The sequence below is a fragment of the Culex pipiens genome, chromosome 1 (assembly GCF_016801865.2).
Source record: "Culex pipiens pallens isolate TS chromosome 1, TS_CPP_V2, whole genome shotgun sequence".
Classification (NCBI taxonomy): Eukaryota; Metazoa; Arthropoda; class Insecta; order Diptera; family Culicidae; genus Culex; species Culex pipiens.
Genome location: NC_068937.1, coordinates 24,605,051 through 24,877,153, shown reverse-complemented (window position 1 = coordinate 24,877,153; position 272,103 = coordinate 24,605,051). Strand labels below are relative to the sequence as shown.

The 272,103-nt window shown below is 35.4% G+C and overlaps 7 protein-coding genes, 1 long non-coding RNA gene and 4 pseudogenes across 15 annotated transcripts in view; 5 read left to right on the top strand and 7 right to left on the bottom strand.

The window, feature by feature from the left end:
- Positions 1 to 22,053, top strand: part of LOC120414518 (uncharacterized) — a 233,335-nt gene extending 211,282 nt beyond the window's left edge. Inside the window, exons 2-6 of one of the 3 annotated variants that reach the window (XM_052706364.1) lie at positions 2,932 to 3,351; positions 3,436 to 3,729; positions 11,648 to 11,776; positions 16,814 to 19,987; positions 20,056 to 22,050. In XM_052706364.1, coding sequence (XP_052562324.1) covers positions 2,962 to 3,351; positions 3,436 to 3,729; positions 11,648 to 11,776; positions 16,814 to 19,987; positions 20,056 to 21,681 — 5,613 coding nt within the window. In that variant the 5' untranslated portion in view covers positions 2,932 to 2,961 and the 3' untranslated portion in view covers positions 21,682 to 22,050. Of the gene's footprint in view, positions 1 to 2,931; positions 3,352 to 3,435; positions 3,730 to 11,647; positions 11,777 to 16,813; positions 19,988 to 20,055 lie in introns of all 3 variants that reach the window. The other 2 variants (XM_052706362.1, XM_052706365.1) reach the window with 2 other exon arrangements.
- An 8,031-nt stretch (positions 22,054 to 30,084) lies between these two features.
- On the bottom strand, positions 30,085 to 129,316 carry LOC120414539 (leucine-rich repeat flightless-interacting protein 2). 6 transcript variants are annotated; one of them, XM_052706367.1, is made up of 7 exons: positions 129,311 to 129,316; positions 110,560 to 110,650; positions 43,654 to 43,974; positions 43,227 to 43,590; positions 38,600 to 38,752; positions 38,358 to 38,542; positions 30,085 to 31,600 (listed from the first exon to the last, which is right to left on the bottom strand). In XM_052706367.1, exons 2-7 carry the CDS (start codon positions 110,644 to 110,646, stop codon positions 31,490 to 31,492), a joined length of 1,221 nt encoding a protein of 406 aa, XP_052562327.1. In that variant the 5' UTR covers positions 110,647 to 110,650; positions 129,311 to 129,316; the 3' UTR covers positions 30,085 to 31,489. The 6 variants fall into 6 exon arrangements, with proteins under 6 accessions (XP_052562327.1, XP_039431687.1, XP_039431686.1 ...); XM_052706366.1 differs by lacking the exons at positions 30,085 to 31,600; positions 110,560 to 110,650; positions 129,311 to 129,316 and adding exons at positions 38,115 to 38,262; positions 52,978 to 53,592; positions 60,549 to 60,846; XM_039575753.2 differs by lacking the exons at positions 110,560 to 110,650; positions 129,311 to 129,316 and adding an exon at positions 126,096 to 126,932.
- On the bottom strand, positions 111,097 to 113,958 carry LOC120414527 (probable basic-leucine zipper transcription factor R; annotated as a pseudogene).
- On the top strand, positions 128,894 to 129,632 carry LOC128092481 (26S proteasome regulatory subunit 6A-B-like; annotated as a pseudogene).
- LOC120414504 (DNA repair and recombination protein RAD54B-like) lies at positions 129,392 to 130,776 on the bottom strand (annotated as a pseudogene).
- Positions 130,777 to 135,784: 5,008 nt separating this feature from the next.
- LOC120414526 (dolichyl-diphosphooligosaccharide--protein glycosyltransferase 48 kDa subunit) lies at positions 135,785 to 137,426 on the top strand. Its single transcript, XM_039575735.2, has 2 exons — positions 135,785 to 136,024; positions 136,107 to 137,426. Exons 1-2 carry the CDS (start codon positions 135,874 to 135,876, stop codon positions 137,315 to 137,317), a joined length of 1,362 nt encoding a protein of 453 aa, XP_039431669.1. The 5' UTR covers positions 135,785 to 135,873; the 3' UTR covers positions 137,318 to 137,426.
- A 4,614-nt stretch (positions 137,427 to 142,040) lies between these two features.
- Positions 142,041 to 152,528, bottom strand: LOC120414541 (ras-related protein Rab-10). Its single transcript, XM_039575755.2, has 4 exons — positions 151,975 to 152,528; positions 143,822 to 144,021; positions 143,667 to 143,756; positions 142,041 to 143,607 (listed from the first exon to the last, which is right to left on the bottom strand). Exons 1-4 carry the CDS (start codon positions 152,099 to 152,101, stop codon positions 143,410 to 143,412), a joined length of 615 nt encoding a protein of 204 aa, XP_039431689.1. The 5' UTR covers positions 152,102 to 152,528; the 3' UTR covers positions 142,041 to 143,409.
- A 14,038-nt stretch (positions 152,529 to 166,566) lies between these two features.
- Positions 166,567 to 217,431, bottom strand: LOC120414540 (obg-like ATPase 1). Its single transcript, XM_039575754.2, has 6 exons — positions 217,275 to 217,431; positions 211,563 to 211,749; positions 206,758 to 206,814; positions 181,415 to 181,542; positions 177,271 to 177,446; positions 166,567 to 167,312 (listed from the first exon to the last, which is right to left on the bottom strand). Exons 2-6 carry the CDS (start codon positions 211,745 to 211,747, stop codon positions 166,662 to 166,664), a joined length of 1,197 nt encoding a protein of 398 aa, XP_039431688.1. The 5' UTR covers positions 211,748 to 211,749; positions 217,275 to 217,431; the 3' UTR covers positions 166,567 to 166,661.
- LOC120414542 (uncharacterized) lies at positions 190,205 to 191,607 on the top strand. The gene is made up of 2 exons (XM_039575756.2): positions 190,205 to 190,779; positions 190,891 to 191,607. Exons 1-2 carry the CDS (start codon positions 190,216 to 190,218, stop codon positions 191,539 to 191,541), a joined length of 1,215 nt encoding a protein of 404 aa, XP_039431690.2. The 5' UTR covers positions 190,205 to 190,215; the 3' UTR covers positions 191,542 to 191,607.
- LOC128092480 (26S proteasome regulatory subunit 6A-B-like) lies at positions 195,257 to 196,033 on the top strand (annotated as a pseudogene).
- LOC128092482 (uncharacterized) lies at positions 200,063 to 200,550 on the bottom strand. Its single transcript, XM_052706373.1, has 2 exons — positions 200,457 to 200,550; positions 200,063 to 200,394 (listed from the first exon to the last, which is right to left on the bottom strand). Exons 1-2 carry the CDS (start codon positions 200,473 to 200,475, stop codon positions 200,090 to 200,092), a joined length of 324 nt encoding a protein of 107 aa, XP_052562333.1. The 5' UTR covers positions 200,476 to 200,550; the 3' UTR covers positions 200,063 to 200,089.
- Positions 217,432 to 241,256: 23,825 nt separating the features above from the next.
- Positions 241,257 to 241,948, bottom strand: LOC120414523 (uncharacterized). The gene is made up of 2 exons (XR_005605096.2): positions 241,684 to 241,948; positions 241,257 to 241,619 (listed from the first exon to the last, which is right to left on the bottom strand). It is a non-coding gene; the product is annotated as an uncharacterized LOC120414523 (long non-coding RNA).
- Between the last annotated feature and the right edge of the window lie 30,155 nt (positions 241,949 to 272,103).

The window sequence follows — 272,103 nt, the reverse complement described above, 5'->3', positions numbered from 1 at the left end:
TGGTAGAAAAGTATCCACCGGTAGATGCTTTGGTGGATTTTTGACAGTTCGAATTATTTCAAGAAAATCCACCGCGGTTAACCAAATCAAATTAATAAAAGCCCTAAGGCTTCCTTATTTTGACAGCTGTCATTCCTTTCCAATTAGTAATTTCTCCTCTGTGCTGAATTTTGAATGTGAACTTGTGCATAGACTGAAACTCGAGACATTCGATTTATGAATTTTCAATTTGCACAGGTTTTATAAATCATTTGTACAGTTTAAAGAGTTTCAATGAATATAAACAAAACAACAAAATTTAAAGGAGGTACTATACTATGACAAACAAACTCGCAATTTTTCGTGTTTGACAGTTTCCCAAATTAGCAAACTTGTTTGCAGCAAACTCGTAAACAAAGCAGAATGTTTGCAGGCACACAATTCTGCAAACAAATTGACGGCAAAATATTTGAACTGGCACCACTTATATCAGACTAGCAACTATTAAATTTTTTTATCAATAATTTTGTAAGTGTATTAGGTATAAAACAGTCTTGCTAAACAAAACTAACCTTTCTAGATTAAATTTCAAAACAACCTATCCGTCATGTGTTTCCTATGCAGATAGTACCTTTTGAAAATTCAATCTAGATTTAAATAATATTTTCCTTTTGCTCATTTGTGGCGCTTTCGTCCCTTTGAAAAGTAACCTTAGAAATGTATATTTGCGAATCTATTCGAATTAAAAGCACATCTCTCAAAGTAGTTATCAAACTAAGGGTACCTAATGTTGGCGTAACAGCAATTTGACGTTTAAGTAAAGCTCCTAAATATCTGATGGAGTTTTTCACTGAAACCAAATAATGAAAAGTAAGCTAGTTTCCATCAATAGTTTTGCACAACAATAATAATAAATAAAAAGTCAGAACCAGTCAATTGGATGAAAATGGGACAGATTCCTTAAACTGCTTCTTTATGTATTGTATAAACAAAACAAAAAATCTGGAACAAGTAAATGGAAAATCAAAGAACTGTCAGCACTGATGTCAAGTCGCCCATTTAGACTTAAAACCTTGCTTGAAACAAAAGGTCAAGTTTTGAACCACTTTTCTTACATTTTGGTCTTAAAGCAATGTTTCCAAACTTAACCAAAATTTGATAACATTTTTATTGTTTTCTTTTAAGATTAAAGCAAATCCATTTTTATTATGAACTGAATCCTCCCTAACACCACAACTGGTCTACTTTACACCTACCGAATACCAATCAGCCTAAAACGCATTTAAAAACAAATTAGCCTCCACAGCCATTATCTTTTTAACCTGGCGTCAGCCTCTTTTCCCCCTCCTGCTCAAACCCAAAACTGCGCACATCCAAACCACTGAACTAAAAATCAATCGTCAGCGCACCCCTCAAAGACACCACCATAAAACACCCGACCCGATTTGTGACGACGACGACGAGTCCAATTTCGGTAATGATTGGTCAGCGGCACTGTGCTTCGTGACCGCGAACACTTGACATTCCTGCCTCGTTTTAGGTTAGGTTTAGGGGGGGCACCCAACGAGCTGTCAAGTCCGTCAACACCTAATTTTTCTATGGAAGCAAGTTGCATGTTGACGGTGCGGCACGTAGTGTTGACGAAATTTTCTCACATACGTTTCCCAAAAAAGCTGGACTTCAAACCCTGGTTGCTAGGGAATCTTGCAGTTTGTTTACGTCCGACGCGCTGCACGCTGACGAAAACAAACTCAAATTTTGTGTTGAAATGACTGTTTTTGCTGCATGGGCTATGACAGATCGCCCCGACTTATGGCCTATCTACAATCACTTTACTTAGCAAATTGTACTTAGCGTAGGAATTTGAATCCATGCAAAGGAATCTGATCTTCCACAATGATAAAGTAAGCAAATTGGTGACTTGACGTATGGTTTGGAAAATTTCAAAACCTACGGCAAGTTGACGTTTCTATATCAAAGGTAAACAAACAACTGCATAGCAACGTATAACAGCCCAGCAAGTTGGCTAAGTTGATTGTAGATGACGACAGTAAGTTACGTACTATTTCTAAGCAATTTATCTGTTCTACGCAACTTAACTATTCTAAGTAAAGTGATTGTAGATAGGCCATTAATCATTCTGAGCCGCATTAATTCTGTCGTGGTACACATTAATCGTCACTCCACGCACGAAGTGCGGCGACCCACTCGCGAAGGTTTGCGGAGGTGGCCGCGAACCGGTTCGCGTCCGCCGCTCAGATGGTTTGACGCAAGAGTTACCCTTTTTCTGTGGTCCGTCCAACTTTTTTGGGTAGAACAAAGCAAAGTTTACGATTAGTCAGCCCCGAAAGCGCAAGTTGATCCGATTTTGACACTTCCATAAACGTCAAAATCTGATCTCGCATGAGTCAGAACCCAGTCTGGGTGAGAGCGCGCCAAGCCGGTCAGTTTCCGGTCAAAGGGAAAGACGCCACTTTTTTCTGCCAGTACGACGAACCGGCTCAAAATGAGGTTGTTTACATTAGCTGGAAACCACGTTGACGTGAGGTACGATACGCCGAGCACCGACACTTGAGGTGGTTTCGCGCGAAAGTGAAACAAAAACACGAAGGAAAATCAAACAAGCGCGAGCTCAGGTCGACTCAGGTGACTCATCGCGAGCATTTCCGCTGACGAGCTCGGTTTCTTCGCCCAGACATTCTTTTCATTGTGCGCGCAGCGCACCTTAAGGGGTCATAATCCGGTAAAGCTGAAAGAAAAGGATTTTTTTCTTCTCTTTTTGATGAATGTGGGATCGCACGTGGTTTAAGCCGGAAATTCCTGACATTTTTGGTCGCGTCGATGAGTCATTATGCAACGGCCCCGCAGGTGTCGGCCCTTATCGGATGGGTTACCAAGTCGCGTCATCGCCAGCAGCGTAACGAAATGAGATTCAAACCGCGTTTTTCACAGATAATTAGGAGTTGATCGAAACCGGCCAAGATGATCAAGTTTCGGTACAAACGGAAGGATCCGGCGGCGTCGAGTTCGCCGTCTACGACGGCTACCAGCAGCGTTACCACGGTAACGCCTGTCAACAGTGTGGTAACGACGACCGTTGCCACGGCAACGACGCCACAGTACCTCCAGCAGTCGGCAACGCTACCAAAAAGTACCCCTAGAAATGCCATCCATAGTCAAACGGCGCAGGTCGTCCAGCACTACCAGCAGCAGCAACAGTACCAACATTGTGATAGCTACAACCCAAAGGTGGTCGATGCGGGGTACTACCTGACCAATGAGTCGGCGTACCACGAGATGATCAACCGCATGAAGACGGAGAGCGTGCACCAGCAGCACTACGAGTACATGTCCTGCATCAATTCGGTTGTTGTGAGTTTTCCGGGGTTCAAAAGCGCGACATTTGGGACTTTCTTCCGAAACCTAACCTCAATCTCCCCCTTCTTCTCATTCCAGGAACTGTTCTCCCAGCTGCAGACGAGTTCGGAGCCGGCTCTCTGCCCGGAACCGCTGCGACGAGCCCTGGCCAGCGGGCCGCTCGCCGGTCGGCGCTTCCCCCTCGGTTGCCTCGGCGATGCCGCCGAGTGCTTCGAGCTGCTGCTCCATCGCGTCCACCAGCACCTGTCACCGAGCGATGGGGACGCTTGCGAGGCGCCCCAATGCGTTGCCCACCAACGCTTCGCCATGCGGGTCGTCGAGCAGAGCGTTTGCGAGTGCGGCGCCAACTCCGAGCAGCTCCCGTTCACGCAGGTAGGTCGACCTTTTGACATCTTCTTTGTCGACTCTCTCTCCAAGAGCACGATGACCGAACACGAGTTCAGTGGCAGCCGTAATCGAACGAAATCAATCGAAGGAGACTCGATGGAGAAAAACTTTCACCGGCAAATGACTCCGGAGGCTGGGGCGACTCTCGGGTGTCGAAAGCTACGGCTATGCGCGCATAACAGCGATAAAGTACCAGGTTTTATGGCCTTGTGCGCGCAGCGCACCCTGTCAATAACTCATCACCTCGAGAGTCGTTTGTCGAGTTGATAAAAACTCGTCGAAGACGACGAGCGTCCTTTGGATGCGTCATAAATCATAATCAAGCCCAATCGGCCACCAATCATCGCGTGGTTGGGCAACGCAACGCGTGTTAAGTAACCTTAATGTCACACCTTGACTCCGGATTCCGCAGGGGTCACGTGGCTGGCACGTCAGCTGGCTGACGTTTACGTTTTTTCTGCGTGATTCAAGGTGCGATTGCTGCGATCGTCGAGTCACCCCCCTGTGACAAGTTGGCAGCCCTGCACGTTTGACGTTTTGTTTTTGTTTTTGACAGTTCAACCGCAAACTGTGCCAATTAGCAATTGGGAAACGCTACATTATTGTGCTCTCAGTAGATTCCAGCGAATCAGATTCCGGACAAATCTTTGTTTTTGTTTACGTTCTCGATGCACGAACGTAAACACCATCTACGGCAGCCTCATTAACCGCTCCTCCAGCAAAGAATCTCCACCGTCGTGCCGCTGCACCTGACCATTCTGCAGTGTTGCGCAATTCTCCGCGCGACCTAGATCCGAACCGATCTCCTCGACGAGCCGAGAACGCGCAAAAAAGAGCGTAAACAGACATTCACCTGTTCCTTGGACAGGCCGCTAACAAGCCCGGGCCGCCATTCACCTTCACTCTTCTGCTGGGGCCACTGCCGATACTCCACACGGGGAGGCCAGCCCCCTTCTCAAAATCCATCGACGCAATTTGAAATTCAAATCAACACCCTCCCCGACTTGGTCGCCGATCGGAGATCGTGTTCCGATCGCCCTCTTGCGCAAACCCCGAAATGAGCCTTTCGAAACAAAGGGAAAGCGTCGTCGTCGGAGGTGGAGGCTGATAAATTGGGCGATCGGTTCGGATTTATCAGTCGTTGAACCGGCTGCGACGAAACCTGAAATTTGAGATTTCTTCCTCCTTTCTGCCATGCAAAGTAGTTTGTGATGAGCAGCTACATCCGGCAGCGGAGATGTTGACATTCCGGCATGCGATAGTCAGAGATTGATGAAAACGTGGTTGTGACGTTTGCTAGGTTGATCAAAACAATTCCAGTGTTGTCACTTTTCTTATTACTCCGGACTTGTTTTGAACAGCTTTGATATGTTAAATGTCATTCGTAACAGATGTAAACATTGAAAAAAACATGTCTAATTGTGAACGAAATATCAGACTGATCCAATGAAGTTGGCAGTCTGACAAGTCTGTGACGTTAGTGTTTTGATCTAAACAGATCGCTGCTGTCAAACGAAGGGGGGATTCAGCGTTCGATCCCACCTTTTTGACACGATCTTGTGTGGGAACAGAGCCTTATGAAATGGTAAAATTATCATCTCAAATGTCGTTAAACTGACTCGTAAACCTTGCAGAGCTTCCGTTCGATATCTGCATAATTACAATTGGCACAAGCTGGACAGTTTTCAATGGGTACCAATCCCAATATGGCACAAAATGGCTACTGTAAACGGAAAATTAAATGCCAAGTGAATGTACTCGAGCCCAGGAAGCCATTTACCATTAAAAACAACCCTAGGATAGAGCAATTACCAGCAGGGCTTACTTTCAAACGAACCAATCTGCACTGAAATTAATCGACACATCAGCTCCACACCCAATTTCGAGGGGCGCCCCACTGCTGTAATCAATTGGACAACCCCCGCTTGGAATCGAGGGCGCAACTGTTTGTGTATCAAAAAACCACACAAAAGTACAAATTTTGCACTAGTTTTGATTGTATTTTCCTCACTCCAGAGGGAAATTACTCCATTCCCACCTTTTTCCCACCGCGCAAAAAGGTGCGAAGCGATCCCGGTTGCGCCATTTTTTCTTTCTTCGCGCCATAATTTATTCCTCGTGAAATGAAAGTCTGCGAGCTGCGCTGGTGGTGGTGGTGGTGGAGGTGATCTTGTTTGCATTTTGAGCCACCCAACTCAACTCGACTCTTCCACCAAAGATAACGAGGGTGAACCGTGCGCGCGCGGTGGGAGTACACTATAAAAAGAACTTCTACCGTTAGCTCGCCACTTTCCACGGGGCGCAACTGACAGTCACCCCCGAGTGCTGTGCATGCTAAACAACATCTGTTTTATTGGTCTCTGAGATTTGCAGTTGCCACGCTCTTTTTTTACTTTTGTAGTTGTTGGCTTCTTTTCGCTTTAAAGTGTAGCACACTTAAAGCGAAACAAGAAAAGAAAAGAGGAAGAAAGGTGAGCGCTCCGATCTCAATGGAATAATCAGGTGGAATACATAAATAAGTCGTAAGAATTAATTAGATCAGTTTGTTGCTTTTTATTTCTGGGCGATCCGCGGTGGTCGTATTTTGGGTTATGCTTTCTGTTCCACTTTTCCCTCCTGTTTGTTGTTGTTGGCGGCGAGAGGGCTTGATTTTCGGATAAAATGAACGATTTGTCTTGTTTCAGTGTGGCGCTTGACAGCTTGGCAGCACTGCCGGCTTTGTTTTGATCGATCTGGCAACGTTTAGGTCAACAATTAGGTTAGATTCAGTTTCTATACTAATGGTCTGTATTGGGTCATTCTGTTGTTCAAGACTTCCGGCAACTGTTACGACAGTTCACGTCAAGTAAAAGGGGGATAGACTGCTTGTTTACAATCGCAGATTCGCCCTATTGAACTGTTACTACGGACTTGATCAGTGTCCAATGCATGAAGCGATTCAGCCTCACTTTTTGGACTCTCACCAAATGTCAAACTCATGCAAACTTGTTCCCACCCAAGATCGTGACAAAAAGGTGAGATCGTACCATACTAGTTTGACAGCCAGCTAACTTGCTTCATATAGAGGCAAGCTCGAACAAAAGCGATTTTTTTTCCTGGTCTCACTTTGATTTCCCATTTGTTGCCTGTTTTGCCCGTTCGCTGTTGACCGTGTACGCCACAGTGGTATAACGTCAAAAAAGCCTCGTATAATGTTTGTAAACAGTATACAGTACAACTACTGTAAGTCGGTTCGTTTTTTCTTGAATACTTTTGCAGCATTATTTTATTATGAATGTAAAGGGAAATAGCATGTAATTTCATCATGCACGTGATGTTGGCTTACAACAGTTGGGCGTTCAAAAATAGTTGTAAGTTGGCAAGAGAAATGGTTCCCCAGTGGATGGCTTTCTGTGCATTGTTTTGCAGGAGAAATCCGTCCACCGTAGGACGGATTCCTCTTGCTGGACATTGTTGATAGGCACACTATAAATGGTTAGGCGCTTATACTTACATCAAACCCTACGTAATGTACCACCCCCGGCCGAGTTAAAATGCGTAACCGGAAAAGAAGGTGTGCCTGGCAAGAACACTCAAAGCGTGTTCTAGCATGCTGCTCGTACTGACTCAGAGCAAGGGTGAGATGTAGGTGTAAGGGCAGTGCGTGTTCGTCGGGAACCTGGTGCATAAGATCGGTCAAGGCCCGTTCTTACACTGAAAATTGCGAATTGCGAATTGCGAACCTGGAAATTTCTGAAAAGTTGGCATTTTATGTCCTCTAAAACATATAAAAAAAAAATAGTGTTTTCATGCAAATCAAGTTTTAGTGATAAAAAGTTAAATAAAAAATCATCAATTTTTTTACCGTGTATCTTTTTTTTCCAGTGTAGTCCGTATCCATACCTACAATTTTGCCGAAGACACCAAATCGATCAAAAAATGCCTTCAAAAGATACAGATTTTTGAATTTTCATACATTATTTTTGTATGGACAGCTGCCAAATTTGTATGGAAAATTATATGGACAAACTAATGATGCAAAATGCCTTCTTTGTGCATACTGAAGGCACCAAAAAGAGGCTGCGATCAGCAGAGAAGCGAGTCAGACGTGCGTCCCTCACAAACCAAAAAAGTGCTTAAAAAGTGCAAAAATGCCCCCCCAGATTTGAAGAAGCTAAAGAATGCCGAAGCGCTACCTGCAAAGCCAGGCAGTTTGAGCAAGGACGCTCAAAATTCGTTTGGAAACCAGTTCGCTACCCTCCCTGTGGACGTGAGCGAGAAGGAAGAATTTGAACGACGGGAAAAGTTGCCGCCCATTTTTGTGAAAACATCGTCATCGGATTCGGTGCGAAAGTGGCTGACCGGGTTTATCAAATCTGGTGCTTTACGAGCTTCCATTCGCTTGTGTGCTGATGGACTCAAAATTCTGCTACCTACCAGAAAGGATTACAACTACATTCGGGATTTCCTGAACAACACAAAGATTGAATACTACAGCCATGACGATCCAGGTAAACGCCCCATGAAACAGGTCCTCCGAGGCCTGTATGACATGGATGTGAGTGTGCTGAAAGAAGAGCTCAAAACTCTTAAGTTGAACGTGATCGAAGTCTTCAAGATGACGAGACACAACAAGGACATCAAGTATCGTGATCAACTGTACCTGGTTCATCTCGAGAAAGGATCGACAACGCCGTCTGAGCTGAAAGCAGTTCGGGCAATTTTCAACATTATCGTGACTTGGGAACGTTATCGTCCAGTGCACCGTGACGTGACACAATGTTCGAATTGCTTGCAGTTTGGACATGGTGGAAGGAACTGTTTCATCAAGAGTCGTTGTGCAACCTGCGGAGGTGAGCACAAAACTCAAGCTTGCGAAACAATCAACGAGAACATCGAAGCGAAATGCTACAATTGCGGCGGCGACCATTCTACCAAGAATCGGAGCTGCCCAAAACGAGCTGAGTTTGTAAAAATTCGGCAGCAAGCGACGACGAGGCACCAACCAAATCGTCGCAAAACACCACCAACTTTCACGGACGTGGATTTTCCTGCTTTGGCGTCACCTGGAGCGGGATCTGTTCGAGTGGTTTCAAATCTGCAGCCATTGCCGTTGAATCAGCGGCAAAAAGTTGCAGAGAATACAACACCTCCTGGTTTCAGTCAGCAACCGAAGGAAAACCAACCAGCATCAACGGATGAAGGCAGTAGTGACCTGTTTTCACCACAAGAACTTCTGAACATTTTCATCGAGATGACAACAACACTGCGTGGTTGCAAAACTCGTGCTGAACAAGTAAGAACGCTTGGAGGATTTATCTTAAAATACAGTTCGTAGTTTACTCGTTCTAATGATTTTGAATATTTCAATGAATTTACTTTTTTAGTTTTAAGTTAGGATTAGTTGTTAAAGCGATTTTTTTTCTTTTTTACCCAAATGTATTCGATTCAATGCAAAAATGTAAAACAATTTGAAGTAAATAAATGAATGTGAACAGTTAATAAGAAAACGAAAAATATAACAAAGATGAAGAGCATGTAGCCATACCACTTAGAATGTAAATGAAATGTAATTATTATAAGAAAGTTCAATAAAGACATATTTAATTTCAAAAAAAGGCACCAAAAAAGTTTCAGTCGGATTAAAAAATACAAAAAAAATCGAATGACCGAAATCCTAGAGAACTGCTCAAGAGAAACCGACCTTTCCCTAAATTGCCGGATATTATTTTAAAAGTTTGCTTGAGAACGGCAAAGTTTCCTGTCCCCAAAGTGATTGTTTTTTTGCCTGTCAACTGTCAAACAAAGGTGTACAAATTTAGGTCATATTTTTTGTCAATATGTTTAACCAGTATATCAATAACTACTTCAACATGTTAACGAATGGTAAAACGTTACTTAATCTACCGTATGATGGTTGATGCATTCGTCTCGATAGGATTCGAACTGATGACCTTTGGATTGGTAGTACAACTGCCTACCAGCGACTCCACCGAGGAAGGACCAATGGACGACTCCTACACTTGGACTAAGCTAAGGTTCTAGATTAGGTCTGAACCAATGTTCACTTCCCCATCCGACGGATAAGACAAATCTTGACTCGAAAAAAGCCACCGGGTCTGACTGGGGCTGAAGCTAGGGCTGAAGCCAGGCCAGCTGGCCATCTGTTGAGTGACACCGAAACACTTATTTTAAGGAAAGATAAGAAAAACTTGTAACACGCATTATCCCTTCCAAAGAATTTTAGAAATTTTAATGGAGCATTTCCATTCGAGCAGTTTTTGCTTTTTTCTACAATGTATTCCTTATGGAGCGAACTGTCAAAAACTGCTCGACTGCGGGTACTCCATTTATAAACATACGTAATTTTTCATATCAATTACTGCCAACCCTATTTAAGGAAACTGTTTACATATTTACACAATTTATGCAACTCGTTTACGCTAGGGAATAAGTTGAAAACAAAAATAAACCAGTAGCAACGGTCAATTCAAAAATTATGCCACTTGTTCAAAATCAGATTAGTGCGCGTGACCTGTAGCGTGTGTTATACAACATTATCTTGTCTAATATTCAAAGTTAACAGTGTAGTAACTTCAGGCATCCACGCTAGGTGGTGATACTGATGCGAACAAATTTCGGAACCATGTTTTGAATTGGACTTGGCTCTATATGCTTGCTTGCTATTCTATTTTGATCAAAACAAAGACATCACAGACTTGTCAGATGCGAAACTATCGTTGTTGGGTGCAGTGCTGCCAGCTTCTTTGTCGTTTAGAACTTTTTGTGAAATGTCATTATGAACAAAGTTGTTTTTACAATTTCTGTCAGAAATTCACTACGTGAGTCGCTTAAAATTCCCTTCAAACGTTTATGCCAATGATTTTCAACACATTTAGTGCAACTAAAAATGAAACTGGTAACAATTTATCTAACTTTGATAAAATCAGCTCAAGTTCAAAACTTCAAGTAGATCAAATTACAACTCCTAGCAACTCTAGATTTTTGGTTTATTCTGTGTTAAAGTCATCATAAAGTTGTTTGAATTTGGCAGAAAATCAAAAATCTATCAAAATATGGAACAGAGAATTGTCAGTCTTTATTCTCAGAAAACTTGAAAAATCTAGAATTTTGAGATTTATCTGGTAACCTAAAAACCCTGCTTGATGTTCTCTCCCTCTAAAGATCGGTTGTTGCCTTTGAAACGGAATACGTAAACGATTCGAACTGAATTCTGTTTCAGAATTCCGATTGAGTTGACTGGGTCTAATCAAAACAATAACACCAACACCACAGACTAATCAGATGTGGTATTTAGAAATTTAACTTACTCAAAAATGAGTAAATGAGGCGTCTGTCAGATTCGAGTGAATTTCATCCAGACCTGGTAGAATTTCACTCAATTTTTGTCATTTCTGAGTGAAATTTCATTCAAATTTGACAGAGATGCCTCATTCACTCATTTTTGAGTAGGTTTGGTTTTGGCAAAAACTGAGTGATTTGTCAAATCAGGAATATTCTGAAAAGTCGTTAAAACAACTTTAAATTAATTCAATTTATTGATATTCCCGCCCAAGATCGTGACAAAAAGGTGGGATCGCTGAATCACCCCTCGTTTGACAGTTTGCCAGCACTGCTCTATTCCGATCAAAACAATAACAACACAGACTTATCAGACGTGCGAACCTTTGATTCCCACCCTCATTACGCCGCACAGTGCTCTGCGCCACTGTCACTGAACTCTTCGGCGGGAAACTCCACCGCGCCTGGGAACCGTTCCTCCGGCGTGCCCCATTAACGATTCCGCTCGCCGCGTACCGCACAGACTGATAACTGTTAGAACCTCCCCGCGCGCACAACACTCGGCTAATGTTCTTATCTAACGTAATTTCCCCCCTTCTCTCCTCGTTTCTTCTTCTTCCAGATGGTGCACTACGTCTCGGCGTCCGCGCTCACCTCCCAGAGCAACCTGTCGGCGCAGAACCAGCAAAGTATCACCTTTGGCCAGCTACTGCGCAACGCCGGCAACATGGGCGACATTCGGGACTGTCCGGTAAGTGGCGGTGGTAGACCTTCGCGCGAGCGGAGTGAGGTTAGGTTTCTTATTGCGACTTGGCATTAATCTACGTGTAGCAGGTTACCCACATGAAGCTGGTTTGCTGAAGGGAGTGCTGCGCTGTAAGGTTAGAAAAAACGCCAAGAACCAGTTCATTGCGAACGCAGATTAGAGCGCACGGGTGTGACTTTCGAGTCATGGCCTACGCTGACGGAGCGCGCGCGCGCGCTCCAATTCTGTCAATGCCAAACAGTAGGTTGTGCACACCAAACTGTCACTGCTGAGTTTTGTAACGTTAACTGGTTTCTGCAAAACCACTAAACTGGTCACCCTGCCCAGCTGTCAAATTGATTGCCAATTTTGCGTACTTTCCTTACCACTCAACAATGAGTAATGTTCGCGACCTCGACTCAATTCGCGATCAAAAGCTCAAAAATTCTGACAGATGGCGCAAAGCATCGAAGAATGACGATTCAAATTTTCGCTGTTCGGTTACATAGGAATGCAAACTTAAAATTGAATTTACAGCTCATAGAACAACTTTTGAGAAAAAATTCAAGTAGTACGATTGTTAACTCTTTGCCCTCTATAAATTAACGCAATAAAAAAAAATTTGAAAAAAAATAATTTTGAAAAAATAATATTGTTTAAAATGATAGAGCATCAAAAGTTAACAAAGTATCAGCTCGAATTTTTGCTCAAAAGTTGTTTTGAACGCTGGAATTTAACAAATCAGAATTCGCATACATAACCTTAAAGGGCGGAAATTTCAATCGACATTCTTCGCTCTGTTCTGCTACTCAACACTAGGTGTCGCTGTCGTTTGGCTCTTGAACGGCAATCTGCCTCAACCTTTTAAAGTACTCTTTTCGCAACATGGCTGCCCTTAAATGGCGGATGTGACCCATCGACGGATGCGCAGCATCCATCGGGCTTGTTCCGCGAAAGCCAATACGGTTTGACGGTCAAGCCAGAGTTTAATTGCAGTCGCACTCGGTTTGCATGTGTTGTGGTCGGTATGTCATTGTGGCACCTCAGCGCGCGATGACCATGCGCATGAGCTGAGCGGACCTGGTGTTGGATTTTAAAGCCCCCAAAGTGAGAGGCGGTTGGGGTAATTAAGGAAAATGATTGTTTTCGTGCTCTTTCACTCGCACGTCGTGGATCGATGACTGCGCGTTTCACTCGCGCTTTGTTTGATTTTGTCTGCGGTGAAGAAGGAATTGACATTGAAATTGCTCGAGCGGTTCGCCATAACAGCTCGGTAATTTTCGAGGCATGCGGTTATGACCGCGAGATTGGTGTGGAGATGTTGGTGCGCTACGCGCACTGTTTTGTAATAATTATATTTTTTGTGTGCGGATTATGAGATTTCTATCAATTTGATAGTGAAAACAAGCATGAAAGTGCAATGTTTGGCATGACAGTGAACTTCATCATATCTAAAATCTCCCAGATCTACTCAGAAATGAGTTTTGAATGTCAGATTTGAGTAAATTTTACTCGTTTCTTCTAAACTGAGTTGAACTCTATCAAATTTGACGTTTGCTTAATTAATCATTTCTGGGTGTAAATTTGGCAGAATTTGAACAATTTCAGTTTGGAATGATTTAATTTAAATTTGACAGTCGCATTCGTCCACGCTCATTCGAAATAACTCATTTCTGAGTAAGATTTCGTCAAAATGATATTTGGAAATTTTCTTTCCACTCATTTTTTGGTAAATTTGGCAGAACTTGAGCAATTGCATTTTTGAATGTTTTAATTTAAATTTGACAGTCGCATTTTAAATAACTAATTTCTGAGTATGATCTCTTTTAAACCAAACCTAACGAAGAATTATATTTTGAAGTCTTGTTTCTACTAAATTTTGGGTTAGTTTGGCAGAATATGAGTAATTTCGGTTTTGAGTGTTTCGATTTCAATTCGAGCCAAACATTTCATTAGGGCACAAAACCAAAACGTAAACATTCGGGATTATTCCACTATTCCATTCAATAGTACAGTCCCTACATGCCCTCCAAGAATCAGATTGATAACAAACAATTTCCTATTGAAAAAAATCAAAAACACAAAAAGGCACATAACCATTTTCACTGCAAACCAAAAATAAAATGTTCAAATGTGCCCTTTTATTTTTCGTTAGTTTCTCGTACTTAAGGAACTTTTTGTGTTATAAAGTGAACTTTTCATGCATTCTTAACACTAATTCACCTAAAAAAAAAAGTTTGGTTTACTTTTCACCAAGGATTTCTGCAGAAAAAAACTTCGTCAAAAAACAATATTTAATACGGTCCCGCGGCTGCTGTTCAGTACACTTTAGAAGAATTTTTATATTTCACGTACCTTATTTACACTATTCAATCACAAAACTTCACCAATTATCAAAATTTCTACTGAATTCCTCATTATTTCTAACTAAACAAAAGGGCCCGTAAACATCATTCCAAACAACAATGCGGTGACAGCGCTTTAGTGCCCTTTCAGCTCTCTTCGAAATTGCATTTAGAAAGGGCCCATTATGAACAACAGTTGGAAAGTTAAAAGGGCCTAATAACAAGATTTTCTTAATTTATGAGTTTTATTGCGAAAATCAACAAAAATTAAGAAGTATTTAAGCAGAGTTGAGGATAATGATGTGTTTTATAGTATCATCAGTAAAAATGCCATCAGTCAAGCTTCTTTTTTAAATAGGAATTGAAACAAGTTGTCCACTTTTTGCAAGCGATTTTCTCGAATCGCGGTTTTTGGTTTTGTGCCCTAATAAAATGTTTGGCTCGAATTTTACAGTCACATTCGTACACGCTCATCTGAAATAACTCATTTCTGAGTATAATTTGGTTTATACCAAGTCTACTCAGAAATGATATTTTGAAATTTCATTTCTACTCATTTTTGGGTAAATTTGGTAGAATTTGAGTAATTTAGGTTTTTAATGTTTCAATTTCAATTTGACAGTCGCATTCGTTCACGCTCAAATAACTAATTTCTAAGTATGATTTCGTCAAAAACAAACCTATTTCTAAATGATGTATGTAATTTTATTTCCCCCTTTTTTTGGTAAATTTGGCAAAATTTCAGACATTTCGATTAATAAATAACTCATCTCTGAGTATGATCTCGTTTATACCAAACCTACTAAGAAATGATATTTTGATGTCTTGTTTCTGCTCATTTTTGGGTTAATTTTGCAGAATTTGAGTAATTTCGGTTTTGAGTGTTTTAATTTCAGTTTGACATTCGCATTTGCTCACGCTCATTTGAAATAACTCATTTCTGAGTTGGATTTCGTCAAAATCAAACCTACTCAGGAATGATATTTTGAAATTTGTTTGTACACTCAGAAAAATATTTTGTAGAATCAGCCTGTTTGATTCAACATTTTTTTTGTTGAATATAATCAACGCCGATTTTGCGTTGCAACAAACCTTAATTTTGTCAATTCCACAATTCCACAATTTTGATTCCGTTTATTTTGGGTGAATTTGACAGAAGTTTAGTAATTTCAGTTTTGAGTGTTTCAATTTCAGTTTGACAGTCGCATTTGCTCACGCTCATTTGAAATAACTCATTTCTGAGTTGGATTTCGTTAAAACCGATTTATTTTTGTACTTATTTTGGAGTGAATTTTGGCATAATTTGTAATTTTTATTATAAGGCTTTCTAGTCAGAAATTTACCAACACATTTAAAGTATGTTTACATGACAGCTGGACGTTTATTTGCACCAGGTTTTCGATCTCTTTCTAGCTGGTTTTTTTTTAACTGGCCGCCCGACATGCCAGCCAACATACTTCGCAGGGCTGTGACAGCTACAGCTCGATCATTGTTTGCATCAGGACACTGTGACGAGGAGTTCGTCATTTTTGAGTTAAATTATATTTTTTTCACTGGGTCTAGAAAGCCTTATTATTTTTTAGTAAGATTTGGATGAATTTTGCATTTTTTGAGTAAATTCGGTTTAAATATTTTCTAAAATAATTCATTACTGAGTTAGATGTCGTCAAACTACTCAGGAATGTTATATGAAGTTATGTTTCTACTCATTTTTTCGCGAATTTCGTGTAAAGAGTGAAAAAGAAAACTGCCAAAACTCATTCCTGAGTTGGTTTGGTTTTGACAAAATCTGGATGAAAATTACTCCAAATTGAGTTATCTCAAATGAACGTGCAAGCTACTTGCTGCATACACCCTTACCAAAAATCATGATTTTTTGAGTTCCAAATCCCACTTTTCATATGATTTTTTGAGTTCAGTACTACAACCATAAAAATGGTTATATGGGTTGAACTGAAAAAATCGTATGAAAAGTGGGATTTGGATCTAAAAAAATCATGATTTTTTGGTAAGGGTGTAGCTGACAATTTTGACAGCTAACCCAGTCGAGCAAAGCGTAACCAATTCTATCTACAGTCGAACTCCGAACCCAAACCAAACTCAAGCCTGTTTTGTCAGCTGTACGCGCTCCAGCGCTCACTCTGTCAAGGCCAACTAGATCGCGCGCGCAGACACTACAACAAAACCCCGCGATTGAGAGCTTGAGGAATGCATGCATGGCTTTGTTCTGCGATCGCCATGTTTCTTTTTCTTGTGGCGCCACGCCACGTGACAGATTTCCAGCACCAATTTGGGGTCTTTTTGCGCCTCAAATTACGCTGTGGTCGGTCACGATTGGGCTAAATGATTCAATTACGGACAATTTTCCACCCAACGACGAAGTCGTTAGGCTTGCAGAACTTCAAGACCGGTTTTTGCGGCGATAGCCGCCGCCACATGAATGAAACCAGTTGATAGCGCACCCACCGAAGGTGGGTGACAAGACTTCATTAGAAGTCACTGAAGTGTGGGTGCGGTAGCGCAATTATCAAGCTTGTAGCGTCAACTCAGAATTGGTTCTTGGAACAACTTTCACTGGCCCGTTGACATCTATTACAAAAGACCTGCCGTCGCAATGAGACATTCCTTCCTGCTTCAGCGAACATAAATCTGTAATTTGACATATGCTTACGAACCACATTCCTACCCCTCTACACAGAATGCTTGCGGAGCCAAGATCGGCATTCGGCGCGCGCTGCTGAACCGTCCGGACGTCGTTTCGATCGGGGTGGTGTGGGACTCGGAACGGCCGGCCGCCGATCAGGTGCACTCGGTGCTGAAAGCCGTCGGGACGTCGCTGCGCCTGTGCGACGTGTTCCACCAGGTGTCGGACCAACGGTGGGCCCAAACCGTAAGCCACGAGCTGGTCGGAGTGGTGTCGTACTACGGCAAGCACTACACGACGTTCTTCTTCCACACGAAGCTGCGCGTGTGGGTGTACTTTGACGATGCGAACGTGAAGGAGGTGGGACCGAGTTGGGAGGGGGTGGTTGACAAGTGTACGAGGGGACGGTATCAGCCGTTGTTGCTGTTGTACGCGTTGCCGCAGCCACAGCCTCAAGGGCAGCAGATCACGCCGCAGGAGCTGGCTGCGTTGCAGCAGGCGCAGCATCGTCGGGCTGTAACGCCGAGTCCGGAGAAGGCGCCGATGGGTTCGCAGAACCGAAGGGCGATTACTCCGACTCCGAGTAGAGCGGTTTGTGACTACCAGAATCTGAGTGTCATTCAGAGCAAGATCTTCCCGAACGAGGAGAAGGAGAACTACATCAGTCGCAAGGCGGTGCAGAGCGTGCTGCACGCTCAGCAGTACCAGAACCTGTCCGTCATCCAGGACAAGATCTTCCAGCAGCAGCAGCAACAGCAAGAAGTCGACAAGGAAGGTGGCTACATCTCCAAGAACGCGTTGAACGCGCAGATGAGGAAGCAACCGATGAATCTTCACCGTAGCTTGAGCGCCGAATCCGGCCAAGTCTCGCCACCCTCTTCCACGTCCTCAACCTCCTCCCCGGACGGTCTATCCATCCCGGATCACCTCAACCAACCTCGCCGACGAGACTCCGGCAACTGGAGTGGCGATCGCAACTCGGCGTCCTCCTCCTCCTCCACAACCCTGGACAATCCGTACCTCTACCTGGTCGGCAAGCGCAACGGCAGCGTCCCCGCTAGCCCCACCCGCCAGGGTCAGTTCTACGACGCCGGGTACGACTCGTACTCGCTCTCCTCCACCGACTCCTTCCCGCCGAAGCACGCAGCCAACGCCAACAACATGCACCTCGCCAAGATCCCCGAATCGGTAGTCCTCAACGGGGACTGCGAGAAGCTCTGCATGGAAGCGGACCAGCTGCTGGAAAAGTCCCGCATTCTGGAGGACGCCCACGACCTGGAGACAGCCCTGGTGCTGTGTAATGCCGCAGCCAGTAAGGCTCGGGCAGCCATGGACGCACCCTACAGCAACCCGCACACGATGACGTTCGCCCGGATGAAGCACAATACGTGCGTGATGCGGGCACGATCGCTCCATCGGAGGATCTTGATCGAGAAGGGTGGGGAGATCATCAAGGAGCAACAGCAGCAGCAGCAACAGCTGGCTTATAATTTGGCGGGGATTGGGACCGGGGGTATTGCGCACCGCCGGCAGAACAGTAAGGAGAAGCTGCTGAGCAGTGGGCGGCAGAACAGCAAGGAGATGTTGAACGATAATACGGGGACGGTGCCGAGGAGTTCGCCGTCAAAGAACATTGAGATCTATGCGACGCTGCCGAAGAAGAAGGTCACGCTGAAGCTGGTGGAGGCGGAGAACATTGAGGATGTGATTACGGGGACGGTTGACGTGAAGCCGGAGCGGGAGAGTCGGTCGTTGTTTGGACGGAGTAAGGACTCGAAGGAGAAGCGAAGCCGGAGTGAGGATCGCAACAAGATCAACCGGGACTTCCAGCTGGCGGATCCGGCGTTGATCAACGCCAAGGATACGCTGAAGAAGCACAAGGAGGAGAAGGAGTCCGACAAGAAGGAGAAGGACTCGAAGGGTGGCAAGAAGCAGCACAAGATCCGTCGGAAGCTGCTGATGGGCGGGTTGATCCGGAGGAAGAATCGATCGATGCCGGATCTGACGGAAGGAGCTGGAGCTGCGGACGAGCAGGCTAGTGCGAACGCACCCATCAAGCAGATGGTTTCCATCGATGACAGCATGGTGGGGCAGAGTCTGGCTGCGGACGCAGCCAACAGCGGCTACCTGTCCGAGGGGCACTTTGACTACCAGGTTTCGAACACCAACCCGAACCTGGAACGCAGCAAGCTGATGCGCAAGAGCTTCCACGGAAGCGGCAAGACGTTGTCGATCCCGAAAGTGCCACCTCCACCCCCGGTAAGACTGGGATCCTCCCTGACGGGTCCACAGTTCCAGCAACAACAACAACAACAACCCCCGCAGCAAATGCTGCAAGTACAAAAGCTCCCCCTCAACGGTGCCAACCTTCGCCACCTGGAGTTCCAGGAGAGTCACCCTACCCCGGCTTCCCCCATCGAGCCCTACCACAAGGCGAACCTCTCCAACCTCTCCACCATGAGCTCCAACACCAGCATGAGCGAAGACTCGTGCCAGACCATCATCACGACGTGCGCCGTCGTCCACCAGGAACAATCCCCCATGAAGCCGCAAGATCAGCAGCCCTACCCGTCGTCATCAGCTTCCGTCGATGAAGTTGACACGATCGTCAAGTACACAACCCCTCAACCAACCCAAACCGGCCTGGAACTCCCCCCGTACCCGAGCCCCCCCTCGACCACGTGCCATTCGCGCCAAGCCAGCGAAGACTTCCCGCCCCCTCCCCCGGCCATCGACTTTGAACCCCTTAACGAGCAGCTAAGCGAAATTCAAAGTCTCCAGCAGCAGCAACAGGGTGGCAAAAGCACGCACCCCCCTCAAAACACCACCAGCATCCTGGCGCAGCTGCAAGCCAAGCAGCACCAGCTCATGATGATGAACAAGTTGCGCGAGCAACAACAACAACCCCCCAACAACCCAATCGCCGCAAGCGAAATCCTCAACGAAACGACCCGGTCGGAGATTTGGCTGAAGGAACTCCAGGCGAAGCAGGTTGCGCTCAAGCAGCAACAGCAGGCGCAGAATTCTTCGATGCCGCAACAACAACAACAACAGCAGGTGACGTCTGCGATGACGCAGCAAGCTGGGAATGATCAGCGCAGCGTGCGGGATTTGGCGTCGCGGTTCGAGCAGATCAAGATGGCGCCTGCGGCGCCGACGCAGCCGATGGCTGCGTCCAGCATCCGTCCCTACCCGAGCCAGGAGCTGCTGAACGGAAATGTCAAGCAGGTTTGTTGATTTGATGGTTTTGTTTTGTTTTGATTTTAATGACATTTTTTTGCTTTGTTTTGTTACAGAATTCGATGCTTCCGCAGCCATCGAACGTCCGGACGGGTATGAGCGGATTGTTGACCGATCAGAAGCCGAAGCTGACGGCTTCCCTTTCTTTAGATGGTGCCGCAGGCGTTGACGAGGTGGACTGTGCGTTGGCGTACAAGATGCTTCCGAAGCCGCGGTACGACATTGCCCAGTCGCAGATCCAGGAGGAAATTCGCGAGGTCGAGATGCTGAACCAGGTGGTTCAGCAGACGCTGAACAACGCTGGAAGTGTGAGCACCGTTGGTGCCCCCAAGCGGTCCAAGAAGAAGAGCGTTTCGTTCTGCGATCAGGTGATCCTGGTGGCGACCGCGGACGAAGACGAGGACGATACGTTCATTCCGAACCCGATTCTGGAGCGCGTACTGAGGACGGCTGGCAGTGGTGGAAGTGACAGCGAGGAAGCTCCCCGGCAGGGCCAGAACTCGCCGCAGCCGACGCTGTCGACCAGCATAACGTACCACCCGATCAAGACGCAGTCCAACAGCCAGTACTCACTGGCTGCGGACATGCACAAGCAGAACATGGAGATTCAGCGCCAGCTGCAGCAACAACAACAACAGTACTACCAGCCTCCGGCTGCGGAGACCTACTCGACGCAGTACGCAGCCATTCCTAGCAACGCGGCTGCGTTCAAGGCTCAATTTGCCCAGCAACAGCCGCCGCAGCCATCGATCTACCAGCAACCTCCAATGCCGCAGCTTCAACAGCAACAACAACAGAAGCCTCGACTGTACGACGATTCCGGCAGTGAGCACAGCTACGACATGCGGAATGGGCCGCCTGCGGCGGCGTACACTAGCGTGCCAACCTCCCCATACATGTCCGTGCCCTGCCCGATCGATCAGGGTTTCCAAATGGTGTCGGCTTCGCCGACCATGACGACAACCTCGATCCCGAACCCGGCGCTTCCGCTGGGACTCCGCCAGAATCTCAACTCGATGTTAGCACAGCAGGGAAGTCCAATCCTGAGGCAGCAGCAGCAATCTCCGCTCATGATGTCCCAGCAACCGACCTCCAACGTCTACCAGAAGCCGCCCATGGCCTATCAACAACAGCAGCAGCAGCAACAACAACAACAACCCCAAAACATCCTACAGTATAACACTAATCCTAACGCGTATTACAGCTCTCAACAGCAAACTCAACAGGTTCCCTCGCCCTACCAGAGGGTACCCCTCCCGCACTACCAGGACTCCCCCTACCACGATCTCCCCCTGCCCCAACAGTCTCAACCCCTCAGCAATCCCGCCCTCTACCTCCAGCAACAACAACAACAACAAAAACCCAAAAAGGTCTCCTTCGAACCGGGCACCAAACCCGGCTCCGACTGTCCACCCTCCCCACAACCCCAAAATCAACCCCAACAACCCGCCCAATCCGTTGACCCCCAACAGCAGCAACAACAGCAGGTAGGCCTCCCCGTCACGACCCGCGTCGCGATCGCCACCTACAACAGCAACGGCTCGTCCGCCATCGTGAAAGCGTCCTCGAAGGCGGTGCAGTGCAGCCTCTGTCGCAAGAAGCACTGCATCCTGCCGGCCGTGTACTGCTCCGACTGCGAGTTCTACATGAGCCGGTTCCAGGTGCCGGCGGCGAGGCGGTGATCGCGGGAGCGTTAGCGGGTTTTGTGGCGTTTGTTTTGAGGTTGGCATTTTTTGGCGTGTACTGTTTTCATGCGGCTTCGGCGTGAGTGTCAGTTTGACAGTTGTCGCGAGCGTTAGAAGCGTTAGCGCAGGGTTTGGCGTCATTTCGATGCTAATCTGAATTTTGTTCTTTCCCGGTAACGAAATATTCTAGCAGAGCTGGTTCTGTCAGAATCCTTTTAGAACAGTGTAACATATCTGCTAGAATTCTGTAGGAATATCCAGCTCTGTTAGAACTCTGCTAGAATCCAGCTAGAACGTCGTGACTGGGTAATTTATTGCACGAGCTTTCTAAAAAAGATCCAGTTGCAAATTTGTTTAGTTTGACGTTTTCTGAGAATGCCGAACAAGTGCCGTTTTGTAATCCGATCATTGGCTGATGCACCCCAGTCATGAAATATTCTGGAGCTGGTTCTTCCAGAATCCTGCTAGAACGGTGGAACATTTCTGCTAGAATGCTGTAACATTTCCAGCTCTGTGAGAAATCTGCCAGAATCCTGCTAGAACGTCGTGACTGGGACGAAGTGATTTGTTTACATTTTTTCGACCCTCCCCGCAAACGTCAAACCATACAAAATGGCTGCCGGATCTTTCCCGAAAGAGATTCGGAAAAAGATCCGGCATCAAGTTGGTACTGATTTGACGTTTGCTGAGCGAGTCAAAAAGGTTTGTTTTTGTGTCACTTTTTGGCACTCTCAGCAAACGTCAAACCGTGCAAATTTGTTGCCGAAACTATTTCGATAAAAAGAGTTAGTTTTCATTTTCCCAGTCACGAAATATTCTAGCAGAGCTGGTTCTGTCAGAATTCTGCTAGAACGGTGGAACCTTTCTGCTAGAATGCTGTAAGAATATCCAGCTCTGTAAGAACTCTGCTAGAAACCTGCTAGAACGTCATGACTGGGTTATTCCTCAAAGAGATGAAAAAGCGAGGTTATGTCACTGCTTGCAAACATCATTATTTGGATTTACGACAAGTTATGTAGATTAGATAAGGTAAGGCAAGTTTTTATAGCTGTCAAAATAGTTAGTAAGCACGAAACCCGCATTTTATATGAAGATTTTCAGAAAAGTAAGAATTTGACCATTTTCCGGGAAAATTTCACTAGATTTTATTCTGTAGTGCTGTTAAGCATACCAAACTGAGCCGAAATACGCTTTTAAAACAAAAATCTGGAGTTTTTTTTTTGAAAGGTCCAATAAACCAAATTTCCAGTTTTTGCTTCACGGTTGTTTTTGAAACCGCCTTAAGTCAGGGGTATTAAAAAACACCCAAAAAGCAAAAACTGAAATTTTGGTTTATTGGACCTTTTCCAAAAAAACTCCAGAAATATTTTTTCAAAAAAATAAATTCAACTAAACGCGTTTTTCGGTTCAGTTTGGCATGCTTAACAACCCTACAGAAAAAAATCCGGTGAAATTTGCCCGGAAAATGGTCAAATTTTCACTTTTCTGAAAATCTCCATATAAAATCCGGGTTTCGTGCTAACTATTTTGACAGCTGAGAAATCCCGCCTTACCTTATCTAATCTACGTACCTTGACAAACGTCATAATTTGGATTTACGAAGTTCACGCTCAATCGAAAAAAACGAAACTATTGGCACTACGCCCCCCGGGGCATGGCCTTCCTCTAACGTGGGATTTCTGCTCCAGCGCCTCTGACGAGACAGGAGAAACCGGGACCGACGTTTTACTTCACCATCCGATAGAAGCTCAGTGGATAAGGCGGGAATCGAACCCGCGTCTCATAGCATCATCGGGATCGGCAGCCGAAGCCGCTACCCCTGCGCCACGAGACCCACGCTCAATCATATTAACTTATTCTTCAGTTTATTTTTACTCAAATGTTGTAAAAAAAACAAAATGAGAGAATGAAAATAACAAAAAATAAGCTAAATTCGATGAGCGTGTACAAAGCTGTCAAACTACACTGTCAAGCTCAAACACACAAGTTCATGAAAACATTACACGCAAAAAAAATCAACCAAAACAAACGCCGCAAAACCAATCAATTCGGTAACAAAGTGCAAATTAGTTGAGTAGTTGTGTACGAACGAAAAAAGTGCCTTTGGACGAAAATCCTCGTCCGTTTTCCAGCTGCTGTGAAATTTTGTAGTAGATTTATTTAACTAAAAAACAAGTATTTTCTAGAAATTTTCCTGGACCCCGCGGCCCAGTTTGAAACTGGCAGCCCGGGTCGAGAGAATTAAGTTTACAGGGTGGAGAGAGTTAAAAATGGCTTCTTTTGAAAAGATACGCCGCTCCACCGAACTTTCGCACGCGATTTAGGCAAAGACTATATTCAAAATAAAAAAAAATTTCATGTTTAAGGTTGCTGCTTGCTGGGAGAGCCTCGCGCTCTCCTGTTGATTGTGATATTTTTCTGCTCGGAAATTTATTTAAAATAGGCTAACGTCTTCTTTATTCCCCCCTCTACTTATTTAAACTAAATGTTACTCCTTAAGCTACGATAATCAAAAAAACCCCGTCCACTAGTTTTAAGGTTAATGAAAGTATTTTACACAAAAAAAGTGCTAATCAAACAACCATTCCGAATACTGCCGATTTTGACTTAAAAGCGCGATTCGCGAAATCGCAAAATCCATGCATTTTAACTGTATTATAAAACGAGCGATAAAACTCGACCTCCAACTTCGTCGACATTCCAGACATAAAAGACACACAGCCGTTAATTCGTTAAGTTAGGTGTAAACAACTGTAATTCTCCTCGATGGAAGAACAAGGGCGTAAGTATTTAAAAAAGCGAACGAGTCAACTCGTAACCTGGTGAGATTTACTGCCAATCCGTTTTGATGAATCATGTATTTTTTTTATAAACTTTTACACTAGTACGATAAGCGCAGAATTTTAGTTTAGCTGTAAGACTGCTTCTCCTCTTTCCTTTACTCGTGTACATTTGTTCCGCTTCTACCCCTCTATTATTAATGCTTCTTTAAGATTTATGTTTACTTTTACTGCAAATTTTATTAAGATTTATAACGTGTATTTAAAAAAAATCAACGAACAAAATAATGAAATAAATTTCTTCTCTATTTTTCAGAAAAATAAAAACCATTGTTTCACTTTAGAAGTGTTGAGAAACTCCCTTATCTACAACTTATCGACATTTTAAAGTCAAGTTTCAAAAATACGAGTTTCTCGATTTCACTCATCATCTTGTCACCCCTTGGTCCTAACCTAAAATTTGAAGTCACCCTGCCACGCGATTCGTGTCACACCTGCCGCCGTGTTGCATGACCTACTCTGATGTTGCGCACGTCACGTAGCGTCGCACTTGTTAGCTGATGCAAGTCGGGTTGCCTACCTGCAGGCGTTAAGTGGCAATATCTAAACGGCAAAACAAACGCTTCAAGTGCAGACTTCACCGGGTTGGTCAGTCTTCGGATTTTCAAATTCGAACGCTCACAGCGAACGACCAGAAAAGTACTCAACCGCGCATTCTGTTATATTGGCGTGGTTTGGCTTAATTGAAATGAAATAAATAAAAGAATATTTGTATTATAATAGGAACGGGCTCACCAATTTCCGTCGCAATCTTCAAGACCAGCTCCCATTCAATCCGGTTTGTTCCACAAGCGAACGTCAGCACCTGAATTCTTGAATGAACGGCGTCCACGTAACCGAATCTTAAGTGTAGCAGCTTCTCTGTGTGTATCCGGGAATAAGAAGTTGTTTTTGCGGATTCAGGCCAAGAAAGTGGGCCCAATGTCCGTTCCGCAGACCTCATCCGGCCAAAACTGAAATTTTGGCGTTGACCTTCAATATATTAAAGTTTTTTTTAAAAAAAACGACAGCAAAAAACTTTTTCGCGCACTGATTGCTACGATCTCAATCATACCTTAGAGCACCACCTCTACTAAAAACTTCTCCTGTTTCATTGGCCACCTTTACCGATAGCTCACTTTGTTAGGTGTTGAGTTTGTGGTTAAGCAACTGAATTTGGCCAGAATAACTTTTGAATTATCTCAATACCCACGGTAAACTTAGAAAATCAGACATTGAATGTACAGCCTGAAGTCGGTGTTTGGGATGTTCGGAAAGTAAAAGTTTCAAGCAGCCCAAGTTTGGAGCCGAACTGGCCATCCATGGATTGAAATGCTATTTTTCATGCTGTATTTTATCATGTGAAATTGAAATAAATCCAGCAATTTTAGAGAAAGTCACTTTTATTTACGAAATTGGCTTGTATTCAATCAAAATTGATACTTTTTTTTAGGGAATTCGTTCTAGAAACTGTTCGTTCAACAACTTGATTGATTCAAAAATGTTTTAAAATGCCATGTTATATGGCAGATGATTGAACAAATAATTTTGGGATCCTTTTGGGCAATAAAAAGCTTTTTAATGAAATCCTCTAAGTCCAGCAATGCTTATGGCTCAAATTTGTTACCGGACATAACAAATAATTCAATAATAATAATTCTAATCTAATCTAATCTAATCAGACCCAAGCGCAGCCAATCTTTCGAAGGGATCCTGGAGAGTGCCTTAGGTTAGATGACGCCTAGCACTCTTCTTGTCATTTATTAACATTTGTAGTGCGCCATTGCATTAGAATGCATTGAAACATCACAAGCGTTAAAGCGGCCAGGCCTACTGCGTAAAGCCGTATCGCAGAGATGACTCGTAATTGGGTTGAGTTTGAGCACAGATTGTTCGAACAACAACACAATTCTGAATCGACAGGGGAGGAAGAAGCGTGGGAACACACCACCATACGCTCCGAGATTGTGGTTGTATTCGTTGGGAGCACCATGCTAAGAAGGTTTGGTACTCCGGGACCCTCTGGGATGGGACATTGTATTTCCACGAATGCCCTGGACACTTCTTGCCGTGGTTATAGCGCCACAACTCGCTCTAAATAATTCAATAATAATAATTCATAACAAAACACAGAAATTAGAAATCTGGTAAATTTGGTTCAAATCAGGGGCGCCGACTCTGGAGGGGCACGGTTATTTCTGCCCTCCTCAAAATTTGGCAAGGGGGACAGCCCATACATTGTGCCCCCAGAAATTTTGGAAGAAAAATATTCTTATTTCAAATATTACACAGAAATAATTGAAAATAATATTCAATTGGAACATTGATTGTACACACGGATAGAATTCTTGTAAGCGAATCCGCAAAATAGTTCGAAAACATTTGTTTTCTTCGAAATCGGTGAAATTTTTTGAACAAAATCTTTTACAATTTTCTGGATTTAAACGCAACATTCTGCGATTTGCCCTTGTAGATCAGGATTTAGCGAAAATAAACTGAAACACTTTTCAAAATGGTCATTTGTTGACAGTTTTACATTTACAAAAATGCTGAAAAATTTGATATTTTTTTTGGGTAATTTTAGTAAGGATTTGAAGAGATTTCAAATACATTTGTTAACCGTAAATCGTTCTTTACAAATTTTAGCCAAAAAATACAATTGTTTCAAAAAAAAAAAGGAAATTTTTGAAGAAAAGCGGTGCGCTTTACTGAGAAACCGATAAATTAAAACAAAATCTGAAACAATTCAACATTATAATTATTAAAAAAAAGTGTATCGCTTTGTGCAATTTATGATCGATTAAAAAAAATTAATAGGACCATAGAATTTTTAACCCTTAAAAATTTCGCCAAAAAAAAAAATACTGAAAATAGATAATTTTCAGGAAATCAGCATGATTGAGTATTGAGAATACATTTCACAACGTTTGATCAAACGATCAAATTTTAAACTACCGTAGCGGATACAGATGTGCAACCCCTGGATTTTTTTTTCTTGAATTCATTTTAAAAAAATGCAAATTTTTGGTCGTATCAAATTGTTATAATGCTTTATTTTATTTTATTAAAGACCATTCCGTTTGATTATTCTTAAAATTTGAAATTTAATTCTCAAATTCTTAAATGCTTAAATTCTTAAATTCTTAATTTTTTAAATTTTTAAATTCTTAAATTAAAAAACTAAGAAAAATGTATCATAATTTTGAAATTTTGGATTTTTTTTTGAACATTGAATTTTATTGTAATTTCTAAATTTCTCATTGTTTACATTTCTGAAATTCACCACGCGCAAAACGGGAAAATGACGAAATCGGCAAAAAATCAAATTTTTTCACTAAAACTGCGATAATTTTAAAATTTTAGCGATGAACTATAGATGTTATGGTACCAAAAGTTGCGTCTTTCAATAACGAAATTACCCAAACATCTATAGGTCATCACTGAAATTTTAAAGTTATCGCAGTTTTAGTGAAAAAAGTTGATTTTTTGCCGATTTCGTCATTTTTCCGTTTTTACGCGTGGCGCGTAGAAAAACTCAGTTTTTATTTTCAAAAAATCATATGTCCGAAACATACGGTTCGACATTGCCAATTTTTTAATATGTTATGTGAAATTTTTCGAGGAATCCGATAAAAATATTTTCAGACAGGTTTTTGGTCCAGACACGGTCAAAACGCCATTTTAAGTTTTCATGCGACTTTTTCAAATGTTAGGCTGGATTTTTGAAACTTCTTACTATTTTTCCCAGGTAGCCAAACTCATCACCTTTCTTTTGCGTCTAAGACAGCTGAAATGGCGCGGAGATATGATTTTTTGAAAAAAGAGGTTTTTGCGAAAAATGACGAAAATTGCCATTTTTCGAACCACCCTAGCACGATGTAGGTCACCCTAATGGCCAAACAAAAAAATACGGGTCTTATTATTTTGGCCAAGGAACCCCCAGAAAAATTTTGAGCCCGATCGGAGAACTTTTTTTTTTCGATTTAGGCTCTTTTCAAATGGAATTGCTGAATATTTTTTCAAATTTTAAAATATTGAATTTTGTGAATTTGTTAATTTTTTTTCTTGATTTCAAATTTGTTTTTTTTTTGGTTTTTTTTAATGTTGAATTTTTAAATTTCTGAAGTTCTAAATTTTTCCTTTTTACTTTTGTTTGTATTTTTAGAATATTTGTAAGAAAGAAAAAAAGTGAGAATATGCCAATTAGAATGAATTCGCCTTCCAAACATATTAAATCCCCTCTCAATAAACATTCTCATTCACGTTTTAATAAATTATCTTTTTCAAAAAAAAAAAATGATTTCGGTTGAAAAAAAATTGTTATCACATCGTAATATTCAAATTAGTAAAATTCGTGATATATAAGAAATTTAAACATCTAATCGCCACTCTTAAATATCGATTTCGGAAAACAACCGTGTCTCCCCCCCCCACATTTTGGACTAGTCGGCGCCACTGGTGCTCAAAAATATTAATTTTTCAAGAATAGCTTTGAAGCTTTCTTTTTTATAAAATAACCTATTGATTCCTTCATACATTTTGACCTAAACGACAAAAAACATTGAAAAATACTCATCACCATTACACTGCAATTTAAAAAAAATGTCACACACTATTCACGTTGCACGTGTGCAAAGTGTTGCATGGTCAGCATGCATGTAGCGCATCACGCATGCTGCACGCGGCGTGTTTGACAACGCTACACAGTGTATCGCTCTCGCGTTGCCTACATGTAGGAGTAAAGTAATTCTGCTACGGCGACATTTAGACTGTAATAACACTTCCAGTACAGACTTCACTGCGAACTTGAGTTGGTTGGTAGACAACTTGGTACACATTGGTTATTCTAGTCATTAAATTTTTGAGTTATGGAAAACTCTTTGCACTATGGGACGAGTTTCAATATTGCAACGCTATCGGGCAGAAAGACTTATCGGTATGTTATTGTACAATTCGCCTCTTACTGGTTTGATTGCTGAATGCTTTCTTTCAAATCGAACCGATCAAATCGATAAGCGATCACGCGGTATTTGCAGATCTAGTTGCCAAACATTCTGTTTCTATGGTTTGCAGGTTTACCAAATGAAGAGAGTTTCGAAATTAACGTGGTTGTTACGCAGAAATTTCACGTGCTGGACATTTTTTAAAAAGTTCATAGCTTACCGCAAGACGCATCATTGTAATCACAGAAAGTTTCTTCAGGATTTGCTGTTTAGATTTTTCGATACAGGTTGAGTTATCTTGGATATCACTTTTCTTGAAGTTATTACGAAAGCGTGGCACAATTCAATTCAATTCAAGTCAATCAATGGTTTTATTTGAAGTCGGTGTTTGGGAAGCGCAATCATTAACTGTTTAGTTTGACATGTTTGGATAGGGACACTTTTCTTTCAAATTTGTTCAAAAACAAACCAACCCCACCTCGCTTTGCTGCCTTCAATGACACACACGCCAGTTTTTAGTGATATAATTTTTATTCTCCACTTAAGGGGACACCTTTTGTTTTTTCCTGTTGGTTATTACACTTTTGTCGTTTCTTTTTTCATGTTTTCTGCTGCTGTTTTTTTTTATTTTTTCTTCCTTCCTTCCTTCTGCTGCACGATCTAACAAAACTTCTATCATGTCACAATAATTTTTGTTTGTGTGTCTTCTAAATGTTTTCAACCACGCAAAAGTTACGACTCTAATCGGTTAGCGACTGCGCTAACTAACTTTCAACTCTTTCGCGCTCATTCACTCATTCTCTCTACTCAATAGGATTAGAAGCTAAACAAAAATGGCAGTCACGCTTTCGCGGCACGTCGTGCCGCGACAGCGGCTGCATTTTATTTTCATAATTTTAATAGGAAGGAAATCTGATTCCGATTAAAAAATGTACAAATAAGATTTACAAAAGCGCGCCCGCTGAAATGAGAGTGCTACTTAAAAAAAGTGTGTGTGATTTAGGAAAGTTGGGGGAAAACGGTTAAAAAAGACAATGCGATATGGCAGTTACGGAGTATGTTTGAGTTTTACACGCTGGCGGATTAAAACGAAGATTGTTTTTTTTTTTTCTTTTATAAAATAGTTAACAAATTAGGAAGCCAATCTGGATGGGTGGTTAACAAACAAACAGAAAAAAGGCTCTAGTCAATATGGATTTTTTTTTTGGGAGGGGAGGCGGGGAGATGCAATGAACAACAGTAATTCTAACTACTTCTAACAACTCGTCTTACCTGCTCTGCTGCGTTTCTCTAAATGGTATTTTTTTAAATGTATTTTTATACGATTTTTCTGTGTATGATTCGTTTTTTGTGGACTGGCTGATTATTTTTTTTGTGCACGAAGGATGACGACAAACTTGATGAATTTGGCATTTTTTGTAACTTTTCTTTCTCTGAATATCATGGTAGAATTTTTGCTGACCCTTTAAAAAATCGTGCTGCTATTTCTGCGCTCTCAACAAAACTCGTTTTACTCGCTTCTTCCTCTAACAGCTATGTTTTGATTTGTTCAATAAATTAAATATTTAAAAATGTGTGTATGTCCTTGCCTTAATTTACAACTAGACAGTTTTTTCATCTTCTTCTTCTTTTGTTTACATTTTAAAGATATACACAGACTATTCTGTTTGCCTAAATGTGTGTTTGTGTTTGTTTCCTAATCTCTTCGTAATGTTCCAATGTTTTTCTTGTTTGTTAAATAGTGTTAGTCTCGCTGCTTTCGCCCTCATTCAAATTCACTATACAAGCCTACTTACTGGTAAAGTGCGCGGTAAATTTTGCTTGTGCACGCATACATATCAAATTAGCTGTTTCCATTTTTGTTTGCTTGTTTTTTGTTTGTTCCTTTATTCAACTGTACAAATTTAAACCCCATTCAAACAGCAATAATAACATTCGCTATTAATTTACACACACGCAACGCACGCAAAACACACACTCACACACACGCTGAGGAAATTTTCGGACAAACAACGACCACCAAACGAGGGGCAAAGAAGCCTATCAGAGGTCCTTGAGCAGGGCGCTTTTGGCGTTCTTCAGCTTGTCCAGCCGCTTCAGCAAATGGTTGTTGCACGTCTCCAGCTCCTCGAGGCGGTCCATCGCTTCGCGGTTCTGAAAATTAATCATTAAAAGATAAGTTAGATTCAAGAAATAAATACAAAAATAACGAAAAAGGAAGTAAAAGCATCATGCTTTTAGGGACAATCGTCACTCTTCATGATGTTGTGATTTTTGTGTGTGGGTGGGTCGTAATCATCACATGTAATTTATTTTTCAAATTTTGGTGGTGTTCTTAGATGTTTTTGGGATAACTGCTTGATTTTTGTTAAACATTTGTGGATGATTTATGAACAGGGTTTCCCCTCTTGCGTGTAGTTTCTTTTTTTTTACAAATGTTAGAGAAAAAAAACTCAAACTCAAACAACACTTTTAACAAAATTACATGACAATTTCGCTTGGCTCGCACGAAGATAATCGATTTGAGAGACGATAAAGCAGTGATGCATCACTTTTTTGTAGGGGATAAGGGAAATTCTCCGCGGTATCTCCAGGGTAAGTTATGCTCGAAGTTTTACTGTTTTTGGAAATGATTAAAGGTTTGGGTAAGTTCTATGATTATTTAAAATATTTGTTTAACAATGACAATTAATTTCGAACCGTTTACAATAAAAAAAATTGCCTTTTTTTTTGTTTTGTCGTTGAAGTAATATTTAGTAAAAACAGTGCTAAGTTTACAGCACAGTGAAATTTTTTTTTAATATTTTGAGATGAAAATAGAATTTGATATTTTTACTAAAATCACGATCAAGACCTGTGACGATCTGGAATTGTTAGTGCACGTTGACTGAGTCCTTCGTTCGCTTACACTACGTCGGTCTGACGTTAACATTGAGCAATTTTCTCAAGAATGAGCTTTTTTTTTTTTTGAAAATTCATTATTTTAATTTAAGGGTGCACAGCAACCAAGGAAGTTGTTGTCTTCTTCGTAATTCGCAATTTTCAGTGTAAGAACGGGCCTTGACCGATCTTATGCACCAGGTTCCCGACGAACACGCACTGCTCTTACACCTACATCTTACCCTTGCTCTGAGTCAGTACGAGCAACACACTAGAACACGCTTTGAGTGTTCGTGCCAGGCATGCACACCTTCTTTTCCGGTTACGCATTTCAACTCGGCCGGGGGTGGTACATTACGTAGGGTTTGATGTAAGTATAAGCGCCTAACCATTTATAGTGTGCCTATCAATTTTCAGTAAAGCAAAAAACTGTTTAATTTTTGTTTGAATTAAAAAACTAATTGTTATTTACAGTGTATTGTTTTCTCCTGAAATCTTGCCTAATGTTGAGTCGTGTTAATCTGTTACTATTTCTTCTGTCGCGGTGTTTTGTTACAATGTTTTGAACCTAAGCATGTTATTCAAAAATTTATCAAAAGTACAATAATGTTATGTGTGTGACTTTGATCATGTTGTCATCATGATGACGAAACCAAGCCAACGTGGAGGTAAGAAAATGGGTAACTTGCAAGGAACCAGAGCAACTGTTTTGACCACTAACAGCACTACGGATGTAGTTCCGCTCCTTCCAGGATGTTCCTCACCGGGTGTCAACCGAAAAGGTATCATTTCACCCTTGGCCTGCAAGGAAGTTGTTGTCTTCTTATTCAAAAAATGTTAAACTTACGGACTCAATCCTGCAACAACTTGATTGTAAAAAAGTCAAACTTTATTGTAAATAGTTTTGTAAACAGTACTTCGGGGGATGAAAAAAAAAATCATATCGATAGTTCCCGTAGTTTTGAAGATACAGTGGCTCACAGGCTGTCAATCTTCTCGATATCAATATTGCTCCAGTTGTCAACATTTTGTTTAGTCCCTTCAAGAAGCATGCAGCATCCTTTCGGTTTTGAGGTATTCTCGCGACACCATACGGAAAAAAATGCAGAAAATTATGATATTTAAAAAAAATTTGCAATAAAAAAATCTAATTTATTAAAAATATTACAAATTAAAACAAAATGAAATTTCCCAAATATTGTTTTTATTTTTGAGCTTTCAACATTTTTAAATCCTTTTAAAGTTATTTTATTTTATTTTTAATTTTGAAAACAAAAAAAAACTTTTCTTTTAAAGTAGAAATTCAAAACTAAATATTTCAGATATTTAAAAAAATAACAGGATAAAACAAATTAAGATTTAAAAAAAAATCAGCTTCGAAGTTTTAAAATTATCAGTAAATTTTGTTGAAACATTGTACGATTTTTTGTTGTTGTTTTGATACTTATTTGTAAAAATAGTGTCTTAAGGAGGTATTACGCTGTGACAAACTAACAAACAAACTCGCACTTTTTGACAGTTTGCCTGCTTTCATCTTGGAAAATATGTTTATGTATTTATCAGCGGTGCCATTTTTTTTAGCGGAATCATGTATTTCCTAAACGAAAATAAAGTTGTACGTTGTTTTAGATACAAAATCTAGTTTAAAATTTAGTAGCACTTAACTCTCTACTGCCCAATTTTTTTCGAAAATTTTAATTTTTTCCGTGTTTAGGAGATTATTTTGAGCAACTTTTGTTATACGAAAAACTTTACTTCTCTTGTTTTATGTTTATTTTGTTTCATTTTCAGTATTTATACTTGCATAAATCTTGTTTAGATTATGTTTGTTTTAAATAGTATTTGGCTAATACTACCACCTCCTATCATTAACTTTCATTCATTCATGTTTGCACAACCCCTTTTTCATTTTTTGGCTTGTTTTTCACATTTTTTTATCTGGAATGAAACCATTATCTAGAGGCATAGTCTGGGACAATACACAAATTACTGCATACAGTCCAGACTCGATTATCCGATGTTTTGATTATTTTTGCGTTTTATTTCATTTTCTTACCTTTAACATAAAATTTTGAGTTCTGCGACCCAATTTTAGTCAGATTTGAATAGTTGTTTGCCTTTTAAATTACAAAATGGATTTTTTCAATGTTTCAACCCCGCCGTTTTGCGTAAATTCGTGAATTCACTTTAGCGTAGTTTAGGGGTATACCCCTTAAATCCAACAATAAAAAATATGACGAAGAAAGTATTTGTGTGATTCGATTGTGAAATAGAGAAGAAAATCGTCACGTCAGAAATGAACTCAAATCACTCAAAGTTCATTTTGTGAGTGACTTTAACACTTGTCCCACCAAGTATTTCCTATCACGAAATCATTAGTTTTACGAAGTATTGTGTTTTGTTTACCTGTTGTATAGCAAGAGGATTACTAATAAGAGTGATAAACTGCTAACTGGGATGATTAGGGACTTATAGGGTGAATAGGGACCCACGGGACAATTATGCGTAGAAAATCAAAAAACGGTCGAAAAATTTCAATCGCGTTTTTCTCAGTTGCACTTTTTTGAACATGGGACAATTATGCGTAGAACGGCAGTGAACCGTTTCAAGATATTTCTACCTAAAAATGATATTTGGTATAAATTTTCTAAAACTATTTTGAATTTTCTTTAAGTCTTTAAGATACATAGCATCTAATTCCAGCGTGCCTCTAATGTTGGCAGGTCAGAACTTTGACATTCAATTAAAGCTAATTAAAAGCGTTTTCAACTGAAATGGAGTGATAAATAGCTCAATAAGAAGTGAACAAGCCAGTTTCTATCAAAAGTTTTGCAAAATTAGTTGTTTAAATAGTGAAAATCAGCAAATTGGATGGAGTTAGGAGCGAGTGCTTAACCTGCCAAACATACGAGAACTTCCCCTTTGTAGAAACATCACCTTTTGGTACATATATCTCGAAAACGATAACATTTATTTAAAAAATTAAATTGTGTTTCATTTTGAACTTGATCTGAAAATACATTTAAAATAAAAAAATAATAATAAAATCAAGAAATAATGCTTGTTCGATGTCTCAGAGCACTCCGATTTTAATCGCCATAAGTATTTTATCGGACGATTGCTCAAAACGCAAATGACTCGATTTGCCTCTTCCAAAAAAAGACATAAAAGATTCCAGGTCTCCTGACACCGTCCAACCCATCCCACTCTTAGCCGGTAATTGACCTCATAACACTGCAGGCGCGCGCGCGCCCGCACCTCTTATAACCTTGACTCTCGCGCTAGACTCAACTAGTGTCTTCAGGGTGCGCTCATTGCCAGACATGAATCACTTCTTCACACCTCAGAGTTGTAATGAAACGACTCCCACTCCCACTCTTATTCATCCATTTGATGCTGCAGCTACTGCTGCAGTAATGACTCTTTCTGCACAAATCCACATTCAATTGTTAGCTCAAAATTCAAACTCAAAGCGGCGCTGCCAACCACTCCACTCCAGATGGGGTTTGAGGCGCACGTTCCGGAATTGAGTTAGCACGGTCACAAACGAAACACAAAACTCCAAACTCTTGAACTCTTTTATGGCGATTTCTCAAAGGTTTTGCTCACATCTTTTTTTCGGTTGGTTGGTTGGTTGTGATGTTGGGTAGGTCGTCGAAGAGGGCGTTCGCAAATTAGTTCATGACACCACCCCGGTTCGGACGATCTCAAAGGTTAATTGACGGAGCCAGTTGCAGCGGTGCAAACCCTTATTAGTCAGTCCAAGTCAGTAGTCGCAAGTCGGTAAGAGATAGTAAGTTCGCGCGCAAAAGAACATAATTTTAATTTTAATTGCAGCCTAATTAATCGATTGCGCCAACGAAGGCAGCTAGCTCGAGAGCGCAATTTGCGTTGTGAGCAATTCTCTACGAAATCGGTCATTCGATATTTGTTGTATTTTTTAATTCGGCTGAAACTTTTTTGGTGTCTTCGTTATGCCCAAAAAAGCCATTTTGCATCATTAGTTTGTCCATATAACTTTCCATACAAATTTGGCAGCTGTCCATACAAAAATGATGTATGAAAATTAAAAAATCTGGATCTTTGGAAGGAAATTTTTTGATCGATTTGGTGTCTTCGGCAAAGTTGTAGGTACTTATGAAATTTGTTTGATGATTTTCAATTAAAACTTGATTTGCAAAAAAAAACTTTTTTTTTATTTTTTTATTTTCTGATGTCTTTTGGGGACATCAAATGCCAACTTTTCAGAAATTTCCAGAACGGGCAAAAATTCTTTGACCGAGTTATGAATTTTTGAATCAGTACTGATTTAAAAAAAATCGTTATATTGGTCGCAAAAAATTGTCAACTTAATTTTTCGATGTAAAATCGAATTTGCAATCAAAAAGTACTGTAGTGAAATTTTGATAAAGTGTACCGTTTTCAAGTTATAGCCATTTTCAGGTAACTTTTTTGAAAATAGTCGCAGTTATTCATTTTTTTAAATTAGTGCCCATGTTTGCCCACTTTTGAAAAAAATATTTTTGAAGAGCTGAAGAAACTCTCTATATTTTGCATTTTTGAACTTTGTTGATACGACCCTTAGTTGCTGAGATATTGGCATGCAAAGGTTTAAAAACATGAAAATTGATGTTTTCCAAGTCTCACCCAAACAACCCACCATTTTCAAACGTCGATATTTCTGCAACTAATGGTCCGATTTACAATGTTAAAATATGAAACATTCGTGAAATTTTCCGATCCTTTCGAGAAAAATATTTTAAAAATTTTTAAACCAAGACTAACATTTTAAAGGGCGTAATATTGAGTGTTTGACCCTTTTTAAATGTTAGTCTTGATTTAAAAAAATTGAAAATATTCTTTTCGAAAAGATCGGCAAATTTCACAAATGTTTCATATTTTAACATTGAAAATCGGACCATTAATTTCTGAGACATTAGAAAATGGTGGATTGTTTTGGTGAGGCTTAGAAAACATCAATTTTCCTGTTTTTAAACCTTTGCATGGCAATATCTCAGCAACTATGGGTCGTATCAATAAAGTTCATAAAGGCAAAATAAAGAGAATTTTCTCAGCTATTTAAAAATATTTTTTTTTCATAGGTGGGCAAACACGGGCACTAATTTAAAAAAAAATATAACTGCGATTTTTTCAAAAAAGTTACCTAAAAATGGCTATAACTCGAAAACGATGCACTTTATCAAAATTTCACTAAAGTATTTTTGATTGCAAATTCAATTTTACATTTTTCGCGACCAATATTTAGATTTTTTGAAAAAATCAGTATTGAGTCAAAGATTGTTTGCACATTCTGGAAATTTCTGAAAAGTTGGAATTTGATGTCCTCTAAAACATATAAAAAAAATTTAAAAAAAATAAAATTGTGTTTTTTTTTTTGCAAATTAAGTTTTAGTGACTAAAAGTGAAATTAAAAATCACCAAAAAAAATTTCCTTGTATAATTTTTTTCAGTGTAGTCTTTATCCATAACTTCAACTTTGCCGAAGACACCAAATCGATCAAAAAAATTCTTCAAAAGATACAGATTTTCGAATTTTTATATATCATTTTTGTATGGACAGCTGCCAAATTTGTATGGAAAGTTATATGGACAAAGTAATGATGCAAAATGGCTTTTTTGGGCATACCGAAGGCACCAAAAAAGTTTCAGCCGGATTTTTTTAATACAAAAAATAAAATTAAGAAAAAAAGACCGATTTCGTAGAGAATCGTTCTTGTGTGCCAATATACTTGTTTTGCTCGCAGTTGTAAAAGGTACACAACTCAAGGTGGTAGGCAGATTATTATTACTAGTTATTGTGTGTGATTGTCGCCGTCAATGAGGGTGCGCGTGCGCAAGTTCTCAAGTCAAGTCAAAGTCGCAGTTGTCGCGCGCTACTGGCAGTGGCACTCGTCCCAGAACTGGGTGATAATTGGCTGTTTTCGAAACAGGGAGTTGAAGATATCGGTCAGAAATCTCTCGTCATCTAAATATTCTAGAAAAAAACTCAAGTCTAAGCTCAAAATCTCACCTCCCGCTGCAGCTTTCTCCGCTCGATCTTGAGGTCACTTTCGGCCTTTTCCGCCGCCTCGGCCGTGCTCTTGTACCGGATGACCTGGGACTCGGACCGCGCAAGGCTGGCCTGCAGGTTGGCAATTTCCTGCTCCGCCTTTTGCAGCTTGTATTTGTAGTCGGTGATGAGTTTGTTGGCTTCTCCTGGAATTAGACATTGATTAATTTCTCAAAAAATTAAAGCTGAGCGGAATCTCATACGTTGTGCGTCCTCGTAGTCGTCATCGTCCAGGGCGCCGTTCACCGAGCTGTACTTGCGGCCCTTGGTCTTGATGTCCTTCAGCTGTTGCTGGAGCTGCTGGACCTCCGTCTGCAGTTCCTGCTTTTCCTCGGCGAACTTTTTGAGCCTTACGTCTGCGAAGAGAATATTGTAGGTTAAAAACAGTGATTCTGCTCAAAATTTCGTTTTTTAAATACAAATGAATAAAAAATGGTAATAGAAGTTTTACAAATTTGGAAAACAAAAAAACACTTGTGGAACATTACCAAAAATTTTGACGGTAAAAATTATGCGTTACGTATTTTGTTATTACTTTTGCTTACATATGTATAAAATTAAGCTCAAGAATTTAAAATTTCTCAGAAATTTGACCCAGTTTATCGTAATTTTCACATAGTTTGGCCCTTTTTTCAAACAGAATATACATCTCAAATCTACGGTTATGGGCAAATCAGTTACCAAGTTTGACGAATGTTTGTAAAAAAACAAAATTTAAAAAATAATTGGAAAACCGTTTTTTCTTTATTCTGCTAATCCTTTGCAGAAAATTTTACAACTTTGTGAATAAAAGTTTGTTTTTTTTTGTCCATTGAAGTACAGGGAATTTTACATCATAGTGGAAAGGAGAAACATAAACGAAGTTTTTTTTTCAGTTTGACAAACATGTTTCCCGTAGTGGAGTGTTACCTTTACAAACCAACATAATCGAGGGAAAGGCAAGCGAACGCAAAAAAAAAACAAGTAATCTAATATTTTTTCATGAAATTTTCTAGTCGTAACAAAAGGAAATGTCATTGTATGGATATTTTTGAGTATTTTGGGTATATTATCAGTTTTAAATCTAAATTTGGCGCCAACCTACACGAATTTTTAAAATTATTTAAGGTTTTGTTCTGTTTTGCCAGATTTTTCAGATTTTTCTACTTTTTTCAGAAATAGTTTAATTCCCAAAAATAAAAAAAAACTTGGTAGAAACTAAGGCGAGTTACGGCATGGTATGGACAAACTTTTTTCACGTAGCTATGAATTTTAGAAGAAGAAAAAATAAATAAATATACAATTATACTATTTTTACAACGCTAACTTTCATGTTTTGATTAAATCTTTTGTTTTTTAAGTTATACCAGTTCAATGTAAATTTTAGGAAAACGAATATTTTTGATAAATTTATGATTTTTTTGTCTCTTAAAACTGATAAAAATTTATTGTGTACTTTGAATATCCGACAATTGGGTAGTTGCCGTGATTGAAAAAAATGGCAAAGAATTGATTTTCAAATAATTAAGAAACATTTATGAGTTTTTTTTTTTGTAAAATACTAAAATTTTCACAAACACCGTTTTTTTTTTAAGAATACTAAATTTTCATAATTTGCAATATTGGTACCTTAAAAGAGTTTTTTATGTGTAAAATACTAAAACTTTCACAAAATACCCTATTTCCTCGAAAATACTAAAATTTTCATAATTTTCAATACAGTCCAGACTCGATTATCCGAAGCCTCGGAAAAATGTCACTTCGGATAATCGAATCACGAAAAATAATGTTTTTGCGTTGTCTTGTTTTTGTTTGTTTTGCTTGAATATGACCCCAAACATGCTCTAAAATGATTTAGAATTTGTAGTTACAAGATGGCGGCCAAAATGGCGGAGTTGAAATACTGAGAAAATGTATATGGTATGCTGAAAGACAATCAGCAATTCAAAATTGACTAAAATGTGGTCGCAGAACTCGAATGTAAGAGTAAAGTAAGTAAAAGTAAGAAAATAAAAAAAAACGGAATTTTTTTTTTGTCAGTGATTCGATTATCCGAAGTCCCATACAAACTCGAGTCTGGACTGTATGGGTATCAAACGAAGCGAAGTTTTGTATGCATTTTCTCTTTATTAGAGTTTTTTTTTGTTTGTGTTTAAAACATTTTCACAAAATACTAAAACTTTCACAAAATACTCACATTTTCACAAAATACCGTATTTCTCAAGTATACTCAAATTTTCATAATTTTCAATATGGTTATAAAATGAAGCAAAATTTTGTATGCATTTTCACTTTATTAGATTTTTTTTTGTAAAACACAAACATTTTCACAAAATACTAAAAATTTCACAAAATACCAAAATTTTCACAAAATTCAAAAAAAATCACAAAATACTCAAATTTTTACAAAATACTAAAATTTTTACAAAATACTGAAATTTTTACAAAATACTCAAATTTTTACAAAATACTACATTTTTAGCAAAAAACTAAAATTTAACAAAATAATACAATTTTAACAAAATACCGTAGTTTTTTAAAGTACTAAAATTTTCAAAATTTGCGATATGAGTATCAAACGAAGCGAAATTTTGAATGTATTTATAATTTATTCAAGTGTTTTTATAAAATACAAAAAATTTCACAAATTAACGTATTTTGTCGAAAACACTTAACCCTCCACTGCCCAAATTTTTGTTCGATTTTTTTTCTTTTTCCCTTGTTCATTTCAGCAACTTTTGTTCTAGTGAAAAACACAGCCAAAGTTGACCCCTAAAAAAATTACATTTTTAAAAACATTGGCAAAGTCACATAAAACAAGTAAAACTTCAACCCGTGAATTTTCTAAAATTTGAAGAGTTCTTTTTTCCAATGCTTTTCAAAGATCAAAAATTGGTTGAAAAATAGATTTTTGGCGATTTTTAGATCCTAAGCCCGTCTAGAGGCGGTGTGGGGTTGTAAATGGTTAAATTAACATTTTTTTGTTTACAAAAATCTATTTCCCGAAATCCATATTTTTTTTTTATATGTTTAAGGGAACAAGAAACCAAAACTTTTGAGCCATTGAGGAGTATGGACAATATTTTATTTGGAAAAAACTAAAATTTCAGTGAAAAAAAAATTACTTCAGTTTTCAACGTAAAATCAAATTTGCAATCGAAAAGTACTCTACAGATTTTTTGATAAAGGGCACCGTTTTCAAAATAAAGCCACTTACAGATTAATTTCAACAGAAAAATCCAATTTTTCAATTTTTCAAAATAGTGACCATGATTGTTCAGCCCTGAAAATATTTTGTTCGAAAAGTTCAGAAAATTTTCAATTGCCTAAGAGACATTGAAAATTGGACCTCTGGTTGCTGAAATACAGCGTATAAAAGATATAGAAATGGGATATTTGAAGTATTCTGAAGTACTAACATTTCACAAACTAATGATATTATTTCCAAAGTTAGACCACAGATTTTAAGGCGTAACACTCCAGGGAAAAAACATATTTTTTTATAAATTCTTTGATATTTTGTTATTTTAATTTGTAAAACATTTTCTGATATTTTTGCTTTAAAAAAAAACTAGCTTAATCCAAAATAAAGCGTCGATTTGGTCTAAGGTTACGACCAACATTTTCATTTCTTTGTTATTGAATATGTTAACCACCCTAACGAATGCTGCGTTCTTTTAGATTTAAGCTGAACTTGAATTTATTGTTTTCTACACTATTATCACACACACGGTAGTATGGAGCCACGATCGGCAAGTGATCGTGTCCGATCGAGAAGAACTTTATCATTCCCTTTCACATCCAAATTCGTCTGGAGGAGATCAGATCTCGTTCTGGACCGTCTTATCAGTTGAAATAAAGCCGCGTACAAGACTACACGCACTCTTGTTCTCGCATACAAAATCACGTGCAAATAAATCTACTCGTTTTAAGCTATCTTTTCGCGTGTTTTCTAATTGTTTCCGAAGGAAAGCGTATCGTGTTCGATTGTCACAGATTCTCGCACATTTTACGACCTTTTGCTAAAACATTTTTGGTCCTTCGAACCGGACTCTAAACTCCCCAACAATGTTCAATGGGAAGTTCGTCAAAGTGCGAAAGATCGTCGGCAGTCAAACACAATTTCCGTAGGCGATGGATAAAGAAAAGCGAGAAAAAATTTAAGTCCAAAAGAACGAAAACGGAGAAAATGTTAAAATGTGTGGTTTCTGTTCGAACGATATATTTGTACTGATTGGTGATCTTGACCTTGTCGTAGATCTTCATGGGCACGATAGGTAGTAAATCTTCGTTCTCTAGCCGAACACAGTGAAGTTGTGCAAGTGATCTGATAATACGATAGTGTGAGAAAAGTAGGTAGCCAAATTCAAAAAAAATCTTAAATCTAACATTCGTGCTTCTTAAGGCACTAGGGTGGTGCCTTAACATGCCGGCCCCCGTTGAAAGGGACAGCTTTCAACCAATAAACAGAATAATTACAGTAGTTGTTCGGTAACTGGGCGTTGTTTAACTGGGCCGTAGCCCAGTTAAAAAGCAGACAAACGTCAAAAAAACCAAAACAAACCCAAATGACCGAGGGGTTAATAGATGCCAAAAGCCTGCTCAATAAATAAAAAAAACTTTTTTCAAACTTTTATTTAATTTCAAGTCACAATTAAAGAAATCTGAAAAGTAAGCATTGTAAATAAATTTGAGTAACTTTTATTTTTATACTTCACCAGGAAAATATTATGCATCGGTGGTCCCCTCGTTATTTTTCTTAAGCCCAGTTAGCGAGCAGCATTCGATGACTGGGCTACGTTCTCAGCCCAGTTACCGAACAAGTACTGTAATATTTTTTTTGTTACTCACCCAACGACCCCTGCACCGTCTTCAGCAGCTGGGCGTTCTCCGTGGTGACTAGCGCGCGCCTCGCATCGCTTCCGTCCTCGTTCTCCACCGTCACAATCACCAGTCCCTGCTCCTCAATCAGCGCGTCCCGCTCCGCCAGCTGACCCTGCACCATCTTCAGCTCGTCCCCAAGCTTATCGTTGGCCCGCCGCAACGCGTCATGGTCGCGACACTTTTCCTTAAACTCGCGCTGCAACTGGGCATGGGACTCCTCCATCTCCTCCAGTTTGTCCTTGAGCAGCTGGATCTGGTAGCTTTGGGAGGCCCGCTCGTTGTCCAGCTGGGCGTTCGCGACCATCGCCTTCCGGAAGCGCTCCTCGACGTCCTGTTTGAAAAAGAAGATTGATATTAGAGGGTTGAGAAAGTTTGGACGGTTTTGACGCCCTACCTTGAGCTCATGCCGCAGATCCCGCAGACTTCGGCCCTCCTCCTCGAGCGAGTCTTCGCTGCTCCGCCGGGACGACAGCGAGCTGCCCCGAATGCCGCCGCCACCGACGGTGCTGCTGTTCACGGTGAGCCGACTGCCGGGGGTGCGCGCCGCTCCGAGCGACGTGTCCACCGACGTGCCGAGGCTGGCGGACTGCTGCTGCAGGTCGAACACCCGGTCCGCATTCTGCTCCAGTTCCTTCTGCTGGCGCTCCAGCTCGCGCATCCGAATCTCGCGGGCTTCGGCTCGGGCTTGCCGGCGCGCTGCCAGCCGGGCTTCCGCCTGAAATTGAGGGAAGAAATGAGGAAAAATTGTAATAAATTTCGACTGAGAGAACCACTTTGGGACGATTCACGGGGACATAAAACAACGAAGAAACGAAAAGATCACCAACAAATCAGGGTTCAAGTCAGAGTTGAAAGCGAGAGGGAGAGTGAATCTCACCGTAAGAAATTAACCGGAATGACAAAACGACAATAAACACGTAAACATTACTGACGGTAAAGGCGCATTGATCCCGCGCAACGCAATGGAAGGTGACACTTCCAGACCATGTGTGCCACTTCTACCTTCGGGGAGAGAGAAATCCGATCGACTTAAATTGAGTGAAGAAGCCATACGAGGGGTTTAGGTACGAGATTTACAGCTGGAGCCGCGGCGTTCAACTCTGCAGTCGGAAGTCGTCGAAATCCTGATCCGACTGGGAGCGTGGAGGAGGATCGTTAATACTAGTTTATGTGACCGAAGGTGGGGAGGGTCGATCTCGATCTCCCCCTAAAAGGGTAACTGTGACAAAAGGATCAACGGGAAATTTAGCGCTGGAGATTGGGAGTGGAGGCACATTTGCCGCTTCTACTCTGATTTTAATGGGGGAGAAAAGGGTGTGGTGCGCAATTAACATCTTGGTTTATTTATGTCACAAATGTCACGAACTCTATGAAAAAGCGATTTGCGAAGCAATTCTTTTATCCAGATTAATTTATCAAACCATACCATCAAATCGACTTGGGGTTTCTCTAAAAAAAATCAGAACTACATTTTGGTACCAAAATTAAGTTGCAGTTTTGGCCGCTTAGGTGGCGCTGAAATCTGACTTTTTCCAGTTACCTCCTTGCAAGTTGGTGTCTTGCAAAACAGTGCAGACTTGATTTTCCAAAGCTTCGATTATCCAAAGTTTCGATTATCCGAAGCCAATACGAAGTTCGTTTATCCGAAGGTTTGTTAGAGACTTCGGATAATCGAATCATAACCAAACTTTTTTGATTTATTTTTTTACTCTTAAAATCTAATTCAATTTTGGTAATTGTTTTTGAAGTTTTGATTATCCGAAATGAAATTTTCCCAGAACTTCGGACAAACGAGTCTGGACTGTATTCAGCGAGCATGCCAAATAAAAAAAAACAGTTTTTAGGGTATTAAGTAAATATTAAATTCTACACTTTAGCACCATCTATACGGCCAAACTGGAACTAAATTTTAGTATCAAAATATAGCCCTAATATTTCTGTGAAACTTTGTTGAAGGCACTGAAGTTCAAGGAAGTAACCAGAGTTACCATACCTGAACAAAAAAAAATACTGACAAATAATCTGGAAAATCTAACAAGCCACTTTCCTCAAAGTTATTTGTAAAAATGTGTTAAAAATGATTATATTAAATTTTTTTAGCATTAGAATATCAGAAAATAAAGTATCTAGATGAATATACTTAACTTTGGAATGATATTCAAAATCATTTTTTTTAATGGATTTTCGCTCAAAAATCTGATCCAGCCGGATTTATCTGGCAACCCTGGAAGTAACACAGAAGTGCTCTAATTGTTGTCCCGCAAAATGGCCACCTCGCCCCACTTTTAACTGATTATAAATACTTGAGGAAAAATTGCTTCATCATTCAAGGCCAGATATTGTATTTGTCTTTTTCTATATTAGGGGAAAGTGGGGCAAGTGTAGCAAGCTAAGGAAATGCTCGTTATTAGCCATTAAAATCGTTAAAAAATCTGTCGTTTTTACGAAAAAAAATGAGTACTTATATGATAAATAGCAAATTTTCATAATATCACTATTTTTTGTATGGACAATTTTAACAATTGTTTATCAGCTTTTAAGTACTTTTATGTATTTATTTCTAAATCAAATATGTTGTTGCAGCAATTCGTAATTTTTTCCATACTAAAAATCCATATGGTACACTTGCCCCACCTGAACAAGATTTTTAAAAGCTCTCAACAAAAATAACCAAAAGTAAAATCATACTTTATAATAGGTGAAAGTCATTGGTAGGGACACTACTAATCTAGAAAAAATAGCATTTTGATAAAATGAGCCTTAAAACGAACCTTAAGCCTTATTACTTACTTTCCAAATATTATAAGAAAACAAAGGTTTTGAAAAAACTTCATTTAATCTTACGAGGCGTTTACGTGGTTTTGGCGGTTATGTGGTAGTAGAATCAGCAAATTGCATTGCTAGCAACAATTCCTCATACTGGAAATAATTAAAATTATAAAAATTACGACCGTACGAGCGATTGTTCCTCTTGCCCCACCTTCCCCTATTAAATTTTTCACATTTTAATTCAGGTCAAATTACACAAAAATAGGTATTATTCATCAGCTATGCATTCGAATATATAGTAATAAAAAATCTGAGAATAAATGGAATAATTTCTGAAAAATGTGTGATTTCACCTCTGAAAACATGTAAATTTACTACTTTTTTTGGTTGATTTTTAAGTTGAGCTGCAAAAAATCTTCAATTTTAAAATTTAATAAAATTTTACATTTTTTAAACTAATTAAATTTATTACTTTGTGCGTTACCATATTCTTGGTTTCAAAAGTAAAATTTTAAAAACGGGAGGTAAATTTACACACTTTTTGCAATGAATTAAACATTTTATTTGACCAACAATGTAAAGTCCTTTTGAGATTTAAAATAAAAATGATATAAAAAAAAGTTTAAATACGACGAGTGGAAATTAGTGGCGTAAATAAATAAAATGCAACTCTAATTAATTTAATGGGTCGAAAATAACATTATTCAGAGAGCTATTTTTCTTTAATCAGTTCCTCAAAACAGATTTAGCGACAAAAAAGAAGTGTAATTTTACATTAAGAACTGGGTAAAACTACATCGACACGATGAAATTCTCCACTTTGTTTATATTAATCATTTTTTGACAGGAAATTATACAAAAATAGGTAAATTTCCACCTTAAAATTTGGAACTAGTCGAATTTTTTACAGTGATGCTATTTTTACAACCTTTCAAATATTAAAAGTTGAGGAGGAGAACTGTCTTTTTTTTGTTTTTGTTACAACTAAATTCAGGATCATATTCGAACAGATTGAAATTGATTTTGCATTGGAATTTATCGGAGTATTTTAATGGCCCATAATATCTTTAAAAAATATTATCAGTTTGTTAAACGAGGGTCCTCATTATTTTTTGCCGAAATGAAATGCAGTTCAAAAAACATATTTTTTCCTATTTTTTTGTAAAACTGTTTTCAACACAAAAATACAAAAAATACAAAAAATAAATGAAATTAGGGTAATATAAAAAAAGACTTTAAAAGACAGTTTCTTCATTCTAATTCACAGCCAACACTTATCACAAAACTAATGAAAACTCAAGTCAATTGCCCCAACAAACAAAGTCAATGATCCACTATCTGTGGAAACCGCACCACCAACTGGGGCGGAAAATAGACCAGCTCAGATTTAGCCATCAAACCGCCCCCAAACAATGGAACACTTAGCCAATCACACCGATTCCAAGGGTGGGCCGTGTTAAACGCAAAAGTGTCTCAAGTCTCAATTTTCTATGATTTTTCTGTGTTTTTAAATTTCATGCTGCATTTAGAGTTTTTTGTTTTATTAGAAAAACAATATTTTAATGACTTTTGAAAAATTTCGAAACTCTTAAAAGTGATGTTTTGATATTTATTTTTTAAGACTCAATTGCAGCCAAACTAAACTCCCTTGTTTGCACACTTAGAATTCACATGAAAACACCCACTATCAGCGAGACCAGCGCGATACAGCTTGTTGTATATTTCAAACAACCTTCTTCAATTATGGTGTGGATACAAATATAAAGGTCGCCGCCACGGCGCTCTTATCAAAGACACGGAGGGAAAGAAAAAACCTCTTGCCAGAGAATTTTCACACGCAAAAGAATAGCGCTGCTGTCTTTTCTTTTCATTTTGCTTTTTTTTTTTTTGTTGCTGTCATTCAAATCGCTCTCTCCCATCTACTAGCCAAATGGTATAGGGTAAATAGCCAATAACTGTCACGTTTGATTGCGGTACGATTTACGGTCAAACTGTACTACACAGATGCTACCGGAGAGATATAGCGAGAGACGACTATAATGGGTAGTTTTGTACCCGAAAGCGCAAATCACACGCGTTGGTGAAAGTTGAGGAAGAGATTTGCCGAAGCGTAACCGAGGGTTTTGTTGCGATTCTTAGTAACTGTTTTTCTCAGTGTAGAATAATATTCTCAGAAAAAAAAAATGTGAAAATTTTAGTTAAAGGTTAAAAGTGGTTTTTTGCTAACTAAAATTTTGCCAGGTTTTATCAACTTTTTAGCTAATTTAACCTCATTGTTAGCTAATCCAACTAAATTAGTCATGTAAAAAATTAAACAATCGAATATTGGATTTACCTTGGCCTTTTGAAACATCTGATAAATTCCAAACCAATCAGTCATTACATTAAAAAACAAGCAGTTTTGTTGTTTCAAAACCAACTATTTTGTGCAATATACACTTTCCACATTGCTTATGTTATCGCTAAAAGGAGAAAAAACAGCAAAATACACTGAAACGATAAGCTTTTCTCATTCCGAATCGATAACAACATTTCACCACTCAACTTCCGTCACGTGTTGTGAAAGGTGACAATTTATTTTATTGCTATTGTCCCCTCCCAAAATTCTTTCCCCAATTACTCTAACTGCTTATTTATTTGATTGCCTCAAAACGCAATCCTACTTGTCGTAATGCAGTGAGGAAATTCGTTTTTAAACTTCTCAATTACCATTCAAGCGCGTTCAAAACTAAAATATTACAGTCCACATATCCCTTAATTGTTTAGTATACATTTTAAGTTAATGAACTCCGACGGTGGCGACACAGCGATCCCCTTCTTATAAAGTAAGCTGGAAGTTACGCTTAAGCGAGTAGCATGCACATCTGTGCACAGTTTGTCTCAGGAAACCTCCAGAAGACTCCCCTCGAAGTCGGAACGGTCTGCACTTCTAGATGAGGGGCATCGCCTCGCCTCCCAAGTCTTGTGTGTTTCTATAAATAAACAATAACAATTAAGCCCACCTTCCAGGGCTGATGAGCGCAACATCAACAACTAAGGGAAAATTGTTGTTTTTTTTTGTAAGTTTTTCCACATATTGCTTACCCCACCTGGAGGATTCTCCTGGCTTTAGGGGAAGAATTTCACACATGTCTGCCAAATGGCTCTTTTGGTTTAGACTAAGAGTCAAAATGAGGGGAACCACGCTCGATCACTCAACTGCGAGTGACTTCATCGCAGCGCAGGGTCTTGACTGAGTCAGAGCGATGTCGAAAGATCGTCAAATTGATTTATGATCGGTTGTTTTGCTGGATAAATCAGCATTGTTACTTTGAAATTCCAAAGTACTCATAAAAAAACTACTTTAAAAACGATTAGACACATTTTTCAACGAGACATTTAAAACATCACGTGCGTTTTTTTGATTGCATTTTGCCAACTTTAAAACCATAATATAATATTTTTTTTTTTGTTAAAGATATCGCGATTTAGCCGCTAGTTGCATTAGAAGCAACGTGAGGGCTAACACCACCTAGTAACCGGAACTGAGATAAGCTATATCAGCACAATCCAAATCTGATACAATGTATGCTTTTCCTTAATTTCGCTGCCGGCCAGATTTTGAAATTTTGAAAAAGAGCTTAAAACGCCATGATTTTTTAAATTCTGACTTAAATTTAAATTTCATTTTTGGAGCGTCAAATTTGTTAGCAAACATTTGTGACATTTCATTTTTTTTATCATTTTTGTAGTGTTTATAGCAAATTTAATATGAAAGGTATTGCACACTTCTTTATTCAATTTAACTTGAAATCAACAGTGGGAAATATGAAAACCCTGTTGTTTTGAAGGATCAAAATTCCTCATATGATATTGTTTAAAAAATAAAAACTGGCAAAAACGTTACAAAAATGTATATAGTTGTTTGAAAGAGTAGTTAAAAATAAAAATTCAAGGTTAGAAGATTTTTCATAAAAAAAACTGCTTATGTTTGAAAGAATGGAAAAATCACAAACAAAAACCTCCCTCCTCACCTCCTTTCCCTGATAAAAAGTCTGACTAACAGGATATCGTTGCCAAATAAAATTACAATTACAATAGTTACAAAAAAACAAAAGTTTTATTGGAAGAATATTGAAAATAGTTTTCGATTCAGATATTTTTTTCAATTAAATTTGAAAATCTCACGTTAAAAAATAATTTAAAAAACTCACAAAAAAGAAAACCAAAATGTATGGATTTGAGTGAAACAAATATAAAATACACATAAAATATGTTCGAATTTTTACAGAACTGATCTGCCCCTGTTCGCATAAATGTCTCATGTGCATTTTCATTACTTTTAAGATAGTTTGGCAGTCTGATCTGAAGCATGTGAAAATTTGATAAAATCCCACTTTTTGGTGAAATCTTAAAACGTAACCGATTAAATTTGCCTTGCATTTTCTCTGATTTTTGTTTTAGCATATGGGACATTTATGCGTAAAAAAGTAAAATTGTCAGAAAGAATCTCAAGGTCTAAATTAAACATTAAATCAAAATTAATTTTTCATAAAGCAATTTATTGGACAACCCATTCATGACAGAATAGTAAAATTTACAATAAAAAATAACAAAAAAAAAACTTTTATCTAATGGATAAATTACAAAAACATTGAAAAGGTCCGATTATTTATTTTGAAGCTATTTAAAAATTGCTCCTGTAAACCATAATCCCACATAAAAGAATAACAATGTTTGAAATGAGTTGGTGTCTTGCGCAAAGTTTTAGGTTAATATTAGGAATTTTCAGAAAAAAAGATACATACACTGAAAAATCCCGTTTTGTTATTTAACTTTTTTTGACTTTTTTTTTAAATATTTTTGGGGACTAAAAAAGACATTTTTTGAGCCATAGTTCGTGATGGTTATGGTGACAAAACCTTAGGGATCCCCCTGATTCGATTCCTTAGGCAAAAATATGCAACTGTGCCAATTTTGAGCCAAATCGGTTAAAGTTTAAGGGTCACTACCAAGGTTGTTAATCGATAAAATTATCGTCGATAATATTATCGTCTGACGATAACGATAATTCTATCGACTATAATCTTATCGCCGATAATTTAAAAATCTTTCTTAAATCGATTAATTCAACCATATCATGTTAAATTTTCAATGCTTTTTCTAAGAATATATTTTTTGAAAATGTAGAAAGTTTCAAAGTAAATATGTACTCAAAATTCTTCACAAAATACCGTATTTTTTTCGCAAATACAAAAATTTTGAAAATGTGCAATATGGGTATTAAACGAAGAGAAATTTTATATGTTTTTTCACCTCATTAAAGTATTTTTGTAAAATACAAAAAAAATATTCACAAAATGCATTTTTTTCATCGAAAATACTAAATTTTTTAAAATATGCAATATGGATATCAAACGATTTGAAATTTTGTTTGCTTTTTTGGGGTTGGCGATTGTGTACGCTCCATACAAAAAAGATTTTATTTGTATGGAAGTTGTCCACGATGGGAGGGGGAGGGGGGGCAGTTGAGATTTCCAAAAAAAAGTATACGTGGTTTATGGATGGTCCCACTACACTACAGATCTTTAAAGTTGATGAAAAAAATCTGTTCATGCAAAAATCGCTAATGACTTAAAATCTGATAAAAAAATATTAAAAGTAAAAGTAATTAAAAGTATTTAACATTTTTTTATATGAAATGTACCAGTTTCAAGTCATAGCTACTTTTAAGTATACATTTTTGCTTTTCAAGTATTTTGAAATCTAAAATATAATTCGTGAAAAAAGCTACTCCTTATGACACCTGAAATTTTTTTTCCAGGTTTAGGATCATTTTTGAAATTTTGAAATTATCACAAAGAATTAAAATTTACTCAAATTTAATTTAGAACTATATATCCTGCAATTGTATTTTCTTAACAATAATCATTAACACAGTTTTTTGCAGAAAGCCTTTCAATTCTCTATTAGTTTATTTTTATTTATAACTTTAATATCCATAAAGCATCGACGTCCCATGTGCAATTTTGTCATTTTGGAGCTTTTCGAAAGAACAGATTTCTTTTTTGAAAGTAAAATATCGATAAAATTCAGAAGTTGCGCTTTGTTCTGTGGATCAAAAAAAAAAAAAAAATAAGGTGATCAAGCAAAATCGTCCCATATGAATGAAATAACTGTAAAAATGTCCCATTGTATAAAATTTTAATAATACAAAATTTTAATAATACAAATTTAAATAGTGGGACAAGTATGCGTTTATGGTTTATTAAGAACAAAATGCATTTTGATGCTTTTTCAATTACAATCCAGACTCGATTATCCGAAAGCCTCGGACAAATTTCACTTCGGATAATCGAATCACGAAAAAATAATAATATTTTATTGTATTATTTTTGATTGTTGAGCTTAAGTATGACCCCTCAACTACTCTAAAGTGATTTAAAATTTTTAAATCCAAGATGGCGGTGACTTTGTATTTAAAAATTGCATTTTGTAATGTTTAAGGCAATCAATAATTCAAATTTGACTAAAATGGGGTCGCAGAGCTCGATTTTGATGTTGAAAATAAGAAAATGAAACAATCCGAAAAAAAAATTGTTCATGATTCGATTATCCGAAGTCCCATACAAACCTTCGTATAATTGAACTTCGGATAATCGAAACTTTGGATAATCGAGTCTGGACTGCAGTCCATCTAGTAAAGCTTTGCCTGCTATATAAAACTATTTGAAAGGTTTGCGTCAATTGGTGGTTGATCTTCAACTACATTTTAAACCTTTCCCTTTTTCCTTCCAGTGACAAAAGCGAAATCCTATAAATAAATATTTAAACCACCACCAAAATAACAAACAACAATTCATGTAAACACTGACACGAACCCACACAAACCAGACCACCACGAACCTTCTCCTGAAGAGAGACATAAACAAAAGAAGCAAAAGAAAAAAATATCCCTTCAAACACCTACGATATGGTTCGCCTTCTCCAACAATTCCACGAACGCTTCGTCCTCGTCGGAACTGAACTCGTCCCCGGTGTGCGACACCGACAACCTATGATACTGCCGATGCGGCTCGTAATAGTGATGATCCTGATCCGCCTCGTACCCCCCATCCTCTCCGTAACTCCGATCCACCTCATCGTTCGCCGACGTCGCCAGACTACTCCCAGCCGACAGCCGCCGGTCACTTCCCTTCGTGGGCGTCGAACTGTCCCCATTGACCAGCTGCTGCTGCTTCCCGCTCAAATCGTTCCGATTATAGTCCAGCCGTTCGTTCGACTCCCGGATCTTCAACTCTTCCGTCAGCCCCAGCCCGAGCCGTTCCAGATCTTCACTGTGCTCGAAGCTGTAAAACTCCCCGTCGCGATCCTCTTCCTCGCCGACACTACCGGATTGCTCCGGATCCTTGGCGTACTGGGAACCCATCACAAACTCGAGCACTTCACCGTTGACAACACCGTTCGTACCGCCAAGATGGTGGTGATGGTGGTACAAATGTCGCTCGTCCTCACTAATACTCAGCTTGATGTCACTACTCATTGTGATTTAAGTTTTGCCTCCAGAACTGGTTTAGAACCTACACTTTATATCGCGAGAAATAGAGAGAAGAGTGTGACAACCTTCGGGGTGCGTAGACTTTCTAAGAAGTCCCCCGAAAAGAGTGACGACGACGACGACAATGGCCAGCGGCTATTAGTGATGTTATCAATTTATTGGTTGTGTGGTGGCATTGTCTTCCACAAGTGTATTGAAAGGTCCAACCAAGACAAAGCATTGGTTTGATTGGTCTTTGTTGATTTTACTGGGGGCGAATCGATTGTTTTGAGGGCAGAGCAGGGCAAATGTTTACCAAATTGATTAACTGAGGAAGGGGATTTGAGCTCGGGTTATTTTTGGATATCAAAATAATATCGAAGTTTGGCCTAAAATATCTGCACTGAATTCCAATAAAGTGCATCACAAACGATACCACGAGCCACCTTTATTCCATCAAGATAAGATTGCGTCGAATCAGAAATTGAGCTGGTCGATTTAGCAAACAGAAAGTTGACATCATCATTATTCATGGGGAATTCGTATAAAAACTTATCAGTATCACAGTTTTTTAGATAACATTCAGTGCAAAACTGCTCATTTTAACCGATATTATATAGCTTTTTTTTTAAAACGCAAAAAAATTACCAAACAAAAAGGTTTTTGAACGTTAACTGGTGAAAAGAGTGTGTATGAATTAAAAATAACCTCAAAATGATCCCCAAGTTTGTTAAAGTGAAGAGTGAACCCAAGAAACCAAAAGATTCATTTAGAGATTATTTTTGCTTCAATAAGTCCTTTTCTTGGCATCACCACTCGGAAGGCACACCGGCGGATAAGTTTGGTAAAGTTCGCACTTGCCATAAAATAACTGTTAAAATCGAGGTTCCAAGCGAACAACAACAAGGCCATGGAAAACCAAAGTCAGAATCAATCTTAGGTGGAAATGTGATTTTTGAGGATTTGCATGAGTTTTGACAAATTGACTGTATGTTATTTTTCGCTTACTTTTCAAAGAAGCCATTTTACAACATCAGATTGTCCATATAATTTTCCACACAAAGTTGTACTCAGGGTGACCACTCAAATCTCATTTTCAAATTTCCGACTTTTCGAGTAATGCAAATAATAGGCATTTTCTAAAGAATGATTTTTAATATAAAACTCTTTATGAAAAAAATCTTTATTTATTATCTTTATTATCTAGTTCAAATAAGTAAAATCAAACTATCGAAAATTTTCTTAAAAACAGAAACTTATCACAAAATTCTTAAAAAATAATTCAAAAATGGAAGCACTCTTTATTTTGATTCAGAGTAGAAGCATAAACAATTAGAGCAGTTCTCTACGGAATCGGTGTTTTTTATTTAATTTTAATTTTTGTATTTTTTTAATCCGGCTGAAACTTTTTTGGTGCCTTCGGTATGCCCAAAGAAGCCATTTTGCATCATTAGTTCGATCATATAATTTTCCATACAAATTTGGCAGCTGTACATACAAAAATAAAATATTAAAATTCAAAAATCTTTATCTATTGAAGGTTTTTTGGATCGATTTGGTGTCTTCGGCAAAGTTGTAGGTTTGGATAAGGACTACACTGAAAAAAAAATGATACACGGTAATTTTTTTTTGTGATTTCTAATTTCACTTTTTGTCACTAAAACTTGATTTGCAATTTTTTTTATTTTTTTTTCTGATATATGTTTTAGGGGACATCAAATGCCAACTTTTCAGAAATTTACAGAAAAGGCAAAAAAAAATCTTTGACCGAGTTATGAATTTTTGAATCAATACTGATTTTTTTTCAAAAAATCGAAATACTGGTCGCATAAATTTTTCAACCTAATTTTTCGATGTAAAATTGAATTTTCAATCAAAAAGTACTCTAGAGAAATTTTGATTAAGAGCACCGTTTTCAAGACAAAACCATTTTCAGGTAACTTTTTTGAAAACAGTCGCGGTTTTTCTTTTTTTTTTAAATTAGTGCCCATGTTTGCTCACTTTTGAAAAAAAAAATATTTTTGAAAAGCTGAGAAAATTCTCTATATTCTGCTTTTTTGAACTTTGTTGATACGACCCATAGTTGCTGAGATATTGCCATGCAAAGGTTTAAAAACTGGAAATTACCAAATGTCACGGGTCAAATTGAAAAAAATCGCAAAAATGTGTGAGGAAAAGCAAAAAAAAATCCATCAAAAAGAAGCGGTAATTGTGCATTCTTAAGTGTGAGATTCTTCTGAAATTTTTTATGACAAGCAACTATATCGAAGATCATGAAACGATCCGAGTTAACCCTGACGGGTTATTAACGATTTAAAGAAGACGTTTTTGTATGAAAAGATTTATTTTCAACTTATTCGATTTGGCTCAAGATTGGCACAGTTACTTATTTTTGCACAAGGAATCGAGTCAGGGGGTATTCCTGATGTCGTCCACCCTAGTCCTGATTTTTTTTCACAATTTTTAATAACTGCTCAGAAAAGCCTAGTTATCCCACCTGGATTTTTTATTTTTATTTTTGCAATAACTGAGCCAAAATTTGTCTGTTTACTTTTAGTTGCCTAATAACAAGACAAAATGAATTTTTTGAGTCGTTCACAGAGTTGGATAAATACGTCGAGAATGACAAGAAAAGTCAGTAGTTTCAACACGGATTTAAAAAAAATATATATTTTAAGTTAACAACGACAAAATTAGTGAATTGTGCTCAGAAAGATTGATTCATATGAATGAAGAACCAGGGCAGACATTTATACTTATAAAGGTAGTTAACTGCCAGCATGAATTGCATATTTGTCCCAAGTGATTTTTTAAAATGAATTTGAAGTTATCGTCCCATTATTGATGTTTTCAACGCATACATGTCCAACTTTACAAAATTCCAATCTACCAGAAAAAGATTTCACGTTTTGCATGCCAGTTAATTGATTTTTGACTTGTTTTTACTTTAGTTAAGGAAATCTACTAAAATTCTGAGTTTTATTTTCAAAAAGACGTCAATTTTCTCACATTTACTCATCAAACAAAACATTCCAAGAAAAAAACATCAAGAAAAGAGACAAACACCGGAATCGCGGGTATGTAAATACACCTTTCCCGGTTCTTGTGATGAAGCGCGCTCTTTTTTTACCTGTCTGACACATCATGCTCGCGACAAGTCAGTTCCAAGGCTGGAGACGCGGTCATCAAAACTTCAAGACAGAAGGGAAACATTGAGTAATGCCGATGACGGCGGAATGACCGGTGCGTGGAGTTGAATCCCGCGGCGCACATAGGTTAGATTTGAGTCATCGTCGACGAAGTTGCGGGGACGAGTATGCAAAATAGGCTCAATTTGACCGGTGACATTTGGAAATTTGCAAGCATTTTTTTACATTTGAACTAATAGTTGAAAATTTTGTAAAACTTACAATTGTTATCTGAATATGAATATTTAAGTTATTTAACTCAACAATAACATCACTAATTTTTCAAACTTTGTAATCTTTAAAATAAGAGATTTAACTTTTTCCGTGTCCACCGGCAAAATTTGTGTACGGTACAAATGTGGGTAAAAAGAAAACAACAAAAGGAAGGCCTTGCGCGAACCGACTAACCAGCCCGCTTGTCAATGTCAGTTTTTGTCTTTATATGCAAAAAAATAAAAATAAATAAAACAAAACCAGACATGTGCCCATACTCTACTCTACTACAACAGGTCTGCACAATTGTTTGACTGAATGAGACCAGAAGTGGGCATTGGGACCAATGTTTGAAAAAGGCGCATTTCCTCAATTTGCTTTAACTCGATTGTTTTAATTTTTTTGCACGCTTTCCTCAAATGTTGCTCGAGCGTTCAAACTTGACAGACCATCACCGAGCGCGCAGTTTGAAGGGTGTGCGCGGAACAACAGCACATTTTTCACCAGCTTTTTCTTTCATTTTTTTTTTTGCAAAGCCGCATGTGTGGAGAGAGAAATGCGCGCATGTTAGGTATTGGAACCTTCCGTTTATTGACACAAGTGGCGCGAATGTGTCAACATAGTGACGCAATAATATCTGCACACACACACGTACGCACACTTCCCACAACTTCTGGCAATAAGTAAACATTTGGCGCAGTTGGTTTCCGATTGGCAGAGTGCGGTGACTAATTTTTGAAGGATTTGAAGATGATCACCCTAATGCACCGTACTAAGCTATGTTTTTTTTTTGCAATATCAAAAATAAGTTTCAAGTCAACAGTTTTTTTTTAATTGAGAATATGATTAAAACAATAGTTATTAGGTTAGATTAGATCATATAACAACAATTCCAGCTCAAAAAAAAAATGAGTGCTTTTTCAATCAAACTTCATCGAAACTGATGTAGCTTTATAGACTAGGCACATATAAGCCATTTTTGTGTAAACGGAGCCAGTTACACTCGAGAATGACATTAGAGAAGGATATTTAAACAATTTAGATATCGCTGAGTCTCGAAATGCATCAAACAGTGGTCAAAGACAAAATTGTTGGAAAATTGACGAGCATTCTGGAAAAATACATTGAAGAAAAAATAAACGCTACTTCAATGATATTATTAGATTAAAATGTGAAATTTGATTATGAATCCATGAATTATCCCTATTTTTCCGGAGATGGCCTAAGATGTCTCTCAAAAAATTAAGGATGAAAATCTCTTAAAAATTACAAAAATCATTGAATAAAACCATATTTTTTGAAAAGTGGTCTAAACGCCCGAATTTTCAAAAATTGACCCTAACAGGAATCAATATTCCATACAATTTTACATAAAACTGTTCATATTGACTATTGGTCTAAGTCGTATCCTTTGAAAGATTCTGCTGTTTTTAACCATTTCTATGTGGTTTTGGCCTTTTTCATAAGTAAGACGTAATATTTCAGACTCAAAATCAGAAATTTTCGACGAAAATCTGTAGATATCCATTAGGGCGACAAGAAAAAAATCTTCAGGTTCAATTTTTCAGGTTAAAAATAAGTAACTGTGCAAATTTTGAGCCAAATCGGTTAAAGATCGCTATTAATCGTTGAATTTTGTATGGAAAAATTCAAAAAATGTTATGTATTCCCACTTTGTCAAAGACCGCAAAACGATCCGAGTTAACCCTGGCGAGTTATTAGCGTTTTAAAAAAAGACGTTTTCGTATGAATAGATTTTTTTTCACCAACTTTAACGATCTATAGCGACCCTTAAACCTAATTTGGCTCAGATTTTACACAGTTACTTATTTTTGCCTAAGGAATGAAATCAGTGGGAATCCCTGATGTCGATTTTTTTTTAATTATCACCCAAGTGTCGGTCCATATTATTGGGACTTGTAGGGCAAAAAATTCTACAAGGAAGGAGAGTCTGATATCTTTTTTAAAAAATGCTACGTAATTTGTGGATGGCTTAAAAAAATAAAAAATAAATATTTCTAACAAACTTTTAAATGTATCATAACTTCACTTATATTCTAAATGTAAAATAAAAGGGCACTTTTAAAAATAAGAATTAAGGAAAATTAATTTTGAAATTACATAAAGATGAGTTGCTGATTTTATGAAAATTGCAGTTTTTTTTTTTTCAATAAAGAATTGCCTCCTAAATTTTTGATACATTTTTAAGTAACAAGGAGATGGGGGGAAATGAGATAATATAATTTAAATTTACAAAACTCGACATTTTTGATGATGATGTCAGACTTGTGCTCCCTGAAAACGTTAAATGGACAGATTTGATTTTTAGTGAATTTTCTGGGACAGCAAAAAATAAAGGACAATATGATTCCATAGCATTTGTACCCGAAATTTACAACGTTTATTATTGGCAGGGAATTTACTAAAATTCTATTCTGTCTATTGGGGCACATTCCGGAAACCCAAATCTATCATACCTTGATGAAACTGAAGCGTTTAATGCCTTTTCTGTTTTTTTTTTAATAAAAAAAAACAATTGAGGCCAAATTACATCGAAAAAGAGTAAAATTCCCAAATAAAATTTTTCAGCTTTCCAAAATTAGATGCATTGAAACATCCTTCACCACATAGATTAAAAATCGAATTTTTGCCAAAAATATGATTACAACCGTCATTTCAAATATTCGTAGAAAAAATAATTTTTCAACTAATTTCAACAAAAAATAATTCCTTAACTAAAAACGATCAAAAGTAATTTAGCAGTTCTCAAAAATGTTTCTAAATAAAAATATACATTATTTCAATATTTTCTCACAATCTTGTGACGTTCAAGTGATTAAAAGTGAAGGCTGAATGACGTTGCTAATTGAATCAAATCATCCATCACCCGCTTCAAACAGTCGTCCAGCTCCGTGCATGCCGAACTAATTAGCAAATTGTAACAGTTTACTCGCGGTTTTAATCCGCGATAAGCTCCCTTTATCCATAAGGCAACAGTAGATATTTCCAAGCTCTCAGAAGAATCCTCCACCCAAGGCACGATATCCACGATATCCCTCACTCTCAATTACTATCTCGCGAGGTAAACATTTGCACTGTGATTAGATACGAGCGCGGATTCGCGACGATTCGCCCACTTCCAGCTTTTGCAACTCCTTTTCAAGCTGCTCACACGTGCTGAACCAACAGCTAGAAGTCTGAAGGGAGGGGAGGATCACGTATCCGTAGCACATTGTCGTAGTCGTCGAGAACTTGAGGCAACTACGCATCGCTGCAGAATCTTCACTTCAAACCCGCCACTCTGATAACGTTACGTAAGGCAGAGCATTCTGCTCTGGATTTGCGCAAAACTGGGCAGAAATCCAAGTTGCGTCAAGTTGCAAACCAAGTCGCTAAGGTAATCCGATATCCCGGGGTGCTTTGAAATCCACGTTTTGCTGCAGCTAATCCAACGCTTTTTTTTTGGAACTTGCGAAACAACACATGACAATCCGTATCAGTTACGGACTTCTTTATCAATCATAGCCCCTCATCGTCAGACGAAGTCTGATTGAGCCAACACTTCTTCTTCGTCTTCCCCGTCTTCGACACGGGCGTCTTCACCTCTTAATTATTCGCATAAATACATTGCACATCTGATATCGAATTTCTTCACTCCGCGCACACTTCACATTACCCACCACAAACAAACTAATTATGATATTTCTTCATTTATGAGCAAAAACCTAGAGCTCGGTCGACCGATTCGTTACGGGCCCCCCTCCCAAAAGTGGTGTGTTTACAATTTCCACCCGGGATCGGGGTTTTCCGCACGTGCGGGGCGCCACCACCAACGACAATATTGGCCAACCCAAAGAAAACCGAGACACTTGGAGAGTCGCGACCGGACCGTTTGCAAAACAAACAGAGACTGAAGCTCTCTCGAAAGCTGCGAGCTATTCGATGGCTATCGTTGAGGCGCTTTAGGCTGTTTCCGAACGTCCAGTTGAGAGGGAGAGAGAGATACTTTGAGAGAGAGATTGTGGGAAACTTGAGCGAGTAGCTCAAAGCTCAAGCTCAGCAAAAATCATCTATTTTGCTTAAGGGGAATCGGGACACCCTGCAAAAAAAATAAAAAATATTTTCTCCAAAAAACAACATAATTTTTTCTAATCATATTTTTATGAGAAATGTTGTCAAAAAGTTGTAGAACAATCTTTATTAGAATAAATTTTGCAAAAAAAATATCTTTTTTGCTTAAGGGGAATCGGGACACCCTGCAAAAAAAAAAAAACAAAATGTATATTTCTCCAAAAAAAAAAAACTCATTTTTTTATTACCTTATTTTTAACAGAAATTTTGTCAAAAAGTTGTGAAAATAATATTGATTAGAATAAATTTGGCAAGAATTATCTTTTTTGCTTAAGGGGAATCAAGACACTTTGCAAAAAAACAAAATGTTATTTCCTAAAAAAAACTCGCTTTCAGTTTTTTTTTAAAAGGCATCTTATTATGCAATTTTTGCCCCTTCTTCTTAACTCTTCTTAACATTGCTTCACTCTTTAAAAAAACAATTTCTTAAACGGTGTACCACCCTAACGCAAATATATGCTTTTCTCAAGCTGAGAAATCTCCCCCCTCAACAAACCAACCAACCTTTGCAATGTTTGTGGCGTGACGAGAGACAGAGCAAAAATTTGTTTTGCTTCTCAAAAGAATTGTTGTTTGCAAAGTTAGTGTGGATCATTATCCATGCTTGGGAGGACGACTTGGCGTGGCGTGATATTCAATATATCTACCTTTTTGCTTAAGCATTCATCGCACATCGCTGAGCAAACTATGTGAGGGTTTTTTGGAGAGAGAAAAATGTTATTCTGAAGCGAAGGTGAAAGAATGTTGATACCAATTTGTATGCTCAACATCGGTCGATGCAAAGTCGATGGATAAAGATTCAGTACAAAAAGGAAGCAAATTAACAGAATCAGAATCAAAATCAGTAAAAAAAAAAAAAGATTGATTGACATTGATATTTTTTTACGAGTTTAAGCTCTTAGGACATTTTTGCGAATTAACCAGCGATGCCTCCTGAGCAGCGATGCTATGAAAAGGGCCTTATTATTCTTTAAAATATCACGAAATAACAAGGGTACGACAACAAGTGTCAAATATTCAAAACGATTGTATTTTTGTATTTTTGCATTTTTGTATTTTTGTATTTTTGTATTTTTGCATTTTTGTATTTTTGTATTTTTGTATTTTTGTATTTTTGTATTTTTGTATTTTTGTATTTTTGTATTTTTGTATTTTTGTATTTTTGTATTTTTGTATTTTTGTATTTTTGTATTTTTGCATTTATGTATTTTTGTATTTTTGTATTTTTGTATTTTTAGATTTTTGTATTTTTAGATTTTTGTATTTTTGTATTTTTGTATTTTTGGAAATGTATTTTTGAAAAAAAATGTTTTTTGAGAAATATCGAAAATCTGGACAATAATTTAATAAAAATCGTTTTAAAAGCAAAATTTAATTTGCAATCGACAAAAATTTACATTTTTTTGTAAAATGTACCGTATTCAAGCTATAGTTACTTTAAACCATCAATTTTCGATTTTTTGAGGATTTTCGAATTAAAAAAAATCTTGAGAGGAAAGCCCATCTGAATTTTTTGTTGAAAAGCTGGAAAAATTTCTTATAATTTTCTCAATGGAATTTTTCGATTTTCGATGTTAAAAAATGAATCTTTTGCAAAGTTATCTTATCTTTTCAATAAAAATAAATTCAATGTTTTCTCTAAAATGTTGAGAAATTTACTCTTTAACAAATTTGAGATTTGTTGACACATTTTTTTTAAATCTACGCTCTTAAGACATTTTAGCGATTTAACTAACGATGCCATCCGAGCAGCGATGCTATGGAAAGGGCTTATTTATTGTAGAGTGAGGTTTGTTTAAATGTTCTCAAATTACGAGGAATTGAACAGAACCACGCCAAAAATTACTAAGCACTAAAATAATCGCAAAAGTGGCCAAAGTGCCCTAATAAACCTTCGGTTTAAAAATATGTCTTTTTACGGGTTAAATCTCATTTGAAATCAACATTTGAAATTTCTCGCAGAGAAAGTCTCCATCACTCCGTTTTATTTTTCCAATCGATAGTCCACGGATGACAACAGCAAGTTCACTAGTACGTACTAGTTGAACCACTTTTACTTATCATCTCACCCGTCGTAACTCGCAGAAAGAACCTCGATATGGCTCTATTTTTAGACTGCCCGCACATCCAACGCTAAGCAAACTGGTTCGCAGGCCGATGTCAACCTACATTACGTTGACGAACGCGCGGTTATCAGCGAAGACGATTCCGGCTGCGGACCGGTTCGATATCCGCCCCTTTTCGAACAGAACCTTGGGAGGAAGTGCCGCCCGTTAGTGCATCCGATTTTCTGTTTGGGTGCACGGAAAGATTTTTTTAGGGTGAAACGGCAAACATGTGTTGACGATTTTTTGATTGCGTTGTCGAAATTGGAAACAGTGTTCTCGGTTTTGAAAAGCAAAATTGAAAACACTGTTTCGGGAATCGTTAACGATTTTTTACGTTTCGCCAAGACGATTTCTCTCCGTGTACCTTTGGAACTTTTAGACTTACGACATTGTTCTCACACCTTAAACACTCCGGATGTAAGATTTGCCGATCAAGCGATAGACCCCAACCCAAACGCAATTTAATTCAAGTAAATTCTCGCGCAACAGTGCCGGCTTGTCCGACATTTATGCTCGATGTGACGCGGAATGTGGGCCTTGGCATGTTTTCGCGGGGAGATAATTATCTCGAATCTCCGACAACGAGGGCTGGAGACGCGTCAATGCTCATGTACTTGGTACAAGGGGCCCGGCTTTCGCTCTCGGTTTGCTGGCGCGCGCGCGAAAATTGTGCAATTTTTCCAGAGAAACTTCGAATTCAGATCAGATGAGGTGCCCACCCTATTGTTGCTCGTTTTTGTTCGTGTCCGATTGTAGGTGGTAGGTACAAGTTTTCAAATTCCTGGCCAGCAACTTTCGCCTAGTTTGTTATGCTTTAATTGCCAGTAAACACATTTTTCTCGAGATTTTTTATCTGATTTGCGTTTCTGGACACGGAAACTTTTGTGTTGCACAGAAAAAAATAATTCCAAATGTTACATGAAAAATGATGTAACAATTTTGCACGTGATTAAACATTTAAATTTAAATGCAATTTGATGTAAATAACTTTTGTTACTGGATGATAACTCTTGCTACATGATTTACCATGTAACTTTTTTTTACATGAATTCCATGTAACTTTTATTTGCATGATTTATCATGTAACTTTTTTTACGTGTTGCTTAGACGATTGCATTGAATTTGAAATTTACATCAATCGAGTTTACACGTTTACATGCATCATTTCCGTCACATTTTTTCTGAGTAGATTCACAGTAAACATTCTTTGCTATAGTCACATTATGTCAGCAAGCCCATTTCTTCAAAAACCAAACAGGTCCAACCAAAATCTACCGGTCTTTCTGACCCGAAAAATCACGATTACCATAAAACGTAACATTCCGCCGGAATCCAGCTCATCCAATTCCTCCCAAATTAAGAGGAAAAAATAGCCTCTAATTTGCATAAACGAGCTTGTAAACGCTTGTCAACCCCACGGAACTAGTTTGACCGGCTTGGCGATTCCCGGCAGGGCCCCCAAAACAGATCAAACCGTCACCAGCCAGCAATCTCACGAGATCTCCTCTATACCTCTTTCTTCCTTTTTTTCTGTGAGCAAGTCGGTCCAGTCCAGTCCAATCGATGCGCTTTCATCTTTCACGACGAGCTTGAAGCTGAAGTCGTCATCCCGCGGATCATGAAATACGACCTTCCATTTAGCGGGTTGTTGTTGTTGGTGTTACGGGAAACCATATTTATGCCAAATTTGAGCAAACCCACGGGACCACTTTCGAAGAATGTGACGTAATTTGACAGAACTTCACCGGGTTTTGATTGCCGGTTTGCAGTTACGTGAACGTGGAAAGGCGTTAGGGTGGTTCATTTCAACTACACAGCAAAAAATCCGATGGTAAAATCGCATGCAAAAGCATGCACATCACCTTCGTCAAAATAAACACTTAATATTACACGCTGCATGTACAATTTTTGCAAACACAAAAACAAAGTTGCAACCGACGGGATTCAAACCAGCACCAACAGTAAGGACTGGCGCCTTAGCCCACTCGGCCATCAGACCGATGAAGAGAGGAAAGGATAAACGCATATATGAGCTTGACATTTCGGTCAAGTAGGTTTCCCATACTGATTGGCTACATATTTCAGGGTGTAAAATCACATAAAATTGCATAAAATAATGCAATATTCATTTTACACGCAGCTGGATTACTACTTTTTTAGCTGTGTATCACTTTTGCACTTGATTAAACATTGAAATTGAAATGCAATTTGATGTAAATTACTTTTGGTACTGGATGATAACTTTTTTTACATGATTTACCATGTAACTTTTTTTCACATGATTTATCATGTAACTTTTTTATACATGTTATTCAGACGATTGGATTGAATCTGAAGTTTACATCAATCGAGTTTACATGTTTACATGCATCATTTCCGTGTCGGGTAAATTTTCAATCATCAAAATGTGTAAATTTTGAAGGTAGAAGGTTGAAGGTTGAATAATACCTCGTTAATGATGTTATTTTACCTCAATTTAGACTGAAAAGTGAACTGACACCAGAAATGTAATAAAATTACACATTTTCAGAGATAAAATTACATATCTTTTCTGATATAAAAGATGTGCCAACTCCCAGATGTAAAATGACCATGATTTTTTACTGTGTAGAAAATTACATTGCTGAACGTTGTGAAGCGATCCATTCTATCTCTTAGTTTTCACTAAACAGAAAAAAAAATTCGAGTAATCGTGAGATGTTGTAAATTTCGACAACTGAGTTTTTTTTTATTATGTAATTTTACATCAATTAAACCTAAAACCGTGTCATTACACCAGAAAAGTGGTAAAGTTACACATTTTCAGAGGTAAATTAACACATTTTTTCTGACATAAAAAATGTACCCCTTCCCAGATTATCTTAACATGACTCTATTTTAACTTTGTAAAGGTAAGCAGTACAAATCAAAGATCTCTGGTTCAAATCTCGATGAGGGACTCGATGTATTGCTATACAGTAAAAAAAATGTGTTAATTTGGAAGGTGTAATATTGGAAGATTGAATAATGTAATTTTTTTTTTTTTATATATTTTCATCATCCCGGTACGAGAATCGAACTCACGACCTCTGGATTGGAAACCCAGCACGCCGCTAGTCGAAACCCATCCCCTACCGGTCAGTATTCCCAGTGAGCATATTTACTCTTTTAAGGGATCTGACTTTGCCGAGCCAGACAGGAATCGAACCCATCACCTTCCGCTTACAAGGCGAAACCCGTAACCTCACGGCCACGGAAGCTAGGCCTCAATTTAGACTGAAAAAGTGACATAACACCAGAAAAATGGTAAAATTACACATTTTCAGAGGCAAAATCACACATTTTTCTGACATAAAATATGTACCCCTCTCCAAATGTAATATTACCATGATTTTTTCACTGTGTACGAGATCGTTCAAAATCGATGAACCACCCTAATGGGGAGATCTCGCCGAGTCCCGTGAGGCTTTCAAAAGCTGGAAAAATCGCGTAAAATCACACCGAATTGTGCAGTCGTTGGAGTCGCGAAACCTGGACCTGGAACTCCAAAAAGGGCACACCGCTTTAGAGACATTTCGGCAGTTGATGGAATGACATCATTTTCGTTCTCCGGGTCTTCTTGGCGCTAGGCCGTTCGAGAAATCTCGCAGTTACGTGAGAGAGCGCATTGAGTTGGCCAAGATGAACCGTTTTTGGCCATTTCGCGCGCCTCTACGCTGCTGCGCTCTCTTGTGTGATTATGTATTCGACGAGACAGTAACAGGCCGAGATTGACTAATTCGAATCACGTTTTCTGGCTGCGGAGAGCCGATTTCGTATGCATTGAAGTAGCTGGAGATTGTTTGGGCGAGACGTTCATTATTGCTTTATTTTTTGGCGATGCTAAAATGAATCTGACAGCACACTACAAAATTTGAGTGTGTGTGTGTGAATAACATGTAAAGCTACATGATAAATCATGTAAAAAAAAAGTTACAGGATAAATCATGTACCAAAAGTTATTATGATAAATAACGTAAATTCAAATGCAAGTTGCATAGAAATACATCAAATCACAAGGAAAATTCAAAATTTACTCATGATTTGACAGATTAAATTGAATTGCCACATTTCAGAGTTTTTTTTTTTTTTTTTTTGAAAAGGTCCTATAAACTATTGTCTTTCATATGTTTATAGGACCCATTCGAAAAAAAACTCGAGATTTCGAGTTTATACAGAGTATAATTCGTTGCAAAATTACATCAAATTCTTAGATTATCAGATAAACCATGAAAGACATGGTAAAGGTCAGACCTCTGAGATCCTCTTGAAAAAAAAAGTGAAGTACCGTGGAGATTTTCCCTTATCCCCTTAAAAAAGTGGTGCGCAGTGGAAATGTCAATCGTTTAACCAAAGTTTATTGAACTATCAGCCGCGCTCATTGTACCAAGCTTCTGGTCTACCACAAAACCACATATCTATGGTTTAGATTACATGTGGACAGACTGTTCGCGGAATCATGATGACAACTTACACCAAGATTACCAAGAATTGGTCCAAACCTTCTCGACCAAATCTTGCAGTGGGGCGAGGTGATCAGAACATCACAAACTGATCTTCAAGAGCATCAACTTGTGCTACTCCGCAGCACTTCCAACCGCGATCAATCATTCAATAAAACTCACATTTGTCGAAGTATTCAATCTCAACACGAACACTCACTTCGAGGGGATCAAGTCGAATCAACAACGTGCTTAACGTGAGAGAATCTCTCAAGATTGTTTCCTCCAACAACAACAGGGAAAAAAACGCATTCAATGGGTTGTTCAAGTCTCCACGCAGCAGAAGCTAATGACTCATAATGAGATTTTAATCAAAGTGGGTCCAACAACATCTCCGAGAAATGCTCACGCACATGAACTTCAGAATGCACTGCTCTGCCCTTCTACCTTCTAGCAGTGATTATAAACTCGTGCCAGGTTCAGAACATCGCGGTTGAGCGATCGTTTGTGAAAGGATTCAAAGGTTGTAAAAATTTTACTACACCCCCAGAAAGGGATCACATTTATTACGAAACGCCTGCTCTTTGGGTTTCCACGTGTTACGGAACCGGGCCATAAAAGCCGGAGTATCGGAATTGGGCGCGGAAAATCGAGTAGTCGAAAACATGCAGCAGCAGCGCAACATTGTGTTTTGTGTTTGTGCGGTTTTCCGAGTAGAGCGAGCGCCACGCTCCGGCGGCTCCGCCGGTGTGTCTTGTTGACTGCAGCTTGCAGGCCCCTCTGGTGCGATACTGTTGAAGATAGGGGAGTTTGGGTTATATGGAGTGAAAGAAAACGTTCTGAATACTCGATTGAACTCTTCAATTTTTATTGGAACATAAAACGTCAAAATTTAAACATTTATGACATTTTCAGATCTTTCCATTCAATAAAATCAAAATTAAAGAATTTTAAAATCATTGATAGAATTTTTGAAAGAATAGCTGTCAAAATTGTGTGAAAGCATGTATGTAAAAAAAACCCACAAAAAATTAAAAATGAAATAGTTTAAGAGAATTGCTTAAGCGTTTGCATAACATTTTTCAACAGGGTGACGACTTATGTTCCATTTTGAAATTCCCGACGTTTTAAGACTTTTAGGAATATTTTTAAGAACATTAAATTAAATTAAAAAAAAAAATCAGAACATTGTGTTTTAGTTTAATAAACAAACTAAAACAAAATAGGGATTGATCTATGGTAATTTTGTCCCAAAAACCAAAAGCAAAAGGTTTATTTGAGTTTAACAAGTATATCAAATTGTTGAAAAATGCAAAACTTACTGTAGGAAATCTGAACAAAAAAAATCAACCAAGAAATTAAATCAATCTACCATCTCTCAAAATAAACTTATTTTACCGGTTTGCATTTGAAGAAGAATGAACAAATTTATCCTTTTTTTAAGTTCTACGGCTTGTTTTTCCGATTTTGTTAATTTTTCCATGTTTTATTATGCCATTTCTCTCCATTTTCATATTTTCTTACTTTTTACAACAAAAACGAGTTCTGTGACCCAATTTTAGTCAAATTTGAATAGTTGGTTGCCTATTAAATTACAAAATGTTATTTTTTTTTCAATCTCCCATACTTAGGCCGTTGCAAATATTTTTTGAAGTTTTTGTCCCACGACTCTGACCAAAGTCGAGAAGGGGGGAGGGGGGGGGGGCAAAAAAATAAAAAAATAATGAAAAAAGTGTTTTAAAATGCATTATACACCTGTCCACTTGTTTTGCCATCATTAGTTTCCAAAATATCTAAGTATTGACAAAAAAAAATATTTTTTGCGAAAAATAAAAATTTTGCGTTGCTGTAATTTGCAATTTCATAAAAATTCAAAACATTTTCAACATTTTCAACATGCTAAATATGATTATCATTGCAGAAAAATGCAGTTTAGATTGTTTTCAGTTGATTAGACTTCTATTTTCATGGAAATTATTTTTATTGAAAAATATTTTTTTTGCCCCCTGATTTTTCAGACCAATTTTGAAGGGGGGGGGGGGGGGGGCGACATGAACTTTGAAAAATATTTGCAACGGCCTTATTTGACAAAGTAGGATTTTTTATTAAAAAAACACATCCAATGTTTTCCCCAGAAAATACAATTTTTCAACATTTGTATAGTAAAATCATTAAACCCAAAGTTTTCAAAAAAAAAAAAAAATTAATAGTTCTATGTTTGGTTCAAACATTGTTTTTGTTTTTTTTTTTAATTGTAGATCGAATCCTGTCCTGAGGCGGGGATCATGATTTTGGGAAAAAAAATGGGGAGTAGAGTAAAATTCAAGAAACATTTTTTTCTTTCAAGAGTGTTTTTTTTTTCTACAAATAGCCATGTTATCTATTATTGAACCAAATTTTCAAAGAAAAAAAATCGTGCAAGTTCAATTGACTTAAAAATTGTCTTTAAAGTGAATTCTTAAGAAAATTCACTGATTCAGATTTTTTCTTTGCTTTGGTAATTTAAAAAAAATCAATTCGCGACTTTAGTAACCACCCTGCTGTTTTTGGTTCTATCCCATTCCCCAGAATAGTCCATTCCTCAGAATAACCCATTCCCCAGAAAAGTATATTTATTACATATTGTACTATTTATTTCAAAAAGTGATCAGTTTTAATGTGTGAAGTATTAGGAGTTTGCCTTTTTTTGTGATCAATGTTGACAAAAGTTGATTTTTCCCTTTAAGGTTGATTTTTTTCCTTCTTTAAAAAGGGAAAAGTCTCTTGACTTGAGATAACTGACTAAAGTTAAATTTTCCCTTTCGTAGAAATTTCTAGGGACTGCAATTCTGGGAAAGGGTCATCCTGGGTAATGGAATCCTGGGAAATGTGATAGAACCCAGCATTTTATGATCAAAATTTATTGACGTTTTCAATAAATAAAACAGGATAAAAACTCTTTTTCAAAAAACTATGAATTTTGTTGAGTTTTCTTTTCCTTTTTTTCTGATGTATAATACACAGTGAAAAAAAATATAATTTTGAATGTTTTAAAAACTTGATGATGGAATATTCCTCTTATTCGATTTAATTTACCTCAACTTATGTAAAATATGTGAAATTTCAGAAAATAAATTTACATTTTAAGAGACATGGAATATAACTATGATTTTTTTACTGCGTAAAAGTATCTTCAGTAAATCTTATTATTTATAAAATATTATACAATTTTGATGAATAATTTTAACCCCAACCTCCTCTGCGGAATATGCTTATGCGCCACCACTTAGTACACACAAAAGGCTAAAACTGAAAACTGCATCGCGATCGTGATGTGCGGTTTGTGGAGAAAAAAAGAGACAAAAAAAAGTTAAGGGCCAGGAATTTCACTTTCAGTCACGTGCCTCTCCTCAACCCATGCGCAACCCGCAAAATGTGCAGCGGAAATATTGCCCTCCCAACCAAAATAGTGGGAGAGACAATTGTCCACACACTCTGTGACATTTAACGACATCTTTCTAAGGGGGGCGGCGATCGGCGTCGTGATATTCGATATAAAGTTTTCAATTTCTGGGCGCGATTTTTTTTTTCGAGTTCTTGCGAGGGGGACCAACAATTGGGGGAACGATTTGGAAATTGATTGGAAGTGACAACTGTTGGCCGTAATTGATGGATTCAAAGTCGAACACGTGGTGGGACTAAACGTGTTGATTTTGACGTTTGGATGGTTGTAAGTTGTGATTTAATGTCAGATTTGATGTGTATTACTACTCAAAGAACTACTCAAACTCTTGTAAAATTAGATAGACAATTCTACGAAACTGCAATTTAAAGTAATGTTGGTAGTTAAAAAACATTAAAAAAATGCTGATCAATAATCGAATAAAAAGTTGTTTTTTTCTGAAATAATAATTTCAAATTTGACAACCGCAACTAAACAACAACAACCCACGACCGTTAGCACCAGCTATCAGAAGAAAGCCAGCTCCTCGTGCAGTGCAAAGCAAAGTCTGCGAAAATAGCCTGTGGTTATGCTTCGTGCAAAGCACACAGCATGCTGTGACTGGCACACTTCGCATAATGACCAAAGCGCACGTGTTGCCATCAGCTGTTTGCTTTCTTCGCCGAAGACCGTTGGTCAAATTTGCACGGCAGGTTGGCGGCGTTGTTTACCTTCGTTCGCACTTGGGTAATTTTGTTTGAAAATGTTTAATTTTTCAATCGTTGAAACAGTGATACTTTTTTCAAATTACTTGATTTTCTAGTTTGGATTGAGGTGTTTTTCATGGTACAGAAGTTTTACAATTATTTTTTCTATGTGTTTTGATATTTTTTTTGAAAGGAGAAAAACTTCAGGTTATTTCACTTTTTTTTTATAGTTTCATTCTGGCGGATGTGAGGTTCCCCTTTCTCAACACAGCAATGTTATAAGCTAATTACTAAGTTTCGTGTCATTTACTGCAACCCTTTTCGTGAAAACCCATCTAAACCAATCTTAAAAAAGAAATCTAGTGCACACTCCAGTTTCTGCACTAAAAAAAGCAAAAACCTGCATTAAATCAGCGATGATGTTATTTCACCGCCGGCACACACATTTACGAGAGAGATGTTTATTTTTAGCCACCCCTCGTTGGGCCTGTCCCTTAAGTTTTTCCACCTAGACGACGGCGGTGACGATGATGACGACATTCGCAAAACATCAACCAACAACCGGGCAAAATCGAACATGGAAAGGGCGAAACAGCGGCAAACGCAAATTTTGCTTGTTCTTTTTTTGTGTGACCCTTGAATGCTCAATAATTTAGCATTATTTTATTAGCATTTCTGTTGATATATGTTTTTTAGGCAACACCATTTTAGTTTTTGCCCGCACAAATTCAATACAAAATGTTTACTTTAGCATGAAAAATCAATTTAAAAATTCACGAAATACTTTAACTGTGTACTGTTCTAAACAGTAAAAAAAATCATAGTAATATTACATCTGGGAAGCGGTACATCATTTATGACAGAAAAAATGTGTAATTTTACCCCTGAAAATGTGTAATTTTACCACTTTTCTTGAGTAATGTCACTTTTTAAGTCTAAACTGAGGTAAAATAATATCATGAAAGAGGCAATATTCAACCTTCCAAAATTTAATCTTCCAATTTTACTCAACTTATGTTGTTGTATATTTTCTGTATGCATCTTTATTTACATTCATCTTGTTTAGTTTTTGTATCTTTTATAAAACTTGGCCTATTCTACAATCTTTGGCATATTTAGGGTTTTTTTTCAAATTTTCTCAATCAAAATCGAAAATATCTTTGAAAAAACAAATATCAAGCCAGATTTATATAAAATTAAATATCATCTCAGTTATGCTACTATCAAACTTTCGCAAAATATCAATGAATTTATAAAAAAAAAATCTCAAATATGTTTGTACGTGTCTCAAAATTAAAAATTTGTAAAATGATTAAAAAGTCTTTATTTCATTTAAAATAAATAAATAAATAAGCAATATGCAATGATATCTGAAAATTTTACATTGGATTTAACATGTTTTTTTTACAATAAAATTTTGTTTTTGTTCCAGATTGTCAAAGTGCGAGGTGCAATGTTCTGATAAAAAAAAATAAATAAATATCAAAACCAAATCGGTCCGAAAAATCAGATAGAAATAAAAATTATTAAAAAAAAAAACAATCAAAAATTACAAAAATGTCTTCTTAGATACTGTTTTTTTGTCACATTTTTTAAGTACTAAATAAGGCCAATCAAAATTAAATTTCATGATTTTTTCCTCTCTTAAAACCCGTTAAAAAAATAGGTCGTATTCAATCCAATAATAATTTTTGTTGTTGGAATCAGAAAATTAAAGAAGACGTAACACCCTAAGATTTTTTTATAAATTAATTTTGAAGTTTTTCGACCGATTTCAGGCACTGTTGTACCATTTTTTTAATTTTCAGCACAGTTTTTGATTTTGCAATTGAGAAGATAAATATTTTGTTTAATGCCACAAGATGTGAAAAACATGCAAAAACTAAAAAGTACAGGTAAAACAATGGAAACACAACACAATTTCAAGAAAATTAATAATGGTTTTGAATCTGACTAAAAAGTATACGAAAGAAATTTAAAATAAACAAGAAACATATTTGTTGTAATTCCGTTGTGAAAGTACTTCACAGAAAAAAAAAGTTGAATTTTGGAATGTTGAAAATTTGGTGGGTTGAATATTACCTCTTTATTTGTGTAATATTACATAAAAAATTTGTAAAAATGTGAACCTGATGAATATTTATCAAAAACTGATGAAAATTCATCATTTTCTGGGGTAAAATTTATCATTTATTTTGCCACAAAATCTGTCACCATTTCCTGATGAATATTACCATCATTTTTTTTTCTGTGTTCCTTTTCTTGTCATTCTCGACTGCAAAATTTTCATTGCAATACAGGTGCCGTCCCGCCCGTGTGGATCAATCGGACCGCGCACTGGACTCACAATCCAGAGGTCGACGGTTCGAATCCCGCGGCGGGCGCTCTAAAATTCTTTGTGTAAATATGGGTATTCGGCGCCGTCGCTCCGTGCCATACTTTCATACACTTAGGAGCCCAGGGCGGCGAAGTCCTTGTAGATAAAAAGGAAGACACTAGTGGTTGGTACTAGCAATGGTGGCCGACAGCTATAAAGTCAACTTCGTTTTTACAGGTGCTGAAAAGTTGACATCAAATCTTAGCTCAAATCTCGGATGAGTTTTCAAAAAGTCGTAAGAGCCACTGTGACCTCTGACACTAATTTTCGTTTGTCTCGAAAATGAAACAAAATTTCATTTATTTTAAGTTTGGGGCACTTGAAGGACGTATAGATGAACAATCTCGAACATTTTTGATACTGGTTTTTCGTAAGAAGGTCGAATACCGATGCAAAAAGGACTTTGTTTACCAATGGCTCTTACGGCTTTTTGAAAACTAATCCGAGATTTGAGCTAAGATTTGATGTCAACTTTTCAGCAACTGTATTGAAAAGTTTGTTTTAAAGTTTGACATTTATCTTGACAGCAAATGTGCAACTTAAAAAAATACAAAAAGTTGAAATAACAAGCCAAAGTCTCAACATTTGAATGAAAAAAGTGTTTTAAAATACATTTTACACTAGTTCAGTTGTTTTGCAATCATTAAATTTAAAAAAATGTTAGATTTGACAAAACAAAAATTTTAGCGATAAAAAGCTTTTTTCGATACTAAACATCGATAATTTTCAAAATTTCATTTTTTTTAAATCATCCCAAACATGCTAAAAATGATTCTAAACGCAACGAAAGGCATTTCAAATAGATTTCAACGGATTGCACTTAAATTTCCATTGAAATTTTCAAATTTTTTGAAAAAAATATTGTTTTTGCCCTCTGATTTTTCAGGCCAACTTTGAAGGGGGAGAGGTGACAAAAACCTTAAATAAAAAATGTACCAGCTTAATGTAAGTTTGGAAAATGGTGTAATATTTACTTCTATTATGAATATTATGATGTAATTCTATCAGTGTTTTGATTTTAAATGGGAATTACTAGACTAATTAACTAGACACTAATGTTTCACTTTATAATTGAAAAATAGGTTGTAATTAACCGCTTAAAATTAATTTTGAACAGAAGGTAAATTTATCTATATATATAAAAAATTTCGAAGGTTTTGTTCGAACGCGAATCAGTTCAACACGGAGAGTCGAATCGAGGTGCTTTTTGTTGCGTTGGGTTCGTTCAAGTCCAAGGAAGGTTCTTACGCCATAATTTATAATTTATATAACAGACACCAAAGCGATTAAAAAACTCGTTTACATGACTATTTTTTAAAGGACCAAAATATGGAAACTTATATGGTTTAAGGATCTCGGTGTTTTTTTGGGCTTTTTTCCCCTATTCAGATTTTGTATTTAAAAACAAATCATTAGGTTTTAATTTAGAAGAAACAATGCTAAATCCATTTTTTTTTAAATTTTCGGTTAAAAATACTGTCGAATTATCTCAAAAATTGATCAGCTGAATTGACTGTACTAAAAAAACCCCTTATAAGTCTTTAATTTCCAAATTCAAAAAACAAGCAGTAGATTCCAGGTGCGAAACTATTTTTGCACATCCTTGCATCATGTTCAGAGGTCAAGGACCCACCACCCCAACCCCACCGGAAGGTCAAGGGTTAACCTCCTCCCCACTCCACCACACCGTGCCTGTCTACTGACGATGACGATAAACCTCGTCCTCTCGTTCACACCATACTTACACACTTCCACGTCCCCTTGACGGCGAGGCCCTTCTTGGGGAGGCTGGCCTGGATCTCCAGACAGTCGCTGAGCGAGGGTCCCCACTGCTTTCCGCCACCGACGACCAGTTTGCCGACGAGCGGACTTTGAACCTTGAGCTGCACCATTGTCCTACGGTATTTGCGCAGACAATTAGGATATTTCGACCACACTTTTCTTCCTCGGTGAGGTTCACTGACTGTTTTTTGGGCAGACGATGATGATGATGCTGATGAGTTTGTGGGGTAGACGACACTGACCTCGCTGGATCTAGTCTAACTTCTGTACACTGTACATGATATTTTTTGGGGATTTTTGAAAAACCTTTTTGCCTTAACTATAAGTACACCTCTATATGCAAGTCTACTTGACCAGAAATACACAAAACACACAACACTTTTGCGACGAACTTTCTGGTGGCGTTTCGTCCAACAGCAGCGTCCGCAGAAGAAGCTGTTTCCGGAGATTATTTGCGCTGTACACGAGGACCGGCGGCTAGTAGTTGGTAGTAGATGCGTTTGAGTAATTCAGTAGTCTTAAGTCTTTTATTCTCTCACCACATGAGCTGCGAAAATCCGCCTGCAAGTCTGCAGACTTGGCAACGGGCGGAATATGTACAAGTTTCAAACCGTGTTGAAAACCGAAACCGAATAAAACCGATAAAATTGCACTAGTTACGGACTATAAGAAATTGGCAAGCCTCCACCGCACTCTTTCTTCCTAAGGTTATGTACAACAACGCCACAGCTGAACTCGATCCTCCACCGCCGTCATCTCAGTCTCATCGCTTCCGTCTCGCTTCCCCAACTCGCACCCAACACTTCCGGCTACTTCCGGAACTTCCCAGCAACCAGCACCAACTCCACACACACACCGACTCCACTCCCTCGGAAAACCCCGACAAAAACCCAACCGAACCGCTCGGAAGCTGACGAAAAACTAACCGCTCTGGTTGATGTTTTGCCCACGACGTCGACTCTTCTCTAGTCGAGTTCAGTTCTGTAGACGGGACGTGTCCCGGGCTTCCCGGCCGGCAGACAGACATGGAAAACGCTGTCATTGGAGGAAAACATACCTTCATCATCATCGTCATCGACAAGAAAATGAGAGAGAGCCGAGAAACGGACAAACTCAGTGCTACGACCCGTCATCAACCGTCGTCAGTAGGCACACACCGTCGAGAGATGCGACACACGGATGAACGGTGCGAGGGAGAAGCGATTGTAAAGAACGGCGACCAGTGTGGTTCGGTGTGAGGGAGCAGGGGTTGAATGGATGCAGTACTTGGTGACGAAATGACAATGTCGATTTTCTGAGAGGAAACCGCGTGGAAGCTGCGTTTTCCGGAAAAATGCGATATTTCACCTCAAAGGAAAATACTCTGGGGGGAATATCGCAGAAAGATGCTTCGGTGAAACCGCGTGGTAGAGAATTTTAAGGAATTGGTATCCAAAGTTAACTATTGGCATGAATTGATTTGAATCTTGTGGGTAAATTTTAACCACTACTTTAACTTCTGCTCAGTTCAGATAAATTTATGGCTATTAGGCTGGTACAAATTTTATTTCAAGTTGTTGTCTCCCGCCAAAGTTGGCCCGAAAAATCAGGGGGGCAATTTTTTTAATAAGCTTTAAAATATTAATGGAAATTTAAATGCAATCTGCTGAAATCAATTTAAAATGCATTCCTTTGCGTTCAGAATCATTTTTAGCATGTTTGGGTTGATTCAAAAATCTTTTGAATTTTTGAACAGTTTTCGAACTCTAGTATCGCAAAAAGTTGGTATGAGGCACATTAGGCTGGTCTAAATTTTAGGTTGATTCAGAATTATATTTTTTGCGGGATATCGCTTAGCTGTCTTCAGAAAAGGAATTAAAAATATCTTCAAACGGGATTTTTTTTTATTAAAGCCATTTTGTGCTTTAGGATAGGGTGATTCTTAAAAAAAATGAGTTTTTTATTTTGCTTTTCATAGTATCTAGTTGGTGTTTTCTGGATATCGTAAAGCTCAACAACACATTTCTATTAAGTAAGAATGCAAAAAAGTTGCGTATTTTAATTACGAAAATTTTGGTACCCTAACATGTATATTCGGCGCCGTCGCTGTGCCATACTTTCATACACTTAGGAGCCCAGGGCGGCGAAGTCCTAGTAGATAAAAAGGAACACACTAGTGGTTGGTACTAGCAACGATGGCCGACAGCTATAAAGTCAACTTCGTTTTTTTTTTACATGTATACTGCCCATGTTCGTATACATGTCCCATATGCAAAAATAGCAAGCTGAGAAAAACGCATTTGAAGTTTGTCCCATACATAAGGCTACGTGTTAAGTTTTCACGAAAAAACTGGATTTCCTCCTGATTTCTAGAACAAAGTACTGGATGTTATAGGCTCTTTTGAAAGAGCACACAATTTTGAACCAAACTGCATCAATGACTCGAAATCGATGAAAATGCATATGGGACATTTATGCGATCAGGGGCAGTATAGGTCATCGCTGAAATTTTAAAGTTATCGCAGTTTTAGTGAAAAAAGTTGTTTTATTGCCGATTTCGTCATTTTCCTGTTTTTGAGCGTGGCTCGTCGTAAACTCAGAAAATCATATCTTCCAAACGTACGGTTCGACATCGCCAATTTTTTATATGTTATGTGAAATTTTCCAAGGAATCCGATAAAAATATTTTCAGACATAGGCTCTTTGGTCCAGACACGGTCAAAACGCCATTTTAAGTTTTCATACGACTTTTTCAATAGTTAAGCTAGATTTTTGAAACTTCTTACTATTTTTCTCAAATAGCTAAACTCATCACCTTTCTTTTGCGTCTAAGACAGCTAAAATGGGATAAAATGACGCGGAGAAATGATTTTTTGAAAAAAAAATGTTTTTGCGAAAAATGACAAAAATTGACATTTTTTGAATTACCTTAGCACAATGTAGGTCACCCTAATGGCCAAACAAAAAAATACGGGTCTAATTATTTTGGCCAAGGAACCCCCAGAAAAATTTTGAGCCCGATCGGAGAACTTTTTTTTTGGTTTGGGCTCTTTTCAAATGGAATTGCTGTATATATATTAGGGTGTTTCAGCCAAACAAAAAAGTTCTCAGATTACGGCAAACCGAGGTTCCCCTTGTAGAGGATACCCATAGGGACTCTCATGCCAAATATCAGCCCATTTGGTTGAGAATTGGTCTGTCCCCAGCGAGTTGAAATTTACATGGAAATTACTATGGGATTTTTGTGCTTTTCGTTCAATCGATCCTACAGGTCAGGGAACAACATGGATTCACTCGGAATAAAGACAGGTGTGTAGGGGATGGTCCAATGAACACATTCCAGAAGGAATTAGGTTTGTCCAATCTGTCCCCAAGGTGCGCATTGGATCGACGTCCGGTGTCTCCAGAATCAATAATTCACCCTTCAAAAGCATCGCATTTCCTTAGTATGCTATGACGGCTAGGTGAAAACCACGACGCCCCATGTCAGACGGTGAACACGTGGCAGAGCATACACTAAAGTTTTGGCTCAGAAACATACTTTAAAGTAACAAAATTATAATTAATGATGTTCCTGCAAGGATTTCAACTCTACTAAATAACGTAGCATGATGATTTTGTAATAATAATGCAATCGATGCCTCTCCTAAAAATGCCACTTTGGCCACTCTGGGACCGATTTCGGAGTATCTGCAGATTGTATGGGAAAATTTACGTAAACTCAAATTTTGATCGCAGGAGGCTGAATAAGCAAACAAGCTATACGTCAAGAAAAAAAGACAACACGAAGTTTGTCGGGTAAGGCTTGTTATGTATAAAACATTTTGTGAAACTTTTTGCTTAATTTTTTATTGAATATTAGACATGAACTCTGAAACATCGGAGAAAGCTAGAAAAATCTGTTGAATTTGGTTCGGATTTTTTTATTGGAGATCAACAATTGATCAACAATACCGAAAGTAAGAAAAAGTTAAGAAAAAAAACTTACTACAATTGCAAGGGAAAGGGGATAGAAATAGAGAAACCTTAAAACTAGATCACAGTTTTTTATCCTTTATAGATGTGCTTAATCATCAGCTCCCCGAGGGCCAGAAATTGCTCCGCATTGTTACGGCAGGTCATAAACCTTTTAAAAAATTCTAGAAATTTTGGAATAAATGAGATTTTAGGAAAAATAAACTGCAGTATCGTCAAACAAAATTTCTTCTATCATTTTTCGATACAAAATCAAATTTGCAATCGAAAATAACTCTAGACCTTTTCTGATAAAGTGCACCGTATTCATGGTATAGGCTCTTTAGGTAATTTTTTTCGAAAAAAAAATAACAGGCTAAAATTTGTTTTTTTGAGTTTCCGCTTATTTTTTTACTTTTTAATCTTTAAATTTGGTAAAAAAAATAGTTTTTCTCAATGTCAATAAGTCCCCAATTTTCAACTCGCGATATCTTTAGAAACGATTGGTCCGCGTTTCAATGTTAAAAAATAAAACATTTCTGAAATTTTCTGTTCATTTCTATTCAAAAAATTGTGAGCTTTAAGAATCTAGAGTAACCTTTTAGAAGGTCTAACCAAATAATTATCTAGTAAATTTTCAAATGTTGAGCTACATTTTTAAATTAATTTTGGCAGAGAAGAGCAGAAAATCACATCAAAATTTTCATTTTTCGACATTTAAAATCGACAAAAAGTTTCCGAGATATCGCAAGTAAAAAAATAAAAGCTAGTCAGATGACATTGAGAAAAAACTTATTTTTCAGCAAATTTGAACTTCAAATCTGGGCGTCCATAATTACATAACAGTTTCGTTAACACATTTTTTTTAATCTTTTCACTGTTTTGAGCTAAAAATCATTGATAAAAGTGTTTTAATAAAAAAAATCCCGAAAAATAAAAGGGATTGTACATCCCCACCGTCACGAAAAATCGTTAAAAGTATCGCGGATTCGTAATTTGGGACCTAAATTAGGCCGTTGCAAATATTTTTTGAAGTTTATGTCCCTCGACTCTGACCAAAGTCGAGGGGGGGGGAGGGGGGACAAAAAAATAAAAAAGTATAAAAATTGAAATTACCAGCCATAGTTTCAACATTTTAATGAAAATAGTGTTTTAAAATGCATTATACACCTGTCCAGTTGTTTTGTCATCATTGGTTTCCAAAATATCTAAGTATTGACGAAAATTTTATTATTTGCGAAAAATAAAATTTTTGCTGTGCTGTACATTGGAATTTCATAAAAATTCAAAACATTTTTAAACAAGCCCATACATGATAAATATGATTTTTGCAATTCTGTCGAGAAACTACTTACTTTTCCTGTCATTCTTGAACGACGAAATAGCCTACTTTTCTGTACCAAAAATAACAGAATCGAATAGCAACACTTTTCAAAATAAATGCTGAAAAGTTCTACTTTTCAGCACTGAAATGGGTGCTGAAAAGTTGAACTTTTCAACACTTGTTTCGAAAAGTAACACTTTTCAAAAAAAATTTGATTCAAACGATTTATTGACGAACGATTTATTTATTGTGTTTTTCGGAATTGCAAAAAAAGTTGTATGGAACTCGTTGCAAAACTTGATTTTTTCAGCACTCTTCGTATTTATCCAACTCGGTGAACCTCGTTGGACTCGTGCTGAAAAAATCCTCTTTTTGCAACTTGTTGCATAAACTACTATATCAATGCAGAAAAATTCATTTTAGATTGTTTTCAGTTGATTAGACTTCTATTTTCATGAACATTTTGAAGTTTTTTGGAAAAATATTTTTATTTGCCCCCTGATTTTTCAGACCAGTTTTGAAGGGGACATAAACTTTGAAAAGTATTTGCAACGGCCTTACTCCTTTGAACATAGTTTCACGGAAATCAAAAAAAGTTCTGGGCAGGGTTGCCAGATAAACCTGGGAATATCAGATTTTTTAAGTGACAGCCAGAATTAAGATTCATCCTTCTCTGTGCCAGATAATGACAGATTTTGCCAGATTTTTTTAAACATTATGCCCGTTTTGAGCAACTTTTTGATTAAAATGAACGAATATAATTGAAAATCTAAAAAAATTGAATGTATTTTGCTTGAAGGAAACGTAAGTTAGACATTTTTGAGGCCATCAAATTAATTTAATCGTCTGAATTCTACAAACTTTTGAATCAAATCATATCCTACCTCCACTTCACCATTCAGAAATGTCAGATTTTCGACTGCCAGATTATTCCAGATTTTTATTCGATACTTTGCCAGATTTTTTAAATTTTGACCTTGTAACCCTGGTTCTGGGCAACTTTTTTTCGATTTCATGTGAGTTAGCGAAGAATAACCCATTTACATAAGAATGTTTGAAGTTAGTATTTATCTCATAAAAACTTCATGTTTGAAAGAATCGAAAAAAAGATTTCTATGAATGGAAAAAAATATCAAGAAATGAGTATCCATTATTTATAAGTTTTTGTCACGAGGTTCGCAACAGTCAAATTCATCGACATTTGCATCCACATCCGCCGCACAGCAGTTTTCCTTCTCCGACCCCCAGCGGAAGCCAGCTCAAAATTTCCCATTCATTTATTCAGCACACTCATACATCCATTCCTCCGCAGACAAACCAAAGAAAATATGCAGACAGGGAATCACCTCACAAACCGAGTGTTTTGTCTGTATCGACAAGAATATTTCCAACCGCGACAACAAAAGTAAAGAGAAAAAAGGTCTTCGTCCTCGTTTGCACCACCCACCCTCCTAAAATCATTGACGTTTACGAAAATACACAGCCAACAAGCTAATCTTCCGTCAGGATGTTGATTTTTCCCTTCCTGTTCAACTTCCACCTGGTCTCCAAGTGAAACCGGACGGATGCGCCAAGAACCAGAAAGGTTCACAATCTGTGCAACGACCGTAGACGTCTGGCTGATGACTCTCTTCGCAGACTCTCAGCACGATGGCAATGGCATTGTAAATGATTGCAAGAGCGATGATGACGATGATGATTTTTCCGGCGAGGTTCTCTCTTTCGGATGTTTCTCGCTCTCGGGAGAATTTGAGCAGAGGAGGAAAAGGATCATCATCGTCGTCAGTGGAAACGTCTGGCCCCGGTTGACGAAATTTATTGAACTCATCAGTTCAGGGGAAAGAAGCTGTTTCTTTTTTGTGACGTCACACGCGGTTTGGAATGATGTGATGATTTATTGCTCCTTGGGTTCGGGATGGATGACCTGACCTATTTAGCTGTAGAGCGGTTGAATGTTCTTGAAACGTTGATATAATTCGTTGATAGCTTGACAAAACTATCAAAATTCTACATTATTCCAGGTGTTCCACACGGAGAAAAATCTGTTCCCAAATCCGTGAACAAGCGTTCATGAAATTCGGAACCACGAACAAACTGTTCAAATTCCATGGAACGTTTTTGAAAAACGTTCTGTGGCATTTGAACACTTTGTTCGTAGTTCCGAATTTCATTGAAGCTTTTTCGCGATTTTGAGAATAGATTTTTCTCCGTGCATATATTGAAATTAGAAGTTCATAAGTTCACTGCCGTTTTACGGCGATATGATGTATACGCCATTTTGGACATTTTCAATTTTATTGTACAGTCTGATAAAGAATCTTAAAAGCTACCTCCTGACGAAAGAATTTTTCAAAAAACTGCTCTAGGGCCCATTTTATTAAGCAAACAAACAATGATGTATACGCCAATTTTACTCATCATGATGTATGTATACATTGAGAATTGCTAGAAGTCAAATTCAATTTTTTTTGAATGTTGATTTAAGGTTTTGGGACCAAATCAAGACTTGGCAATATTTTATTACATTATTTCGATTTAATTCTTAGGGGACGTCCAATAGGCGTCATCCATAAAGTACGTCACGTTCTGTGGGAAGAGGGGGGTTTTGAGTAAGCGTGACATTGCGTGTTAAAAGCATAGGGAAATCGTGACAAAGGGGGGTGGAGTAAATTTTGGCTGATTTTAATGTGACGTACTTAATGGATGACACCTTATCCACATCCACGTAGATACTTTTTTGAAAATTCTAAACCCACCCACCTCCCTTGTGGACAATTGTTCATGCAAAAAAATGTGTTTATGGAGCGTAGACAATCGCTAAGGGAGCGTTCTTTTATTACGTAACGCAAAAAAACGGATTTTTAGACCCCCTCCCCACTAGTAACAAAATTTCCATACAAATTTTAAAAAAATTGTATGGAGCGTAACACGGCCTCCAACCCCCCCTCCCCCCAACTGCGTTACGTAATAAAAGAACGCTCCCTAATACCCTCCCCCCCCCCCTTAAAGTATCCACGTGGACAATGCATTAAGGGATCCGCTCAGCTGTAAAAATAGCTGGCACAAAAATATAGCCAGCCTAGTAGCCAGCTTTGATCAAGCAATGTAAACATACATCATTGGGAAGTAAAAGTAGTGATTTTTTATTGCTATTTTTTCGGCCAAATGATGTTTGTGGTTTAAAATCGTAGAGAATAGGAAAAAACAAGAAATTTTGTAGGGGCCACATTTTCATTGTACTTTTTAACAGTTTCTACAGAGCAGACCTTGAATTAGTCATTTTAAATTGAAAAAAATGAACAAAAACACAAAATCGTGTCTACAGCAAAATCACCTCGATGGCGTATACATCATATCGCCGTAAAACGGCAGTTCAGGAGTCTAGTATTGATAGTAATATTGCAGTGATTACTCAAACTTTCATCGATGAGAAAGACAACTCTCGAATCTCTGATGTCTACCAGTCTCGTTGGCGGTCTAACACTAGACTAGAATTAGCAAACTCATGCCACACCGCGACACCTTTTTTCGCCTTTTTACTATGAGATTTAATGATGGCACAAACAAACATCCAGTCGGTGGAGAAGATCCCTGTGCCCGTGGTACTCGACGACCGTCTCTATTCTGGTCCCATGACATCACCGCGCGGCTAATTATTACAGCATCCCAATCCCGGATGATGGCGCGACACACGAGACTCGGAGCTCAGGTTTTGCTGAAGAAATAGCGCGAAGAAGCTTCTTCACGTGCCAGACGACGGTATTGGGAAGTAACACGCAAAAAAAAGGTCATCTTTTTGTACCACACGCGAACAAATTTTGAGGCCGTCGTATGGCGTTGACGTGAAGAGCCGAGTTCCAGATTTATATTTATACGGTACGAGTCCTGGTGATGCGACTAACATACTTTCACGCCCCAAGGAATGACAGGATGGAAATGTGTGTGGCGTGAAATGGGGTGCATTCTTGGTGGTGGAATTAATTCAAGTGTTGAAATTCTACGAGAAGTTTCATCGAAGTTGTTATTTTAAATAATGATTTTTTGCAGGTCGAATCTAGCTAAAAACTAGTTGTTCAAGCTGGAAAATGTCAGTTCTAAAAGTCGGTTGTTTCAAGTTTTTTGTAGCCAATCAATAAACTAAATTTGGTTGTAAATTTGTTTGGATTGATTGCTTTTAAGAATTTAATGAAATATTTTCATAATATGAAAACTTAAGTTAAATTTAAACATTCCATTGATTGAGATTATCTCGATTTTTTGTCATTTTGTACTTTTTTGTTATTTTAATTGTTTTTGTAATTTTTTGTATTCTTTTGATTTTTTTGTAATTTTTGTATTTTATGTAATTTGTGTAATTTTTGTATTTATTTAAATTTTTGTAATTTTTGTAGTTTTTGTATTTTTTGTATTTTTTGTAATTTTTGTAATTTTTGTAATTTTTGTAATTTTTGTAATTTTTGTAATTTTTTTAATTTTTGTAATTTTTGTAATTTTTGTAATTTTTGTAATTTTTGTAATTTTTGTAATTTTTGTAATTTTTGTAATTTTTGTAATTTTTGTAATTTTTTTAATTTTTTTATTTTTTTTAATTTTTTTAATTTTTGTAATTTTTGTAATTTTTTTTTTATTTTTTTTGTGATTTTTGTATTTTTGTATTTTTTATAATTTTTGTAATTTTTGTAATTTTTGTAATTTTTGTAATTTTTGTAATTTTTGTAATTTTTGTAATTTTTGTAATTTTTGTAATTTTTGTAATTTTTGTAATTTTTTTAATTTTTGTAATTTTTGTAATTTCTGTAATTTTTGTATTTTTTGTAATTTTTGTAATTTTTGTAATTTTTGTAATTTTTGTAATTTTTGTAAATTTTGTAATTTTTGTATTTTTTGTAATTTTTGTAATTTTTGTAATTTTTGTAATTTTTGTAATTTTTGTAATTTTTGTATTTTTTGTATTTTTTGTAATTTTTGTAATTTTTGTAATTTTTGTAATTTTTGTAATTTTTGTAATTTTTGTAATTTTTGTAATTTTTGTAATTTTTGTAATTTTTGTAATTTTTGTAATTTTTGTAGTTTTTGTAATTTTTGTAATTTTTGTAATTTTTGTAATTTTTGTAATTTTTGTAATTTTTGTAATTTTTGTAATTTTTGTAATTTTTGTAATTTTTGTAATTTTTGTAATTTTTGTAATTTTTGTAATTTTTGTAATTTTTGTAATTTTTGTAATTTTTGTAATTTTTGTAATTTTTGTAATTTTTGTAATTTTTGTAATTTTTGTAATTTTTGTAATTTTTGTAATTTTTGTAATTTTTGTAATTTTTGTAATTTTTGTAATTTTTGTAATTTTTGTAATTTTTGTAATTTTTGTAATTTTTGTAATTTTTGTAATTGTTGTAATTTTTGTCTTTTGAGACTCTATGAAATCGGTCATTTTTAAATTTTAATTTTTGTATTTTTTAATCAGGCTGAAACTTTTTTGGTGCCTTCGGTATGCCCAAAAAAGCCATTTTGCATCATTAGTTTGTCCATATAATTTTCCATACAAATTTGGCAGCTGTCCATACAAAAATGATGTATGAAAAATCAAAAATCTGTAACTTTTGAAGGAATTTTTTGATCGATTTGGTGTCTTTGGCAAAGTTGTAGCTATGGATAAGACTACACTGAAAAAATATGATACACGGAAAAAAAATGGTGGTTTTTAATTTCACTTTTTGACACTAAAACTTGATTTGCAAAAAAACACTATTTTTATTTTTTTTATATGTTTTAGGGGACATAAAATGCCAAGTTTTTAGAAATTTCTAGATTGTGCAAAAAAATTTTCTACTTCATTTTTCAATGTAAAATCAAATTTGCAATCAAAAAGTACTTCAGTGAAATTTTGATTAAGTGTACCGTTTTCAAGTTTAAGCCATTTTTGGTAAATTTTGAAAATAGCAGCAGTTTTTAATTTTTTTAAATTATTGCCCATGTTTGACCACATTTGAAAAACATATTTTGGAAAAGCTGAGAAAATTCTCTTTATTTTGCTTTTTTGAACTTTGTTGATACGATCTATAGTTGCTGAGATATTGCCATGCAAAGGTTAAAAAACAGGAAAATTGATGTTTTCTAAGTCTTACCCAAACAACCCACTATTCTCTACTGTCGATATCTCAGCAAAAATGGTCCGATTTACAATGTTAAATTATGAAACATTCGTAAAATTTTCCGATGTTTTCGAAAACAATATTTTCAAAATTGTTAAATCAAGACTAACATTTCAAAAGGGCCAAACATTCAATATTACTTCCTTTTGAAATGTTAGTCTTGATTTAACAAATTTGAAAATATTGTTCCGATTTTGGTCATTTTGGAAACTTTTGTAATTTTTGTAAAAATAAATAAAAGAAATTATTCGCTCAACAGCAATTTCTTTTTTTTTACATTTTGAACCTTTTGGTTATTTTTTAAATTTTTGTATTTTTTTATTTTGATTTTTTTTTCATTTTCATTCATTCATTATTGTTTTTGTTGATTTTTTGGGTTATTTTAAGCATCTGTGCAAATTTTGAGCGAAATTGGTTGCGATTAACCCATTGATACCCGAGCCTAAAGTTGGTGAAAAAACAGTTTTTCATACAAAAATGACTTTTTTAAATCGCTAATAACTTTTCAGGATCGAGTTTTACAGCTTTGGTATGTTCTACAAAGTTGTAGAGCATTAAATTTCCAATAGGAATCTCACTTTTGGGAATAATTTGATGGAAGTAGCGCAACCTGCAGACCAAACCGTAAGAAAATTGGGTTTTCCATACATTTTTTCGATTTTTCCCATACAAATTTCACCTTCGAGTATCAATGGGTAAATGTTGACCAATTTTGCTCATATTTGGCCCAGAGTCCTAAAATAGCTCAAGGAACAATAATCAGCTTATGGAGCGAGGTTTTGACGAAAAGTCCCATAATCTGGGCACTCTAATGATAACCCATTCTAGGATTTGTGTCAAGTTAAATCGATTTCAACCATAGATTAGATAAAAAACAGAAACTTAAAACTGCTTCAGCTCATACAAGTTCATTTTCTACCAAATGGATAGGATTTTAATTACCTCATCAACAAATCAATTAAACTCCCCTCCCATTAGCATAATTTCCACAACCGGTTAGTTTTCTCCAATGTGTCTTTCGAAAGGAAAATGTCTGCCCATTTCTATCACACCCTAGAAAAGGGTCCACCCAGCTTACGCATCTTCTTCTGTTACCAAGCGGGTCACACATCTAGATTCTAGCGCCGACCGCCGACGGTTCCAAAATTAGAATTCCGCGTGGCCCGATTCTTCTGGCGACGACAGCTATGGCATGGCCCTTCGCAACGTTCCTGACAAATCCATCAATCCATCTGCTCCACCAACCAACGTTAGAAGACATTCCCGCGGGATTTAATTTTAGCCGGCCAAGATCTGTGCAGACTCTCGTGGCACGCGGGCATTGTTTTCCACAGGCAAACTGCATTTCGGGGACAATTCTCGGCCTGGATTGATCTCCGGACGTGGTCGAGACGTGCTCGGAAATGCCACACGGAAAAATGACACTTCCTTCTTTTTTTGTTCGAGAAACAAAGAGCTGTCAACTGATGGAGGAGAACGGGAGAGTGTATCAACTTTCCTCGCAAGACTTGAAATTGTTGAATCTGCAACGGAAACGATGTTCAAGCGTTGGGTGGATTGACGTCTGGACAAACCATTGCAATGCACTTCTGGGAATTGTTTCACTTTGTCAAAGTTTTAAGGTCTGAGGTCACCCAACTGCACATTGTGTCCACTGACCTTTGAGGCATCGTCACTCGGGAGAACAACTTCTCCTCTCCGATGATGATGATTAGGCACACCGCGCAAATCTCTCCAGACTCCATCGAACCCCCTTCCAAGGTTCTAGTTGACGTCATGGGGGTATTGTTTTGAGCAAGAAAAGCATTCCCTTATTCATTGCTGGACGTCAATGAGTTCTATATTACTGAACGACGACTTGGTTAGAGGGTGGTTCCTAAGATCTATTCTAAAGAAATAGAACAACAGCAAAATCTTTCACTACCCAAAATTGTGTGTTAAGTTCTGAATATTTATAATTTCAGTAAATCCGAGGACACCTGAAAATGTTTTACAAAAAAAGCGGCCAGCCCCACTGCGCCGTGTTTACCGCAGAGTTGATACTGAGAACGGATCACAGATTGTACAGGTGAGGAAGGAGGCGTGGACATACCGTACCAAACCATCCAGTTTCTAGATGTTCAATTTTTGAAAGGTTCTAACTTCTTAGACAAATTTACAGGAAATTTTCTGAACTTTTCGAAAAAAAAATATGTTCAGGTTTGGGCGACCATGGACATTATTGAAAAAAAAAACAAAAATTGCATTTTTTTTAGCAAAACTCATACTTTAGGTGGAATTTATCAAAATTTCTGTTATGTACTTTTTGATTTCAAAACCGCATCATTAAATTTTAAATGACATTAATTTTTCGTTCGTTTTTTCAAAGGCTTCCAAAAAATATTTTTTCAAAAACTTGGCAACAAGTTTCAAAAAGTAGTATTTTTTGCCCTCTAGACATGCAACAAAAATTAAAAATTTTGAAATGTTTTTTCAGAAATCGTTTTTTTTTTGCTAAAGTGTGAAATAAAAAATGTGTAATTTTTGCATCAGAGTGTAAGGGAGCGTTCTTTTATTACGTAACGTAAAAAATGACTTTTTGACCTCCAAACCCCACCTCGTACAAAAATTTTCAAACAAATTTAAAAAAAATTATGGGGCGTTACAAGGCCCTCGACCAACAAATGCGTTACGTAAAAAAAGAACGCTCCCTAACTATTTTTTCCCGAAAGTCCTTAGCGATAGAAACAACTTTGAGGAAGACACCAAATTCATCGAAAATTCCACTCTCAAGATACAGACTCTAGAATATATAGATACCATTTTTGTATGGACAGCTGTCAAATTTATACTGAAATTTGAATGGACGCTAAATTGCTTTCTTGGTCATAGGAAAGGCCACAACAAAGTTTACGCCAAATCAGAAATAAACAAAAAATAATCGATGCCCGACATTTTGGAAAATTGCTCAATTCTAGTAAATCTGAGAACAACAGAAATTGCATTACCAAAATAAAATAAAAACCGGCCAGCCCTACTGCACCGTTTTTACGGCAGAGAGGATTCTGAGAGCCGACATTTCACAGAATTTACAGGAAAGAAAGGATGCGTGGACATACCGTTCCAAACGATCCAGTTTGAAGATTCTGAGGTTGTGCTTAGTTTATGTTTAAGTTATAAATTTTTGATGAAAAAAAAGAAAATGCTGATTTGTGTTAATTAAGCACTTTTAAGGTACACCCTACTTCGCCACCCTCTTCAAGCTCAAAAGGGACATTCACTTCACTCCTCGTGAAAGGACAACGAATAAAAAACTCAAACCAAAGACTTGGGGGTTTTCGCAACACTCTTTTTGTCCCACCTTGGCTTTGTTGTTCGGTCCCGGTCTCATGAGCCCCTGGGGAGGATGACGACGATGATGATGGTGGAAACCGGTCGGTCCTTGAGAAATGGGAGAGTGAAAATGATTTTTCACAGAATGGAAAGAAAGAACTCCGTGTTGAATGGTTAGCACGTGGACGCATGGCGTCGCATGGAAATGCTGTTGTGACTCGTGGTTTTGAATATAAACAGCTTAAAGAAGAAAATATTAAAGATTCTTCAACATTTTTGAGTAATTCCAAACCCTTTAGAGGAAGTTATCTTAAAATTTTTATGTAGCCAAAATCTCTTTCAACTTTATGTCATAAGAATACTTAGAAAAGATCATTCAATCTTCCTCAAAATCCTACACTCACTTCCGGCTTCTCATAAACCATGACTGACAGTACCCACTGTGCCGTGGTTAGAGTTAGCCCTTTGACCCTTTCGCTTCCGCAGGGTGCATCATCATCTGGGTTCGAGCACGTTTTGTGATTGATTGTCGTCATTTAGTTCGCGGGTGTAAACACGAACGGCCCCTAAATAACGAGAAACGACCTATTCTTCTTTGAATTAGTTTGACTAAGTGACGTAAGCGACATACAGTCGACTTTTCTGGTTGTCGATCTTTGCAATCTCAATATTGCTCCATCTTTCGATGGTTTCTTCAGTTCCCTTAAAAATGTCATCCTTCGATGCTTTTCCTGTCTCGTTATTCTTCCTAGCTCGATAAATCCATACCTCGATGGTTCCTTCGATTTCATTTGCTCCAAAAATACTCTCCGGTTGTAAATATTTTATTTTTCAATTGGCTTGCAAAGACATTTTTTCTAAGCGAAACGAAGCATTGAAGTGAGTTTGACATTTATTTTTTTGTTTGCTGAACGTTATCATGATTTTCTTCCATAGCTGGATATCTGGAAGAAAAATATTTTTGATCGAGTCAATATTCGCGTTGTTCTGTAAACTGATGATCCCTTCGTTACTAACATCCAGAGAGTCGACTGTATTATAATACAGTCGACACTCTGGTTGGCAAAAGCAAAGCGGACATCGAGCTAAGGAACAATTAGAGGGAAATGCAAAATAAAGACTCGATCGATTTTATTTTCTAACACTCAACTAAAGAGAGTCTTGGCAACGTCCAGTAAACAAAAACAAATAAATGCCAAACTCCCTTTTGGCAACATTGTCTTACGGAATGTTTTCTTGAAGGAGGAGGAAGGAAGGCGTCGAGATAGAGAGGATTTTGAGTAAAGGAGATCACCAAAGTGTGCAATTTGAAAGGAGTAAATAAATCATCGACAGGTAGAGGAATATTTAGACGGAGAAGATCGACTACAAGAAAAAAAATCGAATTATCTCAAACTGGCGCTTACGCCACTTTATAATTTTACACCACTCTCATGTTGAATTCTCTAATATTTTGCGGCTCAAGTTTGGTTTGTCTTTTGATATATGGATAGCTCATAAAGAGAAGAAGACATCACCCCTACCGAGGTTGAAGGAAAGAGCAAGAGAAGGGTAATGAGCTTACGCAGGAAAGAGTTAATTGTTTGTTTTCACACGTGTCAGGTTCTTGTCGTTTTTTTGTTCGTCTTTTTCGGGTGTCTATTTACTAACCTCGTGATGGATTGGACTGTTGGTCGATCACAGTGGTACTCTGATGAGCAACTGTCAGTGTCAATTGGTTCTAATTTTCGTACACGATTGACGAGACGTATTGTTGTTGTTTGTTTTTGTAGAAGAAAGAACAAACATCGTTTGACTTGGGTAATTAACATGTTTTCTTGTTATCTTTTGGTAAATTGTGTAATTGATAAGCACAGATGAAATAACTTCTGACAAAACGTTTCTCATAACAATTTAAGATAAACTAATTATGAAAAAAAAGAGTTCAACGAATCTCTTAAGCAAAGAAAATTGCCAAGTGCCAAGTATTTCCGCTCGGCAACAAAATTTATACGCATTTTTTTGTGTTGCAGTTCTCCGCAAAAAAAATGTATCTAAATTGCATCGGATGTTGGTCGTTCGGAGAGCGATTTGCTCTGCTTTGTCTCATGCCGCGGTCTCGGCTGGATGCAATTCGTTGTTAGTACCAAGCTGAATGCGATCTGCCTAAAAAAAAACTCGCGAGAAAATGCAGCCAAATTGAGGTTTTGCAGCGCGACTGCGTTTCAAATGTAGGTGGCGCCAAAATGAGCGTACTTGCCTAAAGTCGTATGCCTTTCTGTCGATTAAAGAACAAAATCGCTTATTTCTCATGATTCCCTGCATCAATCTTCATGAAACTGGTTGCAAAAGACGAGAAAAATTTTTTGCTTTAAAATAATGAACATCAACTTTTGGGCGCGCAAAAATTTGTGACCTTTTTCTTAAAAAAACATGTTTTGGAACACGAAAAAATTAGTTTCCCCGTATATATCAATGAAATAAACAGTTATATAGTTGATAACAGATGTGTTAACGTATATTCAACAATTTGTATTGATTTTTGACAGACTTTCTTGCCAAATAGTCCAAATTACTATCTTTTTCTAAATCTACAGTTTTCTCATAGAAAAATCAAACAAATATTGGAAAGTTATACACCAAATTGTTGGAAATAATTTTTCTCATCCGAATCCGGCATAAGTTTTATAAAAATGTTGATTAGGAAGGAAAAAACACATTTTTTCTAAAAATCATAGGTTTACGCTATTTGTTCATAGGTGGTGACACGCGTCTTTTAGCTTTGCTGCAAATTCTCTATTGATTTGCTTTTTACGGTTTCTTTATTGTCTTTGAAACGTGGAAAAAATAGAGTAAAGTGGAGACGCTTTGAAAATAAATCAGACCTGTTTTTAGTGGCGAGTTACAAATTAAATTCATTTCTGGAGTTTTTTTTTTTTTTTGAAAAGGTCCTATAAACAAAATTTTCATTTTTTGCTTTTTGGGTGTTTTTGAATACCCCTGACTCAAGGCGGTTCTAAAAACACCCAAAAAGCAAAAAATTTAAAATTTGTTTATAGGACCTTTTCAAAAAAAACTCCAGATTTGTCCAAAACAAAGGATAAATAGAACGTAAAAGTCTCTTTTTTAACGTTCTATTTATCCTTTGTTTTGGACAAATCTGGAGTTTTTTTTTTTTTTTTTTTTTTGAAACAAGTAACAATAACAAATAATGTTCAACGAGTAATTTTAAATCTAGTTTTTTTTTTTAATTTTATTTTTATTTTTCTAATAAAATTTTGTTTTGTTCTTTTTTATTTCACTTTTTTGTAAGAAATTAGACATATCACATTTTTTAATTGAACATCACAAACATCAATTCGGACATGAGAAAAAAAAGTCGCATAATTGTCTCAATGATTTTCAATGATCTAATGAGCAAGCTAGAATGTCTTTAAATCAAATGTAAAGAAAGCATCTGCGCCCAGCATAATGTATGACAATGTGTTAAAGCAAAGTTTTATAAATATAATATTCATTTTTTTTTACACACAAAAAAATATTTCCGAATGTTACATCATTTATGATGTAACACTTTTGCATGTCATTAAACATTTAAATTTAAATGCAATTTGATGTAAATTTGCAACAAATTATACGTAAAAACGTGATTTTACGTGTGATTCAACCGTTGACGTCGAATCTCAAGTTTACATCAACTGAGTTTACATGTATTTTATTTTTTCCGTGTCGAGCAAATTCTCATATTTTTTTCTGCGAAGGACATTTATGCTTCTACACACAAAAAAATATTTCCGAATGTTACATCATATTTTCTCCCATCTACCAACATTTTATCTCGTAATCTTCGTCTTCTGCGACCCTCAAAAATCTGTATTTTGAACGTAACAGTTCATGGTTAAGTTTTAGAGAAATCACCAATGAGAAAAAAAAATAGACTTTGGTCAAAAGTTTAAACCAAGTTAAGGTAAAAAAGATTCAGTTTTAAACCCAAACGCAAAAACACAAAATGCACCACTAGATATCTTAGTTTGAAAATGGCTAATTTTCAAGGGATAAGTGCTGAACCTGAATCTGCCATCAGAGAAATTGGGTCAAAATTGGCTTGAACTTATACCAGCTTGGGTAGTTTTTCACTGGGATAAAATAAACAAAAATTCAAAACAGAATCAGAGATCTAATTTATTGGAATAGTTTTTCTAAATATTAAACATTTTTTTTTTATTTTGAAAAGATATACTTTTCCAACATGAATGCAAATATTTCCTGACATGGTTGCCAGATCTTCGATAATTGTCATCTTAAAAACAACATTAACAAATCGATTATTTTACTCTAATTCCCTTGAAAATTAAATCCTAAGTGCTCATTACACACACATCAAATATTTCCGAATGTTACATCATTTATGATGTAACACTTTTGCACGTCATTCAACATTTAAATTTAAATAAAATTTTATGTAAATTTGCAACAAATTTTACGTAAAAATATGATACCGTTTACGTCGAATCTCAAGTTTACATCAACTGAATTTACATGTGATTATTTTTTTCCGTGTCAAGTAAATTCACATATTTTTTTCTGTATACATAAAACTATGTTGCAAGATTTCTATTTTGCATTTTTGAGTGACAAGAGCAAAAAAAGTATGGTTAAACTAAAAATTCCGCACTGTTCAATCAAATGTCAAAACAGCTTGTCTAACAAGATCAAAACCCCCACTTTTATTCGTTTATGACGACCCACCAACAAGGGATCAATCATTAAATTCGTTGTTTTACAAGCGTTTGAATCGCCATCGCCAGTCTCGTTTGTGTTGTAAACTCTCCTCCAAGGAATTCGTCTTATTGTCGTTCCCGGTGGATTTTGTTTTTCCACCGAACATCAAACCGGCCGCACCACGTGGCGTGTGTCGCCCAAGGGCACGTCGTTGTTGCCACCTCAGTAGAGTACGTTCATGGCGCTACTTCTGCAGAACCTATAAATCCACCCTCCAAGAGTTTGAGCATCAGGCCCCCAAAAGTGAATTCCATAAATCACGCCAAACTATCTACGCGAGAAGTTCGTAAAATCGACTATAAATATTATTAATATCGCATTTTTAGTACCTTCTCGCGTTTTTGTCTTGGGGGGTGTGTGCCAGTTATTGTCGGCTAGTTAGTGGCTTCAGCGAGGTGGGTTACCCAAATTACAAATGTGTTTATTTGTTCGGCAGCCCTGCGGTGCTGGATAACATTTGTTCTTAAAAATCATAAAAGCTACCCACACGTACCGGGGGGGTCACGGACACTTTTCCTTAGGGGTTTTCCCGCTCCCTGGTCGGCATTTTATGATGGAAACACGCGTTCCGGCGACATTCGAGCCATAAACAATATTTGTTTTAGAGTTGTTGCTGTGTTGTTATTATCGTTCCGGGTGAACTTTCTCCTCTCACCCTGGCGGTATATAAATTAGACTGGGGACCGTGACCTACAGTTCAAACCTCGTAAGCCGCGGAAACGAGATTGATTATCCTGGTGGATTGTTGTCGCGGAAGTCGACAGATGTAGACGGAGGTCGACGATCTCTGGCGACGTCGGCTGTAGTAGAATGTTGTAACAGAAGTTATCCTCAGGGAATATTATATTTAACTTTTGCAATTTATGATCGAATCAAAACCTTGTGACACAATTCCTGACAGAAGACAGAACTTATTTTAAGACAAATAAGAGTAAAGCAACTTTGAATTGTTACATAACTCGACAATTTTGATATTGACGTCAGTAAACGATTTCAGTTTAATCAAGGTATGATTTGGGCTTCCTGAACACCCTCTAATCGACAGAAATATTTTTTTAGTAAATTTCCTGCCAATAAATAACATTGTAAATTTCGGGTTTAAATAAATGTTATGGAATCATCTTAATCAACCATGCGCACCCAATTTTATCTGTTTGATCAAAGCCGAGGGACAAAAAATTAAAATAAAATTTGTACCAGCCTAACGCTGAGATTTTGCCAAAAATTACATTTTTCTTCCGAGTAAATAGAATCATCACTAGGCAGATTTTTTTGTATCACTGAGCCTACAATATAAAAAAAATATAAAAGGACTAAAAAATAGATTCTTTTTTCGCTAAAGAATATTGTTTTGCCTAGAAGATGTAGAAGATTTGACAAAAAAAACATAACAACCTAAAAGTGTTTCAGTAAACTGATAGTAAGTCAACAATTAAATTCTGATACTTTTTTTGCTGATTTAATTTAGGCATTCTTCGTCTGCTAACACATGAGTAGGGCTGGTGATTTTTCGCGATTTCGCGGAAGCCGCGTAATCCATGGAATTTGCCCCATGCCGTGAAATTTATTAAATACCGTAAAATGCCGCGAATTTTTTAAATAATTATTAGAAAAATTACTTTTTAGAGCAATAAAGCATTTATTTTTTTTATTCGAACACTTTACAAGTTTCCAAACTCTTAAAAAATGCAAAGCAAATTTTAAACTTTTTTTTTTTGAAAATATTGTTCATTACAATATTTTTCGATATACAAATAATTAATTTCAAATTTTCAGCAAAATTTCTTGACTCCAAAAAATTCTCAAAGAATGTAAAATAATGTCATTCAAAGCTACAGTGAAAAAAGAGCTTTATTTTTTTAATCCCTGTAAAATTTATTAAATTATGGATGAACAAGTTGCATACAACGTGAGATAAATGAAATTTTTTTTTATTTCGATTATAAATGAAGTTTTTTTATGCAATTGGTTTAAAACACAATACAGGTCATATTTTTTTTGGAATTATATCAATAAATAATAATAAAAAAACGCTACAAATAAAATTTGTCTTAACTTTGTTTAAATGCTGAAATATATGAAAACAAACAAAATTTTTATAACATTTATTTTGGAGCAATTCCATGTCAAATAGGGAATCGGTTGTACCCATTACATTGCTCATAACTGAAAACATAATATTTTTTCAGTGTAGTATAGTAACCTGGATAGTAAATTAGCTTATACCTGTAAGCCCATACATCCAATTTAAATGTGGTCAAAGACAAACTTATGGGAAATTGGACGAGCTTTACGGTAAAAATATTTTCGAGACTGAAAAATCAAGGCTTTCATATAGAAATTGCCAAAAACCATCAAAAAACCTATTTTTTCAACATTTTTATTTTTAAAACCGCTGTAACTTCACAAGTATTGGACAAAGGACAATGGTCAATATGGAGACTTTTATGTAAAATTGTCTGGAGAATCGATTCCCGTATTCGGCTTTTGAAAATTTTGACGTTTAGAGCACTTTCCAAAAAAACAGTTTTAGTAAATGATTTTTGTATTTTTTTAGGTGAGTTGCTCCATCCTGCATTTTTCGTGAGTCTTTTTGTAAAATCTTAGGCAATTTTCACAAAAATTTTGAACGAAAAAAAATCGTGGGCTCACCTTCAAATTTGACTTTTAAACTTAAAAATCAAAAAATCTCATATAAGTGGAGTGTTTTTTTCTTTCAGTTTTTTTTTTTTCAGAAAGCCCGTCCAATTTCCTACAAGTTTGTCTTTGACCACTTTTTGATACGATGCAACGGCTTCGAGATACAAAAATCAAACCATCCACATTAACGACCCCCGGGTCTTTTGTGGTCTCTATTGCAAGTTTCTGCTCGAACCTAGGAGTCCGAAGGCTTGAATGGAGAGAGCACCCAAACCTCTTTCTACTCCAAGGAACCTTCCACCCCAGTGTTTGAACTGACGACCTTTGGATTGCGAGTCCAACCGCCGCCAGCGATTCCACCGGAGTAGGCTTGGTTTGGTGTGTTGTTTGTACTTATGGCATGGAGACGACTCCTACACCTGGAATGACTTAACGGGACCGACATTTTACTTCCTCATCCGATGGAAGGTTGGAGCAGATGGGAATCGAACCCAGAATCATCCGCTTACAAAGCGGACAGCGTAACCATTCGGCTACGCACTGCCACTGCTTCGAGATACAGCAATATTTAAATTACGAAATACAAAAAATATTTAAAACATTTACGCCCTTCTCAAATGTCATTACCGAGCAGGGTTGCCAGGTTGCCAGATAAATCTGGGAATGCCAGATTTTTCAAGTGTCTGCCAGAATAAAGATTCACCCTTCTCTGTGCCAGATATTGACAGATTTTGCCAGATTTTTTACTATGTTCCCATTTTTAACCTTTTTTTTTACTAAAGTGAACGATTGTAATTAAAATAGAATGTGTATTTCTTAATTAAAAAGCAAACTCATCATTTTTGAGGCCATAAAATCAAAAAACCGTCTTAACTCTACAAACTTTTGAATTAATTTATGTTCTCCTCCCCCTTCACCATTCAAATTTGTTAGATTTTCGTCTGCCAGCTTTTTCCAGATTTTTAAAAGATACTTTGCCAGATTTTTCAAATTTTGACCTGGTAACCCTGTTACCGAGTGTAACTGGCTCCATATACACAAAAATGGCTTATATAAGCGTAGGATAATATGTCTACAAAGTTTTATTGAAATCGGAGATGGTCGAGAAAAAAGTACCAAAAAAAATAGCTGAATCATAATTTAGCTGACGAAAATTCTGCATAATTAAAAAAAATAAACAATAATGTTTTTATGAAAATAAATAATATGTGTAAGGGGTATCTTAAACTATTGCTTACTTTTTAAGACACATATCTGTACATAGTTGTGCTTTTTAATGTTTATTTTGAGCAGATTTTAGAATGCCGTGAAATCCATAGTTTCATAAACTAACATGCCGCGTAATTTCGATTTTTTGGCCGTGAAAAATCACTAGCCCTACACATGAGGTTGCTCAGTGTAACGGTCGTTTTACCTTAAAAATCACTTTGAAGTGTTGATTAATTGATTTCAATTAGCAGCGCAAGGATAAATTGACCTCCCTCTCCGAAATAGTGTGGCGATCGTTAGTTCATATCTTGACTTTTTTTTTGATAAGGTCCGATAAACAAAAGTAAACATTGAGTGTATCCCGCTTACTCCGATGGACTTTGACATAAGGTGTGAAAGGGATACACTCAATGTTTACATTTGTTTATAGGACCTTATCAAAAAAAAGTCAAGATATAAACTATGAGCTGTTTTGTTAGCTCAACAGCAACCAAATCTAAGTTTAGTCAAACCACAAAACAGCTTAGTACAACTGCCTCGAACTTAATTCAAACAGCTTTCCAACAATCAATAAAGCAGATAACAAATGGCAATTGAACGTTTCTGCTCGCTCCAGTAGGTACTCTCCAAGGGATTTGTGGAGGAATGCCACGTCCCAAATTAGGCGGGGAGGATGTTTGGAAAGGCGTTTCTGTTAATCATTGGAAAACATTTATAAATTGGTGCCATTTGCACGCAGATCGTCACGCGGCGGGGCGGAAGCAGACTGGATCATTCCAACATTCCCCATAGTCAACTTGGGAGGAAATGGATTGTTTGTTTTAAGTTTGCCCCCCCCTCGCGTGAACTCTGAGACTCGAGACTTTGGAATGAAATAAAAATTCAATAACAATAAATCCTCAACGCGCTGATTTTTCCTGCTCCATTTCGGCGGAAAATACTCGCATTTGTACAAGGCTGTTAAATTTGATGGGAGGAAAACCGAAAGAAAAGAAGGGAAAAAAAACTGTGGGAGGGGAAGCGTCTAATTACGGAGAATGGAACGGTTCTAAGTCGGCTGGCAACAGATGGTTGGCCTCTGCGGAGGTGATTATCCGCCTGGTTGTGCAGTATCAATCAATGCTCTTAGCCACGTTAAATTTCATCTTTAAAAATTTGCGTTCAAAAAAAATACAAAAATTTAAATAACAAATATTTATTGTAATTTTGGCATTTTTGCCATTTTTGACCTTTTTCGTCATTTTGGTTTTTTGTCATTTTGGTGATTTTTTGCCATTTTTGTGTATTTTTTTGTTTTTTTTTTATTATTTTGTCGTTTAGGTCGTATTGTAATTTTTGTAATTATTGTAATTTTTGTAATTTTTGTAATTTTTGTAATTTTTGTAATTTTTGTAATTTTTGTAATTTTTGTAATTTTTGTAATTTTTGTAATTTTTGTAATTTTTGTAATTTTTGTAATTTTTGTAATTTTTGTATATTTTGTAATTTTTGTAATTTTTGTAATTTTTGTAATTTTTGTAATTTTTGTAATTTTTGTAATTTTTGTAATTTTTGTAATTTTTGTAATTTTTGTAATTTTTGTAATTTTTGTAATTTTTGTAATTTTTGTAATTTTTGTAATTTTTGTAATTTTTGTAATTTTTGTAATTTTTGTAATTTTTGTAATTTTTGTAATTTTTGTAATTTTTGTAATTTTTGTAATTTTTGTAATTTTTGTAATTTTTGTAATTTTTGTAATTTTTGTAATTTTTGTAATTTTTGTAATTTTTGTAATTTTTGTAATTTTTGTAATTTTTGTAATTTTTGTAATTTTTGTAATTTTTGTAATTTTTGTAATTTTTGTAATTTTTGTAATTTTTGTAATTTTTGTAATTTTTGTAATTTTTGTAATTTTTGTAATTTTTGTAATTTTTGTATTTTTTGTAATTTTTGTAATTTTTGTAATTTTTGTAATTTTTGTAATTTTTGTATTTTTGTATTTTTGTATTTTTGTATTTTTGTATTTTTGTATTTTTGTATTTTTGTATTTTTGTATTTTTGTATTTTTGTAATTTTTGTAATTTTTGTATTTTTTGTAATTTTTGTAATTTTTGTATTTTTGTAATTTTTGTAATTTTGGTATTTTTTGTAATTTTTGTAATTTTTATAATTTTTGTATTTTTGTATTTTTGTACGTTTGTATTTTTGTATTTTTGTATTTTTGTATTTTTGTATTTTTGTATTTTTGTATTTTTGTATTTTTGTAATTTTTGTAATTTTTGTAATTTTTGTAATTTTTGTAATTTTTGTAATTTTTGTAATTTTTGTATTTTTGTATTTTTGTATTTTTGTATTTTTGTATTTTTGTATTTTTGTATTTTTGTATTTTTGTATTTTTGTATTTTTGTATTTTTGTATTTTTGTAATTTTTGTATTTTTGTATTTTTGTATTTTTGTATTTTTGTATTTTTGTATTTTTGTATTTTTGTATTTTTGTATTTTTGTATTTTTGTATTTTTGTATTTTTGTATTTTTGTATTTTTGTATTTTTGTATTTTTGTATTTTTGTATTTTTGTATTTTTGTAATTTTGTATTTTTGTAATTTTTGTATTTTTGTATTTTTGTATTTTTGTATTTTTGTATTTTTGTATTTTTGTATTTTTGTATTTTTGTATTTTTGTATTTTTGTATTTTTGTATTTTTGTATTTTTGTATTTTTGTATTTTTGTATTTTTGTATTTTTGTATTTTTGTATTTTTGTATTTTTGTATTTTTGGATTTTTGTATTTTGTTGTATTTTTGTATTTTTGTATTTTTGTATTTTTGTATTTTTGTATTTTTGTATTTTTGTATTTTTGTATTTTTGTATTTTTGTATTTTTGTATTTTTGTATTTTTGTATTTTTGTATTTTTGTATTTTTGTATTTTTGTATTTTTGTATTTTTTGTATTTTTGTATTTTTGTATTTTTGTATTTTTGTATTTTTGTATTTTTGTATTTTTGTATTTTTGTATTTTTGTATTTTTGTATTTTTGTATTTTTGTATTTTTGTATGTTCGTTTTTGTTGTTGTGTGTTTTTTGTTTTTGTGTATGTGTTGTATTTTGTGGTTTTTTGTGTTTTTGTGGTTGGTTGTGTTGGGTGGGTTTGGGTGTTGTGGTTTTGTGGTGTTGTTTGTTGTTTGTTGTTTGTTTGTTGTTGTTGGGTGTTTGTGTTTGTTGGTATTTGTGTTTTTTGGGTTGGTGTTTGTTTGTTTGTTTGTGTTTGTTGTTTGGGTGTGTTTGGGGGTTTTGTGTGTGGTGTTGGGTTGTGTTGTTTGTTGGGTGTTGGTGGTTTGTGGTTTTGTTGTTTGTGTTGGTTTGTTGTGGTATTTGTGTTGGGTTGTGGTGTGGTGTGTTGTTGTTGGTGGTTGTTTGGGGTTTGGGTGTGTTTGTGGGTTGTGTGTTGTGGTTTGGTGTGGTGTTGTTTTTGTGTGTTTGGTGTGTTGTTTGTGGTGTTTGTTTTTGGTGTTTGTGTGGTTTTGGTTTGTGTTTGTTGTTGGTTGTGTGGTGTGTGGTGGGTTTGGGTTTGGGTGGTTGGGGTTTTGGTTTGGTGGGTTTGGTGGGTTGGGTTGGGTGGTTTGGGGTGTGGGTTGGTGGGTTTGGGTGTGGGGTTGGGGGTGTGGGGGTTGGGTGTTGGTGGGGTTGGGGGGTTGGGGGTGTGGTGTGGGGGTGGGTTGGTGGGTTGGGGTTGGGGTTGGTGGGGGTGGTGGTTGGGGGGTGTGGGGTGTTGGGGTGGTTGGGGTTGGGGGGTTGGGTGGTTGGGGGTGGGTGGGGTGTGTGGGTTGTGGGGTTGGTGGGTTTGGGGTGGGTTGGGGTGTTGGGTGGGTGTGGGGTTGGTGGGTTGGGTGTGGTTGGGGGTTGGGTGGGTTGGGGTGGGTTGGGTGGTGTTGGGGTTGGGTGGTGGGGTTGTGGGTTGGTGGGGTGTTGGGGTTGGGGTTGGTGGGTTGGTGGGTTGTGGGGGTTGGGGGGTGGGGTGGTGGGGTTGGTTGGTGGGTGTGGGGGTTTGGTGGGTTGGTGGTTGTGTGGTTTGGGGTTGGGGTGTTGTGGTTTTGGTTTTGGTTGTTTGTTGTTTGTGGTTTGGTGTTTTGTTGTTTGTGGGTTGTGTGGTTTGTTGGTTGGTTTGGTGGTTGTTGGGGTTGTTGGGTTGTTTGGTTTTGTTGGGGTTGGGTTTGGTTTGTTTGTTGGTTTGTTTGTTGGGGTGTTGGTTTGTGTTGGTTTTGTGGTTTGGTGGTTGGTTTTGTGTGTGGTTTGTGTTTTTGGGTTTTGGGTGTTTGGTTTTTTGGTTTGGTTTTGTGGTTGGTTTGGGTTTGGGTGTTTGTTTGTGGTTTGGGTTTGTGGGTTTGGGTTTGTTTTGTGGTTTGGGTTTGTGTTTTGGGGTTGGTTTGTGGTTGTTTGTGTTTGTGGTTTTGGGTGGTTTGGGTTGGGTGTTGTGGTGGTTTGTTTGTGTGTTTTTGTTTTTTGTTTTTTGTATTTTGTTTTTTGTTTTTTGTTTGTTGTATTTTGTTTTTTGTTTTTTGTTTTTTGTTTTTTGTTTTTTGTTTTTTGTTTTTTGTTTTTTGTTTTTTGTTTTTTGTTTTTTGTTTTTTGTTTTTTGTTTTTTGTTTTTTGTTTTTTGTTTTTTGTTTTTTGTTTTTTGTTTTTTGTTTTTTGTTTTTTGTATTTTTGTTTTTTGTTTTTTGTTTTTTGTTTTTTGTTTTTTGTTTTTTGTTTTTTGTTTTTTGTTTTTTGTTTTTTGTTTTTTGTTTTTTTGTTTTTTGTTTTTTGTTTTTTGTTTTTTGTTTTTTGTTGTATTTTTGTTTTTGTTTTGTTGTTTTGTGGTTTTTGGTTTTTTGTTTTTGTTGTATTTTTGTATTTTTGTATTTTTGTATTTTTGTATTTTTGTATTTTTTGTATTTTTGTATTTTTGTATTTTTGTATTTTTGTATTTTTGTATTTTTGTATTTTTGTATTTTTGTATTTTTGTATTTTTGTATTTTTGTATTTTTGTATTTTTGTATTTTTGTAATTTTTGTATTTTTGTATTTTTGTATTTTTGTAATTTTTGTATTTTTGTATTTTTGTATTTTTGTATTTTTGTAATTTTTGTATTTTTGTATTTTTGTATTTTTGTATTTTTGTATTTTTGTATTTTTGTATTTTTGTATTTTTGTATTTTTGTATTTTTGTATTTTTGTATTTTTGTATTTTTGTATTTTTGTATTTTTGTATTTTTGTATTTTTGTATTTTTGTATTTTTGTATTTTTGTAATTTTTGTATTTTTGTATTTTTGTATTTTTGTATTTTTGTATTTTTGTATTTTTGTATTTTTGTATTTTTGTATTTTTGTAATTTTTGTATTTTTGTATTTTTGTATTTTTGTATTTTTGTATTTTTGTATTTTTGTATTTTTGTATTTTTGTATTTTTGTATTTTTGTATTTTTGTATTTTTGTATTTTTGTATTTTTGTATTTTTGTATTTTTGTATTTTTGTATTTTTGTATTTTTGTATTTTTGTATTTTTGTATTTTTGTATTTTTGTAATTTTTGTATTTTTGTATTTTTGTATTTTTGTATTTTTGTATTTTTGTATTTTTGTATTTTTTGTATTTTTGTATTTTTGTATTTTTGTATTTTTGTATTTTTGTATTTTTGTATTTTTGTATATTTGTATTTTTGTATTTTTGTAATTTTTGTATTTTTGTATTTTTGTATTTTTGTATTTTTGTATTTTTGTATTTTTGTAATTTTTGTATTTTTGTATTTTTGTATTTTTGTATTTTTGTATTTTTTTAATTTTTGTATTTTTGTATTTTTGTATTTTTGTATTTTTGTATTTTTGTATTTTTGTATTTTTGTATTTTTGTAATTTTTGTATTTTTGTATTTTTGTATTTTTGTATTTTTGTATTTTTGTATTTTTGTATTTTTGTATTTTTGTATTTTTGTAATTTTTGTATTTTTGTATTTTTGTATTTTTGTATTTTTGTATTTTTGTATTTTTGTATTTTTGTAATTTTTGTATTTTTGTATTTTTGTATTTTTGTATTTTTGTATTTTTGTATTTTTGTATTTTTGTATTTTTGTATTTTTGTATTTTTGTATTTTTGTATTTTTGTATTTTTGTATATTTGTATTTTTGTAATTTTTGTAATTTTTGTATTTTTGTATTTTTGTATTTTTGTATTTTTGTATTTTTGTATTTTTGTATTTTTGTATTTTTGTATTTTTGTATTTTTGTATTTTTGTATTTTTGTATTTTTGTATTTTTGTATTTTTGTATTTTTGTATTTTTGTATTTTTGTATTTTTGTATTTTTTTAATTTTTGTATTTTTGTATTTTTGTATTTTTGTATTTTTGTATTTTTGTAATTTTTGTATTTTTGTATTTTTGTATTTTTGTATTTTTGTATTTTTGTATTTTTGTATTTTTGTATTTTTGTATTTTTGTATTTTTGTATTTTTGTATTTTTGTATTTTTGTATTTTTGTATTTTTGTATTTTTGTATTTTTGTATTTTTGTATTTTGTATTTTTGTAATTTTTGTATTTTTGTATTTTTGTATTTTTGTATTTTTGTATTTTTGTATTTTTGTATTTTTGTATTTTTGTATTTTTGTATTTTTGTATTTTTGTATTTTTGTATTTTTGTATTTTTGTAATTTTTGTATTTTTGTATTTTTGTATTTTTGTATTTTTGTATTTTTGTATTTTTGTATTTTTGTAATTTTTGTATTTTTGTATTTTTGTATTTTTGTAATTTTTGTATTTTTGTATTTTTGTATTTTTGTATTTTTGTATTTTTGTATTTTTGTATTTTTGTAATTTTTGTATTTTTGTATTTTTGTATTTTTGTATTTTTGTAATTTTTGTATTTTTGTATTTTTGTATTTTTGTATTTTTGTATTTTTGTATTTTTGTAATTTTTGTATTTTTGTATTTTTGTATTTTTGTATTTTTGTATTTTTGTATTTTTGTATTTTTGTATTTTTGTATTTTTGTATTTTTGTATTTTTGTATTTTTGTATTTTTGTATTTTTGTATTTTTGTATTTTTGTAATTTTTGTATTTTTGTATTTTTGTATTTTTGTATTTTTGTATTTTTGTATTTTTGTAATTTTTGTAATTTTTGTAATTTTGTAATTTTTGTAATTTTTGTAATTTTTGTAATTTTTGTAATTTTTGTATTTTTGTAATTTTTGTAATTTTTGTATTTTTGTATTTTTGTAATTTTTGTTTTGTAATTTTTGTAATTTTTGTAATTTTTGTAATTTTTGTAATTTTTGTAATTTTTGTATTTTTGTATTTTTGTATTTTTGTATTTTTGTATTTTTGTATTTTTGTATTTTTGTATTTTTGTATTTTTGTATTTTTGTATTTTTGTCTTTTTTGTAATTTTTGTATTTTTGTAATTTTTGTATTTTTGTAATTTTTGTAATTTTTGTAATTTTTGTAATTTTTGTAATTTTTGTATTTTTGTAATTTTTGTATTTTTGTATTTTTGTATTTTTGTATTTTTGTATTTTTGTATTTTTGTATTTTTGTATTTTTGTATTTTTGTAATTTTTGTAATTTTTGTAATTTTTGTATTTTTTGTATTTTTGTATTTTTGTATTTTTGTAATTTTTGTAATTTTTGTAATTTTTGTAATTTTTGTAATTTTTGTAATTTTTGTAATTTTTGTAATTTTTGTAATTTTTGTAATTTTTGTAATTTTGTAATTTTTGTAATTTTTGTAATTTTTGTAATTTTTGTAATTTTTGTAATTTTTGTAATTTTTGTATATTTTGTAATTTTTGTAATTTTTGTAATTTTTGTAATTTTTGTAATTTTTGTAATTTTTGTAATTTTTGTAATTTTTGTAATTTTTGTAATTTTTGTAATTTTTGTAATTTTTGTAATTTTTGTAATTTTTGTAATTTTTGTAATTTTTGTAATTTTTGTAGTTTTTGTAATTTTTGTAATTTTTGTATTTTTGTAATTTTTGTATTTTTTTTAAATTTTAGTAATTTTTGTAATTTTGGTCATTTAGGTAATTTTTGTAATTTTTGTAATTTTTGTAATTTTTGTAATTTTTGTAATTTTTGTAATTTTTGTAATTTTTGTAATTTTTGTAATTTTTGTAATTTTTGTAATTTTTGTAATTTTTGTAATTTTTTGTAAATTTTGTGATTTTTGTAATTTTTGTAATTTTTGTATTTTTTGTAATTTTTGTAATTTTTGTAATTTTTGTAATTTTTGTAATTTTTGTAATTTTTGTAATTTTTGTAATTTTTGTAATTTTTGTAATTTTTGTAATTTTTGTAATTTTTGTAATTTTTGTAATTTTTGTAATTTTTGTAATTTTTGTAATTTTTGTAATTTTTGTAATTTTTGTAATTTTTGTAATTTTTGTAATTTTTGTATTTTTGTAATTTTTGTAATTTTTGTAATTTTTGTAATTTTTGTAATTTTTGTAATTTTTGTAATTTTTGTAATTTTTGTAATTTTTGTAATTTTTGTAATTTTTGTAATTTTTGTAATTTTTGTAATTTTTGTAATTTTTGTAATTTTTGTAATTTTTGTAATTTTTGTAATTTTTGTAATTTTTGTAATTTTTGTAATTTTTGTCATGTTTGTCATTTTTGTAATTTTTGTAATTTTTGTAATTTTTGTAATTTTTGTAATTTTTGGTAATTTTTGTAATTTTTGTAATTTTTGTATTTTTTGTAATTTTTGTAATTTTTGTAATTGTTGTAATTTTTGTAATTTTTGTATTTTTTTGTAATTTTTGTCATGTTTGCCATTTTTGTAATTTTTGTCATGTTTGTCATGTTTGTCATTTTTGTAATTTTTGTAATTTTTGTAATTTTTGTAATTTTTGTAATTTTTGTAATTTTTGTAATTTTTGTAATTTTTGTTTTTTTTTTTTAATTTTTGTAATTTCTGTAATTTTTGTAATTTTTGTAATTTTTGTAATTTTTGTAATTTTTGTAATTTTTGTATTTTTTGTAATTTTTGTAATTTTTATAATTTTTGTAATTTTTGTATTTTTTGTATTTTTTGTATTTTTTGTATTTTTTGTATTTTTTGTAATTTTTGTAATTTTTGTAATTTTTGTAATTTTTGTAATTTTTGTAATTTTTGTAATTTTTGTAATTTTTGTAATTTTTGTAATTTTTGTAATTTTTGTAATTTTTGTAATTTTTGTAATTTTTGTAATTTTTGTAATTTTTGTAATTTTTGTAATTTTTGTAATTTTTGTAATTTTTGTAATTTTTGTAATTTTTGTATTTTTTGTAATTTTTGTAATTTTTGTTTTTTTTTTATTTTTGTAATTTCTGTAATTTTTGTAATTTTTATAATTTTTGTAATTTTTGTATTTTTTGTAATTTTTGTAATTGTTGTAATTTTTGCAATTTTTGTAATTTTTGTAATTTTTGTAATTTTTGTAATTTTTGTAATTTTTGTAATTTTTGTAATTTTTGTAATTTTTATAATTTTTATAATTTTTCTAATTTTTCTAATTTTTGTAATTTTTGTAATTTTTGTAATTTTTGTAATTTTTGTGATTTTTGTAATTTTTGTAATTTTTGTAATTTTTGTAATTTTTGTAATTTTTGTATTTTTTGTAATTTTTGTATTTTTTGTAATTTTTGTAATTTTTGTAATTTTTGTAATTTTTGTAATTTTTGTAATTTTTGTAATTTTTGTAATTTTTGTAATTTTTGTAATTTTTGTAATTTTTGTAATTTTTGTAATTTTTGTAATTTTTGTAATTTTTGTAATTTGGTCATTTGGTCATTCAGGTCATTTTGATTATTTTGGTCATTTAGGTCATTTGTTAATTTTGGTCATTTAGGTCATTTAGGATATTTTGGTAATTTTGGTTATCTAGGTCATTTAGTTATTCTTGTAATTGTTGGTAAGTTTAAATATATTGGTAACTCTGGGAAGTGTGAATCCTTTTTTGTATTATGATAAAAATTACTTCTACAATTGTCTTCATATAATTTTATATGCTAAATTTCTGGAAGAAAGTTTTGAAAAAACATAATCAATAGGTAGTAAATTTAAAAGATCTGGAAATCCTGTAAAAAAGCAACACCACTTTAGAAGGATTTTTCCAACTTTTCAAAGAATCACAATCATTTTCAAAACTACCGTACAGTAATTGCAGACTCTGCAAAACTGGCAACCCTGCCATTAGAAAACGACAGTTTAAACAGAAGTTTTTTGGAATTTTAGACGCTGAATTTTGCGTCTAGACCACACAAAGTGCCAATTCACTCGCCACGAATGTGATTATTCCCATGTAAACTCGGTGGATGCAACCTTAAATTGACATGAAGAAACATGTTTTACGTTTGATTTTTTTGAAATTATCAATTGGATATAAATTTCAATGTTTATGACGTGTAAAAATGTTATATTATTTATTATGTAACAATCAGATTTTTTTTCTTTCAGTTGAGATGGACATTATCCAGGAAACTTTAGCAATCTGGGAACACTGTCAAGATATTTTCTTAGCTTATTGACAAAACTGAGTAAAAAAATATTTTAGGAAGGTTGAAAAATTTATTTATTTTTGTTTGTAATTTTACCTCAATTTAAGGAGAATATTTGAAATTACACGTAAAAAGATGGAAATTTACATATTTTTACAGGTATATTTTTGCAAGATTGAAGAGTTTAATGGAGCATTACCAATTTTTGTTTGTAATTAAACCTTAATTTAAGAAGAATATTTGAAATTACACGTAAAAAGATGTAAATTTACATATTTTTACAGGTAATATTACATTTTCTTTGACAGCATTCCCCGGTGTAACTTAAATTGATATTTTTTTAAGTGGACAAAGTACTTTAGAGATTAATAAAGATTTGACCTTGCTCGAAATGAATACAAACACAGTTTTCTTTACTGAGTTATGAGTTCCTGTTTTCAACTATGCATTCAAATTTTAGCCAAGCCGTTCCAAATGTCGTCTAGTCGTCTTATCTTCGAACATGTACTCCAAACATTGTTCAGCCGTACAACTGCACTGCAGTCTGCAACAACAATCTTCCAAAACAAACACAAACATTCCGAAGACCTTGATCTGTTTCGTTCAGACCGCCAAAAGTAAATAAATACACAGCTGCCAGCACTCTCAACGATTTCGGCTAGCCTATACCTCAAACACAAGCGCCAGAGTGAGAGAACCATTCAACCATTTTCAAAAAACCCCGCACTTAGCTCGTAATCGGAAGTCCACTTCACGACCCACAATAAAACCAAACCGTTCAAGTCGCGGCTGAAATCGAAAGTCGCGTACTCACCTCCTTCGCGATCTGGTCGAGCGCCTGGTCCTCGGCATTGATCCGCGAGTTGCCGCGACGCCTTCCCACAGCGCCGGGACTGTCCATCGTGCTGCTGCTTCCGGTCCCCGGTCAACACTCTTGAAAGGATGGCACAAACACAACTCTTCGTTGTTACGTTGACGACCTTGGCCGGATTTCACTTCTTCTTCAATACGGTAATCGTACACAGACTGTGTCCTCTTTTCTTACATAAGATGCTATGTAAAATTACGTTGTTTTTTTTGCGGACTTTGTAGACTTGTAAAATTCTACCAATTACAAGCTAATACAAACACGATTTTAGGCACACACAATAAAAATATGTTTAAAAATTAAAATGCAAAAAGAGATTCAACGAATTAAATACAGAGTTGACGATTTTTTAAAAACAAATGCAATCGCGATTCTGAGAGTCGAGAAAATCACAGCTCATAAAATCCTTTTTTTCCGTCGAGTGTTGAGTTGAGTATTACGACGGGGCGTAGGTTGCGGAGATTCTTGCGCTGGACCGGCCAATTATTCTGCTGGATCGTCGCCGGGGTTCGACCAGCTGGTGTTGTTACTACCACTACTACTGCCACTTCTACTGATGCGGGTCGTGTTGTGATTCGTGGTGATGTTGTTGTTGTGATGATTGTTGTTGTTGTTTTGGTTCGTGGTTGTACGTGCAAGTAACGATCGCCAGGACATATATGGAAGAAAATCGGAGAGAAGAGAAGAAACATACAGAGATATATGAACATTAAACATTCAAATGAGGTTTTTGGTATACTGGGTAATGTGTGCAAGCGACTGACTAGTCATGCCAAAGGGGCATCAGAGAGGATGCTGGAAGCTATGGCGATACGGTGGTGATCGCGGACTGGGATTAGTCATCGGTACCGGAGTAGTGGACACAGAGGTGAGATTTGAAGACTTGGAAACAATATTGTTCTAGAAAGGTTGAGCAACATTAAAGCTAAATATAGTGTTGATGCTCCTCTTTTGAGACGACGATTATTTATTTGAATTTTTTTTTATTTGGAGCGTTTGGTACGGTATGTCCACGCATCCATTCTCCTCTGTAGATTATGTGAAATGTGATCCGTTCTCAGAATCCTCTCTGCGGTAAACACAACGCAGCAGGGCTGGCCGATTTAATTTTTGAAAAACATTTTCGGGAGCGGACTGACTGCGTTTGTGTTAGATTACTATGTGTAAGATTTTTCTACAAAGGCATTTTTCATCATTAGTTTGTGAATACAAATTTTCATACAATTCTGGCTAATAAAATATTCAAAAATCTTTATCTAGAGAGCGGATTTTTGATCAATTATGAGTCTTCGGCAAAGTTGTAGATCGACTTTAAAATTGGGTGAATTGAAAAATATATGAAAAAATCGGAAAACGGCTTTATTTTTTTTTTTGGAAAAAAAAACTACAATCAAAAAGTAAAAAACAAGTGTCCAATTTTCAATGCCAATTGATAAAAATGGTCTGAAATTTTCCAAATTTTAATTTTGTTTAGGTCGTTGCAAATATTTGTTTAGATTTATGCCCCTCGACTCTGATCAATGACGAAAAATGTATGAAAATTTAAATTACAAGTCATTGTTCCAACATTTGAGCGGAAAAAGTGCTTCAAAATGCATAACATCAGTCTATTTGATTCGCATTCATTAGTTTCCAAAATATCTAAGAATTCACGAAATTCATTTTTTTTCGAAATTTCACAAAAAAAAAACAAACTATTTTTATGCGATCCAAAGCATTCTAATATTATGCTAATATCTTTTGTAATTTTTGAATTTTTTTAATTTTTTGCATTTTTTTCATTTTTGTGATATTTGTAGTTTCGTCCCGCCCATGTGGATCAATCGGACCGCGCACTGGACTCACAATCCAGAGGTCGCCGGTTCGAATCCCGCGGCGGGCGCTCTAAAATTCTTTGTGTAAATATGGGTATTCGGCGCCGACGCTCCGTGCCATACTTTCATACATTTAGGAGCCCAATTTTTGTGATATTTGTAATTATTGTGATATTTGTAATTTTTGGCAATTTAAATTTTTGGTAATTTATTTTTTTGTAGTTTAAAATTTTGTAGTTTATGTTTTTTTTTTGTATTTCTTGGTAATTTTCAGTATTTTTTTAGTATTTTTTCAGTAATTTTAGGTTATTTTTTATTTTTGTAATTTTATTTTTTTTACATTTTTTAGTAATTCTAGTAATTTTTGTTTTAATGTTTTTTTTTCAATTTCTGGTTATTTTGTGTTTTTTGGGGTTTTTTTTTATTTTATTTTTTTGTATTTGTATGTATTACATAAAATCTGAATAAATAAATATTAAGTTTTTTTTAAAGTTCTGAGTTATTCGGTAATTTGATATTTTTGGTATTTTTTATGTTTTTGTTTTTTTTTTTTATTTCAATCTTTGTTTTATTATAATTTTTATTTTTGGTACACTCTGACATTTTTAGAATTTTACAAACGTTGTTATTTTTGAGATATTTGTTATTTTTGGTAATTAAAATTTTTGATAACCTTTAGTATTTTTTTGGTAATTTATGTGTTTTTTTTTTCGATAATTTGCAGCATTTCTTGGTAATTTTTATTTTTTTTGTTATTTTCAGTAATTTTAGTTTATTTTGTAATTTTGTTTATTTTTGGAATTTTTTTGTAATTTTAGTAATTTTTGTATTTTTGTTTTGCAATTTCTGGTAATTTTGTATGTTTTGTGTATTGTTTTTAATTTTTTTTCGTGTTTTTCTGTATTACATAATATTGTGATAAATAAATATTTAGTTAATTATTATTTTTAGCATATTTGCTATTTTAATATTTTTGGTATTATTGGTATTTTTTATATATTTTTTTATGTTTTTATGTTTTTTTATTGCAATCTTTATCTTTATGTTTTTATGTTTTTTTATTGCAATCTTTGTTTTATTATTATTTTTATTTTTTTGGAATTTTTTAAATATTTATTGGTTATTTTTGGTACTTTAGGCTGATGCAAATATTTTTCAAAGGTTTTGTCCATATGACGAAACCAATAAATTTTAGCGGAAAAAACTGTTTCAAAAAGTCAAGAGATTTTCGATAAAACCCAAACATGTAAAAAATGATTCTAAAGGGAGGAAAATGCATTTTTAATTGATTTAAATTGATCGCACTTAAGTTTCCATTAACATTTTGAAGTATTTTGAAAAAAATATGTTTTTGCCCCTTGATTTTTGGGGTCGATTTCGAAGGGGGGAGGGGGGGGGGGTGGTGACAAATATTTGTAGGTATTTTTTAAATAATTAAGTTTAGTTTCGCTTTTTTATGTATCTATTTGTATTTTTTTAATTTTTGGTATTTTTTCCCTTTTTTGTTATTTTTGATTAAATTTAAAGACAAGTTTTTTTTTGTAATTTAGGTATTTTTAATGTGTTTTTTTCTGGTTTGGCTTTTTTGTTATTAATGTTTTTTTTTGAATATTTTTCATATTTTCGGTGTTTTGTTCAATTTTAGTAGTTTTTTTTATTGTTTTTGTAGCCTTGCTTGCGTCATTGCTATTACAGAAATATGTTTTTGTTTTTTTTATATATATTTTCGAAATATTTGTGCAACTTCGGTAATTTTTTTTGTATTTTTAGGATTATTTTCATTTTTTTTATATTCTTTGTATGTGTGTTATTTTTTAATGTCATTTTTGTAATTTTGATATTTCTTTTGCATTTTGTATATATTTTTTTACTTTTGGTATTTATGGCTTTTTTTAATATATTTTCGTAGTTTTGGTATGTCTTTGTAGATTTTGGTATTTTTGTATTTTTTGTTTTTTTTTTCTGCATTTTTAGTATTTTGGTTATTTAGATTTGTTTAGTATTTTTTGGAGAAAAAAAAAATCTAAGAACTCATGAGAATATGTATCCCTCATAGTTGCATGTCTTTTTAGATCTGCAATCTTAAAAATAATTTTTTAAGCCCTAATTTGATGATTTTTTTTAAACATTTAATGCAAAAATACAATGTTGCTTCAACATCTTTTTACAAAAAAAAATTCTCCAATACTTATTTTTTGAAAACTAAAGATTGCAAACTGATTTCAATATATTATGAGCCTATAAATTTAATAACCAAACAAATTGCCGAATTAACCACTCAATAGAAATTTCACAACCTGCAAAATACGACAAAAAAACCAGAAAGTCCTGCTCGATCACTACACTACCCTCAGTGTTATGCAAACCATCCCCCCTCCCAATCGAAGAGAGTTGATGCATTCGGGCAGCATGTGCCAAAAAGTGCCAACTCTCTGCGCAGAAACTAACCGTAAGGCTGCAGCAGCAGCAGCAATAAAGATAGTCCATACATGGTCAAGGAATGTAGTACCGCGGTGAAGTGGTTTTTCGGGGTCAATTCGCGGAGTCACCGATGGGGTCGTCCAGTATTGTTTAGAGATGGTAAGGAGATTCAGTTATTTGGGGTCAACTCTCGTTCCACAAATAAAAACACACAAACTCATAAAAAAAACGTGTCAGCTGTGTCTTCATACGTACATTTCTACGTCTCCTCAAGTTGCGTTGATGTCCCATACGGCGACGACGACCTTCTGGCTGGTGCACCTGCTGCGGCTAATCAACCCCGCACCGGTAGAAAGTCACCTGAGTCCACGCGGTTGAATGAAGTCGTCGCGAATTTCCTCAATGAAATCCCACACGAGAGCTGGTCGGCGGTCGTCTCTCCTGGTTCGTAGGCCTGTTTTTGTCTTGGTCTGTGTCTGAGTGTGTTTATTGCGTTTGTGTTGTTGTAACGAAAACAGGTAAAATGAAAGAAAACGAAATTAATTTGAATTTGCGTTGAAATGTTGCGCGCGAGCTGGCGGCCAAAAGTCGGCAAAATTCAAACTGGGCTTGCTACTCTACTAAGAGAAACACAGCCAGCAGGGAGCGATTGTGGGTTGGGAGTAGGAAATCAAACGTCAACAAAACAGCTCACTAGTCTTAACTGCTAGAAGGTGGAAGTTGCTGCTGGCGGAAGTGTGTTGGTTGGTTGACTTGGTTTGGTTGACGGAGAGCGTTAGTAAACTGAGGAACCACATTTTCTGTTTGAGGTGAGACAAATGAGAAAATCACGCGCTCTGTAAATTGGCTCACAATATACTATTGAACTGGCCAAGTAAGTTGGAAAGAATCTGATATCAAAATTTTCTCTTTAATGTTTAAAAATATTTCATACTTTATTTTTTTGCGAATTTTTATTTTATATTTTTTAATTTTGATGAAACGTTGTGCATCTATTTAAAAAATCAAAAAAGCTATTTTGCAACATTGATTTCTTCAAACAAATCTCATTAAAAATTTAAGGGGCTGTACAATGTACATACCAAAGTGCTATCACAATATTAAAAATCGAAAATCAGCCTTTGAAAAAAGAATTTTATATTGATTTAGTGTCTTCGACAAAATTGTTGTTCGGCAAATCTAGTTTTTATTAGCATTTGAATAAAAGGCTGGAAATTTTAATTTAAAAAAAATAAATGAAAGATCTGAAAATTTTACGAATTTTAATTTTTTTTTACTTTAAAAATTGGACCATTAGCTGTATCTCAGCAAATATTAGTCCATTATTATAATTAAAGTGTTTTCGAAAAAATACTTACCGTAGAATTTAGCAAAAAAAAAACTATTGAATTAATTGAAAATTCATGCAATATTTCGTTTCGTTGATACCGTAAACCGGGGTGACTTTGATAGGATTTCAATTTGTTTTTAGGATATTTTCCATCAGGTAAGGTTTTACTCAAGATTATTATTTTTAGAACATGTACTGGGGTAGGCCACATAAAGTCCATGCACTATTTCGGAAAAAAAAGTTTTTTCAATAATGTTTAGAAAAATAGTCACGTTAAAAATTCTTAGTTTTAATTCCGGGGTGACTTTGATAGTCATAGTTTTTCTTGTTAAAATCATATTTAAGATGTTCAAACTTTATTTGTACGTTAAATGTACCATCACTAAAGTAGCTGATATAGTTTTTAAGAAAAAAAAATCAATGTTTATATTTAGCTAACTAGGTATACAAGCTTTTTAGCAAAATACATATAAATTTTAGGTAAAATTGTTAAAAAGTCGGAATTTTGCCTAAAATTTGTTAAAACTAGTTTTGTTTATAAAATCATCGATTTATATTTCATTTTATACTGAATTCGAAGCACGAATCACAAGTTTTTACATTTTACATGAAATTTGTTCAACTGAAATTGCCTATTAATTCGAAGATTTTTTTAAATTGTGTTTCAAAACACACATATTTTTTATTATTTACAAACTTTTTTAACCTTCTCCTAGTGGAAAATTGTCCAAAGAATCCAAAAATGCATTCCGTTTTCCGATTTGAAATCATGTTCATTGAGAAAATTATGACACTTTGAGAAGTTTAAAATAATGACTTTCATCAACATTTTCTTAACTATAGTTAACTAACTTTTTAAACTTGTAAAAATTTTATGAAAAGTTCTTCTTGAGGTACTTTTAACACTTCTCTACCGCGGTCAGTATGTTTCTAAACCATTCCTTACGTATTTTAATTGTACTCTTCATTTTGCGGAAAAATCGCAAACCTATCAAAGTCACCCCGGCTATCAAAGTCACCCCGTTTTACGGTACCCCAAATTTGGGTCATTCTCCGCCAACTGCAAAATTAGCTGAACTTTTCGAAAAAAAAATACATTCAAAGGCACACGATTGAGTATTAGGGGTTTAAAATTCGGAAAACTTGTCAAAAATGGTCAAAATCTTCACTCTTCAGGGGGAACCCTACCCCTTATGTTAATAAACCAAAATTTTTGTTTTAACCCTACAAAATTACAAAAAACACGTAATTTTAAAATGAAAAATTTTGTTCTAAATGAAAAAATGACCCTTCTGGGTTATTTCAGATTCGAGAAGTACATTAGATTCCTCATAAAATGACACGATTTTAGAAAGTTAAGTAACGGGAAATGACAGCGATTTAAAAAAATGATTTTTTATGAAAAATACGTTTCGGAACTTTGAGTTAAAAAATAAACAAATTGAAATAAAAAGCTATAGTCTCAAAATTTTAATGCAAAAAGTATTCCAAAATGCATTTTACACTAGTGCCGTTGTTTTGCAATCATTAGTTTTCAAAAAATAAAAGATTTGACGAAAACGAGGTTTTTTGAAAAGAAAAATTTTGTCCCCTGATATTTCGGGCCAATTTTGGGAGGGGGAAGGGGGGGGGGAGGTGTGACAAAATCTTTAAATAAAATGTATACCAGCCTGAGTTACAAAGAATAAATACTCAAAATTGATTACAAAAAATCCGTATTTTTTTCAAATGTTCTAAATTTTCATAATTTACAGCATGGGCGAAATTTTGTATGCTTTTTTAACTTTATTAGTTTTTTTTTTGTTTGAAAAAACTTAAATTTTCACAAAATACCGTATTTAAGTACCTAATTTTAGTAATTTGCAATATGGGAATCAAACGAAGCAAATTTGGTATGCATTTTCATGAATAGAAAGAGACGAGTATTCATAGTAATGCATTCTGCTAAAACGCTCAACCTAACTACAATGCATTTTCACTTTATTAGATTTATTTTGTAAAAAACTAAAATTTTCGCAAAATATCGTATTTCTTTCGAAAATACTAAAATTTTCATAATTTGCAAGCAAAATTTTGATTGTTATATTTTTTTTGTAAAACACCAAAACAAACAAACAATATCGTAATTTTTTGAAAATACTCAAATTTCTTTATCATCAAAAGAAGCATTTTTTTAGGAAGCATACACAATTCTACTTCGTTTGATACCCACATTGCATATTTTGAAAATTTAGATACTTTCGAAAATACGGTATTTTGTGAAAATTTTAGTGTTTCAAAACAAAAACCTCTAATAATGAGAAAAAATCATAGAAAATTTCGCTTTGCTTGATAACCATATTGCAAATTTAGAAATTTTGAGTATTTTTGAAAAAATACGATATTTTGTGAAATTTTAGTATTTTCCCACAAAAAAAGACTTATAAAGTGAAAAAGTATACAATGTTTCGCTTTGTTTGAAACCCATACTGCAATTTATGAAAATTCGAAGAAATACGGTATTTTGTGAAAAACGCTGAGTATTTATACTTTAAAACTTACTACATTTTCAAACAATATATTCCTATTTAATGCATTGAAATTTAGACATAATATGGTTGAATTAATCGATTTTAGAAAGATTGTAAAAATGAGATTATCGCCGAAAAAATTATCGAAATAACGATAACGATAGATTACGACGATTCGACGATAATTTTATCGATTAACGAAATTGCATTAAATCTTTTAAGTGTAAATTACTCAAATTTTCACAAAATACCGTATTATCATGAAAATACCCAAATTGTCATAATTTGCAATATGTGTATCAAACGAAGCGTAATTTGTATTATTGTATAAATTTTTTGTTTGAAATACTCGAAGAACTTTCCCAAAAAAATTGGCAAATTATGATAGTTTGAGTATTTCTTAATAATTTATAGTTTTTTCCACTAAAAAAAAATATACAGTAATAGAGCGAGTTGTGGCGCTATAACCACGGCAAATAGTGTCCAGGGCATTCGTGGAAATACAATGTCCCATCCCAGAGGGTCCCGGAGTACCAAACCTTCTTAGCATGGTGCTCCCAACGAATACAACCAAAAATCTCGGAGCGTATGGTGGTGTGTCCCCACGCTTCTTCCTTCCCTGTCGATTCAGAATTGTGTTGTTGTTCGAACACTCAGTGCTCAAACTCAACCCAATTACGAGTCATCTCTGCGATACGGCTTTACGCAGTAGGCCTGGCCGCTTTAACGCTTGTGATGTTTCAATGCATTTTCGATGCAATGGCGCACTACAAATGTTAATAAATGACAAGAAGAGTGCTAGGCGTCATCTAACCTAAGGCACTCTCCAGGATCCCTTCGAAAGATTGGCTGCGCTAGGGTCTGATTAGATTAGATTAGATTAGAAAAAAAATATACAGTAAAATCATTACAAAATTACGCTTTGTTCGATACTTATTTTACAAATTTAATTATTACCATTTTACTACAGTTCTGATCCTTACTCGACTATCCCAATTTTTAAATATCCGAGGGTTTGTTTGGAAATTATGAAAATTTTGGTATTTTCTAAAGATTTGTATTTTGTGAACAATTTCGAATACTTTTATTTTTCAACAAGCTACATTATCGAAAAAGGGTCAAAAAAGCTTTAAATTCTGGAATTATTTTTTTAAGTTCATTTTAAGGAGTAACCTCAAATGAGTTATCGCGTTAACTTGTTTCAATAACGATATAGTTCTATCGTTATCGCCGGACGAAATATTTATCGGCGATAGTCTTATTGGTTATCTGTTATCGTTATCGGCGATAACGTTGGTAGAATTGTTATCATGTAAATATTAAAAATAAAAAAATAAAAACAAGTTATTTAATATGTACAATCATAGCTTTTTTTTAAACTATTGTTTTTTATATGTTTATAGTTGTTGTTGTTGTTAATTTCTTTATTTCCGGCAGCTTTAACCTTTCGGTCATTCGCTGCCCATATGTTTATAGGACCTTTTAAAAACACTCTAGAATTTACTTTTTGAATTTAATATAATTATTACATGTATTTTCTCTTCAAGAATTTACCTAAATTTGTGCACTGTTCCTATTAAGATACACGAAACCCACAAAACTAAACATCAAACCCTGCGCCAGCATCCAAACGAAATCGTCATCTTACGGTGTCGCGTGTGACTGCTGGGACGCCCCCAGGTCTTACATAAAAAAAAGTTCAGAGAAAAAAACCAAAACGAAACCAACCGGTCAATCCGTCGACTTCGGTGCGGTCAACTCAACCCGAGATATTCGCGGGAGAGACTTTCGGTTCTCCTCGCAGGCAAAGCATTTAACATTTTTGAGATTTTGTTGTCGTTTGTTTTTTTTTTTTGCATTCATCAGTTTCATCTGCCCGTCGTCGTCATCTCGTGGTGGTGATGGTGGGAAAACCCCACGTGACTCGATGGTCAAAATGATTAGACACAATTTAGCGTGTGTACTGTACGTAGCAGTACGTGGCAAAAAGAGAGCAATTTCGGCAACAATTATTTATAGACGTGTGCGTTCATCGCACAAAGACGCAGGTCGAGTTGGAGATTGTAGAATTTCTCAAATAGGAACAATTTGAGAATCAATTTCAATGTTTACCCAAAGTTACCAAACCTCAATCCCACTGTACAGGTCAACAATGCAGATCACCCGAGCGCCACACGCACGAGCCAATTGCCAAATGTTGTCTCGAATCACCCCCGTTTGACGATTCTTTGTTTCGAAAGCGCAGATCGTAGTGCGATTCTTTTTTTTTTTGGCAAGAAATCGGTTGATGATCAACGGGGGCTAACGCATCATCATCGGGAAAAATCCCAACAACAACAAAACTCTGCTGCTTTTTTTTCTGATGAAGCAATCAGAAAAGACTGCCGATAATTGAAGTTTTCTTGGCGTTCGTTTTTTAACGTTCGCTTCTTGATACCACAATGTTGGGCCTTGGTATCAGATTCAAAATTTGATTCTGTTTTCCACGTGCCTGTGTTCGACAAATATAAGAAAAGGGGCCAGCAGCAAAAGTTACACAATGTTTGTTAATTGAAAATTGCTAGCTTTCTCGCAGCACTTTTCTTTGTGTGCGTGTTTTTTTGCTGGTTTAGAATGATAGGGTTACTTTACTTAAGTTAAAACTGTCAGGTTTGGAACGGCATGTCCACGCATCCATCCTCCCATGTTGATTCTGTGAAATGTGTTTCGTTCTCAGAATGTTCTCTGCGGTAAACACGGTGCAGTAGGGCTGGCCGCTTTCACTTTGGTAATCAATTTTTCGAATGTATGACAAGAGGTTGAAAGACATAAGGTCGAATGGACAAAAGGTCGAATGGACAAAAGGTCGAATGAACGACGTTTTTGACGATCGACGTTTTGAAAGGGCAAAAGGTCAAAATTAAACATTTTACAAAAAAAATTGGTTTGAGCCTAAGGGAGCGTTCTTTTATTACGTAACGCAAAAAATCGGATTTTAAGACCCCCTCCCCCTCGTAACAAAATTTCCATACAAATTTTAAAATTTTTGTATGGAGCGTAACACGGCCTCCGACTCCCCCTCCCCCTCTCCCCCTACTGCGTTACGTAATAAAAGAACGCTCCCTAAATGCATAAATATTGAAAAGCAGCGATTGAAAGGTGTTTTGAACCGTTTTTAATTAATTTCCGCCCGGATTGTTGGAGATATTTGCTGCTATATTTTTGAAGTCAGATATTTCTAAGGATCTAATGTGACCAAGAAGGATAGATTGAAAAGGATAGAAAACTTGCAACAATTTTAAGAAGCAAGACAATTTAAAAAAAAAATTAATGTTTGAAAAAAATGGAGAAAAAAACAACAAAAACATTACGACAGTCATGAAAAATATTTTAGAAGTCGTTTTTTTTAACTTCTTATATTTTAATGAATGGAAAAAATCACAAAAACAAGAATAGGATTTTTTGAGAAAAAAAAACATAAAATCTTTTAGAAGCCGTTTTTTTTAGAGCAATGCTCATGTTTGAAAGAATGTCAAAACACACAAAAAATATACGACAAACAAGAATATTGTTTTTGGAATAAAACAAAATATTCGAGAATACGCCTTTTTTATAGAACTACTCATGTTTAAAAGTTATTCTGTTTATTTATCGAAAAAGAAAAATATCGAATTTGTTTGTAAGAAAATATTTTTTTTAAGAATATTTTAGAAGTTTATAATTATTATTATTTGATTCATTTTGACATTTTGCCTTTTGTCCTTTCGACCTTTTGTCACACATCTCAAAAATCTGTATCTTAAAAACGGATTTTTTTTATCGATTTGGTATCTTCGGCAATGTTGTATATATTTCTTAGAACCTTTCAGAACAAAATAGCTACACCAGAAAATATAAAAAAATAACTGTGCAAAATAACCAGCTGAAAATTAAATCCAAGATGACGGCGATGAAATTTAAAAAAAAATGCATTGTGTAATAGACAATCAACAATTAAAACTTCACTAAAATGGGGTCGCTGAATTTGCATTTAGTGTTAAAAGTAAGAGAACAATTTTTTTTTTGTTCATGATTTGATTATCCGAAGTCCCTCACAAACCTTCGGATGATCGAGACTTCGGACAATCAAGTCTTTCATAATTTTTCAAAAATATGATTTTTTCGTAAAATTGGCAACACTGCCAAACGAAGTTTGACCAAATTGTGCTACTGCTCAAAAGATAACTTTTTTTTCATCTAAAAAATTTCCAAAAATTAGAAATTTTAGAAATTGATATTTTACGCAATAAAATTTTTGGCTAAAAGTCAAATTAAAAAAGTTTTTTTGAAGGAACTATTTTTATAAAGTTCTTAACAATTCCTACAACATTACCGAAGACACCAAAGCGATCAGAAAATCCTTTCTCAAGACACATTTTTTTAATATTTTTTAAAGCATTTTTGTATGAGCGGTTTCCAAAATTATATTGAAATTATTGGAAATATTGAAAATATTGGATACATGTATGGACGATTGCTTTTTGAAAAATGCAATTTTGGACCGGGGTAGAGTTGGCAAACACTTTTTAAGAGGTATTATTTTGACTATTTTACAGAAAACACATCCAAATTCGAATAACTCAACTTTACAGCAAAAGTTTGTCGAATGAATGCGCCATACACAAGTCGTCAAGTCGAAGTTTGAAGCTGTATTTTCCGGCTTATCGATATAGATCGACAAGGTGCAATATCGATACATTGCTTTTCTCAGGTCAATCATAGACTGGCATTGAAGACTGTGTACCCTTCAAATTTTTCAATAATACAAATCAATTTTTTGTTGGATATTTTTATCAATGTTAGAAACCACAATTTATGTTTTTTATGTTAATTTGTTTTATGTGTTTTTTTTAGTTTTTTCAATATTAATAAATGTTTTTTGATGTTTTTATGTATGTTTTAATGTTTTAGGGCTTAAGTATTTTTACGATTTTTGTTTTTAAAAGGCTGGTACAAATTATATTTCAAGTTTTTGTATTTCGGCTAAGTTAGGGGGGGAGACAAAAAAATAAAAGAATAAACTAAAATTTAAATTTCAAGCCTAATTTTCAGAAATTTTGAAACTAAAACTTACAATAACAACATTACAGTTATGCTACTATTAAAAATTTGCAGAATATCAATGAATTTATGAAATTATGATGTTTTCCTAAACTTTTAAGTCTTTATCCGATCTGTAGTTCCAAAATTCTAAATTTGTAAATAAAAATTAAAAGGGCTATATCTGTATAAAAATAAACATATAATCGTTATATAATGCATTCAATTTTAGAAAATAGTTTTTTTTTTCTGTTCAAACTTTGAAGGGTGATGAGAGGCGAAAAATAGTTTTTTAGTTTTTTAGGGTGGTAAGTTTTAAAATTTCTTAGGTTTTAAGTTTCTGAGTTTTTATGAATTTTAGGTTTTTACATTTTAATTTTTTTAGGTTTTTAGTTTTTTAATGAATTTTAGTTTATTAGCATTTATTTTTTAGATTTTAATTTTTTAGTTTTTTTAGTTTTTAAACTTTTTTTAAATTTTTGATTTTTTCTTCAGTTTTTGAGATTTGAAATTTTTAGGTTTTGAGCTTTTTAGTGCTTCAGTTTTTCAGTTTAAATTTTTTAGATTTGTAGCTTTTTAGTGTTTGAAGTTTTCCAGTTTTTTAACCCTCTACAACCCAACCCCGCCGCAAGACGGGCTTAGGTCTAAAAAATCTCCAAAAATCAATTTTTCAACCAATTTTCGATCTTGAAAAAGCATTGGAAAGAAGAACTCTTAAAATTTAAGAAAATTTTAGTGTTGGATGTTGAGACTTTTCCAATGTTTTTTTTTTTAAATGTCATGTTTTTAGGGATCAACTTTTGCTCTGGATTTTACTAACATTTCCTATATTTTAAGTAAAAAGAAATATGCAGTAATTTTTGTAGTGTCCCAGACTATTCCTCTACGCATTTTTTAATTTTTTTTATGATAATGGTGCCATTCTAGAGAAAAAAAAATATGAAAAACGAGCAAAAATTGAAAAAGTGACTGTAATAACATGACAAATTAGAAAGGCAAAATGTCATGTCCAAAGACCAAATACTACCAAAAACAAACAGAAACCAAACAAGATAAATACAAATGAAAATACTAAAAATAAAACAAGAAAAACATAAAACAAGAGAAGTAAAGTTTTTCGTAGAACAAAAGTTGCTCAAAATGACCTCCTAAACAAGGGAAAAATAAAAAAAATCGAAAAAAAATTTGGGCAGTAGAGGGTTAATAGTTTACAATTGATTTTCAAATTCAATGTTAAGATTTTTTTTTTTGTTCAAACTTTGAAACGTGCAAAAAATAGGTTTTTCAGAATTTTAGGTTTTTAGTGTTTAAGTTTTTAAGCCTTTAAAAAGTTTTTAAGTGTTTCAGTTTTTGAGATTTGAAATATTTTGATTTTTTAGTTTTGGGACTATCCAAAAACCAGGTGGACATTCTAGGGTAGGGGGTGAAGGAGATTTTTTAAAATTGTCCAATTTTAGAACAAAAAAAAATAAAAAAAGAGCTGTAGTTTTAAAGTTTTTTTTAGGTGTTGAGGATTTTATTTTGTTTGTTTTAGTATTCTAATATTTTAGTTTTTTAGTTTTTTAAGGTGTTCAGTTTTTTTTAAATTATTTTTGCTTTTAGTTTTTTGGATTTTTTAGAATTTTAGTTTATTAGCTTTTTTTAGATTTAATTTTTTTAGTTTTTAGCTTTAAAGTGTTTTATTTTTGAGTTTTTTTTAGTGTTTCAGTTTTTAAGATTTATTTTTTTAGTTTTTTAGTGTTTCAGTTTTTAGATTTATTTTTTATTAGGTTTTTAAAACTTTGTTTTGCTCGTAATTTTAGATTTTTTGTTTTTTAGAATTTCAGGATTTGAGGATATTAAGTTTTTTATGATTATTTTTTACATTCCGATAGAATTGATTGAATTTTAGGTTTTATATATTTTTTTTCTTTTACATTTTGATAGAATTGACCACAACCTGGTGTGGAGCGACCAACTTGAACATTTTGATGAAACTCCATCATGTTGCATTTCGAACTGTTTGAAATTGAAAGATTTTGGGATGGTCATACCGTTGTTGTCTGGCCCAACCAGGCCACTCAGGAATCGGTCTTGGGTGGCCGCTGGGTGACCTCTCCTGAATATGCAAGAAACCAATATCGTACGGCTTATCAAACTTCATTTCATTAAATTGGAGGATATTACAACATTAGTTTACACATTTTGCTGGCAACCCTATCGCAAGAAACACCTCTATCGAAACAACAGTTCATCATCAGCAGCACATAGAAGAGAACCTCCACAAAATCATTACGAACAGCCAAGCAAGTAGCAAGAGTGCGGGGGAGGAAGCAAAATCAAAAAAATGCAATGCAATCTCCTTCTTACCTGACTGTGAGGTCTGTTCGATTCGTCCGTCCGCTAGTTGCGTGCGAACCACCGTTCCGCTGCTCTTCCTCCTTCGACTGGTCGGCCAATCTCCCAGGGGAACGGACACACGGAACGTCCTCCTCCTGGCAATCGATTCCGGAACTTCTTTCCGATTTCACGACACTTCCAACGCCCTCTGGCTGTTATTCGAGCCCCGACCGTGGCCACTAGCCGGTGCCAATCTGGCAGGTGCAGGCCGCCGCAACAATCACAACAACACACCGTGTCCGTGCACGATCTCAATCGATAAAGAAAGGCCCCCGAATCTTCCGCTGTGCCTTCTTCTTACAGAGAGGGATTCTTCTTGGTCGAATTGTTGTTTCTTCTTCCCCCGCGGATCAATTTGGCCTAGCTGCGCTGCTGGCCCCGTTCTTTTCGCTGCCTCCACCTCCTCCTTCGCTTCCGGGGGTTCTTTGCGGTTGCCACCTGGGGCTTGGGGCCACCCACGGAACTCCGCACCGGAACTCTCTTCAATTTGAAGAGCAATCTCGTCACCAAGAAAACTTGCCACTGACCACCACCGTGGGACGACAATGTCCTCACAGATTCCTTCTTCTTCACGCACACACACTCGCACTGGTTCTTCTGTCAATCCGGAACAAGTTCCGGCGAACGGGGTTTACGTACTCTCGCGGCGACGACGACGGAGCTAAACCACGGCACACAAAGCCATTTTCCGCACACACCAAAAAATAAAAGGAATATATTTTTCTAAAATCAAAAAAATCTCCGCGAGCCAGCAGCAGCAAAGAGCAAGAGGAGTTGCGGGCAAAAACGATCGACACTGCGGCCAAGAGCTGGTGCGAAGGAGCGCAACGAAGACAGACGAAAAGTGGGTTTTTTGCGAGGTTGTGGGGTTGCGGAGAGGGGGGAGGAAAGAGGAACGCGGAATGGAGGAAAAGGTGCGGAGAAGGAGAAAACGTCAAAAAAGCTGGTATAATGAGCATGGTGACGTTGGTTGAAGAAGGTTGGCTTGGGTGTGGGCAGGAAAATCGTGCACGTTAATTTTAAATGACTCATTTGTTAGTTATTTTTACCCACACTTTGTCAAATCAGAATTTTCCGAAGAATCTACTCAACATTATAATTGGGTACTAAAGCCCTATGTAAATTTTTATGTACAACGGTAAAAAACACGATTAAAAACCATTTCTGATCACTTTTTTTCATTTTAATGCAAAAAAAACATAGACAAGACAACATTTTTTCGATGGATCAACTATGGTTCCCTTGGAACGAGCTGTCAAGTAGGAGCTTTTCTGTCATGAAGGACCGCGAGGATAATTTTTCAAAATTGATTTAAAAATCCATTTTAAACTCTTTGTGGTCGTACAAAGGGTCATTGTACTCAGAAAAATAAGCTTTATCGCTGTAAACAATAATATCTGCAATCTAAGCTTCATTTTAGGACCCAATTGTTGAATAAGTTTTTGAAGCTTTCCACTGATTTGATGGTTTGATGCGATAAACAGTATGCGTACTTGGTAAGGAACCAGTCAAGGAAAATTTCATATGGACAGCAACGGCAGCGAAAGCAAGCCAGAGAGGGTGAATAATAGTCCCAAGAACTAAAGCCTGATCTACATCGGGAAACTGCTGCGATCCTGCGCTGCGCCGCGATGACAGAAGTGAAAAAAATCGTTCTAAATACGCAGACTTTCCTGCGAGTATCTACAATGGGCTGCGTTGGTTGCTGTGATTTCCCATTTGGAACTGTCAACGCAGAAATCCTGCGAAAATTTTCATTTATTTCAAAATTTAGAACATGCGATCTGCGGTCTGCGATTTTAGTACAGAATCGCAGCACCGCAGCATTGTCATTGTAGAAGATCAGATTGATTTGCATGTGTTTAAAACTTGCGCTTGCATCTGCGATCCTGTGAGTTTCCTATTGTAGACCAGGCTTAACTCTCTCCTATGTTCTACTGCTCGTAAAGCTGTTTTTCGACTTTTCGACCCCTTTTCTTTGATGCTGCGTATTGGCTTATAAGGAGCTGTTCAAATATTACGTCCAAAGATTTCGGACCTCTCCCCCCTGTCACGCACTTTTTCTTTACTGTTATGTTAATAACATGGGCTGTTACAAACGGACATTCAAAAACAATTCAGAAAAGCAAAATTTGAAATAACTAAATCCGCTCTTCATTTGAACAAAAAAATGTTTTTAAACTAAAATGGTTAGAAATTTAAAAAATGAAATATTCAAAAATAAAAAAAACATAATTCGAAAGTTCCAAAACCCTAAAATTCTTGAACTAAAAAAAGATTCAAGAATTTAAAAATGCTGAAATTTTCAACAAATTGAACTCCAAAATTCTCAAATTGAATTTCAAAATTCTCAAATCGTTAAATCAAAAAAAAAGTTAAACTCAATAATTTTAAAATTCAGAAATTCTAAAAGTTCTTAAAAAAAATCGAAACACGAAACTATTATTTCAATATTTCTCAAAATTTCTCAATCCTGAAAAGGTGGTGGGATTTATGATTTTTTTTTTTTGAATTTAAGAATTTTTACAATATTTCTTTTTCAATTTTAGGGTCATCCAATCCACGTGGACACTTTATGGGGGGGTGGGGGGTTACACGCTCCATACAAAAAAGTTTTGTTTTATATAGGTCCCCAAAACCAAAGCTAAAAACTCGATTCGCCACCTACATTCGAGTAGGAGAACTTTGGTGCAAGGTTACGTTTACGGTTTTGCGCGATAAGTGCAAAGGCGAGTGAAAACTGTTTTAAGGTTTTTTAAAAGAAAATTGATCTTTTGGAATAAAATCACGAGGTGGTCACTCCAAATATATTGCATTTATGTCATAAGTTAATCCGTATGTGCATCCATATTTACGTGCATACACAATTCCTCTATGAATTTTATTTCAGTGTTTTTCACAGCTGTCATCGCAAACGCGCGCACTGTTTACAAACAACAACAAAATCAATCTGTCTTTATTACATTTCCCGGCCGGGCGATTTGCTGGCGCTCTATTATCATCCGGCAATTTCATGGGCCAGCAGCTTCGTCGTAGTAAATCCGGATTTTCCATTGTTTTGTGTTGAATTTAGTGCGTGTTCCGGACTCAGTAAGGCACCAGCAATCGAGATGGTGGTAACCCAGGAGAACAAGTCGATCGAGCTGCTGGACGTGGACCCTCATGAGACGGAGGACGACGGGGCGGTGGTGGTGCTGGACTCCAAGCGGAAGGGCAAGCGCACCGTAATCAAGACTTTGTCACGGCAGACGTACTTTTTGCCCATGTTTGGCATGGTTGATCCAGAGAAACTCAAGCCGGGCGATTTGGTGGGCGTAAACAAGGACTCGTACCTCATCCTGGAGACTCTTCCGGCCGACCGAGCAGTATTCGGACATTGGCGGGTTAGACAGGCAAATCCAGAAATTGATTGAGGCCGTCGTGCTGCCGACGACGCACAAGGACAAGTTCAAGAACCTGAGAATTCATCCACCGAAGTCGACCTACCTGAAGCTGGCCGGCCAGTAGCTGGTGCAGATGTTCATCGGAGACGGTGCCAAGCTCGTCTGGGATGCCTCCGAACTGGCCAAGGAAAAGTCGCCATTGGTTTAATTTCTTTTTATTTGTGAAATCAGCTTTTTTGTATTGTTAGATGTGATGAAAAAAAAAACGATATTGACCGCCCCCTCCTCTCCCTTCTCCCCCCATGCGACAACTCGTTGGGTTGCGAACAGGTGCGCGTACTTTTTCAACTTGCTATTCGGCCCCACGATGAACGTAAAGATCCGTTCCTGCTTCAACCACTTTGTTATCTCTCGATCCCAGTTGTCCACCAAACTGCTCGGAGTCACGATCAGAACCCGCTTCACAATCGGCTGCCCGTAAGGTCCCTGATTCCCAACATCTGCAACGTCTTCCCCAGTCCCATCTCGTCGGCCAAAATCGCTCCAAACTGTTCCGAGTCTTCGCGTTTCATTCCCAAAACGCATTCGTACAGAAAGCTCACCCCTTCCCGCTGGTGAGGCCGCAAATGCTTAGCCACGCAGTACGGAACGCAACCCTTTGTTATACTTCCACTGATCGAACGAAGGCTCCCGCATCGTCAACGGAACAAAGTCCTCCGTAATCGCTTCCTCCCCACCGTCCCAACCTGCTCGACACCCGTGTCGACACCACAATCGGACTCCCGGCGCACATCGACTCCGCCGGCGGCCTAAACCCTCCTCTCGCCTCGAATCGAACCCTCTTCACCGGCACATCATTCTCCTTGGCCACCTCCCCAGCAATCCGCTCCACCAATTCAACCTCCTTGTTCAACCGCGAACCCTCCTACAGCTCCTCCCCCTTCACCAAACCGGAGCTCCCAATCACCTTGCCTTCCTCGTCGCCCAACGTGACGCTCTTCCCGCCCACGATGGTCAACGTTCCGTCGCCCTCCCACGTTTTGTGCTTTTTGGTCGTTATTTTGCCCCAGCACACTTGCGTCGTCGTTGGTTCTGCGGGGGTGTGCAACGCTGCCGGCTTTCTGACTGCGGCGGCTTGGGCTTCCAACACGCGGACATGGTTCTCCGAGCTGGTGAGCAGCTTCAGCATGCCCGGGTCCGGTTGGGCTTGCGGTAACGGCTGCGGTCGGATTATGAGGGTGGTGGAAGTTCGGCCGGCAGGGACCGCTTCATCGACGGTCACTCTCACTCAAAATGACAGACGTGATGCCAGATTTTCAGAAAAAATTAAAACAGTGTTGCTAGTGACTGCTGTAAATCAGCTCTATTCCTGCTTTTCTTAGAGCAGTTGATTTAGAGCTGATTTGCAAAAACCTTAGCTGTTTTATGACTGACTAGCTGGTGAATGCTGTTTACCAACTAATTTATGATTTCTTTTAGTGCTGGATGGTTACTTGGGTATCCACACTGAACAAAATTTTGTTCCGAATATCGTGCAGATAAATAATATTTACGCCTGTATTTACGATATTTACGAAATATTTACGGAAGTAAATCCAATGCGCTACGGATCAACCATGTGCCCAACCCCGTGAATAAAATAAACTTAACAGGAGGTAAGAAATAAAAAGTTCTATCGATTGACTTTTTGATTTTTTTGCTAACTTGCCTTTTTCATTGAAAATTCTGAGATCCGGATTGAAAACACGAGAATGAGGTTAGATTGCAAATTTTGAAAATCATTCCAATTACCATTTTTCAAGCAGAGCTTTGCTTTTATGGTAGAAGTGACTTTAAAAAATATTTGTCCACTTGAATAATCTACATTCTCAATTGATTAGTTAGGTTTTGGTTGATTAAAACATTCCCTTATTTTGAATCAGATAATGAACAGGTTAGAGCGGCCATCACAAAAATATTTTCGTTTATATCAATTAAGCTATTTATTTCTTACCTGAAAATGGTATAATTTGCTATTAATGTCGATTTTATGATAAAATAAAACAATTTCAAATTTCAAACCAACTTACTCGCTGTAGGTTATAACGAAAACATCACCCCAAGTTTCCGCGCCCTCTAGTGGGGGGTAATTTTGACGTTTGATTGCCTATGGAAATTGTTCACGATGAGGGGGAGGGGTTGTTATTACCAAAAAAAATGTCTACGTGGTTTTTGAGAATTTTTAAATTTTGGATAACTGCGCAATTCTCTACGAAATCAGTCTTTTTTACTTAATTTTAATTTTTGTATTGTTTAATCCGACTGAAACTTTTTTGGTGCCTTCAGTATGCCCAAAAAAGCCATTTTGCATTGTTTGTCCATATACTTTTTCATACAAATTTGGCAGCTGTCCATACGAAAATGATGAATGAAAATTTAAAAATCTGTATCTTTTGAAGGATATTTTTTGATTGATTTTGTGTTCGGTAAAGTTGTATTTTTTTTATTTTCTGATATGTTTTAGGGGACATCTAGTGCCAACTTTTCAGAAATTTTCAGAACGGGCAAAAAATCTTTGACCGAGTTATGATTTTTTGAATCAATACAGATTTTTTTTCAAAAAAACGAAATATTGGTCGCAATAATTTTTTTTAAATCGAATTTGCAATCAAAAAGTATTTTAGTGAAATTTTGCTAAAGTGCACCGTTTTTAAGTTATAGGGGAAATCTACCCATTTTAATCCTAATAAGCGGTCGTGTTTGAATGATGCTGGATAATCTAGAGTCTCCCTTGAATTTTACTAAAACCAAGTACACCAACGAGTAGAGCAAGTTTTTGTGAACATTTCTGTTTATTTTCACTTTCACTAAAAGTTATTCTATTTCTTTACCAAGCATTTAACAAAAAAAAATTCCCAAGGGTATTCTAATCGAGGCGAATGCATTGGGCCACGCCCATTTTTCTAATATCGGCTTAGTTCTTTTTTCTTCCAACACTCTGTCGAGTGTTGCCATTTGCGCTGACATTTCAAACGAACACTCACGAAAAGTGGCATTTATAGGGAAAGTTTCCTGGCATCGCTGGCTGTGCTGCTGGTGGTGTTGACGGCCAGCCTTTGTTCTTTTTTGCCTTCGTCTCTCGCTCGGTTTTCTTCAGCCTTCGAGTGGAATGCAAAGTGAAAATTGAAACGTCAAACGACTTGGCGCGTTTGTTTTTTTGATGGCGCTTGCTAATTTATTACATTTTTCGGGATTATTCTTCAAGTGAGTGCCTTACTAATGATCAAAAGAACATGTTGCCGGTAGTTGGAAGCAATTTCATATCTTAAGCGCCGTGAAAAAGTAAGCGAAAGTGAAAAGTTAATTTTGGCGATATTCATTAAGCGTTTGAGGGATTCTCGTGTGTGTCACTGTGTGTGCCAACAAAATGATGAGAAGTGGTCTCGCAAAATACAAATTATGATCAAAAGTGCATTAAATGTGATCTTTTTGGCCAGTAAGTGGCATACATTTGCGTGCTTACTCGAGGCGGTGCTGTTGCTGGTAAGTTTATAGCCCAAATAGTATTTTTGGAGCTTTAATCGAGCATCAAACTCTCCATATGACGAAGATAGGTGTTTGATTGGAAAGGGTAGATTTCCCCTAGTTATTCATTTTTTGAAAAAACCATCTTTGAAATTTTTTTTTTTTTTGAAAAGCTGAGAAAATTTTCTATATTTTGCTTTTTTGAACTCTTTTGATACGAACCTTAGTTGCTGAAATATTGCCATGCAAAGATTAAAAACGTTACTTAATCCACCCCAAGTAACCATCCTGCACTAAAACAAATCACTGTTCAGCACTAAAAGCGCTTTCACAGCTGCGAGCTAATGCGAAAGTGTTTTGACATCTGCATCAAAAGCGCTTTTCCAGCCGATTTGCAGCTGAGTTTGGACTTTATATTTCTGATTTCCAGCTGGCCCCTACTGTTGTTGTTCCACCCCTGCAAAATGACAACAAAGTTGAGAGAGGCAAAAATATTGCTCTCTCACATTCTCTCTCAATTCTAACAATTCTATTTTTAGTTTGTTTTCCCGCTTTACCAACTCAGCTGTCCGAGCGGAGAGGCCCATTTTTTTGATTGAATTTACTTTGTTGGGGATGTGATGCCAGATACCAGAGGTGGTCTTCGATAATTGTTGATGGTTCCTGCGCCCGTGTTGTCACGCCTGTTTGGGAAATGTTTAACTAGTGTGATTTCACAGCTTCAATTGCCGTCACATTCTCTAGCAAAACACTCGAAACCAAACCTTTGTAAAAATGTCCGCCCTTCGGATACAAATGTAAATATATTTCTTTGAGAGAAAAACAAAACTTAATTGGATTTAGGCTCAAAACCATTTTTATTGGTAATTATCAAGCGTCGCACCGCGCATCGCACAGTTAAATTATCACAAACTTAAAACACGGAACTCGCTTTCGTACATGCATCTGGGGCACCACGAAGTGTCCTCCAAATCCGGACAATTCAGCGTAGAATTCGTGGATCGTCGTACCTGCCAATGCCAGATTCTGATTTCAACAGGCGGTGTTTCCTCGCCGTCGTTGGAATGTAGGAATTCCATTATACAGCTGTTGATTCCTGAAAAATATGTGTTTATTTATCAGTTATGCAAAACTAATTATCTTGTGTTAAACTTACTAAAATAGTATAAAAAGGAGTCCAGATTTTCCCAGTTCTGATATTCCCATGTTGATTTCACTACGAGTGAGCGAGAGCTTTGTATTGTTTTGTTTTCCTTCCCGCTCACTCTCTCTCACTCTCACTCAAAATGACAGACGTGATGCCAGATTTTTAGAAAAAATAAAAACAGTGTTGCTAGTGACCGCTGTAAATCAGCTCTATTCCTGCTTTTCTTAGAGCAGTTGATTTAGAGCTGATTTGCAAAAACCTTAGCTGTTTTATGACTGACTAGCTGGTGAATGCTGTTTACCAACTAATTTATGATTTCTTTTAGTGCTGGATGGTTACTTGGGACGTTTAGGTGGTTGGTGCCTTCCTCTCATTTATAGAGTGATTCAAACTTGGATTCAAACCCCCTAAAGTTTCCACATGGTTAATGGATCGCCCGTAACGAGATCGCAGCACCTAAGAGGTCCTAATAAAAATAAGTGACGAATAAAAAAAAACAGACTGCCAACAGACTTTTTGTCAAGTTTATACAGACACCGCCTTTGAGGAAAATGGCATCCATCTACACGGCTTTTTCGTGGCAACCATTTGAGGTTATGTAAATTCAGACCATTTTTTAAACTGCTTGTAATTTTAGATAGGTAAGTCAGATCTTGAAAATTCTTAATCCACAAGAAAGGTCATTTCAGAACCTTTCTAAAAATATATAATATGGCAGGTTTCCATGCAAAAACCACCCTTTTTTGCAAATTGTGAAATTTATATGCAGCAGTTTTTTAAGCATAACTTTTGATGCGCTTTACTAAAACTTATAAATTTCAATAGGGACTTATGGGACCCAAAGACGAATCGAATGAGGCCAATACGGTCAATATTGGCTAAGCCAGTGACGAGATATTCCAGTGACATTGATTCGGTACACATGTCTACATACAGCCAAACACACAGACATTTGCTCAGCTGGTGATTCTGAGTCGATATGTACAAATGAAGGTAGGTCTAGGAGGTCTAACTAAAAAGTTCATTTTTCGAGTGATTTTATAGCCTTTCCTCAGTAAGGTGAGGAAGGCAAAAAGGAAAATTAATATTTTCTAAGTCTCACCCAAACAACCCACCATTTTCTAATGTCGTTATATCAGCAACTTAGGGTCCGATTTTCAATGAAACATTCGTGAAATGTTCTGATCCCTTAGAAAAAACTATTTTCATTTTATTTAATCAGGACAAACATTTCAAAAGGGCCAAACATTCAATATTACGCCCTTTTGAAATGTTAGTCTTGCCAAAGACACCAAATTGATCAAACAAATCCTTCAAAAGATACATATTTTTTAATTTTACATATTTCATTTTTGTTTGGACAGCTGCCAAATTTGTATGGAAATTATATGGACAAACTAATGATGCAAAATGGCTTCTTTGGGCATACCATACCGTTCTACATAAAAATTGGCATATGGCTTTAGTACCCAATTGTTCAACAGTCTGTTAACTGCTTGTGCTACGATAATCATGAAGGGCCCTCTAATTTTCCTCTGCCACAATTTTTATACCAGTTTGTAACCCACTCCGTAACCTGGTGCCAACCCTGCGCCGGCAACGTCGAACCCGTCCGTCGTCTTCAAAATTTATTCGCCGATCGTCCCCGCACACAGAAACTCACCCATTTTTTTAATCAATAATTTCGCGGTGAAGAAAAACGGTGATCCGCAAAATGTCGCCCGTTGGCCTGCTGGTGGCCACGTTCTGCGTGCTGTCCGCGCTGGTGCCCGTTCCGGTGCGCGCCGATCCCGGCGAAACGCTGGTGCTGCTGGACAACCTGGCCATCCGCGAGACGCACTCCATTTTCTTCAAGAGCTTGCAAGGTTTGTATTGGGGCCGGCTTTTTTTTTCTGGGTGGGGTGACGTGTCCGATATTTTTCACATTTTTATTGATTTTTTTTACAGAACGCGGCTACAAGCTGACCTACAAGCTCGCCGACGATGCCAGCCTGGTTCTGTCCAAGTACGGTGAGTTCCTGTACAAGCACCTGATCCTGTTCGCTCCGTCGGTGGAGGAGTTTGGCGGATCGCTCAGCGTCGAGGCCATCACGGACTTTGTGGACAACGGGGGGAACGTGCTGGTGGCGGGAAGTTCCAGCGCCGGTGACGCTCTGCGGGAACTCGCGTCCGAGTGTGGCTTCGAGGTTGACGAGGAGAATGCGGCCGTGATTGACCACTTGAACTACGACATTGCGGACGGTGGGGATCATACGCTGGTGGTGGCTTCGCCGGAGAACCTCATCGATTCGGAGATTGTCGTGGGCAAGAAGAGCGTTGGGCCGTTGTTGTACCGCGGAACGGGTCTGTTGGCGGACAAGGAGAATCCGCTGGTGCTGCAGCTGTTGACGGCCGATAGCAGCGCGTACTCGTACATTCCGGACGCCCCGATCAAGGAGTACCCGCACGCCGTCGGAAAAGGAACTCTGCTGATTGCGGCACTGCAGGCCCGCAACAATGCCCGCGTCGTCTTCTCCGGCTCGTTGCACTTCTTCTCCGATGAGGCGTTCCTGGCGCCGGTTCAGCGCGCCCAGGACAACAAACTGCACGCCAAGTCCGGCAACCAGGAGGTGGCCACCGCCATCAGCAAGTGGGTCTTTGGCGAGAACGGCGTGATCCGGGTTCGCTCGGTTAAGCACCACAAGGAGGGCGAGTCCAACCCACCGGCTTCGTACACCGTCACGGAACCGGCCGTGTACACGATCGAAATCGAAACGCTCGCCGAGAACGGCAAGTGGCAACCGTTCGTGGCCAACGACGTCCAGCTGGAGTTTGTGCGCATCGATCCGTTCGTGCGGACCACGCTGAAGGCGATCGGCGGCGGGCGCTACCAGGCCAAGTTCAAGATCCCGGACGTGTACGGCGTGTACCAGTTCAAGGTGGACTACGACCGCATCGGTTACACGCAGCTGTACTCGACGACGCAGGTCTCGGTTCGGCCGTTGACCCACACCCAGTACGAGCGGTTCATTCCGAGCGCCTATCCGTACTACGTGAGCGCGTTCTCGATGATGGTCGGAGTGTTTGTCTTTTCGTTTATCTTCCTGCACTACAAGGAAGAGGGAAAGCCGGCTGCCGGTGGAAAGGCAACGTCCGGTGGAGACAAGAAGACTCAGTAAGGCGGCGTGAATCTGGTGCATTCTCCGGTTGTAACGGAGAGTGCGATTCTTGTAGCGAGTAAGCACGGTCTGTGTGACGATCAAATAAAGAAGATCTATCAGAAAATATAAAATGTTAGTTATATTTACTTAAGAAGGAATAGAAATGAACGTCCTGAAATATAAAAAAAAGCTCCACTTTTTTAAAATATATTATTATGTTTCCATACAGAAGGGTCCTGATTGCTCCAAAAAGACTCATTCACTTGCGATCACAAATCGAACGTGACGAAAAATTGCTCTGGTCGTTTCCTACCGTTTGTCCCTTCCACACCAATCGCTACAGAATACTCTCTCCCTCTCACTCCAATCGGGTAGTACAGCGAATGGCTCAGAGAGGATAATTGCTTATAGTCTTATACAGAGCGGATTCGCTAATTTGAATGGAACTGCATTCGAATGAGCGATTCCATATTCGCTAATTGGAATGACTGACAGCTGTCATAAGCTTGAAACCACGTGCTGGGGTTGAAACGTCAGTTTGACAACTGGTTTTGACGGTTGAGTGTTTTTTAATTCGAATACGTTCGTTCGTTTGGTAAAAAGTAGTAAACTAACAGGCTCTCGTCACAAATAAACAATCAATTACGGTAGTAATCCTTTGCAAAAGGGTACAACGGGTAAACTTGAAAAAAAGGGTGGAAGTAAACCTCAAAAAGGGTTTGTTTTCCTTGTGTTGACCAGGGGGTAGCGAAGAAGACGCCATCTTGGAAGTTCAGAAAACAAACACTGAGAATAAGTATTATAAATATTACTATGGTTACACGAAGTGTGTTATCCTGGTTGAACTCAAAAGTCCCATGCAAATGTGTAAAAGCAAACTGGAAAACGTGTAATGCCGATTCTCAGTGTACGTTTTGTCGACTTGTTTCTATGGGATGCCTCTTGCACAAACGGTTTAAACGGATAAAAACACGAGAAATCATGTTTCAATCATGCTAAGACATATCGAAACTCATAGTTTTTGCTGATACGCGTCGAAAAAGGTAAAGATGAGCAAAATCCATAATATCCATAATGGTCCCGTTCGTGTACATCCTTGGACCAGCTCCCGTACAAATTTGCCCTTTAACATGACTAAAAAAGAAGGGAAAATTTCTTAGAATAATAGAACGAGTCATAGGCCAAATTTACATTTTCTGTTATTTTCTCAAGACTTGTTGTCAAAAATAGAAAGGCAAATTTCTTGGCATGGATTGAGGTTTTGCAGCGCGACTGTGTTTCAAATGTAGGTGGCGCCAAAATGAGGTTACTTGCCAAAAATCGTATTCCTTTCTGCTGGATTGAAGAACAAAATCGATTATTTCTCATGATTCCCTGCATCAATTTCAATGAAACTGGTTGCAAAAGACGAGAAAAATTTTTTGCTTTAAAATAATGATCATCAACTTTTGGGCGCGCAAAAATTTGTGACCTTTTTCTTTAAAAAACATGTTTTGGAACACGATAAAATGAGTTTCCCTGTATTTATCAAGGAAATAAACAGTTATATGGTTGATAACAGATGTGTTAACGTATATTCAACAATTTTGATTTTTGGCAGACTTTCTTGCCAAATAGTCCAAATTACTATCTTTTTCTAAATTTACAGTTTTCTCATAGAAAAATCAAACAAATATTGGAAAGTTATACACCAAATTGTTGGAAATAATTTTTCTCATCCGAATCCGGCATAAGTTTTATAAAAATGTTGATTATGAAGGAAAAAACACATTTTTTCAAAAAATCATAGGTTTACGCTATTTGTTCATAGGTGGCGACATGTGTCTTTTAGCTTTGCTGCAAATTCTCTATTCCACTTATTCTGATTGGCATTCATAAGCTAAACGACATGCGACATCTAGTGTTGAGTAGCAGAACAGAGCGAAGGATGTCGATTGAAATGTTTGCCCTTTGAGGTTATGTATGCGAATTCTGTTTTGTTAAATTCCAGCGTTGAAAACAACTTTTGAGCAAAAATTCGAGCTGATACTTTGTTAACTTTTGATGCTCTATCATTTTAAACAATATTATTTTTTCAAAAAAAAAAATTTTCAAAGTTTTTTTTATTGCGTTAATTTATAGAGGGCAAAAAGTTAACAATCGTACTACTTGAATTTTCTCTAAAAAGTTGTTCGAAGAGCTGTAAATTCAATTTTAAGTTTGCATTCCTATGTAACCGAACAGCGAAAATTTGAATCGTCATTCTTCGATGCTTTGCGCCATCTGTCGGTCTTTTTGAGCTTTTGATCGCGAATTACGTTGTCTAATTTTTATATTTTCTAAGAAATTCCAAAAAAACTAATCTTTGAAATTACTTTGCATCAATTCCTTATATTTTTTGAGAAAGAAACTTTTCTGGGGAACGTGACACAATCATCAAACTTCTAGATTTTTGAGTTTTTGATTTTTGTATTTCAAATTTTTTCTGCCAGACAAGTTAATAAATAATTGTTAGGCTTTTTCCTTAAAACTAAAAAATCTAAGGTTATCAAAATTAAAAAGTTTCAATAATACCAAAATCCAAAAATTCGAAAATTAAAATTAAAATAAAAAAAATAAAATAATTAAAATTAAAATTACAAAAATCTAAAAAAATTAAAAACCACTTTTAGGTTTTTTGAACTTCTACATTTTTGTGTTTCAAAATTATTGAGGTTTTGGTTTTTTATATATTTAAATGACGAATTTTTCCTGCCAGCTCATTTAATGATATTTGTTTGACTTTTCCTTCTGGTTTACTTCACCTTGTTAAAAAAAACGGTTCTTTTAATTTTAAGGCTATTTCAAGATTATGCGTTTTAAGAAAAAAAAAAAGATTGAAAAGATGTGATTAAAAATTTTCTAAATTAAAGAATTCTATAATTCTAAAAATTTAAATTTTCAATTAAAAATTTAAAAAAAATTAAAAATTTAAGAGTTAAAGGCAATAAATATTCAAATATTCAATGTAGCAATTGAACAAATTAAGAAATGTTAATAAAAAAAATAATTATCAAAAAAAAAATCAAAGATCTAGTAATTTGAAAATTCAATGAAAAATTTAAACACAGCTCGTACTCGAAGTTTAACTCCGGAAAATCCAATCTATTAAAATTTCTAGAATTTAAGAATTTTAGAAGGATTTTGAATTAGGAAATAGGTACTGAAAATTAAAAATTAATAAATTACAAAATTTTAAGAATTTTAAAAGTTGAGAATTCAAGGATTTTAAAATTTAGAAATTTAAGAATTAAGGAATAGGAAAATCAATTAAAAACAACACTTTAGCTTAGTTTGTCAAGTCGATTCAATAGTCGCTTTTATTCCTCAACAATTTCTGTCATCTTTTCCTTTTCTTCTTCTTTTTCTTTTCATGCGAAAGAGTAGAGACATTAGCGTGCGGTAGGGTTCTAACTAATTTGCGTTTTTCTTCATTTCTTTAAAAAAAAACAAACATAAACAATTGAAATACTTTCTGTGCTCGTTCCCTTAAACACGTTCTACGTCGCAACGTTGGAGGATGTTATTATCTCAAATGCCTCTACCTTTCCGTGAATCGATCGCTTTATTTTTTATTGACTTTTTTCCATGCTTTAATATTTTTTTTCATATAGTTTATAATTAAAAAAGCATACCTTTGTCACTATGATTATAAACATAACTAGCGTCATTTCAAAAAAGAAAAGCTATTTATCATATACATGTATAAAAATAATAAGGTTCCGTAACTTAACGTTCCACTTTGTACTCCCCTTCTGCTTTTTCGCTCCATTAATGTTCTCTTTTCCACGTAATTTTGCCACGCAAATTTGATATATAAGTTTCAATTTTTATTTAACTCCAATTGTGTGTTTGACTAAAACAGCTACTAGCGTCTAAAAATACCGCGTTAATCATGCAACTTTTTTTTAACCTTCTCTCCATCTTTTGCTGATTCATCTTTCTCTCTTTTCTCTCCTCCTCCTTTTTCGCACGGTAAGCTTCAATTTATACATGCCATTGTTGTTTACGTTTACTTTATTTACCTTTTTTGTTTGTTTTGTTTTGTTTGCTGTTGCATTAAGATGAAACATTACTACCACGATTTGCTAATGAAAGTTTTGATGGGATTTTTTTCCTTCAAATTTCTTCTGTGAATGTAAAAATGAATAAGTTATTTCGTCCGGCTTGTGTGAGTGCTTCATTTTGATGAAATCTCTTAACTGGTTAGTTCTTGTTGTTGTTTTTGTTTTTTTTTTGTGAGGTGGTTCGATTCTTTTTTGTTTTCACTTACTTTTTCCTAATTCAAGCGAAAGAATTGTTGTTTTATTTAGTTTAATTTCATAAATACACCTAATCATGATTTTTTTTCTTGATTAGAGCGTGATTGTGTGAGTGTTATGTTTGTGTGTGTGATTTTGCATTGTTTGAGTAAGTGTTTGTTCGAAGCGTTATTTTGCTCAAACCATTGCGCTACTTATTTTCAAACACAATTTTCCCCGTTCTCTCAACTCATTTAAAAACGTAATTTTGGTATTTTTTTTTAAAAACGAAATCAACTTGCTCTAATTTCCGTTAGCGAGTGTGTGTAAGTCGGTTGCTGGTAAATTTGCGTTTTCTTATCACAAGTATTAGTTAGAGTGTAAGAGTAGTGTGTGTGTGTGTAGACAGTTTTTCGGTTTGACAGCAGGGTTCTGGAAAAAGTGCGGACAAAAATATACTGATTTTGGTTATTTAATTTTCCTTTTTCTAACACGATTGTTGGTTCTTCGCACAAAAACACGAATATTTCTATTATACACGGACAACAATGAGAAGCGGGTTCGTTTCTTAAACTTATGCTTGATAAGTTCTTTTTTAAGGGACATTCTTCGTTAGGTTAGGTTAGGTTTACTGTTCTTCTTCATCAAAATAAACGTGCCTTCACTTGCGCAGATGAGTGTGAAAAAATTTCACTTAAAAAATAATTTTCCGTTCAAATCAAAATTGTTTCATGTTAAAAATTACTTGACAACAGAAAATCTCAAAAAACTTTCCAAAATTTTTGAAAAGAAACATTTTAAACAAAGAGCTGTACCTCCATTCTGCGTGCTACCCAATTTTGAGTGCGAATCAAGTTTGCTGAAAGTGTCAAACAAATTTGAGCATCGTAATGCGTGAACACTCCCCGACTGGCTGCGTGCTGCTGCGAAGTCAAAATTTGAGGTTGACAGCTCGCGAAAGAACGCCATTTTGACGCTTTCGCGAGTGGAAAATTTTCACCAACGTGGCGAAGAGGTGCCGGAAATCACTTGAAAAAGACTAGTAAAAATTGTTTTTGTAGCAGAAAGTGACCAATGGTAAAGTTAAGGGTGCGGTTTCACGGCGAATGCACCGGAAATGAAGATTGCGAGAAGTTCTTGAAGGGGGACTGCAAAGTCAAGTTCCAGCTGGTCGGATTCATTTCTGAAGACTGTCGGGATCGTCAAGGTTAGGAAGACGACCAAATTGAGGTGGCAAACGCTGGAGGACCACTTCCGGAAGAATTGCGTGGATCGACCTTCCGGATGCATCGGAAATCGACAAGAGACTATCAGCAAGAGGATAGACTACAGTGGAGTCAATTCTTCCAGGGTTTGAAGAAAGATTACGGTTAAAAACAAGTACAGATGCAGCCAAAGACCGAGTGTAAACGTAGCGTGAAATATCCAAAATTTGTGTAACACTTTCAGAAATCTGATTTCTGCTAGGTTTTGTGAAATTTGTGCAGAAAGAATCCTTTTAAGCGCATGTTTCGTGAGCGGAATAATTTCTAAAGTAGCGATTCAATATGAAATAAAATGTGACTTTCCACAGGATTTAGAACAATAGTTGAGTACACTTGACCCATTATGATCGGAGTTATATTCTATCTGCTTCAAAAATAAACACAAATGACGCACTACCAAAGCGTACACGTAGCGTTGTACGCAAGTAATGCCAACACAACGCCTCTCACAGAAAGAAGAAAGACTATTTGACCACATACAGAAACACCCAGCGGAACTTCAGCAGCAGCCGCAGCAACAACACCAGCGCCGCCTCCCCCTCTGCAGCAGGTTCTTCTCGTACGTGGGCGGACGGAGGCCGCTTTTCTACGAGCAGCACGCCTTGTAGGCGGGCGGTTTGTCGCCGATGCCGCGGTTCACCACGACCCGGTCCGGGTTGTCCGTCGTCTCCTTGCCGGCCGTCTTGTCCAGGATCGCCTCCGCCAGCTCGCGGAACGCCTTCTCGATGTTGACGTTCGCCTTGGCGGACGTCTCCATGAAGCGGATGTCGTGCTCGCGGGCGATCTGAAGTTGGAGGAAGTGGTTAAAACAGTGCCTTCAAAATAGAAACCGATGCAACTTACACTCTCGCCCCGTTCCTGGCTGACGACGCGCTTGTCCGTCATATCACACTTGTTGCCGAGGATCATCTTCTCCACGTCTTCGTTGGCATGCTGAAAAAAAAAGGGAAAGCTTCCGGTCAAAAATCCCTCACCAAATCCAACCTCAACCAACCCACCTCGTCTATGTTCCGCAACCACTTGACTATGTTGTCGAAGCTCTTCTCGTTGGTGATGTCGTACACCAGCATGATGCCCATCGCGCCCCGGTAGTACGAGGTCGTGATGGTGTGGAACCGCTCCTGGCCGGCCGTGTCCCAGATCTGCAGCTTGATCTTCTTGCCGCGCAGCTCAATCGTTTTGATCTTGAAGTCGATGCCTGCGGTGGAGGGGATGGAAGGGAAATTGGTGTTAATTTTTTTTTGCAGGTAGAAGTTCGTGCAACTCGGATTATTCGTTGGACCAATAATTGGCGCTGTAGAGAGGATCAAAGAACTCAGGAATCCGCTGAAAATCTATCCAACTATCTTGGAGTTGTCCAAATGGGTGCGTCCAATCGACATCATAGAAAGGGGTGGACTATCGGTTCGAGAATTTCGTAAAGGACAACTTCCAATTGAACTTTTAAAGGTCAAATCAACATTTTGTTTTAGTTTTTGCTTTGAAAACGGCGTTGAGTTAGGGATAGGGGCAGGGGGGCAGAATGGCCCGCCTAAGTATAATGCGCCAAAAACCATAGAAAAACATAAAAACTTATGAATTCAGTGTAGTAGGCTTATGCTTTGGGATGTTCCCTTCAATGTTGTATACTTGGTTGATGAAATTTTTAGCTTAAAACTATTTTTGAGCCACTTTAAAAAAAAAAGTTTTTCCGACGTCTTTTCCAGGGTGCGGGGCAGAATGGGCCACCTTAGAAAACAAGCCATTTCGTCTAATACAACGTTGAAGGGAAATAAGAAATGACTTAAAGTACCTTTCTAACATAGTTTCCATGAAGTTAGACCACTTTAATAAAAATAGTCACTTACAAAAATAAACATTTTTGAAAATAGTGTTAATATGTTGAAAAAGGACACTATTTTTACAAATAATCATCAAAACAACTAAAAAATCAACTAATGTTGCATTAAACGTTATTTGTAAAGCTACCAGGAGTGAAATAATCCATTTAATCCAAATTTCATAACTTTTGTTTGTTTTTATAAGGCAGGATAAGGGTGGTCCATTCTGCCCCCAAGTGGATTTTAATTTAACACTTCCACCACCAAGCCTATAAATGATTTAAGGTTCCGTTGTTGTGTGTATACCTTAGTAGTAACATCTAGTAAGCATTGACCAAACTTTTTCAAACAATCCAACTTTTCAGAAAGCTTATTTAAGAACCTCGAAATAAACAACATTTACGTGGTTTTGTCAATGAATTTACATTTTTGCTCATAATTCGAAGAATACAATGAATTCAAACGTCGTTTTCGGTATGGTGAAGTTATTTGACGTCCTTTATAAGACCCTTGCCTTACAATTGGTCTAAGTCCATTCTAAAGCCCAAAACCAAGGGTGGCCCATTCTGCCCCCCTGGTCCATTCTGCCCCCCCTGCCCCTATCATTTTTTTCTTTATTTTTGTTGGCCACTCAATTCGGGAAAAGTCTGGAATTTGCCAAAATCCGTCCAAAATGTCGGGACTTAATGATTTGTTGTCAAAAAGTCGGGAAATGTCTGGAATTCCAAGCTTACTCGTTTGAAAAATATGTTCTATCTTTTTAATAATTTTGTAATAAATTGTTCAATTTTCAATCAAATAAACACATTTCGTTTCAGCTCTCAACTAAAAATTAAGATTCCTTTCGCTATTTTAACAAAATTAGTTTTTGTTTTACTAATTTAAATTTGGTATCAATTCATTGGCAGCTTTTTCAAACTAAACTGGTGGGAAAATTTAATTTTCAGATTGTAGATTATAATAACGTAACTTAATTTTTTTTAAATCAATTTTTTTTTTAGGTTTGGCCCGCAATCGCATGTGAGCTTCAAATTTTGCCTACCAATCAAAAACATTGGGCACCCCTGCTTTAAAAAAAAATTAAAAAAAATTGTTACAGGTTGATTTTGATTTCTTTGGAAAAAACTTGACTAGCAAATGAAATCCGAACGTATTTCGTGTTCAATGAAAAACAATTGTTTGATTTTTGCTTTCTTAAAAGTTTAAAAAAATATTGGGTTTTGAGTGGCTACCCTGAAATAGAACTTAAAAAAAATATTTTGTTTAGTTTTGAATGTCTTAAATAGTTGGAATTTATGGTATTTAAAAAAAATAGTTGTTCAAATACCTATCAAAACGTGTCGATCGTAATGATTTCAATGTAAAGCTAAGCATGCAGGTGTGCGCGCTTGAGGTTCTTTGGGGGAAAAATTAAAAGATTAAAAATATTCAAAAAGTTGAAATTAAATAGATTAAAAACGTTTGTTCAAAAACTTTTAACACCAATTATTATTCATCAATAAAATTAAGAAATCAATAATTTAAAATTTCTTAAATAAAACAAATCTAATCTATCTAATCTAATCTAACACAAACGCAGCCAGTCCGATGAAAGCATGCTGGAAAGTCTTGTGATTAGATTACGCCCCAAGCACTTTTCTTGTCAGTATTAATAATTGTAATACATCCGAGAACTCCCGAAAATGTATTACAAAAATTAAAGCGGCCAGCCCTACTACGTTGTGTTTACCGCAGAGAGGATTCTGAGAACGGATCACATTTCACATAATCTACAGGGGAGGAAGGATGCGTGGACATACCGTACCAAACGCTCCGATTAATAGTTTCAATTTGCTGTGTGAGTGTGCAGTGTGTATGCTGAAAGGAAAATTGATTAATAGCATGAAATATGGCATATAATGTTATCATATAAGTAATACAATATTAATTATAAAATATGGTTTAAAACAATAGAATGATAAAAAAAAAAGATTACTGAGCAGATTCGCTAATTACAAGGACTGACAGCTATCATAAGCTTCAAAATAGTGCTCGGAAAATGATAAACAAAGGGGTTGAAATACAAACATCAGTTCGAAAACTGATGTAGACGTTTGAATACTTTTAACACGAAATCGTTCGATCTAGCGAGCATTCGCATAAGCGAAATTCATATGAGCGAATCCGCTCTGCGTAATTGAAATATAATTGTTAAAATTATTATGATATGGAAGAAAATAAAAAAAAAGAAGCCGTTAGGCCACACTGTGATGGCACTCATTGCTGAAGCAGGCTACAGTAGTGGCCCGTGTGACAGGTAACTCAGTTACTCAGTTCACGTGCTGCTCTCATAGAGGAGAAAACCGTGACGTCAGAAATGAACTCAAGTCACTCGAAGTTCATTTTGTGAGTGACTTTAACAGTTTGGCCTAGTTTGACAGCTACCTTGACCCCAGTTTTTATGTGGGAGAGATAAGGAGGCGAATACTTTATGAAAATCATACTTGTCAAAATTCCTAGCCTCAAAATTTTGTCGCGAGTTGCTTTTCTCCCCTATTGCGGCTCTCGCTTCAATTCGGAACAAACTCACCGGGAGATGGGAAATACTGGTTCAACATTGTCGAACCACGTCGCGTAGTCTTACAGCTCCTCGCAAACATCGCACCTTTCAATAATTTGAACTTTCGCGATTACTTTTCCTACACACAACACTTTTTCAGTCAACTGCAAATCCAAGTAGGCACTGACATTACACTCCCGCTCTCTTTGCCGATACTCAACCGAAGCTTTCAAAACTCTTATGAGTGCTTTTCCTCCAACTTTATGCTGCGCTCACTATTTTATGCTGTCGGCTGCCGAGCCGGTCTCGTTGCTGAGACTCACTCAACATAGCTTCACCTACTCTCTTCTTGATATTTTCACAAGACCACAATAAAAATTTAAACGGCACATACTCTCACTGGACCACTGTTAGCCGTTTCAATCTTTCTGTTTACCGTCATCTGGACACAACAATCTGTTTGCTTTGGCGCTGCATCACCGAAGTTTCGCAAACACACACCTCCCTCCCACCCCAACACTCCGTTGAAGCTAGTCGCTCAGCGTCGAACACTACAATTATTCCTCTCTCAGCAAAATTTGGCTCTCTGATTTTTTCCCCGTTCAATCGTACAAACGTCAAAATCCAAAATGTTCCTGACTTAAAAAACGCAAAAAAATCACAAAAACACGGTATTTTCTGGGAAAGTTCACCTTCCCGGATAAGTTCACTATAAGACAAACCGATTCGTACCACTTTTGCCACAAAACACTAAATTGTCACCGAAAAACCCGGAAAATTTATCGAGCAACAGTTGCACGCGTCATCCACTTTCGGGACCTTCTCTCGCTTCTAAAATTTCTTAAATAAAACAAAACTGAAACTAAAGCTAAGCATGCAGGTGTGCGCGCTTGAGGTTCTTTGGGGGAAAAATTAAAAGATTAAAAATATTCAAAAAGTTGAAATTTAATAGATTAAAAACGTTTGTTCAAAAACTTTTAACACCAATTGTTATTCATCAATAAAATTAAGAAATCAATAATTAAAAATTTCTTAAATAAAACAAAACTGAAAATTAGAAATTCTCAAATTCTGAAACTAGAAATACAAAAATTTTAAAATCATAAAATAATAAGAAAAAGGTATTATGAAATTGTGGAATTATGAAAATATGAAATTATGAAATAATGAAATCATAAAATTATGAAGTTATGATATTATAAAATTATAATTTAAGGCTGGTACAAATGTATTGAAAGTTTTTTTTAATTCTTAAATTTCCATTCTTAAATTCTCAAATTCCTAAATTCTTAAATTATTAAATTCTTTAATTCTTATTTTTTTTATATTTTTATTTATGAATTTTTAGGTTGTTTGAATTTTTAAGTTTTCAAATTTTAAACATTTAAAAATGTAAATTTGTAAATTTTCAGATTTGTAAATTTTGTAATTTTTTTAATTGTTTAAGTCCAAAATTTTTCAATTTTCATTCTGAATTTTTTTTTAGTTTTGAAAATATGGAGTTTTGAATGTTAGAATTTCGAGGTTGGCGTAAATTTGTATTTTCATATTTCTATATTTTAAATTTTTTAAACTTTTGAAATTTCGACTTGTGGATTCTAAAATTTTTCAGGTTTTCAAATTTCAAAATTTTTGAGCTGTTGAATTTATAAATACATTAATATTAAAATTATTATTCTTTTCTGCATATTTGTTATTTTGAATGTCAAAATTTCAGATATCAAAAATTCTTGTAATTTCCTTTATTATTATTTTTTTTGTTATTTAAAATGTTTGTGTTTTAATATTTTCCAATTTTTATTTTTGAATTATTTGTTTTTTGTGTTCAATTTCAAAATTTCAGATTATTATTGAATTTTCAGTAAGAAAATAGATATTTGTATGATTATTGTCAAGTTTATTTTCACTCTGGTTTACTTCATTTCGGTCCCGCCAGTGTGGATCAATCGGACAGCGCAGGGGACTCATAATCCAGAGGTTGCTGGTTGGTACTAGCAATAAATAGTTTGGGACACGATGGCCGACAGCTATAAAGACAACTTCTTTTTTTTTTGCTCTATTTCGACCAAACAACAAAATCTGTCCTTTTAATTTCAAAATTCTGCATTTTGAGATTCGGCGGGGATGTTTTTAAATGTTTACAATACGCAGCTTTGTTATTTTCTTTAAACAGTCTGGACCCGATGCATGATTTTTTTTTGTTACAATTTTACTGGAATTCCATATAACGGGATATTACGGGAATTGCTAGTACCGATCCAGACTGATAATTATTATTCAGATTTCTGTGTTTTAAATTTTCTAAATTAGGCATATATTTTTTTATTTTTTAGATTGTTGCATTATTTTAAATTTTAGATTATCAGTTAACGAAGTTGTATGTAGGTTTATATGGAAGAAAAATTACTCACAAAATTGGGGCTATCTTGAATATGGCAATCTTCTTCTATTTGTCGTCTTTTTAATGCTTTTCTCATTCTTTCTTCTACACGATGATGACGTTTAATTTTAAGGAACGGTGTGCGTCGCGGTTATCACGCAGGATTTTCGTTGCCGTTTCCGTCTTTGTTTTCCCCTCGATTGTGTGTGTATTTCGACCCGGACGATTTCGCGATGTTGACAGTTGCTTTGGAGAATTTGAACGTTGCGCGTCGCGGGCAACACGCCGGATTTTCGTTGCCGTTGCCGTCTTCGCATTTTAGTTGGTTTTATCTTTCCACAGCCGGCTGTCTAAGATTGAATCATTTATGCTAAACTCAACACCAAATAACCGGGAATAGTCTCATCCGCATACTCCGACTGTTTGCCTTGAGAATGCATAATACATCACACCATTAAACAAAATTTATTGATTATTGGGTCGCATCATCATCCTCTATGTTGAATCCTGGCCATTACCCTTACCCACTAACAAAATCCCAAGTAGAAGTAGTTTTCCGGCACACGTGGGGGTGTGGATATCGTATAGAACCCACCCTTGGTAGCAACCTGTGCTAACTAACATTCCCGTCCCAATCCCCCGAGATCTACAAACTGACATGGCGGGCGCCGTTGGTGGCCAATGACTGTTACCTATTTGCTTCAGATCTAGTTTTAATGATCTTGATGTTTTATCTTTTCAACGCATTCATACATGCTGTTGATAAGGGAAACACCATTAGATCGTTCAAGCGTATGGTCGGTTGTATTGATAGGATATTACGGTCCTGTTCAGCAACGGAGAAGGACAACCATGGGTGGTCTCTCATGCTCATGCTCATGATGACGTTTAATTTAAAATTAAACCGCATGTTTTTTTTAAGAATTGCAATTGCCTGTAAAGTTTTCAATTTCCCAAAAAGCACAAAAGTTTGGTTCCAATCAAAAATCTGATGACGCCAGGGTCCAATTTTCTTTAAAAAAAGCAGTCGAGTTTTATTCTATCGTTTTTAGTTTCCAAGATATGGCCATTTGAAAACACATTTTTTGAAAAAAAAAAATGAGAAATTCGCAAAACTTGGTGCCAAAAAAGAAAAGCAGTTTGGTTCAGGAAAAAATTAAAAATTTCCAGTACTTAGTATAAAAATATGGATCTGGAAAAACGCAACACGTAGCCTCATGTGTGGGTCAAACTTATTAGTTGTTGTATTTTTTCCCGGATAAATTCCTGTTTGTCTCGGAAGAAAAGCGAGAACCAAACCGGGAATTTCGCAACCGAAATCTGGTGGCAACCTCGCATTATAGTCTGTGATTAGGACGTGTAGTTTAGAATTTTTTTTTGTTTTTTTTTTTTTAGACAAATACAATTAATATTTTTTTTCCATTATGAATGTTCATAGGATTTACCAAAACAAAAATTGCTTCCCAATCACGGACGTAAATATTAAGTACCTAGAATCACTTTTAACCATTATCATAATACTTTTCCTGACATAGCTTTAGTGGTTCATCAGTGTCTCGAACAGGAGAGTTTCTTCAGCACTGCAGAGCCTTGAACACCCATGTCGCTTACACCCATGCCCAGCTTGTGCTGGGTAGGCATATTCTGCGATAGTGATCTACGTAATTCTGATCAATGTGTTTGCTTGCATCACAATGCACCATTCTTCTTCCGGGATTGTAGTCGATCGCATCTTGCCTTCCTCTTTTAGGCAATAGTTGTGAGGATATCGCTGGAGGTCCGTTAGTATTGTTTCCGTTTCTCGATCGGCTCTGATAACCCGTTCTGAACAGGGATGCAACTTTCTTCATGACACTTTTGCAAGATCATTTTCAGGCTGTTTGTAGATTCCTTCTGCGTTCCGATGACTTACATCAAATTCGATTTGATGAAACCCGAATAACTATTTTTCTCTTCTTCAAATAACGACGCATCAATCCTTGGTCTTTGAGTGGAACCCACCCAACATGGAACTTCACTTCAATCATGTTCCGCATTCAACCCATAAAAACATTATCATGTTTCAAAGTAAACAAACCGTCCGTCGTCCATCAAAACAACAACAACAAACTAACTCTGCCCTAGTTCTGAAGAATCATCTTCTGAAGCTCTTCTCTCCCTCCTCACTTGAGCACAAATACCAGAGAACAGACTGACTTTACTCGCGTTGAAGCACGCAAAACCACACGCAGTCAGCCAGAGCCAGAGCGATATCAACAGGATGACTAAATATTCTACGCTTCACCCCCGTGCCCGTCGTCCCCTTGGACCAGGCCCTCAAACCCTCCTCCTCCGCTGAAACGTCACTCCCTCTCGCCTTACTCATACGCCACTCCCAAATGTTTGACAAACGTTCCGGACCGACTCACTCACCGATGGTGGAGATGAAGGTGGACGTGAAGGCGTCGTCCGAGAACCGGAACAGAATGCAGGTCTTCCCGACGCCGGAATCGCCAATCAGCAGCAGCTTAAACAGCAGGTCGTACGTTTTCTTGGCCATTTCGCTCTAAGATCTGGTCGTGCGAGACCTTCTTTGGGATTGTTTACGGTTGGCGGCGGGGTCCGATTGTCGGAACACGGATCAGCAGGTCCCGGGGACAACTCCTCTTTTGTGTTTCGTCTCCTCCACCCTTGTGTACCGTCGTCCCGCTTACTCTGCTGCACTGATTTCTTACAAAATTGCTTTCTCCTTCACTCGAAGATTCTTGGACAAACACTGAGACTTCTTGCTGGCACAAAATTAACCCTTTTTCCCGGTGGAATCTGTTCCGAATTGAGCGCGATTCCGTCGCACTGGTGCACTTTCCGATAACAATTACGACCAAAATTACACCCCGATGACGAACAGAGGATATCCACTTGATTAGAGGATTATGAATCGCTTTTTTACGAATCTTTCTCTTTTTTGCACAAACTCGCGAACTGACAGATGACAGATCACAATCTACCTGCACGGTCAGCCGAAATGAGTCAGTTTCGGATTTTATTGCACTCAAAATGAACTTTGAATGAATTTTATGACCGCATGCCTCATCGACCCAAGAGCGGTGAATTCCGCTAGCGAAAGGAAGATGGCGTTGGGAAATGATTTTATGGTTTTTTAACCATTGATAAAAAAAATAAGTGGCGTTTTACTTTTTTCGCAAAGATGCATGTTAGCAATATATTTTAATGGAAATATACCAAATAAATCAAATAATATAGATTTGTTTGATAGAATGTTTCCGTAAATTACAAACGTGTAAATTTTTTTTTTGTATTTGTTTGTTTGCTTTTATCTCGGAATGAAGTAGAAATTTAAAATCTCAAATTAAAAAAAAACAAGCACATTGAGTGTTTTATTATTATTATTTTTTGTAAATTTTGTTGTTTTTGAATTTCTACGAATTTGAAAAAAAATGAATTTACATGAATTTTTAAATTGTAGATTTTTTGTTGTTTTGTATTTTTGACTTTTAAATTTTTTAAATTAAAAAACTGCAAGTGTAGAAATTTTTTGTTTATTGGGATTTATGCGACTTTGCATTATTATTAATTTTTTAAAAATATATTTTCTTAAACAGATATTAAAATTTTCATGTGTTTCCTATACAGATAGGACCTTTTGAAAATTTGATCTAGAATTGTACAAATTCTAGATTTTTACATTGTTGAATATTAAGGTGGTCCAAATCCTGGCTTCAAAATTTGAGCTCATTCTGACTACGGGAACCCCTTTCCCCTCACAATATTTTATTTTATTTTTAATTCTCAAATTTTAGATTTATTTTTAAATTTCAGAATTTTTTTTTCAGGTTAAAATAAATGCAGCAAATAAAAATATAAAAAAATAGAATTGAAAAATTGTAAATTATAAAATTGATCAATCAAATAATTTTAAAATTAAAAAATCCAGGAATAAAAATAATGAATTTGATTTTAATTTGTTTTATTATTAAAAAAAAATTAAGTTCATAAATCTTTATTTTTTAAAATTTAAGATCTTTTGATGTTTAGAGTTTTTAAACTTTGTATTTTTTGGATTTTTGTAAATTTGTATTTCTAAATTATTAAAACCATAGGCCCCCAAAACCAAAGCTAAAAACTCGATTCGCCACCTACATTCGAGTAGGAGAACTTTGGTGCAAGGTTACGTTTACGTTTTTGCGCGATAAGTGCAAAGGCAAGTGAAAACTATTTTAATGTCTTTAAAAAGAAAATTGATCTTTTGGAATAAAATAAAGTTAACAGGTGGTAAGAAATAAAAAGTTCTATCGATTGACTTTTTGATTTTTTTGCTAAGTTGCCTTTTTCATTGAAAATTCTGAGATCCGGATTGAAAACGCGAGAATGAGGTTAGATTGCAAATTTTGAAAATCATTCCAATTACCATTTTTCAAGCAGAGCTTTGCTTTTATGATAGAAGTGACTTTAAAAAATATTTGTTCACTTGAATAATCTACATTCTCAATTGATTAGTTAGGTTTTGGTTGATTAAAACATTCCCTTATTTTGAATCAGATAATGAACAGGTTAAATCGGCCATCACAAAAATATTTTCGTTTATATCAATTAAGCTATTTATTTCTTACCTAAAAATGGTATAATTTGCTATAAATGTCGATTTTATGATGAAATAAAACAATTTCAAATTTCAAACCAACTTACTCGCTGTAGGTCATAATGAAAACATCACCCCAAATTTCAGCGCTCTCTAGTGGGCAGGGATGCCAGATTTGCAGATTTCTCTGCAAATTTGAAGATTTCCGAAATTTGTTGCAGACAACTTTTTTGTTGCAGATTTTTGCAGATATTTTACCGGCGAGGTTTGCAAAAAAAACTATAGTCCTTATGTGACATTTTTTTTTTGAATAAGTTGAGTAACCCAACTGTACATAGCATTTACAAATTTAGAATTAATCTTCTTAGACCTATGTCAAGTTTGATAACTGTCAAAATATGCAAGTATTCCAAATTTTACCAACCATTTGTCGCAAAAAAAAAAATACAATTCAGATTGCGCGCTCTACAACATGGCTTTGGTGTACTGTAAGATTCCTACTCAAATCTAGGTGTTAAAAAGGTTGAAATTGCTTGGCTTCAAGATAATTCAATTGTAATTAATCCTTTTTAACATTCGTTTAAACAAGCTCAGTAAATGTTTTCCAAGATTTTGTTGAAAAAACGCTGTCCTTAATTATTTGAAGCAAATATTGTTGTTAACTTCATTGAGTTTTCAGATTCTTATATGGGACAATTTTGAAAACATAATGAGATGAGTTTTGGCATTTTTTATATTAATTTCTTTATGTTTTGTAAATATTAAGAATTAACGGTGAATTTGGTTTTCTACCTCTGTTTATTTTTCAGAAACAAAAAAAAATGGAAATGCGAAGTTACATAAGATTTTCAATGCGGTTTTCAAAATATTTTTCTATCGGATGGAGAAGTAAAACGTTGGTCCCGGTCTCAGTTGTTTTTAGGCCGTTTATCCTGGTATATTGCTATTATAAGATTTGAAGAAGAATTTTCAATGGCAAATTCTGAATTAAACATTCAATTTAATTTAATTTACATTCGTTTTTACCTTAGTCGCCAAAAATATTGACCAAAAAACTTAACGAGCTTTTCCTTAAATCACGCAAAAACTCAATTTTCAACCGAAAATTGCGAAAAAGTCAAACAGGCTAAACTGTAGCGATTATGTATACATTATTTTTAAAAGTCCAGTTTTCTTTTTGCGGGAAGCACAGGTACAATATTGTTCAATCTACATGACATTTATGTGTAAGAAAATATTCCGGGGTTCTTTTTTTATTGAGCCGGTACAGTCAAATTTGTCGATGATTTGTTTCACAGTGAGTTTTGGTTTTGATAACTTATTCAGTTTTGTAAGCTTATAAAACGTATGACAAACAGCTAATTTCAATTTTCCAAAAAACATAAACTAACAAGTTATAAAAAATATTATCCCAATTCAATCAACAATGATGTTGCAAATATTTTCTTTTGTTTTTGTCCCCTCTTTTTTTCATAACTTATAAAGTTGAATAAGGAAACGACAAATTACCAACGAATCATATATGAATATGATTCCAAAGAAAGCTGGTCACTTTTTCTAATGAATTTTGTAGCACTTTCTGCATTACTGTTTGTATCACAATAAATATCTGCAGATTTTTTTTCGAATAGGTCCTATAAACATATGAAAGACAATAGCTAATAGGAAAAAACTCTAGATATAAAAGAAAAAAATCTTGTATGATTTTGTCTGATGTATAAAGAACCTAAGGCGTTCACATATAAAGAATGATAACCGTTATCAGGGGTGACATTGCTGAAATTTGTATGACCCAATCTCATCCCCCAGACCCAATGTCACTCCTGATGACGGTAGTTTAGTATTTTCAAGTCAAATGTTCAAACATTCTAAAAACATTTCAACATATATTGTTTGCCTTGTTTTTAATTTTGGGTTTGTGTTTCGAATCATTTCACAATATTTCTTAAATTGCACAAAAACGTTAGTTGCATACTTATTTATCTATGCCTATTATTTTTTTTATTTAATTGGATTGATTTAAATAATTATGATTCGAAATTTCTGAAAGACTATTATTTTAGTTTTAATTGTTTTCCCATTGAAAATTCAGCAGCAGTGCACACAAAAGAAATGTTTAAATAAATAGAATTTTAAAAACTAATGCAATTGATATTTAAAAAGAAATTTTGGCTCACATAAGGATTCAACGGAGATAAACTAAAAAATTTATAAAAATAAAATAAATCAAAGCGTTTCTAGTTTTCTGATAGGGCACAAGGCTTTAGTTTTGATTTTTTTTTCTAATATTTAACACGAAATGCACGATTTTGCAGGTCTGATTTTTCGACCCCATCCATTTTTGAACATGCGAAAAAAGAGGTGTTTTTCAATAATTTGCAGCCTGAAACGGTGATGAGATAGAAATTTGGTGTCAAAGGGACTCTTTTGTAAAATTAGACGCCCGATTTGGTGGCGTACTCAGAATTCCGAAAAAACGTATTTTTCATCGAAAAAAACACTAAAAAAGTTTTAAAAATTCTCCCATTTTCCGTTACTCGACTGTAAAAAATTTTGGAACATGTCATTTTATGGGAAATTTAATGTACTTTTCGAATCTACATTGACCCAGAAGGGTCATTTTTTCATTTAGAACAAAATTTTTCATTTTAAAATTTCGTGTTTTTTCTAACTTTGCAGGGTTATTTTTTAGAGTGTAACAATGTTCTACAAAGTTGTAGAGCAGACAATTACAAAAATTTTGATATATAGACATAAGGGGTTTGCTTATAAACATCACGAGTTATCGCGATTTTACGAAAAAAAGTTTTGAAAAAGTTACTTTTTGCGTTTCTCTTTGTTTCGTCGTCCGTGTCTGTCGCGGGTGACCATGAACGGCCTTGATCGATGACGACCAACTTTTTCAAAACTTTTTTTCGTAAAATCGTGATAACTCCTGATGTTTATAAGCAAACCCCTTATGTCTATATATCAAAATTTTTGTAATTGTCTGTTCTACAACTGTGTAGAACATTGTTACACTCTAAAAAATAACCCTGCAAAGTTAGAAAAAACACGAAATTTTAAAATGAAAAATTTTGTTCTAAATGAAAAAATTACCCTTCTGGGTCAATGTAGATTCGAAAAATACATTAAATTTCCCATAAAATGACATGTTCCAAAATTTTTTACAGTCGAGTAACGAAAAATGGGAGAGTTTTTAAAACTTTTTTAGTGTTTTTTTCGATGAAAAATACGTTTTTTCGGAATTCTGAGTACGCCTTCAAATCGGGCGTCTAATTTTACAAAAAAGTCCCTTTGACACCAAATTTCTATCTTATCACCGTTTCAGGCTGCAAATTATTGAAAAACACCTCTTTTTTCGCATGTTCAAAAATGGAAGGGGTCGTACCGCCCCACCGTCACGAGATATCAAAAAACGGACTCGGATTCGTGATCAGGGACAAAAGTTACCCCTTAGGACATAGTTTCACGCAAATCGAAGAGGGGTCGGGGCAACTGCTGTGTGAGTTGGCGGAGAATTACCCACAAATAAACTAAATAGTGTTGCAAATAAGATCAATTTATTTGGATTATAAGAAAGAAAAACAAAGATATCTTACAATGTGTTTATTTGATTTATTTTTATTTTGTTTAGAATATTATTGCAATTGTTTGGTCGATTGCATTTGAATACAAATGGTCGTAGCAAGTTTATAAAGTTTAATTTACTCAGCACAACAATATTTATGAAAAAATCGAAATGCACTTTTTGCGTTATTGTGCATTTTTAATCAAATATTTTATAAAATGTTTAAAAATAATTTAATTGCAGTTAATAATTTAAACACCATTTAAAAAAAACTATTCTTCGAATTTCTTCAAACAATTGAATTTTATTTACTCAATATATTTTAAGGTAATTTCTTGACACATTTTTGAACAATTTTTTTTTAAATATTGTCTTTTTTCAAAATATTCCTCAAAATAGAAATTTCAATTTAAAATTTATGTTTTAAATAAACACATATAAAAAAATAAAATATTAGAGCCATTCTGAACAATAATCCGAGTTTTTTTTTATTTTTGATATATTTAATTTTTTTACGAAATTGTTAATTATGTTTTCGGACCAAAAGCAAAAACAGATCAAAACGACAGTTATATATTTATGTATTTTTCAATTTTTGTTTTGTTCAAGAGTCAAGCTTATTGAGGAGGAATATCGCCAATAAAGTGTTGACTTTTACATGTTAACAAAAAAAAAACATTTTTTTAAGAGAACACATACAACTAGAGCGTCCAATTTCCCGTCCCAGGAATTATCGAGATTTCCCGAAAAAAAAAATCCCGAAAATTGTTGATTTCCCGGGATTTCCCGAAATTCAAAAGAAAGTATACATTTTCTTATCCTTTTGGAACATTTTTTTAAATAAAAAAATAGTTAAATACCATATACCATTTGAAAATAAAGTACCCCTTCCCACCAAGATCAAAATTAAGTTTCCTCTACGTTTTTGTTTACCATGACCAAATTAGATGAAAATTGAATTGATAACATTAAATGTCTCAAAGAGGGCTGTGCTAGGAGAATTAGGATAATTTGAGAATTTGTTCGAGAAATTTCAGTTTAAAGTTGAAAATGTATATGGCACTAGAGCTACCAAGGGCGTAAGAAGTTTAAATATGAAACTACTGAACTACTTTTTTGCTATGAAAATGATTTTAACCGAAGGTTGCATAATTAAAAAATCATTGAAAAACTTTTTCGTATTACACAAAAGTGCCCAAAACATGCAAACCTTTTTTCAAAAAGCTCGCTCCAAATATTTGAAAACTTTGAGGTGTGATTGCATAAAAATTGTATTTTAAGTGAAAAGGATTATTTTTAAGGCAAATTTAATGCTTATTTATTTATTGCTGAGCTCAAACGCGTAAATTTTTTTCTGGAAAAAATATTTGCCATGAAAAACATATTTTCTGCATTATATATTTTTCATTGCAACTTAATTATCAATATTATGCTTCAGTATATTCTCTCGAGCTGGTCACAGAGATAAATTTAAAAGCATTTTATGGTTTTTGAGCATGAATTAATTTTACTCACTGCCCAAACACTGTGATTAAAAAAATAATACCTACTTTAAAAAAAAAAAATTTCATTCAGTGTTTATTAAAATTCAACAGTTCTACTCCAGGATGTTACATTTGCAATTCAGTGATTTGGAGAACCTTTCAACTGAGATCAATTCATAAGCCTTTACAGGGAGGGTACATAGTTCTAAGTAAAGATTTTGCTAGCTAGCTCTTTTAGGGAAAATTAATTTTGAGAAAAAACCCTAGAAAAAAAAATACTTATAATTATTTTTTTTATTTTGTATGCTTATAAATTGAAAAATACATATTTTCTTGAAGTCGTAAGTTTTTTTACAGGCAGTCAAGGCATTAATTGATTCTCACACTTATTTTAACCATTGCTATTGCTATTCTCTACAATTTTGTTGCAAAATAATAATCCAAACCAGGATCAGATCAATTTTTGATAAATTTCTAAATTCCCGTTTCCCTGGAATTTTGTAACCCCGGAAAATTGAACGCTCTTCATACAACCCAGACTCGACTGATCAAAGTTTTACATTTATGAATTTCTACAGATTTACTTGTGATAAACAAACAAACACAATATTAAAAAAAACATTCTATCGAACATTCTCTTAAGCTGTTGCTCTGGAAGTTTTTTAAAAATTCGTCTTTTTACTTACTTATTGTTCCACAATTTTCAGCATGAGTTACTTTACAAAATGTAGAGCTAGGTTTCAAGTTTTTTTTAATGTTTCAGAACATAAGGTGTGAAATGCCTAAAGGGTACATATGTATAAAATTTTCAAAAACTGTACATTTTTCCAAATCTCTTCGGATGTTTAAGGGGGCATATTAGAGTTCAACGACCCACAATAAGACAAAGACTAAGTTATTTTTAATGTGATTTGATTTTCCATAGTAAATTTTTAGCGAATTCTTAGGAGATTTAGGTGTGGACGGTATTTTACAATTTTTAAAGTTTAAATTACAGATTTGTTAGCCATTTAATTATCACTTGGTATTTTAATATTGAATATTTCCACTATCTTGGCTCAAACTAAACCAATTTTAGTTCTTCTGGGTTCGTTCGATCAGTAATTTAACACCGAACACGATGCATCGAAAAAACCTAGATTCCGGGTTCCTGGCCGGAGATATTCCGGATTCTCCAGGGCCAGACTTGAACTACGCTAGCCTGGTTATTTTTCTGATCACAAAAACATCCAAAAATGTTGTTAGCGATGAATTATTGAAATATTTTACCATCTATTGTTAACTGTTTTATTATTACTTTTTATTTGTTGAGTAAGTCATCCTTTAATTACAAGTAAAAAAGCGAAGCGAAGCGAACAATGAATTTTCATATGAATGAATTAAGAATTCAGAGACCTACATTTGAAATAAATAAAAACTTTCGTATCAATTTAGAAAATTGTCGCATATGTATTTTTACAGCGAGATGCAACAATAACTCCTTTCCACTTATAAGAATTATGATAAATTTGAAGTTTATGAAAATAACTGACATGACCATACAAATAGTAAACAATTCAAGTAAAGTGGTGCAAGAAAAATAAGCCATTGAAATGGTTATCAAAAAATTAGACTTATCTGAAAATATGCTACATGGACTTTAAAGATTTAAAAATATAATTACGTGAAATCAGCTTAAACCGTTGATAGCCGTTGAAACAATAATTTAGATACAATACTGCACGAAATAATACTATCGCATATTTTTATTTAACTTTTTGTTAAGTTATTCAAAAGTATCACAAAATAGGCAAAACTAAAACCGTCGCGAAAACTATGCCGAAATTATTGAATTAAAATTATTTTAGAAGACAGTTAATTTTTTTTGTCTTCGAAAACATTGAAAAAAAACCTTAAAAAGTATATTTATATTAGCCTAATCTGGAAATAGGAAAACACAAATTTGAGGAATAAAACATACAAAAGGTATCTTGACAAAAATATGTTAATTTTTAGAATACTGTTTGTATAATTTTAAAGTTATACTAAGGGTATCCTGCCGTTTATCGAAAAGGAATGCAGGTAAATAAGATTTAATTGAAGCTATAGTATATTTGATGAAGACTTTTTCAAATTATTTGAAAATATTGTAAATAATTTTAGCTAAATAGTTTGTTTTGACGTAGACTTACGTCTTTGTCGAAGGTACTGGGGTGTCATTCCAAAAAACCCGGGCCGAAGGCCCTGGATTACTGCGTCATCCGTCAAACGCTTATATCTTCCTTCCCTCTAATCGAATCGACACGATTTATGTGCCATTCGATTCGAAAATTATTCAGCAATTTGCTATAAAACTTTCATTGTTGGCAAAATAGTTTAACTATTGAAACAATTGAATGTTTTAAAATGTTTTCAAAATGCACAGATTTTGCAAGCAAAATGAGCGCTTCCCACTCACGGACGGGAATGTCAAGTACCTATTTTGAGGGGAAAATCATCCGAGCAACGCGACCGAGTGTCGGTCGCGAAAAAGGAGGGGAAGTAGCGGGCCGAAAGGCTATATAAGAACGCGCGCCAGAGCCCATTCTATCATTCACGTCTCAAACGTCGGACCGGCAGCAGCAGCAGCAGCAGGAAAGCTCAGCCCAGAGCAGCAGCAGCAGGAGAGACCAGAGCAACAGCAGCAGGAGAGAGGGACCAGAACTGGAAAAGAAGCGCGCATCGCCTTCTCGACGTCACCGTCAGCCAGTTGCCTCTCGATGGCCGGACCGTTTGGATCTTTCGTGGTTGCCGTGGTTCGGAGTTGCCTCACTCCCCGTCCCTCGTCCCACCCGGGACGAGGCATCAACGAGATGAGGCGCGCGCCTGCTGCCTTCCGCTGAAGAGCCTCTCGTGGGTCAAGCCGTGGTTGTGAAACAACAACTAGCTCGTCGCATTCGCGGCGAGCGTTTCTGAAAGAATTGCGTCGTGTCCAATTCCAAACTGTTGAAAGAGTTGCCCTCATCCCTCGTTCCACCCGGGACGAGGCAGCGAGCTAATTTGAATTTAAATTTCAGGAACAAATTTTGGTCTGGGGGGGCGACGGAATGCACAGCTTTCTGAGGCTGCTCTCGCCCCCAACCCCTCCCCCCATTCGGCTCGCTAAAATTCCTTCGTCTCTTTTGACGTAGACTTACGTCTTTGTCGAAGGTACTGGGGTGTCATTCCAAAAAACCCGGGCCGAAGGCCCTGGAATATTGCGTCATCCGTCAATCGCTTATATCTTCCTACCCTCAAAACGAATCGGCACGATTTTGGTTCCATTCGATTCGAAAATTATTCAGCAATTTGCTATAAAACTTTCATTGTTGGCAAAATAGTTTAACTGTTGAAACAATTGAATGTTGCGCTTCTGAAAGAGTTACGTCGTATTCAATTCCAAACTGTTGAAAGAGTTGTCCTCATCCCCGGGACGAGGCAGCGAACTGCAATAATTTCAATTTAAATTTCAGGAACAAATTTTGGTCTTCGGGGGCGACGGAATGCACAGCTTTCTAAGGCTGCTCTCGTCCCCAACCCCTCTGCCCTCCCCCCATTCTGCTCTTAGCATTCTTGCAAAAATTCATCCAATAAACGCAATCAATTCCCAATTGTTAGTGCTTTTGCCCTCAGGGCATCTGCAACGCTGGAGTGCAAATCAAATTTTGCATCCGGCTTATAAATACCGAGATCAAATTTGCCACCTTGAAAAAACTCCGTCATTGCCACCGCTAGGGTAGCAAATTTGCCACCGAAACAAGCCCACCGCGGGAGGCAAATATGGGTTTTATCATCTTTTGCTCTCGTTTACCTTCAAAATCAATAATTATGTATTGATTCATGCTTAGAAATGCTAAAAATTTATTAGTCTTTTTAATCCTATTGAAAATTTCAAAGAATTTCATTTTTTCGAAAATGTCGACAATGTTAAACAACTTGCTACCCGATTTGATTCTAACCAAACCCACACATCCAAACTTTACGTAGTCTACGCCATTCCGGCTATGTCTGTGACATAACTACTTTGACTTTTCACACAGATTTAAGTACATAAAAAAGACATGTGCACGTTGTTTGAGTTAAACACCATAATTTTGTTAAACAGAATTGTAGGATAGGAATCCATAAACCTAGTTTTTCGTGTATTTGAGTTTGCAGATTTTTGCAGATATTTGAAAAAAAATTTGCAGATAACTCAAAATTTCATCTGGCATCCCTGCTAGTGGGGGGTAATTATGACGTTTGATTGCCTATAAAAACCTCGTAATCGGCCTCGAACTGAAGATAAAAAAGAAAACAGAAGGAAAGTGGCGCTTGACGTTTCGTCACGCGGTGCATGTTTGCAATATTTTTTGATGATTTTTTAAATTAGAAATTCTTAAAAAAAATCAAAAAAATAAAATAAAATTCAAAACATTTAAAGTTATAAAATTGACCAACTAAGTAATTGCAAAACTTAAAGTCCAACAAAACATCAGACTTTTTTATGTATCCAATTTTTGAGTTTATGAATTTTGAACGTTTTAATTATTAAAATTTAAAATTATTAAAACCTATGATTTTTTGGATCTATGCAGAATGTATTTTTAAATTTTAAGAGTTTAATCTCTTCTGATATGTTTTTTTTAATTTCCGAATTTGGCATTTTTTTGAATTTTTGTTTTCAAATTATAAATTTTTGATTTAATTTTAAAATTTAATCATTATTGTTATGGCTTTTCTGACCAAAATACTAAATCCGTCCTTCTAATTTTCGACGTTTTCAAACATTTTAATAATGTTGTTTAAAATTTAGAATTTAGCAACTCAAAAAAATCATAATTTCAAAACTCATCAATTGAAAAATCTCGGGATTTGGATTAAAAAAATAATGCTGTTCAAACTCAAATATACAAAGTCCTCGCTAACTTTTCCGATTTCGATTTTTCTCAAAATTAGTTCAACCCTAAAATGACTCCAAAAACGCTCCGAAGTTTGCTGATTGCTTTAGCAAATTTTTCAAAAATGTTTTGGACATCTTAGGTTATAAAATTGTATTAAAACAGCTCGTACCTAGGCTAGTACAGAAGGCAGTGAAATAAGTATTGTAAAACGTATTCATGAGTAAATAAACACGGTTTTAAAAAGTGAAAAAAAAGATGGCAAAAATGGCAGAATTCAAGGACCTCAAAATTAAGAATCCCAAATTCCTTAATTCAAAAATTTCAAAATTAGGATTAAAAAAATCAAAAAATTAAAAATAAAAGCAAATCAAAAATTTAAATGGTCTTGAATTCGGGCTTGAAGGAATTCGGATAATTGAGATAGAACTGTATTATTTTTTTCATATGCTAAAATTGTTCAAGTTCAAATCCTTCAATTTATTTATTTTTATTTTTTGAATTTTTAAATGATTGAGTTTATGATTTTTTTTTATTTTTAAAATTTTAAATATATCGAGCGTTTGCATTTTGCACTTTAAATATTTCCGTTTATTTGCATTTTAAATTTTTAAATTTCTAAATTTCCTTAATATCATTTTTATAATGTATAAATTTCAAAAATACTACATTTTTCAATTTTCATGTTTCTAATTAAATAAATTTATATATTTTTAAATTTCCAGATTTCCAAATTTAAAATTTTATAAATTTCTAAACTTAAAATTTCTAAATATCTAGATTTTTAAAATTCAAAATTCCGGAATTTCTTAATTTTTAAATTTCTAAGTTTCTTAATTTGCATATTTCAAAATAAAAAAAATAAATTTATAAATTTATAAATTCTAACTTTCAAAATTTTAAAATTTTAAAATTTCTTGATTTCCAAATTTCAATTTTATAAATTTCTAACCATCAAATAACTAGATTATTAAATTTCTAAATTTCGGAATTTCTAAATTTCTTAATTTTTAAATTTCTAAATTTCTAGATTTCTTAATTTGCATATTTCAAAATTAAAAAATAATATAAATTCAATTTTTTTTAATTTCTAAATTTATAAATTCTAACTTAAATTTTTTTTTTAAATTCTAAATTTCCAAATTTCAAATTTTATAAATTTCTAAATTTCAAATTTTTAAATTTTATAAATTTCTAAATTTCAAAACTTCGAAATTTCTAAATAGCTAGATTTTTAAATTTCTGAATTTCAAAATTTCCTAATTTTTAAATTTTTAGATTTCTTAATTTGCATATTTCAAAATTTGAAAGCAAATATTTTTTTAATTTCTAAATTTTATATCATTAAATTTCTAAATTTAAAGTTTCATAAATTAGTATATTTTTTCTGGATTTATAAATTCTAACTGTCAAAATTTTCAAATTTCAAGATTTATTAATTTCTATATCTCTATATTATTTTTTTTTAAGTTTCAAAATTTCAAAAATTTATATATATTTCTAGATTTATAAATTTTTATAATTCGAATACTCTAGATCTCTAATTTTCTAGATTTCTAAATTTAAAAATTTCGAGATTAATCAATTTCTATATTTCTTAATTTCTAAATTTCGAGATTTCTTACTTTCCTCTAGAAGCAATTTCAAAAATTGCAGATTTTAAAAAAATTAAATATCTAAATTTCAAATGTTTAATTTTTATTTGGATTTGTGCATTTTAGTTTTTTTAAAGTATTTTTTTTGATTTTTTTACTTTTTTTTTAAATATAAATGTAAATTTGTTTGGAATATTGAAATGTTCGGATAAATTTCACTGAAAAAAAGTATGCAATAATTTTTCTAGTGTCCCAGACTATGCCTCTACGCATTTTTTTTACAATACAATGCTGTAAAAACATGAAAAAATTAGATAGGCAAAATATAATGATAGGAGGTGGTAGAATTGGCCGAATACTACCAAAAACAAACAAAAAATAAACTAGATAAATGCAAATTAAAATACTTAAAATTAAACAAGAAAAACATAAAACAAGAGAAGTAAAGTTTCCCGTAGAACAAAAGTTACTCAAAACGACCTCCTGAACACGGGAAAAACAAAAAAAAAAATAAAAAAAATCTGGGCAATAGAGAGTGTATTTTGAAATTTTGTTTTTTTTTTTTAATTTCTGATTTTAAATTTTTTGTAATTCTAGAATTAAAAAAGAACCCCATCATATAAAATTATACATTATACTTTACAACTTACCTGTGCTTAGAGATAAAGTCATGCTTTCGGAATTATAAATAAGATGAACGAAACCGATTAAAGCAGTTACACAAAACGAATAATTTATTAGTGTAGCTTACGAGTTAAACAAGTCCAAACATTTTTGTGTCTTCTCAGCAGAATCATGTTCTTTTATTTTATTTCATTATCATTTTATTTCTGTTTTGTTTCTGTGGTGAATGTATTGTGTGGTTCTGTTGTTGGTTTTTTCTGTAGTCTTCCTGTAGTCTCACTGCAACTGCGGCAAAAACAACTGCGCGTAAATGATCATGTTCAGATAGAGCAGCACAAAAATGACCGTGGCCGCCTTCTGGTGTCCGTATCACTTCTTCTTCGGATCCTTCAACCCCGCGCCGGCGTTAAACTTAAAGAAGATAATGTCCCCGTCCTCGACGGTGTAGTTCCGGCCCTGCTGCCGATACTTGCCTGCAGCTTTGGCGCCCGCTTCGCTGCCCTCCTCCTTAAAATCGTTGAAATGCATCACCTCAGCCATGATGAAACCCTTCTCAAAGTCGGTGTGAATCCGGCCGGCCGCTTGCGGGGCCTTCGTTCCGCGCTGGATGGTCCACGCCTTCACCTCGTCCGGTCCCGCCGTGAAGAAGTACTCCAACTGCAGCGCCTTGTAGCCCGTCGTGATGATTTTGTCCAGCATCGAGGTGCACTTGGTTTCGTCCTCGTACGCCTTCCGGTCGGCCGGATCTTCCTTTTCCGCCAGCGTGTGCTCAAACAGGCCGGAGAATGGGATCAACGGGGCGCCCGGGTCATTCTTGTCGATCCACTCCTTGATCTTGGGCAGCCACTTGTTCTTCTTGCGGATAAAGTCCTTCTCCGACAGGTTGGTCAGATAGATGTTCGGCTTGGACGTCAGGAACAGGTACTTGTTCAGCACTTCGATGTCGTGGGCGGACCAGTCGGCGAAGCGGATGTGCTTCTTCTCGTCCACCAGCACCTCCTTGATCTTCACCAGCGTTTCCTGCGAACAGAGGGAGAAAGATGGTATCAATCAATAAATGATTTGCAAATCACAATACCCGCTGGCCGGCAGCGAAATTATGGGAAATTTTAGAAACGTACCTAAGTAATTTTTAAAAATCAACGAAAGCAATAGGGTCCTAAAGCCTTATGTCAATTTTAATGTACAACGGTAAATAACACGATCAAAAACCCTTTTTAATCACTTTTTTTCATTTAAATACAAAAAAAAATAAAAGGCAACATTTTTATGAAGGAGCAACTACGATCTCCTTGGAATGAGCTGTCGAGTAGGACCTTTTCTGTCAAGAAGGGCCGCGAAGTATTTTTTTCAAAATTGATTTAGAAATTCATTTTAAATCCTTTGCGGTCATAAAAAGAATCAGAAAAATAAGCTTTATCGCTGTGAACAATAATATCACAAATTTAGGCTGAATTTTAGGAGCCAATTATCTAAATTTCAGTATAAAAATCGTAATTTTTATTAAAAAAAAGTCATAGTCGAATTTACCCCAATTTTTTTTAAATATAACAAAATGTGTTCTTAAGTCACAGAAAAGATTCCAAAAAGTTCAAACCAAAAAAATGAATTCCATTTCCGGCTTCGTGAAGAATTGCTCTAGTTAAAAATTAGGTCCTAAAATTAAGATTAAATTTGTGATATTATTGTTCTCAATGAAAAACCTTATTTTTCTGAGTACATTGAATTTTTGTACGACCACAGAGGGTTTTAAATGAATTTGTAAATCGGTTTTAAAAATTAACTTCGCGGTCCTTCTCGACAGAAAAGGTCCTACTTGACAGCTCGTTCCAAAGGGGACCATAGTTAATCATAATTTCATTTATATACATAAAAACTTATATAGGGCCAGGACCCTATTGTTTAAATTTCTAAATCTTCAAATTCATTGGAACATAATTTTTTTTTTTAAATTTTAGAATTTTTGAATATATGATTTGATGAGTTTAGAAATTTATGAATCAATGAATTTGTGAATTTAAGATTTTTTAGGATTTGAGAATCAACGATTTTCTTTGGTAAATTCGTATTTTTTTAAATCGAATTTTAAAAATTCAAATCTCATAGTTTTTAAAATTTAAGATTTTTGTTCTTTTTGATTTTTTTATATAATTCTCGTGACATTCGAAACTTGTTTCATTTTTCTCTGAAACAAATGACATGTTCATTGTTTTCAGTAAAAGAAAATTTAAAAGTATTTTAGAATATGATATTTAAAAAAAATATTGAAAGCCGATGGAAAAACGGCTTTGTTTACAACTATTAATTCCGTCCACGAAGCTTAGGTCCTTTTGAAAACTAACTCGATATTTTTTTTAGTTTTTATTATTTTTTTTATTTGAAGCTTCTCTGGGATGTTGATGTTTATTTCATCAAGGTGACTCAGAAGAGAGTTCAAGTGGTCATTTTCAACCGTGATTGGGCGAAGATTTTAAGTTTAGATTTTATTTTTATATTTTAGAATTTTTGAAGAAATTTTAGATATTCTGAATTATTATTTTTAAATTTAGGTTCTATTTTTATTGAATCTTTTTTTAGATTTTTTAACTTATATTAAGGTTGAAAATTTAAAAAAAAATCCTTAAATGAAAAAAAAAAACAAATTATTTTAAAAATCCTAATACTTAAAAAAATTAGTCTGACATTAAAAAAAATAACTCTGAAATGAAAAAATATATATAAAAATAAAGAACATAAAAATTAAAAATGCTGAAAATGGATATAAATAATGAATGAAAATTAAAAAAATATGATGATTTATGAAATTAATAAACTCAATATACATAGAAAAGATTATTTAGATTATTTTATTTTCTAAATTGAATTTATAAATTTAATAAATTATCATAATTTTTAACTTTTTTTAATTATTTATATCCATTTTCAGCATTTTTAATTTGTATGTTCTTTTATTTTATATATATTTATCCATTTGAGTTTTTTTTTTGTTGTCAGACAATTTTTTTTGGGTTTTAGGATTTTTAAAAGAAATTGTGTTTTTCATTTAAGACTTTATTTAAATTTTCAACCTTAATAAATAAGTTATAAAATCCAAAAAAAAAAATTCAATAAAAATAGAAGCTTAAATATAAAAAATAATATTCAAATAATCTAAATTTCTACAAAAATTTAAAAATTTAAAAATAAAACATAAATTTAAAATTGAAAAATAAATAAACTCTGAAATGAAAAAAAAATAGAACGCAAAATAAAAAAATAATGAGTTAAATAATAAAAATGTTAAAAAATGTAAGAATTTTTTTTAAAATGAATTCCTCAAACCAAAAATCCCAAACGTAAAAAAAAAATGTCCCGCATTTACATTTCGGATAACCGAGAAAGATCTGTGTATATTTTATTCAATGGCCAGGATTATTGAAGTAATAATTTTACGTTTTTTAAATGTAAAATTATCGTGGCAATGAATTTTTAGATTATTGAACTTTTATTTTTTTTTAATTTAAATTTTAAACGAAAAAAAAACTAAAAAAGGAAATATATTTGAAGATTTCGTGCATCCTTCTTAGTAACGGAGCTATTCGACTATGGCAAACAAACAATCAAACTCACATTTTTTTTGTGTTTGACAGTTCGCCAAACTCGCAAACTTGTTTGCGGCAAACTCGAAGGCTGACGTTTCTGCAAACAAATGCGGGCAAACAATCAGAGCAAGCAAATTATTAAAAAGTTTGTTTGTTTGTTTGTCATAGTTTAATACTTCCTTAAGTGTCGCTAAAATGCGAAAATTTGTTCTCATGAAAATTTAAATTTATTTTTTGGTTTTGATGCAGTTATTTTCGATCATCAAATGTAAAACGATTAATTAGAATAAAAATAAATATACAAAAAAAAAAGAATTCTAAAACATTTCGGAAATTTCTGATACCAGCGTAACTTTTTTCATGTTTAATGATGATTTTATAGAAAATCAACAAGTTTATTTTTTTTCAAAAAATTAGTTTATTAATTCATAAACTCATTCTCACAACCAGTTTGAACCAGAGCAGAAAAAATAATACAGCAAAAACTGCAAAAACAAAAGAAACTGCTAAAACGTATAGTTTTAAAATAATAAAAGCAATTAAAATTCAAAAACTTTAACAATTTGCATTCTAGCCAGTAATTTTTCAAGATTTGGTCGAAATCAAAGCGAACTCCAGCCGATTGATTTTTTAGTGCACGCAGAAAAATAAGGCATATTTGAATCAACAAAACGTTTTGTTGATTTGAAAATCAATATTTTTTTTGAATCAACGCCAAACGTCAAAGCAACTTTTACAAAACAACAAAAGATTTTTGTGGAATTGAGAAAATCAAGGTTTGTTTCAACGCAAAATCGGCGTTGATTATATTTAACAAAATTTTTGTTGAAACAAACCTCGTACAGGCTGATTCTACAAAACAATTTTCTGCGTGTGAGAATTGTGTTGTTACACGCTTATCCAAAATAATTCATTATTATTACTCAATTACGTTGGTTGCGTGCCTCAGTTTCAAGTGTGTTTTTTAATCCAACAAAATCTGGGTATATTTCACACAAATTTAGTTTTGTTGTTGTTGTTGTTTATGCCAAATAACTCATTACAGAGTTTATTCTACTCAGATTTCGTCAAGAATATTTTTTGAAGATTTTTTTTTATCACAGTTGGAAAACTTCGAGTTGAAAGTTTAGGTAAATTTACATAAAAAGAGTGGAATTAACAAGCATTATTCAAGCTTAAAGAAAACATTTTAAGTTTTTTAAATGGCAGATATTTTAAACTTTATTTCCAAAAATTGTCATTACTTTGCTGTTTTGCTTTCAACTGGATAGATCACTTGCTGAACGATCATGACACCGATTCACCACTCATCATCTCTGCACCAAGCCCAAGACCACATAGGTGGAACTCCATACAACCTGTTAGCTCAAAAAGTGGGACGATTGTTGAGTTCTGGCACTGGTATAGTGGAAATTCGTCCACGCTTGTCACAGCCTACTCAGCATCAACAACTGTAAAATTTGAATCTATTATATCGCTTGCAAATTGACAGAACAAAACATGTATACCAGTTGTATGCTGACAGAAGTTTAAATTACAGTAATCAATCGTACGGAAGTTCGTATCAATCGTACAAGAGTTTTCAGTAAAACTCGCACAAAAGTATCTTGCGTAATTCAAGCATTCATTCATTAAATGCCTCATGTTGCTTTGGAGACGCGATTTCTTTGCTAATAATTCAATTTTGATGCTCTTCCTCAACAATTAAAGCTCTCCCTCGTGATTTACTGATGGACGATGGGTTGATAACGTCGTTGATTTGGAAATTGAGATGAACAGATTTAAGAGCTGCGAATCTCCTCCTCTTCCCATATTTTTGTTCGATGTCAAAAAATTCAAGCCATGTCAACTACCTAAATACCTGTTTGCAATCGAATAAAATGATGAGCCATGATATTTGAAAATGCTGTTTTTAATGCACAGTTTTTTCCGGCATTTTGAAGCAGGAAAGGTAAAAGAATCGCAAAAACAAACGGCCAACACGAGAGTCACACGAGAGGCAAAACGAAAATTCAAAGCATGGAGTGCTGCGATTTTGTTTACTTGAGGCAACTTTTCAGTATACCAGTTTTGATTGGACGAGGGGTCAATGCATATTTCATGTAGCCGGTGCCTGTTTACGATTTAATAAAATTATCAACTAAGTTTTAACTTAAAACACTAGAAGCATTTTTTTTAAATGATCGAAAAAGGATAAAATTTGGAATATAAAAAAAAACTTGCTAGAAATTTGAAATTTGGTTGTGAGTGATACAAATACATATGACACATTCCGGCGTTGCAACGTCACGAAATTTTCTTTTTTTTTTTGCGAAATATGTCTCGTATGATATTAAAACGGTTTTAATAAAACTTGTTCCAAATACCGCGCACTAGACTCCAATCCAGAGGTCGCCGGTTCGAATCCCGCGGCGGGCGCTCTAAAATTCTTTGTGTAAATATGGGTATTCGGCGCCGTCGCTCCGTGCCCTACTTTCATACACTTAGGAGCCCAGGGCGGCGAAGTCCTTGTACATAAAAAGGAAGACACTAGTGGTTGGTACTAGCAATGGTGGCCGACAGCTATAAAGTCAACTTCGTTTTTTTTTTGTTCCAAATATAAATATCGTTACAAATACGGATTGGAAATTGAATTTTCTACAAGCAGTGACTATGGAAGACTTATTTTAAGTGAGAAATAGCGGGCTGAAGTCCTTTTTGGTTTCATACAAATTGATAAGCATAATTTAGTTATTATAAACATTTCTAATTGTTAATCCAGCTGCGATTGAAGATTGAATCAATAAAACACCGAATAAATAATTAAAATGTAAGACTTATCAGTATCGTATCGTTTTTGTCACTAGAGAATGAGCCATATGCATATTATGAAAAACATCAAGAAAAATATTATGAACAACAATCGAACAAATGTTGTTTTGCGCTACTATAAGCAAGAATTGGGCACAGATGAAAAAGAAAATAGAATTAGGATAAAATTGTGGTCAAGAAATGGGACCAGATTAAATAAAAATAAGGATTACTCTTGGATTACTCACTAGCTACATCTTCTGACAAATATTATTAGAATCTACAGAACAACGACAACATCAAGGGATGTGTATGTGTGTGACAAATTGTCCAAGGCATTGTGCACATTGAAATCAATCATCGTAATCGGCTATGAAATTATTTGGCTGGCCGGAAACATTGTTTTCAAATGAGGCAAGTTTTGTGAAAGAGTTCTGTTGAAAATACTGATTACGTTTAATTGCACGCTAAGTCAACAATATGTTCTCGATGGAAATAAATGCAATTATCAGAATGAAAAATAATTTTCCACTTTTTATAATTTTATGAAATTTAAAATATTCTAATTACATGCACTATGGACGACCCTTTGATGCAAAACTGCCATAAAAACTTGTCGAAAAGTTGGAGCTCTCCACCGCTAGAGGCAGCACCGTGCATGTCCTCGTTTTTGAACCTCAAGTTCCACGGATGTGCCCAAGACCATTATTAACCACAGTTTGATATCGTGATGACTGTCCAGAAAGCTAACAAAAGAATCCACCGTCCATCCGCCACATCATCGATGAATCGGTGGTGGGTGGTCTAATCCAATAAACACCTCTCTCACTGTATCCATACTACATCTATCTAATCAAGTGTTAAATATCTCCCTCTCTACACTGATTTGATTTGATTGGAATTCAATTTGCTGTGCAGTGTCATTGCGTGAATAAGGACCGAACTTTGAAGAGTTGACCTTTGACTGTTTCGCGTGACGTATCATATTTCATTGGGGTTGGGGGATTACGATAGGTGATTTGATGATCGATTCAAATCTGTAGGAAATTGATTGAATTACTCCCCGTTCAACCCATTATGGTTGGTGAATGATTAATGAGTGAAATTGACACAGCTGGTGGGTTTGGGCACGTGTTGCTTTCTCACTGAAAAATTGAGTTATTTGGAATTTCAAATTATTGTTAAAATTTAATCAAAGCAGAAGGTTTAAAATTTAAAGCGAAAGAATTCTAACAAGATACATTGTTGCTGAAGTGAGCCAGAAATTTCTATCATCAAAATTTCACCTCGGCAATAAACTCAAATCAGAAATCAATTTAACTCAAACGAGAAAATAACCTTCACATTCCTAATGTGATATAATTTCTGTGCACTTTTCCTCGAAAAATAACAACTCTCAAACCAGCAAAATAACAACAATTTTGCTGCTCGTCAATTACCAATAAAAAAAAGTGCGCCACAATGCCCCGCGTGCAATCCAAATCGCCCAAACTACCAACCAACTATTTACCGGATGAACTAGAGATAGATAGCCCCCTTCTCTCTAAGAAAATGCGGGTCACTAACCATCAGGCATCAGCAGCTCGTCGGCAAGATGTTCAGTTTAACACCTGGAGGGTGACTTTTATCACATTGCGCGTTGGCACAAAGTCAAAAGAGCACGAAAAGTTAAAAGATTTTTTTTTAGTTTAATTCTTTTAAAAAACGTAATTTTTAAACAAATTGATTTGAAAAAAATATAAATAAAATTCTGCTGACAAATTTCTCAAAAAAGTCTTTAAACAAAATAGTGATTATTTTTTCATAATTGTGTAGCTAAATCGCTTTGACTGTTGGCGGGTTGCCAATCAGTGTGTAATCTGTCACATACTCAAAACATGTACACTGGCTTACTTATTTTTGTTTGTTTTTTAACAACTCTAACTTTTTGAAAAACGAAGCAGTTAGAAATTTGCTGGTTAGGCAGTAATTATTGTTAAGGATAGACGTGACTCTGATGGTCACCGTGTTTCTTGCTAATTTCAGATTAAAAGTGGGCAAATTTGATTATTTATTCACTAAAATTTGGAAAAGCAGCTCATTTTTCGATTTCGATGGAGAGTTTATAAATATTAATTTTTAGCAGCAATTTCGTAGTTATAGCTATAAAACTTTTCAAAACTATTTGAAATTTAATGAAAACCTTTCCGTTAGTATTTTTTTTTATTTTGGGGAAAAAAAGACATGAAAAAATACCTTACTTTTCGTTTACATTTACATGAGAAAACGATTTTTAAAAATTTGTATTATAGTCTTTTCAGTTCATTTCATGTTAAATTTTCAATGCACACAATTACTATTTGATAATGTAATAAGTTTCAAAGTATAAATCTCGGGTTACTTTTCAAAAGGTCCTAAGCGCAGTTGAAAACAAATCTGTTTTCCGATCGGTTCTCGATCGATTTATAAATGATCATATTTTAAAATGAATATTCTACCTTATTTCAGCGAACCAAAAAAAAAAATCAACAGGTGTTGCAGGTCCCGATGGCTGTACGACGTATTGCAAACTAACCAGAGTAAATACTGAATTATTTTCACATATAACGTATAAATACTCAAATATTCATAATTTGCGATATGGGTATCAAACGAAGCGAAATTTGGTGTGCTTAAAAAATACAGTATTTTTTGAAAATTTTAAAATTTTCATAATTTGCGATATGATTATCAAAAGAAGCGAAATTTTGGTTTGCTTTTCACTTTAATTAGTTTTTTTTTCAAACTAATTTTTTTCACAAAACACGGTATTTTTTCGAAATTACTCAAATTTTTATTATTTTGGCGAACCAATCAACCAAGCGAAAATTTGTATGGATTTTCGCTTATTTAAAGTTTTTGTGTGAATTCCTCCAATTTTTAAAAAATACTGCATTTTTTTTCGAAAATACTCAAATTTTCAAAATTTACAAAGCAAAAGTTTGTAGATATTTTTGCCATATTTTTTTTTGTAAAACACTAAAATTTTCACAGATCACAGTGTTACCAAAAACACTAATTTTTTTCTAGTATGTTTGAAAATAATACGACATTTTGCATAAAACGAAACGAAGTCTGTTGTGTTTTTTTTTCACTTTTATTAGTGTTTTTTTAAATACTAAAAATTCAGCTGAATACTGTATTTTTTCAACATTCTTAAATTTTCATTATTTGCAATATAGATACACGCAGAAAAATGTTTTGTAGAATCAGCCTGTACGAGGTTTGAATCAACAAAATTTTTGTTGAATATAATCAACGCCGATTTTGCGTTGAAACAAACCTTGATTTTCTCAATTCCACAAAAGTCTTTTGTTGTTTTGAAAAATCTGCTTTGACGTTCAGCGTTGATTCAACAAAAATCATGATTTTCAAATCAACAAAACGTTTTGTTGATTCAAATATGCCTTATTTTTCTGCGTGTATCAAACGAAGCAAATTTGGTATGCTTTTCACTTTCATTAGTTTTTTTTCAAACTGATTTTTTTTCACAAAACACCTTTAAAGTACTCAAATTTTCAAAAAATATCGACCTTGAAAAAATAATGCATTTTCAATTTGTTCAAGTGTTTTTTTTTTATAAAATACTAAAATTTTCACAAATCATCGTATTACCGAAAACACTATTTTTTTTGAACAACTTATAATCAAACAAAGAAAAAATTGTATATTCTTTTACATAATATAAGTTATTTTTATAAAATAATCATTAGAATTGTAATTTGTTTGAAAACAGTACGGTTTTTTGTGAAAATTTGAGTATTTTATAAAAAAAACTTTATTAAAGGGAAAATGCATACCTTCTTTGTTTGAAACCCATATTGCAAATTATGATAATTTGAGTATCTAAAGTATAAAAATTGAAATTACAAGCCATGGTTTCAACATTTTAATGAAAAAAGTGTTTTAAAATGCAATGTACACCTGTCCATATGTTTTGCCATCATTAGTTTCCAAAATATCTAAGTATTGACGAAAATTTTATTTTTTTGCGAAAAATATAATTTTTGCGGTGCTCTTCATTGGAATTTCATAAAAATTCAAAACATTTTTAAACAAGCCCAAACATGCTAAATATGATTATCAATGCAGAAAAATGCATTTTAGATTGTTTTCAATTGATTAGACTTCTAATTTCTTGGAAATTTTAAAGTTTTTTGGAAAAATATTTTTTTTGCCCCCTGATTTTTCAGACCAATTTTGAAGGGGGGGCGACATAAACTTTGAAAAATATTTGCAACGGCCTTAGGCAGGTATTAAAATTTTCTGTGTGTTTGTACTTCTCGAACATCTCCCTTTCCGTCCACATCTGGTATCCTCGCGCCCATCGCCGTTTTTATTATTGTGATTATTTTTAGTATTCCATAAAGCGCCAATTCAGCTGATCACCGTGCACTTTTGGTCGCCGAAATGATTATTATAATAAAGAAACAACCCAGCACTTCCCCCGAGGGAAAAACTAGCAACTGGTTCGTTACCGTTTTTTGCCGATACCTATCATAATCGGTCTCGCAAGATCAAGGTCACTCTCACGTGCCATACAATGTTGCATGCAAGTTTCATATAATCATACAGAGGATGGCACTCACATATTCGGGCTTGCTCTTCTTGTCGCCACCGCGCGTCACCAGCTTCTCCAGCTTGTCCAGATACTTCATCAGGTTTTCCTCGTCCTTGAGGCGCAGCTCCTCGGAGATGATGGCCAGATCGCGCACCGGATCGACCTCGCCCTCGACGTGCGTCACGTCCGGATCGTCGAACGCGCCTGAAAGTGGGAAAAAAATGTGCATAAAATTAGGCGAGTTCGCGTTGGATTCGCGCCAAATTTGAATAAATGCAAAAACAGGTTTAGCCTTCAAGATCAAAGGCCCCGACGGTGCCGGCGGTTTCCGGAAAGGTTTCTTCGCGCACCTCCGCGAAATTGTAATCAATTTGAAGCGATGTAAAACCATTTCTCTACGGGCAAATAACTATCATTACCGCGGTTGACCACAATTGGGCTTTGAGACAAATGGAGCGTGGGATTTAAAGTGGTGGCGGCCACATCTCAAAGGCCGACCGGAACCGGATAATGGCCCCGGTGAGAACGTGATCAAAAACGGCAAATCTGCAACGCAAATAAGACATTGCCTGGGGATCGCGCGAGATTATGGCGCTTTTTTACTCTTGGTTATGAGAGTGTGAGTAAATTGCAGTGGGGAAAGGTTGAAATTTGCACGTTGTTAAAGCCGCTGCAAAAAGGTAATTTTATTCAATTAGACAATTGAGGGAAAGATTGGTTGAAAAAGCTCAAAATAATCGTAATTTTTGCTGATTTATATGTCAACATGCTTTTCTTCAATAACAAAGCGAAGAGCTCAAATTTGCTTAGAAATCTCAGTTTACTCATTTTGATTCCTCATGCGCGTGTAGCCAAACAACATAAATTTTTCGCTGGTTGCAAATCAGCGTGCGTGTGTCAGAAAGAAAAACAAAACATTTACACGGTGAGAGATTATTACCTGATTTATATTAATGTGTAACCCATAACAAATTATTGACTTTTCCTTGAGTTTTGTAACAATTTCACGCAAAATTATTTTCAATTGGGTACTAAAGCCCTATGTAAATTTTTATGTAGAACTGTAAAAAACACGATCAAAAACCATTTCTGATCACTTTTTTTCATTTTAATGCAAACAAATAAAAAAATAACAAGACAACATTTTTTCGATGGATCAACTATGGTCCCCTTGGAACGAGCTGTCAAGTAGGAGCTTTCCGTCAAGAAGGACCGCGAGGTTAATTTCTCAAAATTGATTTAAAAATCCATTTTAAACTATTTGTGGCCGTACAAAGGGTCATTGTACTCAGAAAAATAAGCTTTATCGCTGTAAACAATAATATCAGCAATCTAAGCTTCATTTCAGGACCCAATTTAGATTTTTTTTTGTCATTTTGGTTAATTTTGGTCATTTTGATCATTTTGATCATTTTGGTTATTTAAGTCATTTTGGTCATTTGGTCATTTGGTCATTTTGGTTATTTTGATCATTTCGATCATTTTGGTCATTTTGGTTATTTTGGTCATTTTGGTCATTTTGGTCATTTTGATCATTTTGATCGTTTTGGTCATTTTGATCGTTTTGGACATTTTGATCGTTTTAATCGTTTTGGTCATATTGTTCATTTTGGAAATTTTGATCGTTTTGGTCTTTTTGGTCATTTTTGGTAATTTTGGTAATTTGGTCATTTTGATCATTTTGGACATTTTGATCGTTTTGGTCATTTTGGTCATTTGATCATTTTGGTAATTTTGGTTCATTTTGGTCATTTTGGTCATTTTGGTAATTTTGGTCATTTTGGTCATTTTGGTCATTTTGGTCATTTTGGACATTTGGCCATTTTGATAATTTTGGTTCATTTTGGTCTTTGGACATTTTGATCTTTTTGGTAATTTTAGTCATTTTGGTTTTTTTGGTCATTTTGGTAATTTTGATCGTTTTGGTCATTAAAAACATATGATTTCAGTGTTGTTTTCTCTTGGTTTGGATGTTTTACATTTTACTCAGTTGTTTTGTGAGTTTCACTCAAATGTTAGTCAGTTTTCGTCGATTGAAGGATAATTTTTACTCTTTCTCTGTGAGGCTCGTTTTCAGTTGATGATTATTGAAAAAGTGTGTTTTTCTTAACTAACTTTCCAAATTAACTTGTTATGAATGTTTGCGTAAGTTTTTTGAAAACTTTTTCTTACTCTTGTTTGTGCATTTAATTAACAGTAATAATTGCTCTAAACCGAATTAAGACGTAACACACAGCTGAAATGAACACAAAAACTCTGTTAGGTTCATAATATGTACCCATTGTAATTTGATTATTCACAAATAAAACCGAATTGAAAAAAAAACTTGTTATGAACAAAACATATTTTCGGTTTAACTTACACTCACCTTTGAGCTTGTTAATTTTAACTCAGCTTTTGATAAGTTTAAGTTTCGCTTACCCCACTACAACCCAACTCCGCCTCTGGGCAGGCTTCAATTTTAAAAATCGCCAAAAATCAAATTTTCAACCAACCAACCAACCAACCAAAAACAACATAATATAAAAAAAATAATTACAAGCCTAGGTTTCAACATTTGGATGAAAAAAGACTTAAACTTTGAAAAATATTTACAACGGCCTAACTAAATATAACTTCTTTTTCGATGTTAAAAAAAATAATGTTCAAAAAGTGCAAATAAACATAAGAAGATGATCAATTACACATTTTTAGAGGTGAAATTACACATTTTTTCTGACTTAAATCACTACAACAGAAAAGTCATAAATTTAAATTTTTTAAGAGGCAAAATTACACATTTTTCCTTACATCAAAACGCACTCGTTCCCAAATGTAATCTCACAATGATTTTTTTTACTGTGTAGCTTTATGTGACTTTTACTCAAAATTCAATTTAAATTTTAATCATGAGCAATTCTCTACCAAAACCGGAAATGGATTTTTTTTTGTATTTTTTGATTTGGATCAAACTTTGTGGGGGCCTTCCCTATGACCAAATAAGCTATTTTGTGTCATTGGTTCACCCATACAAGTCTCCATACAATTTTGGCTGCTGTCCATACAAAAATGATATGTAAATATTCAAACAGCTGTAACTTTTGAGTGAATTTTATGATCAATTTGGTGTCTTCGGCAAAGTTGTAGGTATTGTTGAGGACAATTGAGAAAAAAATTGGTACACGGAAAAAAAATTGGAGATTTTTTATAAACTTTTTTTTAACTTAAACTTAATTTCCCAAAATACGTATTTTTTTATTTTCGAGATTTTTTGATGTTTTAGGGGACAAAAATTTGCAACTTTTGAGCCATGGTCAAAAAATCTGCCGCCGAGTTATGAATTTTTGAAAAAATAGTGATTTTAGGAAAAAAAAACGAAATTTTATGCAAAAACAAATTTGACGTTATTTTTTGATGCAAAATTAAATTTGCATCCGAAAACTACTTTACAGATTTTTTGATAAAGAGCTCCGATTTCAAGATATAGCCAATTGTCCTCAACAATACCTTCTCAATTGTCCTCAACAATACCTACAACTTTGCCGAAGACACCAAATTGATCAGAAAATTCACTCAAAAGTTACAGCTGTTTGAATATTTACATACCATTTTTGTATGAACAGCAGCCAAAATTGTATGGAGACTTGTATGGGTGAACCAATGACACAAAATAGTTTATATGGTCATAGGGAAGGCCCCCACAAAGTTTGAGCCAAATAAAAAAATACAAAAAAATGAAAATGGTCGAAATCGGCCGATTTCGTAGAGAGTTGCTCTCATAATTTAATTGAAATTTACTCAAAATTGAGAAAAAATTATCCAAAACTGAAAAAAGACTCCACATTAAGCCTGAAATTACTTATAACTCAAAGTAACTTAAGAATAAGTTCTATTCGTGTAATTGTCACATTCATACGGTAAATTCTGTTTACATAATTATTTGATTATGTTACTTAAATTTGAGGATATAATAAGAAAAGGTGAATGCTACACAGGAAAGAATAAATTTACCGTATATTTAAGTAAATTTTCAAATACTTCTCAATGTTTTGGCTTTTCTCTTTTGTAAATTTTCTCAGGTTTGTTTTCAAAAGGACCTAAGCGTTAGTTATAAACAAAGCAGATTTTCGATCGCTTTGAATTCTTTACATCCTCTCTAGAAGCTCTTGACTGAAAACAATAAAGATACTCACGGCACAGATGAAAGATTGCGTCGCACGCGTTGATGTGCGAGAGGAATGCATTGCCCAGGCCCTGGCCCTCGGCGGCGCCCTTGACCAGCCCGGCGATGTCGACCACGTTCAGGTAGGCGGGCACTTTGCTGGAATTAGAGTAAAGAAATGATGTTTTGTTAGGTATTTTAAAAATTTGGCTCTTTTAAGCCATCTTAAAACTTGAAAATTAGTCTTTCTGCGTCAGCGTGCAACGTTTTCGTAGAACAAACAAGCATCTGTCACTCTGCTCTACATTTTCGGTTCAAGTCTGCCCTACACGCCAATATCGCGTAGGTTTCCTACGGGGCACCATTTAGGTTAGGTTATAAAATTGCTGATTTATTTGAAAACAATCTGACGACTGCCATGTTTTCGCAGTTTCATTCCGCAGAGGGCCTCCAAAAACCCTTTGGCGATTGAGTAAGAAGACACAAAAAAAAACAAACCAGCTGCGAAAAGAGAGAACGAACCTCGCGGAGGCCACACTGCAACATTAATTTATGTATATGAATGCGAACATAAAAACAAGCAGCAACATAGTGGAAGCGCAACAATAAAAGAAAACAAGTCTGGACGCGCTGCTGTGTGTGCATTCTCCATATTTAAAAGAAGCATTTACCACGCCAACACGAAAACAGTAGCGCTGACGTGTGCAGTAAAGATGGCGCCGCAGCGCAAAACAAAGATGGCGGCCACGGCATAAATTAGCTTGAAGGGAAGAGTTGTGGCGTTAATTTGTTTAAGCGCTTTTTTTTCTAGGTTATGAAAGTGACAAATTTCGCCACACCCTAATAGATGTGCATTAACCAGAAGGGTTATAATTGGCACGTTAGTCGGTTTTGTTGTGAAAATATTTATATTAATTTAATTATAACAATATAGAGAGCAAAGGGGGGAGGGACGTCAACCGTGTACAACACCTTCGGCTGTCTCTAATAACGCATTATCGGGAAGCGAGTAATTGCAGTCGGGGCGGGTTGTAATGAACAATCCCCTTAACCATAATCTAGAGTCTTGTTTTTTTCCATGCAAACAAACCTGGGGGAGGAAGTTAATTGGCGGGTTTTTAATGAAACACCTCCCCCCAAGCTGACTCAGTAGCTTAATTTGCTGGAATATCTAATAAGATGGTTTTTTTTCCTTGATTTTCAAGGTTGTTTTAAATTTTTTCGAGCGAATTTCGATTTTAACCCAATTACGAGTCACTCTCAATGAGCGTGCAATTTGATTGCCTTCTTTCAAATGTCAAAACAATACACGCTAATTCTGACTGTTCAATATTGTTTTGAGTTTAGTTGCACGGAAATTTGCAAACAACATTATTTAGGGTTACAATAACATTTAGGTAAGCAAACAGTACATCTTGCTCACACGCAAAATCCAGATAACACAGATCTGTGTAAAAAAATTACACAGATTGTTGTTCAATTCTAGCTTTCATAATCTGAGTAATTTTTTTACACAGATCTGTGTAAAAAAAATACACAGATTTTTGAAAAGCCGTTCTTTCAAATCTGTGTAAAAATCAGTTGTCATTTTTCAACAGGCACCATTAAAGTTCTTCGTAAAGTTGGTAAGTTTTATTTCTCTAATTGAATTATTTCTTTATTTAAAATTAGTTTACTATTTCAGACTTTGGCCATCTTCCAAATTTTAACCAGTACCCAATGAAATGATTGTTTGTGGAACCTGGTAAGAATGTTTCTAGAAACTTTGAATACCTTACCTTACCTTGATTTTCCTTTCTTAGTTTCCGGAATATTCTTGTTGGTAAAAGTAAAAGTGGCCACAGGTTCCGGAAGCCAGCTTGGGTGGCAATTTACGACGTCATCCTCGTCGTCATTGTTATGTTGTTTTCGTCGCTATCGGGAGAAGCCAACTCTAACCCAAAAATTACGATAATCGACAGTCACAAAACGGGCAAAAGTGCATCAAATGTGGCCAAAAATATTTTGTTAGTATATTTATTAGGTCTATAAACGAGAATAAATGATGTTTTATTTTTAAAATCAATCGAAAATCGTGTTTTAATTATAAAAACGGCAAAAAAACAGGTGCGATAAAAATTACCCAGATCTGTGTAAAATTTTACACAGATTGATGGTTGAAAAATTACACAGATTTGACAGACAACGGCTGAACACAGATCTGTGTACAAGGCTTTTACACAGATTCTGTGTATTCCAGGTTTTAGGCGATCTGTGTCAAATTTTACACAGATCTGTGTTATCTGGATTTTGCGTGCACGTCAGTTGATGTTTACATTTGGATTGTTTTGCAAGATTTAAAATCACACATTTTTTGTCAACACCGAACCTACCCAAAAATGAGTAAGTAGGGCAAATGTCGAATTTGAGAAATTTTTTGTTTTGAATTTTGACATTGCCTCACTTACTCAATTTTGAGTAGCTTTGGTTTTGATGAAAACTGCGTGGTTTCAATAGAAACTTTGAAACTGAAGATTCGTGTCCCGCTGGAATATCAGATTTTTCATCAAATGTGGCACCACATATAACCTCAGATTCTAGCGAAGATATGTGTGGCATGTTGTTGTCCTTTCGGCCGCCTTGCGGCCATCGTCGACGTTTCACTCCGTCCACGGGTCGCATAGCCGTCGCAACCCGTGTGTGTGGATGTGGCGAAAAATTTGAAGCAATTTGACGTAATTTTGACCAATTTTCCATAATTATGCTTCCTCAAACCCCGTCTTCCACAGCTCAGTCAAAAGTGCCACCGCGTCGCCATCTCTCGGCAGTATCACGTACTCAAGTGGAGCGCAGAAATGGCGATTTCGGGCGGGAAGGGAAAGATTCCGACGACTTTCGACGCAACGCAACTCTGCTCCGCTTGATTGCAGGTTACAATCACCATCTTTTGGCGGCAGAATTATGCAGTATTTTTTGCTTGCTTACATTTTCTTGTTGTTGGCGAAAACCACCACATCATACGTGGCTGGCTGTAAATATGGGAACACAACAATCGTGTGGACGTGGCAATTTTCTTAGAAATTTTTGGCAATTTGAATAAAAATACCATTGAAGCTGCTGCTGCTTGCTGCCGCAAGCTGTGTGTCAGGAATATCAAGCTGGTGGGAAGGCTTGTTTTGCCTGTACTGCTGGAAAAATGTTGTTAACCAGGGTTGGTTGGATTGTTCTGCAAATATTTATCAGGGTACTTAGAATATTGCAGAAAGACAAAATTCTGAAAATTAGTTCTTAGAACCCATCAGAATCAAGCCGGCCACAAAGTTTTGAAAACAAACTAAATATATTTTGATTAAGATTTCGGTGAGAAAAGTTAAGTTAAGATCAAATATTTTAGTTCATTGTGCCACGCTCTGAAAATAATAATATTCTAGATTGAGATAATAAATTGAATCTAAACTCTTAAGAATTTTCCCATTTTTTAAAAGTAAGAACGAATTCGTTCTGACATTAACAGGAACGGGCAAACAAAGATATCGTATCGTATCGATACCTGAGTATTGGACTATATACTAATTAATTATTTAGTTTATGATCGGACGCCTTTTTTTCAAAAAACCTCATTATTGATTGTTTTTTCTATCAGATACTGTATCTCAGTAACCCAAGGGGGTTGACACTCGATCATTCTGGAATCATTCCAGTTTTATTCCAGAATAATTGGAATGATGGGAATGTTTTGCTCTATAATATGAGTTTTTTCAGATTAGCGTGTAAACCGATGTTTTTATACGCCTGCACGTTCCGTCGTCGTTTGCGGCAAACGAAAGCCCCTGCGGAAGCATCCCAACGTGCTCGAGGCACCCGGGAGTGGACCTCGTAGAATTTGGAAGAGAACGTTCAAAAAACGAGCCAGTTACGTGCTGGGTGAAGGAGTTATAACCAGCGAACCAGCCACTATCGCGGCCACCTCCATTACGACTATCATCTCCACCAGGAAATGGCCGCGGCGGAAGATTGTCTCGTGGTGAACTAATCCGGCGAGAACTCTCCTCGACACGCGGTGGCCATACTCCGGGACTTCAAAACGGTGACCAGGGAGAAAGCGTCCGCTGTCTCCGGTGAGGAAGCTACCCTGACCAACGGTGCAAATGACCCAGGTCAGGATTCTCCTTCGGGGGATTGCCGGGAGTACAAATCCGGTGGCTGTTTGTTCCTGCAGACGCGAGGCTTAAGAATTTCAAGGAGATCGATCAGGTTCCCGTGGGACACATTTCGCGTTCGGTGACCATATGTGTCACGGTGATCGCCCCGAAGGTCACGTCATTATCAGCGGAATCTTTTTGCCGATTCAGCGAAGTGGCTTCAAGACCATGGTTTCGGAAATGCTGCGAGACTTTCCCGAAGGGCACCGTCGTCTGGCTGAACAACTCCGAGGATGGTGAGACAAGCAACAAACTGATTCCGGACGTGCTGGCCAAATTGGCCAAGCTGACTTTTACACGCGAATTGACTGAGATTTACGGCCATTTGGACACGCACAATCGAGCAGAACATCCAGCCGCCCTGCTTTCCCGTTTAGACCTTCTCTGGCACCTTCTGGGCCGCGACAACAATCTTCGTCTGGCCAAACACATCACCTTAGTTCACAGCTACAGAAAGCCGTCGCCATCGCGCACTCTGGACTTGTCGCTTACCCGCCGGTACATCGCACTGTGCAAGCGCGAAATGCTGGTCATCTTCACGCCGGAACTGTTCGAGTATATCGTCAACGCGTACGTCGAACTGCGCCGCGAGACACTCAACAACCGTGACATGACCTTCACCTTGGCCTGCTACATGCGCCTCTCGACCGTATTGCCCGGCTCCGTCTGCTGGAAATGTCCAAGGACTCGCTGAACCAAACCGAGCAGAAAAGCACTCAGTAAGTTACCTTAAAATTGATTCAATTCACAACCTTACTAACAAATATACCTTAATTCACAGCGTCCAGAACACGACGGACAAGATCTTCGCGCTGGTGCGGGAGTTGGCGCTGCACGACCAAGGGCTACAAGCCGGACTAGGTGGACGCCTGCATCGAGGAGTACGAGGAGCTGATCGTGTGGCAGGTCAACCAGACGCGGACGAAAATAACCGTTTTATAATCGAGATTTGCGTAAAAAAATAAAGTAAATTTTCCCCATGACTCATGAAGAGCATCGGGGCCGCATTTACAAAGCGGATTCAGTAGCAATTTATTTCTTAATCCAGCTTGTGACGGTACACTGCCTTTCCTTTACTAAGTAATCGAATCCAACGCCAAGAGCGGTTTTCTAAATGGAGTAAAATGGACCGGTGCCAACGTCCGCCGGGTTGATGAGCCACCTCGTCGGTAGGTTGATGGCGTGAATCCTGCAGTCATCGACGAATTCCTTCCTGTCGGATTCCTGGATCGCAGCAATGATGATAAACAGTTCAGCGGCTAGGGGCTGCTCGCGTTAGAACTGGGATTATAGACGGAACGGGGTCCTTCGGGGTCCATCCCTTGGAACAGCCAAATGTCGTGGTTCAGGTCTTCCTCGCTGAAGCACTACTCACTATAAGGAAGGTACACAAAACAAACTTTTATTTCATCTGTAATCCAGTCAACCCGGACTTGCTTCAGCCCCGATGCTTACCTGGTCCACCCCGACTAGCGGCCCCCTGCAGTAGAACGTGGCAAGGTACAGCCTCATGAACGCGATCCCCGCCGATGACACCGATCAAATTCATCTGTACCGTTCGTCCGAGGAATTTTCCCACCAGAACCAACGGACGCAGCTCCGCTTTGATGTCCCGGGACACGACCACCACGTGTCGAAGGGAGTTCTCGCCGGACCGGTTCACCACGAGACAGTCCTCCGCCAGGGCCAACTCAAAGTGGAAACGGTAGTCGTGATGGTGGCGGCCGCGGCTGGTACCAGGGGCAATCCACCCCGCTAGTCACTGGATTTTCTTTCCAAAATGGTCGCCTTTATCGGCAAACTCCGCGAAGTACACCTTTTCGCCCCCGGGGAACCCTTTTTCTGCAAACGACGACGAAACACCCGATGCGACCGATGACACAAAAACATGTTTACTTTCCCTTCAAAAAAAAAAATGACAGCTTCAGATTGCTGACACGCAAAACCAAAATTAGGTAGAAGTGGAATAATCATGTTTATGCCAGCATCATTCCAGAATAATTCTGGAATGAACAGAATAATTCGAATGAAAATATTTGATGTGTCAACCCCCTTGCAGTAACCATAAGTACAATTTTCAATGTTTTAAGAGCAAATTTATAAAAAAGCCGATATTTTTGAAAAAAATAAATACAACAGGTAAATTTAGTAAATTTTTGTACTGAAACAACTTTTTGGTTTTGGTCCAATGCTTTTCAGTTACATATTCGATATAAAATCAATAAATGAAGTCAAAGATGCTGCTCAAATTGAAGTGATCCATTTCCACTAATTTTCAAAATAACTCAATTTTTGTCTGAACCAAAACTACTCAAAAATGAGTAAATGGGACGAATTCAGTGAATTTCTTTTAGCAATAAATTACTACTACCGATTGAACTGTTGCGACTTGTCAAACTGGCCTGAGAAATTTTAAATTTTTCTCAAAAAATATCAAAACCTGCTGAGGTTTGCGCCATCACTCTTAATTTGAAAGTGAGAAAGTCCAAATTCGATTATAATTCAAAGCGTTTTTTTTTCGACAATGATTTTTATATTTTGCAAAATTCTTGTTTTTCCAAAACAAGATGTCAGGGGGAATAAACATTTTATCAACTTTTTCCACAGATAAAAAAATTGCATTTTTAGTCCCCTAAAACAAATTTTAAAAATACAAAAAAAAGATGTTTGAGTACTTTTACTTTACATACCCAGATTTATTTTTAGATCGGAACGGAGTAAATAAGAGGGGATCGTCATAAGAATAATTATAAGATTTTGGCAGAAAAATAAAAAAAAAAACTTAAGTTTTGTAAACTCAAAAACTAAGGACTTCAAAATTCAAGAATATATATACAGAAATAAAAAAAAATTGAATTAAAATATCGAAAATTTAAAACAGAGAATTGAAATATTCTAACATTTTATTTTGAAATGTATTAGGCAATTAATATAGCGATTTTATTTAATGATTCAGTCATTCAAAATCTCTACAGAAACCTTCGGTCTTTGGATGATTGAACTGGGTTTCGGATATTCAAGTACAACATTTATTTAAAAAATAAAGGTTTTGAGTTTTTGAATTTTTAAAATATTTTAATGTACAGTGGATGTTTCTTGAAGGGTCTGAAAAATTTATTAGTATTTGGAGCAATATAGATATTGAGAAGATCGTCAGCTAGAGAGTCGACAGTATTTAGATACTTTTAATCTAAGAATTAAAAAAAAGCAATCAAAGAATTACAAAAATCAGAAGTATAGATTCTTTGAATGTTTTAAAAATTCAAAAAATAAAAGATAAGAATTTTAAAGTTTAAAAATTATGCAATAAGTTATTTTTGAATTTATTGAAATAATTTCAAGAATTTCAATTTTTATTTTTTTTATAATTTGAATTTTAGAATTTTAAAATCTAAAAATCTCAGATTAGTTTTCAAAGGACGTAAGAGCCATTGATAACCAAAGCCCTTCTGGCATCGGTATTCGGCCTACTATCGAAAAACCAATTTCAAAAATGCTTGTGATTGTTCATCTACACGTCCTTCCCAGTCACGGCTTTTAATAGAGTTAAGAACTCTTAACCCCTTCCCGCCCAGAGCATAATCGAGATTTTTTTCGTTTTTCTTCATTTCTCGTAACTGGATGGACCAAGTTGGATGAAATCTTAATGGTGATAAGTTAACATTCTATATAAACTAATGCAGGTTGAACCAGGTTAAAAAAATGCATGGTTGCAGAGAAATTGTGGTGTTTGTGGTGCTCTGGAGTAACCATGAGGCGTGAAAGGGTTAAGAATATTCGAACACCATTCTAGCAGGATTTTGACAGAACCAGCACTGCTAGAATTTTTCTTGACTGGGTTCAAGTGCTATCAGATCCCCTAGTTGTCGACCCCCTCCCCCTACTGCGTTACGTAATAAAATAACGCGCTCCTTATTAACAATAAATGAAATTTTGTTTCAATTTAGAAAAGATTTGTGTCGAAGGTCACGGTCACGGCTTCATGAAAACTCACCCAAAAAGAATGCGAACGTTTTCTTGACCGCGTTCCATCCGAGCTCTGTACTCAGCTCCGTACTCAGCTGCATTCAAACCTTTGGGTGCCCCACAATTTGGTTAATTTGCATGTTGTTATCAAAACTTGTCGAAGCAGATTTGTCGCATGTCTTTTTGTGCAAACCCAGCAATAATCAAGCAAAAACTAGCTCGGTTCAGTGATCTAAAATATAAGCAAATTCATCTCAAAATCGATTCTCAAAATAATTGAGATCGCCAATTCAAAATAAATTCTCACAACATTTCCTTTTATTCTTTTTAACCCATTAATTCCATAATTATTGCGATCCGTGCACGTACCCAAACTTTGCTTAGTTCCATACGTTCAAAACCTAGCAAAAAGTGAGCAGTTTCGCGGAAGCGTGTAAAAGTGTCAACCTGAGTAAACACACAAACACAAACACTTTTCAAATCCAAATTCCAACGGCCGTTTCGATCGCATCCGCGCGCGCAAGAAATCCTCCGCCAGGTCTTTCCGGTCAGCATCGAAAGCGGTGAATTCTGGTTTGTGCGAGTCTTTAATTCTGGTAAGTTGACAAAATTAACACTAAATTTTAGAATGCATGTTTTTCTAACGGAACTTCCTTTCCAGCTTCAGACAAGTTCCCCCCTGACCATGTCCAGTTTAAACCTCTACGGTTCCTACAACCCGAACCGCACCACTTCAATCGAATCAACCGACGACGGCGTCCTCAAAAACTTCATCTCTCCGGAAGTGCGCGCCAAAATCATGACCGGCCGACTATTTACCGTGGTGGAGGACGGGGAAGATTGGCCCGACTTTGGCTACTTTTACTACGCCAGCAAGTGGTCGGAGATTTACGAGTGTCTGGACGATGACGACGAGGACGCGCTGGATGAGTTTGTGGGAGTGGGTTTCGGAAGCTGTTCCGAGGGACAGACGGAACCCGGGTCGTTGTCCTGGGTCGAGTGGGAGGAGTTGCTGCGGGGGAATCTTTGTGGGAGGGTTTTTGGTGAGACGGATGATCTGGTGCTGTCTCCGGCCAATAATGAGGATGGTGGTCGCCCTTGGAGTACGGACGACTTTTCGAGAGGGGAAAAGCTGGGTCGGGGAGCGTTCGGGATTGTTTACGCGGTACAGGAGCGACGGACCGGGCACCTGGTGGCCATCAAGGCCGTGGACAAGCGGATGGTTGAACAACGGAAGTGCACGCTGCAGGTAAGACGAAAATATTGAGAATCGTTGAAGCTACGCGTTGCGTCAAACTCCATCAACTTTGAGTTCAAGCTACTTTTGCTGCATGGGCTAATTGCTTTCCTCTCAAACCAGATCCAGCGCGAAACGCAACTTCAATTCGGCCTCACCCACCAGAACATTTGCCGCCTGTTTGACCACTTCGACGACCGACACCGGATCTACCTGGTCCTGGAGTTCGCCCCGAACGGCACCCTCGCCAACCTCCTCAAAACCCTAGCCCCGTCCAAAACCCTCCCGGAACCACTTTCCGCCCGCTTCCTACGAATGCTAGCCGCCGGCCTCGACTACATCCACACCCTCGGCATCATCCACCGGGACGTCAAACCGGAAAACCTGCTGCTCGGCCCTCGCAACATCCTCAAGCTGGCCGACTTTGGCTGGGCCGTCCCGGAGCGGGACGCGTCCGCCTGCACCGTGTTCTGTGGCACCGAAGAGTACCTCGCGCCGGAAATGCTCAAACGGGTGCGCGTCACAACCCAGCTGGACATGTGGGCCGCCGGAGTGGTCCTGTACGAGATGCTGGTGGGGCGGACGCCCTTTCGAGGGGCCAACCGGGCGGAAACGTTTTGCGGGATTTTGCGCGGGGAGTTTGCGATTCCGGAGCTGTCGGTGGGGGCCAGGGTGCTGGTGGTGGCTCTGCTGTGCCAGAAGCCGGAGATGCGATTGACGGCGGAGCGGGTTTGGTACGATCGGTGGGTGAGGGAGCAGGGGGACGAGGAGTGATTTGGTGCTTTTTGCTTTTGTTCTCTGTTTAAAAACGTGTAATGATTTCAAGGTTTTGGTAAAAGTTTCGATAATCGTGTCAAAGTAGCGACTAATTTATTTCCAAGAAAAGAATAGTTCAAAGAAACGATTTAATGAAATAAAAGAATATCAGTAAATCCTGCCTCCAAGCTTGCTTTTTCATTTGTCTCTTCAAAATGTTGGAACAACATGTTTGACTGATATCCGCAAATTTCCATTTCATATCGTGAATGCCTTTCCCTGTAAACAAAAAAAGCCTCTCTTTAAAAAATCTGACAGCTGGCCGAAAAAAAAAATAATGAAAAAAAAACAAATACCTAATTCTGAAATTCCAGCTAAACAATGTGCGAATGTCAGTTTGTAAACATCCACTGACGTTAGCAGGATAGACTCTTTATTTTCAAACTGACATTGGCCCATTTATACTGTTTTGCTTCAATTTAAAAATGAAAACTCTAAAATTCTAATAGTAAAAAAAATAAAGCTGTGATAAAAAAAATGATTCTAAATTCCTTAAGTAAAAAAATTTTAAAGTTTTTGTAAGACACCATCTAAAATTACAAATATGTATTCCTCTAACTTTGGAGTATTTTTTTTTTGATATTTTAGGTAGAATTTTTGATTCGATTCGATTTGATTCAATTACCCGTAGTTACATTTTGACAAGGTTTTCGAGTTTGTACGGACAGTTTTTAAATTTGTGAAATGCCTTAATCTTCGAGTTTAAAATTTAGATTGCATTAAATTTTTAATGTGCAAGGTTTTTAAATTTTTAAGCTTTGATTTTATAAAATTTCGAATCTCAGATTTTGTTTGCCACTATCCAATTCTTAAATTTTCCTATGATTTACCTTTATTTTTTTTAAATTTTGGTTTATTCAATTTTTGAATTTATGATTTTTTTACATTTGTATTTTTTCATTTCTGATATGTTTTAAATATTTTATTTTTTTTTTATTTATAAAATTTATCTTTTTATGTTTTGAAATTAAGGTTTTTGTCCCAATTTTGGGCCTACTAAGCAGAGCGCACTTTAAATTTGATCAAGGTTGTTTACGATAAAATTATCGTGGCTCGATAACGATAATTCTATCGTTATCGATATTTAAATAATTCTAAGATTATCGCCGATAATTGACGATAACTCATTTTTTAAATCTTTCTAAAATCGACTAAATTCAACCAAATTATGTTAAAATTTCAATGCTTTTCCTATGAATATATTTTTTGAAAATAAGTTTCACAGCATAAATCTGGAGTTTTTTTTTAAAGGTCCAATAAACCAAATTTTCAGTTTTTTGCTTTTTGGGTGTTTTTGAAACCGCATTGATTCAGGTGTATTAAAAAACACCCAAAAAGCAAAAACAGTAAATTTGGTTTATTGGACCTTTTTTTAAAAAAAAACTCCAGAAATACTCAAAATTGTTCACAAAAGACCGTATTTTTTTCAAAAGTATTCAAATTTTAAAAATTTGCAATATGGGTATCAAACGAAGCGAAATTGTGTATGCTTTTTCACCTTATTAGATTTTTTTTCTGAAAATACTATAATTTTCAGAAAAAAAACCGTATTTTTCTAAAAAACAAAAATTTTCAATATTTGCAATATGGGAAATAAACTAAGCGAAATTTTGAATGCTTTTTTACTTTATTTGATTTTTTATTTTAAAATACTAATATTTTTACAAAATACCGTATTTTTTTCAAAAGTACTAAAATTTTAAAAATATTGCAATTTGACACTCATTTTGCAAGTTTTGAAGCAAAATTTTGTATGCTTTTTCACTTCGTTACAGTTTTTTTTTGAAAATGCTCTAAATTGGGTATCAAACAAAGTGAAATTTGATTAGAGCTTTTTTTTTCTTGAAACACTCAAATTTTCACAACTCACACAATCTTTTTTGAAAATACTCAGCTTTTCAAAATTCGCAAAGGAAGCAACATTTTGAATTCATTTTCACTTTATTATTTTTGTTGTAAATCACTAAAATTTCACAAAATATCTTAATTTTTTTGAAAATACTTCAATTTCTCTAATTTGCAATATGTATATATGGGTATCAAACGCAGCAAAATTTTAAATTAAGCAAACAAAATTTGAATGTATGTTTGAAGCAAGCATTCAGTTCTTTCGATACTCATATTGCATATTCTGAAAATTTTAGTATTTAAAAAAAAACGGTATTCTGTGAAAATTTTAGTGTTAAACAAAATAAAACTCTAATGAAGTGTTCGATTCTCACATTGCAAATTTCCCTATTTTGGGTCTATTGCTCCCCCGAGCTTCAATGTGCCTATTTTCGACCTACCTTCTGATTGATTCTGGTTGGTTGAAAAAGTGAAGAGTATTGCTTTATTTTGCCCACCAAAATGAAGATAATGACAGCACGTATCATTCTCAAATGGCAGATTCTTGCCAGATTTGGTGAAATGCACAATTTCGTTAAATTAAGTTTGGTAGATCCAAAATGGGTACTATGAAATAGGAATAATGTAATGTATTTACATTATTTTAATTTATTTTAGCATTTTTTTATTCAGATTTTTTTTAATGGATTTATTTTGAATTAATGTTTTTTTTTAATATTTGAATTTTGGAATTCTTTTTTTAATCTAAGAATTTTGTAATTTTGAATTTCTTAATTTTTTTTTTAATTTTTGGAAGCTATATTTGAAATATTTTTTTTGAATATATATTTTTTTTCATAAAATTATTTTTATTAGGTCCTTTTCGGTGCTGGGACCTGGTTAGGACCGAGTCGGCTTTTGTAAATACATTTGACTTAATAATTACAGAGGATCTTATGTGTAAATGTTAGTGGGAGGGGAGCCGATTACCCGCGGCCTACTCGGGGTTGGTAGGGAAGGGATTGATGTTAAAGACAAGGCGTGGGAAGGGAAGGGGGATTGTGTAGGGGTCTTGGTTGGCTCTGCTGGCCTTTGCTTTTGTCCTCAGCCGCAACTCGGTTTTTCTTGAATATGTGAATAAGGCTTTCTAGTCAGAAATTTACCAACACATTCAAAGTATGTTTACATGACAGCTGGACGTTTGTTTGCATCAGGTTTCCTATCTCTTTCTAGCAATAGTTTTTTGTCAGGCGACTTCTAGCTGTTTTTTTTTTGACTGACCGCCCGATATGTCAGCCAACATACTTCGCAGGGCTGTGACAGCTCGAGCTCGATCATTGTTTGCATCAGGACACTGTGACGAGGAGTTCATCATTTTTGGGTTAAATCATATTTTTTTCACTGGGCCTAGAAAGCCTTATATCGTAATTTTTGTCTCCCCGCTTGAAAATCAGAGGGCCAAAACTTTTTTTCAAATACAAACGAAATTTTGAATGCAATCAGCTGAAAAAAATACATTCCCCTGCTTTTCATTGAAATGTTAAAATTGTGGCTTGTAATTTCTTTTTTTTTAATTTTTACTTTTTTTAAAACAACTTTTAAAATTTTGACCTTTTGAATAGTTAGACAAGATTTTTTTAAACAATTTTTTTGCCGAAGTGTTCACAGAATTTCATACATTTTAGTTTTATTTAATTTAAGTCTTTCTAGGCCCCAGTGAAAAAAAAAAATTAACCCAGAAATGACGAACTCCTCGTCACAGTGTCCTGACGCAAGCAAAAATCGAGAACTTAATCCCTGTGAAATATGTTGGCTGTCATCGGTCGGTAGCACGAGGTGGTATTGCATTTATGTCATAAGTTAATCCGTATGTGCATCCATATTTACGTGCATACACAATTCCTCTATGAATTTTATTTCAGTGTTTTTCACAGCTGTCATCGCAAACGCGCGCACTGTTTACAAACAACAAAAAAATCAATCTGTCTCTATTACATTTCCCGGCCGGGCGATTTGCTGGCGCTCTATTATCATCCGGCAATTTCATGGGCCAGCAGCTTCGTCGTAGTAAATCCGGATTTTCCATTGTTTTGTGTTGAATTTAGTGCGTGTTCCGGACTCAGTAAGGCACCAGCAATCGAGATGGTGGTAACCCAGGAGGACAAGTCGATCGAGCTGCTGGACGTGGACCCTCATGAGACGGAGGACGACGGGGCGGTGGTGGTGCTGGACTCCAAGCGGAAGGGCAAGCGCACCGTAATCAAGACATTGTCACGGCAGACGTACTTTTTGCCCATGTTTGGCATGGTTGATCCAGAGAAACTCAAGCCGGGCGATTTGGTGGGCGTAAACAAGGACTCGTACCTCATCCTGGAGACTCTTCCGGCCGACCGAGCAGTATTCGGACATTGGCGGGTTGGACAGGCAAATCCAGAAATTGATTGAGGCCGTCGTGCTGCCGACGACGCACAAGGACAAGTTCAAGAACCTGAGAATTCATCCACCGAAGTCGACCTACCTGAAGCTGGCCGGCCAGTAGCTGGTGCAGATGTTCATCGGAGACGGTGCCAAGCTCGTCTGGGATGCCTCCGAACTGGCCAAGGAAAAGTCGCCATTGGTTTAATTTCTTTTTATTTGTGAAATCAGCTTTTTTGTATTGTTAGATATGATGAAAAAAAACGATATTGACCGCCCCCTCCTCTCCCTTCTCCCCCCATGCGACAACTCGTTGGGTTGCGAACAGGTGCGCGTACTTTTTCAACTTGCTATTCGGCCCCACGATGAACGTAAAGATCCGTTCCTGCTTCAACCACTTTGTTATCTCTCGATCCCAGTTGTCCACCAAACTGCTCGGAGTCACGATCAGAACCCGCTTCACAATCGGCTGCCCGTAAGGTCCCTGATTCTTCAAGGTGTAGATCAACGCCAACATCTGCAACGTCTTCCCCAGTCCCATCTCGTCGGCCAAAATCGCTCCAAACTGTTCCGAGTCTTCGCGTTTCATTCCCAAAACGCATTCGTACAGAAAGCTCACCCCTTCCCGCTGGTGAGGCCGCAAATGCTTAGCCACGCAGTACGGAACGCAACCCTTTGTTATACTTCCACTGATCGAACGAAGGCTCCCGCATCGTCAACGGAACAAAGTCCTCCGTAATCGCTTCCTCCCCACCGTCCCAACCTGCTCGACACCCGTGTCGACACCACAATCGGACTCCCGGCGCACATCGACTCCGCCGGCGGCCTAAACCCTCCTCTCGCCTCGAATCGAACCCTCTTCACCGGCACATCATTCTCCTTGGCCACCTCCCCATCAATCCGCTCCACCAGTTCAACCTCCTTGTTCAACCGCGAACCCTCCTACAGCTCCTCCCCCTTCACCAAACCGGAGCTCCCAATCACCTTGCCTTCCTCGTCGCCCAACGTGACGCTCTTTCCGCCCACGATGGTCAACGTTCCGTCGCCCTCCCACGTTTTGTGCTTTTTGGTCGTTATTTTGCCCCAGCACACTTGCGTCGTCGTTGGTTCTGCGGGGGTGTGCAACGCTGCCGGCTTTCTGACTGCGGCGGCTTGGGCTTCCAACACGCGGACATGGTTCTCCGAGCTGGTGAGCAGCTTCAGCATGCCCGGGTCCGGTTGGGCTTGCGGTAACGGCTGCGGTCGGATTGTGAGGGTGGTGGAAGTTCGGCCGGCAGGGACCGCTTCATCGACGGTCCTGCCGTCATCACCCGCAATTGAAGAATTCGACGACGTTTTTTCCGCTAGGTTCGCTGTTGTTCCAGCGGTGTTCGGAATGACAGCTTCCATACAGTTTGAGCAGTTTTTAGGGAAAAATCGCGTTTATAATGAAAAATCAAGCATTTTCAGAAAAGTGGGGTATTGCAAAGTGTGGCAATTTTACTAACGATCATAATGCGTGGTGATTTGTAGTGATTAAATGTGACTGGTATTTTATTTAAACGATTTTTCTAAAAAGATGATCGATATTTTAGATAACTTGAGTTAAATGTTGCAAAAGTTTAAAGTAATGATGAAATATTATGTAAAAGTGTTTAAACTTTACTTTTCTTCCCGTTTGACCAAAATATTGACCTTAAAAATGCATTTTGGTGATTTTTTGGAAATTTTTGGAAAAATTCGAATAACTGACAATTTTTTGAGAAAATTATTGTAATTATGCTGTAATATGACTCTAATAGTTTGTTCTATCAATAATACACACATAAGGAGCATTATCAATCAAATAAATCTTATTTAAATCAATTTTTCAAAAGATCTTTTTGGTAAATTTGACGAAAAAACATGACAAATTAACTCAGTGTCTATGATTTATACATTATTCGATTCGTTTATGCGATTGCCACACTTTACAATAACTTTCATCGACGTTAAAAAATATTTGAAGGAGATAAAAATCAAAAACTGAAAAAAAATTAATATTTCCAAGCACGCTGTCATTCCGAACATCGTTGCGTAGTGCTTCTACTCGCCACCAGGATGCGTGCACGTTTCTGTCGAATCTCTCAATTGCTTCTTTAGTAGAAGTGCTGACGTTTCTGGTCCCGCTGTCAGTTTGTAAATGAAGGAAACAAACAAGTGACAGTTCTGAACTGTCACTATCCACACTGAACAAAATTTTGTTTCGAATTGCCGTTCAAGAGCCAAACGACAGGCGACACCTAGTGTTGAGTAGCAGAACAGAGCGAAGAATGTCGATTGAAATTTCCGCCCTTTGAGGTTATGTATGCGAATTCTGTTTTGTTAAATTCCAGCGTTGAGAACAACTTTTGAGCAAAAATTCGAGCTGATACTTTGTTAACTTTTGATGCTCTATCATTTTAAACAATATTATTTTTTCAAAATTATTTTTTTTCAATTTTTTTTTATTGCGTTAATTTATAGAGGGCAAAGAGTTAACAATCGTACTACTTGAATTTTTTCTCAAAAGTTGTTCTATGAGCTGTAAATTCAATTTTAAGTTTGCATTCCTATGTAACCGAACAGCGAAAATTTGAATCGTCATTCTTCGATGCTTTGCGCCATCTGTCGGAATTTTTGAGCTTTTGATCGCGAATAGAGAATTTGCAGCAAAGCTAAAAGACGCGTGTCGCCACCTATGAACAAATAGCGTAAACCTATGATTTTTAGAAAAAATGTGTTTTTTCCTTCCTAATCAACATTTTTATAAAACTTATGCCGGATTCGGATGAGAAAAATTATTTCCAACAATTTGGTGTATAACTTTCCAATATTTGTTTGATTTTTCTATGAGGAAACTGTAAATTTAGAAAAAGATAGTAATTTGGACTATTTGGCAAGAAAGTCTGTCAAAAATCAATACAAATTGTTGAATATACGTTAACACATCTGTTATCAACTATAAAACTGTTTATTTTACTGATATATACGGGGAAAATCATTTTTTCGTGTTCCAAAACATGTTTTTTAAAGAAAAAGGTCACAAATTTTTGCGCGCCCAAAAGTTGATGTTCATTATTTTAAAGCAAAAAATTTTTCTCGTCTTTTGCAACCAGTTTCATGATGATTGATGCAGGGAATCATGAGAAATAAGCGATTTTGTTCTTTAATCGACAGAAAGGCATACGACTTTAGGCAAGTAACCTCATTTTGGCGCCACCTACATTTGAAACGCAGTCGCGCTGCAAAACCTCAATAATATTTACGCCTGTATTTACGATATTTACGAAATATTTACGGAAGTAAATCCAATGCGCTACGGATCAACCATGTGCCCAACCCCGTGGTCGGTAGGCTTCAAAAAATCAGCTATAAGTTGCACGACAAACAACTTTGGCGAAAAGAGAAATCAGATTTCTGATGCAAACAAATCAACTTTGAAATGATGAGAACACATTTTAAATGTGTTTCTTAATATTCACCCTCTATTGAGGTTTTGCAGCGCGACTTTGTTTCAAATGTAGGTGGCGCCAAAATGAGGTTACTTGCCAAAAATCGCATTCCTTTCTGCTGGATTGAAGAACAAAATCGCTTATTTCTCATGATTCCCTGCATCAATCATAATGAAACTGGTTGCAAAAGACGAGAAAATTTTTTTGCTTTAAAATAATGAACATCAATTTTTGGGCGCGCAAAAATTTGTGACCTTTTTCTTTAAAAAACATGTTTTGGAACACGAAAAATTAGTTTCCCCGTATATATCAATGAAATATACAGTTATATAGTTGATAACAGATGTGTTAACGTATATTCAACAATTTTTAATGATTTTTGACAGACTTTCTTGCCAAATAGTCCAAATTACAATCTTTTTCTAAATTTACAGTTTTCTCATAGAAAAATCAAACAAATATTGGAAAGTTGTACACCAAAATGTTGGAAATAATTTTTCTTATCCGAATCCGGCATAAGTTTTATAAAAAATGTTGATTTTGAAGGTGAAAACACATTTTTTCAAAAAATCATAGGTTTACGCTATTTATTCATAGGTGGCGACATGTGTCTTTTAGCTTTGCTGCAAATTCTCTATTATCTTCTCAACTTTTTATGGTTTCTTGTCAGAACTGGGTGAACTGATTATGCTATTTTAAAAACTCACTTTATTTAAGTTGCTCCATCAAAAAAACAGTTTTTTAATCTTTAGTAACCAACTTTATTTGAATTGCACACGTTTCAAACTTAACCAAATTTACCCTTAACAAACTCAACCCTCCCTCTCATGACCACCTTCGATCAGCTGGCGTTGCTCCTCGTCGTACCACCCGTCGTAGAAGGTCGGCTCGTCGCAGTAGTCCGGCTCGTGCAGCACCTCCGCGAAGAACATAAACCGCAACTCGGACGGTTTGAGCTGGCGCACGTCCCGATTCGCGCGCCGGAACATCTCCCAAAAGGCGAGACCCCGCGCCCTGGCTATGGCACCCCGGCTGTGCACGTACACCAACATCCGGTGGGCCAGCGTCGGTTCCCGCTCGGGCAGGATGATGAAGAGCCCGGCGTCGGGTTTCGGTGCTGTTGTGAGAAATTTGAGTTGTTTTTTATCAGAAGTTGTAGAATTTTGATAAAATTCTTACCGTTGCTAATGGTTGTCATCGTGCAGATCAAAGTTAGCGGTGAAAATCGTTGAAAAAAGATCGAGCGCGCGCTAACGGATTCTCAACTGTCATAAAACGATGACGTCATCACGTACACGTTGTTGAGAACTTATGCAAATCGTGGTTGAAGTTTAACCTTTAGCCGAGGGGGAAGACACTTCTAGTAAAAATTTGTGAAAAAATGATTTGGAATAAAAAAATAAATCTGAATCAATTAAATTAAACGCTCAATTTGGGTAACCGCAAGGGGTTCCTCAACTCCAGACAACGATTTCCCGGACCAATTTTCCACCCAAAATTTCGGCCAAATTTGCATAAAACTCCATCACGTTCTAAGTAAACGATTTCATCCTTTCCAACCTGGCACGTTTTGCATCAAGTACGCAAATCCCCGTGCGCAGGCCAACTTGGCAGGCAAAAGTTCCTCGAATCTCTGTGGTTCGAACTCCACGTTTATAGACCAGATATTAATGGCGAATTTAAATACTTAATCACTTTGATTATCGTCATAATTCCCAATAATGATAATGATAGTGTGCAGTGCCCGAGGTCTGAGGTCCTGCGCGGTTTTGGAACGCATCCCAGGACCAGGGGCCACTTAACCGATTTTAATACATTCTGCGTGATCCGTCAAGAACGTCTCGACGCCGCCGCCGCCGATGATGATCATTATCGTGGTGCGTCCGAAGAGGGAAGAAAGTGCGCGGATCAAGTGCGCAATTGCAGGGTTCTTGTGGTGTGCGCATCGTGAGGCTGGCTACCTTTAAAGTATACGGTGCTGAACGTGATCATCAAGATCATGGCGGGGTTGGCCCGGACTGCGTAAATATTCAACGATTTGGTTATGTGCGCACACCAAGCACGGTAGCGTCCGGGCGATTCGTCGAGGTCGTTTAATTGCTTGGAAGCACTGTGTTTGACAGGTTTTTGGTTGACAGAAGTTGGCTTGAAAAACAAAAATGTTTCATAAATCTACTTGACAGTTCGAAGTATCGAGCAAAACAATAGTCGATTTCCCACTACCTCATTTCAATTCAGTCATTTTTCGCCAAAAACTAACCTACTCAGAAAAGAGTAAATGGGACAACTGTCAGATTTGAGTGAATTTTACTGAGTATTCAATCAAGTTTGACAGATGCCTAATTTCTGAATAGGTTCGGATCGGACGAAAACTGAGTGATTTAAATCAGTTAATTTTGAACACACAATTCGGCCAACTGTTTGACGCAAACCGATCAGCAATGTGGCCCTGCTGTCAATTGAAACATTTCAAACGTCCGCAAGGACGTACGCACGACACCAATCACTATCATTTCGCAGCGAGCGCGCAAAGTCCAGAAGCTGTTGGCGAAATTCCATGTTGTACACAGTTCTCACTTCATATCGTGCAGCATTAAGAAGGGGAGGGGTGTTGTAGTACCCCTTAGTGCCAAGACGAATCCTTTCCAAACAACAACCTGCAGTTTTCTTTTCGAACGGAACGGACCGATCCGGGCGAACGACTGGGCCGTAATTGAATACAATATTATATAGAATTACAGCTTTTCCTTATTTATACGATCCACGATAATGATAATAATAAATTTGTGCTCAGCCGCTGACGCAGCGCTGAGTTGAACCTTTGGCAGGGGGAACAACAAGTGGTCACTTGACAGCTGCGCTGGCGTCCTTCGGATCGCGACAGATATCCGTGACCGTCCGGTTCATGCCCTTTAATCTGCTGCCTAATTTGGCGTTGCTAGTGATGACGCGTATGTCTCACGGAGTCTTGTTGAACTGCGGAAGCATTTGATTTGTTTGAAATATTTCATCAGTAACCATTGCTCAAACGTCAAAGTGTTGAAACATTTCAAGAAAACTCTTAATGTCAAAATTAAGAGAAGTCAGAATTTTTTAGAATTTAATTTTCAAAATATCACTGAGAAAAACAAAACAAAATTTATCGAGCACCGCCGCGCAGTCCGACCGGGTGTTGCGGGATGCCTCGCTCGACAACGATCAGCGCCCCCGGGGTCCCAACAACGGCACGACCGATCGACCCGCGATAAGATCAATCGATCCTCCTCCTCCCATTCTGGCCGTGAGTGTGGCCATAATGATCGTCATTATTTTCTCCAATTTCTCCACCCCATTAAAAGAAGCCTCGGCGCAGAATTTGCTATGACGGGACGGGTTCGAAGAACTTTTCAAACTCCCGGGAAGGACAACCTCATAGGCTGATGATGACGGGGTAATGAAGGATAATGACACGCTCGAAGGATGTGCTTAAGATATCGGGCTCGATCTGCTCTGTGCTCGAGAACCGGGAGTTTCTAGTTGGTGTACGCATGTTGGACTTGAACATTGTTGCAAAATACCTACGAGCAAGGATTAAGTCCGGATAATGGTGGCGATTTGCGCTATGAACTCTTAACTGGTGGTACTCTGGGGTGGAAACATTGCCGGTAGCTACGATTTTCTCAATCATAACGAGTTTCGAAGTAGTTGAAGACAGAAAATGTATGTTGATATCGGAGGAGTTTTTTGCACCGCAAGGTCCACAATGTATTGTCTTTTGAAAGCAGAACATAACCAATCTTTCCGGAACCCTTAGCAAACGTCAAATCAATACAAATTGCTGCTGGATCTTTTTTCCGGATCTCTCCCGGAAAAGATCCGGCAGCAATTTGTATTGATTTGACGTTTGCTAAGGGTTCCAAAAAAAAAAAGGAAAACAAATCACTTCGTGTATCAGCCAACAGCCTTGCTGTAAGTAACGTGGAAAAAGTTGCCCTCAATATTCAGCACAATGAGATCCGGCAAGATCCTGGGAACAATGGAAGATCAACAAAAACAACAACAAAACGCCTTTTATTATTTTTATTGACTTTTTTTTTAATTCCCCAATTGAAAAGTTATTTGAAAGCGTCCTTCCCCTCGGTTCCACCGCGGTTTGACAAATAAAAAGTAAACAAACAAATAAGTGCATGATAACCCTGTTAGACTGAAGTCCCGCGGTCGTGCGATTTGAAGCGTTATCTGCTCGAAGTCGATTGAGTCCTGCCATTTTCGAGCGTTTGTCGTGCGTTTTGATCGAATGTCAGAGAGGTGCGAGCTAAAATCTCAGCAAGCGTTGAAAACAAATCAATGACAGATACGTTTTCGTTGGTTTTCAACTTTGTGAAAAAATCTATAAAGTGAAAATTACGTTCCAGATTCAGGATCCAGACCAGGCGAACAAATGAAAGAGGTACATTCATATTATGCTCCCACGACATTTCAGTTAAGTTAACCTTTATTTCAGATAAAGATGAGAAAATGCTTGCTCTTCCACATGGGACCAACAACGGCTGCTAAGTACAAACCAGAGACGAGTTCCGAGCCCAGCAAGTGACCACCAGGAAACACAAAAGCCACCCCTGCAGAAATATAATAGGATTGGCCAAATCAATTTTTTTTAGAAAAAAAAGTGTTTACAATCACCTCATTGACAAGAATAATAAAAAGTACAAGTTTGCTAATGAATTCCCGATGAAATCTTTTTTATTTGCATCAAATTAACCCAAAAATCCGAAACGAGAGCACCCGACAATGGCAGGACAATCTAAATAACAAAGTCGCCCGAAAACGGCCCGACAACGGCCCGTCAACGTCGATTTTCTCAAACGTCGATTTCGACGATCGTCGGACAAAGTGTTGCAAATACGCACGAAAAGGGCCCGAATTCCGTCGGACAAACCGTCGGAATTCGGGCCGTTTTGTCGAGCCGTCGGGCGGATTTCGGGCCGTTGTCGGCCCCGTCCGTCTGTCAGGGAAATGATCATCCAAAACAACTTATTTCTGCGTACATTTTACTCAGATTTGAGTCGCGTTTTGATCGCCAAAAAACCCTCAAAATTTGTGTTTTCACAATAAGGGTATCAAATGATCGGGATTTTTTGAAACATTTTGAAAGTAATAACAGAATTTTTGAAAATACTCAAAATTTTCACAAAATAACGTATTTTCGAAAAACATATTCTAAATTTCAGTATTTTACAATATTGGTATCAAATGATCAGGAATGTTGCATACATTTTAAAAATTATAACACATTTTCTTCAAATACTCAAAATTTTCACAAAACTTCGTATTTTCCAAAAAAATATACCAGATTTCAGTTTTTTTACAATATGGGTATCAAATGATCGGGATTTTTTCATACATTTCGAAAATTATAACAAAAAATTGGAAAATAACAAAAATAAAAATAACAAAACTACGTATTTACGAAAATCAAAAAATTTCAGGTTTTTTCAATATGCGTATAAAAAAACGTGTTTTTGATGCATTTCGAAAGTTATAGCACAACTTATGGGGTATTTAATAAACTGAAATTTTGAGTTTTTATTTTTAAAAATGCGTAGTTTTAGGAAAATTTGGCATGTTTTAAAAAAATTGTCCTATTGCTTTCAATACTGAAATTTTTAGTATTTTTTTTTCGTAAATACGTAGTTTTGTGAAAATGTCGAATATTTTCAAAAAAATGTGCTATTACTTTCGATATTTATCAAAACTCCCCATCATTTGATACTCATATTGTAAAAACTGAAATTTTAAGTATTTTTCGAAAGTATGTAGTTTTGTGAAAATTTAGAGTATTTTTTACAATTTGTGTCATGACTTCCAAATGTATGAAAAAATCCGATCATTTGATAACCATATTGTAAAAACTGAAATCTGGAGTTTTTTTTTCAAAAATACGTAGTTTTGTGAAAATTTTGAGTATTTAAAAAAAAGTTATTACTTACGAAATGTATGAAAAAGTCCCAATCATTTGATACCCATATTGAAATTTTAAGTTTTTTTTCGAAAATTTGTGATGACTATGCAAGAACAAATGCCGATCATTTGATACCCATATTGTAATTTTTTTTTGATTTTAAGTATTTTTTCGAAAATACGTAGTTTTGTGAAAATTTTGAGTATTTTCAAACCTTTTTTTTATTACATTTGAAATGTATGGAAATATCCCGATCATTTGCAATATCAATAATTTTTAGAATTTTTTCGAGAAATATTGCATTTTGAAAATACAGGAAAATTACGTAGCCTTTTGAAAATTTTCATGTAATTTTAAATGCAATGGATAGGTGACATCATTCCAATTGTAAAACACTGTAATTTTTGAAGTTTGGATGATTTTTCATAGGATTATAGCTAATAACTCCCATAAAGCCAAAATCCCATAAGCTCTGTGCTTCAGTTAAGCACAGACCGAGGCAGCTGAACGAATCAAAACCGGGGCAGTGCTAAACCGGGGCATGACTGTATTGTTGAACTGATAGAACTTAGTCCTAAGAGCTTTATTCGTAATTTTAGATGCTGAAGTCGAATTTGCTTCAACAGCCCTGAGTTTACCAAACCATGCGAGTTGGGGCATAATTTGTTTTTGATACTGGACATGAAAATATTCACCTAATTTTTTTTGAAATATTTCAACGCACAAATCTAGCGGCACATTGTTTTTTGCAATCAGTAACATAAACAAGCTATTCGGCAGCCTCAGTAAACGTCAAATCAATACAAAATTGTGCCGGATCATTTTCCGGATCTATAGAATAATCTACGTGCGTATGTAGTGCGTGTACGTACACGAAAATAAAGTGAGGTTAAATTTTGTCAGCCAGCAAAACCAAATGGTGCGCTAGTGTGCGTACGCGAAACGTCATAAAGCTCTATTCCGGAAAGGATTCTAGGCCTAGTAAAAAAAAATAATTTAACCAAAAAATGACGAACTCCTCCCCACAGTGTCCTGATGCAAACAATGAAAATTCTCGAACTGTCACAGTCCCGGCGAAATATGTTGACTGACATATCGGGCGGTCAGTCAAAAAAACCAGCTAGAAGTCGCCTGACAAAAAACTTTTGCTAGAAAGAGATAGCAAATCTGATGCAAACAAACCCGCAGCTGTCATGAAAACATACTTTGAATGTGTTGGTAAATTTCTGACTAGAAAGTCTTATGGGCTTTTGCTTGCAGTAAAAAAAATTGCTCTAGGGTCTTTTCCGGATTTCTTCCGGCAACGAATTGGTTTGGTAAGACGTTTGAGGGTGGAGTAGAAAAAATGTAAACAAATCACTTCGTCCAAGATATTTGTCAAAACTGTCAACTGATATTTGTCAAAACAAAACATCAATATTGGGGTCATTAATATATTACGTAACTTGTAAAATTTAATTGTCCAGTTACATTTTGTCATCGTTTTAGGGGTGATAATGTTAAAATGCATAATATCGCGCAATTCTATCTTTCACTCACCTCGCCGGTTTGTGGTACTCGCACAGGTAATCGTACCGGGCATCGGGAACCGGTACCCTGGAAGAAAAAAAAGACAACAAAAAAGAAAACAAGATGTTACAAAGTTAATGTTTAAAATATGCAAAAGTAGAATTTGTGCAGCCGCAATTACGTATCATTATCCCGCGCAAAACAACAGTCCGCGCAGAAAGAGAATGTCCGCCGGCCACCGGATCGCCTCCGGCGCCCAACTTTTGGCCATCATGGCCAAATGGTCATTATTTTCATTAATTTTTGTACTTTTTTCGCCAGTCCAAAAAATTGCGCGCTGTTTTGCGTAATTTTGCCAGTTTAATGTTGCGCTAAAGTGCATCGCTCGCACATTCACCTTAAGGACGACTACGTAATTTGCGTATTTCAGTAGCCTGCGCCCCGGAATCGGTGACAATTGGTCCCCCGTTCCGTGAAGGGGACGATGGGGGCGAGGACGAAGATGGTGCCGCGGCCATCATGAAATGCAGCATTTAATGAAGGGGAGCTCGTTTTCGTGTTTTCTGGTCAAGTTTTGCATTTTATTAGCTTTTAGCACGCTAGGTTGGAAATTTTAAGGGATTGGAAAAGGGGGATTGGAGAGGAGGCGAAAAGGAAAATATTTGCAATTCTTATTTTGAGCAATTACGGAATGCATAGGAATAATGAATTTTTTTTTGTAAAGGTTGCTTTCAACTAAAAATGAAGTTTTCGATGAAAATTCGATTTTCCTTTTTTTATATTATATGTTTTCTGAAGAACTGTTTCAGTTTGAAATTTAATAATTAATGATAAATTTAAAAATTTCAGAATTTTAAATATTTTAAATTATTTTAACAATTTAAAATCTTAGAATTCCTTAAATTTTACAAATTGATTCTTGATTCAAAAATGTTGGAAACTATAAAATTGTCTTAAATATTGAAATATTTTAAAAAAATTTAGATTTTTTGGAATTTGAATTTTTTTTAAAGTAAAAAAAAAACTGAGGAATTTTATTTATTATTTTTATTATAGTTTTTTTTAAGTGTGAAGAATCATAATTTTTTTTTTAATTTTATAATTTTAGACCATTGGGACTTCATTTAAACTTAAAAAATTTTAAATTCAAGAATTTAAATTTTCGAGTTTTTGAGCCCAAAACATTTAAAATTTTAAAATGAATGTTTCTGTTTTTTGAAGAATTTCTGAAGTTTAAAACTATAGAATTATTTTTTTATTTTAAATTTAAAAAAATCAGATAGCTTTGTTTTTTAATTTCGATTTCCTCAATTCTAAAATTTTAGAATTTTGAATTTTCAAATTAAAAAAATTAAAACACTAAATTGTTTTTAAATAGCAAAAATTTAAAAAAATTATCAAATTTTGAAATTTAATTTTTTTTTAAAATCTATCTTTTTTATTTTTGTAAAAAATAAACATGTAAAATTTGAGAATTTCAGGACTTCTATGAATTTAAAAAAAAATTAAGAATTTTATGAACTTAAAGAATTTTAAAAATTTTAAAATTTTAGCAACTTCAAAATTTTCAAGAATTAAAAAAAATGATTGAAAGAATTTTAAGAATTTGGAGAGTTTTAATAATTTTAATAATTCCTGGAATTTTTGGAACCTGAAACTTTTAAGAATTTAATAAATTTTAGAAATTTTAGAAATACCAAGAATATATTTTTTTTCAATCATTTAAAAATCTTAAATGTTTTAAGAATTTAGAGAGCTTTAAGAATTTTAAGAATTCCTAGAATTTTTGGAACTTGAATTTTTTTAAGAATTTAATAAATTTTAGAAATTCCAAAAGAATTAAAATCGTTTCAAAACGTTTAAAAATTTTAGGAATATTTAAGAATTTAAAAAAAAATTAGGAATTTTATGAACTTAAAGATTTTTAACAATTTTAAAATTTTAACAACTTTAAAATTTTTAAGAATTATAAAAATAAAATAATTCAAAGAATTTTATGAATTTAGAGAGTTTTAAGAATTCCTAGAATTTTTGGAACTTGACATTTTTTAAGAGTTTTAAGAATTTAATAAATTTTAGAAATTCCAAGAACGTTAAACAATTTAAAACATTTAAGAATTTTAAGAATTTGAAATTTTAAGAAAATTAAGTATTTTGGAAATTTTAAAAAGTTTAGGGAGTAAAAAAAACAAAAGAATTTAAAGAATTTAAAGAATTTGAAGTATTTAAAGAATTTAAAGAATTTAAAGAATTTAAAGAATTTAAAGAATTTAAAGAATTTAAAGAATTTAAAGAATTTAAAGAATTTAAAGAATTTAAAGAATTTAAAGAATTTAAAGAATTTAAAGAATTTAAAGAATTTAAAGAATTTAAAGAATTTAAAGAATTTAAAGAATTTAAAGAATTTAAAGAATTTAAAGAATTTAAAGAATTTAAAAAAATTAAAGAATTTAAAGAATTTAAAGAATTGAAAGAATTTAAAGAATTGAAAGAATTTAAAGAATTTAAAGAATTTAAAGAATTTAAAGAATTTAAAGAATTTAAAGAATTTAAAGAATTTAAAGAATTTAAAGAATTGAAAGAATTTAAAGAATTTAAAGAATTTAAAGAATTTAAAGAATTTAAAGAATTTAAAGAATTTGAAGTATTTAAAGAATTTAAAGAATTTAAAGAATTTAAAGAATTTAAAGAATTTAAAGAATTTAAAGAATTTAAAGAATTTAAAGAATTTAAAGAATTTAAAGAATTTAAAGAATTTAAAGAATTTAATGAATTTAAAGAATTTAAAGAATTTAAAGAATTTAAAGAATTTAAAGAATTTAAAGAATTTAAAGAATTTAAAGAATTTAAAGAATTTAAAGAATTTAAAGAATTTAAAGAATTTAATGAATTTAAAGAATTTAAAGAATTTAAAGAATTTAAAGAATTTAAAGAATTTAAAGAATTTAAAGAATTTAAAGAATTTAAAGAATTTAAAGAATTTAAAGAATTTAAAGAATTTAAAGAATTTAAAGAATTTAAAGAATTTAAAGAATTTAAAGAATTTAAAGAATTTAAAGAATTTAAAGAATTTAAAAAAATTAAAGAATTTAAAGAATTTAAAGAATTTAAAGAATTGAAAGAATTTAAAGAATTTAAAGAATTTAAAGAATTTAAAGAATTTAAAGAATTTAAAGAATTTAAAGAATTGAAAGAATTGAAAGGATTTAAAGAATTTAAAGAATTTAAAGAATTTAAAGAATTTAAAGAATTTAAAGAATTTAAAGAATTTAAAGAATGTAAAGAATTTAAAGAATTTAAAGAATTTAAAGAATTTAAAGAATTTAAAGAATTTAAAAAATTCAAAGAATTTAAAAAATTTAAAGAATTTTGAGAATTTAAAAAATATTAAGAATTTAAAGAATTTATAGAATTTAAAGAATTTAAAGAATTTGAAGAATTTAAAGAATTTAAAGAATTTTGAGAATTTAAAGAATTTAAAGAATTGAAAGAATTTAAAGAATTTAAAGAATTGAAAGAATTTAAAGAATTTTAAGAATTTGAAAAATTGGAAAAATTGGAAGAATTTGAAGAATTTGAAGAATTAGAAGAATTTGAAGAATTTGAATAATTTGAAGAATTTGAAGAATTTGAAGAATTTGAGAATTTGAAGAATTTGAAGAATTTAAATAATTTAAAGAATTTGAAGAATTTAAAGAATTTAAAGAATTTTGAGAATTTAAAGAATTTAAAGAATTGAAAGAATTTAAAGAATTTAAAGAATTTAAAGAATTTAAAGAATTTAAAGAATTTAAAGAATTTAAAGAATTTAAAGAATTTAAAGAATTTAAAGAATTTAAAGAATTTAAAGAATTTAAAGAATTTAAAGAATTTAAAGAATTTAAAGAATTTAAAGAATTTAAAGAATTTAAAGAATTTAAAGAATTTAAAGAATTTAAAGAATTTAAAGAATTTAAAGAATTTATAGAATTTAAAGAATTTAAAGAATTTGAAGAATTTAAAGAATTTAAAGAATTTTGAGAATTTAAAGAATTTAAAGAATTGAAAGAATTTAAAGAATTTAAAGAATTTAAAGAATTTAAAGAATTTAAAGAATTTAAAGAATTTAAAGAATTTAAAGAATTTAAAAAATTTAAAGAATTTAAAAAATTTATAGAATTTAAAAAATTTAAAGAATTTAAAGAATTTAAAGAATTTAAAGAATTTAAAGAATTTAAAGAATTTAAAGAATTTAAAGAATTTAAAGAATTTAAAGAATTTAAAAAATTTAAAGAATTTAAAGAATTTAAAAAATTTTAAGAAATTGAAGAAATAGACATTTTTCGGAAATTTTCTAGTTTAATTTTTTAAATACTTAGGCAATTGCACAGTAATTTGATGTAGCAATTTAACCTTAAATGCCCTTCCCCGACTCCCAAAAATGACGTTTAATGAATTGATAACAGGTTGCTTTCGCACGCTCAACAGACAAAGTCAAAAAACGTGACCAATAATACAACTTAATTGCGATTGCGAGAATCCCCCAGTTTTTTAATTAACGGTGCTCGGACTATTTTGCAAAATGGTGGCCTTCACGCTTCGGGCTTTCTTTTTGTGGACGACAATCAGCAGGCCCCGGAGGGGCCCTTTAATTAAGGGTGCACCAGCATCAGAAGCGAATCGAATCGAAAACGAAAAACGTTCGAATTTTCACCTTTGATATGCAAATGAGCGCTCTGGTGAGGAGGGAGAGTTTCCAAAAAATAAAAGGTGACTTTTGCTGCTGTTGGGGCTAATTAAATAAGCGAGAGCGACTAATGATCCTTCATCCCCCAGCTCGAAATTTGGGCTCCTACCTGTTCTCGTTGGGGTCGATCGTGCAGAACGGGAAGTTTTCCGCCGGGGCCGCACTCTTGGTCAGCACGTTGAAGAAGGTCGACTTGCCCACGTTCGGCACGCCGACGATGCCGATGCGCAGGTTGGTGCCGATGCGACCAATCAGCGGCTTCACCTCCGGCTCCTGGACCTTCTTCGGGGGCATGGCTGAAAGGGAAGGGAGGATAAAAGGTATTAAATATGATATAAAAAAACATTTACATATTTTTTTTACATATTTAACGGTGCACATCAACCAGAGCTTTTGCACCGAGATTTTTGTTACAGATATTTTAGTATTTTTGAAACTACGGGAACTATCGATATAATTTTATATTCATCCCCTAAAGTACTGTCTACTAAGCGATTTACAACAAAATTTGCTTATTTTTATAATCAGGTTGTTGCAGGATTGGGTCCGTAAGTTTGTCAATTTTGGAATATAAATGTTAGGGTACCAAAATTTTCGTAATTGAAATACGCAACTTTTGGTACCCTAACATTTATAGGTCATCGCTGAAATTTTCGAGTTATCGCAGTTTTAGTGAAAATAGTTGATTTTTTGCCGATTTCGTCAATCTCCCGTTTTCGCGCGCGGCGCGTCGAAAAACCCGGATTTTATTTTCAAAAAATCATATCTCTGAATCCTGTTAATGAACCTCGCCCAATTTTTGATATGTTATGTAAAATTGTCCGAGGAATCCGTTAAAAATATTTTCAGATATAGGCTCTTTGGTCCAGACACCGTCAAAACGGCATTTGATGTTTTCATTAGACTTTTTCAAATGTTAGGATAGATTTTTGAAATTCCACATGGAACTGCTGTATATATATATATATATATATATATATATATATATATATATATATATATATATATATATATATATATATATATATATATATATATATATATATATATATATATATATATATATATATATATATATATTTGAAATGACTTTATGTATTAAGTTCAACAAATAAAAATATTTACCACAAAAAAACATTTCCAAACTCAAGTTGGAATCTTTTTTTTCTAAATATTCAATTGATGTGATAAAATGAAACAGAATCATACGTTTATGCTGACCATAATCGTTAAAATTAGGCTCAATTTTTATATTAGTTTTTCATTAACTTTGTTGTTGTTTTAAGTTAGAGTAAGAACAAGAGGTGATGTTTGATAAACAAAAATAAATTTAAAAAAAACTTATGATTCATAATTTTATAAAAAATCTGTGTCAAATACATCCAGCGTTTATTAGAATTTATATTGTCCTGAATATTCTCAAAAAGATTGAATTCGTGAAAGGAACCCTAAATTTAACATAAGTTACTAAAGAAAAATTGAGTGAACTTTATTTAAAAATTGTGCAAAGTATAACAAAATTATTCAAGAATTAAAAAAAAAATCAGGCAGGTATGCTTGGGATTCCCGACTTTCTGACAAAAAATCACAAATTCACGACAATTTTCCGATTTTTGGCGGATTTTAGATTCCCGACTTTCCCGATTTTCCGACTTGAGTATTTTTGACCAAATTTAAAAATCTTTAAATCTAATCTAATCTAATCTAATCGAACACAAGCGCAGCCAGTCCGAAGAAAGCATCCTGGAAGAACTTGTGATTAGATTACGCCCCAAGTTCTTTCTTGTTATTAACTATTGCAGTACACTTGAGTAACCCTGAATGTATTGCAAAAATTAAAGCGGCCAGGCCTACTGCGTTGCATTAACCGCAGACACAGATTCTGTGAACGGAGCACATTTCACAGAATCAACAGGGGAGGAAGGATGCGTGGACATACCGTACCAAACGCTCCGAATAAGTTGAGGTGTGTTGTGTTTGTGTAAATTTGGCAAATAATAATATTTTTATGGGGTGAGGGCGAGAGGGGGGGGGGGGGGGGGTGAAAATTGGGTTTGGAGGAAGGGAAGGGTAATAGGGATATATCATTTGATTAATAGAATATAATATCGTATTCATAAGGGAAAAATCATCTGGTAAATAATGATTAATGAAAAGGAATGATCTCACCAAATTATGATTCTACAGCTCAAGATGTGTTCAAACGTATCAAAAAATGCCACTTGATTCGCAATTCTTCTGAGACTTCTGGACTTGATCAGCTAATGACGGAAGGTAAATTCTAGCTGCTGAAAGAGCATCTGGTTCACAAACGATGGCATCTTCATGATTACAACCAACTGATGAACTGATGTTGTTTTTCAACTTGGTTCTTCATAGTTTAACACGACAGGAAGTAAATTGTTTTAAGCGAATTAATCGGGAAACGCAAAAGCTGTCACAATTTTTTGCACCGTAAAATTTTCACATCCGATCTCGCGCACGGCTACTTCGATCTCCCTGACCAAATTTAAAAATCTTTAAAATATATTTATATTGAACAGATCAGAAAATTTCCCTAAAGCAAGACGCATGGTGACTTGCAATGCAAAACTGCTTCTTTTGACAAAGGGAATGTATGGACAAAGTTTTATCCAAATAAAAAAAAAAAAAAATACAAATCTAAAAATCGCGAAATAATTGGGGCCTAAATTTTTTTTTTTTTTTTTTTTTTTGCGGATCGAGGTGGGATAGCCAGGATCAAGTCAGTCCAAGTCCGGTTGTGTAAAGGAACGGTAATGGTCGTGTCAATCACATGCGGATCGCTCGCACTCCATGGGAGCGGGGATTGAGGACATGATTGGGTAGGTTAAAATGAGATTGTGTTTGTGAGAGTATGTAATCGTGTAATGATGTAAATAAGCTAAATCGAAACTTCGTGCTCAATCGCCGCCCCCAATGTTCATTAAAAACCCCATTCGCACAAGCTTCCCAAAATCAGTGCTGTAGGTTTGAACTGTCGAGACTGTTAAAACCTACAGAACTGGCCCCAAGGAACTCAAGCGAACGGGGTACACTATCCAAACACCAACGGACTTTTACTAAGTGACCCTTAACTGTTCCAACAAAAGCAAAATTATTAAAATGAATTCATATGTTGAGGTTTAAACTCAATCAGCAAAGTAATTATTTAACAGAAGCAAAGAAACACACCTCGGGCAAAATTTTCCCACATAAAAAGGTCGGAACTTATATAAAATGTTTTACAGTCTTACAGTCCCCTGTCCTGTCACGTTCGTCAAAAGTCTTGTCAATTTTGCTGAAAATTAAAGTGGTTAGTGTTGCAGTTAATCGTATTCAACATGACCAGAAAAGGCAGGCCTGTAATACGATTATCATGCATGAGTACTTAGCTTTAAAGAGGACGACTCCGCAACCGCCCTCAGATGTCCTCGATCACCTTCGCTTATACTGGCGCAATTGGCCAGTAACGAGTTTGTCCTGGTCGTCCTTTGATCAACTCCGCCGTGGGTACCATCATATCGAAACCGGAATTCCATTACGCTACGCAACCCGGCCGCTAGGTACGCTCCAGTTGCTCCGAATTTTCCGACGTCAGGCAGCATTCGATCATTCGGTTCTGTCTGGATTTATTCTTCAAAACTGTGGCACTGTAAATATTCTTCAAATAACTAATAAAGAACTATTAATATTTCCAGACACCACTCGGCAAAGATCAATGTGTAACATCTTTGACTGGCGCTAGTATGGGGAACAAATGCTCCCCTGCTCTTTCCGTATTGGTAAAGTGCATTACAAGCCCTCCGACCGTCCCATGCTTTCCATGGGGTCAAGGTCCCAGCCGTGCGGAGGGAAATAATTGGGTCCTAAAATTAAGCTTAAATTTGTGAAATTATTGTTCACAACGATGAAGCTTATTTTTTTTATTCTGAGTACAATGAATCTTTGTACAACTGCAAAAGATTTAAAAAAGGATTTAAAAAAAAACTTCACAGCTTCCTTGACAGCTCTTTCCAAGGGGACCATAGTTGATCCATCGAAAAAATGTTGTCTTCCCAGTTAATTTTGTTGAATTGAGATGAAAAAAATATATCAGAAATGGTTTTAAGTCGTATTTTTTAATTTACAAACCCTTTTTTCGAAAATCATAAACAACATTCATGATAAATTTTGGACGAAATCTTAGTAAAAATAACTCAGAAATGAGTTTTTTTCAAATGAGCGTGTAAAATGTTCAATCTGTCAAACTTTGTCTGAATGGTCTGAAAGTGAAAAATTACTAATATCTAATGATTTTGGATTTCTTACTTCAGAGTGTAGCCTACTCAAATTTTTGGCGCGCATTTTGTTATCATTTTGCACTTGATCTTGAAGAGTTTGTCCAAAATGTAAACAAAACTGATTAAAAATTCGTCGGTAACGGTCGTTTCAGTGCGTTGAGATTGTTTAGACTTTTATTTTGAGAAAAAATGATTGCATTTGAAACAATATTAATCTTGAAGAGGTTTTAAATTTCGTGAAGAAGAATTACAAATTACAGAAAGACGGCAAAAAGCTCAAATTTGGTTTTTTGAATCAAGTGAAGTGTAAAAAGTGACCTACCCTGTGGTTTGAAAATACCAAGTGAAGATTACTCAGTTGACAAAATATTTACCCTTTTTTTCATTGTTGGAATTCGAGCGAGAAGAAGGAAAGCATTTCTCACTCGCGAACGAGGGAGAGAACTTGTAGTGCTTTTCTCTTCTCGCTCGCGCTCGCATTTTCGTTCGCGTTCTCGCTCTCGGCGCGAGCGCTCGCGAGCGCCTCTGGCTATCCGTTCGTCCCAAGTAAGCAATTTGTTTATCAGGCTTATGAATACGAACCAGGCGATGGTATAGAGGTGTAACTTCAATCGCTGTGTTGTTTTTTGTTCGTTTCTAGCACGTTCAACTTCTCGCGAACGGGCAATTCTGGCTCGCGAGAAAGCCCGTTCGCGAGCGGAGGAGAGCACGGGCAATAGGTGAGTTTCTCTCGGCAGCTCGAGACTCGCGGCGAGAACTCGAGAGGGAGAAATTTTTCTCGCGAGAGCGCGATAATACCAACACTGCTTTTTTTGGATTTACAAATTCGATGAAGTTTCAACAAGGAACTTTGTCGTGGCTTCAGCTGTTACATACGAAAGAGGAGGTAAGCTTGAATCATTGCAATACACTGGCAATTTGGATGAGAATACGAATTTAAAATTTTATTTTGAACAAAAGGTACCTAGCATGCTAAAAATTGGCCGATGCTTGTATCCCAAACTGAGATGTGAACTTCAAGTATGTGCTATGCCATATTTGAGCAAAATTAGCGTTTTCTAAATACATAACTCAATTTGAAGTGCCTGAAATCTGAAGAAGCATAAATTACAAGATAAATTACGTTAATCAACGCCATTCTGTTTATGTCTGCGACATAACTATTTTGCATTTTTGTTGAACAGTTAGTTAATATTGATCTTAGTTTCATTACTTATTCAGTAATGATTTATTGATTTATTTTTTCAAACTTCACCTAATACACAATTGATGCAACTAAGCGATATCTTAACCAAAAGAACATCCAATCAAAATCCACACAATGTGCCGCGTTAAAAGCCGGCAAGCACCGTCCCAAATTTCATCCAAAAATGGAACTCCCGGCCGCCCCCCTTCCGAGCTCGCAGCGGGTGGAAACATTCGCACAATTTCTAACCTTACTTCGGTCGAAACAAAACCAAAACAAACCCGCCCAAGTCCAGCTGAAATCATCATTTCCGGCTAATTCCACCATTCAGCATTGGCTACCGGTCCGGACTCACCTTAGGACGTGCTAAATTGGGGCAACTAATCAGCTAAAAAATCACACGCGAAAGTTTTTAACGCGGATCGGCACTTTATACGCGAGAAGGAAAGCTAGCCGGACGGCAACAAACGTGGATTCCGCGGCGGAGCCTGTTTTGACGTTTGACAGCGCGTGTCAGCTGTCCCGGGCCGGGAGTTCATTCGACTCGGCGGTTCATTTTAGTTCGGGAAGCTGGGGCTAATTTGAAGAAATATTGAAAGTTTCAGACAAAAATTGATTGTATTGTAATTGTGAATGCTTTGGAATGTTTAAAAATTCATTATAAGCAACATTTTACAGGAAAAACAACTTCATTTACTTGATAGTTTTGTAGAGTCCGGCATGCCCTTGAAAACGGTCGCGTGGTTCATTCCAATCAGAAAGTTCCACTAGCTGGCCATCTGTCGGGGGGTAGCGAAAACGAGTGGTGTTCGCATGATTTCCGCACGTTAGTTGGTGATTTGGAGTTGGAGTTCAAGCTGGAATTTGAAATCTTGACTTTTTTTTGATAAGGTCCTATAAGCAAATGTAAACATTGAGTGTATCCCTTTCACACCTTATGTCAAAGTCCATCGGAGTAAGCGGGATACACTCAATGTTTACATTTGTTTATAGGACCTTATCAAAAAAAAGTCAAGAAATCATCTTTGAGGTGAAATCAAGTTTATCAGCAAATGTGATTCTCAGCGTAAAATTAAACGGTGATTACCACGTCAAATAGAAAAAAGTCGACTTTGAGACTAATGGTTTCAAATTCTTATGAATCTTTCAGAAATTATTTGTAGCTGAATAAGGATTTTTTCGTTCAAAAACTCTATAGAAAACAGTAGAAAATTTCATTCAATTTTTTATGTTGAAAATCGAAATAATATTTTCCCTCAGTTGAAAAATTAGAGCTAATTAGATGACACAGAGAAAAACTAATTTTAAACAAGTTTCAAACTTTAAGATGTTAGCAACCAAGTATAAGGCGAAGTGTAGGAATTTTTTTAAATCGACAAATAGTGAAATAAAGAAATCGGGATTTTTTCTCGCTCAATTCAAGATTGCGGACATTCTAGATCAAATACTCCTAAATATAACCTACAATTTTGCCCAAAACACCTAATCGAGCAGAAAATCCGAAAATCCCTTCTCAAGAAATTTTTTTTTTAATATTCAAATTTTTATTTTGTATGATCAGCCCGCAAAATTGTTTGGATTGTTTAGGAAAACTAATGATGAAAAATTACTTTTTTTATACAGTTTATTTTTTTTTGACAAAATTACATCAAATGAAAATAATCGCAAACACTTTGAAAAAAAGCGAATCTCTTGAAACTCAAGGACGTATTAGACTACGACAAACATACAAACTTGCAAACAAACAAACTTTTTGACAGTTTGGCCACAGTTTGGTTAGGCGGTTTGTCAGCTCTGTTTGTTTGCAGAAACGTCAGCCTGTATAGGGGAAAGTGGGGCAAGTGTAACAAGCTAAGGAAATGCTCGTTATAACCCATCGAAAACGTTAAAAATCTGTCGGATTTTTTTATAATCATCTTATTCCAGGTCTTGACTAAGACTTTGATAGAAGAAGTTTTTAAAAAATCCTGTTTTTAATGTAAAAAATTGATTTAAAAAAAAATGATTTTCCGTACGTTCTTCTCAACTAGTGGGGCAAGACGAACAACCCGTTGGGGCAAGAGGAACAATGCATGAAATAACATGTTAATTTGCTAACAATTGAACTGTTATCACTTAGGTACATCAGATTAGAATGTATTTGAAACGTTTCTTTAATTTTTAGATTAATTAATAATATTTTACTAAAAAATTGATCGTTTATACAAAAACAAATTATTACTTAGATGAAAAAAAGGAAATTTTCATAATATCACTATATTTTGTACGGAATTTTTTTTTATCAATTGTTTATCAGTTTTTAAGTACTTTTATGTATTTATTTCCCAATAAAATATGATGTTGCAGCAATTCGTATTTTTTCCATAATAAAAATCCATATGGTACACTTGCCCCACCTGGACAAGGTTTTTTAAAAGCTCTCAACAAAAATAGCCAAAAGTTAAATCATACTTTATAATAGGTGCAAGTCATTGGTAGGGACACTACTGATCTAGGAAAAATAGCATTTTGATAAAATGAGCCTTAAATCGAACCCTTAGCCTTATTTTGTACTTTCCAAATATTATAAGAAAACAAAGGTTTTGAAAAAAACTTCATTAAATCTCATGCCCCGTGGCGTTTACGTCGTTTTGGCGGTTATGTGGTAGTAGAATCAGCTAATTGCATTGCTAGCAACAATTCCTCATACTGGAAATAATCAAAATTGTAAAAATTACGGCCGTACGAGCGATTGTTCCTCTTGCCCCATATGGTCGTCTTGCCCCATCTTCCCCTACATTTGGCTTTGTTTGCGAGTTTGGCAAAGTGTCAAACACAAAAAAGTGCAGGTTCGTTTGTTTGTCTTAGTCTAATACCTCCTTCAGGTGGACATTGTCCAGGTTACTTAAAGCATCAAGATTTGAACAAAGTTTGTTTCAAATGATTACACCGACGAACAAAATTTCTGCGCAGACTCAACTCGAACTTTGGGATCTCCAGAATCACGTGCAGTTTGATTTTTTTTTTCAAAAATATTTAGACAGGGTCCAATCTCGGGTGAGCTTTTAAAAAACCGTAAGAGCCACCGTGACCTCTGACACTAATTCACGTTTTTCTTCAAATTGAAACTAAATTTAATTTATTTTTAGTTTGGGGCACTTGAAGGACGTGTAGATGAACAATCTCGAGCATTCTTGTAATTGGTTTTTCGTAAGTAGGTCGAATACCGATGCAAAAAAGACTTTGTTTACCAATGGCTCTTACGTCCTTTTGAAAACTAATCCGAGTAATGGGGTTTCTCCAAAGTTTGTATGGAAAATGAGTGCGGAAATAAAATATAACAGATGTTGACATTTTATGTAAAAAATTGCTTTAAATATGTAAGCAGGACTACGCGTTAAGTTAATAAAAATGTACTTAAATATAGTTAAATTTACTGAAAACTGTACTACTGATATTTTCACTAAATGAAAACTTGCTGAAATTTCAGCAAACTTTGACTGCCCCATACAAATTTTAACTGAAGTTCAGCGAAAAACTAACTGAAAATTTCAGTAGTGCAGTTTTCAGTAAATATTAACTGAAAACGAACATCAGAATTTGCTGTGTAGTGTCCCAAAGCCCTATGCCAATTTTTATATACAACGATAGAAAACATGATTAAAAATAAATTGACAAGACAACATTTTTTCGATGGATCAACTATGGTCCCCTTGGAACGAGCTGTCAAGTAGGACCTTTTCTGTCAAGAAGAGCCACGAAGTTATGTTTTAAAATTTATTTAAAGATCCATTTTAAATCCTTTGCGGTAGTACAAAGAGTCATAATGTTCAGAAAAAAGGCTTTATCGTTGTGAACAATAAAACCGCAAATTTAAGCTTAATTTTAGGACCCTATTTTACCCCAAAACACCAAATCGAGTAGAAAATTCCTTCTCTAGATACACATTTCTGAATATTCACATGCTCATTTTGTATGATCAGCCCGCAAAATTGTATGAATGAGTGTTTAGAAAAAAAAAAACAATTATGAAAAATGGCTTCTTTTGACAATGTTTTGTTTTTTTTTTTTACAAAATTTAATCAAATAAAAAAAAAAGCAGCGAAACTCTTGAAACTCAAGGGCGTATTAGACTACGACAAATAAACAAACAAACTCTCAGACAAACAAACTCTTTGACAGTTTGGCAGTTTGCCAATAAATAATAAAAAGTATTTAGTAATTAGGATATAATATTGTATTTAACTTCACTATATTTTATTAAATTTTTTGTTGAAGTCACATCTTACATCGAATATTAATTGAAACTACTATGCGAAAGCTTTTAATTCTTTCTAATTTTACGGTTATTTCCCCCAAAGACTTCCATATCTATAAAACAACAATTCAATACACCCACAACGCTCTTAAATAACAAAAGTTGTCCCTTCACGAGTCCCGAAAACCACTGAAAACGTGAAGTTTATTATCGATCTCAAAGGACTCGCCCAAAGTAGCGGGAATAATCCATTCGGCGTGGTTACTGCCTTTCACAAAATAATAATAGTGAAAAGTTTCGCTTCAGAACGAAAAGGAGCGGAAAAATCTATAAATTAGTTAATCATTTTGACAACAGTAATGATCGCCACCAGAGAGTGAATAATTACTGCTAGAAGGAGAGAGGGGGCACGTGAGCGCAGAAGGCTCGTGTGTATTTGGCAATGAATTTTTATATTTTTCGGTACCGTAAATTGGAGTTGGTTTGAAATTTTGAAACCAACTTAATCGACAATTTTGGAAAAAAAATGTGACATAGTTGTTTCGAAACTATAAAAATAGCTTTTTAACTTAACTGTTCAAACCCTTTTGATTTCAAATGAACCCCACTCTACGGTCCTTATTCCAGGTTTCCTTCCGAACCAGAAATGCAGTTGTTGTGGGCAGATCCCGGTTCCCCGCCCAGGGTCGAAGCGGCTTTTTTTGCCGTGCCGTGCCTGCATACGCGCGTTGTACCCACTCTTTGTTCATTCACAGAATCGGGGACCAGAATCCCGATCCCTTCGATTTCTCCTTTTTTTTTTTGTTTGCGATGATGTCCTCTTCCGAACCGACACCCAGTCCAACTTTTTGTTACATATTAATGCATCTGTCGCTTAATTATATGGTTTCACGGTTTCAGGCTGTTCACGTATATACAATATACATGTTGGCCTCGCGGGATCTATTCCGGCCATCGTGGCCTAAAATCGGCTCAGACGTGTGCGCCATCTATTTAGTCCACTGGCGCGCGATCATCTGTCACAACACTCAAAATAATCCACACGTTGATGCTACCTGAAAAAAACACGTAACTTCGATTTTCCCCTCGCTAGGCTCGTTTTACGTGACACACGTAAAAATAATGTGAAAGTGTACTGGCAAAAAAAAGTTTCCACGTTGATGTTACGTGAAAAGCCTTATGGTATTTTTCCACTAGGGTTTTCCATGTAGTTTTTATGTGTTTTGAAATGTAACTTCAACGGAACTCGAGTGCGCCATTCGGCGAAATTTCTACGTGATTATTTTAGTATGAAAATTGATGGCGCACGGTGAAGAACTGCTGCCGGACTTGTGCTTGCAAAATTTCATCAAAAATAGAACAGACGGTAAGTTTAATTAAGTTTGAATGAATTTATTTATAATTAATTGTATTTTTGTTTTTGCAGCTGCCGAACTCTGGAAGCAGCATATTTTTCCGGTGGCCACTTGAATTCTGGCCTGTTTCAACATAAGCGATTGGTCGTGGACCTAACCAAAAATGTCACGGACATTGCAAACGGCTCGTGGACCTTTGCCGAGTTTGCTCCGGAGGAGTGCGAGGATGCTTTGCGGCCATCCTCTCGTCGGCCTTGGTCAGTGTGGTGAAGAAAGCTGTATCCGGCAAGATCGGTTTGATGCGCGGAATTCGAGAGCTGAACGTGGTCACCCATCTCTCAAACTTCTTCCTTGCCACGCACTACGTAAACCCAAAACGTTCCGACCATCCGAGCACCCGACTAGCTTTGCCTAGTTGTTCACAAATAACCTCTCCCGGGTGATGTGCGGCCACGTCAACGTGGCATAAAAGGCTTTCGTCAACGACGACGAATTCGGAACGGGTTCCCGTGCGGCCACGAAGGGCAGCGGAATCGAAAAGCTGCGCGCGAAGGTCTTCCCGCTCGGTTACATGAGGGACTGGGCCATTTTTTTAAATGTTAGAAATGGAAAATTCAATAAAACATTGATCTGAATTGTAATTGAAACTGCATCTTTATTTTTTTCTTTTGACAAAAAATCCGAAATTAGATCACTTTAGTACTAGAAGGTCACTATAATGTTTACTGTAACAAACATGTAGAAATCATCAATTGATTCATTTAACTTTTACGTGTGAAGCACGTAGAAACGACGTGAAATGATCTCGCCAAGCAAATTCCGTTTCTACTAGGGCCGCCTCGTAGAAGTTACGTGAAAACTTTAGTGGAAAAATACCACATAACTTTTCACGTAACTTCAACATGAATATTTTTTTGAGTGAAGATTGTTGGCCGGCGGCGGCGCGTGGAACAGACCCTCCCTTTAAGATTTTAACATGTTATACAGTCGACTCTCTCTTTGTCAATATCCAAGGGACCGTCGAGGAAGAGAAGCATCAGTTTGCAGAACGATGCAAGATGAAGACTCGATTGAAAATAGTTTTTCCTGATACCGTAAACTGGGGTGACATTGATAGGATTTCAAATTATTTTTGGAATATTTTCCAACTGGAAAGGGGTTTCTCAAGATTATTATTTAAAAAAACACTTTTTTTTTTGAAAAAAACTTCGTTAAAAAAATCCTAGTTTTTCTTGTTAAAATAAGATTTAAGGTGTTAAAACTTTATTTTTACGTAAAATGTACCATAATCAATGTTAATATTTAGTTAACTAAGTTTATAAGCTTTTTAACAAAATACTTATATATTGATTAAGGTAAAATTGTTAAAAAGTCAGAATTTTGGCAGAAATTCTTTAAAACTTGTTTTGTTTATAAAATTATCTATTTATATTGCATTTTAAACTGAATTCGAAGCTCGAATCAAAAGTATTCAAATTGTATATGAAATTTGTTCTACTGAAAAGACATTTAATTTGAAGTTTTTTTTTTTAATTAGTTTTTATAATCACATAACATTTATTATTTACAAACTTATTTTATTTCATTGAGAAAATCATGACAAGGTCGTAGAAGGTGTCCTTCACTTTTGGAACAATGACTGTCAATTATGGTTCTGAATACAGGAATAAATCACGATATTTAAAATGCTACTACAAACAATACAAAGAAAACCATTTTTTGATTAAAACATTCTGAATCAAGATTTGAATGTTTTTCTAAAATAAACATGGCCGCCAAATGGCCGATATGGAATGATGCCTTCCAGAGCCTTAATGTACTTTTGATCATAATTTCTATTTTGCGAGACCATTTCTCATCATTTTGTTGGCACACACATCCACACGCAAGATGAGAGCTTAACTGCTTAACGAAAGTCGCCATCAATATTTTTTCAAAGTGCTTAAGATATAAAATTGCTTCCAACTACCGGCAATATGTTCTTTTGAATATTAGTTAGTCACTCAATTGAAAAATAATACCGAAACATGTAAATAATTAACAAGCGCCATCAAAAAAACAAACGCGCTAAGCCTTTTGACGTTTAAATTTTGACTACCCATTCCAATCGAAGGCTGAAGAAAACCGAGCAAGAAGCGAAGGCAAATAAAGAACAGAGGGTGCCCACCAACACCACCAGCAGCGCCTGTTGGAGTGAGCCAGTGATGCCAGGAAATTTTCTCTGTAAATGCTACTTTTCGTGAGCGTTCGCTTAAAATTTCAACAATTTTGGCAGCACTAAGCAGACCCAAAGGAGCGCTGGAAGAAAAAAAGAACTAAGCTGAAAATAGAAAAATTGGCGTGGCTTAATGCATTCTCGTCTGATTAGAATACATTTGTGAATTTTTTTTTAAATGCTTGTAAAAGGAATGGCATAACTTTTAATAAAAGTGAAAATAAACAGAAATGTTCACTAAAAGTTGCTCTACTCGTTGGTGTACTTGTTTTAGTAAATTTTAAGGAACACTCCAGATTATCCAGCATCATTCAAACATCCGCTTATTAGGCTTAAAATGGGTATATTTCCCCTATGCACTTTGAAGGGACTGAAAATTTCATCGGTAGTTGGAGCAATATTGAAATCGGGAATAGATGTGTTTTTTAGTCCCCTCAACAATATAAAAAAATATGAAAATTACGAAATATTTATTTTGGAATTTTAACTTTTATTCAACTGACTCTTAAAACGAACGTACCAAAATATACCATATCGATCAGAAAATTTCTTCGTATCCATTTTTTATGACCAGCCCCCAAAATTGAATGGAGACTTATATGGAAACACTAATGACAAAGTTTCATCAAAGTATAAAATACCAAAGAAAAGTCGAGGCGTCTCCTAAATTTTCCAACAAAAGTTAAAATCATCATGAGTTTTGCATTTTAGACTCTGCGTTCTCAATTATTCAAATCTGCTAGAAAATAACACAGTTCTCAGTTACATTCAAATGATCAATTACGCTCAGAAAATGTAACTCATCCTACATTGCATTGCATTGCAGTCTGCCTTGTAATGGCATTCATCAAATGCAATCGCCGCGGTATTATAGATTAAAATGCAACAAATCGTGAATCGCGCGGGCTCGATTGCTCCCTGCCGAATGGCCAGCCATCATCGACTCATGCAACCCGCTTATCATCCGGCGATTATCAACCACCGTCGTCGCGCCTTCGTTCCGTGGTCTCGATTCTAAATGAGCCCGGCGGGCACGATCTGGAGGCCTCATTAGACATTCATGGCAGCAGGCAACCGCCAACGGTCATGCTAAAAATATTATTTTTAATGAGCTTTTCGACGAAATCTAATCACGCGTGCGATCTTTGCTTGCGCGCCCTTCTCAAAAACAACAACACGAGCACACTTTGAAAAGGGCGTATTGGGCGTCATTATTGGGCGCGCGCACACGTCGGCCTCCTCCTCCCTCTTGGGTGTGAGAGCATATTTCAGAGGGGCTGAACTGAGGAAACTCCCACCCGGGTCCACCCACAATGACAGTGTCATGGCTTCGAGCGGATTTTTCGGAGGTTTTGAATGTTTGATCCAAGCCGGAAGGCATTATCTTGAAGTGAGTAATTTTAACTACATATTATTATTATTATGTTATCAATGAAAAAAGTAGAAAAAATATTACACAAATTCTTCAAAAAATAGGTCGTTTTTCATAATTTATTCCATTCCATCAAATCGTACTCTTTTAAACTTGGATATATTTTCGATGCGATTCATTATTTAAAAAAATATAATCGCAACTATCTGGAGCAACATTTGAAAAGGGAGTATAACAATTTTGACAGCTGGAACTACAGTGGACTCTCTCGTTGTCGAGGTCGGGAAGTATCAAATTATAGAACGAAAAATCAAAGCATGCGTCTTGAAGGGACTGAAAAATTTATTGACAGCTGGAGCAATATTGATATCGAGAAGATCAACACCCAGAGAGTTGACTGTAATTCGCAAATTGTCAGACTTCAAGAATTTTTTCACAAAATTTTATGTGTTAAATGATAACTGCCCTCCCCAGCTATTTAACATGGTTTTTTACAAAACAACTGTGCCGAGCTGTCAAAATGCTTATCCGCCCGTTTTAAATGATGCTCCAAAAATAATCTTTTTCGCTTGCGAATTTTTTTCACCCGTTAAAAAGAGAGGAGGAGAAACACGCAAAAGAAAATCGCTCTCAAACTTTTCAAAGAAAATCAATCAGTAGAAGATTTTTGTGAATCTTATTGTAAACATTACTTGAATTATTTTATTTTATTTCGTTCACATAGGTTCATTTTTCATCTTCGAAAAGTGACTGGTCATTTTTCGACATGTGACGTACCGTTCCGCCGAATAATACAAATGAAGTTGTTGTTGTTGTTGTTGATTTTATTAGGGGAACTTTAACCCTATGGGTCATTCGCTCCCGTAAATGATGATTTTATAGTTTCATTTTACTAATCTCTAGTGCGCGAGAGAGGAAAACCATGTTCCCTACCGATTTTTATGAGCGTTAATTTGATGAAGATTTTGCTCTCACTGATGAGGACTATCCAGGAAAATAGGTACACGGATTTGTTTTTGTAGATTTCAAAAATTTCAAATTAACAAAAAATTGGATTTCCCAAAATCTATAACTATTATTTTTGATTTTTTTGTATGTTTAAGGGGACAAAAACCCGCATCTTCTTACGGCCCATTATTTTATTTTTTTGAAAAAAATATAAATCCTACCCAAACAATATTTTTGACAATATTTTGTAATGTAAAACCGAATTTGCAAAAATAAAAGTACCGTAAACCGAAGTCACTTTGACAGGATTTAAATTAGTTTTTTAAAATTATTATTCAACCGGTAATACTTTTCCCATGATTTAAAATTATAAAACATGTAGTGGGCTGAGTTACACAATGTCCATGTACGAACCGAGGTGACTTTGATAGTATTTGTGTTTCTTACAAATTTTGAAATAATTACGTCAAATTGATCAATAATTAGTTTTCTTTTAATGTTTTATTTTTGAAAAATTCGATTTTTTTTAATATAATTTAAATATTTATTTAAAGATTAGGCTCGCACAAATTTTATTTAAATTTTTTGTCACCCCCCCCCCTTCTTTAAGGCCCGAAAAATCAGGAAGCAAAATTTTTTTTTCAAAAAACTAAAAAATTTCAATGGAAATTTATGTGCTATCTGCTGAAATTGAATTAAAATGCTTTCCCCTGCGTTTATAATCATTTTTAGCATGTTTGGATTGATTTAAACATCTTTTGAATATGTGAAAATTTTCGATGTTTTGTATCCCAAAAAGTTTTTTTTCGCTATTTTTTTGCTTTCGTCAAATGTTACTTTTTTGAAAACTAATGATTGCAAATCAACTAAACTAGTGTAAAATGCAAAAAAATATATTTTTTTTTGCCCCTCGCTCGACCCCTGCCAGAGCCGAGGGACAAAAACTTTAAAAAATATTTGCATCGGACTTAACTAAATTGAAATATTTAAATTTGAGGTTCCAAAATTCCAAGTTTCATCGAAATTCATTCAAAATTGTATTTTTCATATGAATAATAAAAAAATTGCAATCAAAATCCATTTAAATTTATAATTTTTCATGGAAACCCAATATATGACCAAAAATCGATTTTTCGACACTTTGGGTCAATTCTGAGAGCAGATTCAGATTCAGCGGGCAAAAATTCATGGAAAACATATATTTGGATTTTTTTTGAATTTCGTTAGGGTGGTCCCATATGGTTTTCCCTTGAAAATAAGACATTTTCAAATGAAGATATCTTGTGTTTAAAAAAAACACCCCTGAGATTTTTTCAGCGTTTGTAGTGCTGAATCTCCTCTTTCAAATGCAACCTGGCGCTTAAAATTTGGCTTGGGCCTTTTCGAGATATTTAAGTTTTTAATTTGCATCTTTTTTACCTTAAAATGGCTGTAACTTTTGACCCTTAAGTCCAAATTGACTTGTCAAAAAATAAAAATGTTTGCTTTTCAGAGCTCTTGAAGTGCTCCGAATATCACTTTTCTCTAAAACTTAACCCTGAATTGCCACGTTAAAAAAACTGATTTTTGAAGGTTTGCTCAGATGCTTTCTATAAATTTGGTCGTAGAAGGCATAGGTTACGAGATAAAATTTTGGTGTCTTGGACTAAGTTGCTTGGTTTGGCAAGCCAAACAACTTTTTAGAAGACGAAAAAATTTCCAAAAATACTCCTGAAAAATTAGATTTTTAAAATCACCCTAATAATGAACCACCCTAATTTCCAACCAAACCAAAAGTTACCCCTTTCCATTTGCAACAACTCTTCTGAAGACACCAAAGCTCCAAAACTTCACCATTTTTCGGAAAATCCATTTTCCACTTAATTTTGCGATCTAGACCACTGTGCATTGCACACAGTTTTTACAGTTTTGGTTGTTTATCTCATATTTGAAATCGAGACATTCTAAGAAGATCCAATATTCAAGCATTGAGAACTGTGCGAATAGTGTCCTTTTTATAAATAAAGTTCACAACATAGCTCGATTACGTCAAACAAACAAAATCTCCCCCTAAACAAGCTACCTCTTCAACTAGAGGTACTCGATTCAACAGCCTTTCCACCAATCCGAATTGCCTTCGGGGCCTCTTTCTGGGGGGTTGGTCTGTGGCCACCACTTTTCAACACCACCACCATCAATCCAGAGATTGGAATCGCCTGAACAGCCCCAATTTGGCTACCTGAAGTGGGCTTGTTCGTGGAGAGAGAGAGGAAAAGCCTTCGGGGATGGCTCTTCAGCGCCATAGAAGCATAAAAAATCAGTCAAGAAAAAAAGGAGATCCCCTTCCCAAAAGAGCGCGATATACTCTCTCTCAGATCTTTGCAGGCTTTAGGACCGTGGTTTGGTTATAGTTAGGGTTAGTGAAGATATTTTTGATGCAAGCCACTAAGTTTATTTTGCATAACAATTTTGCACCTGAAAGTTAGCTCAATTAAAAAAAACATCAAACAAATACAACCAACTGTTAAAGCTGAACAAACAATAGGGTAGAGACAGTGAGCAAAAGAGCAACGCTCTCAATCTGCACGCGTTTTTCACAGTTTACTTTCCTGAGCAAATGGGTGCAACTTGAAGTAAATTTGACGTTAAAATTATTTTTATGATATAAAAGATTTTTTAAATTTGTCTTAATTAGATTTTAAATAATTTTAAATTTATTTTTTGTTTCAGAACAAACCATTCCACCCTTAAATTTCGCTACTATCCTTAAAACTTAATGTGATAAACCAAAGAAAAGAAAACAAAAGAAGCTTAAAATCCCTCTCAAAATCAATGGTGGCTTCCCCCCAGCAAACAAAAACTCGTTTTCTCCGCAAACAACAACGCTGCCACCACACTATGCTCTGAGAGGCAGAGAGAAACTCACCTGTGTGTGCTAGCAGTAGTGGGGAGGTTGCTGGTGTTGGTTGGGGCCGCGGAAGTGGAACGGGCCTTGACTCCGCCCCTGCAATTCGCGGAACCTGCTTTTGAGCTTGTTTCTCGTCGCGACGAGACCCGATCTGTATTTTAATTTTATTTTTTTTGTGTGAAATGTGCTGACCGCGAGCAAAGTAAACGAAGAAAGGGGGGATAAATGATGATCGGGCACTTAAAGATGGACGATTTTTGGGTGATTGTGGGAGAAAGAGAAAAATTTGCATACGAAATGAAAGAGCGTGAGGCAAAAGTATTGCTAATAATGTTTTGATGGATTCTGATTAAACAGGGAACCTGTTATATGACTTTAGCTGTGTCCAAGGGTATTATTTGGAAAGCGTTTTTATTTTAATTGGACGCTCTCTTAATTTTACTAGTCATCATTTTTATTTAGTTTTCGTTTTCATACTTAGGAATCATTTTATACATTAATACATTAATATATTTTGTAACTAATATTTGAAAAACACTACGTTTCTTTTTTGTTTGGTAAAAATATTTTATTCTCTGCAATTTGGGCTTTGATTTAAATCTCGGATTAGTTTGCAATATGCCTGAAGCGCCCTTTTTCAAACAAAGCCGGATTTTAGGATTGATTCACCCCTTGTTACGAGTTAGGCCACTGCAAATATTTTTTGAGGTTAATGTCCAAAAAAGCCATTTTCTGTCATTGGTTCACTTATAAAAGGCTCCACACAATCTTGGAAGCTGTCCATACTAAAATGGCACGTAAATTTTCGAAAATCTGTAACTTTTGAAGGAATTTTCTGATCGATTTGGTGTGTTCGGCAAAGTTTTAGATGTTGATTAGGTCTATTCAGAAAAATTGATTTGGTGGCTTTGGCAAAGTATTTATGAGGCCTGTTCAGAAAAAATAGATGCACCGTTTTTTTTTGCCGATTTTAAGGTTTTTTCTCAAAATTTATTTTTCCTAAAAGAGCAATGGAGCAATTCTCTACGAAATCGGTCTTTTTTCTTCAATTTTAATTTTTGTATTTTTTTTTTTTTTTTTATCTGACTGAAACTTTTTTGGTGCCTTTGGTATACCCAAAGAAGCCATTTTGCATCATTAGTTTGTCCATATAATTTTCCATACAAATTTGAGTAGTGCGGTGCCTGTGTGGACGCTCAGTCCTGTTTTTTTTGTGTTATTTTCCGTCTCTTTTGTGTCGCTGTTCGTGTGCATGGGGTGTTTGGTCATTATAATTAAATAATGGCATCAGTAGTGCGGTGCCTGTGTGGACGCTCAGTCCTGTTTTTTTTGTGTTATTTTCCATCTCTTTTGTGTCGCTGTTCGAGTGCATGGGGTGTTTGGTCATTATAATTAAATAATGGCATCAGTAGTGCGGTGCCTGTGTGGACGCTCAGTCCTGTTTTTTCGTGTTATTTTCCGTCTCTTTTGTGTCGCTGTTCGAGTGCATGGGGTGTTTGGTCATTATAATTAAATAATGGCATCAGTAGTGCGGTGCCTGTGTGGACGCGCAGTTCTATTTTTTTTGGTTTTATTTTCCGTCTCTTTTGTGTCGCTATTTGTGTACATGGGGTGATTGGATTTCTTCTTCTTCTTTTTTCATTTATTTTTTGTTCGCGCGTTCGTTGGCCGATGAATTTTATTTTTGTTCTCTTTATATAGTTTTCGATAGAAAAGATCCGATTTTTGTTTTTTGAGACAAGCAAGTCGTATTGCTGGATTAAGTCCTTTCCATATCAACGGTCCATATCATTGGTCCACGGAGCAATGTTTGGGGGTCCTGGTCAATAACGAAGTAGCAGCTACGGGTAGACACCAATGCTATGCTATGCTATAATTTTCCATACAAATTTGGCAGCTGTCCATACAAAAATTGTATTTAACTTTTTTTCACTAAAACTTGATTTGCAAAAAAAAAGGATATTTTTATTTTTTTTTCATTTTTTAATACGTTTTAGATGACATCAAATGCCAACTTTTCAGAAATTTCCAGGTTGTGCAAAAAATCATTGACCGAGTTATGATTTTTTTAATCAATACTGATTTTATAAAAAGATCGAAATTTTGGTCGCAAAAATTTTTCAACTTCATTTTTGATGTATTTGATTTTTGGTTGTGAAATTGTATGATCTTTTCGTAAAAAAAACTTAGAAAATTTTGGAATCAAGACTAACATTTTAAATGGGCGTAATATTGAATGTTTGGCACTTTACATCATTTTATTGGAAATTTTCTGAACTCTACAAAAAAAACTTTTTCAGGAATTGTGGACACAATCGAAAAACGGGAATTAGTACAATTTGATTGCTAATTTTAATCTGTCTTTTTTTGAGTAAAATTTCTATTTGTTAAAAAAAACATATTAAAAAAAAATCGTAGCTTCATACTTCTCTATGACTCAAAAGTTGCGGTTTTTTGTCCCCTAAACACAAAAAAAAATACGGATTTTGTGAAATACATTTTTTTGTGAAAAAAGGTTATTTTAACAATCAGCAAATGTGTTTTCCATCTACCTATTTTTTCTGAATAGTCCTCAATGTCTCTTTGGCAATTTTATAGAACATTTTCTGAAAGTTTCGAAAAACAAAAATATTTTCAGGAATGGACAATCCTGGACACTTTTTAAAAATCGAAAACGGGAATTTTTCAGTTAAAATTAAACTTTAAGTGGCTATATCTTGAGAACGGTGAATTTTTTTTAAGTGTCAAGTACCGTAAACCGGGGTGACTTTGATAGGATTTCAATTTGTTTTTGGAATATTTTCCAACAGGAAAGGTTTTTCTCAAGATTATTATTTTTAAAACATGTACTAGGGTAGGCCACACAAAGTCTATGCACTATTTTGAAAAAAAATTTTTTTCAATAGTGTTAAGAAAAATAGTTACGTTAAAAATTCTTAGTTTAAATTCCGGGGTGACTTTGATAGTCATAGTTTTTCTTGTTAAAATCACATTTAAGATGTTAAAACATTATTTGTACGTTAATGTACCATCATAAATGTAGCTGATATAGTTTTAATGAAAAAAATCAATGTTTATATTTAGTTAACTAAGTTTATAAGCTTTTTAACAAAATACATTAAAATTGTAGGTAAAGTTGTTAAAAGGTCGGAATTTTGCCTGAAACTTGTTAAAACTAGTTCTGTTTATAAAATTATCGATTTCTATTGCATTTAATACTGATTTCGAAGCACGAATCACAAGTTTTCACATTTTACATGAAATTTGTTCAACTGAAATTTGGAGATTTTTTTTATTTGTGTTTCAAAACACATATTATTTTTATTTACAAACTTATTTAACCTTCTCCTAGTGGAAAATTGTCCAAAGAATCTGAAAATGCATTCCGTTTTTCGATTCAACATCATGTCTATTGTGAAAATCGTGACACTTTGAAAAGTTTAAAATAATGACTTTCATAAACATTTTCTTAACAATAGTTAACTAACTTTTTAAACTTTTCAAGATTTATGAAAAGTTCTTTTTGTGGTACCTACTTTGAACACTTCTCTACCACGGTCAGTATGATTCTAAAGCATTCCTTACGTATTTTACGTACTCTTCATTTTGCGGAAAAATCTCATACCTCCCGTTTTACGGTATTTTTCGATTGCAAATTTTATATTGCATTAAAAACTGATATTTAACTAAAACTCCTATTAAAAAAGTCATAACTTGCGCATTTTGTCAAATCCAAAAATTTCATAAATTCAAACATACGCATTTTTGCGTTATTGGAGCATGTTAAATCAAATTATGTTATACATGTTTAAAGTAAACTTGCCAACGAAATTTCAAAAAAAGTTATTGGAAGCGCTATACCTTACCATGAAGTTGTTTGAAATTAATTCTGCTCAACTTTAAAAAAAAAGATCAAGCAGGTTGTTGCTCCAATATTTACACACATTTTTTTCCTATCAGGGAGGTGTGGTTAATCACGATCCTGCTCGAATTATTATGGATCGTCTTGAGGTTTCATTTTGCTTCATCGATTCAATTAAACAGATGTAATACCAACTGCAGACTTGCTGTGCAATGAAGACTGTATAATTATTTGGCATCAAACCATCTCTGTTATTACAGTTTGCGATTTTCCAAGAATTAAAATTCGTAAAACTAGATTAAAGCTCAAACCAAAGGGTCTATTTCGCCTTCCTAGATAAAATTAGCCCTCCCGAAGAAAAGGGTCCCTGGCCCCGGAAGCCATAAACTATGACCCTGGGTCATTCCGCCGCAGGGTCCGATCTAATTGCCGCGCGAAGGTAATAATGATGGTGACCTCCTCCTCGCGCGGTCCGAAAAACGGTTCCGCTGGGCTGACTGACTTTGTGCGCCGCGCGGGCGATAAATTTCAATATTTTACAAATTAAGATAATTATAATGATCCCACTGGACCATCCCCAACCCACCCCCCGCGTGTTTGTGTGTGGAGGTTTCATTCACAAAAACAGGTACTCTTTTTCTCTCTGGAGTTTGAATGGGAATCACAAGAAAGTAAGAAATGGTGGAACGACATAATGATAAATTTTTCCCACTAAAAGATTATTTATCATTTTTTCTGTTGGGTTCTCTTGTCCCAAAATTGAGAGTTTTTTTCTTTCTTTCTTCGAGACCGGGGTGGGGTAATTTGATCCAACTTCAAATAAACCATTTGACTGGTGCGCGCCCATCCCCTCTGGCTCCGGGATGGGATCATCAACCAGCAGCATCCTTTCGCAGTATTATGCTTTATGATATTTGACCGGATTTACCTGTTACAAATCTTTTTTTTCGGCGGCGGCGGCACCAGCTTTTGCCATCGGAATAGGGCGCCGACGCCGCCATTCATGGAAATTGTGTAAGCGGAACGGATTTAAATGTCTTTTTGTGAATGAACATAGAAAATTTGCTGTTTATGAATGAAGATCCGAAAATTCTCCCAGCAAGATCGAATGATCGTGGAGGAGCAGCACCCTTTCTTGTACGTTGACAAGCGTGCGAAAATAAAGAGGTGATCATTTCGTCGTGATCGTGTTAGCTTGCCTTATGTTTATTTTGGGTAGATTTCAATGCCTCACTTTTTGACCTTCATAGATTCCAAAACTCGATTTCAGTCCTGAGATTTCCAACAAAGATGTGTTATCTTGACACACTCTGCAATTGAGAGATTCGACAGAAACGTGCACGCATCCTGGTGGCGAGTAGAAGCACTACGCAACGATGTTCGGAATGACAGCGTGCTTGGAAATATTATTTTTTTTGCAGTTTTTGATTTTTATTTCCTTCAAATATTTTTTAACGTCGATGAAAGTTATTGTAAAGTGTGGCAATCGCATAAAAGAATCGAATGATGTATAAATCATAGGGGCTGAGTTAATTTTTCATGTTTTTTCCTCAAATTTACCAAAAAGATCTTTTGAAAAATTGATTTAAATATGATTTATTTGATTGAAAATGCTCCTTATGTGTGTATTATTGATAGAACAAACTATTAGAGTCATATTACAGCATAATTACAATAATTTTCTCAAAAAATTGCCAGTTATTCGAATTTTTCCAAAAAATTCCAAAAAATCACCAAAATGCATTTTTAAGGTCAATATTTTGGTCAAAGGGGAAGAAAAGTAAAGTTTAAACACTTTTACATAACATTTCATCATTACTTTTAACTTTTGCAACATTTAACTCAATTTATCCAAAATATCGATCATCTTTTAAGAAAAATCGTTTAAATAAAATACCAGTCACAATTAATCACTACAAATCACAACGCATTATGATCGTTAGCGAAATTGCCACACTTTGCAATACCCCACTTTTCTGAAAATGCTTGATTTTTCATCATAAACGCGATTTTTCCCTAAAAACTGCTCAAACTGTATGGGGGCTGTCATTCCGAACACCGCTGGAACAACAGCGAACCTAGCGGAAAAAACGTCGTCGAATTCTTCAATAAGGATTTCTAGTCAGAAATTTACCAACACATTCAAAGTATGTTTACATGACAGCTGGGGGTTTGTTTGCATCAGATTTCCTATCTCTTTCTAGCAAAAGTTTTTTGTCAGGCGACTTCTAGCTGGATTTTTTGACTGACCGCCCGATAGCCAGCCAACATACTTCGCAGGGCTGTGACAGCTCGATCATTATTTGCAGGGGGTAGCCAAGGTATGTAGATTAGATAAGGTAAGGCGGGAATTCCCAGCTGTCAAAATAGTTAGTTAGCATGAAACCCGGATTTTATATGGAGATTTTCAAAAAAGTGAAAAATTGACAATTTTCCGGGTAAATTTAACCGGATTTTTTTTTCTGTGCCAAACTGAACCGAAAAACGCGTTTAGTTGAATTTTTTTTTCAAAAAATATTTGTGTTTTAAAAGCGTATTTCGGTTCAGTTTGGCATGCTTAACCTTCGGGAAGTCGCGTGTTTTCGCCTTTCTTACAAGTGCCCTTACAAACTGTGTACAAAGTACACGTACGCAACCTCCGGTGAGTTAACAACCCCACAGAAAAAATCCGGTTGAATTTGCCAGGAAATTGCCAAATTTTCACTTTTCTGAAAATCTCCATATAAAATCCGGGTTTCCTGCTACACAGGAAAAAAAGTTGAATTTTGGAATGTTGAAAATTTGGTAGGTTGAATATTACCTCTTTTTTGAGTAATATTACATAAAAAATGTTTAAAAATGTGAACCTGATGAATATTCATCAAAAAGAGATGAAAATTCATCATTTTCTGGGGTAAAATTAATCATTTTTTTGACACAAAATCTGTCACCATTTCCTGATGAATATTACTCATTTTTTTCTGTGTAACTAACTATTTTGACAGCTTGAAAACCCGCCTTACCTTACTTATCTACATACCTTGGGGGCTAGCGAAGAAGACGCCATCTTGGAAGTTCAGAAATTAAACACTGAGAATCAGTATTATACATATTACCATGATGACACGAAGTGTGTTATCCTGGATCAACTCAAAAGTCCCATGCAAATGTGTAAAAGCAAACTGAAAAATGTGTAATGCCGATTCTCAGTGTACGGGCGCACTGTTTGATCGACCGAAAGAATAAAAGCAAAAAAAAGGTAAACAGAAAAATTACTTTTTTCGATATGAATTGTCAGCCAATATTGGGATGGAATCTACAAGAATATGACAGAATTTGCCATCAGCAACACAATTTACGTGTTTTGTCAGGAATTTATCGTTTAAATTGCGGAAAATTCGAAAATCAAGAAACCCAAACAATGATTTGTTATGGGCTACCATTTGACAGCTAGTGCTTTTGTTGTGGGCTCTCATTTGACAACCGTGCTAATGTCGACTGTTGTCAGTTTGCTTTGGTCGGAATAGGGTTGCCATCCCCCGATTATTTGCATCAGGATACAGTGACGAGAATTTCGTTATTTTTGGGTTAAATTGGGTACTAAAGCCCTATGTCATTTTTTTTGTACAACGGTAAAAAACACAGGAAGGTGCTGTGTCCTATCCCTCGCCTAGACCAGACCAAAATCCATGATAAAGCTGTCAGACCAAAACTGTCAGACCAAAGAGCAAAAAGTAAACAATCTTGGTCTTCGGTGTAGGTGCACACAAATCATGAAAAGAAAATTTGAAAAAGAATTTTATTTTTCAATTTCAATACCTGATTTTGGGCTGCAAAATTAAATGTACGCCAGAAAATTATTAAACCCGTCCTGTACACCGACAATTAAATAAGCAGTTTAAAGCTTTATTCCTCCACTTTAATTTTTGATCACGTTTTCGGTTTACACCTGAACAATCTTGAAATTATTTATGCGGATTTGTGATTCCTCTCGTTCCATCATTGCCTTGTAAAAAACACGATTAAAACCCATTTCTGATCACTTTTTTTCATTTTATTGCAAAAAAAATATTGACAAGACAATTTTTTTTCGATGTATCAACTATGGTCCCCTTGGAACGAGCTGTCAAGTAGGACCTTTTCTGTCAAGAAGGACCGCGAGGACAATTTTTCAAAATTGATTAAAAAATCCATTTTAAACTCTTTGTGGTCGTACAAAGGGTCATTGTTCTCAGAAAAATAAGCCTTATCGCTGTAAAAAATAATATCAGCAATCTAAGCTTCATTTTAGAACCCAATTGTATTTTTTTTCACTGGGCCTAGAAAGCCTTATACCGACAAGTTGTCAAAGGAAATTTTAGCCATTTCCGTATTAACTTTTCAATTGGGAGAATTTGTAGATCTAAACAATCTAGTGAGAGTTCACGTTGAGTTAGAAAGGGATAGGCTGCTTGTTTACATCTCCGGATTCACCCTATTGAAAAGTTACTACGGATTATCGAAATTCGAAATCGCTTTAGAGTAGTTCCAAAGCTCAACAGTAAAAAATAAGTAAAAAAAAAAGTAAATCTTTCCCAGTTCCTGAGGGGAACACCCTTGAAGAGTATCGGGGCCGGCATTTACAAAGCGGATTCAGTGGCAATTTCATTCTCAACTTAATGTTAACATGTTATGGTTGATGTTAACATTCCATAGGTCGCCTTCCTAAGGTGTCGTGATAAGGTCCAGTTTGTGACGATACACTACCTTCCCTTTACTAAGCAATCGAATCCAGAAGGGAAAAGATCACCAGTTGTGTTGGTCCGAGCCGGGATTTGAACCCCGATCTGCCGCTTACTAGGCGGGAGCGTTACCACTAGGCTACGTGGCTCGGTCTGCAAAAAATAAGACAACCAATTTTTTTTTTCTTGATTCGATTATCCAAAGTTAAATTTTTCCAAGGCCCTTGGATAATCGTATCTGGACTGTTTTTTTTCACATTTTGATCATTTCTTTGAAATAGCATCGGTACCCAAAGCACAAGACTTCACGTCTGCATTTCGATACAATTTTAATTTCTTTTTAAATGCTGTAATTTCGCTTCCAACCCTTCTCGGCCTACTGCTGCTGCACTGCTGCAATGTCAACGAGGTCGGTTACCAACTGTCACATCATAACCTATTGTTCCACCCGTTCCGGTACTCCCAATGGCGAGCTGCTCAAGCCGAACCAACCACATCCTCTCCCAATGGGCTCAAAGATTACAGGTTTCTTCAACCGTTTGACAAATACCTCTGGCCCAACAATAGTTCGTTGGAGTAGGAGTACTTGCATCAATAGCAAAGCCAGCGACAACAGCAGCAGTAAATATATATTAAATTAACCCTTCCATCAAATGAAACCGCCCAGATGCCCGCCACTTAACCCGCCCTTTTCCCCGCCCCGCCCCCCGGCGCACAATTGCAAGATGACAGTAGACGCTCAAGTTGACATGTTGATATGCGTTCCGAAACCCCCACGTACAAAACGATAGGGTAGCGGAAAATTATCGGTTGATAGCGAAACGAGGAGCTGCTCATAATTAAATTGTAATTATGATATTTGCCCACTCCGTTGTTGCGGCAACATACAATGACTTCGAAAGATACGGTGTGTCTCTTGAAAATAATCAACAAATAAAAAACAAATAATTTTTGGCAATTTTCAATTCAATTATTTCAATCTTTAAATTTATTGATAATTTTATTTAAGAACTTTTATTTTCAAATTTCATGGTTTGGTGAGCCCTTCAGGGTCACAAACTGGTTAACAAACGGTTAAATGACACATGACGTTTCACATCTTTTGTCGTACGTTGTTGCTATTGTTGATGTTGTTGAATGGCACATTGTGCGTGTGTCACTGACTAGTTGACTGACAACGACCAAACTACGACCACGAAGATACCATGCGTTTCAGTGGCATCTGTGTGACGTGATTGAAGTCGGCATTTGGTCGTTTTGAGTTGATTATCTGGGTAACTGGATCGGAAAACGATTGAAGGTTCATGATCGTTTTTAATAATTTGTTGACGTTTTTTTCTCCAGGTTTCTATTTTTTTTAAATGAGATTTTATATCTATTCTACAACAAAATAAAATTTTAACTTTTATGAGCAAATATGACCATATTTTCACTGTTTAGTTTAAAAATATTGTTTTGAGTTTTAGTTTTCCTTTTTTAGTCCAATCATAAGGGAGCGATCTTTTATTACGTAACGTAAAAATTTTGATTTGTGGACGCCCTCCCCCCTCCACTCGTACCACAATTTCCATACAAATTTCATTTGTTTGTATGAAGCGTAACACGGCCTTCTATCCCCCCCCCCTGGGTGCTGAATAGTGGTTCGCACAACGGCCTCAATTTTTAACTGTCAAAGCGGAACCAATTTACTGTTCGCAAAATGCTACCAAGAAGTGGCAAGTATTGTGATCGATCTATAATTTATTTAGTTTTTTCATCACGTGGAAAACAAAAAAGGCCTCATTTGGCCTCCCATCGTTCAGTCTACGAAGAATAAAAAACCGCGAAGCACTTAATTTTTCAGCAAAAACTTTAACAGCAATAGATCCAAATAAAGTGCCTAATAGTAAAGTGGAGACAAGGCTCTCTTTCACTCAATAACTCTGTATGGTAACTCATTTTTTGATCGTAGCGAATAGTAAAATAAGCGAGTAGTATTGTAATTTAGTAATATTTCAAACACTTTTTTTTAATAGATCATTTAAAAAAATATTACATTACGTTTTTATTACACCTAAATAAATATAATAAAAGATACACCAAGTTGAAATTTGTTAACACATGAAGTGAACAATATAAGTTTTAAAATCTACATTTTAATATTAGAAGGCACATTTCTGAATTTTTTTAAAAGGTCATATACACAACATTAAATGTTTTATTTTGCAGCTTTTTCGGTATTTTTGGGTATGCATTATTCTTGCACTAATCTTAACACAAAATGCGATCATTTGCAAAGCACTGTTAGCGAAGGTATTTAGTTTAGTAAGCCCTATGTGAATTTTTAAGTACAACGATAAAAAACACGATTGAAACTATTTCGGATTACTTTTTTTCTTTTTAATGCAAAAAATAAATAAATTGACTAGACAACTGATAATGTTGGAACGATACACTCAACCCCCGGTGGTTGGTCACTTTTTCATTTGACACTTTTTTAGTTTGTACCCCGTTAATTGGTCAAATTCAAACTAAAAAGTGACGAACTGTCACATTTTACACGGTGCTCACGCACACTATCAAAACAAACGTTTGGTAGAGTGTGTGAACTCCGTGTAAAAGGGGTGTCAAACTAAAACGTGACCCCGTTCGTTTGACAACAGTTGGTGTCAAACCATCGGGGTTTGAGTGTAATCCGGATCACTGTTTCTCAACCGGTGGAAATTCGAAGAGAATTTGGCCATTCTTGCGGGGAAATGATGCTAAACAAACTTAAAAAATAATTAATTTTTAGGTTTTTGTTTTAATGAAAGTTTTTTAAAAAAAATTTCGGCTTTTTGTTGCATTGGCACGAAACACCCGGAATTAGTCACGGAAGTAAGGCATAATGCAATGAATCGAGGTTTGCCAAGTGTATAGGAACTTGCAGATTCAACGCCGAGGTGCGACAACCGTACGGAGTTCCGTGCACCGAATGCACGGCCGCGATCACCGGTATCGTTATGTTATTTGCTAATCATCCTCGCGCTCTCTAGTGAGCCTGCCGGAAATGTTGACCGCGGGGATGGTTTTCCGATGTTTTGCTTTTGGACACCATCGCAGCGCAGCCCCCGACGCAAATGTACCGAGGCAGAGGATCGTGGTCCTGGATATAAAGATGAACGCGAAATTATAACCAACTTCCGAATCGGAAGTAGAAGTTAACCTACCTATCAGGTGAGGCAGAATTTTCCGCAACGGCCTTTGATCCACCTCGAGGAGCGTTTCTTATTCGTACTGCTGCGGGAACCCGTTCCGAAAATGTCGAGGACTGCACAGACGATGCCTTCTCCCGACCTGACCAGACTAAAGAATCATAATAATGCAAAAGTCATGCGTGTGCATGAAAGTTTGCGGTGCTCAAACAAGGGTGCTCATTTTTTGACAGATAATCGCAGGGTGCTCAGTTGCTCGTGTCCTTACTTTTTATTAGCTACTTTAGATCCAAAATGTTTCAAAACAATTCATTTCAGCTGCAAAAAATATGTCACGCTTGAGCTTCAACATAGCCTTCTACTTTGTTTATGTTTACAGCTGTAGTGCAGTTGTATTAGTGGGGAGCAGTGGGGAGCTTTCGAAAATCACGTTACGCATTCTGTCTTTTCAGCACCCAGGTTGTATCCAACCAGAAGCTGTCTTGATTGTTTGATTCCGATTGAAAACCTACTGGTTTAGTGAAAATCTTCTCTGTTTGTTGGATCAGCTTCGCTAGAATTAGCGATGTTTTTTCTCTGGGCCAGGAAGAGCTGCAGGATTCCAAAATCAGCCGGGGAATTTATCTGCGACATCACAGACTTACACTCTCGCCGCAGTTCTTCTTCTCCCGTAAAAAAGAAAAATCTCTTATAAACGATCGGAACTTGAAAACACACACAATTTTCCAGCAAAAATGTCAAAAACAAGACAAAATAAAACACATACTACTGATTATAGAACAGTAACTGTAAGAAAAAAGTCATGCTTGTGCTTGAACAGCCTCCTACTTTGTAGATGTAAACAACGTGGGATCATTCGAATATCACGTTACGCATTCTATCTATTCATCACCCAGCCCCCACCTCCCCAACTGCGTTACTTAAAGAATGCTCCCTAAATCATAAATCAAGAAAAATAAAATAATAATACTGATTTTTGGTGTTCAACTTTTAGTGATAAAAATTGGGGTGTTTTTTAGAGATTGTATTTTTTTTTTGCTGAAAGCATTTACTTCAGACTTTTTTTAATGTTTGGCTTGATATTGAATTTCATTATTATTATTATAAAAAGCGCAGAAAATGTCATCGATGTTTCAAATTTTTTTTTATTGAAAATCGAAACAATAGGGCAAATATACCTATTTTGTCACACTAAGCTTTTTGATATATTCTCGTTTTTCAGACACTGTTGTGAGTTGCTTGTTTACTTTCATTAGAACTATTTATTACTTTGAAATAGTCAAAAGCACTTTATAAAATCGGTAATTCATGATCAAAGTTCTGATATGACAATTAAAGATTCCGAATCATTCCGAAAATAAAAAAATACTTATTCTGGGAATTCAACATTTTAATCAAATAAAAAAAAGGTTTTTTTTCCGTGTGCCATTTACTCTTAGCAAAATCATAATTATTATATGAATAAAACTTTGATGAAGACACCAAATCGAACAGAAAATCACTTGTACATATTTACATTCCCATTTTATATGAAAAACGAAAAAAAGGCTTTCTAGGTCCAGTGAAAAAAATATAATTTAACCCAAAAATGACGAATTTCTCGTCACAGTGTCCTGGTGCAAACAATGATCGAGCTCGAACTGTCACAGGCTGACTTATCGAACTGTCATTGGCTGACTTATCGGGCGGTCAGTAAAAAAACCAGTTTGAAGTCGCCTGACAAAAAACTGCTGATGCATGATGATGAAATCTGATGCAAACAAACGTCCAGCTGCCATGTTAACATACTTTGAATTTTTTAGTAAATTTCTGACTAGAAAGCCTTAATAATAATCATAATCATGTTAAGTATTTTTGGACTTGTTGAAAAATATTTTAAATATTAGGAAAATTCTAGTGTACAGAAAAATGGTTGTTTTCCAGTTTTTGTAGGGCAACTCTACTGATGTTTAATGCATTTTACAACCATTTTTTCTTAAAATATTGTAATCTTGACCTATAATTTCAGTTTCAGTTTTTTCCTGACCCCTTTCTATTTCCTTTGACATTGGAAAGAGTCAAATGGAAATATTCTATAAAAAAATGTTTGGAACTGTATGAACACTGTTAAAAAATCCTGTCTATTTGTCAAACATTTTATTAGTTTACTCCCTTGACATCTGCGCTGCACTTGGTCTTTTCTCGCCAACATCTTCCAACAACTTTGTAACAAAATGGCCCATAAACGTCAAATCCCTTCGCAAAAAAGCCGTTAAAGTCACGCAACGATCTGTTAACGGTCATTTCCGCTCGCGACGAGCGTTGGCCGCTTCTTCCGACAAAAGAATCACAACCAGCGTTAACCGTATAATTAAACTCTTGGGTAATTCAATTTTCCGCCATTGACGAGTATTTTTGTTCGCTAAAAAATAACGACAAGTTCTGGGTGTTCCTCTTTGGTACGTGCGCCACCCAGGAGTCCCTCTACAAGTCGCGGCTCAATTGCTCAGCATGTGACAGCAGTTTTGCGCGCCAAACGAGGCTGCACGTGCGCTCTCAAGTGCGCAACGGGATCCGGATTGGCCGCCAAAGGTCGGTAATTTGATTACCGATTTCCGGGCGCGCCAAGGCCACCGCGCACGCTGAGCTTGTTTGTAAAGTATGCATATCATGATAATTTTCGCTGCAGGACCGCGGCTGTTGGCAACCCTGGTGAGTACGCGAAATGACGTTTTGGGACCCCGGGGGCGGAACGCTAAGGGTGCCCCCTTGAGCAAAGCGAGAGAGAGATTCGAGGGGTGTGTGCCACACCCCGAATCCCGTCGAAATCGGAACAACCGAGGTGTCCTTTTGCGCACTTCATCTTCCAGAACCGAGTGTAGGAAAAAAAGGAATCGACCTCATAAATCAGTCTGGTCATCCCGCGGACCCTTTTGTGGTGTGGCAAGTGGCGCCAGCATTTTGATCCGAGAAATTTACGATTGATCGGAAAGGCCAAAATAGAACAAAACAATTCGGAATTGAGGCCTTAATTTTAATTGACCGGAACCGAATAATCGGCCCTTTTGCGGGGTTGGTCAGAACAGAAGAAAAAAAAATGGGTGCGGGATATTGGTTCCAAATCGGGGTCCTTTTTCTTTAGTTTTCCATAATTTACGGCCGATTTTGCCTACCGCGCCCGGACTGCCTTTGTTTTTTGGGTCGCCACATTTGTTTCCTCAATTTTGACTATTTTGTACGGGTTCGGGATATGATTTATCTGTCTGGAGAGGGCTTTCTTTTGTGTAATATTACCGCCGAGCGTCGTCGTGTGTTTCCTGTTGTTTTTGAATTTTGGGAACACGTTTTTTTGTTGTTGTTCTATGTGGTCCGGCAGGTGGCGCTCAAACGTCAAACGCCCCGGTTTTTCGAGGTGTGGATTTTGGGATTTGGTCAAAGCTTAGTAAAAAAAGTGTCATGTTGTGGAATTGGTTATTGCGCGTATTCCCGAAAAAGACATGCGGCATACTAGCCTCGAAACGACGCGCCGCACTTTCGGCAAATGCGCGCTGTCAAATCCCATACGGCGCGTTTTGTTTTTGTTGATCTTTTTCTTCGAATTGCATGGCACTGTTGCCGGGTATGTTTTTTATTGCACTAAAAGTGCAGAAAATCGCTGGCAACAGTGTCTGCGGCACATTCTTAAATGCCGCGCGGCATGTACCTTCGGGAGAAACGGACAATATCTGTTTCTTGGCTAAAAAGCTTTTATTTTGGACACTCCAATGATCTGAGTTCCGAGTTAAAAGTCACTTTTTAGTTTGATTTTGTCAAACCAACGCAAAGGGGTACAAACTAAGAAAGTGTCAAACAAAAAAGTGTCAAACCACAGGGGTTTTAGTGAAACTGATCTATTTGGTGTCTTCGGCAAAGTTGCAAGTTATAATTGTTGAGTTATTAAATAATCCAAACAAAAATGTAAATCAATTCACTTCAAAACCCATTGATTGTTAAGAGTTTATGAGCTTCGTTTGACTGAATTTGATGAATTCTATGAACAAAAAACCTACAGTCGATTCTCTCTGTCTCGGTAAAAAAATGATCATAAAGGAGGAACTAATTTATTGAAAAAATATGTTTGGAAGGACTCAAGATTTTGGAGCTGCAAAAAACGGGTAACTTTTCCAGAGACTTCGACTCTGACTCTAATTTTGGTTTTTGATAATTGAGAGTGAGTCAACGAGCAGTGGGTAACGACCACACCAATCTGCCTGACGTCAAAAATCTTAAAAATGCTCTAACTAAGGCAAAATGCAATTAAACTTCAAAATTCTAAACGCAGCATAAAAATGCAACAAAATGAAGCATCCCAATTGGTTAAATCTAAAGAGAGTTATTGGCATTTTGGTGAAAAATAGCTCAATTTTCAAACTCAAATAAAAAAATTATCCGTCCAGATATCAACTCGATTCGACCTGGAGTTTGTAGAGGACATCTGAAATAGACACTTTTTCTATTAGTGATTTTTTTGGGTGTAAATTTTTGCTCGGGAGATCCCTTAGATCTTATTTTCTGATGATAATTTTATCAAATTCTTGTTACTGAGTCAATTTTACATTAGGAACAAACATAAACTTTTTTTTAATCCATTAATACCCCTTACAAAATAAAAATTTAAAAAAAGCATTTTTTTCCAAAATGTTTATTTTTGGAACCACCCTAACATGGCTACACGGAAAAAGTTGAATTTTGGAATGTTGAAAATTTGGTTGGTTGAATATTACCTATTTTTAAAGTAATATTACCTAACAAATGTGTAAAAATGTGAACCTGATGAATATTCACCATTTTCTGATGTAAAATTATTCATTTTTTTTGACACAAACTCTGTCACCATTTCTAGATGAATATTACCATAATTTTTTTTTCTATGTAGGACCACTTCAATAATTAATTAAACAAAATACAAACATAAAAAATAGTGCAACTTTTACATGGAGTTGCTATATTTACAAAAATATTATTCAATCAGCACCAGCTTCCAAAAAAATTGTCTTGATACTGTTTTTCAATCATGCTTTATATTATTTGTTCATAATGAAATAGAGCTTTTTTTTCGAAATAACTCAGGCCATTGCAAAAAAAAAAAAAATTAAACATTATTTCCCTCGACTCGGGTGGAGGTCGAGAAGGTACCCGAATAAAAAAAATCATGAATTACCAAATATATACAAAAAGAAAATGTATTCTGATTTTTTCTAGTTTCTATAATCAAAATTGTGTTATAAATTTCAAACTGTACATCGAAAAAAAATTATAGTGATATTCATATTCAAAAAATGTGTAAAATTACATCAGAAAATGATGAATTTTCATCAGTTTCTGGTGAATATTCATCTGGTTCACATTTTTACACATTTTTCAGGTAATATTACTCAAAATGGATGTAATATTCGACCTACCAAATTTTCAACATTCCAAAATTCAACTTTTTTTTTTGCTGTGATAGCAGACGAATTAAGAAGATTTGATTCTAGAATAACATTTCTTCCGGATGCTAGAAATTAAGATATAAGTGACTGTCTTGATCACATTATATTTTTGGGAGGGTAATGAAAAATTTTGATATGGCAACACTGCCCTGCGGTATAAGGACTTAGGTGGAATTAACAAATTTTTCAAGTTAGGTTTTGGCTTTCGGTCTGTTTGGGGAATCAAAACACTTGTATGTTCTCTTCATCCGACGTTTCGACCCGTTTTGGGCCTTTTTCAAGGAATCTAGGGGTAGATTTATTGGGTAAGGCACAAAAAACATAAAAAATGTACACTTATGCTAGGCTTACCGAAATGGGAGTGTTTGTCGTTAGGGGATGCTCCGTCAAGCACAGAACTGTCTGGTAGCGGGGTAATCTGTAGTTTCAGAAAACAAATAAATACGGACGGAGACATCCCCTAACGACAAACACTCCCATTTCGGTAAGCCTAGCATAAGTGTACATTTTTTATGTTTTTTGTGCCTTACCCAATAAATCTACCCCTAGATTCCTTGAAAAAGGCCCAAAACGGGTCGAAACGTCGGATGAAGAGAACATACAAGTGTTTTGATTCCCCAAACAGACCGAAAGCCAAAACCTAACCTAAAATTTTATTGATACGGTCGAATAAACAGCAGGAAAATTTTTCAAGGTTGAACGTTGATTTGTTGGGTGAAAAATAAAACATTAGAATCATTTTTGGATGGGGTTTTAAAATATCTTTCCGCTGAGTAATATACAGTCCAGACTCGATTATCCGAAGTTTCGATTATCAATAGTTCGATTATCCGAAGGTTTGTAGGGAACTTCAGATAAGCGAATCATGATAAAAAAAAATCGTATTTTTTATTTTCCTATTTTCAACAAAAAATTTATTTGAATTGTTGAGCGCCTATTAAATTCAAAAATTCTTTTTTTTCTATAATTCATCATTGCCATTTTGGATTAAAAATTCTAAATCACTGTATGCAAAGTTTAGGGATCATATTTAAGCTCGGCAAATAAACAAAACATCATTTTTTTTGTTAAACGATTATCCGAAGATTTGATTATCCGAAGTGAAATTTATCCAAGGTCTTTGGATAATCGAGTCTGGACTGTACTTAATTTGAGACAGGGTTGACAGATTTTTACACTTTTAGACTCATAAGAAAGGAATATTGATAAACTAATTTAAGGGGGGTAAAAAAGGTTTCAGATCTTAGTTTCCTGACACTTTATTAAACATTTAGGGGAAGGTGGGGCAAGACGACCATATGGGGCAAGAGGAACAATCGCTCGTACGGCCGTGATTTTTACAATTTTGATTATTTCCAGTATGAGGAATTGTTGCTAGCAATGCAATTAGCTGATTCTACTACCACATAACTGCCAAAACGACGTAAACGCCACGGGGCATAAGATTTAACGAAGTTTTTTTCAAAACCTTTGTTTTCTTATAATATTTGGATAGTACAAAATAAGGCTTAGGGTTCGTTTTAAGGCTCATTTTATCAAAATTCTATTTTTCCTGGATCAGTAGTGCCCCTACCAATGACTTGTACCTATTATAAAGTATGATTTAACTTTTGGTTATTTTTGCTGAGAGCTTTTAAAAAATCTTCTTCAGGTGGGGCAAGTGTACCATATGGATTTTTAGTATGGAAAAAAATACGAATTGCTGCAACAACATATTTTATTGGGAAATAAATACATAAAAGTACTTAAAAACTGATAAACAATTGTTAAAAAAAAATTGTCCATGCAAAATATAGTGATATTATGCAAATTTCCTTTTTTTCATCTAAGTAATAATTTGTTTTCGTAAAAACGATCAAATTTTTAGTAAAATATTATTATTCAACCTAAAAATGAAAGAAACGTTTCAAATACATTCTAATCTGAAGTATCTGAGTGATAACAGTTCAATTGTTAGCAAATTAACATGTTGCTTCATGCATTGTTCCTCTTGCCCCAACGGGTTGTTCGTCTTGCCCCACTAGTTGAGAAGAACGTACAGAAAATCAAAATTTTTAAAATCAATTTTTTTGCATTTAAAAACAGATTTTTTTTAAAACCTGTTCTGTCAAAGTCTTAGTCAAGATCTGGAATAAGATGATTTTAAAAAAATCCGACAGATTTTTTAACATTTTTGATGGGTTATAACGAGCATTTCTTAGCTTGTTACACTTGCCCCACTTTCCCCTAATTTGAACAACTAATCGGATCTCGAAACATTTCAAAATTGTTTGTGAAAAAACATTATTGTAGAGAAAAAAATGATTTTTTATATGGTTTAGACAGTCAAAAGGACAATTTGTGAGCTATGACCCAGCAAGGGCAAAATATTTGGCAGTGCTGCCAATTATTGAGAAAAAAAATTTGTTTTTGAGAAAATATGATAAAAAATTAGTCGGATTTCAAAAACAAATTATGAAAAAGTACACCGCATCCGAAACAAATCCACCTCAAATTTGATTTTTGCGAAAATATGTTATGTCTCTTTTATTTCAATGGTTGTTCCCATGGTTGTTCAAATACAAAAAAAAAAATTTCTGGGAGAGTTGCTAAAATGCATTTTTTCACAGTTGCATGTATAATTAGGTGGGACAGTTTTGCTATTCTAATTGATATGACAAAATATATTCCGTAAACCAGCTGCCAAGGCCTCTGTTTGGTATTCAAATCGCCTAACACCAAACCCCCCTAACACTCTTTCGATTTGCAAAATTAGGCTTGTCCCAACGGCCAAAAAAGGGCGTGTCACTCATATTTGTAACAACAAAGCTGCGCTGTGATGCACTAAATAGCTCCCTGATGCTTCGACAGAGTGGATAAACCCTGAACGAGCAGGGCGAGATTCGCACCTCCCGAGAGGACATCAATTTCTAGGTTAGGATCAGCACACTGGATCAGCGGCGTATCCTTCGTTCGTTCCGACAGGCACCCATCATAATAATTATTTCCCTTGTTGCCGTCCTCTAGTTTTCGACGCACCATTTTTCGGGGGCCGAGGCCAGGGCCGTTACCCGGCGTGCCTTCCTTGTTAGGGAGAGGGTGCCAATTCTAGCTCTCTGTAGCACCCATAGAATTATACGGCCGTTAATCCCTTCTTGTTTTCGCCGGGACCAGGACTAGTTTATCAAAAAGTGTGTAAAAAATAATAACTTCCGAGGGGTTGATGCATTATGCGCGTCACACAGCCGTCCCTTTTTGGCCGTTTCCCATAAATGTAAGTTCTGGCGTCATAGAAGAGGAAGAGGAAAATTTGACGCGTGATCCGCGGAGTTGCCGGGAGTTTCGGTCTATGTTTTAAGGGAGAGGGTCTCCTAATCGTAATGTAAAAGGGCGAAAAGGGGCGTGCCCGGGAGCTGTTAATCATTTCTTTTTTGTTGGACTAGTCCTTTGTAAGCGTAGAATGAACAGAACATATGCCAAATTTTATGATTTTTTGTACTGATCGCTGGTTTTATTAAAAATTTCAAACAACAATAGAATAACATCGAAATGGTAGCCATTATGGCAAGCAAATGACAGTTCTCCTCTCCTGCCATAAAAGTCTCCAAAACTCAGTTCGTCGAACTCTCCACGCAAATCACGATGATCAAATAACCCTCAGTACCGCTGCCTAATTTCGAGCGGTCCGGTCGGGTTTGATCCCACGCAATTTTCGGCCGAAACTCGCGCGCACCGCTAGTTTATAGCAAACAAGAAAGTACCCCCCCAAATTGGACAATTGCGGACAGTCAAATGACCCTGGCGGGTTTGGGCCGTCTAATTTTCGCTCATTAGGGTCTGGCCACCGACGCCAAAACAGAAGAAACCGTTGTGCGGCGTTGGTCGCGGGGTGACGGTGGTTCATTGCGTCAAATTTTTCGCAAAAACTGCAATACTTTGGAGCAGCTGTCAAACTGTTTGTCTGGCAGCAGAATGCTGCCGAATGACAGTTGTGCCATAACCATTATGGCAAACAATGTTGAAGCGAAATTCAACCCGCCGCCATTATGGCGCCAGCTGTCAAAACTGTTGACATTTGGGTCGCACCGCCGTTATGGCACCAACAAAAATCTCCCTCTTCGATCGCCGAACGTGACTTCAAAGTGCATCGTCCGATCGATCGGTCCGATCTTGTTTTGCCAAAACTCCCGGTTTCGGGGATTGAAAGGTCGATCGACGGCGGCGGCTTCGGGTTTGCTATGATAATTTTTAGTTGACTCATCCCCATCACTCCGGACTTCGGAGATCGGAGATCGAAGATCGGGGGAAAAATAGAGTAGCTCTTAAGAGGCAGATCTGCACTATCATCATCGGCTATAATTTCAGCCGGCTCCAGGTTTCTTCCAGTGGGCAGCAGTTGGCTCCCTTTGGGCGAAACCTTTTCGGGACCCTGGAGGTAGATTTTGGGTGCGCTTTTCTCCGGCCGCCCCCACTGCTCCCGATCGTGGCCCCCGGGGCGGCGAGTTATGGCGGTGGTGGCGGCGCTATAATAAGGGCCAAAATATAGCCATAATTGACTTATTGACGCGCATCATTACCAATCAACCGGACCCAGAGCATGCAAAGTCGGAGATGAGGAAAGTTTTACCGTTAGGATTATTGGCCGACCGGGTCCGAAAATCGATTTTTGGGGGGCCGCTCGTCGGTGGCCATTAGGCTTCGGGGCAAGTCGCCGAGTTTTGGCAAATTAGATTCACCGATGATTGATCAGGTTGATGACGAACCGGTGAACGGGGAAAGTTATTCGGATATTGATTACCCAGTCTGGCCACACTGGCTGAGGGGGGAAATTTTTCCCAAATCTTGATTGGAGGTGATGGACCGGGTTGGCGCCAGCTTTGGCAGGGTCCTGAATCCGAAATTGGATTAATTCGAAAATTGTGCTGCGTTCAACGACTTCGCAGAAGTGTGGTATCCAAACTCCAAAGCAAATTAGAGGTACGGTTAGAGTTGAGTGGATAACGATTATTTTGTTATATTATTTGCCCTAAACATTCACTGGAGCTGGTAATCATTTGCACCGCAATTTAAATAATGCGGCATGATAACCTTAGAGGCTCTGACCAAATTTAGAAAGTTTTTAATCATTCTATACCTTTAGAAATCCACGACAAACTTCCACCTGGGATTCGAACTGATAACCTTTAGATTGTGAGTGAAACTGTCGACATCTATCAGGGTTTTTTACTTCTAGGTTTGTCCGGGACCAACATCAATAATCTAACGGGACTAAAAAGAACAAAATAAAAAAAATAATTTAGAAGAGATTGGTGAAATCTGATTGAAAAATAATATAAAATAATGTTTAAAAGTATTATCGGTAAATTAAACATAATATTTTCAAGGTTAACATTTTTCATATTCCGTTGAATTTCCGTAAAATTTTGTGTTTCGAAATAAATGTCTCCTTGCAGTTTTCGAGCGTGAAGATTGTTAAGCTAAATTATCACAGTAGAACCCTGATAGTTCGAATTTTTGTTCAGCTACCTAAAGTTTGTGAAACGTGGATAATTTGAATTTGAAAATCTGCAAAATCAGTCTTCTGAGTGTGACCTGTTGAGTTGAGTTCGTTTTAGATTGAACCTTTGCAAGCAAAACAATGTAAATGGGTTAAAGACGAAGTGTTAACAAGAGAGCATTCTGCTCACGCGAGTTGTTTACATACGTTTGACATTTCTAGATTAATTTGCATTGTTCATAATGTTTAATTTGACTTTTGATTTCTGGATTTTTTATAAGGTTCATTAAGCAAATGTAAACATTGAAAATCCAAACAAAGGTACACGCCGCGCGGCATTTCAGAATATGCCGCAGACGTTCTGCCAGCGATTTTCTGCACTTTTGGTGCAATAAAAAACATACCTGCAACCAGGCCAGCCGATTCGAAGAAGAAGATCAACAAAAACAAAACGTGCAGTATGGGATTTGACAGCGCGCGTTTGCCGAAAGTGCGGCGCGTCGTTCCGTGGCTGGTTTGCTACGTGTCTTTTTGGGGAATACGCGCAATATTATCAAGTTTGAATCAAAATTGAATGAATTTCAAATTCTAAAATTTTTAAGCAATTTTTTTTAATTCAATTTATTTTATTAGTAAATAATTAATTTACAATTTCGTATTTCTTATAACCTAATAGAGTTTTGGAGTTCCTTTCAACTATGATTTGAACTATAATTCATTTTGATGTAATTGGATATTCTAACAATGGATTTGGCAAGAGAAGGAAAAATTAAAAAAAAACCTTCTAGATTTGCTAAGGAAAAGGATATAAATAGAAAAGTTTAAAACTAAATCACAGTACACCCAAACGGCGGTCCCATGATTGTGATGCATGGCGGTATGAAAGTATATCAGAATCTGCATGAAAACTGTCCTCTTGCATTTTTTGCGACATTTTTGCCCGTTACCAACAATTATCGACATTACCGACGGCTTTTTGGTTGTATTTCACAAAAAAAAACCCTTAACAGAACGAGGATTGAACCACCAACTTCTTGGTTATTGATCCGACACGCTACCACCGCGCCATGGACGCTTGATGAAATGTGAGTGAAAAGCACCAGCATATTCTTCTCTTTGAAATGTTGCTCAAGGACGGGCCAGCATTTTATGTGTTGGTGAGAACTGCAGATCACTGAAATCTTTACACGCGGGCAAAAATGATCTACGGCCTTGCTGCAGAAAATGTTATAAAATGTGACATTTGCTGCAGCAAATCCACTGTTGCAGATTTTGAGATATATTTTTCCTTTGGGTGTATGTTTTGTCTATTGACGTCGAAAAACTTCACTGCACAAGGCAGCTTATCCGTTGTGGATGTACTTCATCATCAGCTCACTGAGAGCTTGGAATTGTTCTGCCTTGTTTCGGCAGGCACGAAAGCGCGTGAGCATCTCTCCAGAAAGGGCGAAAAAAATTTAAGCAGAAATTAAGAAATTCAAAAATACAAATATCTAAAAAAAAACAAATATTATAAAATTGAGAAATTTCAATGAAATTAAGAGCTGAAAAAATTCAAAGAATCCAAAAAAAAAAAGATTCAAAAATTCAAAAATTTAAAAACAAATCAATACAAGAAAATTGATATTTCAAATATTTAGAAGTTCAGAAGTTCAAAATTTATTTTTTTTCAATGGCAATGACAGTATTTTTTTTTTAAAGAAATCATAATTTTAAAACTGAATAACTCAAGAAAAAATCTAAAAATTTAAAAAGTTGAAATAGTTTGTACTCTGTTTTCAGAAGTCCTCGTCAAAATTTCCAATCCATTCAACATTTTTTATCTTTCAAAATTGAGTTTCTAACCTAAAATATGACCCCGAAAATTTATCTATTTTTTTTTGTAATTTAAGATGGAGACACCGGCGGCATTTAAGAATTTAATAATTAAGGATACAAAGAAATTCTGAAATTGAGAATCTAAGAAATTATGTAATTAAGGAATTTGAAATTTCTGAACTTAGGAATTTAAGGATTTTTTGAATATAGAAATATAAGGATTTTTGAATTTAGAAATGGAAGAATTTAGAAAGCATTTGAGAATTAAACTGCCCATGGTCGCATAAATGTCCCATATGCAAAAACAGCAAGCTGGGAAAAACGCATTTGAAGTTTGCCCACTCATAAGGCTGCGTGTCAAGTTTTCGTGAAAAACTGGATTTCCTCCTGATTTCTAGAACAAAGTACTAGATGTTATAGGCTTTTCTGAGAGAGAACACGATTTTGAACCAAACTGCATCAATAGCTCAAAAACGATGAAAATGCATATGGGACATTTATGCGAACATGGGCAGTAAAGGACTTGTAAATTTAAAATTTGAATTCCAGAATAAAAAAATTCTTAGATTTTAGAATTTTATTTTATTTTTCATTTCATTTCATTTCATTTCATTTTATTAGGTTGCTTTAACAATTACATTGGTGCAGTTGTTATCCTGAGCTGAGATATGGACTACCTTTCAACAGCTGATTTGTTCAAAATGGGGAGAGAGTTTACTGGTACTAAGGAGAACGAATTAGACAGAGAAGGAAAAAAATTGCAAAAATAACCTTCGAAATAATTATTTTATTTTTAAATTCAGGAATTTTACTTTTTTGGGTTTTTTCTTTTTGTGTTTTTTCATGTTCTTAATTTTTTGGACTCTTTAAACATGGAAAATGGAAGCTCAGCAATCAATTTCAAGCTCTTCTGAAGTGATAACAATCCTATTATATGTTGGATTCGCTAAGGGGGCGTTCTTGTATTACGTAACGCACAAATTTGGATTTCCGCTTGTAACAAACACATCCGTACAAATTTTAAAAGCCCCCCAATTGCGTATCGTAATAGGAAATCTTTGAACAATGGGGTTGAAATGTCAACATCAGTTTGACAACTGAGCCATATTGCTAAACCTACAATTTTGGAGGTTCTTTCTAAATCGTTTCATCGGTACATTTTCTCATATTATATCGGTTGAAAGTATGGCGGGGAGTCAGCTTGACATGTGCCATTAAATTTGTGCGATGAATTGTTTACAGAAAATCCACCAAAATTGTAGGTTTAACTATACGACTCTGGTTTTGACTACAGACTGTCTAGTGGAAACAGACTGACCGATATGTTTTTTTTTAGCTTGCAACACTGTCAGTTTTGCTGGGCGTCCTGCACGTTTAGATCCGTCAAACATTGACCAATCTGTAAAACTCGACTGTTTACTACAGACATTTGACGTTTGAGTAATTTATAATTCAAACACGAGCGAGCATTTAAATTAGCGAATCCGCTCTGTAATCCATAAACAGGTAAAACGTCAAACGCTGCTTAATAGAGTTATCTACACGCAGAAAAATGTTTTGTAGAATCAGCCTGTACGAGGTTTAAATCAACAAAATTTTTGTTGAATATAATCAACAAAAAAAATGCATTGAAACAAACCTTGATTTTCTCAATTCCACAAAAGTCTTTGTTGTTTTGAAAAAGCTGCTTTGACGTTTAGCATTGATTCAACATAAATCATGATTTTCAAATCAACAAAACGTTTTGTTAATTTAAATATGCCTTATTTTTCTGCGTGTATGTGCGCATGTATTGCGTGTACGTACACGAAAATAATAACTTCAAATACTGTAAAAATTCTCAAAAATGTCAAACAATTTAAAAGCAATCATGGCCTATCTACAATCACATCACTAAGATATCTGATATTCTTCAATGGAAAGGGGCGTAAACTAGTAACTTGACGAAAAATTTTGAATATTTTTTTTTTATCTACGCTTAGTTGATGTTTCCATTTCAAAGGTAAACAAACAGTTGTAAAAACCGTAAGTTACGTAATTTTTGTTGTGCTTAGAAATATAACCTTATACTCAAGCCCCGATAGTTTGACACAAATTGCTGTCAATCGAACGGGGTCGCTACTTTTTAGTTTGACACCTTCTTTATACGGAGCTCACACACACTACCAAACGATTGATTTGACAGTAAGTTTGTATCCCGTGTAAAAGTGACAGTTCGTCCCTTTTTAGTTTGACTTTGTCAAAACAACGGGGTAAAAACTAAAAATTGTTATGGTATTGTTGTTTATCAAAAATCAGCATTTTAAAACTTCTTTTTAGTTTTTGAAAAGAATCAGACAACACACATTTTGAATTATTTCACTTGTTCCTACCATTTCCACAACAAGTCTTTTGAAATCCACCTCGTGTGAAATTCCAAACGCCCAATTTGCGCACATTAAAAAGTGAATCACACATTGACACACAAAAACCAAACAATGGCGCATCATCAGAGTAGCCGTCGCCACGCTTTGACAGCGCCACGTGTCACCATCAAACGAAATCATCACGTCTAATTCAAATTCCCCCCGGATTGAAGAAAAGGATTAAAACGAGTGAAATTTGTCACCAAACTTTAAATTCGCCTTGAAATTGGCCCGTTTCGATTCGTTTGAAGGAAACCCAAACACACGCACCGAGAAACGTCAACTTTGACGTTTCGTGCCGCTTTGTTGTTATTGATTTTCCCTTTCGCTCTGGCGCCGATTTCCGTTCATTAATTTTTCACTCGATGCGTGACAAAACAATTATTTAAATATTCAAAGTCAGTTGCTGCGGTGGAGTTTCTTCAAAGCGAAAAACTGACAGCTGACCGTTCAACAAAGACAGCTCCGGGTGCAGTAATTAAAACTTTTTAATTATTGCTTTTTTTCTCTCTCGGTTAGCTTTACTGTAAACAAAATAAAGTCGATAAACTTTTTTTTCTTGACTTTAATCGTTTTTGTGGTTACTGGTGCCGGAGAGGTCCGAAATCGATAAGGTGACATTTTCCTAACCTCAATTTGGTCGAGTAAGAAAAGTAGGCGTGCTTCTTGCCTTCTAGTACCCGGTTGCCTAGGTAAATGATTATAGCCTACTTGGGCCGGCTTGGTCTAACGATATTCTCGTTCTTGTTAGGTTATGTTGCGCCGACTCTAGCCAATAACTAGCAGCACATAAACCTGAGAGAACAGAGCGTCGAATAATAATGATATTGTAATTAGCTCGAAACAGTCCAGTGCGGAATTGTTGGGCAATTGTGGAGCTGTGCTACTGTGCAGAGGCACCACTTAATTTTTGTTCTGTTCAAGTGTTTCGACTGTCGGATTGTCGGTCAAGGGTTTGTTGAGGGGCTCGAAAATTGGTCGATGAGTTTGTGAACTAGGGATTCACTCGAGTTGGGATGGAGAGGTGCTCGGAGTAATGATAATTTAAGTTAAGAGTCCTTGAGATAATGACTGTCGGTTTACTGGTAATTATTTTGATATTTGATGAAAAGGTTAATTAAAAAAGAAATTTAAAATTCCCGGAATCCGGGATTTTTATCCTGGACCGTCCCGGGATTCAATACTTTGTAACTTAATTTTAAATCGGCAAATTGTCCTTCTGATCTCGCGCTCCAAATTACCATAATGCAGTGTTGCCAACTCTCCACAGCAAGTCAGCGAGCTTCCGATAACCTGCCCCATAATGACAAGCCCGGCTAAAGTGGCGCTCGCACGTGATGATGGTGACGAATGAAATAACACCTCAATTGTCCATCATCAGCTCAAATCAACTCAACTCAACTCGACTCGGTGTCAATGAATCGAAAAGCTGGTCCTCAGCCGGGTGTCAGCGTGATTGGAGTTGGAAATCACCGTCCTTTCGAGCACCGAGAGGCTAACGACAATCACGTATTCAAATGAGCCTTGATTAGTGGCCTCTCACTTGGATGCTGCTGCTGCTCCTCTCTGATCAATTGTGCAAATTGTTGCAGAGCAATTGTCCGGTTCTGGCTTCAAAAGTTGCATTTGCAATTTCCCTCGGTGGGAAAAGTGTGTACACACTTTCCGGGAGAAGTGGAAAATTACTGGACACCGTGCGCGGGGAAAATTAAAGGGAACGTGTTCTCTCCGGTATGATTTGAGCATCACATTCAATTCATTGCTTAAACATTTTGTAGACGAAGGCAATTTTTCACCGAATATTTGAATTTTCCGATTTGCATAACTGTCACACGAATGAGCCCCTCATATCCTGAAAATAAAATTTTGTATCAAATTTTATGTTTGGGATGGACGTCTTAAAAAAAACCTCGAATGACGAAACGCCCTATTGTAAAAAATGTAAAAAACGTTACTTAATCCACCTTTAGGTGGTTGGTGCCTTCCTCATATTCATAAAGTCAATACATTCAGTAAAAATAGCAACATTCCCCTTAACATGTTTAACAAATCAACTTTATTACTCATTTCTTTTGATATGGTTCGCAGACCTTCAATATTTCTGGCTCATCGGCAAGGTCTGATAAAAAAACCTATCCAACGATAGTTCGCATGGAAGATTCAGACAATATCTGAAATCCGACCTCTTAAAAGAGTATAAATAACACTTAAGTGCCAATAACTTTTGATAGGGTTGTCAGATCCTTAATGTTTTAGGCTCATTTAAATGGTCTTTCGATTATCTAACTAACGATGGGTAGCATGATGGACCCGGACATCATTTTCATTGAAATATCTGAGATCCGGCCTCCAAAAAGTGTATAAATAACACTTAAGTGCTAATAACTTTTGATAGGGTTGTCAGATCTTCAATGTTTTGGGCTCATTGGAAAGGTTTTTTAATACCTTTCTGAAAATGTATAACATGATAGGGTTTCTTGCAAAAACCACCCTTTTTACAATCTTCCGGACATACGCCAAAATCGTTTTTTTAGCATAACTTTTGAAGTACTTAACTAAACTTGCTGATTTTAAATATAGACTTATGGGACCCCAAGATGGATCGAATGAGACTAATACGGTCAAATTCCGTTCATCCAATCCGGAGATAATCGAGTGACAATTTTTTTGTCCACCCACCTACACACATCACCACAGACATTTGCTCAGAACATGATTCTGAGTCGATAGGTATATGTGAAGGTGGGTCTACGAGGTCGAATTAAGAAGTTCATTTTTCAAGTGATGTTATAGCCTTTCCTCAGTAAGGTGAGGAAGGCAAAAACATTTCTGCATTCATTTGAGTGCAAAAAAGTTCAACTTTTCAGCGCTTGTATCGAAAATAGATAGTTTTGGAGTTTTACACATATCTCGAAGGACTAAGCCTTTCTAGGCCCAATAAAATAAATTAACTCGAAAATAACAAACTCCTCGTCACAGTGTCCTGATTCAAACAATGATCGAGCTCGAGCTGTCAGAGTCCCTGCGAAATATTTTGGCTGAAATATCGGGCGTTCAGCCAAAAAAAAAACAGCAAGAATTCGCATGACACTAAAACTTTTGCTGGAAAGAGATAACTGCTGCCTAGAGAACCTGGAGCTCATTAGAGAACGGCCATCTTAAACCAAAAATACCAATCGAAGCACGAGAACTGTCAAACGGAGGTTCCGTGGCCGTTCTCTAATGAGCTCCAGGTTCTCTACTGCTGCCATGTAAATATACTTTGAATGTATTGGTAATTTTCTGACTAGAAATCCTTGTATAAAGCTTTCTAGACAGAAATTTACTAACACATTCAAAGTATGTTTACATGACAGCTGGAGTATCTATTTCTAGCAAAAGTTTTTTTTTGTCAGCTGTTTTTTTACTTACCGCCCGATATGTCAGCCAACATACTTCGCAGGGCTGCTGCTGACATGTGACAGCTCGAGCTCGATCATTGTTAGCATCAGGACACTGTGACGAGAAGTTCGTAATTTTTGGGTTTAATTATATTTTTTGCACTGGGCCTAGGAAGCCTTATAACAAAAAATGAGAATTAAATACTTTTTAAAAATTTATAACATGTCTAAAAAAACAATCCGTTGGAATTTTTGTTCACTTAATTATAACAGAAAATTATAAAACCGAAAGGGGATGTAATTTGTCCAAATAGATTTTAGGCTAGTACAAATATCTTTAAAAGTTTTTGTCACCCCCCTTCAAAATCGGCCCAAAAAAACATTTTTTTTTTTAAAACTTCAAAAATTGTATGGTAATTTAAGAGCAAGCAGTTAAAATTTATTCAACATTCATTCTCCTGCGTTAAGAAAAACTTCTAGCGAAAATTTAAAATTTTTCGATGTACAGTATCGTAAAAAGTTTTTTTTTTTCGCTTACCATTTTGTTTTCGTCCATTCTCCAAACTAATGATTGCAAAACAACTGAATTAGTGAAAAATGGATTTTAAAACACTTTTTTCATTAAAATGTTGAGACTGTGAAAATATATTTGAATGGTGAAAAGTTTTTTTTTATTCAATTTAAATTTCAAAAAATCAAATTAATTTTTTTTGCCTCCTGATTTTCTAACTAAAATTAAAGAAGATACAAAAACTTTAAGCAATTTTTTTATTGATATTAATATTTATTCTAGCCGGGACCGTGGTGTAGGGGTAAGCGTGATTGCCTCTCACCCAGTCGGCCTGGGTTCGATCCCAGATGGTCCCGGTGGCATTTTTCGAGACGAGATTTGTCTGATCACGCCTTCCGTCGGAAGGGAAGTAAATGTTGGCCCCGGACTAACCTAAAGGTTAGGTCGTTAGCTCAGTCCAGGTGTAGGAGTCGTCTCCCTGGGTCCTGTCTCGGTGGAGTCGCTGGTAGGCAGTTGGACTAACAATCCAAAGGTCGTCAGTTTGAATCCCGGGGTGGGTGGAAGCTAAGGTGTAAAAAGAGGTTTGCAATTGCCTCAACAATCAAGCCTTTGGACACCTAGTTTCGAGTAGGAATCTCGCAATCGAGAACGCCAAGGCAATGCTGTAGAGCGAATAATTTGATTTGATTTTTTTGATTTATTCTAGTAAAAAGGTTATTTAAGTTAATATACAACAAAACAGTGATGCCAGCCAGATCCACAAATCAATTACATTGCATTTAACGATGTAAAGAATGGTAGACATTTTCCTCCACCCCGAGCAGATGGAAATAACTTGGGAATTACACATTTTGATGTTTGAAAATACTAGGCCAATAACATTTTATGTTATTTATAACAAGATTTGTTATTCGTCGTTATGTTTTTTTTTGTTATTGGATTGTTATTGTAATAACAGAATAATAACATTTTAAATTATTCTTCGAACAAATATTTGTTATTACTTTTTTTTTAATTTAACAACTAATCCGATCATCCCATCATCATGGCGGTATTCTTCCATAACAAAAAATGTTATTCCCAAGTTGTTTTGGCTTTCAACCAATATCAGACCAATAACAGATTTTGTTATGATAACATAAATTGTTATTAAACTCTTATGCAAAAATGGATTTTTCAAGAAGATTCCATAACACTTTCTGTTATTTTAACAGTATTTGTTATTGAAATGGTATGAATTTTGTTATTACCGTCTGCCCGGGTAGTAGAAAATGTGAAAAACAAGAAAAAACTTTAAAACCCTACTAACTTTTTCAACTTATTGGTTTTATGATGGTTCTGAAAACTCCTATACAACCCAGATAGACTTTTATGGCCAAAATAAAACACAAAAAGCAAGGTGAATGATTCCAAGTCACCACTTTTTTCAGAAACTTGGAAACTGACTAAGTGTTAAAGGTCTTGTTCATTTTTAAAAACAAGGTTCAACAACATTAGCATCCTACAAATCAAAATAACATATTTGCAATTTAATATAGATTTTTTTTAAATGCTTCAAATGTTCTTTTAACGATTTAAAAGGTCATTTTCGCATGAAAAACTTAATTTTCACCAACTTCAGACTCGGGTATCAATGGGCAATGATCCTATAGCACTCAAAATTGGCAATGATCCTTAAAATAACCCAAAAATAAAATTTTCAGCTTGGGGAGCAGGTGGTCATTTTTTATGGGCACCCTTCTGGTTACGAATATGATCTCTTATCATGCTCCAAAGATGTCTTGGAATCTATATCTAGTAATGTAGTTCAAAATAAGTTGAATTTTACTGGAATAGTTGAATCACATAATCTCAGACATTTTGAAGTATTTTTGGGGTCATATTGCACCTGCAGCGCACTGCGTTTGAGTTATATTAGATTAGATTAGATTAGATTAGATTAGATTAGATTAGATTAGATTAGATTAGATTAGATTAGATTAGATTAGATTAGATTAGATTAGATTAGATTAGATTAGATTAGATTAGATTAGATTAGATTAGATTAGATTAGATTAGATTAGATTAGATTAGATTAGATTAGATTACATTAGATTAGATTAGATTAGATTAGATTAGATTAGATTAGATTAGATTACATTAGATTAGATTAGATTAGATTAGATTAGATTAGATTAGATTAGATTAGATTGTGTCTCCAAATGACGACACAGATTGCGCCAAACCGTTACCTCTTTTCCACACTCCCCAACTCATTCTGAGAGCAAGGGGAGTGGGAGAACAAATCCTGCTGCAGATAACCCAATCAATAAATCAAATTTGCGGTTGTGACTAGCAATTTCCTTATCGATTTCACCGCAAAAGCTTTCCGACCACGACCACCGGGCCGGTGTCCCAGGTAGTCCCCCGGCAATAATGACCGTATTGGTTTGGTTTGCGTTTGTTGAGCAACGATACAATCTCGGCTCACCTGTTTCCCGTCGAGTCGGTGGGGGTCGTTCCGTTGGTCACCGTTCTGGAGTCCTGCCCGTGGTCATAAAAGATGAAAGCGAAATTTGTGGCGGCATACATTAATAAACCCAGGTCCGTTATGGGTTCTGGACCTGCGTCAGGGACACCCCCGCCAATGTTGAGTGGTTCTTACGGAATTCGGACAAATTGCCATCTTAGTAAATTTTCACATGCGGATAATACATCTGGGTATGAAAACATTTTTTTTGCTGAAAATTTAATATTGCCTTGAAAAACATGTAAATTTACATATTTTTTAGATTCCTCAAAAGTTGAGGTAAAATTACATCGAAAAAGAGGTATCTTGCTCCTGGGAATATTTCGTATTTCCAGAGATCCATTCTACTATCAATTGCGACATTTGTGCACAGTCGGTTCCGGTCCTCGTCGTCACTGTCAGTTCGGGGACTCTCTGACTATGCTCCGGCTCATAAATCATTCATCGGCGCGAGTTCGAAACCGGTCATTGATGGTTGGTTGGCAAGTTTTTTTTTCTGTTGTCTTGCTTCTAAAACCATTTTTTCACCAAGTTCGATAAATCATGGTCCCAGCAGGGGAACCTCGACCGTTCACATTCACTACCGTGTCGCAAATTCTCATCCATTTTGCAACAATTTGCAGCGATTATCGCTGTTCTTTTCTGTTGAACCCCTCTGCCTCCTCCTGTGTGTGTCTATTTCTATGACAAATTTTACGACCTTTTCCCCGGCAGGACACCTCATCCTCTTTATTTTCCTGTTTGATAGATAGGCCGAAAATAGAAGGCTCACCGGGACATCCCGCCACCGGTTGCATCATAATCCAACATAACTCCCCATGGGAGAAAAACTCCTGCAAAAGGACGACAATTCTATGGAGTTCAGGAGTGCATTATTTAGCACCAGTGGCCAAAGGACCCTCTGACCAGATGGGACCAGGACGAGCTTTTGCGGTTTTTATTTTGGCATGCGAGGTTTGTTTGCGGAACGTGATGCGGTTTTGACCGTCGATGGAAGGCTGTAACAATGGCGCTATTGTGAAGGATTTTTGGAGTGCTTTGGGAACATGGAAATTTAACAATGTTTTTAGGCACCCTGTGGCAGTGCGTGGCCGAATGGTTACGCTGTCCGCTTTGTAAGAGGATGATTCTGGGTTCGATTCCCATCTGCTCCAACCTTCCATTTTTTTTCTAGGCACCCTAACTGCAACAATTTAAATAGGCACAAAAACATTTTGGCAGTTTAAATTATAATTTAAAATGAAAATTTATTATATATATTATTTATAATTTAAATTTATAATTCAAATTATTGGTAAAATTACACATTTTCAGAGGTAAAATTACACCTTTTTTCTGACTTAAAGATGTACCCCTTCCCAGATGTAATATTACCATGATTTTTTTTTTTAACTGTGTACCTATTTAACAAAACCCGCAATGTTGAAAGGTAAGGTAATTTCAATTATAATTCTACAGCATGTTTGGATTGGCAAAATTAAACTAAATAAAAAACATTTACATTCACAGAGTTTTTAAAACTATTTTTGGACTTTTTTTTTATACAAATCTTGTTTTTTTCGGTATTTTGAGCACAGTTATCCTACAAATTCCACAAACTCGGAACACTTTTATGGTATTTTATCAAAAGAATGCAAAATGCTATTTTTCTTTCAACTCTCCTATTTTTAAGAGCTATTTCAGTCTTTTGCTATTTCCGTAATGAATTTAATCATGATAGCATCAAAACAATACACAGTAAAAAATTATAATATTTCATCTAGGAAGGGATACATTTTTTATGTCAGGTAATATTAAACCTTCCAAAATGACACCTTCAAAATTTGCCCAACTTTTTACTGTGTACCTCTAAATTGCATGTGCCGTGATTTTGGGATGTTATTGTAAGTTATAAAACGTCCATGATGAAAGGGTGGTTTTCTCTTTTTTTTTTGATTTTTTTGATTTTATTGATTTTTAAGATTTTTAAGATTTTTAAGATTTTTAAGATTTTTAAGATTTTTAAGATTTTTAAGATTTTTAAGATTTTTAAGATTTTTAAGATTTTTAAGATTTTTAAGATTTTTAAGATTTTTAAGATTTTTAAGATTTTTAAGATTTTTAAGATTTTTAAGATTTTTAAGATTTTTAAGATGTTTAAGATTTTTAAGATTTTTAAGATTTTTAAGATTTTTAAGATTTTTAAGATTTTTAAGATTTTTAAGATTTTTAAGATTTTTAAGATTTTTAAGATTTTTAAGATTTTTAAGATTTTTAAGATTTTTATGATTTTTAAGATTATTAAGATTTTTAAATCAATTCTCGTAATCGTGAATTTTGTTCATGAATTTGAGAACCACGAAGGAATTTATTCATGAGTATGGTGCATTTGCACTATTATTGTGAATATATTCCTTCATGGTTCTCATATTCAAGAACACAATCCACGATTTCGAGAATTGACTTTTTTCTGTGTAGATTCTTAGATTTTTGATTAGGAAATTACAATTTTTATAATTAGACTATTGCAAATTTATCAGTTATCATATTGAACTCAATAAATTAACTCGTTTATTTTTCCTTTGAATAGTTGTCAAATCTCGATTAAATTTTCAAAAGGTCCTATCTGCATTGGAAACCCATGAGGGATAGGTTGTTTTGAAAATTTAATCTAGAAATATATAAGAATTTTCTTTTTAATCAGCATTGTAACTTATATTATATAACTTATGAAAAGTTACAACCTTAGACTTGCTACAATTATTCAACCGGAATTCGTTCTAACACGACTTGAAACATAACTCCTTATAAGGCATGTTAACTGCTGACTACCTGGTTCTACTATATCACCATTATTGCCATTATCGTAAAACTTGAACAAACCAGTCAATATACATAGAAATGGCCACTAATTATAGCCCTCAACGGCCGCCTCTCGGCTGACCCTTCCGACCAACCTTCGGCAAGGACTCTTCACCGGACTCGCCAAAGGATTGCCGGGCCAATCATCATCCGAGTCCGAGAAACAAGGTGGAATTTCGAAGCTGGGAGTGTGTTTCTGTGAGAAGATTTATTGAACGGTTTGCCGGGACCTAATTAGAGCCCTTTGGTAATGATCCTTTGGCAGGTGTCAAAAATGCGACCCGTTGGTGAAATAAAGGTGGCAATCGGCATCATTAGCGAGCAAATTACGGCGAATTATGACGGGCGGTGGACAATTTTAATTTGAGTAGTTTTTTGTTTTCCAGAAGGTCAAAGTTAGTTGTTTGTTAAGAAATTGGTATTTCTGTGTCAGCGTGCACATCCTACGCGAGGTAAACAAACAGCTGTCACTTTTTCAAACTCCCGGTTGCAAAGAGCGCATCTTTATCCAGCAATTTTCTTACAAAGTCGGTCTGACATGCAGCAGATTTCCTTTAGGGAGCCACAATGAATTGACTTTTACAATCAAAACTTCGGCAATTAAGTCAACCAAAATGACAATCGATCTTCCCTCTAAAAGGACAAACTTCGACCTTCAAGCCCTACAAAAGCCCCCGATTCAACCCTCGATTCTATCAATCTTTGCTCTTTTACAACAAAAGTCGATCCGACTTTTAAGGCCGAAATCCAAATCTTTTGTGATCTTGTTTGTCAAACTCCTCGACCGTTCGGTTGATCCTGCCGAACAATTTCGCCATCTGGCCATCGATCCTCGCGCAGCGGATTTTAGAAGCTAAAAATTCCCTCGTTTCTTAAAGACTTTGACGTTCTTTCTTCCTGAAAAAGGAGCAACAGAGGACCCCTCTAACCGCATGCGCTCCTTTGAACAGTTTCGGAATAGGGTCCTTCTATTCATTGAAATCTTTCCCGAGAAAAGAAGGGGCCACTATTATGGCAGTAAATTAAATGCAATTATCGATTTTTGGTCTCCTTCCCCTTTGTGGCATTTTATTGCGCACTGCGTGAATGAGGTAACAGTTTTTCGAGATAGAGAAAAAAGAGCATTTTTTCAGGAATTATTTTGTCAGCCGCATGTTGCCGTTTAGAGTGAAAAAGCAGCGAAAAAAGGAACCTTAAATTTATGACGATGATTAGCAAAATTTTACAACCGATCTGTTGTTGCGAGAGCTGAAAAGTGGTCGAAAACCAAAATTCAAACCCAACACGCACAGCTCTTTTGAGGTTATGTCATCTGGTTGTGCGCTTTTGTTTTCTTCTTCGAGGGTTGCGTACACGTTGATTAATTGTTGTTTGTTTTTGAGCGCGCCAAAAATTGGCGCAAAACCGCAACGACCGTTGTTTGACCGGCGTGTGGTTTTGTGCTGCGTAATCGTCGGTTGATTGCTTAATTTTGTGAGTTTTCTTTTGTTTCAACCGATGCACATTTGCAAATTAAACAATCAATTTGAAGACCTTTTCAAATTGCCCACAAAACTAACCAAACTTCCCCGTTCCAACGAAGAGTGTAATTGAATGTTCATTAGTGGTTAAATGTCACAAATCTTGGGGTAATTTCATCAGTGATAAGATAACAAAGAGTGTAGATGGGATTTCCCTCTTCTTGTACCTAAAACATGATAAATGATTGAGGATCGGATTTTTCATCCCCCTATCTGAGACGGGTAATTGAGTTTTTCTTGGAAAGTAAGTAACTGGCGGAAAAACCATTTTCCCATGGCAGAACGAGGGTGCGTAATTTTGTGTTAAGATGATTAGAGATTGGTGTAATGTAAGAATTTTCAGATGATTTGGATACTATTTAAGAATAGATGATTGAAGAAGGGTTATTTTCATAACATCGAAAAACACATTTTTGCTCCACTGAATCGATCAATAAAAGAGTAACGTTTTTTGGGACCACGCATAAGCCGTGTAGACATTTATCGGAAATTTCTTTTTTTAGTTTAATTAAATCGTAATTCGGTGAATGATTTTATGTCCATACCTTTCCTTACCTCAGAAGTCTATTCATTGTCCTTTAAATTATAAAAAATAAATAAATGGAACTGTTTTCGGGAAATCCTTATTGGTAGAAAAAGGTAAATTTAAGAGTGTATCTAGTTTATCTAAAAAAATTTCATTATGGTTTCAGCCTTGTCGAAAACTTAAATGGACCCGAAAATCTTATTTTTAGTTAAACATTTTCGAATATTTACTAAAGTAGTCCAAATTCAACCGTTCGCCGCTCAGTACAAGTCTAAATCGTACAACCCAGCTGAAAATCCGAAAATGAGCCTAAGATTTTTAAAGAATATTGTTTTTGTGCAAATAATTTTTTTTGTGATTAAAAGTTAATTAAAAAGTGATCCAACTTTATTTAGAGTGTACCTTTTTTTCTCCAATTGGGTCCTAAAATTAAGCTTAAATTTGTGTTATTACTGTTCACAACGATAAAACTTATTTTTATGAGTATAATGACCCTTTATACGGCCCCAAAGGATTTAAAATGGATTTTTATTTCAATTTTTAAAAATTATCTCACGGCCCTTCTTGACAGAAAAGCTCCTACTTGACAGCTCGTTCCAATGGGACCATAGTTGATTCATCGGAAACATGTTGTCTTGTCAATTTATTTTTTTGAATTAAAATGATAAAATGTGATCAGAAATGGTTTATAATCGTGTTTTTACCGTTGTACATAACAATTTACATAGGGCGTTAGGACTCTATTTAAGAAAAACATTATAAATCAGCAAATGTTTGTTTGTAAACAAAGAGTGCACAGAAAAAAAGTTGGCTTTTGGAAGGTTGAAAATTCCCCCTCTTTTTTGAGTAATTTTACCTTAAAAATGTGTAAACATGTGAACCTGATGAAAATTAATCAGAAACTGATGGAAGTTCACCAGTTTCTGATGTAATATAACACCTTTTTTCTCTGATGAATTTTATCATATTTTTTTCTGTGTGTATTCTGCTCAATTCTATTGACGTTGTTTGGCTTGAATTGTCTTTGCCTGCTACTTTGCTGAAATTAATAAATTATACAAATTCGAGTTTTTTTGTGTTCCGGTTCCGGGAAGAGTGGCTTATTGAAGTACAATGATTTAAAAACGTTATTTTTGAAACTTTGGATTCAATCGGATTGAATGTTTAATTTTAATATGTTGTTTTGCTATTGTTATACAATACAAATGTCACGGTGCTCAAAATACCGTTATTATAAAAAAAAAATGCAATCCGAGATTTAGGTGTCTATCGATTCCTTACACCATAACGCACCTCTGACTCTGAGCAAAAAATGAAAACATTCGCTGATGTAGTTTTCGAGATACAGCCCTTTTAAGATGTTACATCCGATTTTCAATAAGAAAACCAAAACAATCTATACAATTTCGGCATTTCAAAGAATATGCATTTCGAGATAATGATGAATTTTGCTTCATATGACTGTCAAGTATCTCTGGGCAAAGTTACAGAAGGTTTGCTGATGTAGTTCTCGAGATACAGCCATTTTAAAATGTTATTTCCGACTTTTTCTGAGAAAATCTATTTAATCGGCGTTAAAAGTCGGAAATAGCATCTTAATACGGCTGTATCTCAAAAACAACATCAGCAAACCTTTTGAAACTTGGCCTAGAAATACTTGACAGTCATATAAAGCAAAATCAATCATTATCTTGAAATGCATATTCTTTGAAATGCTGAAATTGTATCGATTTTATAGATTTTCTCAGAAAAGTCGGAAATAACATTTTAAAATGGCTGTATCTCGAGAACTACATCAGCAAACCTTCTGAAACTTTGCCCAGAGATACTTGACAGTCATATGAAGCAAAATTCATCATTATCTCGAAATGCATATTCTTTGAAATGCTGAAATTGTATTGATTTTATAGATTTTCTTAGAAAAAGTCGGAAATAACATTATAAAATGGCTGTATCTCGAGAGCTAGATCTGCAAACCTTCTGAAACTTTGCCCAGAGATACTTGACAGTCATATGAAGCAAAATTCATCATTATCTCGAAATGCATATTCTTTGAAATGCCGAAATTGTATAGATTGTTTTGGTTTTCTTATTGAAAATCGGATGTAACATCTTAAAAGGGCTGTATCTCGAAAACTGCATCTGCGAATGTTTTCATTCGAATCGATAGACACCAAAATCTCGAATTGCATTTTTATTCATAATAACGGTATTTTGAGCACCGTGAATGTCAGATAGTCAATGTGTTCTTCAAAGAAAACATTTTCTATTTTGAATTATGTTGTTAAATTTGGTTATGATTATTCCACGAAGAAAAAAACCAAATCACAAATTATATAATAAATATTGAATCAAGGTTATCTTGATACTTCTTCATTTAAAAAAAGTATATTTTGGCAAATCCGTTTTGAAGCTACTTCCTTATGTAGCCGGCTGCCTTCATTAAAACTATTTGACATCATAAACCCTAAAACATTCTCGTCGGTGTGCCTTCCGATCATCAATGATATTTAGGGACTTGATCCAGCAATTCGACTTACTTGTCTCAACAAAATTCGACCCGTTTCTATCGAAAGAAGTTTTTGTCAATGATTTTTAATGTTTAAAGTATTAGTATTTTTATCGACTCTTTCAATTCTTGCTTCTCCTTTTTAACATAAAAATTTAAAAAAATAAGTTTTTCCTCGAGGTTAAACTTTTTCAGCACAACAAACCCCATAACGACACCAAATTGCTCCCTGATGTTTATGCAAATCACTCCACCCGTAATGGTCGCTTCTTCAGTGAGCAATTCTCTGAGATTTCGGTCATTCGATTTTTTTTGTATTTTTTAATCCGACTGAAATTTTTTTGGTGCCTTCGGTATGCCCAAAGAAGCCATTTTGCATCATTAGTTTGTCCATATAATTTTCCATACAAATTTGGCAGCTGTCCATACAAAAATGATATGTGAAAATTCAAAAATCTGTATCTTTTGAAGGAATTTTTTGATCGATTTGGTGTCTTCGGCAAAGTTGTAGGTATGGATATGGACTACACTGAAAAAAAAATGATACACGGTAAAAAAAAATTGGTGATTTTTTGTTAAACTTTTTGTCACTAAAACTTGATTTGCAAAAAAACACTATTTTTAATTTTTTTCATTTTTTGATATGTTTTAGAGGACATAAAATGCCAACTTTTCAGAAATTTCCAGAATGGGCAAAAAATCTTTGACCGAGTTATGATTTTTTGAATCAATACAGATTTTTTCAAAAAATCGAAATATTGGTCGCAAAAATTTTTCAACTTCATTTTTCGATGTGAAATCGAATTTGCAATCAAAAAGTACTTTAGTGAATTTTTGATAAAATGCACCGTTTTCAAGTTATAACCATTTCTAGGTAACTTTTTTGAAAATAGTCGCAGTTTTTCATTTTTTAAATTAGTGCCCATGTTTGCCCACCTTTGAAAAAAATATTTTTGAAAAGCTGAGAAAATTCTCTATATTTTGCTTCTTCGGACTTTGTTGATACGACCTTTAGTTGCTGAGATATTCCAATGCAAAAGTTTAAAAACAGGAAAATTGATGTTTTCTAAGTCTCACCCAAACAACCCACCATTTTCTATTGTCGATATCTCAGCAACTATAAATCCGATTTACAATAATAAAACATGAAACATTCGTGAAATTCCGATGTTTTCGAAAAAAATATTTTCAAAAATTTTAAATCAAGACTAACATTTCAAATGGGCGTCATATTGAATGTTTAGCACGTTTGAAATGTTAGTCTTGATTTTAAAATTTTGAAAATATTTTTTTTCGAAAAGATCGGAAAATTTCACGAATGTTTCATGCTTTAACATTGTAAATCGGATTTATAGTTGCTGAGATATCGACATTAGAAAATGGTGGGTTGTTTGGGTGAGACTTAGAAAACATGAATTTTCCTGTTTTTTAACCTTTGCATGGCGATATCTCAGCATCTAAGGGTCGTATCAACAAAGTTCAGTAGAGCA

Excerpts from the sequence above, each read along its gene's own strand:
- LOC120414539 (XM_039575750.2), bottom strand. The coding sequence starts at position 53,550 with ATGAGTAGTGACATCAAGCTGAGTATTAGTGAGGACGAGCGACATTTG. Across the intron at positions 43,975-52,977 it reads TGGAGAAGGCGAACCATATC|GCGGAAGCCCGGCTGGCAGC; the intron begins GTAGGTGTTTGA and ends CCTCAATTTCAG. Across the intron at positions 38,543-38,599 it reads CGACTACGAGGACGCACAAC|GAGAAGCCAACAAACTCATC; the intron begins GTATGAGATTCC and ends GTCTAATTCCAG.
- LOC120414526 (XM_039575735.2), top strand. The coding sequence starts at position 135,874 with ATGTCGCCCGTTGGCCTGCTGGTGGCCACGTTCTGCGTGCTGTCCGCG. Across the intron at positions 136,025-136,106 it reads TTTCTTCAAGAGCTTGCAAG|AACGCGGCTACAAGCTGACC; the intron begins GTTTGTATTGGG and ends TTTTTTTTACAG.
- LOC120414541 (XM_039575755.2), bottom strand. The coding sequence starts at position 152,101 with ATGGCCAAGAAAACGTACGACCTGCTGTTTAAGCTGCTGCTGATTGGC. Across the intron at positions 144,022-151,974 it reads CACCTTCATCTCCACCATCG|GCATCGACTTCAAGATCAAA; the intron begins GTGAGTGAGTCG and ends CCTCCACCGCAG. Across the intron at positions 143,608-143,666 it reads GCCAGGAACGGGGCGAGAGT|ATCGCCCGCGAGCACGACAT; the intron begins GTAAGTTGCATC and ends CTCCAACTTCAG.
- LOC120414542 (XM_039575756.2), top strand. The coding sequence starts at position 190,216 with ATGTCCAGTTTAAACCTCTACGGTTCCTACAACCCGAACCGCACCACT. Across the intron at positions 190,780-190,890 it reads AACGGAAGTGCACGCTGCAG|ATCCAGCGCGAAACGCAACT; the intron begins GTAAGACGAAAA and ends CTCTCAAACCAG.
- LOC120414540 (XM_039575754.2), bottom strand. The coding sequence starts at position 211,747 with ATGCCCCCGAAGAAGGTCCAGGAGCCGGAGGTGAAGCCGCTGATTGGT. Across the intron at positions 177,447-181,414 it reads CGCAATCTTTCATCTGTGCC|GCGCGTTCGACGATCCGGAC; the intron begins GTGAGTATCTTT and ends TCCCACTTTCAG. Across the intron at positions 167,313-177,270 it reads AGAAGAGCAAGCCCGAATAT|GAAACGCTGGTGAAGATCAA; the intron begins GTGAGTGCCATC and ends CTCTGTTCGCAG.